Here is a 280,108-nt window from a genome sequence, read left to right on the forward strand (position 1 = left end):
AAGCGACACGAACCGCAACTCCTATCGCCTTCTCGTCGTGGCGAGCAAGACCTCTCGACGTTGGCATTTAGCTCCATGAGGCAAGAATGGAAAGGAGACTGAGTGTAGTAGTTAATTGTAGTAGTAAATGTTGTGGATTTGCTCTCCAACACACAACCGGTGTGCCGTACTGGTAAGGAATTGATTGGCACGTTCTGTTTACGTGACAAACCTTACTGATTGGTTGGCTGTGTCGGGTGGTGGCGGTTGTAACGACACATTTATATTTACGCAATCTAACCCAACAAAAAAAACCTATATTATTGATTATATTGATCGCGAAAGCCTACGTGTTAAACTAAGTAGTTATATTTTTGTCTTAAAACTTTCGTGACTGCAGGAATTCATCTTCTTGGTTCGGTCGGTAAAGTCACGTGGATATAAAATAAAATTGAAAATAAAAGCAAATAACCACGACGTTGAGATCGCAACACAAGCGATCTTCATCTCTCCGCCTGCTGAAACCCGCTTGTGTTGCGATCGAAACGTCGTGGTTTTTTGCTTTTATTTTTCATTTTAATTTATTTTTAAAATAGTATTTTATTTTCTATCTACGTGACTTTACCGAAAGAACCAAGAATATAAGTAGTTTTAGTTAAATTTTGATTTAAAGCTGTCGTGACTGCAGGGATTCATATTCTTGGTTCTTTCGGTAAAGTCACGTAGAAGGGAAAAAATTAAGTAATAAAAACATTAAACAATAAAAATTCTCACGACGTTTCGACTGCAACACAAGCAATCATCATCAAGTGTAAAATCCACAGAAAGATAATTTTTTTCAAATGTTCTTGCTGTGGATTTCACACCTGATGATGATTGCTTGTGTTGCAGTCGAAACGTCGTGATAATTTGTATTGTTTTATATTTGTATTTTTTTTCCCTTCTATGTGACTTTACCGAAAAAAACAAGAATATAAGTAGTTCTTGTTATCTTCTTGGTTCTTTCGGTAAAGTCACGTAGAATGGAAATAATAAAATAATAAAAATGAAACAATAAAATAATTCTCACGACGTTTCGGCCACAACGCAAGCAGCCGTCCTCAAGTGGAAAACACCTGAGGACGGCTGCTTGCGTTGTGGCCGAAACGTCGTGAGAATTATTTTATTGTTTTATTTTTTTCATATTATTATTTCCATTCTACGTGACTTTACCGAAAGAACCAAGAAGATGAATCCCTGCAGTCACGAAAGCTTTAAATCGAAATTTAGTTCTAGTTACGTACTTCTGAGCGGTGCATCGGTGAGATGGGGGGGGGCAAGAGGTAAGCAAATGGGTGTGACGAAGGCGGAGCTTGTGAGAGGAGTGGGCGGAGCTTGCAGGAGGTGAGGCGGGGCTATACGGTGGGGGCGGAGCCTATTCGAAGTGGGGGGGAGGGGACGTGTGTGTGCCTGCGCGGTGACGTAACGAACGTGTGCGTTGTTACATACAAGGGGGGGGGAGAGAAAGGGGGAGGGGCCTGTGTGTGGGTGGGGGCTGTGTGTGTGGGTGGGGGCACGAGGAAAAGGGAGGGTTGGATTGGGGGGGGGTGAGAGCGAATCGGATTAGCTTCGTGCGTTTCCGTCGAGGCTTCGTGCGTTTCCGTCGGGCTGCGCGGCTCCTCCGTTGTTGGCTTCCTCGGGCGAACGTAAAACTTTAAGATCAACAGCCGCCATTTTGTTTGGAGGTTCTCTCGCCCGCCCGCCCGGGAGCCGCGGTCTCGGCCGCCGGGACACACAGCCGCAGCCCGGCAGTCGCCGTCCGTCTGCTGTTCGCCGTCGCCTCCGCTGTGCCTCTCCTGCCCTCCGTACGCGCGCTTAGACGAGCGAGGAGGGCTCTTCGTGGTCGCTCTTTGTGTTTTGTTGAGGGTTGGCGTCGCTGCCGTAGCCGTGGCCGCTTCGACCGCCGCCGCCGCGCTCCGTTCGCTGCCTTGCTTCCATTGCACCCCGGTGGAGCCGTCACCATTTTTGGATTTTTTTTCTCTCTCCCTTCTCGCTCGCTTTATTTTTATTTTTTATTTTTGGAAAAGAAAGCTTAAGAATTATTTATTGACATTTTTTTATTATTTTAAACGAGCTTCGCGGATTCGATAACGGGTGGAGGGAGGTTGGGGGTTTTTTTCAGTTTTTTTCTGGATTTCAGCGACGAGGTGATTACACGGCAAGGCGGGGGGAGGAGATAAATAAATATAAAATAATTAATCAACAGCCCCTATATTTTATTTTTTCACCGTAAATCTCAAGTATAACCGTCGAGTCGTCCAGCGGAAGCAAAAAAAAAATAAAATTTATATCTCGACTCGGGGGGGCCCCCCCTTTACGCGTCCTTCATCTGCGGGCAAAGTAGTGTTTTCGTCGGCAGGGGCGCTAGGTAAAACGTAAGGCTTCGGCCTAAGCTTGGGCGTCCCCCGCGGGGCCCGTCTGTCTCTCCCGGCCCGGCCTTCCCTCCCTCATCCCTCGGGAGGGTTGGACGATGCCCTGATCAGCCAGGACACGGGACGGCGAGCCGCCTTCACGGCTCTCTTCGCCGTCGTCGCCGCCTTCGGCTGGTCGGCGGTGGGGAAGGAAGGCCGAGAAAGGGGGGGGGGAGGAGGAACCCCGGCTGCTCGCGAGAGGCAGAAGCGATTGGTTCTATTGGGACGACGACGACGAGGAGAAGAAGGAGGAGGAGGAGAAGCAAAGTCGACGACGAGGTTGGGGCTAGGGTGGGTGGGTGGGTGTGGGGGGGACGGGCGTGCGGCCACGACGAGGTGGACCGCACCGGCCATGGCTGTGTTGCGTACGGACTGCCCGAGGGGGCCACTGATTTAAGGAAGAAGACGACGACGGTAATTATTGAGTTGGAACTACCGAGACAGACGGCCACTACTATACGAGCGATTTGAGACGAGGGGAATACAAGGAAGAGAGAGAGAGAGATAGGGGAGCAGGACGGTAGGGGGAGGAAGGTGGAGGAGGAAGACGCTCGCGTTCGAAGGCAAAGAAATAAGACGAGGATTTAAAGGGAAATCTCCACCAGCAGCAACAAGTCTCGACGGAGGGGCTCGCGGGCGACGGCGTTTTCCGAATGATCTCTGGCCACGGGGAGGCTGCTGCTGCTGCAAAATGGCCGAGAACCTGATGGACGGACCGCCCGCCGCCAAGCGGCCCAAGATCTCCTCGCCGACTCTCTCCGCCAGCGACGGCGCAGGTTGGTGGTGGTGGTGTGGTTGGTGGTGATGGTGGTGGTGGTGGGGGATACCCCGGGTCGGCAGGGTCGTCTCAGGACGGGATAGGGACGATAAGGGGAACTGGTGGCATTCGTTAACCCTCCTCCCCACGTCTCGTCCTCTGTGGTGTGGCGGGAAGTTGAATTACTTGAATTCAGTGAGCGGGGGAGTGTTGGGGGCTTTAAATTGGCCAGAACGTGCAAATCGCAGGACCCTCCTGAAAAAGGGAGTCGTGGACCGTGCGTTGTTGGGCAAATGCATGACATCGCATTTATTTGATGTTAAGTGCCAATGTTGTGAATGGTTCAGTTGGTTAAACTGCGACATAGCAGGCGTCTCTGTATGTGTTGCGAAAATGGGGTTTGTTGGTGTCGTCAGTGTAATGTTTGGTTGCATTGAACGGTGTGCATTGTAAATCCAGACCGTATGCCTGTTAAGTCTACGCTACGTGTGCACATGATATACATACAGTACGTTGAGTAGTCTAATGCATACAGTGCTATAAAACAGCAATTATACTGTTATGAGATTTTAGGTTTGTTGGCACAGACGCTTTAAAGAGACGCGATTGGTTTAGAATTGCAGAAATTTCCAACGCCGAATTCAACGATGTTTGTGATGCGAGTGTTGCCAAGGGGCCCATAACTGTGCACACGCGTGCTGGTGGTGTCTCGTGCATTTGTGCACGAATCGAATGTTGCACGCGCGCGTGTCGGTGCGTTATGCACGTGCGCGTGTTCGCACGCGATTCCTCCGTGCACCGCGCGCTGCCTTTAGCCTTCAAAGCTCCCCCCCTCCACCTTCCCACCCAGCAGAAAACTGAACAATTAACCACCGGTTTCCACCAACATCCACACGGACAACCGTTGCACATGTTTGTTCCACGTTGCTAATTACCACCAACCCCCCCCTCCTCCCCGACTTGGCGCGCAGACACTGCCTTCGGCTCGGTGCTGTTCGAGCTGGAAAGCGAGTTGCCAGATGAACTCATACCGTCGAGCGACCCCCTGTCCCGGCTGCCCAACGGCGGGGAGCCGGGAACCATGGGTGGCGGGGGCGCCACCTCCATGATGCACGACGCCGCCGCCAAGCACAAGCAGCTGTCCGAGCTGCTTCGAGCGGGCAGCACCTCCAACTTGGGCCCTGGCGGTGGTGCCGGTGCGGCCTCTGGAACCGCCGGCTCAGCTCAGGGCCAGGCTGCCGGGCAGTCTTCGGCATCCGTCGGCGCTGGTCAGCAGCAACAACAACAGCAGCACAGTCCTAACGTGTCCACGGTGCTGGGCAATGCCGTGAAAAGCCCTGCGGCGCAGGGCGGCCTCACCTCACCTCCCGGCATGCTGGCTGGGGTAGGTGGGCAGGGAGGACCAGGCGGCCACGGGGGGCCCGAGCAGCAGCAGGGCCACCCTGGCTCTGTGGGCATGCAAGGTGGAATGCTGAATCCGGCGGTGAAGAATGCCATGAACTCTGGCATGGGGCAGGGCCACCAAACACTCCTGAACAGCAATGCGCAAACGATGATGCAGCAGCAGCAACAGCAGCAGCAAGGCGGGCAACAGGGACAAATGTTGAACGGGCCCCTTTCGGCCAACAGCCTGGGGGGCATGGCTGGAGGAGCAGGAGGCCCCGCGCCTCCCCGTGCCGCCATGCAGTTCCAGGGCACGGTGGGAGCCAACAGCCTCCTGGCCGAGACCCTGGCCCAGGCGACGCCGGGGAATCACCCCGGCCTGGCGCAGTCTCAGGCCGGTGCCATGAACAAGGTAGGTGTGATGGCTCTGTGTTTGCGTCTCGTGTCCACCGCGAAAAGATTCCTTCGTATTCGGTGTTATTTCTTTTCGTTCTCAAACACGCAGCCCAAATAGAGCTTGTGTTGGGTTGTAAAACGCAGCTTCCCCCCCCCCTCCATGACCACCCCTCATGACCACCCCTCACCCCCCTCTACTAACTCACGCCACTCCTCCTCCAGCTGCCCCCTCCTCCTCCGTCCGCAGGACAAAGGAAGCCGCCGCTCACACGCGTATAACGCGGGTGCTGCGTGCAGAAATATCATCGCCCCTTGTGCCATTGAACGGGGGGGTTTGGTGGGTGGTGGTGGGTTTTTACCCCCCGTAGTCCACGTTGGTTCATGCACACAACCTCTCTCGCACATGAGAGAGGGGGGGGGGACCCCTCCAGTGATGCCGTCAATACCAACTATTTACTAGGGTTGCCTGCTTTAGTTTGTCACTCGCAACGCACAAGTTTCGACTGGGGAATGGGGGGGTTCAGGCCATTGTGTTAGAAAAATGTTGGCCTCTTGCGTTTGTTGTATGCAAAGGACAACTTCGATTCAAACACGATTGCGTTTCTTTTGGACGTGGTTTTCGAGACGTGTATCCTCTCCGTCGTGGCTGGTGTGTGTGTGTTTTATAAACATCGTCACTGGGGAGACAAAGGCGGCCGCGTGTGGTGTTGGCCACCCCCTCGAGTGCCGTGACGGCCTTAATAGGTGCTCGCTAACAGCACTTGCCCCCACAGTCTGTTAAGGCTACGCGGGGAGGGGGGTGAAGCTTTGTCTTTGTTATTGCAAGTGTGAGTAAATGGGGACCAATTGAATGGGCCATGTAGGGGCGCGGGAGAGGTGGTTCGAATGGGGGAATGTTTGCTGCACTGCCCAGTGCTCTACTTTTGCATCGATTTTGGCGTCTATAGCGGCATTTCAATCCGTCAGACAGAACCGTGAATATTTACAGATGTGTAAGTTATACGGACAGATAGTAAAGATAAAGGGAAGGCCTTGGAGCCTGTACGTGCACTTTGAGATTGCGATATTGATCGGTAACGCTCCTCAAACACGTTATCCTTGTTACATATCTTTCCTCTTACGACGGTGTTGTAATGACGAACATGTTGCGTTTATCCGTCCTTATTGGGGAGGTGGGGGGGGATATCCTGAACGTGTGAGTGAGCGGTGCTGCTTGGGCATTGGGGATAGCCACCTAACTCCTGGTGTAGGGATTCCCTCCTATGGGGGGACCGGTGGAGCTGAGAGAATGTGGCGGTGTCTGCTACTGCTGCTGCTTGAAACTACTGATGATTCCCTCCTAAAGGGGGAACCGGTGGAGCTAAGAGATTGTGGCATTGCCTGTGGACTGCTGCTGCTTGGAACTACTGATGATTCCCTCCTAAAGGGGGAACCGGTGGAGCTAAGAGATTGTGGCATTGCCTGTGGACTGCTGCTGCTTGGAACTACTGATGATTCCCTCCTAAAGGGGGAACCGGTGGAGCTAAGAGATTGTGGCATTGCCTGTGGACTGCTGCTGCTTGGAACTACTGATGATTCCCTCCTAAAGGGGGAACCGGTGGAGCTAAGAGATTGTGGCATTGCATGTGGACTGCTGCTGCTTGAAACTACTGATGATTCCCTCCTATGGGGGGGAACCGGTGGAGTTGAGAGAATGTGGCATTGCCTGGTGTCTGCTGCTGCTTGATGCGACTGATGCTGCACCAAGTGGCGATACGTTGAGTAGCCACCACCACCATCATCATCAGCCGCCGCTAGGCCCCGCGTTGCTCGCTCGGGGTTTAGAATTTTCATGTCGGGATTAAGAGAGGTGAATTGCAGTGCCCCGGATTAGCCAGCCGTGTTGTGTATTATATAATGACGCGTGCGTTTGACTGTGTTATCGCCAATGTTATGCGCGTGTGTGTTTCTATCTTCGTGAGCGTGTTTTGTGTACCGTGTGTGTTTGGCGTCGATGCATGCATGTGTGTATTTGCGTGAAATGAAACGTTCGCCACGCGTGCAGTATCATTTTGCGGTGGGTGGTGCATGCGCGTTATAGCAGCCTGTGTAAAGTGCATGCTCGCATATGCGCAGATCCGTATCCGTGCTTACACTTGCCTTACAATGCTCCTACGCGTAAGAATGTGGAACTGTGCATATACGATGCAGCATATACGAGATGTGTAGCAATGCATTGCATCTAGTGCGCACTGTAGGTGCATATAGCAGCAGCGCAGTCGTGTATGCATAGCACGCAGCATACTGTACTTTAATGTAGCGAGTGTTTAGAGCTGTCAATCACCAGCCGGCAGTAAACGGAGATGTGAAGATTGGTTAGGGACCCCCCCCCACCACTCCTCTCTTCATCCAGCAGTGGATGAACGACAGCTTATCAATAATCAATATCAACCTCCCAATAGTGACGGCTTTGAAGGGCCCTGATCATCTAACAGTCGAATTGACGATGGCTGCGGATTATTAAACTGGTGACAAAATAAATGCGCCTACGAAGTGTAACCCAACAACAACAACAACACGTCATCTCTGCAGGCAAGTGGATTGCCGTGAAGGCATTTGAAGGGCGGGGGATGGTTGTCGGTTTTTGTATTGTTATTTAGGCATTGGGTAAAGCGTAGGCCTGCAACACACTCAGCTTTAGAGAAGTCGCAGCAGCAGCGATTGAGGCCCGTGTGGGGTTGGGCATTGTACAAGTTTTTTTTCCACGAGCGTGTCTCGCCATTTTAAAGTGTTTACGCCCCGTGCTTTTAAAAGGCACGGCCTTGCTCGCCCACCCCACCCCACGTCTGTCCGTGGTGCGTGTGTTAATGCATATGCCTGCCTTCCGTGCGAGCGGGGTGGTTGGGTGGGTGGGTCCTGTGTTGCTTGTGTGTGTGCGATATCTGCTTGAGAGAGAGAAGTTGTGTGAAAAAAAAGCAGCGTGCGGATCGGTGTTGTTGACCGGCATTGTTGTCCGTGTTAGACCGGTTTTGGTGGCTCAGCCGATACTGTGCCTTGTATTGTGCGTTTCGGCCCACGCTTCACCAAAACGCATATGCTTAAAGGTGCCGGTTACATTGTGTAGTTTGTCGGTGCGTTGAAGTAAGTGTAAAAGCACTGTTTGTTGAAAGTGATTGTTGTTTGTGGTAGTGGATAGCGAGACACTCTCCTTGATAACTAGAAATGTATGTTTTTCTTAACCATATGCATTTTGGGTTGTTTCATCTGCATTCTCATCCATGCAATGTTTGAGGAGCCAGAAAGTACAGTAGTTGAGTATAACACGTGCACCTTTTTTGCGTAGCTTGCAAAACGTGTTCGTCAGAGGTATTTTAGCATGGAGCTGTGCTTATGACTTGAGACCATTTGACTGTGAAACGTTGTATATATATAATTTCCTTGGTGTTTATGCATACACGGAAACTGAAAATAATTCTCAACGCATTTGTAGTGCATTGCAAACTTTAAATAATGAAGCATGTAAGGATAATACGTATTTGCAATTCAATGGTTGTAGCTCTGAGTTTCAGTTTGTACGTTGTAAAGAGGCAAGCCTTTAATTTCGCAAACACTCCTGTTTTATTGTGAAAATGTTAAAATCTTGGTGGCACTGTTGTGGGTAATGTGCAATGTCGAATTATGTATCCCAATGCAAAATTGGCGGAACATTTTTGCAGGTTTTCAAATCTACATTGGTGATGGGGCTTGAAAGAGTTTTCGCACGTTGCATGTTAAGCGTTAGCGAGTGAGGATTTTAACAACTGCACATCCGTATTGCATGGATATTGGTTCGCGATTTAAAAGCAGTGTCTACTTGCAAAAAAAACTAGTTTGGGATTATCAGTAAAACAAAATGGCTGCTGCAAGACGCTGTAAACAATGTTTGCACGTGCGAATGTTGTGCCGAAGCATGGACATCGGTGCGATGTTTCGGTCATTTACGAGTAAATATTCTTACTGTAGAATGCACAGGTGAACGTAGTTTTCCTACAGCTTGCTTTAACTTAGACGACGATTTGCGGTGGTTAATTAGTTCTTGGATGTGAAGAGATGTTGCTTTGCTTTTGTGGCTTGGCTAAGTGGCATAGGTGTGTGGTGTAAAATTTTGTTGGTGCACTGGATATGCCTAACTCTTAGTCTTGGGAAGCCTGCATTAGGGCACTTTATTGTATGTGTTGTTCGCAAAATATGAATACAAGTGCATATTTGAACAGTAGTGGGTGTGCTCCAATGTGAATACCATTCTGGAAAACAAGGTGTAGTATAAATGAACGTAAACACACTTTGTAGGTTTGTTTAATTCTGCAAAAATGAGGCTGCACAGTGTTGAATAATTATTATATTTAAATGTTATGTCCTAACAGGGTATCCTCCATCAGTCATTGCAATGTTCTACTTAACTAACCCCTGTCAGTTCTGTCTTCATTTCCTCATTCGCACTTGTGTGTGTTCCTTGTTGCACACGGTGAAAACCATCACTCACATGAACTCACTCGCTTGTAAAAAGTTCTCACATGATTCTTGCTGTGTGCATATTGCAGATGACACCATCCATGGGAGGTGGCGCCTACGGCCAGCAGTACAACCAGGCCACCAACCAGCAACTGAGCGCTGCGGCCATGGGCAGCACGATGCAGAACAAGGGCGGCATGATGAACAGCATGCCGGGCTTCCCCAGCGACCTCAAGAACACCTCCATCACCAGCATGGCCAACATGGTGAGCGCCGTGGACGGATTCATTGCCACACCTGCCGAGATAGTTGCAGTGGCACATATCGACACTTGGGTGGAAATGTGTGTGTGTGGTGGCATTGCCACAACGATTCAAGGGTCCATCATCGATCCATACGAGAGAAGCCTTTGCTATTGAAAGTTTATAGGCCCAATAAAAGTGCAAACCCGCAGATTTTATTTTCACTGATTTCTAATAAGAGGGTATAGAATAACAGTATCTCTACTAATTTCCTAATTTTTCGACACCAATGCCTCTATCCATGTGAGGCCTTCTCTATGCTGGATGTTCAGCATATTCCCGCAATTTAAAATGACAGTAAAAGAGAGAGTTGACTTTTTATTTACAGGGAACATTTGCTGACATTGGAAATGGGAGTTCTCATGTTTTCACACTTCTTTTAATGGAAATCTTGGAAATTGGAATATTATTTGAAAATTAGAACACAAGTACAAATTGGAGTACTTAAATTTTTGAGGGGGAAAATGCTGATCAGGAATCCCAAACGTTTAGATGAGTGGAAGATCCACACCATGCGTGCAAATTAATTGGCACTGCATTGTGCGCGTAACTAACGCAGCAGACTATTGAGCGAACAATTAAATGTGCATTAATAGGTGTATTTCTAAATATCTCCATTTCCCTAAACAAAGCACGATAACCAATGTTAACGACACAGATGTTCATACTCTCTAAACGAGGCCGATGAAAACTGGCTGAGGTAAGTCAATATCTGCAGGAATGCAGTGCCACTCATGGTTAATAAAAACGTTTACACTATGAGATCTCCTTTACCAGTGGCAAAATATAGTAATAGGTTTTTACCCTTTTAACTGGTACAAAATATGACACCTTTATACAAGGCATCATGTTTGCAATAACCTCATCACAAGCCGTCAAAATGCAAACAAAAAGAAACAACTCTGTAACATAGTGAGTATGACAAAAGTTCTCAAACTAACCCCTCGCTGGAAGGGTCTGTTGGCTTGAGGTTTATACCTGTATCAAGCTCTTGAAGCCAAAACCTCCGATGTTGTGCACTAAAGCGCTAGGGTTAACCACCGCGATCAAACCTTTTTTTACGTCAAGTGGTTAGATTTTTGTTCTTCCACCAAAGGCAAATATGGTTTCACAAAAACCCATTTTGTGAATTTGTGTTCGTACTTGGTTTGGTCTTAGCCAGCTCCTGTGTCAAAAGGTAAACCGAAAAGAATCCTAATGTTTTACGAGGCTCATAGGTTGCTGTGTATCAGGAATTATTATTTGGACATTATTAAATGGAGGTGTTAACATGTTGACACCATCCTCAGTTCTGATCAGGTTCGATTGGTATTGCATACCGTGGTTTCGTTGTAATTACATCATCCCTCGGTTGGCTTTCTTTATAAAAACTTGCACTTTAGCATGTCTTCATTTTACGTTGATGCATTTGTGTGTTTTTTATGCAGTGTGTATATCGGATACCACGCATTTCAATCGAGTGATTGCATTAAGCAGAAAATCGATTGCTTGTTTTGTTAGGTAATTCTGTCAATAGGGTCAAGAAAGAGTGGAGCCCGCACATACATAATGTGTGTATTTATAGTTTAATGCAAAATTGATGTGCGCTCTAAAATAGTTGTGGTTTGGAAATCCCTGTAAGGTGTTGTAGGCTTTTATGCTCCATGTGCTCGTATGCAGACGCTGCTGCCGACATTAACTCATGCACTGTACTCGGCACTGGTGGATGTGCACGTGAGTGCCATGCTTGCTAATATTGCGATGGAGCCAAGCTGTTAATAATATAGTTTTTTTTTGGGTTCGATCATGTAAATATAAATGTATCGTTAACCCACCACCACCCGACACATCCAATTAGAGAGGTGTATCGTGTAAACAAAATTTGGCAATTGGTTACGACTTCAGCACACTGGTGTGTTAGAGAATAAATTCACAACATTTACAATTCGAGTATGACGTTTCACTGGTGATTACAACCAGCTTCATCAGGTGATTTGCTAGAATGTTGATTCTGGAAAATTATCTTTACGCATTCTAACCCAAAAAAACCTTTGCATATTGGTCACGAAAGCCCACGTGTTAAACGTAGCAAAACTGGCTAGTACATAGCAGTGAAAATGTCTTTAGGATAAGTTGCTTGGATGAAAATATCAGTACAAAATGTAGTAATTTAAGCAAGTTTCAGCTACGCAAATTAAAATGTTTCATCCATTGCTGAGTGTTTATTTCCTGAAAAGTTATCCAGGCAGCCAGGGTTAAATGGCCTAAAAATGCCTATGCTTATCAAAGGAATAGATATGTTTTTGTTGTTCACCTGAGAATTAACTTTTAGCCATCATGTAGCAGACACATCACGCACAAAGATAAGTCCGCAGAGTTGATGTAAAGTAGCAGCGTGTCCCCGTGAGTGTTTTTATATTTTCTCTATTTATCCTCTTGATTTGAAGTTTTCGTGACTGCAGGAATCCATACTCTTTGGTTATTTTGGTAAAGTCACGTAGGTATAAAATAAAATGCTTTCCCACCTGATGACGGACTCTTGTGTTGCGCCCGAAACGTCGTGATTTATTTTATTTTATACCTACGTGACTTTACCGAAAGAACCAAAGAGTATATATTTATCCTGTAATACAAAAATAATTATATAGCATGTGCATTTTGGGGTCACCCTCTAAAAAATTTACAGTAATGATCACACCAGCAATGAATCGCCTTGGGTGATTGTTATTTGATCAGTGGACTGTTTATTCCTGGAGTTGGCCTTGGATAGCCTTTTTTGTTCTAATGTGTTCAGTCAATAGGCGTGCCTTAAATTAGGATGTGGTTGTCTGCATACCCACTTTTTCATCTTTAGATAAAAAGTCTATAAGCTTACTGTGATGCAATAAATGTTTACATTTATGTATACATCTGTGCTCGGGTCAAACTAATTGGCTGTCCCTTCCTTCTAAACTTTTAAGACCTATGGCCAGATTCCCATCTTCACGAAACAGGCAAAATATATTACCTTGATGATTTGTCCCATAGTAGGGAAGGAGGCGTCGGGGCATTTGACTAATATGAACATTTGTCTAGGTATGAACCTCGCTTCTCTGAGATTATTAAAACTAGGACATGTTAAGTCGGGGGTCTTGGATGTTGCGAGCTTTTGAGGCTGTGGAGCCCAATGCCTGTAGGATAAACTGCACCTGAGCAGTGGCGTGATTGACCTGTCATTGACGACCCCTTAATCAGTGTCTCAGGGGCCTCCACCTTTTTGGATGGAACTTGTCAGCATCTATATGTTGACGAAGTGAAGATATGTGTTACTCACAACTCGCTTGATTAAGTGCAATTAGATTAGTGGAGTGTTTTGATTGATGAAGAGGCGGCCTCAGTGGCATTTCCCGTGCTCAACTCCGCTTGTTGGCTGTCTGCACGTGCACGCTGCTGTTGGTCATTCACATACATGTGTTGATCAGTGTTAGTGTTTTTTAGGGATAGCCTTTAGGCTGAGCCAACTTCTCTGCAAAGCCTAGAGTTGTCTGTTTGCTGGTAAGAATATGGAAAAAGTGTTGGACCCGCTGAACTATATAGGAAATCCCAGATACAAATTGATAACATTTTGAACTGGAAATACTGCACTTGGGGATATTATGTTTGTCCAAAATATTTAGATTCTTCACACGCATCATTTGTAAGGTTAAAATATGGAGACAGTTTTATTGCATTTAAAATTAAATCGTACCCCTACATATTTCTGGAGTACCAGTGACCTGTTAGAATAGTATTTGTTTATTTTTGTGTGGAGGTGTTTTTGAATCGCCTGCTAAATCTGTCTGCGTTTGTCTTTTTGCTTTTCGCTGCGTATGCCTGATCCTCTTGTCCTTTGACACACCCACACACTCACTATCCCAGCCACAGCAGGCGGGTGGACTGGCTCAACCTCCCGCGCAGGGCCTGGCCTCCACGCCGGCGGCCGACCCCGAGAAGCGCAAGTTGATCCAGCAGCAGCTGGTGCTCCTGCTGCACGCGCACAAGTGCCAGCGACGCGAGCAGGGCAATGGCGAGGTGCGGCCCTGCAACCTCCCGCACTGCCGCACCATGAAGAACGTGCTCAACCACATGACGCACTGTCAAGCCGGCAAGTCCTGCCAAGGTGAGCGTGTCCGCCTTCTTGCTGCCGTCATCCGCAAAGTTTTTTCTTGGATGTTTCCCGCTTACATTAAAGGAGCGCAGGCCTTTGCGTGCACAGCAATTGACAATTGGAGGGAGAGGTGACATGCAATCTGCAAGCTTGTTTCTCTTGAGGTGACAACGGTTCACTTTGCAATATTTTAGTTGAGAAAAATATTGTAGGACCCTCCTGAAAAAAAGTCTTTAAGCTCGTTGAGGCTTTACCGTGTTAACCATTATAATAATCATAATCACAATAATGCAATAGCAGTTGAAGCTGCATGGCCAGTGTCAAAAATGCTATTATTTCCAATGTGGCTTCTCTGCATCACACTCTTTGTTTCTATCACTTTCCATTGTCTCTAGTTGTGTTCCTGACAGGGCCTGCGCACTATATATTGAAGAGTCCTGTTGTCAAAAAACTGGTGTCGATCAGCTATACCTCAGTTGCTGGCATGCACCGTGGACTGCATGCTCGTTTGCCAAAACGGTTGTTTAGATTTTCAGGTTGTAGCCAGCGGCTGTATTTTTGCATGTAATTTGTATTTTCGCAAGTTTCCTTTGGCCTTGGCCCTCTGCACTCTATTTTGTCACTGACTTGCTTCTAAAGTTGTACGTGCATCACAAGGTAGTTCCATCTTGAGTAAGTGTAACCTTAAACAGGTCCATGCATAGACCGATGCTTGGAAGTTACAGTTTTGTGGTGACCCTCTTTGTCATTTTTACTTGAGAGGGCCACTCACTGGTCGACATTTTTCAAGGATAAATACGAAAGAAATACCTATGTTATTATATATTTTAATTGTTTGTTACAATTCGTGCAGCCTAACCTGTTGCTTTAGTGAGTGAGTTCTATTGGTAAAATTATATATGTGGCGAACTTAGACAGTCGAGTAACCGATTTGGTTTTACATTTTCAGTCGCACAAACATTACTGACCAAGCCAGAAGTGGGAACCCTGTAACATCCTGTGCCAAATCAACGCTGCAAACAGTAGCAATGTGTGCTTTTGAGCCACACATTTTAACATACCCATCAGGTGTTTACTTTTAGCCAGCGGATGTTTCAATATCCTTGGATGACCTCAATTTAAGTAAGAGGCAGAGATCAAATAAGGTTCCTATATCCAACAGGAAGGACCAAAATCTGCAATACAACTTTTGGCCAATCATAGCTTTTTTTAATTTAAATAACTCTTAAGCTTAAGGAATTCTGGGTAGTTTTTCTGAATAGTTGAGTCAGCATTCCTAGGCATTGATTCGTTTTTGAAAAGAAGTTTTTTACATTGCAGTGAAAAAGGATTGTTCCCTGCTGTAATAATATCCAAAACAGGCAAGTGAAGCAAGGATGGTTTTATGGTTGAAACTTTTTTAAACTACTTAACTTTTTTATTTTACCAGGTAAGGCACAATGAGCTATATAGCTCTTTCAGAAGTGATTGGTGAACGAAGTGACTAATGTGGAAATTTAAAGTAGCCAAATACTCTAAATGCACGTTGATTCTAAATGTGGAGGGGAAAACCGGAGGACCTGGAGAAAAATCCACGCGACCAGGGGGAGAACATGCAAACTCCAAATATACAGGTGTCAGGGTCGGGATCAAACCCACGACCTCCTGGATGCCAGGCGAGGAAGTTAATATCTCGGCACAGTGGCCCCCACATGATGATTGGATATTTTACACTAGCACCCTTTGCCTAAGAGGTGTCCACATGCACCTTACTGACTTGGCAGCACGCGCGCACCTCGGTTCGTTCGATCATGCGTTTACTAACCGCGATGGGGCTCTTCCTTTTGGCAGTGGCTCACTGCGCATCATCGAGGCAGATCATCTCCCACTGGAAGAACTGCACACGACCTGACTGTCCTGTGTGCCTCCCACTCAAGAATGCTGGAGACAAGCGCAACCAGCAGTGTGAGTATCAAGATGGTCACGTACGGACCCATTGACTGGTTTACCTTGATTAATGCTTTCAATGCAGAGGGGGGGTTGCTTTTTGATAATGCGCTCAAATCCACGTAACAAAATTGCAGCCAATCGTGAACGCGTTGAATTATTTGACGTATAATATTTTCAGAGTCGTTTGTATGCTGTTACATGTTTCAAACTTTATTGTTGCTTGTTGTGCCTGATAATCGCCGCTATTTGCACAATGTTCCCGTGGCAGGGTGCACGACACCTATTGTTGTGCAAACCTCTTGTAATTTGCATATTGGCACGATATGAATTGGTTATATATATGTCGAATATACATATATACTGGCCTTTTGCATAGTGCATTACGGTCCTGGTAAAGTAATATACCACGGTGTGTAAGATTTGAGAGGGTATCTTGTGACCGATTCGGGTCCGTTTTGGCTGTGTTTGTAATATTACTCGAGCAGTCGGCCATTTTATCCTAAGCCATTTTGCAGTGGACTCCAAAAATGAAGGACAGTGTTTTAGTCGTGTACAATTTTTTTACTTTTTTCTTTCACAAAGTTGCACTATTGCATGCTATCAAAGTAAACGGTCTTAGAATAGTCTGTGCTGAACTAACATGCCCTGTTAATATCCCAATAACACTTAATGTGCACGTGGGCAAACTTGCCATATGAAGCTGTATCGAATGAGTTGCCATAGGCAAGCACAGCGAATTGTCGCCAGGTGGATTACACCAGTAGAGTGGAACTTATTTATTTTAGTTGCCTAAACTGAGAATATTTGTACTTGCGCTGCATAGAAGAGTGATTTCCGAGATGAATGAGCGTGGTTTAGCTCTGATACACACATTGCGTCATCGCTCGTGTGGTTTTGACGAGGTTCTTGACGAGAAACTGAAAATGGCTGACTTTCGGTATTTGTTGCCTGGGGCACAGGGTGTGATGAACAGGTTCACGTGCCGGTAAAGTCTTGCTCTTCCGACTTTCTCGTGCGCACGCGATAAACCAAGACTGGGAGACGAGGGGGTGGTCAACGGGCGTGGCATTGGCCACATTACCCTGACTGACACTTGCTCCGCACCGGCCACATAACCGTGACACGTGCGCCGCACCGGCCACGTAACGGTGACACGTGTGCCGCAGCGATCACTAACAGTACTCGTCCCAGAGGTGTGCGAGGCGTGGTGGGTAAACTTTGTCACGCTTTTTTGTGTGTGTTGTGCAGCCCTGCTCGGCGCCTCGTCGCTGAGTGTGAGCAGCTCTGTGAGCGCGGGTGTTATGGGTCAGCCCAGCACACCCGGTCTCTCGACGTCAAACCCCATCGACCCAAGCTCCATGCAGCGCGCCTACGCCGCACTGGGCATCCCGTACCAGAGCAGTCCGCCTCATGTGGCCCAGCAGCAGAGCGCCAATCGAGCCATGAACAGCATCAGTGAGTATACCTTCAAGATGACGATTGTTTGCAAAAAAATCCATCCAGTGTAAATTCATTAGAGACGATTACTTGGATCATTTTCCTTTACGGTAGTGAGCAATTCACCGAGTTGGATTCGAATTGGGATTATGGACTCCTGCCAATATACTCGAAATAAAAAGTAAAATGAACAGCAGTATTCCTCAGCAGGTGACTTGCTGAAAACTAATACCACGTGAATTTAACTTGAAATCGACCAAATAAATATCTACATAACATAACGCAAGTTGGCAAAAATGCCGTTTCCTACAAACAGGCCAAAGTAATTTTAATTTCATGCAGACCCATCCACTTAATTTATGTGTAAAAGTTCCATTGTTTTTTTGCATAAAATACGTTGTGTAATACGCACCATTTTGATAAATATAACTTGAAAAGTCAATGCTGTAATGACTCCATAGGTAGGCCTCCAAAATCTTAACTTTTCAAATGATTAATTTCATGTCTATCATACAGACTTGGAATATATCAATCCTAACACCATCAAAACCAACATGAACAACCTACTTTTCAGTAGTATTTATAAAGTCTATTTTTTTAAGCAACTGCTCATTGCACAACCACACATCCAAAATTCACACTAAATCTGCCCATTGTGCAATTTAAATCAGCAACAGCATGTGGTAGGGCTCTGAATTATTTTAAGTGTTTGCAATCAACTACGAGGAATAACGTAAGTTGATGATAGCAGCAATGGGAGCTGTCGGTTCTTAATTCTCACCACGCCACCAGCAAGGAGTGTTGTGATTGTGACCGCTGTTTCCTCAATTTGTGCGTATTATAATAATCTCATGTCTATGGCTTGCCCCAATGTTTCCCGGTTTGTGAGGAAGAAACGGCAATGCGTGAAACCCAAGCAGCAGAAACACGCCTCGTTGCATGCAGATACTCGCATTGCAGAGAGCAAATAAGCGTTTAGTGTCCCGTGAGAATGTTTTCTCCAGATAAAAATCACCCTCGAGTTCAAATTAATAGTCACCCTTTTCATTGTTAGTGCACGTTGTGTTTACATTGTTTAGGAGTTAATGACATTACTATTTCATCTTCTTGGTTCTTTCAATTGGTAATGCTTGATAAATCACATGGTATTATAAAATAATATGATATTATATCTATAATTGCATTCTTTATAATAAACTTTTAATGCCTTTATTACAGCTGTGTTTTAATTAATAGTTATGAAGTCTACTGTTGGGGTTTCTTATCATTGCGTTAAAAACATTCGTTTTAATCTCCCAATGGACATTCATTTCTATTCAAAACATGGTGTTATAACTTGCACGACACAGGCTGGATGTTGACCTAAGTTCAGTTGAACAGTTTCTTGAAATATAAGAGAGGCTACTGCACGATAAGAAAATGTAACAGGTGTTAAAACGGTATAACTTATTTTTTATTTCAATGCATTTCTAAGCCTCAAATCTTCTAATTGCATGAATACCTTGCTAAATTATTTTGGAACTATGTCAAAGCTTAATTGTAAATGACATGTGCTCAAATGCCTTATTTTCAGATTTACCATGTAAAGTACTGTGACAATATGAAGGCGCCACCGTGCAAAGCGTGTGTTTTCGTGCATTTGTTCACAGATGCCAACCAGATGGGTGGTATGGGCGCTGGCGGAATGGGCATGTCCAACTCTAATCAGTCGGGTAGCATGATGCAGGACCCTGGTATGCTGCCGCCCATCGGATCCCAGAGGTATGGTGGTTGTGCATCCGTCCATTGTCCTTATCACTTTCCCCATTGCAAAATCTCTGTTGGGTTCCGCTTCGTCGAGACTATTGCCCGGAACTTTTCATCGACAAATCAGTTTTTTTGTGTCCGTCTGTGTGTTTTATAGCCCAATGGGTGGGGATAACGGGCAGGCCGGAGGTCTTACGGCAAGTGCGGCCACGGCTGCCCCCAGCACAGGCGTGCGCAAGGCCTGGCACGAGCACGTCACTCAGGACCTGCGAAATCACCTGGTGCACAAGCTGTAAGTACCGGCACCCTGCACACTTTTACTGCAAGCACACCCATCATTATCTGACCACAAGCACTTGAAGAGCTTGGCTTGTTGGACTCCATTAAAAAGCCCCCTTTGGAAGATAAACCATGGGAATTTCAATGGGTTGCAGTCAGTTTTTGATCAACTGTACTTACTTTATCCATGATGTTGTTAAAGGAACACAGAACTGTATGCGTATCCTTAATTGCACGTTTATTTATCCTCATCCTCTACTGCCGACCCCCGTTTTAATGTTATTCACAACATGTTTTTAACTTATTATCCGTCTGGCAGTGTCCAAGCCATATTCCCCACGCCGGACCCAGCTGCACTGAAAGACCGGCGGATGGGCAACCTGGTGGCCTACGCACGCAAGGTTGAAGGGGACATGTACGAGTCTGCCAACAGCCGGGTACGGTGTGCCCGCCCGCGCGGTCATCCACCCCTTGAGGGTGGACATCTCTTTCGCTTGCCCTTCAGCAGCGTATGAACGGCATAGTCATGTGCATGCCAAAGTAGTAACACGGCGTGTTTTTGTGTGCGGTGTCCTTGCAGGAGGAGTACTACCATCTGTTGGCGGAGAAGATCTACAAGATCCAGAAGGAGTTGGAGGAGAAGCGGCGGTCACGCATGCAGAAGCAGATGATGCAGAACCCTGCTAGCATGCCGACCATGAATATGTCGCCGGGACAGGCCATCCGACCGCCCAGTAAGAGCTCTAAGTGCATATTGCCGGGTAGGCTTGTAAACCTTGGGCTCCAGTAGGGCTATTGTGCGCACATGGTGTTTTAAGGGCACCCTGTGAGACGAATAGGTGAGAATGTGTGCGCACCTGGGAAAGGTCCTAGTGAAGAATATTTCTGTCCAGGTGTGTGTGTTAACATGAAAGCCATTGTGTATCGGCAAGCAACTAAAATTCCTGGATGCGGTGCGATTGAAGTCACGCGTATCCTAATGGGCACCACATCGGGACCATATCATGTACAGAAATTTAATTGTTGATCAATGTGGTGAACCCAAGAGGGTTATTTATGGGGAGGTCCTTATCCAGCAGTGGACATAACAAAAGGGATGTACAAGTACATGCACAGCGTAGTGGGATTAATGTTTAACTTCCAAAAAACTTTTAGAAAAATCAACCCTATAACTAAATGCAGCCATATTTAGTTTTTGGTGGATCTACAACAAGCAGTGACGGAACAAAATAACTCCCTCCTTATCCATACGAGAGCCTTCTGCAAGATTCTGATAGCATTGGTGCCTTCAGTCACGGTGAGGCGTGTATAGGCATGTCCTTTGTCTTCAGCCATTTCCGTACTGAATGCTTTGTTTGTAGGGTGGGGGGGGGGTCTAGAAATGACGTGATCTTTAAAGGGTGATTTTATTCATAATGTATAACAAGAAGTTTACGTTGATATCTTTTTTTGTGCAGATGGGCCAATGTCCGACACCGGTATAATGCACACAACTGCTCCAAGCGCTCCAGGGGTGCCTTCTCAGCTGCATGGCCGCATGCCAGCTCCACCAGGTACTTGCCAGTTCACGGAGGGGCCGTCGGCAAGCTCATTCAGCTTCTATGCTCCATTATTTTATTAAGGAAATTAATAACACAATTCGTCAACGGTGTGTTTTTTTTGTTTCGTCAAGGATGAGAGTATGAGTGGACTAAAATCGTCAAGCCTGACGGCAATGGCCTTATAGATTACAGTGCACTGAGGAAGACACTCATGACAAAAAACTATACTATATGTTTATAAAAACATTTACGAAGTTCACTGATTGGCTGACCTCAATATGGGAGGAAATTGAACATCTCTCGCACACCAAAATTTAATAACTGAAACGCACTAAATTTCAACTGCTTTAGTTGACTAGACTTAGAGAATGAGGAAATAAAATCCAGACTAATAGCAAAAGAATGCCACAGATTCTGGTAGAAAGGCCAACTAAATTATCACTTGTGCACACAACTCTGTGTAGCCATCTAATCTTGCAAATCTGCTCTGCAAAAAACTGTTTTGAGCCAACTCTGTCTAGTGTAGAACTTTTGAGTAAGACTCCTGTGATGATGTTGGCGGCATGGTGGCATGTCTCCCCTTGTAATGCTGTTAGTGTAAGGGATGGGTGGTTGATGCAGATGAGTGAAATTGCTCAAACTCACTTGGCTGAGAATTGCATTCAATTGGACGTCTGTGCAAAAGAGCTGCATAGCTCATCGGATTCTTGTGTTTTGTCTGGTATCACAGGAGTTGTGTAATAATAGAATTATCCTTTTAGTTGGGCATGGATGAAATGACTGAGTTGTCCTTCCCCTAATCATTGCTGCTTTGTTTAAATGCATAGGTGAAGAGAAAGACATTAGTTAACAAAAGAGATCTCTGGTAGTTTAAAATGTGCAAAAAATTATTGGGAACACTGCACTGTATGACAGTTGTACTGCAGAATGGGAAGGACATATGCCCTCTGCTGAAAGGTTTTGATGCCCCTTGCCTTGGTTAAACCATTTCTTTTATCCTCAATATTTAGTACCCACTTCAATTATCATCCATGCCCAGTCCTTAGACGGTATGGTAGGTCTTGTTTGACGAAATGAAATGCGCAGTTTGGTATTAAACCTTCAATTCATTACAATTTTAATGAGTAATTCAATTTGTGATGTACATTTAATTGTTTCTTTTGCGCTTCATAATTAAGTGTCTTCCGGCATGTGAAACTGCCTTGCACTCGAGTATAACATACAAATTAAATGTAATTGAGAATAATTTTTTGAAATACATATTTCCACCCACTTGTGGAGTGATCGCTAATTGATGGCCCAGTAGGGACCAGCGTGCAGGACTGAGAATGAGACAAGTGTTGCCATGGCTTCTGGAAGCCCGCTTGATCTGGGGTAGACTCTCTGCATGAAGCACGATCACCCATTCCCCTGCCACTGCGTGGAGAGCAAATGTTTGTTTCTTGTAGCCTTGTACCAATATATCATGACCAGGTGGACACACCCCTTGATTTATGCATTGGTATGCATTTGAAAGCTCCCGTGCTTGTTCACAAGATTTGGCCATTGTGTTCTGAATGTAGTTGCAGATATTGTGAGTTGCCTCCAATTATGTCATATTTACTGTGGGACAAATTGCTTCCAAATCTACTGTGGTGGGTAAATTTGAAATGTGCCAGATTTATGCCACCATGTCCCTGAAGGGTTCCTGTATTCTAATTGGTCGTTTCCACCCATGGAACTTTTTTTTTCTAAACTATCATCTGAAAAATTCACTTCTGCACCATATGTGGGCATGTACTGTGTGTCTTGTACTTTTCTGACCTGCATTTGCAGTGAATCTTTACATGTTGGTGTTGATTGTGGGAAGTCAGAGGAGTGCCACGAACTCGGACCAATTACTTGCTCCTGGAGTGGGTGAATTAAATTAAATTTTGGCTGGCTGTTTTGTGAGCCACTCCACATTGCCCTTGTGGAGTGTGGTTAGTGCAATAAAAATTAGGTTACGTAGTATTTTGTTTATCATAGAATACAACTGGCCGCATTGGGTTAAGGGGACAGACTGGTCTGCCACGGGGTTTTCATATTCCCCATGCCAGGTGTGGGCAGTAATGCCAATATGAATATAATATAATTAATTTGCACTTTAATTAGGTTTGCTGGGCATGCCTGACGTGGGGAATTTTTCAAATCCCGTGGCAGAATGCAGTGTCCCTTTCGTCACTTGGGTGTTTCGGGTGCTTTTGATATAAGCTTCATTTACATTTATTCAGTAACTTGGTTGTCGTTGAAAATCCTGGCCCCGATCAATTAATCATTAATTACTGTATGCAACAATCTGCCCAATAGATGTTGTCCTGCACTGATATTTTTGTTAGTTTTTGGAATTTGTAGTTTCCAAGAACCTTAATTGCCAAAATGTGTTTTGCGGCATTATCAGTGTTCAAAAGTAAGAAACGAACAATAATACTTCAAAAATAATGAAAGACCAATTGGGGAAAACTGCCGAAAGCAACTAATCGCATGCAGCGAGTGTTCTTTTAAATTTTCCTTGCCTAACTTGTAACATTTTTAACTTTGCATGCCAGTCTTGTGTATTGAGTACCATAGATTACCATTTATTATTACCGCGTATCAATTATAAGTGCGGCGAAACTTGAGATACAGACAGTGCGCGCGATGCCTTTGTTACTTGAATGAATTAATGATATGTTATTTGTCATAGCAACACACATGTGAATGTGACATCTGCCATCTCAAATCAGCAGGACCTGGGCTCGGAGCTTGGCGGGGTCCGGCGTGGCACGGTGTGGCGGCGGGTTCTGAGTTTGCCGGCGCTGTTGGTGCTCGTGTTCCCGCAGGACCCGGGGGCCAGTTTGGGCAGATGCCCCCGATGGCAGTGCCACCAGCCGTCCTCAACCAGCGCTCGACGCCACCACTCAACCACCCAAATCAGTTGAACCAAATTAACCAAATGAATGCAATCAACCAGGTGAGAGCCGCGACGGCCGCTGATCGCTACAGGAATCCCTTCCCCCATAAGTTGTCATATTTGTGTTGTTTCACATATACTTTGTTGATGAATTGGGGAACCTGTATTTATTTGTGAGTTTAATGTTTTGCATGTGTTCTTAAAAAAAAGCTCAAAATAGGAATGCACATGGTGAAAACAGACTATTTTGCGACGTTGTACAGTATTGTACGCGCATAGCATGTACCAAGTGCAGAGGGAGGTGAGCTCTCGACGTGCTACGCTGTAACAGGACGAAATGAATCCGCGACAATTAATTACAAATGATGTTCACGTGGTACGCCCCTATGTGCGTACAGTACAGTCGGTGTCGCAAAGTAGCTGGACTCGACAACGTAGAGGAGTTGGAGATGGTGGAGTAGCTTGAGTCCCATGGTGAGGACCTGTCATGAGGAGCTAATGCAGCTATAACAAAAAAGCAGACGACAAGGCCGATTAAATTATACCACCACAAGGAATATGAGCTGGCCTGAGCACAATTTTCTTTGTCACTATTCTTAAGGCCTGGCCTCAGGAATAATGAACGGTCTGAACTGCATTTGGTCCCAGAAACGGTTAAGTCTGGGCACCAAATGTCAAGTTCCAGTGCTGTGTTTTTTCAGTTTTGTATGGTATGGAGGCCTGGACATTGCTTCAAGCTGATTTGGATAGGCTGCAGCCCTTGCACATGCCATTCCAAAGATGCCTTCTTGGCATCCGATGGTTCGACTTTGTCAGAAATGTCACCATTGCATCTACGACAGGTCTACTAGCGATTGAGAGCTTAGTTGGAAGGAGACAGTTGTCCATTTTTGGACACATTGCTTTTCTTGTTGCGCAAACTCCAGCAATTTGTCCTTCAGTTGGCAGTTGTACGTTGGAAGTTGACTGCAACCCTCTGAAGAATGGCTCTGGCCCCCATGGTCACCCCCGTGATCCATAGATCAAACAAATTACTGGACACCTATATGGCAGCAAGAGCAGTTTTTTTTAAGTTGCAAGAGGTCGCACGTTTGGCGCAATGGTCCTTTGCTGGCGATGCATGATGATTGCTAAAAGGAGCTGTACGAGCGGAAGAAAAAAAATTGCTGTCCAGCTGTCTTTGGACAGATATATATTTTTTAACATTCTGCAATGAAGTCAGAAGGTCTGTAGAAGAGCCCAGAAGAGAACCAGCTTCTTCTGGTGAACGTTCTTGTGGCTCCAGTTTCATTGTCAGATCCTACCCCCCTTAGTCTGCGTAACTCCAACACTGCTCACCCCAAGAAGCATCTATCAAATAAGCTCCTAAACCATCTCTGGAAAGTTTTTTCTAGTTCTATCTATTATGAGTGAAAATGTATGTTAACGTATGTATTTTAGTATACTTCATGACATAGTCACGTTGCTTCAAGGATTATCGACGAGGAACACACAACCCCTGATTTAAAAATTATATTTGGGAAATTAGAGTTCTCTTTAAGCAAATTCGAGTAACATTTCCCAGGAATGCACGCATCCCCAATGTTTAGTGGGGGGGATTCATGTACTCGCCCCTGAAGCAGCAACTGAGTAGGCTGCAGTAGACAAAGCCGAAAAGCTTTGGCTTTTACAGCCCGAATCACGATCTCGGATGTTTTTTTATGAAATGTGGCTGGTGGTTAAATTTTTCTTATTTAAGCAAGAAATATTCTTATGCTGGCATGGGCCATGTTACATTTGCAAGTTGCCACACTTGAAATGCCCACAAGGATGCCGAGGGCATGCTGCTGCTGTTGCCAGAGCCAACATAAATGGGTGCTTATTGTTAGCAGTGAATTCCACTCGGTGAGACGAAGCTGTGATGTTCCATGGGTGTTTTATTGGGTTTAATGTCTCACAAATCAGATGCCCCCTTTTTATATCTAATTATAATTGCTCTTCTTCCATGTAAACTCAACACAGCATCTCGTAGGAGGCTGTGCTCAGCTGCTTTTGAACATCACGGTTGTGGTTAAATGTGTGCCTTCAACAATCTATTGCTGACGTCACCGATAAACCCATGGTGCAGCTATGGTCGATCCTGTGAAAGTAACTGCTTAATTTGTGTAGTGGCCTTATAGTGAATAGCAAGTAGGATTTGGTGATCAAGGTTTTTAAAAACAAATCAAATGCGGCTGGTGTTTTCTGCTGCATCGGGTTCCATTACATTGGAAACTCGTTTTGATTATTGTTCAGTGTGTTTGGCTACCAGCTTTCATTACTGGTGAGAATCACATGATAGCTACCAGCCATGGTTATTCTGAATGAAGTAAACATTGACCATCTTCATTGTCTCACACTTGTGATTCGTTACGTGGCGGCTGTTTGGGTTGATGTTCCAATTCCCCATTGTACTGCGTGGGTCGATTCATGATGGGTTTTGTGTTCGTGTTCTTGCAGATGGGGAATACGCGCATGCCGCCGGCGCAAAGCATGATGCACATGGGCAACATTGGAGTGCAATCGCAGCAGCAGCCGCCGACACCGCAGCAACAGCAGCAGCAGCAACAGCAGCAACAGCAGCAGCAGCAACAGCAGCAGCAACAGCAGCAGCAGCAACAGCAGCAGCAGCAACAGCAGCAGCAGCAACAGCAGCAGCAGCAACAGCAGCAGCAGCAACAGCAGCAGCAGCAACAGCAGCAGCAGCAACAGCAGCAGCAGCAGTTCCACTCACAACAAGCGGGGCCTTTCCCTCCTGTGACAGCAGGCAAACCCACAAGCAGCGGGGGCCCCTCGCAAACCCCTCCGCAGCCTGCTACCACACAGGTGTGTGCCATAGTCCCTCTATGTACTCTAATAGTGACATTTACCGTTATGCAGGTGTTCCTTCACAACTGGTAAATATTCTGATTTCTTGTCATTTGTAATTCCATGGAAGGAGAGCAATGCACGCTCCATGTTTCTTGCGATTGCAGAGAACAATAATACAAATCGATGCAGTTCACTGCTTTACATGTGACAACATGTTGGACAGTCTCATTGTGTTGGGAGGTTCATAATTGCTGATTTCAAATCTAAACATTATTTGCTGATAATGCATTGAAAGTGGTGCATAAAGAACAAAAAAAATAAACAACACTGATGAATGAGTTTTTCAGAGTTGATGATGTCGGATTGCAAATTGGTGGGAAAATTTCCAGACTTTGCTGATCTTATTTACATGCACACGCTTTCCTTTGGATTTCACCGCCCCCTCCCCCCCATGTCTTGTACAGGCGGCACCCATGCCAAGCACAGTCATGCAAAACAGTGGAAAGGGGAACGCAGGGCTTCCTCCAGTGACCCAGGTGGCCGGGATGGCTCCATCAGCCGGGTCTCCTCTGCCACCTACCCATCAGTCCAGCCAGCCGCCCACGGGCCAATCTGGCATGCACGGGAAGCAGTCGCCCCAGCAGCAGATGCCGCAGCAGCAGCAACCGCAGCCGCAACCACCGCCTCAACCGCTTGCTCAGGTATGTGGGCTGCATTGGTAACCACTGTGGAGGGTGACTTACTGATGAAGCTTTCGTTTTTTTTATTTGTGGAATCGAAATGTCAGAATATATTTTAGAACTGAACATTGGCCATTGACGTTAAACACGGCGGATACAACAAGAAGCAACATGGCGTATGCCATTTACATGCGCTTTGTGCTATCTGGTTTGAGCAGTTCTCCTTTGAGTTAGCTAAAATCGGAGAAATGCTAATCTTGAAAGCATATTCTGTATGAATGTAATTAGAAAGTGGAGGTTGCTTTAGGTGGGAGATGTGCAGAATGTAGGAGAGCAGGTACACAGGCAGGCATTGGAGTTGGGCATCGGGAGGTTGGCAACCTAGGGTAAGACCTAAAGCCATTGGTAGTTATGAGATCTTAGAAGGCCTCGTGTTTATTGTGCAACTAAATTCGGGATATTGACCGAAGGATGGAAACAACGGTAAAGTGTGTTTGGCACATCAACGTAATTGGCCCTGATGGCCTTTTGACCATTGTGGATTTTTTGTCCCCCGGGCGCAATGCAGGTTCAGCGTTCTCCACAGAGCCAGGCGATTCCTCTGGCGCAGACGACGCTGCCTCCGGCCCAGGGACCCACGTCTGTGGGGCCATCCCCAACCGCAGGGCCCCAGCACCTGCAGCAACCACCGCGCCCGCAGTCCCAGCCACAGCCACAGCCCGGGACGCCGGGCCAGGCACAGCCCAAGACTCCGGTGAGCCGGCAGGGAGAGTTGCGACGCAGAGCCACGCGTAATGCCAACATGTTTGCGTGCGACTGTGGTTGGAACTGGGTATGGATAGCACTGTGGTGTGCAATAGCTGCTGCTAGTTGCGTAGCAATGCACAGGATAAAAATTCTGTGCTTGTGATGCTCGGGTTGAATCGTCGTTTAGGATTTATGCTTACCCATATGCTCATGTTACATTTTTGCCTAATGTGGTGTATAGCACTACAAATTAGATGAACAAGAAGCTATTTAAACAGGATCATAAAATAAATTATTTCTAACAATGATGACGAATTATTGAAAAAAGGTTCTTAAATGCCAAACTGATGCTCAGAAAAACTGCACTCTCGTCATCACATCAGCCCGAAACCAAATGTCGGTCCCCTTTTTTTCAACACATGGTTAGTCCGTTGTCCTTAGAATGCTCATTCTTGCCAACTAGTGCATACCTGTAATACAGTACTGTCGACGAAATTCAGATCTTTGACTCCTAAACCTACCGGTCTGTAAGGTAGCCAAGAGTCTGCAAGACAGAAAATACGTTTATGAACATGTATTGGTGACCCTTTTAAAATTATCCAATGATGTTTTCCTGGACACATGATTGACATAGGCATTTTGTTCCGAGATGTAGCCAGGTGGTAAATCTTTGTTGGGAGCAATGGCATTCGTAACTTACTTTGCATTGAATGGTTTGTTTTTATGCAACCATTTAGGAACTTATTTAACAGCCAACAACTATTCTGCAAGCCATTTTGAATGCAATTTGGCCATCAGAATATCCATTAACTTCAACCTGTCCTCGTAATATCCTCTTGGATAATCACCTTGGATGCCTAAGAATGTACTTTATTGTGCGCATCGATGCACGCCCAACGCGAACATCCTGTTACTTAATTCGGCAACTCCTGCCTCCCTAGATGTCACAGTCGTGCGTGGGCGCCGGCGACGTGAAGGTGGGCACCCCGGCGTCGGCGGGCAGCGCGTCGGACGGAGGCTCGCAGCCCGTGCCCATGGACGTCCCCACAGCCGCCACCGCCGCCACCACCGACATCAAGATGGAGATAAAGATGGAGGAGGGCGCCAGCGAGGGTGCCGCCCAGCCCGACGAGAAGCCCGACGTTAAGGTATAGCGGTGCCGCCGCTGCTAGACGCTGTCGATATGGATTTGCGGCTTAAAAATTTGAATTGCGGTGTTGCCCGCATCAAGTCTAATTGTACGTTAAGATCTTATTGATTCTTTCGGTAAAGTCGCGTAGAAGGGAAATACCGAAAGAACCAAGAAGATGAATCCTTGCAGTCACGAAAGCTTTAAATCGAAATGTACGTTAAGAATTGAAATGACGTGTTTTGTCGAATGAAGTGAAAAGAAACGAATGTGATGTAAGATGACGTAGTTTTCAGTGAAATCATGAGCATGAATTATGACAGTTCTCAGTGGTTGAGAGATAGATTTTTGTGTATTTTAGTAACTATGCTTGTCAAGGTTATGTAGAAAATCCTTAATGGGTATTTCTCTGCAGGTTTTGTATCTTTGCCCTGATGGACCTTATGTGTACGTTCGTTTCCTGTGATTTTTTGTTGCTTAAAAGAAGATTCAACCTTTTAGATCTATGCTTTGGGCTGTTCAACGCAAGTTTGAAGTTAATTAATTCTTAAAATTAACGTCCTGTCAGGTTCATCACTGGTGGAATAGTGACATCCCTGGATTGCCCATACGCTTTAATGTAAAATCAGAGCAGCAATATCACAAGAACACTGATGGAACATTTTCCCAAATTTTTTCTCAGTAACAAAGCTTCGTCTCTCATATTTCGGATAGCCCAGAACACACAGCTTGGGTACATGCCTCCAAAATAAAAGCTACTTTACGTAGCTTATTGCGGTTGTGCATTACGGCTATTGGACGTGTTTTTGGGTTGTAATTCTTGTTGTTTGGCACGACTTCTGACGTTTCACTCCCACGCTCTGGGAGCTTCAGGATGTGAATTGCTGGGAACGAAACGTTGGACATGCCGTACACCACTCGGTAAAACCCAAGCTGTTCGCTTCTCTCAAAAGCATTTCGCGTTTTAGCAGTTGGTCCCATCACTAGGCTTTGACTGTGTTGATAGACAAAACAACAGTGCGGCTCTCGGTGCTCGAGTCCCCGATGATGGGCGTCTGTAACCTGCAACGCTGACCACTGTCCATCCGTCGTCCGCAGCCGATTCGGGAGGAGGTGGACGGCGAGGTGGAAAAGATGGAGCCGAGCGAGGTGGACGAGAAGCCCGATATCAAGATGGAGGTGAAGGAGGAGAGCTCCGAGTCGAGCAACTCATCGACTGGGCCACAGCCCTCGCCGGCCACACCTCAGCCACGACCCAAGAAAGGTGACGGCATCCCCCACCCCTCGCCTACCTCCAATTAGCACGGTTGGCTACGTACGTTGCAGAAAAAGTTGTGCATACATATATGCAGTATATACATATGTTACCTACATCGTGCCCAAAGGTGGACCGTTGCCTTCCTTCGCTGCTGTGCTTGCTGACAGAAGACGAGACTCAAAAGAACAAGGAGCTCTTGTGTTATCGATGCCAGTCATGTAATTATTCATAGGTTGTAATTGATTCCTAATATCAGGATAAATTGATCAAATAATGCGTCTGAGAATCTGTTAAATTTTACTTCCTACTTATTTTCTAATCGTGTTTCTTTGGGTAACGATGAGACAATATGAACAAGCCAAAATATGATTTATCTTGAATTCAATCGTGACAATTTGTTGAATCGCTGGGGGATGTTTGAGTGAATATACCTGCCTAGTAGAAATGTATTTGCGCTGTGTCCCTTGCTGTCCGACATGAGTAAAACATTTTATTATTGAGGAAAAAAGACTTTAAAATCACTAATGCTCCCTTCAGACACACACACACATTGGGTGCATATCCACAGGATAACATTTGGATTGCGTCGCCTTTGCCCCAACCCAGTACATGCCTAGGCGGTGCTTGGCGGCGTTCCTAACGGAAATGCGTTCGTGTGCCACCGGCGTGCAGTGTTTAAGCCCGAGGAGCTACGGCAGGCTCTGATGCCCACACTGGAAGCCCTGTACCGGCAGGACCCCGAGTCCCTGCCCTTCCGTCAGCCCGTGGACCCACAGGCACTGGGGATTCCCGTGAGTTACACTTTGCACGTCACAGTCACAATCATCATCATCATCCTGGCACCCTCCCCACGGGATTTGTTCCCAATCTAGAGACACTCATTGCTCCCATTGTTCGAGTACTTAATGGCAAATGAGAGATTTTCTCTTTTAGATTATGTCAAAGGAAGTGCCACTCTCCCTTCCTTAAGAATGTCCTTTTATCCAAAGCTCTTCTGCAGAGCTTTTGTTAAAAAGCTAAATTTATTGCAATGCAGCTTAGATGACTCACCTGTTTCTGAACAAGGGGTTTCATCCATCAATGCATCTGTGCACACGGCCGTGTGTATCCGTCCAACCACAAAGCCTGACATTTTAGAAAATCCTGAAGGCAACTGCCCAATTTTAAATTATGCCACCCACAAGTCTGGGAAAAACTGGCTGAGCTGTTGTTGGTAATTGTTAGAGAACCCTGTGTTATCACAGGGGGGAAATTTCATTAATTGACTTGGGGCATTTGAGTAAGGCCTGATATTGTTTAATCCACCTCGCCCCCTCGCTGCGCCACGAGCCTTAACAATCGGGAGATTTTATCTACGCTTCCCGAACTTGGTTGAGTTTAACTCGTCGCAGTGGTTAATTCAACTTCGTCAAATGCATAGTGTTGATTGTTCATTAAACCACGACCTAGTTACCGCATTGGGAAACCCGCAAACTCGTGCAGAACCTGGACTTTGGGCATATAAGTGTGGCACTTAAATCTCCACGTGACTCACCCAACCCCCACTTTTTGCTCGGATGCCTTGCCTAGCTTCTCGTGCAATCTCACCTGACACCAACCTTGTGTACATGAGTGCGTGTACATCTCTATTCATCACACCCGCATGCACTCGAGCAGCTTTTCAATGAACCGCAAAGGACACCTGTTACTCTTGTAGTGCTTGCACTTATTAATTGTAGTGGACATGTGTCGGAGAGTTTTGCAGCCTTAGGAGAAGGATCGTTGTGACAAAGCCATGCACCCAGGAAGTTTGCCTTTGCCAAATATGAACGCTCCACTTTTTACTGTGTTAGCTGCCACTACTGCCCATAAAGGCTGCCCCCTCTCTTAACCTTGTCCAGGGGTGTGGCAGAGCTCATTCCTTTCAAAGATGGCTGCAATGAAAAGAACCAAAAGTAAACCCAAATTTCGATCGGTGCGGGCATTCGTGGGTGAACACCTGTCGTCACTGTTAGTGCATTGTATGTGAACACAATTTGACAGTTTGGGTCCTTGATGAAATGCATAATAACTGTCTTGGGTTTCCTATTGGTAGCATTCAAAGCTATCGTCTGGAAGCCTTGATGTATAGACCCAAAGTCTCTTCACTTGGTTTTACAACCAACCCCCATGCACTAGATTTTAAGGAAGTTTCAGCTTCAACTTAAATGATATCCCATTTAAATGTGTAACACATAGGCTTTGGCGACCAAAACCTCTATTATGGATTCCATTTAAAACTGTAGTGATGGATATAAACTGAACATAGCATAATTTAAAATGAGTGCGCCGATTAAATCGCTGTTCGGTGCTGAATGTGTGTGTGTGTGCATGTCAACCGGTATTTATGTACCAAATTCGTATAAACTTAAGGCCGTTTGTTACCGTGAGCCATTTGTAAAAAAAACTGCTGGTGCTGCTATGTTGCCCTATTTAAGCCCTTGCTTAAAATCTTTGAAAATCTATGCTGGTGATGCCTTAACTCTTCCATTGCAGTTCTTGATCCCTTCGTTGCTCCACTACCTCTGTCGTGTGCAATAACCCAAAGCTTGCTGGGATTTGATTTTTGTTTCTTCAAGCTCTGTTTTTGCAGATTTAAGATATTAAAAGTTGCTTTTTTTACATTAATTGGCATTCATACTCCACCTTCATTAATGTCACCTGAAGATAATCTGCCCATCTTGACATGTTTTCAGTACGTCAGAAGAACGGAAATGAAGTCCCAGCTAGCCCGCTTACAGCTTTACTGTTTGTGTGTGCGTGTGTGTGTGTGCGCGCATGTGTCATCAAATTTTTTTGGCGTTTCTGCGAAACGGTAAGACACAGCCACGGGAGATTTTGTACCATTATTATACGGAGCGAGCTAAAACTGTGTTGGAAAGTTCCAATTGCAAAATCGCTACATGATGCTACACGTGTAAAATAGTTTAAAATGAATAAATAAATAAAGGCCAAATGAAGCCGTTAACGCCCCCACAAGTGCCTACGGACATTTCTTGACCGGCAACTTTATGCGCGACAGTTGATTTAAGGCTCCAAATTAAAGGTCCTCTCCGTGATAAGCCACGCTCAAGCCGAACGCACGTTTGTGTTGCCATCTGCTGGCCACAATGGTGGTACCAGTTCTGCTGCAGAAAAGTTGATGATTCCCTTCAGCCTTCGTCGTGATTCTGTGCAATTCGTTGGGGGGAGGACGTTGGGCCCTTCGGCCATTTTACGTACCGACCGCTTGAGGTCCTTTATAAAAACGTGTCTTTAAAGAAGCCACAGCTTGTTTTGGTCCCGAGTGACTCATGCCCGTGAAATATAATGCCCGTGTATTCGGAGACTTGAGCAAAATGCTGCTCGTTATTTTACGTATTGGGTACCAGGCAATCGTGGTATCGACAAATCCGGCTCGACTGTTGACGGCCTGCTAGCCATGTGCTGAAGGCGCACGTGCGTGAAGCTCATTAATTGTTTTCAATTGCTCGCCCGAACCCATGCCCCCTGGCTGTGTTTGTTCTGAGTGACATGTGAACCACCCAGACACCGTGAAGCCACGTTTCTTTAACAGAAACGCACCAAATTATGAAATTGCTAGTGGTGACGGATTAGCATTACCTTATACGGTTGTATACATTTTGGCCCCCAGGTGGTGCAGTGTGGAGGGTAGTGAGTGCGTTGCGATCGTGCTGCTGTTTTGCCGCTGTCAAGGAATTGAGCGCTTGATTTGTACGCCATTCCCTCAATCACATTTAAATTTCTCAACCTACAAGTGAATCTATAACACTTTCGCTGATTAAACTGCACAACTTTTGCAGCCTTTTAACTGGATGCAGTTATTTCTGCTCATGTACGTACTTAATTTGACTCGCGCTGTTATCCAGACGCTTAAGGGTTCATGAGAATTCACTTTGCTCAAACATAAGATTGCATAGCCATCGCGATGGTTTTTTCAGATGCTTGATATTTCTTGATATTGGTGCTTTTGTTTGTTATTCTATAACGGCTTTATTTTGCCCGTGGCGTGTTGAGCGCGTCCGAGTCGCGTGCCGAGCTGGGCGAGCGCACCCTTCACTCTCGCGTTGCCGCCGTGTCGGCAGGACTACTTTGACATCGTCAAGACCCCAATGGACCTGTCGACAATAAAGCGGAAACTGGACACGGGGCAGTACCAGGAGCCATGGCAGTACGTGGACGACGTGTGGCTCATGTTCAACAACGCTTGGCTCTACAACCGCAAGACGTCGCGTGTCTACAAGTACTGCTCCAAGCTGGCTGAGGTGTTCGAACAGGAGATCGACCCCGTCATGCAAAGCTTGGGCTATTGCTGTGGACGCAAGGTGAGTGTGATGATTGTGCCCGTACTCTCTTCGCACGGTGCGGAGCTCTTTGCCTACAAATTTGTCCACAACGCCACCTCAAATCGATGACTTTTAGGTGGCGGCGTCAGTGATCGTGGTGCCACATCGTTGATGCCGTGGGTTTGTTTCCCCCGTGCCGTGTCGTTTCAGTACGAGTTCTCCCCGCAAACGCTGTGCTGCTACGGCAAGCAGCTGTGCACGATCCCCCGCGACGCCTCCTACTTCAGCTACCAAAACAGGTGAGCGCGCGCCGCACGGAGTGGTTCCCCCCTCACGTGCCTTGTCCCCCTACCCCGCCCACAAAGCCAGTCGCCGACTAAACGGCACGAGTGTTGCCTGCTAGTTTGCGTCATCGTTGGGAGCTCCCAACAATGTTATGTGCGCACATTTGGTGCCGAACAAAAGCAGCAAGGCTGCTGCCATGTTGACTTTCAACAAAAAAAGTCTGACAAAGCGTCGTGCAGCTTCATTGAGGTGGGCCTATATTTAGCAGTATTGTTTAAATTGAGCGTTGTGATGTACGCAATCGACACAATCAATGTTTAACTGCTACTATTAATAATAGTTGTAAAGAGCTAATTACATCGTGGTCGTAATAGTAACTGTAAAATTAAAAGCAGAACTAACACGTTTTGTTTTTTGCCATTAGTTCAAGACAAGAACCGCCGCGTTCCACGTACTTTGACACTTGCTGAGTTTTTGTTCTTCCACAGAAGTGGGCCAGATGATTGGTTATACAATTAGCACTTGCAAATGGGGCCCAAATGTTCCAGTGTAAAATGGGTGAACTGCAAAAGCTGTGGGATGGTTTTTGAAAAATGGCATTTCTTTTTTTCTCATTCAGTCTTTGCTCTTAAGCCTTTCCTATTTCTGCTGGCAGCTCCCTTGTCTTCACTTCCACTAACCTCTCTCTTGCAGCATGAGACTTTATTTATAACCTATCCTTATCAGTCTGCACCAAACCGGTCTTTAAATCCTACCGCAGATGGAACACTGCCTTGCAGATGTGGGAGAAAGAAAGGGATGGGAAGATATCTCTTCCGCAAGATGTAGAGAGGGTTCCTTGCAAAATTGTGTTTGCACCACCACAAACCTGTCACTTTTATGAGACCTAATTCTGTGGACAAGCCGTTGCAGGTGCAGTGCACGCGTTGTGATGTGCTACTTTTTCCGAGTTCACACAATTAGAAAGTGGAAAGTGAATAAACCCGACTTCTATGCCACTTGATATTTGTGCAGATTAATAAAAAAATAAACCTCATGCTTAGCATGTTCTCTACACAGCAAGGTTTCAAAGGGTCACAGCTATTTTGGTTTGGCATTACCAAATGAGCGCTGCCTGATATAGAAAATGTTAAATATTCTGTGACGTCCTTTGCAGGATAAGGCCATTGCACCACAGTGATAACATTTTACAAAACCTTATAATTGCCAGTGTAAGTTGATTTAGATGTTTTTTTTATCCCATCATGGCCACACAACACAATGGACACATGATGGTGATGCAAACTGCACGAGTTACACAATTGCAGTCCTTGAAATTAAAAAACTTAAACTGTACCGAGCATATCCTAAAAAAAATGATAAAAGGAATAGCTTGGCACTATGGGTTGTATGTGCAAGGGTAAAACAACTCGTCAAATAGAGCAGCGACGTTTCGACCCTTTCAACGTGACTCTCTAGGTGTTCTGTGCAGGATCTCTGATGTAACGTTATCTTCCGTGGATAGACTGCTCATCCTCTGCCTAACCTTGCAAGCTTCTCGTTCGCTTCACTTGCAACGAGGAGACACAGGGGGGGGGGGAATGTGGTCTTGCTGTTACAGATGTAACCTCTGTGGTTCTTTGTCACCTGCCTGCTTTTTCCAGTCCATGCATTCATCCTTCCGACTGATTTCCCTTTTCTGTCCATGCCCTTGCCACCCCAGCCACCACTTCTTCTAACCTGTTCCACTGGCTGCTCGGGAAACCTTTTAATTTCTCACATTTCTAAAATTGTTTTTTTCTCCTACAAAGGCCAAACAAGCGTATTTGCAGTTAATCCATTCAGTTGCGCACAGATAATCTCCAATCTCTACTCAATTCTACGGTGACACTACACTTCAAATTGGTAGTCGTTGCTTGTAATTTCTTGTATACAAAGGCCATTGGTGATATTCTAAAATGATGTGAAGTGTTGTGATGGACATGCCTTTGTGGTTTATCTGGGAATCCTATTGGTTCAACTAGGGCTGCTCAAGCCCGAATCTTCCCCCAAGCAAGCAAGCACGTGCATTTTGAGAATTGTATCAGCCACAGAACAGGCTCCTCAACCTTTGTATGCAACACTCTGTTGCATCTATTTTTTCAATCAGTCTACACTTCGGATGAACAATTGCTCAGCGAGATAAGAGGCATTAGCACTCGCATCCAGGAGTATTTTTTGACACGAAATGAACGTTGGAAAGACTTGGTTTGCTTTTTATAAATGGCTGCTGGCTTGAGGGTTAAACCGTACCCCCCCCCCCCGCCCCCCCAAACTTGCTGTCCTGTGCCCCTCTTGTTCAAGCTTCCCCCATGCTTGCTGCATTTTGTATTTTTACCATTTCCTGCTTCGCTTTGCAATCTCGTACTAAGAATCCGCTTCACTGCTGATTATGGTAGCGAATTCTTTAACGTGTAAACTATTAAAGAAGTAAAGTCCTGCTTGTATTGGTAAACAAATTATAACCATAATTTACATGGCAAGAGTAAATTGAGAAAATTATCACAGTAAATCAAAAGCCACGATGGCGTTAATGATATTCGTTATCTTGATTGCTTAGTCAAGGAATCGATGGAAAGTGGCGGTTGATTACGGGTGGAATTCATTGTAATGTGACTTGATCGACGTGTTAATTTTGAAATCAGTTGCTAATCTAATGCTTTGCTTTGGCTCTCTGCTCTGTGTTTGTCTTTGTGTTGCGTCTCCCCTTTGTGCGTACCATTTGTTTTTTCCCGACCTCACAACCCACTACCCTTGTATTTTACACGCCCCTTATTCCTCCTCCCCACCAAAAAAAAAACCGCACGCATTGCCCCCTTCACGACCCCCCTAAAATGATTCCCCCCCCCCTTGCCCTCCTCCCACTTGCAACCTCATCAACCAATCGCTCCCTGCCCCCCCACCCTCCCCCGTCGGTTTGTGCCGGTCGTCGTCGCCGCCCGCCACCCCTCCCCTGCTTGGCTTCGTTGCTGCCGCGTTGGCTGTGTTCTGTTGGGGCGGACAGTTCACCCAAATATGGCCTTATTGCTGACAGGTATCACTACTGTGAAAAGTGCTTCAATGAGATCCAAGGGGATACCGTATCCCTTGGGGATGATCCCTCTCAGCCGCAAACGTAAGTTGTCAGACTGGTGTGTGCATGTGTTGGGTTGGGGGGGGGGTGTGCCTTAGCTTTGGACTATTGGGGAGTGCGGGGGGGGGGGAGTTTTTGCCAGGATGAGGCGTTTACAGGTAGTCCTCTACTTACGATGTAGATGCGTTACGACGACCCCATTGTAAGTCGAAAATATCGTAAGTCGAAGATGGCCTAGCCTGCCCAGGAGTCTTAAAGAATGGTGATAATTTCGCAAAACAGAGCAATTTACAGTGCCGTGCTATATAAACTATATACTGTATGTATTTATTAATTACAATACTGTATTGCACAGTAAATTTTAAAGTAAAAAAAAACAAGGTAAATCCTTAGCCTACCTATATGAACTGCAATTTAATATAAAGTTTTTTCAGGAAACAATCCTATCTGCTATAAAAACTTTTAAAATGCATTGAACGTATCGTATCGTGGTAACCCTAAAATGAAATCGCTAAAGTTACGTATCATACATGCATTGAACGTATCGTAACGTATCATATTGTCCTGTACTCACGAAGATTCTGTCCGTCGTCTGCACACTTGAACGATGTTAGGTTGTTGATGGCAATTTTGTCGTATCGCTATCGCCATCGTAAGATCGAAATATCGTAAGTCGGAGCATCGTAACTCGGGGACTACCTGTATTTTTGTGTCTGTTTAATCCACACTTGTACGGGTTCGTTGGGTGGGCATGGTTGGTAGTAAAGGCCCTCGATGGGATATGGAACCAGTGTCTTTGAGGTGTTGATTAAGTCAACTTGATCAACATCAGACTTTGCTCCGTTATGGTCTATTGGCTGACAAGCTTATGGGGAAGTCTATGTTACGGCAAAAAGCCTGGGCTTATATACACATGCATCTGGCAGCAGGGAATTCGAAGTGCTCTTCTGAGTGCATAGCACAAGATGTTTAGAATATTTGATAAGTTTGTGTGGTAGTGTCAAGACTGCAATTACCATGTTCAAATGTTCTGTTGGCATATATTAATTGCAGAAAGGGGGGGGGGACCCCTTTGCAAAAAAAAAGTGGTTTGCAGCTTTAAAGGAGTTACCGGAGCATTACAAATGCATTAAATAAAATAAATTCCGTCTCATTGTAAACAGATTGTACAGCTTAATGGAGCCACGCCATAGACGAGCAGTTCAATCCCAGCCTTGTGAATTGCCTGTAATTTTGGCCTACTTCCCAATGGCCAGCAGCACCTTAAATTAAAAGTCCAGTGCTCTTGTGTGTGCACCATGGCAACAGGAACACCACTGACCACTGACCAATTGCACACACTGACATGTGTGAACATGGGGACCCTTTGCATCCACACATTTGCATGTTTTTTTAAGTTCGACAAGGCACACGGCAAATGCCATTGATAACCAGGTCTGTTTTTAGGCAATCGTTGCTCGAAATTCTTGTGGACGGTTGCTGCGCCATTTTCTTTTGCCAAATATATGCAGCTGCCTAAATCTGGCCATGGGGTCGCTGCTCCCCCTAGTGGGCACCTGGGGTGGAAACTTCCAATAAGATCGGACAGGTGTCAGGAATTACACGAGGCTGTGTGCTTTTTAGACCAATCATTGTTTTTCAGGCTTATTTTTTTGCACACGTTGTTTTCAATGACCCTGACAGAATTATCGCTGTATTTATTTCACGAAGTTACCACAGTTGGTCACAAATGCATAGCTGTTGACAATTACCGACGTTTGCGCCGTAACATTTCTCTAGTGTATTAAATCAGGACCCTGGAGATCAAAATGCAATCCCACCAGTAACTTGGCCATGGGAAGTCAATAGGAGTCGTGTTTAAATACACATTTTTTACATTTATACAGATGATGAAAGAGATTTGTATGCTTCATGTGTATGCACTAAATATAATACGTAAAACTGTTTACATTAATGTCAGGATTTACAATATTGCAAATAAGAGAAGTTAATGGTGAATCTGAATATATTTCGTTATTTTAGATTTTTTTTTACTACCCTTTGAGTGTTCTACCACCTCGTTGTAAATGGTGGCTGTGTGGGGGGGGACCTGCCTGGCCTTATAGCCGGCATAGCCCATGATGTTCCTGTGTGTGTAACCCTGCTGCACTGTTTCTTACAGGACCATTAACAAGGACCAGTTTGAGAAGAAGAAAAATGACACTCTTGATCCTGAGCCGTGAGTACACGCCCTGCCCACTTCCGGCACTAGTCACCATCCACCATGCCTTGCACTTTCTTTGTAATTGCTGCACATCCACCACCGGACCTGCCTGTCCCTGTATAACCTTGTTTGCCGCTTGCTTGCTGTTGCAGGTTTGTCGAGTGTAAGGAGTGTGGACGAAAGCTGCACCAAATCTGTGCGCTCCACAATGAGACCATTTGGCCAGCCGGGTGAGTGTGATGCCTTGGGCTTCTTTTAAAATAAAACCGTCTCGCCCCCCCCCCCCTCCATGAAGCTGAACATTTCTCATTTGTGATTACATTAAAATGTGGTTTGTGTGTGCAATATTTACGCTCAATTTGTGCGGTAACCTCTTATTGAAATACCCTCCTGTTATGCCCACAGCTTTGTTTGTGACACTTGTTTAAAGAAAACGGGAAGGACGAGGAAAGAAAACAAGTTTTGTTCTAAAAGTAAGTGGAGTGCGATGACCACAACAGTGTGATCCTGCGATTCATCTCTTCTCCCCAAAGACAGTGCTGCTTCTGATATGTGTTCCAACGGCGAATGAGCAGAGCCTGTTGAGCTTCATGTGCCACACAGCTCGCCATATAATATATAGAGTTGGAAGGACCATGTTGATAGGGCCACTGATATTCGTTGAAATATTACAAGTGTAAATTCTGTAGCATAAAACTTTGTTGTGCATCAGCGGTGTTGTAACACGGCTTTGATTCACACACCCTGCCTCTTGTTCACTCAGTAAACACGTTAATCCGTTTTGAGTATGGCATACGTCACAAGTAATGGTTTTTAATTCCTCTAATTGGTATGCTTTTGATTTTAATCCGGATTCTTTTCGAATGTCCGCAATAACCCCGGGTGTCTGGATAATCTGCTGGTGAGCGAATTTGCCACCGAGATAGCCGTATGTGTCGTGGTTTTGCAGCTCCAACCCCACCATACCTGCTAACATTGCAGTGCATGATATATACCATTGGCTTATGAGATGAAGTCGAGTTACGGCGGCTGCTATAACTGTTCCTCCACCTGACAGGCCTGAATGCGGGGTTGCCGACGTCCAAACTGGGCACTCACCTTGAGAATCGCGTCAACAACTTCCTGCGACGGCAGAACTGCCCGGAGGCGGGCGAGGTGACCGTGCGCGTGGTGCATGTCTCCGACAAAACGGTGGAGGTGAAACCTGGGATGAAAGCCAGGTGAGTTCTCGGGCAGCAGCAGCAGCAGCAGTGTGGTCGCCCTGTGGTGCCCGTTCGGGTTTGCTCTATGCATTTTAGCTCGGCCGTCGGAAGCAAGTATGTATTATAACACAACTGGCATTCTCGTGATAAACTTGATGGCACCGCACCATACATTAGCTGATTAATATAAGGCGAGGTGTATGGAAAGCTCCAAATTAAGTTTGAGGTGTATGTATACGGTGACCAATCTGGAAAATAGTCGTGTAAATCTCTTGGAAACTGGTCGACACATTTTGGGTGTGGTGTGATGAGCATTGCCTATATGGTATTTGATGGCACTACAATGTAATGCATTTGTTCTTCACAAGAATGCTTAAACCTGTAATTCATATTTTGAAAGGCTTAATATGTTGTATCCAATGTGTTGGCACTTTACCATTATGTAGAAGCCTGATTGCCTCTAAGCTGATCGTGTGTGTGTGTGTGTTTTGCCCTCTGCACTTGCGCTAGGTTTGTGGACAACGGGGAGATGGCGGACTCGTTCCCCTACCGAGCTAAAGCACTTTTTGCCTTCGAGGAGATTGACGGCGTCGACGTTTGTTTCTTTGGGATGCACGTCCAGGAGTACGGCTCCGACTGTCCACCACCCAATCAGAGGTAAGGCCACGTGCTGTCAATTAAGCTTAATAAATCTCCTTAACCCCCACCGACTATACTAGACTTTGGCCTTGTGCAGTAGGTGATTGATGACAAACCAGTAATGTTGGACCAAGTGTATCAGAAGAGCTTTGAGAAGTTTGTGTATTGAGATTGGTGGGGGGACATGTAGAGGCTTGGAAATAAAATATCGTTTTAACGGAGTATCGATAAACCAGATCGCCCAGTAATTATAGCTGTTATAATTTGGGCCAGCTCTATAATCTACGTGATACCTTGCGCATCGTACTAGCCCACGCCACTTCCTTGCGCATCGTATTCGCCATAATCAGAGCTCACTTGACTATCCCCATCCGTTGAGCCAGGCATAACACGTGCATGTCTGGTCCTCCTTTTGCTAGGCGGGTGTACATATCGTACCTGGACAGTGTGCACTTCTTCCGACCGCGACACCTACGCACGGCCGTCTACCACGAGATCCTCATTGGCTACCTGGAGTACGTCAAGAAAATCGGGTGAGTGTGGGGGCAGAGGAGAAAACATCCTCTCGTCTAGAAGTCGAATTGGGTGAGTGTGGGGGCAGAGGAGAAAACATCCTCTCGTCTAGAAGTCGAATTGGGTGAGTGTGGGGGCAGAGGAGAAAACATCTTCTCGTCTAGAAGTCGAATTGGGTGAGTGTGGGGGCAGAGGAGAAAACACCCTCTCGTCTAGAAGTCGAATTGGGTGAGTGTGGGGGCAAAGGAGAAAACATCCTCTCGTCTAGAAGTCGAATTGGGTGAGTGTGGGGGCAGAGGAGAAAACATCCTCTCGTCTAGAAGTCGAATTGGGTGAGTGTGGGGGCAGAGGAGAAAACATCCTCTCGTCCAGAAGTCGAATTGGGTGAGTGTGGGGGCAGAGGAGAAAACATCCTCTCATCTAGAAGTCGAATTGGGTGAGTGTGGGGGCAGAGGAGAAAACATCCTCTCGTCTAGAAGTCGAATTGGGTGAGTGTGGGGGCAAAGGAGAAAACATCCTCTCGTCTAGAAGTCGAATTGGGTGAGTGTGGGGGCAGAGGAGAAAACATCCTCTCGTCCAGAAGTCGAATGCATCCGTGAGCTCCTTTTGGTTTTGTCAAATCCGTTGGGAGATTGTGGGGAATTTTGAGTCTTGCGTTACCCTTCGGCAAATGCTATTCGGTAAGTATTCGACACCTGTCAACCGGCAAGATGTTTTGTTAATTTAGGCGATCCAATTTGGCGGTTTTACATGCCGCAAGCCCGTTATAATGCTAATTGCAGCCTAGAGATGTTGATTACAATGTAGTAACACTTGTATAACTTGTGATTCTGCAAGCAGAAAAGCTGAATGTTCTATCTGGTTCCGATGGGCACACCCTTGACTCAGATCGTGTGTGTGTGTGTGGATGTTGTCCACAGCTATACCCAGGGTCATATCTGGGCGTGCCCACCCAGTGAGGGCGACGACTACATCTTCCACTGCCACCCGCCAGACCAGAGGATACCCAAGCCTAAGCGCCTGCAAGAATGGTACAAGAAGATGCTGGACAAGGCAGTGGCTGAGAGAATCGTCCATGACTACAAGGTAACGCAGCGACGCACGAACAACAAAGCGTGCCCATCAAGCTCATCGTCATGCGAGCATGTAACCTCTGACATAGTGGTTATACCTTTAAGCACCAATTGAATGTGCGTCAGTCCTCGGCGCCTGAATTGCGCGAGCCGCGTTGAATACATTTTTTTCAATCTTGCTGTATTGATTTTAACCCGGTACGTTGGCGATGTCACGGTGCAGGACATCCTGAAGCAGGCCACAGATGACCGGCTGACGAGCGCCAAAGAGCTGCCCTACTTTGAGGGAGACTTCTGGCCCAACGTGCTGGAGGAGAGCATCAAGGAGCTGGAGCAAGAGGAGGAGGAGCGCAAGCGGGAGGAGACGAGTGCATCGTGCGAGAGCACCGAGGTGAGGGCCGTATGGTACGATGGGCAGGGACCGCTCGCTTGGTGGCGGTCGTTGGGCCGCTGCCGATGTTTGAAGGTCCCACACAACGCCTCTGCTTGAGGTACCCAGCTTGTACGTCTGCGCCCGCGCTCTTGCGTTCTGAGAGCGTCACGCACTTTTTTCGTTTGCGCTGATTGTGCAGGGGAAAAAGGGAGATAGCAAAAACGCCAAGAAGAAGAACAACAAGAAGACAAGCAAGAGCAAGAGTAGCAGCAGCCGCACCAGCAAGAAAAAGCCAGGCATGCCCAGCGTGTCCAACGACCTCTCTCAAAAGCTGTACGCCACCATGGAGAAACACAAGGAGGTAAGTCTGTGGCTGGGTGGGTAAGAGTGGCTGGGGTGTGTGTTGGTGGCTATGGGGTTGGGCTGCGTAAGATGGGTATGGGGTTGACTTAAAGCTTTCGTGACTGCAGGAATTCATAGTCTTTGGGTCTTTCGTTAAAGTCGCGTAGATATTTTTCTATCTAGGTGACTTTACCGAAAGACCCAAAGAGTATGGGTATGGGTGCTGTATTAATACGCTTTATACATTCAAATAGATGTTATTGTCAGACCTCTCTCTGGGTATGGTTGGCTGGGTGGGTATGCGTGCCTGGGTTGATAAGGGGTGGTTTAGGTGGGTTCTACATTGAAATCCCAAACCCCTGCCAGATACGCGTTTGTTTAATGTTCAATCTGTATTGTAGTCGTGATGGAATTACAATTGGGATGTAATCGGTGAAAATTGCTGTGAACGTTTTAAATGAATTAATCGACAAGCCCTTCCCACTTGGAGGCTTCCACTCCAATCTCCACTACCCTCATGACCTGCATCAACTTGCCTTGTTCTGTCCTCCCTTCCAGGTGTTCTTCGTCATCCGGCTACATCCCCCGGCGGCGGCGAACTCTGTGCCGCCAATCCAGGACCCAGATCCGCTGGTGACGTGCGACCTCATGGACGGGCGCGACGCCTTCCTGACGATGGCGCGAGACAAGCACTACGAGTTCTCGTCGCTCCGCCGCGCCAAGTGGTCCACCATGTGCATGCTGGTGGAGTTGCACAACCAGGGGCAGGACCGCTTCGTGTACACCTGCAACGAGTGCAAGCACCACGTGGAGACGCGCTACCACTGCACCGTGTGCGAGGTGCGTAGACCAAGCGAGGAGGAGGGGGCGACGGTCTCTCGTCCGCCATCGCGCGAGACTTTTTGTCGATATCATTTTGTGTTGGACTCTGATCGGCCTCTCGGTTTTTGGTGCATGTGTGTTGGTATTTACTTCCCCTGTTCGGCGCTAACCTTGTTACTTGTAGCAGTAAAACAAAAGGATAGTTGCTGGTAGAAAATGTAGCGTCCGTTGATGCCGCATTGATTAGTGTGTGTGTGTGTGTTCAATTCTCGAGAAATATATACTACTCTTGTACAGAAATATGAGTTATGTCACGTGACAAAAGTGGTTTAAAATAAAAGTACTAATGGAGGCGTTCTTAAAGAAAGTGCAAATTAAAGCTCACAAGTGGCTTTTCGGGCTAGTTGGTCAATTCGTTTTTCTCTCCTTGCCGTATGCCTGCAGGACTACGACCTGTGCGTGGCCTGCTACAAGACCAAAGGCCACGAGCACAAGATGGAGAAGTGGGGCCTGGGCCTGGACGACGACAGCAACAACCAGCCCATGCAGAACCCGCAGGAGTCGCGCCGCCTCAGCATCCAGCGCTGCATCCAGTCGCTGGTGCACGCGTGCCAGTGCCTCAACGCCAACTGCTCGCTGCCGTCCTGCCTCAAGATGAAGCGCGTCGTGCAGCACACGCGCGTCTGCAAGCGCAAGACCAACGGCGGCTGCCCCATCTGCAAGCAGCTGATCGCGCTGTGCTGCTTTCACGCCAAGCACTGTCAAGAGAACAAGTGTCCCGTGCCCTTCTGCCTCAACATCAAGCACAAGCTGCGGCAGCAGCAGCTGCAGCACCGCCTGCAACAGGCGCAGATGCTGCGGCGGCGCATGGCCGCGATGACCCAGGTGACGCAGCAGCAGCCGCCTCCGCCGCCGAGAGTCACGCCGCCGCACGCGGGCCTGCCCTCGCCGACGGGCAACAGCGGGAGCTCGGTGCCGACCACGCCGACGGGGCCGCAGGCCGTGCCGCAGACGCCCCCAGGCCCCGCCGTCGGGCAATCGCCGCAATCCGCCCTCGTGCCGCAGGGCCTTTCGCAGCCGCCAAACAACGTGACGCTGGCCAACAACGGCATGGCGCGCCAAGCGGGAGCCCCCGGGATGTCGGGCGGAAAGCCGACGGGGCAGCCAGGGCCCGGACAGGCACCGCCAGCTGCCGCCGTGGAGATGGCGCGGCAGATCGAGATGGCGGCGCATAACCAGCGGCACATAGCCTCGCAACAACAGCAGCAGCAGCAGCAGCAGCCGCAGCAGCCCCAACCGCAGCAGTCGCCGTCCATGTTCTCGCGGCCATCCAACATTAACGGCAGCATGGGAATGGGCAACTCGCCGATGATGATGGCCGGCCAGCAGATGACGTCGATGAACCATTTGGGTTTAAATATGACGGCTCCGCGCGGGCCACAGCAGCTGCCGCAGGGCATAGGGGCCATGGGCATGCATCATTGGCAGCAGCCCGGCATGCCGACCCAGCAGATGCAGCCGGGCATGCAGCGGGCAACGGGCTTGCAGATGGGCATGTCGCAGCAGCAGATGAACATGGTGGCAGCGCAGGGTGGTAGCGTAGGCCCCAGTATGCAGGTCCCCACGCAGGGTGTGCAGCGGGGCCAGATCCCGCCGTCAGCGCTGCAGGACCTGCTGCGCACGTTGCGTTCGCCCAGCTCCCCGCAGCAGCAGCAGCAGGTGCTCAACATCCTCAAGAGCAACCCGCAGCTGATGGCGGCCTTCATCAAGCAACGAGCGTCCCGCTACCAGGCCGGCCAGCCTGTCATGCAGCCGGGCATGCCGCCACAGCAAGGCATGCAGCAGGGCATGCAGCAGGGCATGCAGCAGGGCATGCAGCAAGGCATGCAGCAGGGCTTGCAGCAGGGCATGCAGCAGGGCATGCAGCAGGGCTTGCAGCAGGGTTTGCAGCAGGGGTTGCAGCAGGGGTTGCAGCAGGGCATGCAGCAGGGGATGCAGCCGGGCATGCAGCCGGGCATGCAGCAGGGCATGCAGCAGGGTATGCAGCAGGGCATGCAGCAGGCGATGCAGCCGGGAATGCAGCAGGCGATGCAGCAGGGGATGCAGCCTCAGTCAGGGATGCAGCAGGGGTTGCAAAACGCAATGGCGATGCGTCCTGGCGGCCCTCAGCCCGGCATGGGTATGAACCCGCAGGCGCAAAGCATGGGCATGAGCCCTGGTGTGAGCATGGGGCCGGGCGTGGTGGGGCAGCAGCAATCGTATCAGCTTATGCGGAGAGCACAGTACCAGCAGCAGGCCATGGGCGCTCATGGGCAGTTCCAGGCACCGCAGCCCACGAGCTACCAGCAAACCATGCAGCAGGCAACGCCGCAGCAGCAGCAGCAGCGCATGCAGCAGCATCTGGGCATGCAGGCGACACAGATGGGGCAGCAGGGAATGATGAGCGGGATGACGCAGGGTGGCATGGGCCCTGAGGGTGGCCCCACGGCCATCACCCAGGCGCAGCAGCGACTGATGCTACAGGTTCAGATGAAGCAGCAGCAGTTGGTGGCGGCGGCCGCAGCAGCGAGTGGCGGCGGCCAGTCGACGCCCATGAGCCCACAGCAGCAGCACATGCTGGCGGGGCAGCAAGCGGCGCATATGGCCGGCCAGCAGATCCCAACGTCACTCAGCAACCAAGTGCGCTCGCCGCAGCCTGTGCCGTCGCCGCGGCCCCAGTCGCAGCCTCCGCACTCGAGCCCGTCGCCGCGGATACAGCCGTCGCCACACCACGTCTCTCCGCAGACGAGTTCCCCGCACCCAGGCATGGCAGGCGGCCCGCCGCAGCCGTCGGGAATGGAGCAGCAGGGACACTTCACTGCGCCGGATCAGAGCGCCATGCTGCCACAGCTGCCAGGGCCTGGCATGGGACAACACCACCTGGGGCCTGGGGACATGGGCCTCGGGGCCGATGGGTCGGACATGGGGGGCAATGGTCCGACAGCGCCTGACGAGCTGGAAAAGTTTGTGGAGACGTTGTAGTGTTGCGTGTGGAGATGGACACACCCTTCGGACTTGACTTAAATTTTTTTTTCTTTTGTTTTTGTACAGTTAAACTTGGGAATATTTACGTAGGAAACTTTAGTAATGAGGATGTAATTCTTGTGGGAAGCTAATGCTAATATATTCCATGCTGGCCGGAATGAGCCGGTCGCAGTGGATCGTTTTGTTTTGCTAAGGACACTGATTTTTCAACAACGAACTTTTAATATGCATATTTTATATTTTTTCCTCCGTCTTTCTTGCATTCATGTTGTATCGTGTCCAAATTCATTTGTGGCAAATGCAACATGTCAATGTACACAAAAAAATGTCATTCTTTCTAAGATGAAGATATAGCCGGAAGAATTTAAACTTTTTCTATAAGTGTCTGTGGAGACGTTTCAAGTATTAATTTGTATAGTTAGGAATTATAGATATATCGCGCACATTTATTTGCCGATGCCTCTGTCTTTTGGATGTAGAAATGATTCCGCCTCCTGGTTTCTTCCTAGCCCTAGTTTTTTCTCTCACGACGCCTGTAGAAGCTGCTTCTTACCCGTGCCCTCTCGGATGCTTCTGGAGTGTAAAGATCTTGTAAAAGAAAGAAAACAATGTAAATCATGCAGGCCCTTGGAATACGATTGGTATAAATATATGATGGAACGTAAATGAAGGCACTGTAAAAAAACTGCATATTTCCTTCCTTTATGCTTAAAAGAAATAAATGTGTGCACCTTTAAAATGGTGATGTGACCTTGATATCGCGTTAATGCTGTAAATGGTTTGGGGGAGTGTTATTGTTTTTTATTATTTTGTTATTTTTTTGTTGCCGATGAATTTACGTTTGTACAAGAACCAAAGCCCTTGTGCATTGATGCCGACTTCCACCCATTGCTGAGGCGCGGAAAGTGGCTTGCTTGGTAGGGGGGCATGTACATATAAACTGTGTTACAGGACTGTCTGCCAGCCAATGACGGCCCCTTGTGTCCCTCTGCAGTAATGTGCTAAATAAATGAGATTGTGGTACAACTACTCGCAGCGTTAGTGTCGACATGTTCTCTCTCAAGTCCGCCCAGGTGCCGTGAACACAAACCTGGACGCACGCCCGTGACCCGGCCAAGTGTTGAAAAATTCCCAAAGTTTTTACTCTGGGTGGAAGGACTGCTGTTTCGTTAAATAAAACACAATGTAAATCGTGAATCCTTACATACTTGGCACCAAATGATCATTGGTTTCAAACTATGGCAAGTGAAATTGACATGCTTCTTGGATTAACGTTGGCGTTGTGATTTGCGATGTAGTGATCTATTTACGCTGTTTTCATGTTAGGTGCAGCTTTGGATTGTGATATGGTAATTTTATAACACTATCAACGGATTTTTTTTCTTATCAGGAATGTAGTTTATGATATTTCATTGGCATATATTTTTTTGTAATTTGAGTTCTGACAAGTTTTTAATAAGGTCACACTCATCAGATTTTGTTAGAACATTGATAAACCAATAAATTGGTGCTTGCACTTTATTTGGCCGTACTTGACTCCGAGTACAAATATTGGCAATCATTGCTGAGCGGAGAATAATTTAATTGCGGTAGAAACACTTTATCCCATGGTTCTGGGTTGAGCACATCTTCCAGTGTGGAGTGAGAACCCCCAATGTTTATTGGTCACTTGTTGAAAATTATGCAGTCATTTGGAAAAGGTCATCCCACTTTTTATTCTTCATGTCAATAATAGGAGGTACCGCCAACTTGTTGATTCATGAATTAAATGTCATGTTCCCTTGCCATGACCAACTCTGCACCGTTTCTACATACAAGGTGCTTGCTGCTTACTGAGATGGGGACAAATCCAAATACTGTAATATTTCTTCCAACGATTTAAAACACTGAAACAGAAATCCTCGTTGAACCGCCCTGCTTGGAATGTGTCGTTTTCCAAAGGGGAGGAGCACAACTTTAGGTCTCGGCGATACGTAACCACACTGCTGTGGTTTTTCTGCTGAATAAACATGATGGCAAAAAAAGCAATAGATTGACTTCTCGTGCATGAGCTCCCAGGAAAGTGTCTCAGCAATGTGTCCTGTAAATTGCGAGCCTCTCACAGGAAACGGTGATATGTTTACGTACAAACGATTTTCTGAATGCATACTATGCGTTGATCATAACTCTTGAGGACACTGGCAAGCAAATGGTTGTTAAGTTCATTTCGGCAGCAGCATATTTGTTATTTAAATCTCGGTAAAGTCAATTGAAATGCGTGCGTCTGCTGTAGGGGAGTTACGTACGTGGTGATTGTAAAAAAAAAACTTTTGCCGAGCTACAAGGAAACATTGTGTTGAGTGATATTTTTTCTGCTGCTTTTTTAGGCCTTGTCAAAGCATATTTAGAATTTGTATGTTTATAGAGTTTAAGGTCCCAAGAGCTGAGTGAATGGCTCAATGAAAGAAAATAAATTTAACACTCTTCAGTAATATAAAGACGCTAATACAAACGGTTAATATGATTTGGTCACCCGTTTTGCCACCTGCAATGTGATAATCCATTTTTCCAGTTGTAAGACGAGCGTAAATTTGACATCTCCAGTATTACATTGCTTCAGTGGTTAGACATCTTGTTTAAACTTAAAGTAACAACCAGACTTAAATTCTGGAAATAAAATTGTGTGTGTGCCATCTAAACACATTGAGGGCCTACTCACAATGAATACTGCCCGCTGGCCAAAATGTTAAGTCTTTTTACCTCGGTGAAAAATTGCCGTTTGTTCAATTGGCGCATGCTCCATGTATAGACAATTTGTGTTTCTCCATAATTTCCGCCTTCAACGTTTCCTTGTACGTAAGCGCTCTTGATAAAAGGGATTTACCAACCTTCTCCAAGTGACGCCGTGTGACTGTTTCATGAGGACCTCTTCACCTTGGCCCACGGATCGTGGTGGTGATCGAGTTCATTCTACATTCCTGTGCCAGATCGTGAATGTCAAAAAAGAAATGTGCCGTCAACCGTGACTTGCAGACATCAATGACTCAAATGAAGTCTCCATTACACTCCCAACGTGTTTTTGACAATGTTTTCAAGCATATAATTTTTACACGACACGGGTTACATACGAGGTGTTCCGTGGGACTGCATCGAGGATTGCCTGCCCTTCCCTATAAACTTATTTTCGTCTGCAGCACAGTACGCAAGATTTAAGTGCAGTTCTGCTCCAGAACATGTGCTTTCCCCTGTGCTTTCCCCTCCCCCCCCTCACAACAAAAATCCGTGTCTCGCATGCCACTGCCCCGCACATTAATTTCACCGATCTGGCGCACGTCGATATTCGTGAATGAGCTTCAGGCGTAAAGACCTAATCGCTGCAAATAGCTATCGGAATGGGGGTGGTTTTTTACGTGTGTGTAGAGACCGTGGTTGTGGAAAGTGTGGCCCATTTTATGGTGGAATTGTCAATCGTGTCGCGTCTGTCGTTCGATGTTCTGACGCGGTTCAATATCCCTCCTTGCCCCCCCATTGTTTGCGGAGTAAATTGAAACCGCGAGCTGACACACCCGCAGACACGTACAACAACAGCAGCAGCATGTGCTCGTGTTTCTGATTGGGCGGCCACCACGTGGATGGACGCGTGGCCCTCTGCAGCTGTTATCGGAGGCCGTCGTGTGTTCTCGGCAACCTGGGCAAGACTTCCCATCCCCCGTCGTCGTAATCGACGACCGGTCCAAAGATTATAATTGCATTTCATGTGCACGTCGCTAATGGGAATGTTGGTCCAACGAAGCTGATCAGAAGAAAGAAAAAGAGAGAGCGCGAGATGGTTCGGCGATCAGGATCACAATGCCCGAATCAAGGTGACTCCGGCTATGGCCACGTGCTCGGGCACAGACTCGCAAGGAAGTCCAAGTCAGATTGTAAATCAATTCTAGATTTGAAGCTTTCGTGACTGCAAGGATTCATATTATTAGGTTTTTTCGGTAAAGTCACGTAGGTAAAATATTAAAATTATTAAAAGTAAAATAAAATAAAAAATCACGACGTTTCGGAGGCAACACAAGCCTCCGTCTACAGGTGGAACCGTCACAGCCACGACAGCTGTATCAAGTAAATGAGAGATTGCAAGATTGTAAATCGTTCCTTTTGATTTGCCTATCGAGCCGTGACGAATATTGTCGGGATTCGGGTTGTTTCAAAGGGGCCGTCCATAAATGACGTTACGCACCTGGGGGGGGAGGGGGGTCAGACATTTGTGACGATGTGTGACGAGGGGGGGGGGGTGCGAAATGTGACGTCACATAAAATGCGCAACTTTAAATAAATATTAACACCACGTTCTACTTAATTAAATAGACTTTTTAATGAATGTTTTATCCGACATCAGACTGCAGCGCCACATTAAATACGCACTACAATGACAATAGTTTAAAGCATTTTTGGGCGGGGGGGGCAGAGCTTTGTGACGTCATATTTGAGGGGGGGGGGGTCTGACTTTGACGCTGTGTGACGAAGGGGGGGAGGGGTCAAAAATCGTCCAAAATCGCGTGACGTCATTTATGGACGCCCCCAAAGGCCATGTGGAATATTAAATTAAGAGGCTCTTAAAGGTGCTTGAAGGAGGATAAGTTTGGAGATTATCGTGATTGGCTGGCCATAAATGGTTATGGGAGGATTTAGCCCAGCGGGGTTCACGTGACTTTAATTTTTTTTTATCGAAATGAGAGTTCGGATTCCTTTCATGCTGCGTGTTCTATTTTCTGAAGCGTCTGAACAACATGTTTCATGATCAACATCCGCACGAGCGGTTTCAATTAAAAACAGATATGGATCAGGCGAGGGGGAAAACCAGCAATGTGAAATGAATCGCATTAACGAAATACATCCAACTAGAAACAAACACATTCCAGCGGAGGGAGCTGGTAGGAACGTTGGGTTGCTCTGTCCATGGCCAGGGTCAACGGCGGCGTGGTGTATTCCACAAATATGCCCGACTGTGAGGGCGGGCACTAGCCGGCGTGAGTAGGTTTTATAAGGGCACCACGGGGTGACCAGCCCCTCCCCACACAGCCCCACCCAGCCCCACCCTCCCCACCCAGCCCCTCCTCACCCGCCCCACCCAGCCCCACCCCTCCCACCCCCCACTCAGCTCCACCCTGCCCCACCCAGCCCCTCCCCACCCAGCCCCTCCCCTCCCCCACCCAGCCCCACCCTCCCCACCCAGCCCCTCCACACCCCTCCCATTTTTGGATGCACGACCGACGGACACAATAATCCCCTGTGGCGTGGTGGAACCAGGAGGTTCCTACCAGTAAAACGCATTCGCTAGGCTGTTCTCATTGCAGTGGATGACGTGGGTGTTTTTGTTTTAAAGTTTAGGTAACACAAGTGGTTATTATATATTCCAGCGCTACGTTCGTAACGCCAAGTGGCCCTCGCGCAAAACTTTTCCCGTGTTAGCACATTTAGTCACAACCGCGTGTGCTTTAAAATCAAACAAAAATACGAAGAGTTACATTAATTAAGCCTTTAAAACAGTCTGCCTCATCAGCTAACATTAATTAAGCCTTTAAAACAGTCTGCCTTATCAGCTTTACTCTGGTTTTTTTATTCCTCCTGATGACGATCGCTTGAGTTGTGATCGAAACGTAGTTTCTGGCAAATGAGGTTCCAATGGTGTAAATGCTTTCACCCCGAGCTCTCATACTCTGATGGTGCATTGTCTTTGAGTTGTGCGCCTTTTGGCGTCATCTGGTCCAACCCATGTGAGACTAGGCTCTCAGTAAATCTGTCTCGGGTGTGGACCAATCAACTTCAAGGACAGTGCATTCATTATCAGAGTTATGTTTTTTGTTTGCATTATGACTGCAGGTATTGTGGTCTATGCAAACATGACTCCTTGTAAAAAAGGTGTCAGTTTTGTTGCCAGATAGAAGGGTAAAAAAACAATTATGAAACGTAGTTTGTTTTGTTATTTTCTTTCAACTTATCTACGTGACTTTACCGAAAGACCCAAAAAAATCCCCCCCCACCCCCCATTCTACTAATTATAAACATTATAGCGAGGGGTCACACAGAGAGGGGTCGCACAGAGTGGGGGGAGAGGGGGTGGGGGGGTGACTACGCTTCTGGAATCTTCGACCCCCGCCCCTTGGCGGGGGGAGGGGCGGGGGCGGAAGGGGGGGGTTGCAGAGCGGGTAGGAGGCAAAGTGGGGGGGGGGGGGCGATGCCCACGACGCGATTGGTCGGCGCCGCGTCACGATGCCTGCACGGCGCGTCGTGATTGGTTCGAGCGTGGGCGGTGACGTACGAGGCCGCGCCCCGCCCCCCCCCCCGCCTCACAACGTTGGGGGATTCTCTCTTCAGGCAGCGGCGCTGGTGCTTGTTGTCTAGGCCGCAGCTACCAAGTGCGAATTATCGCAACGATTACAATTTGCCGTACACGAATAACGAGTAATAATTATAACGCCGCCGCTGCCCCAGTGCCCGATCGATTAGCTGTGTACGTGTAGCGAGAGATGGAGCCCGAGAAGTTGTCGCAGTTGAAGGCGTTCGTGCTACTGTGCTCGCAGAACCCGGGCGTGCTGCACAAGCCCGAGCTGCACTTCTTCAAGCAGTGGCTGGAGAGGTACGCGCCGCTCCACACGCGACCACGCAGAGCTCCACGCGGCCACGCAGAGCTCCACACGCGGTCACTCAGAGCTCCACACGACCACGCAGAGCTCCACACTGTCACGCAGAGCTCCACACGACCACGCAGAGCTCCACACTGTCACGCAGAGCTCCACGCGGCCACGCAGAGCTCCACACTGTCACGCAGAGCTCCACACGCGGCCACGCAGAGCTTCACGCGGCCACGCAGAGCTCCACACGCGGAGCTCCACGCGGAGCTCCATACGGCCACGCGGAGCTCCACACGCGGCCACGCAGAGCTCCACACGCGGCCACGCAGAGCTCCACACGACCACGCAGAGCTCCACACACGGCCACGCAGAGCTCCACGCGGAGCTCCACACGGCCACGCGGAGCTCCACACGGCCAGGCAGAGCTCCACACGGCCACGCACAGCTCCACGCGGAGCTCCACACGACCACGCAGAGCTCCACGCGGAGCTCCACACGGCCATGCGGAGCTCCACACGGCCAGGCGGAGCTCCACACGGCCACGCAGAGCTCCACGCGGAGCTCCACACGGCCACGCAGAGCTCCACACGCGGCCACGCAGAGCTCCACACGCGGCCACGCAGAGCTCCACACGCGGCCACGCAGAGCTCCACACGCGGCCACGCAGAGCTCCACACGCGGCCACGCAGAGCTCCACACGCGGCCACGGAGAGCTCCACACACGGCAACGCAGAGCTCCGCATGGCCACACACAGCTCCACACACGGCTCCACACACGGCTCCACACACGGCTCCACACACGGCTCCACACACGGCTCCACACACGGCTCCACACACGGCTCCACACACGGCTCCACACACGGCTCCACACACGGCTCCACACACGGCTCCACACACGGCTCCACACACGGCTCCACACACGGCTCCACACACGGCTCCACACACGGCTCCACACACGGCTCCACACACGGCTCCACACACGGCTCCACACACGGCTCCACACACGGCTCCACACACGGCTCCACACACGGCTCCACACACGGCTCCACACACGGCTCCACACACGGCTCCACACACGGCTCCACACACGGCTCCACACACGGCTCCACACACGGCTCCACACACGGCTCCACACACGGCTCCACACACGGCTCCACACACGGCTCCACACACGGCTCCACACACGGCTCCACACACGGCTCCACACACGGCTCCACACACGGCTCCACACACGGCTCCACACACGGCTCCACACACGGCTCCACACACGGCTCCACACACGGCTCCACACACGGCTCCACACACGGCTCCACACACGGCTCCACACACGGCTCCACACACGGCTCCACACACGGCTCCACACACGGCTCCACACACGGCTCCACACACGGCTCCACACACGGCTCCACACACGGCGCCACACACGGCGCCACACACGGCGCCACACACGGCGCCACACACACGGCCACACACATGACCACACATAGCACTACAGAGCTCCACACAGCTCCAAAAAGCAAAGGGGGTAGCTCATTATGGCTTGTCACCCTCAAAGCTCCCCACAGCTCCGCACGGACACAGCTTTTCACTCTCCAAACATACAAAGACCGCTCCACACAGCCTCTCAACCTCCACACACACATTGAACAATATGGTCATTCATATTGCAGTGGAAAATGGGCATTAGTGGCATGGTGGTGCATATGGTGGCTCAGTAGGGGGTACGGCTGGTGGTGCATCTACCGGTCATCTCAGTCGGCCAACCCATGGCACCTGCTGGGTCTGTCCCGAGATCTGTCAGCGAGCATTCGACACTCCACGTGGCAGCCTCAAAGTGCACCGCGCCTGGCACAGGCGCCGTGGTGACCGTGGCGAATGGCGGGCATTGGTATTGGGTCATTACACTCCTTGTATTACAGTCCTTTAAACCACACCCCAGCTAGGAAGGACGCTCCCAGACAAACCAGAACTCCCACGCCAGCACATTTCATACCGTGCCAACCCATACGGTTTACCCCGTATTCTTGAACAGGGAAATTGTTTTCAGGTCCATACGGCGTACAGCCGTTTTGATACGGGCAAACATATGTTGTCTATTTGGTTGTGTTTCTTCCTTGCGATGGGTCTTTGTAGGATGAATGTTGAGATTTGTAAGTGCATGGGGTGACCAAAAAGGTCTGAAAAGGTTCGTAATAAGGTTGGCACTGATTAGGGGTTGACAGGTATGACACTTTAACAACAAAAACATGATTTACTAACAACAAAACTGTAAAAAAATCACATTCCGACGAATGCACAAAAAGGTCAAGTATCCAGACGGTGCGATGCGGAAAGGTCTAAACCAGGGGTCGGCAACCTACGGCTCCGGAGCCGCATGCGGCTCTTTACGGGCTGCTTCTTGACAATATGTACGTATGTACAGTATGTACTCAGATGCATTGCGGCTCTTGAAATACTGAATTTTGTACCGAATTGGAAAGAAATGGCTCTTCTTGTTATTTTCGTTGCCGACCCCTGGTCTAAACGGTAGCGTAATACATAACACGCACCACGACATAGGGTGAATGAATAACGATCACCTACACAAGTTAAACAGTACACGTATCACAGTCCAGTAAAAAAATAAAGTATCAATTCCTCGTGCTGATCTCACAGTAAAGAGGGATCAACCCTGCATTAACACACACACATCTTCTAAGGAGAACTTCCGGAAATTGTATGGTGCTCAGCACCGGCCATGCTACCCAATGCCACTTTCCCACTGCAGTATGCTTCAGCAAACAAGAGTGAAAGAAGCTCCCGCAGTAGTTGAAACTTGTATAGTAGCAACATACCAAGTAAAGGCAGAGTGCTACGAGGAACCAGGGACGACAGAAATGTGTTATTCGTACAACTACCTTTCCAGATAAGATCACTCCTTCCTGGGCATCGCCATGTTTCCGGTCGCAAACTAACCAGTCCAGACCCCCTCAAGGGAATATACATGAATAAAGTGTACATCGAGATAATACAGTACAAAAAAAGGTTACCCAGGGGTTAGATAGAGGAAATAATCATCTTTGTCATTGACTATACATAGTAGTCAACCTGAAAGTTACCACTTGGTACTAGTGTATCCAGTAAAACCTGATAGTCACAATGACTGATGAGTAACTTGACAACTATTTACAGACTTCCAGCCGACTGCCTGATACGTTACAACCTGGTAACCTGTTCCACAAAATGAACTGGTAATGAGAACATTTGTCACAGACTTCCTGATAACTACCTGATGCGCTACGGCCTGGTAGCTTGTCTAACAGGGATAATTAAGGAACATTATCACAGATTCCCGAGTATCTACCTGGTAACCTATGTCCCTACATCTTCTATTGTCCCTCAGTGTCTCCCTAAATCGTCCAGTTATATCCTCAATGTCTACCTGTATCGGTGTCCTCCCTGTGTTTTCAAATACTGTTGCTCCTGGGGTGTCCACTGCACGCTCACAAATGTAGACTTCCTTATGACCACGGGTGCCTTGAACCAGGCCCCCAATGTCCACGTTGTTTAGGGAGAAAACTCGGGCTAGGCCGACCACACAGCACTATAAAAAAAAATCCTCTTTCACCACGAAACTACTCCATCCAGACTTTCCAAGGAAAAATATATCTTAATATCCTGTATTAGGAGCATTCAACAATGAGGGACAGGCCTTCTTCATAACTGCTTCCCCATTGTTGAACGCTTATTTATCGCATTATTAGATTTGGGAATTGAATCATTGCCGCCCATGAGAAACCTTCTGTTCGCTCCTACAACTAAAGGTCCTGCATAGATGTCGCTGTAATAAATAATAATCTGAGAAGCTGAAGCCCAAGTCTGTATGGATCATACTTAAAGTTCCCAGTTACTGATTGCGTTTGGTTTACTAAATCAATAAATCCTGTGTTTTTGTTCGTTAAATAATGTCATTTTTTTATGTTGACAAGTGCCAATACTTTGTTTGTATCACGACCTATGAAACCACGATTGTAACGAAGATCTGTACCTTGCAAAATCGGTACTGCCGCAGGGTGCACATGACATAGAACCTAACCCATAATTTGGGCCCTTCCTGCTGAAATAAATACAATCTAAATCTAACAATTGCTCCACTTTTGAAAGTTAATGAACTTGACAATTTTATTCTGAAATTACAGGGCACGCAAAGCAGCCATGTGCTCCTTAATTACGCCTCTCCCCTCCCTCCCACAGTGGCACTCAATCCCCTTCTCCCAAATGGTCTCCCTGGGACCGCTGAATGCTCCCTTGTTGTTACCTTGTTTATCTCAGATCAATGCGACTTAACGTCTCTGCTCAAAAGGTATTAAATGTGGGCATTATGTGAAAAATGGTGGCCGTCTTAGGAAAATGGTGGCCATCTTTGATTTTTAGGTGGCTCACATGTTTTCCCACATAGTGACCCTAAGGAGATAATGTGCCGAATTTGGTGCTTATGTCACCATTTGAACAATTGTTCATATTATCTGCTCCGCAATGCAGGGTGTGTGTGTTGTCCACAGTTGTCTTACGTTCACAGCAATGGATGATAAGTGGCATGCAGTCCCTACTTCCTCTCTTCATCTTGTCCAAACATACAGTCCAGTATTCTGCACCCTCGAGTATTTGCTCAATACTGCTTTGCTACTGGCAGTATGGCAGTGGTCACCGAGCTACTCTGTGTAATTTTTAACCCGTTTTCTCCAGGTCATATCACCTCCGATTCCCCACACCTTTGATTAACACGGCAACGTACGGTGCAAAAGAAGTTCAACACGCATGCATACATTCTCAAACAACACTTGTTTTTTGCAAGGGTATTTTTTTTAAACCAGACCTTTGGTGTACGTTATGAAAGATATTTTTTTTATTCTCAAGGAATGACGCATCATACAAAAAACATTAATAATATGATGACTTTAGATCGTACGTAGACATTGGTTTACAACAATGATGACGGAGTCGAACGCTAAATATAAATCCATTCACAGAACTGTCCTAAGAGAATGTACGTGTTCATTTCTTCACGTTTGTCTCTGTGTGTGAAATCTCACTTTGATTTAAAAGAGGAATATATTTTCCACTTGAAATAATAGTCACAACTGCAGTGTGCTTTTTATAACACTTATCTTCATCCAGAAGCTTATCCGTGCTTTCATTGTGAGCGAATTAGTTCAACACAGGATCTAAAAAAAGTGCCCCCCCCCTGCATTGTTTTGTTGTGGGGTCCCGGCTCTCTGCATGGTCTCAGCAGATGTCCCATCTGCCCCGATGGCGTCCCACCGATAAATCTGGCATTTGAGCCAACGGGGACTTTAAAAGCCTCGTCTTGTCCTCATGTCACCACCCCCTCCTCCACTACCACCACGTCATCTGCGGGGAAAAAGTCTGGTGTCTTGTGCACGTGACCACCGCACCTTAGCTCAGCCAAGAATTGGAGCAGAAATCTCTTGCTGCTGTATTTGCTTAATAATGGGGCCACCTTTGGCTCAATGCAGACTGGTGCCTGCTGTTGACCACTATTGTGTTCATTCTGGTTTGCCGATGTTTGTAGAGCCCATGGCCTGGGGAGCATGCCAACACGTGCCGGGCGTGGGGAAGGAGGAGCCTCGTAAAACCTCCACCCCCATTCATTCATAGGGCGTCACCCATTGAGCGCGTCCTTCCATGAAGGGAAAAAAGAAAATGGTGGCAATGCCCAGAGATGACTCTCTGCCAATGGCTGCTCATACTCTTGGATTTGTGGCTTTAATGAATTGGGTTTTGGGTAAATATTCAAACCGGATTTAATAACTCTGCCCATAACTCACATTTGAATGTGATAACCATGAAAAAATTGATGTTATTTGAGTCCGAGGTTTACTGTCAGTGATCTGGCTGATACACATTTTCAGGTGGCCGGAATAGATTTTTCTGTACCACAACCTTTCTGCAGAGAATGCCCTTCGGAACTATATTGCTCTACTCGGGGAACCCTTTACAGCAATTAGCGTTGGAACGTTGCAGTGGTCTACGCAAATGTTTATAACACAAGTGCTTTAGCGATCACATTGCCTCAATATTTGGTGACAGGTATGCTTCCGAGAGGATGTCCGGCTAAATGTGGAGCCGTAAAATATCTGCTTGTGCTGATGCTTGATGGATTTCATGCATCGCAGGCTTGCGAGAGATGACAGCGCCTTATGGAAGCTGACGTCCAGCAGTAGATTGACCGTGGCTGATGATGAATTTAATGAGGTGGCAGGTAGCACTGGCTTGTGTGTGTGGGGAGGTTGTTGTGCTGGTCCTGAGAGGTTAACCTTTGACCCGTGTGCATCTTATGCCGTTTCAGCATGGGAGCCCAGGTGCCAGCGGTACCAGAGGAGCCAAGTGCAGCCAAGCCTCCCCCCCCCAAGGCACTTTTTGCTCCACCTCAATAACAATTAGGACATTTGGTATTCGTAACATTCTTATAGGTGCAAGGCAATCGCCACGGTGCTACGTTTCTCATTAGACCATTACGCTGGCAGCAAACCATCCATGCCAATGCAGTGTGGTACACCACGCCCATTTGCGCAGCACACTCATGCATTCAACACTGCCAGTGGATCAAAACGAGGCAGTCCACAATGGGTGACGTCATTGTGTTTTATTACATCACCGTAAACGGTTTTGTTTTCAAATTATTTTGTTTTCTTGAAATTTGAACATGGCCTTCATTTACAGCGATTCCCAACGGTGATAAAATTTTGCAAATCTTGAGTATGATCCAGTAACCTCGCCACCAACAATGGCTCTTATAAATAACCACAGGAGCCACGGAGTCCTTTGAAACTGCCATTTTCTGCTTCAGTGCCACAAAAATCACGCCCACTGCCCACCTCGTTTGGTAGCGCGATGTCACTGACCCTTTTGATTTCGCTTCCCTCTCAGACCTCAGCAATGTAATTAACTTATTTATCCAGGAAAGCCACACTGAGTCAATTGGATTGTTTTTTTTAGGAGGGTCCTCAATTGTTTACATGCTCTAATAAAGGTTTGTGAGCCGCAGTCACACTCTGGGCACAGGGATAGCTGCCACTAGGGGTCCCTGTTGAATAGACTGCAGCAAGGCAGTGGAATGGTTTATACGAGATGTCATGTAAGGCGCTTTGAGTTGCCGAGGCATTTAAGCGCCCTATGAATGCAAATCCTGATCCTTATGTTTAATTGGCCATTGGTGGTAGTCGTGGTAATGGCGTGGTGCGATTGTGATGTCTGCTGAGCAGGAGGAGAAGAAGCCAACGTCCCCACCCCCATCCACTTCGGCACCCGAAACAGAACCAGAGCCTGAGAGCGAAGAGAGCGATCTGGGTACGTTCATCCTCGCGCACCTCAGCCCTCTACTTCCCTCTGCCAGTACCGCTCCTGCTGCGGTGCTCATTCTTGCCGGTGCTGCTGGTGTCGTTTTGCATGCTGGCGCTTGTGTTGTTTTCTGCTGGTGCTTTCAACCACGGTGTCTACGTGGGAGTCTCTGCTGCGAATGCTCGCGCTGCCGATGCCTTTCCACGTGCTGGTGTTTTTTTGGTGGCACTACCACCAGTGGAGTGGGTGGAACAGTGGGTAGCGCAGTGCACTACGAGCCTGATGACCCGAGTTCAAATTCCGGCCATGGCTGACAATGATGGCGAGTGATATATGAACTGGGCATCCACTCGGATGAGGAAGCCTTAAATGAGTAGCTGGTACTGTGTGTAAACATCAACACTGGTGAGACAAAGTGGCTGGGCGTGATGCTGGAGTTTCCGCTTTAATAGGCGCTCGTTAACAGTACTTGCCCCAACAGTCTGTGAAAGGTGATTCTACTGTTGCTACAGATGGTAGTTTTGGTGCTGATGTTTGTATCAGTGCTGATGCTTCCGGTAATATGAATAGTGTTGGTGTCGTTGCTAATGGATCTGCTGGTGTTGGCGTGCAGAGGTTTTAACGATTCTTTATCTCCCCCTGTGCGCAGACATTGACGATGAGGGTGTGGTGGAGGAGGACCACGATCCACCGCAGGAGATGGGCGACGCTGAGGTTGAGGTGAGCACATCTTGACCCTCTTCACCATTAGAAATGGATGGATAAAAAGAGTACATGATTTTTATTCATGATCAAGGAGAGCACCTGAGAGCACATCCATCGCGGAGATGGAGCAATGAGATTGTCTCGTATGCAGGTACTGTATGGATTGTTGCCTGTTGTTTGCTATGTGCAGCTGCTGAATTTAATGCTTGGATTTTTTTTTATGATGGAGAGCACAATATGATCAAAACTATTATTGTACAGCATCTTGAGATGTGGTCACGTTTAGGTGCCCTTTAAATCCCAGTTGTATTGTTAATTGCATTGCATTAGTGATAATGGTGGTAATGTATTTTCAGCGCGTGATTTTACATCACCACACGTGTGTGAGCCCTGATTTAAATCCCAATCACCACCGTTAGCACGTAGACAATGATCCCCCATATGTAGCCTTTAACAGACTTTTGGGAAGGTGCTGCTAGCGAGCTCCAATGTGGGCCCGGCACGCTTGTATATACACTCGCACATCTGTTTGTGTTTGCTCCGATTTCTCTGTTTGCGTCGTTGTTGAATTTTTATTTTGTGTTATTTTAGTGACCCAGGTGAAATGTGAGACTATTCTTGTCTCTTTGAGTTATAACCTCTGGTTAATCACATTTTAAACAAAACATTTACTTGGAACCTCTGCACACATCCGTAATGTACACGTAGTTTAGCGTCACCCGATGTGTGTGCCACAGGTGTCGGAGGAGATGATGGACCAGGCTAACGAGAAGAAGGGCGAGGCCATGAGTGCCCTGGCCGATGGTAAGGCCCTGGCCGATGGTAAGGCCATGGGGACAGGAGCACACAGCGGCGCATTGCTATATGGAACACCGATGATAAATATTAAGCGTAACCATTAATCATGATTCAGTTGTCACCGTTCAGGATCACAATTCCATTCAAGAATATTTTTTCGTCTTATTTTTATAGTCTGGTCGGGTTTTGGAGTCTTGTTCATCCTAGCTCAGTGAGACTTACCCAAAATAAACTGACGGATTGGATATATTATCTTGCAAAACAATTGAATATATTTGTATTCATCGCACATTGACTGTTCTTTTACACACATTTCTCGTGGATCGTAAGAATTCATTTAAATGGATGAGTCATTACATGCCTACTAAATATACCGTGCTGCACGAAATTTCACGACGTGAGCAGTGGTGCAGTGGTTAGTGCACTCCGCTATGAACCTGGCATACCCAGCCATGGATAAGGTCAGGGAGGAGCTTTATCTGAACTGGTCTGTGACCTCACCGGCTACATTGTAGAAATATTGGCTTTCACTCGCAGCACTTTGCCCATCAGATTGTATAGCTAAGCGGTGGATGTTTGTATGCGCGTGTGTGTGAACCTGGGTCGTGTGTGTGAACCTGGCGACCCGTGTTCGATTCCCGCTCACAGCCAACACCAGTGACAATTATTTGAACTGGTCCTGAACCCTCCCCTAGGTTCACTCGGCCTCAAATGAGTACCTGATGCAATGTGTAAATATTTCCACGAGGAAGATAAAGGCGGCCAGGTGTGGTGCTAGCCACCCACTTCCTCGTGTGCTGTGGCCGGCATTCATAAGTTCTCGCTTACAGCACTTGACCCAACAGACTGTGAAGGCGATGCATGGGATTGTTGTCTTGTGTGTGTGTGTGTGACAGGGGAACTCCAGAAAGCCATTGAGCTCTTCACAGAGGCCATCAAATTGAACCCCTCCTCTGCCATTCTCTATGCGAAGAGGGCCAGGTTTGTTTCCTCCAATTGGTCTTTGCTGGGCTTTCACAATCAGCAGTTGGAATTGTATAGTAGTACTCTTAGGTTTTTTCGGTAAAGTCACGTAGGTAAGTACTTGATACAGCAATCGTGCTGTGACGGTTCCACCTGAAGACGGAAGCTTGTGTTGCCTCCGAAACGTCGTGATTTTTATTTTACTTTTATTGATTTTAATTACATTTTTTACCTACGTGACTTTACCGAAAAAACCTAAGAGTATGAATCCTTGCAGTCACGGAAGCTTCAAATCTAGAATTGTATAGTAGTGTTGTGTAACCATGCCTATCTCATTAGTATTACACTTCCAATCAGTATTAAATTGCAATTACTGTTCATTGCTTTAGGAGTTAATTATTGTAGTACCACTGAAGAGTTGTTGATTGATATATCACCAGGAAAGGGTTTTAAAATATCGCGGAAGCATCGTTTGTCTTTACCGCAGAACTTGTCTACAGGAACAAACATGACAAGTCATCCACTTGAGGGGGGAGGAGAGGACCGATGAATTGCTACATACATAGTGTGTTCTGAATACCACAAACATATTTCCGCAAAGTAACAGCGACGAAGAACTGCTTTAAATAAAAGACCCACAGTGATTCAGCTTCAATACAAACTTCGGGGAACTGGAGCCTGCTGTTCACGGCATTGGCCACTGGGTTAAAATGGCCCTGATTGGTCAATCCAAGACTTATGGAGGTGGTGTTTGCTGGCAAGCGCGCACAGATACATGTGCTTGGTAGTGTAATGGTTAGCGCGTTGCGCTACGAACCTGGCATCCTGAATTCGATTCCCGCTCACGGCCAACACAAGTGACTATTATCTGAACCGGTCCTGGGCCTCCCCTAGGTCGACTCAGCCTTTAATGAGGACCTTATGCGATGTGTAAACATCGCCACTAGGGACACAAAGCCGACCGGGTGTTCTGCTGGCCGCCCAGCCCCTCGTGCCGTTGGGGCCTTCGTAGGTGCTCGTTAACAGCACTTGCCCCAACAGTGTGGTAAGGCTATACGGGGGATCTTTGTCTTTGTGGTCAGTGTGTACGTGAAGCTCGAGAAGCCAAACGCAGCGATCCGCGACGGAGACCGAGCCATCAGCATCAACCCTGACTCGGCGCAGTCGTACAAGTGGAGGGGCATCGCCCACCGGTGGGGTGCCGCACGCACGCACGCACGCACGCACTCGCACACACACGCACGCACACTCACATACCATACACGCACACCATACACACACTCACATACCATACACACACACACGCACGCACACTCACATACCATACACACACGCACACTCACATACCATACACACACACGCACGCACACTCACATACCATACACGCACACGCACATACCATACACTCACACTCGCGTACACTCACACGCACACACACTCACATACCATACACACTCGCATACCATACACACTCACATACCATACACACTCACATACCATACACGCACACTCACATACCATACACTCACACTCGCGCACACTCACACGCACACACACTCGCATACCATACACACTCGCATACCATACACACTCACATACCATACACACTCACATACCATACACGCACACTCACATACCATACACTCACACTCGCGCACACTCACACGCACACACACTCACATACCATACACACGCACACAATCGCACTCAGCATACACGCACGCACACTCACACACACGTGCACACTCGCACACACACACACCATACACACTAACTGTTGCGCACACTCGCCCTACATATACAAAGACAAAGATCCCCTGTATAGCCTGTAACGGAATGTTTAGGCAAATGCTGTTAGCGAGCACCTATGAAGGCCGGCACGGCACACGAGGGGGTAGGTGGCCAACACCACGCCCGGCCGCCTTTATCTTCCCAGTGGCAATGTTTACAAATTGTGCTAGGTACTCATTTTGAGGCTGAGTCGACCTAGGAGAGGCCCATAACCGGTTCAGATAATCGTCACTGGTGTTGGCCGTGAGCAGGAATTGAACCCGGGTCACCAGGTTCGTAGTGCAGTACGCTAACCGCTACACGATGAAAAACAAGCGCATACTCTCGCACAAACATGTGCTCACATGCTCACACAAGACAAAGATATATCTTTTCATGCTTGCGTACACACGCATTCGTGCATGAACACACTCGCGCTCACCCACACACGTACGCTGACATAAGCATATCCACTCGCACACACATGCTCGGTCACGAACACGCGCTCGCGCTCGCTAGCTCACGCACGCATACGCACCCGCGCACATACTCCCACACATACACACATTCGCTGGCATAAACACATAAACTCATGCACTCGTGACCCCTAGCACGCACGCTTGCTCGCTCATCTGCGCATGCACGCACATGCTGGACTTTTCTTGAGTCTGCATCACCGCACGCGCACTTGTGTGTGTGGGTGCGCCATGTGACATCTCCGTTCCCTCTTCGGTCTCGCGCCTCCTTCGTGCGGCCCCTGTGCTCGTGGTGACCTCCAGGCTGCTGGGCCACTGGGAGGAGTCCAGCAAGGACTTGGCCATGGCCTGCAAGCTCGACTACGACGAAGATGCCAGCCGCATCCTCAAGGAGATCACGCCCAAGGTGACGCGGAATTTGTCGTTTGCCAGCGGAGGTTGTGTGGGGCAGTGGCTCGTAGTGATGGGTGTGCACAGCACTGTAATCCCAATAATAATCATCATCATCATCTTGCATGTATATGGAGCTTAAATGTATGTTTGTTGAACTTCTTTCGCACCGTACGTAGCCAACTCGAAATTCCTTGCATCATATCTTGTATCAAACAGTTGTGCCTGTGTGGGACAAGGGTGACTCGGCACAGGCCCTGGTTCCATTTGCAGCCATGCATGCGAGTGACCAGCGGTATACGGGTCTTGGATTATTTTTATATCGACTTGGCCTTAAATGAGTAGCCGGTGTAATGTGTAAACATCACTGGTAACACAAAGGCAGCACAACCCCCCTCATTCTCCGTGCCAGTCTTAGTTGATGCTAGCAGCACTTGCGTCAATAGTCCACATGGTTAAATGGTGGCCCTGTCTTTTGAACGCCCGTATGTTTGCACGGTCTCTGGGTACTGTCTTGTGAATATTACCCTCGCCTCTGTGCAAGTTGGCATGACTTTTTAGGGATAGCTTCCTACGGTTTCTCGGTAATTTCTCATTTTTGAATTATTGTGTGCAAATTGTAAATTATTCATACTTTTTTAAAATATAATTATACATGCATTTTTTCCACCATTTATTCCCGATTGTGCTATCAGCGTCATAATATTGAATGAATTATCCATTTGGAACGCTTGCAGGGTAGGGCAGCACCCGATGCAAGAGCAACTTTATTGGAATGAGATTCACAGAAGTACTTCCAAATTATTTCAATCAACCTCTTATCTACTCTTCAGCGGCAGCACTTTCCCACCCCGCCTCACTGCAGACATAAATGTCCATGGCTTGACGGTCAAACCGATATCGCATTTCTATTGTCGGCTTTAATTTGGCCAGATTAAGTGCAGAAATATTTTTTCCCCGGTTATTGGTGACTGGCCTGAGGCTTTAAACTCACTCTACTTGAGAACTCTACAGGCAGCTGCCCAGAATCAAACCCAGGAAATTCAGTGGAGCTGGCTCAGTCCTTTGATCTCTCAGCCCACCCGGGCCACCTCCAATTATCCAAACTTTTTAAAATTCCTACATGTAAATAGATTGCACAAGTTGCACTTGCAAATGATCACCTGTTGACATGAAATATGAATCATTGGAATGTATCATTCATGTTTTTTCATGGCCCCTTACGTTTATTTTTTAACAGAAAGCTTGCTGAACCTTGATCATTCAAATCTGCCTTAAAAACCGAATTCGTCAAAGAAACGTCACACAATACACTTACACCCCTACGCAGGCAAGCACACGCGTGCGAACAGTAGTCTCGCTTTCCTGGAATATTACAGGAGAATCACAAATACCCGACATGCACGCACATCGCATTAGGGGGGTGTTCACTCACAAGATGAACAACTGGCAGGCTTCGAATTCGGCTTCACTGCACCGTGACTGACACTTGGCACACTGTTCAAACGCTGAATGCAAGAAATGAATGGTGATTTAACATTACAATTGTGCTATTGTGTTAAACTTAAAGTGATTAGCTTAATATATCACTTCCTAAATTGTTTAATTCGATTCATAAATTAGAATTTAACATGATCGTAAACGGATACATCCAGAGTCAACTTAAATCAGATGCAATACATTTTGGTCAGTTCCTTTGACTTTTAATTATCAATATCCCCTTTCTGTATGCACACACGTGTATATGCAAGCATACAACTATGCAGACATATACATTTGCAGTACTTAAAGATACGTGTCTGCATAGTATTGAGTTTTTAAAGACACAAGCTGTAGCAAATGTCCATCAGTTGACTGCAAACAGTGACCTTCAGTGCATTGAGCCGTGTGCATTGTGGGCCCTGGAGCGGCACTTGGGGTACAGTCTTCGTAGCGTTGCCCCCAATGCTCTTTGCTGGGAGAAGATGGAATTCTGGGTGGTGGTGGTGGTGGTGATGGTGGCGGTGAGAGGCGTCGTTTTCTAGGGGCAAACTGGCGCACTCCATCAGCAGCCCTCCCCCCCCGCGCGCGTCCCAGCACCGGCGCTCATGGCTTGACGTAGCGATTCTTGGGCGTCTCGTTGCACAAGTACGACCCGCACGAGGGCGCTGCCGCCGCACGCACCTTCAAGCGGGCGACCGGCGACAGCGAGCCGAGCAGCGCGGGCAGCTCGACGGAGATGGCGCGTTCGATCTTGTCGAGGAGGCATCCGTTGGTGTAGCTGCAGTGGTAGGAGAGCGGACGCATCGTCGCCACGGAATTGGCGCCGAAGAAAGACTTGTAGGTTTTGGGGTCGGGCAGGTCGAACTTGCTCACGTTGGAGTTTGCCAGCACGGAGCCGTAGATGTCGTACTCCTCGGGGTGCTCCACAATGTCGGCGAACACCTGATCCGCGTTGCTGAAGAAGGAGGAGGAGCGCGTGCGCAGCGTCTGCACGTAGCGGTCGACCACTAGCGCGTGGATGCGCACGCGGATGGCGTGCTGCCGGATGAGGGCGATCTTGTTCTCCATGCGGTTGGCAATGATTTGCCGGAGGTCGTCGAGCAGCGAGGTCTCCTCGGCGAGGAAGAGGCCGCTGTTGGTGTCGACGCGGAAGGCGTACGGCCAGAAGGAGCTGACGTAGACGCGCGGCGGCTCGGTGACGTTGATGAGCGGCGCGAGGCTCCAGAAGAGGGCACCGTAGACACGCATGAGTTGCTGCGTGGAGACGCTGTCGGCCTTGTTGAGGATGATGCGGATTTGCGACTCGCGACCCTTCAGCTGCCGGAAGAGCGTCTCCAGCTCCAGGCCGACATCCAGCTTGGTGGGGTCGAACACCACGAAGATGAGGTCACCGCGGTCAATGAACCACTGGCACACGTCGTTGAAGGGGTAGCCTGGTCACGGGGTGGGGGTGGGAAACGTGAGACCTTGTGCTCGCAAAGGGCATTCGCACGAGCATTGGGTGGTACTCATCTGCTGTTTGCGGACCTGAGCCAGGGGTGGAAATTCCACATGCCTATGGTGAGAGCAGGACTATCTGTAGGACAGTGCTGGCACTTTTGAGTGCTTGCAACAGGAAACCTCGCGACCAAGGCTACTAAGCACAAACATGCAGGAAAACCCCCCACCCCCCCCCCCCCCCACATTTTTAGTCCGAAATGGCACTAAAACAACATTTCAGGGCTTAAAACCACAGCCCAACACAGGGCAGCTCCATCCCCCATCCGCACGGTACCTGTCGGTCCGCTGGCACTTATTCTTGTGCAAGGTTAGTGGGGATGGAGCGGTGGTGCAGTGCTTAACGCATTGCACTCTAAATGAGGCAACGGAGTTGGATTCCCCGGCCGTGGCTAACTTCACTGAGTGACATCTGAGCTTATCCTGGCCTCCCGCACCCCCCACCCTTCACCGACCCGCACTGACCATCGTCGGTGAAGTTTGGTCAAAAAAATCCCCATGATCGACAGTGTGGGGAGGGCCCTACCATCCATCAGCGCATTCGACAAAGTGCTGCAAATTACTCGTGTAAATGGAGAACCTGTTCCGAGGCACAACCACTGGCACAGCGCTCACCTCGCTGTTGCTGCTTCCGGTTCTCGATGATGCCTGGCGTGTCCACGAAGGTGACGCGCTCCAGCAGCCTGTGAGGCATCTCGACGCCGGAGAACTTCTCCAGGAAGCTCTGGCCGAATTTTTCGAGCGAGGCAAAGGTGCGCGAGCCGTCGGTGGCCATCACGATGCCCTCGAGGTGCTTGACCTTAGAGCCGTGTCGGATCACCGTGAACTCCGACGTTGTGGGCTCGGCTCCTGCGGAGATCGTCAGCAGGAGTTGTAACAATGGGCAAGTTTCTTACATCCCACCAGCCCCTTCCGTCCTGCCTCTGTCCAGTCGACAGTGTGTATGGACACGCGACAGTGAGTCGATTGGCATGTTGTTGCCTGTAGTGGTGTAAAGTGTGGATGCCTCTATCTCTTTCAAGACATCTGGCTAGTGTGGGAAGAGTAGGCCAAATACCTTCTCGAGGCGATCTCTCTAGCACTCTCTTGTGGAGGCTTTTCCACCAGCCATCGCTTGATCAATAAATGGCATAGCTGTACCATTAAAATAATTTTCTTACTATAAATTACCATCATCATTGTCGTTGTTGGATGACGACGAGCTGGCTTTCATAGCTGTGGCATGCTTGGAATAACATTGAGAGACGGAAATAGAAACACGTGGATTGGAGAACAATACACAGGTTGAATACTTCGTTTTGACTGTTAATAAAACTAAGTGGCCTTCGGTGGGACACGTTGCTGGAAGAGATGATAACCGGTGGTCGAGTGGCAGCCAAGTGGGGGAACGCGACCGAGAGGACATCTCCCAGGAAGATTGAGCAATGGAGTGAAATCGTCTCATGTGCATGTACTATGGTGGATTCTTATATCGCAGGACCGTTATAGACATCGACAGATTGGGGATGCCTTCATCCGAGAGTGGACTGGTCATCGCTTATGATGATGATGATGGTCACCTGTGTAAAGTGAGAAAGCCTTGTCGTCCAGGCCTAGCAGGTAGTTGATCATGGACGACTTCCCGACGCTCCAGGGACCCAGGAACAGCACCAGGGGTTTGGCAATGATCTCGCTCTCTGCGGCACACGTAGCCAGACATGCACACTGAGCAAGGATAACAGTTTGAATTCATATTGCGCACGCTTTCCAGCACTGATATAGCATCTAAACACCTTTTATCTGAAGAAGCTGTACAGCTCAAGTGTGGAAATGAGCACTGCACTTTCGGACAAAGTAAATCTTGAAATCAAAAGCGGATGTGGGTAGATTTATCACCGGCGCGGTACACTGCACACATCCATCTCAACGCAATCGGGGATTTGTGCTTTCATGTGTAATGAGTGCAGTTGAGGACAAATTTAGGCTGCAAAGGGAAGAGCAGGCGAGGTGATTATTTGTAGTTAGGTGGAAGGGCAAAGGGTTTGAAAAAAATGTGGGGAAATATGAGGACAGGTATTCTATCTGGATTCCGCAAGTTTTATTGATTCCAATGCCGCCAAAACACGCGTCAAATCGTGACCGTCTATGATATGTAATTGGTGAACATGACAGCCGCAGCCACAAGAGGTTCAACGTGCACCACAATGGCAACAAGAAATATCGACGAGCAACGTTGCATCGTGACGTTTCAGCAGACCGCTGCGGTGTGTGAAAATATTTTGCCGATGACCTAGTCACCCTGAATGTGTCTGATGTTATAAAATCTTGGAAGCTAAAGCAGGGTTGTGCCTGGAATTGGCCATACATGCCAATGCAGGATCTTCCTGGCAAAGAGTCTTGAGACTCAGTGTGGCATTCCAAGTAAAATAAAGGTCGTTATTATAATTAACGTAACATGCCTACACACATGCGTGTCACCAGGGCCTATGCTTGGGTGACTGCCCTGTGTGCTTGTATGCAGACACGCATGCACAAAAAGCAGCCCAGTACTCACCGTCAAATGTGCTGATACTTCTTCCGTGGCTAGCTACAGTGGAGAGGGCACGGAGTGGGTGGTGGAATGGTAGATTGTTAGGACGAGTGTTAGCACGGGTATGGCACACAGGGTTAGGGTGAACGGCAACACAGAACCATTGGAAATGACCAGTTGTGTCATTTATCATACTGATAATAGATGATGATAGCATTAGAATAGCCTAATGGTCAGGCCAAAGCCTGTCAAATGTGACCTCAATTTCGTCACGACGTTATTTCAGTGCAGTGGTTACGTGATGAGTTCTCCGGTATTATTTTTGCTTGTTCTGAAACTGGCTGAGCCTGTCCCCGTGGTCTTATCGTGAGAGGGGGGGGTCCACAGACACGAGGTAGACAGTTAACGATACATCTTGACTTTCATTCCTAATCCCCGATCTTGCAGTATCCAGCAATCCTGTACTCGCACCAAAGCAAGTTGACATTTATTACCCATTGCCCAGGAAATTACGCTTGTGGTGATGTGGCAGTAGTACGGGCTCGTTGCTTGTAATGTAACGGTGATGGGTTTGTTATGCTGGTGTGTGGTCGTGGAGTGGTGTTGCCACCACCTGTGCCGCGGTGTTGGTGCGTGGTCTCGCAGGCCCCCACGGTTACCGGTCATGTCGTGCTGGCGGATGGAGTCGTACTTGTAGATCCTCTCCAGGGGCTTGATGGAGGTGTGGTAGATTTTTTTTAAACGGTCCAGAAGCCCTGCAAATGTAGTCCTTTGCATGTCAACTTTTAGAAATGCCTACATTAAACAAATGACACTGGCATTAAACGTCATGGTCCGAGTTTGCCAAATCAAATAAAAAATCCGTACAAATTGCTTAATTTGGAGCTGCAGATCGAGCAGCCGAGCGAGCAAGGCCACTGCTGGGATGGCGATGTCGGTCCCAGCAAGAGCTGGACTATCCGATTGGTCAGTAATTTACGGTATGAAATAATGGGATAGAGCAAAAATTGTCGTGAGAAAAAAAAAATCACCGCTGTTCTCACGTGTACCGCTGAAGGGGAACTGACGAGTGGGGATTGTTGATGTCATCAACAGCATCGTCGCGCTTAGCGTGCCTTGTAGGGGGTTTCCTGCCTTCGGGAGGGAGGATGTTAGGGGCAGCCGCCATTTTTAAAGGAACCCCGAGTATTCTACCACGTAAAACTGCGATCGTCTTAGTGGGCAAATTGTCCCAACTCTCGTCCCCCCGACCTGGGTAGTCGTCGCGTGGGGTGTCGTCGTTGAGCTGCAGCGTGTCGGCGATGTGGTGGCGGTTGCGGAACATTTCGTCGAGCTCCGGCTCCTCGCCCACGTCCACCGCCTCATTCTCCTCCACCCCCCGCTCGGGCGAATCTTGACGCACGGAGGTGGCAAGGGCGACAAAGATTTCCGCATCGGACAAAGACACGACGTACAACGACAGGCTTGCGTTGTAGATGACGCGTACTCGGGATGTGTCGTACCGACACTGTAACGGGCCGCGCAGTATATATTCGCTTGCTCTCAGAGAGAGAGAACGAGTCAGAGGCACGAGAAAACCGCAGCTTCGTAGGAAAGGTAGCCACCCGCTGAATCCCCCCCCCCCTTAACCTCTGGGGTATTTATGGTAAAAAAAATAATCGGCCAATTAATGAGTGTTTGTACAAAATAGGTATCACAAGGACAAAATAAAGTGAATGGATGTGGTGTGCCTAAATAATTCCTGGAACAGCATTCCGGACTGGTTACACTGCTTTGCAAGAGTTCCGAATGGATTCTTTGTTCCATAACATGACACCGATCGCACATTCGTGATAAAATTGGGGGGGGCGGGGGGGGAAAACTTAAATTGATCGACACCTCTCCCTCTACTGGTTCAAGTGACCTCTCACTGCCTCTGCACGGCACTCTGCGTCTGTGTTTGTGAGTTTGCTTTGCTGTCTCCCAGACGTGCGAGTGTTCGCAACTGGTAGGGTGTTTGCCAAATGGCTCAGACTGTGGCTCATGTTGGCATAAGCTGGCATTTTAATAGCTTTTGACAGCAGGAGTTGTGATTGCTTAGACGAGAGCCACCTTAATTTACTACTACTATTGCGAGATCACCTGACGGGGTAGAGCATCTGTCGCATTCCGCAATCTCAATCAAAAGTTTAAGAGTTGAAATCTCGGTTGGGGGTCGACTCAGCTGTTCATTCTTTTCGAGTCGATAAAATGGTGATGGTTTTCCTCTATGGAAAGACTCTCCCCCCCCCCCCCCCATCATACGAATGACAAACTTCCACCCTTGGCTCGGCTATAAAGAGGAGATGAGCGTCCACCTCCACACTCAGTTGAGCAGGAAAACCATTTCCGATATTGACTATGACCTTATCTGTTAATTCCTTGACCTGTTCATGTGACTGTACCAGCTCTGTAATTTTTAAATGAACCGATGTTTCGTTTTCTCGGTGCTTCTCGACTCTTGATTTTATTTGGGGGCGATCTCCCCAGTGGTGCTTGGCTCGCAGCCACACGGCCGCGTAACTCCGCCGCGCCGTGCACCGCTGTCCATACTTGGCTAACAAGGCGGGGGGGGACGGGGGGAAACTCTAAAAGCGGCGGACGTCGTCCACGCCAGTGCTAATTCCATCCCAAGAGCGCGCAGAGGGCAAGCGGACACGCGCGTGCGTTTGAGAGCAGCGGCAGGCCGCGTGGTCGCCACGCCAGTTCTGCGGTTGTGTCGGCTCGTGGCCTGGCCGCTGTGAGGTGAGACCGGCAACTCCGTGGATCCTGAGATTCTGGTGAGATCTCAACGGCCCACTGAGAGCTCTATTCAGGGTCATCAGCAGTACTGGCTCGGCAGAGGTCGCAAACGGGTTTTGAATCCTTACCCGTACCTGTACCCGGCCGCACCAGGGTCGCAAATGGGGACCCGTACCCGTACCCGGCCGGGTACGGGTACCCGTTCCCTACCAGTACCCTACCCGAAATGAGTGACAAACGGTTACTCACCAGTGACTCACGGCCTACCCGTACCCGTACCCGGCCGCACCAGGGTCGCAAACGGGTACCCGTACCTGGTACGGGTAACCGGGTATCGGGTAGGGTACGGGTATCGGGTACCCGGTTGCGACCTCTGGAGACCGGCAACTCCGTGGATTCCGAAATTCTGGTGAGATCTCAACGGCCCACTGAGAGCTCTACACAGGGTCATGAGCAGTACTGGCTCGGTGAGAGCGTTACTCTCCCCTCGGCCATTTATCCGCTTTTCTGTGTAATAATTTAAACCATCTTCTTGGTTCTTTCGGTAAAGTGACGTAGAAGGGAAATAATAAAATAATAAAAATAAAACATTATAAAATAATTCTCACAACGTTACGGCCACAACGCAAGCAGCTGAAACGTCGTGAGAATTATTTTATTATGTTTTATTATTTTTATTTTATTATTTCCCTTCTACGTGATGACTTTACCGAAAGAACCAAGAAGATGAATCCCTGCAGTCACGAAAGCTTTAAATCGAAATTTAATTTAAACCATGATCACCCCGCTGCCTGTTGAAGGCCTTCTCAAGCCGACGCAATCTCTCACGATTCTTTCGATGTCACGAATCCACCTCACGCACGTGCACTCGAGCTGAGTTCATTGGCACATCTCCTCGGTCGACATCCTGTCAGATGTGTTTCGTTTCCTTCGGAATGTGAAAATAAATGACAGCCCTTTGTCGATTATCGGCTGAATGAAGAAGGGCCGTTTGACAATGCTGCACCACACTGGTCAATGCAGGGGAAACCAGGACCGGTTGAGAGATCGTTTGCCACCGGTGGTTAGCCATGGGCAAGAACCAAATTGAGATCGCCGAGTTAAGAGCACATCGCGCAACGCCCGTCTCAGCGCTCCAACCCGCCTTCTGTTTATAAATAAAATTCGTAATTCATCCTGGTGTCAGAGGAAATCCCGTTTACAGCGTGGCCCTGGCGACGGCATGCCGCGCACGCTATCAGTAGCTCGTATTTAAGACCCGTCGCATTGGAAAGCGCAAGGTGCCCGTTGCATAACGAAGACCCCATTTGTAATTGGAAATTATTGAAATAGGTCGGCGATGAGAATTGCACTGGGATCAGCGGGGGGCCGAGAGTGTGGCAGGGGCAGCCAGCCCGAGGGACGTGTGGTTCGGTTATGTCCAAACTGACGCACAGAATGTGCTTACTGGCTTTTTGAGTGTGTGGCCCTGGTGCAGAGGTCGCAATCGGGTACCAGATACCCGTACCCTACCCGATACTCGGCTACCCGTACCCGGCCAGGTACGGGTACCCGTTTGCGACCCTGGTGCGGCCGGGTACGGGTACGGGTAGGCCGTGAGTCACTGGTGAGTGACCGTTTGTCATTTCGGGTAGGGAACGGGTACCCATACCCGGCCGGGTATGGGTACCCATTTGCGACCCTGGTGCGGCCGGGTACGGGTAAGGAATCAAAACCCGTTTTCGACCTCTGCCCTGGTGTGGCCGAGCACGGATGCAGAAACCCATTTCGTAAAATGACAGTCATGTTGCGTCGTGGAGAGAAACCCGACTTGGGGAGGGTTGATGGGCTGATGTGTGCGGGTACGCCTGTGCGTGTGTGTCTTGGCAGACACTTGACCCCTTGGGGTTAGGATGTCCAAGAGTGAAGCTTTCTGTCGGCACAAGCTATTTATTGGGCGTCGTGAAATGTGGCCTGTTGCCACCTCTGTAGCTTTAGTGCGCGCTCCTAAGTTGTTTCACTGTGTTAGAGGGATCGCATCGGCACACTCTTGTTGCCAAGTGAAATAAAGCGTGAAGAAGTTAAAGGAACCAACGGACTTTCGCATCATAACCTGCAATGCCCAAACACCATGCCATCTGTAAACCATTTGTCTCTACGGACACGTACAGTGCACGTGTGCTCGGATGTCTCTCACGGGTTGCAATCGGCGGGGTGGTTACTTTTCCGGCCACGTTAGGTGACCAGAGCGTGTGGCTCGCTATCAGAAAGGTTGCGAGTTCAAAATCTGGTTGACGGTTGACTTAGGGACCGATAGAATGATTACCACTTTGCAGAGGAAAGCCAAAACAGAGTTTGTCCTGTGGATCGACTCGACCACCGCCATAGGATTGTGCAAGTTTCACACAAGTTCAGAGCTCTAAGCAGGAGACTAGCGCTGCTGTTCCTTGATGCTTATTTGAGCAGAAAACCACTTTGATTGCTTGAGCTTTGACTACATGCATGCCACAGTAGCCTGTTTGCTCAAACTATCATCTCTAATTTTAGTTAAAATGAGATTTGCACATCTGGGTTTTGCATATTGTGGGTGCCCCTTTATTCCGATGGCAATACCGTGCGGGGTTTTGAAATTTTCCGCAACTCCGCTGCTGTCGCGAGAGCTTTGACAGGAAGGGTTTTACGGGCTCCGTGTCGGGTTTTCCCACAAGTGAACATTGATTATGCCAAACACCCATTGCTGGAATTGGTCAAACAGCCCAATGTGTTTAGCCTCGCTGAAAGAGTGGCGAGGTTAAACGAAGCTTCCCTGGGTAAATAAATAACATTGCGATGAATCGTTTCATTCGCCGGCCCAAGTAGAGAACCCAGCACGTGTGTATGTCATGGGTTACTGCGCTCAAAAAATCACGGGTGTCACTTAATTTGTGCAGTACTTTGTTTTCCTATCTCATCGAATCTCGGAAGCAAAGCAGCGTTGCCTGGATAGTGTTTGGATGGGCGACCACCATCCATTAAGCAGGTGTTGTAGGCTGCTGTAAGGGAAGAAAACCCCCATCTTCGTACTGGACTATAGTCCAGTGTTTATGCTCCCCATCTCCACGTTAATCTGCACACTGCCCGCCATGGTGAATTCGATCAAATCAATCACGATCCCCCCCCCCCACGACCCATACGGCGTGGGGAGACCCTTGTTTTGAAGTGGATTGACAAAAAGGGGTTTGTCCGTACGTGCTTTGAGCGTTATTACAGCCGCACACTTAAAGGCTGGCTGTCAAATTGACTACAGTTTGGTTATGTTTTGTTCCAGAATCAATAAAGTACGAACATAATTTTGGCATGTATCAAACGCATCATTAGTGGTGTGTGTGTGTAATGTGGTTGCTGTTGTTTAGTCAGTAGTTTTAAGTCTCGGCGTGTGCGGTTGAGCTGGCTGTCAACAAGGGCTTGTGACTGCGACAGTTGGGAGTCGTCGGGGTTTGAATGTCGCCGCAGCCACCGGCCACCACACTTCTCACTGGGCTGCCACTGAGTTTACAATTCAGTGGGAATTTGCCCCAGCGCGCACCCACTGTTGTTAAATCGGAGACATCAAAGCGCTCTCAAAAGGTATCGCAACAAGGTCGGGGTCGGCCTGTGAATGTAGCGTTATTTTTAAGAACTGACATTCTATTCAAGCAGACGGCTGCCGCAGTATCCCGGCCAAGTGGCACAGCAGCAGTGAAATTGGCTCTCACAGTTGGAGGGTTCCGAGTACAAATCCTGGTTTGAGTTAAATCAGCCTATCACCCCCCCCCCATGGTCGATAAAATGATTACCACTTTGTCGGGAAGGAATTTTCACCACAGGTTCAGGGCTGTGAACAGGCGATGAGCACCGGTCCCTCAATGCTTATTTGACCAGGAAATCACTTAGCTTTGGTCACGCATTGGTTTGTAGCACACTGCAGTCTGAACCCGCGAACCTCGGTTCATTGCCTGGCTAACATCAGAAGCGAGTTAAATCTCAGTCGGTCTTGCACCCCCTCGCCACTCCTTTAAAGTGCACTGACCAGTGTGGTGAAGTATGCTCGGACCAACCGCTTGGCCTTTCCGCGGCATGGGGGAGAGCCCTCGTCCGTCGGTGTTATCGGCAAAGAGCTGCGAATCGCAAATTCTAAAAATCCAATGCAAGAGCTGTAAATCCCAAAAAATGAATGCCAAACCTCACAGGTGGCACAGGAGGCCTGTAAAGTCCTGCTCGAACCCGACGTCCCTTGTGGCGGACGACACCCGAGAGCGAGCGCGCGCGTTTGGGATGGGAGGGAGACAGAACTGACGCTTACCGTCGGCACGAGCCGCGAGAATCAACAGGCAGAGCAGCAGGGTGACTTTGAGCAGCGGCATTGTCCGGCGGCGAAGGTTGGTGGTCTCGGAGGCAGACTGACTCGTCCAGAAGAAACGGAGAGGCAGGAGATGTATTATTATTATTGTTGGTGTTTGATTGAATTGTAAAATGTGTGTACTGCTGGAGACGGAGATTGACTTGGAGTCGTAGAGAGCCTGACCGATGAGAGGGGCTGCGAGGAAAAGGAGACGCAGACAGAGAGAGAGCTCGTGTAAAGTTGCCGAGTGGGGAGGCTGCCACGTGACTTTGGCACACGTGGTTGCCTGCCACTTACGTCTGACAGTAAATTTAACTCTCAATTCCCTCCCTTCCCAACCCCACAACCTCAATCCCCCCCCTCCCCAACCTCAATCCCCCCCGCCCACACACAAGCTTCCACCCCCACCACTCCCTTTCGGTGATATTGGAACAATCATAGAAATGTTGGTGTGTGTGTGCATATAAAAGGAATTATTTCCGGCCATTCTTAATACACAAATAAGTGTCCCTCCATATCATGCGGATCATGGGTTTATTCTTAGCATACTTCACGGAAGTTGGTGAAGGGTTGCGTATGTTTGTGTGTAAATTAAATTGAGTAAGAAAAACATGATGCTTGTGGTGGGTTCAATATTGCCAGGAGTTTAGAGGTGACAAACAGGGTAGGGTGAGCGACTCGTGGTTGACAGGGTTGCAAGAATTCAAATCATGGTTGGGGGAGTTACTCGGTCCACTGTTCTTCCTATGTCGATAAAATGAGTACCACTGTATGGGGAGATCAAGAGTGGTTATCCTTTGTTTAGACTCTCCCCCATCATAGCAATGTGGACACCTCACTGGCTCTGTTGAGCTGTGATCAGCACCAATACCTCTGCTCATTTGAGCAAGGAAATAATTTTGACATGTTTTGATTGCTCACGGATAATCCACGCCCACTTTGAGCATTCGACCGTCGCGGGTCCGCGTGCCGTGGAGCAACCTCACTGGTATAGCCTCGCGAAATAATACCAGAGACCACGGAGCACATTTGATGCAAATGAAGGCCAGAGAGACGAACAACCACGGGGCTGAAAAAATCTACGTGCAGAGCTCAGCGGTGACGTCTGAATTACGACGCGAGAAGCTTCAGCTGTTGCAGCTCTCAAGGGAGAAAGCAACCCGAGCTGCAATTTAAAAATAAACATGAAAGACGGACGTTCGTTCATTATCTGCAAGTCTAAATTAGTCATTTGGCAGCGTGGCAAATCCAAGCTTCACGTCTTCACCGACGCAAGTATATCTGAAAGCAATGGCAGAGCCAGGATTTTCAGGTAGGGGGGGGCAATCCCTCCAGCAATGAAAAATGATAGAGGAGTTGTTAGAAAGTAAAGACTAGTCCCTTGCTTTTTATTCGAAGCGTGTGCGACAACGGCGCAGCCATCGAATGAGGGTCGAATCCGAACGGCGTTGTGTGATCGGCATCACGCTCGCTAAAGGTGTTTGCCTTCAGGGAAGTTGTGTACTGTCTACGCAACTGCGTACAATTCTGTGAGTCGCTTATAACTGCTTTGCCGTTACTTATTGCCAATTATGGACTCATCTCATAGAGTCCCTGGCACGTAATAATATGCTACACAGTGGCAGTGGGTGTCGCAAAATGCCGATTTATTACTAATAAACCCCAATGATCCGATCTAAATTAAGGATTTCAATCGGATCATTGGGGCGGCACATGCCACCCCCCCCCCCCCCACTGGCGCCGCCAGTGTCTGAAGGCAGACTTTACTTGCAGTGCTCAAAAACTAATCGTAGGCTTCTTCGCGATAAAAAGTCTCCACCGGCAGGTTGCTTTTGGGACAGAACCACTCCTCCTCGACTCAATATATCAATGGGGGCAATAAACTAAAGGGGCAGCGCAACTGACAATGAACGTTTTATTTTTCAAGAGTGTTTTTACGTTGTGACATTTTTAAACTATCGATCAGGACACAACAGCGGTGGCTGCGTCGTAAGTCACTTGAATTGAAATATTCGCGGTCTGAGCTACAGCACCAGGAGTTGTGGCCCCCAACGAAGGTCAGGAGTCGGGGTGGCCAAAATGCCGAGGCAGTGTTGCAAGGTGTGACCTTTGCTCCCTGCCTGCTCTCTGACCCAGAAGCAGCTGGCTCCCTCTAACAAAACTCAGGCAGATAGATGCTTTCGCGAGTCTTTCCGAGCGGCGCCGGTGAGACCTGATCCATATTTGGTCCTCGCTTTTAGAGTCGTGAAGGCAAAACGCTTGGGATGGAGCGTGGAGTTGGAATGCGCGTGGGCGATGAGACCATTGATAGGCGTCGAGCGCGGACGCGTTCTGTTCTTCGTGTCGCCTTGTGGCGTCGTTGCGAATCGCCGTCGCGTTACACGTGCTTGAGCGGTGCGATGCCGCGGTGGTGGTGTGACGACGTTTTGTCTCGGCGGCGGCTCAGGCTCAGCGCATCGCGGAGCACAAGCGCAAGTACGAGCGGAAGCGTCTGGAGCGGGAGCTGTGCGACCGCAAGGCACGCGTGAAGCGAGCGCAGGAGGAGCACGAGAGGGCGCGCAGGGTGGGTGGCACGCGGCACGTCGCCGACGCGGGAGAGACGCGTGCACAGAACACGTCCACGCGTAAAAACACGGATTTGGCGCACGGGGAAACGCACGACGTAGAACACGATTCCAAACGCGCGGCCAACATGCCCAGAACGCAATTGACGCATGGCATAAAACGCGCGTGGAACACGGGAAACGCATGCTGAACGCACAGAGAATACGCGTGCAGTGCACCCTAAAAACTTGCATGGGACACGTGATTCGCACACGTATGTAGTGCTTGCAAAAAACGCCAAACACGCAGGAAATGCACGGAGTACATACTAATGGCGTGCTCGACACACGAGAAACACCGATAATGCACGCTAAAGAACACATCCAGAACACGCTTAAACATACGAACAATTGCACATTTATTGCACAGCAAGTGGACCGCAAATACACGTGAAGTGCATGACATACACGCCGCACGCACGCACGCACGCCAAGTTTCTTGCAGCGTCTGCTCATCATAACTCGTAGGTCACGTGAACCCTGCCAGCGGTCCCAGCAGGCTAACGCAGGAGTCGCGTCTGTGCGTGTACAGGAGGAGGATGCACGCCGGCAGGCTGGCGGTGGAGGCTTTGGGGGATTCCCTGGTACGTGTACATACACACACACAAGCGTACATGCACACATACACACGTACACCCATGCATGTACACACACACACACCCATGCATGTACACACATTTGAACTGACAAACACCGTGGCTTTAACATCCATTACCAAACCCAGTCATACCACACCAGCCGTAGCCTGAACGTTCTACCCAGGGCTTAATTTCTCACTCGGCGTGTTTCTGGTCACAAGTAGCCACGGCTTTAGCTAAACGTATACTGGACGTGGCACGCCGGGTGCGGAAATCATTTCTGCCAGTCGTGGACCTGGACAGAGCTGAGTCTACCCTCGCAGAAACGGGGTCTGTTGATCCTTTGCTCCACATGTTTACGTGTGTGAGAGAAATGAGCGTGTGATGTGACGCTATTGTAAACTTATAATCACATTTGTTGGGAAAACTGTTACGTTGTTTACATAGCATTGTTTTAGTAAGTTTTAGAGGGGCTTGGTTTGGCCCCATTTTTTTATTTAGTATAGATTTATACTTAAAGTTTTGAGCTGTATTGTATTATGATTACTATTGGGATCAAACATCGAAATGGAATTTTTTGCACTTTTTTGTACGCAGCATGGACGGGTTGTGCTTTTTCTGTAGGATTTTATTGTTTACTACGCACGTGATGTTTAGATTCGTGTACACCGAATTTTAGGTGTATCTTGTAATTTTATTGTTTGTTGCGGTTGAACCCAAATCAAGAGCCGAATGGCTCACAGGGTAAATCCTAATAAATGAAACTGAAAACTGAAACTGTCTCCACTGACTCCTGTGCTGCGTTGTAGGTTTCCCAGGGGGCATGCCTGGGGGATTCCCTGGGGGAATGCCGGGGATGCCCGGAGGAATGCCGGGGGGAATGCCGGGGGGAATGCCGGGAGGAATGCCCGGGGGAATGCCGGGAGGGATGCCAGGAGGGATGCCAGGAGGGATGCCCGGGGGAATGCCTGGAGGAATGGGAGGTCTCAACGACCTCCTGAGTGACCCAGACGTCATGGCTGCTGTACAGGTGCGTGTCGGCAGTGGGGGAAGGGCCCCGATGCATGGCAGTGGCGACGTGTGACGGTCTTGATTGTCAAAAGGGCTCAGGAGGTGTAACATCTTGATGGTGATTTTGAGGATGCACAAATGATGATCATCATGAGGAAGATAGGTGGTTGTTAATGTGTAATGGTGATTATTAGAAGAGCGATCTTGATTGTAGTCATAATGACAAGTGGCGTGTCTGTGCGTCTGCATGCTCGCGTATTTATGTGTGTGGCTTGTGTGCATGCCTGTTCGTGTCCGTGCGTGTTTGTCCATGGAGAGTGGTCGCGTAGCATTTCGCATACTGCACCACGCACCCGCCGACTCGAGTTTGATTCCTGCTCGCGGCCAACACCAGTTAGGTCCTGGCCCTCCCGTAGGTCGACTCAGCCTCAAATGAGTACCTGGTGAGGTGTGTAAACATCGCCACTAGGGAGACAAAGGCGGTCGGGCGTGGTGTTAGCCACCCACCCCCTCGTATGCCCAAGTGCCAGCCTTCATAGGTGCCACTCGCTAACAACACTTGCCCCAACAGTCTGTTAAGGCTATACGGGGGGGATCTTTGTCTTTATACGTGCGTCTGCGTGTCCGTGTGCTCACCCAGGACCCCGAGATCATGGCCGCCTTCCAGGATGTGGCGCAGAACCCGGCCAACATGTCCAAGTACCAGGGAAACCCCAAGATCATGAGCTTCATCGGAAAACTCTCTTCCAAGTTTGGGGGGGCTGGTCATTGAGTCCCCCCTTGTAGTGGGGGGGGGGGGTTCAGGGGACGCAGAGGGGTGGGGGTACAAACCCCCCGAGGGAAAGCATCCCACAACTAGGAAAGGCAGTAAAGTGGCAGCGGTGGGCAGTGATAGCCGGAACGGCTGCAATTGAGCGAAATTCTGCCTGCGATCGTTTAAGTGATAATGACTGTGACAATTACGTTAAAACCTGGCAGTTATTTTTTTTGGATACTTTTCTTTGTTACATTTTTCATTTGTTTATCGGGGTAGGGGGGGGGGACAGACGGGCTGGACAGCACTGAATCCACGTTGTGTTGTAAACATCTCATCGGCGAATCACACCTCAGGAAGGGCGCTCGTTCGGTCTTCGCGCCAGCAATCCCCGGTCGCTGGTTTTATTCACGCTAAAAACAAAAAAAAAACAAGAGCCAGCGGTGAACGAAATGAATGTGTGCTGGGATTTCAGGGGGAACTAATGGGAAAAGAGAAACGGTGGTGGAGATGATCGGTCACACACGGTCGTGCGGCTTCAATACATTTTTAGTCCACAGATGGTGTTCGTCCACTGCGTGGCAACAGCACGGAGGCTTTATGCTCGAGTCCTGTTTGAAGAGACATGAAATTTAGAGTGCTTTTTATATTTTTCTCCACCTGCTAAATCAAGTTATTTTAGTACGTTGCTCGATGGGTATTTTTTTTGTTAGATGCGTGCATGACTTGGCAAATTCATGTCGTGGGTTTTTTTGTCGAGCCGTTTGTCTCCTGTCAATGCCGTGGAATATCTCTCCCCAGGTGAAAAGATGTGGGCCACACATGGTAGGGGAAGCAGTCCTTCACGAGTACAGATTAAAACGGGGCTTAAATTATCTTTATCGGGCTCTGGGAAATGTGTTTAACGAGCAATTTGAAGTGATTGGAACACGGCAGCTTGTTGACCGGCCTTGTCTTCGCGCGACAAGCAAAACTGGTGCGCGTTCATGTCGCCTTTGCCATCTCTGCATCAGTCGGGCTCAGGACACCAGAGGTTCGCAAAGTAAAGTGTTCGTAGTTTCAATGAATTGCGCGAGCATTGCCCAAAGCGAAGGTAGTTCCGCGTGTCTAGGGGCTGTCACGTGTGGGAATGAAGTGTTCCGAGGGGAGGGGGTGGGTGGCATGTTTTGCCGTCACCGCCTCGGCCGCAGCTCTTTGCTTATTAAGCCCTTAACTTGATTTCCGACCTCTCATCTCCCCCGCACCCCTCGCTGAGCACACGTCGGTTGTGTCTTCCTTGTCTTCGTCTACTGATAATTCCCAACCTCTCGTCCTTTCGCATCCTCCTCCAGTGGTGGAGCGCCGAATGTGGCCCATCTATTCAAATCCTGGAGCGATGCTCGGGGCTGTTTGGGTTTCATTGAAAACGATGAATAAACACATTCTATAGGTGAAACACAGCCTCCTTTGTCGAGTTCCTTTGCTTGTTAGAACATGGCTTACCATGGACGCCATCGGTTGTGGTGCTGAGGAGGGTGGTGGAGGGCAGCCCTCATGGTGTGCTGTTGTGCAGGCAGCAGGCAAGGGATTCTGGGAATGAAGCCAAGCAGAGAAACCTCGTGGCAGCGCTGGGGGGGGACACAGCTGCCGGTTTGTGCGTCGATGGGTTTCATGTTCACAGAGTAGTACACTTGGTGGTAAAGCATTCATGGTGGACGGCTTGAGCTTGGGATTGGTTGGGAACAGTGATTGATATTTTTGTAAACACCGTTCGGAAGTTGCCCAGGTTACACACTGGGCTAATTGTCACCGCACTGTTGAGATCCGAGTTTCGAATACAGGTTTTGGCAGCCCATAGTTCGACTGAAGCAACTTGGTCTTAGCCAAGTCGGTGACACAAATTTTTTTTTTACTTCACTATTTTAATTGACGATTACAGAATCATGTGAGTCGGATCCCTCGAACGGGGCATGCAGGGAAGGTGGCAATACCCCCTTGGTGTGCATATAACAGGTACATTCATGGGCTCTCAGATGTAGATCCAGAGCTTGTTCTTCAACACGGAGTGGTGCACCGATATCTGTGAGCGACGAATGGAGGTTTAACCTCACGCTGTCGAGTGCAAATATCAACAATGCAAACAAAATTACGACACTTGCAGGTTTTGTAAAGAAAGTTTATTATTTTACTGATCCTCTCCTCTATACACACTAAAAAGAGGTACTATATGTGGACTAAATGCCCTATCCTCCTTGCTGCCCGACTCACAACCTACATTCAGCAAGTGCTGTGTCTGTACAGCGTAATGTTAGAGCAGCCGTTGCCAACTCCCTGTACTGTGGACCCACCCCGCAAACATCCCAACAGTTCGCCCGTTGGGCACCGCCGACCTCCCCCCCCCCCCGCATTGGGAATGGAGGTTGGTGAACACGGGAAGTAGAACTTTGTGGGGGTGGGTCAATAGCGGCGGAGTTGATAACAGCTGTCACGACCAGCTATTCTCAAACGGCAGTCGTCTCTTCCCCCATCCTGCAGGGAGTGGGAGTCCTTTACCACAGGAGCACTTCCAATTTAATTTCCCGCATTCAGGTGCTGGTTGCATAACCCCCCCCCCCCCGCCAAGCGAAAATGTCTCTTTCCTATCTCGAGCAGTGTCATTGTAAGAGAAACGTTCACTTGAGCCGATTTATGCAACCAGCCCACAGGTCCCAAAAGCCAGGCTGGGCCGCAACGGTGACAACACCAGGGACTGGGGTTTGAGAACAGCCGTCGGATATAGACCCCATTACCCTCCCCTCCCAAGCCCACCGTGGCCTCTCCACTTTAGTTGAAAAAAAAAAACCCTGGGGCCTCTTTACCGCAGAAACTCCTCCTAGGCCGCGGCTCCCACGCGCTCCAGGACAATCCCACGTTTTCCACTCTGAAAGAATCCCCGGCGATCCGGTCCAGGACTTCCAAGGTCTTCCCAGAACCCGGGGAAATGCGAACCCCTTTTTAAACGGCAATGTTGCCAGGGGGGGTTTTGATGCGACGCGTGGACTGAAACTGCGCTGTGTGTCGCACCCGCTAGAGCGAGTGTGCCCGTGTGAGAGCAGCGCTGGGGGGGGGGGGGTGCGACTCAACTCGAGCCGATTGAGCGTCAACGCAGGGCAAATCCCAGGCGCGTCGCTCCGCTCGTTTTAAATCTCCCGCGCGAGCTGTGGATTATACACGCGCCGTTCTCACCACCGCAAAGGGATTTTTGGGGGAAACCCGAGTGAGATATTTAAAACCACAAAACAATTTAACCAGGCCAAAAATCGCAGAAACACCTGTAAGAGCTCACTGTAAAAACCTCGCCCAAATCGTTTTTAAGCGCAATTTCTTATTTTGTACGAGCACTGGTCGCTTTCTTCTGGAATGTGTCTGTAGCCGAAGTGGATTCACTGTGCTACGTTCAACGGTAAGTCGAGAGTTGTGTCCCTCCGTTAATAACATGAATAACGATAACATTCAAACGTTAATAACACTTAAGTTTAAAAAATAAAAATATATAAAAGGCCATGACACGTGGGGACTGAACGCCTGCTTGCACGCACCCCCGACAGTGGCAGGAGAAGTTCCATAACCGCATCGCAACTCACAAAAAAGAAACCCTCCCACAACACACAAGAGCCAGGCAAGAGCGGTGGTTGTCAAGGGCAAATACGGCCAATGCGAGACCTCGCAGTTCAAGATGCACGGAGATCAAAAGTATCCAAATTGTAATTGCCATGGACAGTTAAAAATTACGACGTAGATCCCTCGACCTTCGTTTTTTTTTGCTCTCTGGAAATTCGACTTGCTGCATGTAAACCTAAAAAACACACCGGCTGGGGGTTTTACTTTACCTGCCATCTGATTCATATTAAAAAGACGATGACAAACCCATAGGGTGGAGGCTCGCAAGCACCGCTGTTGGTTTTGCAATGAAAACACGCTCTCTCCTGCCGGCGAGAATTGGCGGGACAACAAAACCAGTGTGCGCGCACGCGTCATTGTGAAATATACCCAAGTCTCGCTGAAGCGCGGCAGAGGCCCGCCGATACCTTGCAAGCCCCGTGAGATCGTTCTGTACATGCACAGCATCCTGACTGAGCACCAGCCTTAAAAGAGACAAGTGTGAGCGCATTCCACCTTTCAGCGGTACAGCAACGTGACAAGATGTGACAACGGTGTGTTGGCCTGACCCACGTTCAGCATCACGGCCCTATGCCATGCCACTGTGGCAATCGGACGTGATCATTCAAAAGGACCGGAAGTTTGTGGTGCCTCTTGTCGGCACGCTGTGCCAGCATGTGTGCAGACTGCCAAACTGGTAGTCGGTGCCCAATAGTGGAGGACTAATAACGAATATACCGTTGTGTTACAAAGAGAAACACCCACTGCGGGAGCGATGATCCTCGTTGGTAGAGATGTCCAGATTTCAACTAAGGTGGTAAATTATGGTCGCCGAGCTCCCAAGACAGCGAGCGGACTCTTACTGGGTCTTGTATCGAGTTCATTGAATGTACACACACGTGCACCACCTTCCAGCGGTCTACTCCCTCCCTTACGAACGCTATTTGCCACTGGTATCACAAAAACGAATTTTCCATTAATTGGATGAAACTCGCCCAAGACTGACGACGGTATCTACCCTTTTAAATCTTCCGACAAAGCAAAATGTCGCTAATGCACATTTTGCTGTGCTCGCTAGCAGATGCGCGAGTCCTCTTTCTTGGATGAGGAAATCCTGGCTTGGGTTAAGGTTTCAATCAACCACGTCCCAGTACGACCACGCGCTTTCAGAGACCCAACACCTGGAATCGGCTCAACCGTGGAACAAGCCGTGGACAATTTCCTCGCTATCCAAGTACATTGCTACACGCGAATTGCATCTGGAATTCTCTACACGACTGCATCGACAGAGTTGAGAGAAAGCGATAAGATAAACCGATGAGATCTGCAGACACTGCGCGTATATATTTGGACGGCAATATCTGTGACGTTTGCTATTCGCGAGTATCTCCGGAACGTATCCCTCGCGATTAACGAGGGAAAACTGTATTGACTCGGGGAATTGAGTTTGTTTACGAAGAGAGAGTGGGGATGGCGGGTGGGGGGGCATGAGGCTTCTGCTGCAAGCCAAGGCCGCTTCTCACAAGCACCTTACTGGAACCCAACTCCTCTGGGATAGCGCGCCACTAGTTCAGGAGCGACCAGCCACTGCCACAAACAGCAGCCAAGCACGAGGTGTCAATTCACTTCGCTCGACGAATATACAGTATTTAGAGAACGACAGTTGTCGTGCGATTGTTTTTGAGAGACCCTCTCTCGCCGGCGAGCTTGGGCTGGGGGGTTCAGCGGCTGTAACCTCACCACCCCCCCCCCCCCTCCGCACAGCAGCTATGGGTATTACTAAAACCGCGAAACCGCGAGATGACGGACAACACCGCGGGGAGACGAAACGTCGATGCAAAAGAGAAGAGCTGTTTCTGCAAACCAGAGCTCCGGAGTGTGAATCAGTCGACTCCAGTCACCTGCACGGGTCCCTCTCTCTGCCTTGCGGTCGCTTCAATTCGAGGCTCGCCGGTAGGAGGGCACCCCCCCCACCCCCAACGCTGCCCACAGAACAAAGATTTTTTAAAAGTCCCCACCCACTCCCAACTGCGCAGCGCAAAGAGTTCCCTGTAATGCCTGGAGCAAGCGTGTCGACGCCGCGGCCCAGGTAACACACACAACACACGTGCCTAGAACTCAGGCTCGCGCAGGCAGGCAGGCAGGCACCCCACTTCCCCACCCCCGGCCCCAACCACCCTCGCGCCCCTATGTGTGTAGCACCAATCCGGCGGTGCTCACAACCGTGTGCGAAGTCGCGCACGGCGCCGGAAACACAGAAGAAAATATACACTATAGCCGACCTCCCCCCCCATCCACTGCTCGCTGCCCAGTGCCGGCCTAAACCCCTCCCCCCCCCCCCCAATTCCACTTCATGTCAGAGTTCAAAGGCACAGAGCACTCGCGCTGACACGCACACAACACGCCTGCCGCTCGCGCACCTTAAGAGCAACTACAGTCCCTTTTCATTTGTTTCGTTTTAACTGTTTGCTTGACACCACTGCCACTGGATTACCTTCCGGGTGAAGAGCCGGTTGCTGCTCCTGCCTAGGCCAAGTTTAAAAAGGTCAAACCTCAGCGGCTTAAGGTCAAACGTTGGATTGTACCTTTTGTGGATTAAGCCAGTTAAAGTAGAGATTAAGAGACCACCCAATCAGAGACCGGGATTTGAAAATCTAAAATGTCCCAAGTCTTCACGCTGCAGCCTTACGTAGGCGAATTAGTAAATTTTTGTCCGTCAAGTATCTGAAAGAGACCTGCGCTGGCTTCAACACAGGCAACCGCTTAGCCACGAAAATAAGCCTCAAAAACAGCACAGCTTATTTTCCTTTCTTTTTTTTTACCAAAAATATAGTTTGTCATAAAAAATTAAAACAATAAAATTAAAATAAGCTAACAAGGCATGATTAAGACTTACACCTAACTTCAACAAACGCTACTACTCTACAGCCTTCAAAATGACTGCAAACTAAGGAACTCGATAACATTTTTTTGACTTTTTTGTTGTACGTCAACCTACGCCAACCGTAGGCCGCGCGTGTTTTTTTGTAAAAAAAACAATCTAAGTGCTTTCATTTTCGCAAGAGACATCCGAGCTGAGCATCGCACCTGCCTGTGAGTGCAGGTGAGGGTGGGAGAGCAGGGGTGGGGGGCACGGTTTCATCAGGGGTTGTGGTTGGTTTAAAACTATTTTTTGTTTTGCGCGACAAGACATCACAATGTTTGGGTGGGGATACAAACTCGTTTTCCGTGGTGGGGGGGGGGGGTGGAGGGCGGGGGGGCTGCGTACCCGCCACCGCCACGTTTCTTCCCCGTGTTTTGTGTCGTGCGACCTCATGTCCGTGACCACGCTGCCGCCATTCGCTCTCGGCTCGATGACATGGAGGCCTCAACTCCACCCCCTCCCACTCTGACCCTTCCAGCACTTCAGAGCTGCCCTGGAGACTTCACATTACTGCTTCTGTCCGCTTTCCTCGTTTTTAGCGACACTTTCTTTGACCGCTTTCGTTTGCTCAAATTATTTCTCCACCCGACTGGTTTTGCCGTTTCCGCGGAGCGCGGCGACGTGCGTGGCGCGCGGCGATGGTGGTGGGAGGGGGGTGGGGGGGGTTGAGGGGGCGGCCATCACGAGGCCTGCTCGATCATCTCCACGACCACGCGTCCCTCGTGCCGGAGCGGCACCCGGCTCCCGTCGTGGCCACGATCCGACGCCTCTTCACCTTCCTCCTCTACTTCCGCCACGGCTGCCGCGGCCGCCACCACGTGCCTCCGCAGCCGCTTGATGATGACCTCGCTACGCGCGCCCTCGTCCGCGTCGTCCCTGTCCTCGTCCGAGGGGGAGCCGGCCCTCCGCAGCGGCGACGACGACGCGGCCGCCACGGCCGCCACGGCGTGCAGCGGCCGCCCTCCGTCGTGCGTCCCCTCTATGTGCTGGATGGCCTACGCCCACACACGCGGTGCGCACACGGTACCGTTATGCGCCATCCTTCTTGAAACCACGCACGTGCGCGTACCTTGTACGCCGTTTCCTTTTTCAACACGCGCAGTCGCGAGCGAGCGGGCGAGCAGCGTCACCTGCACGATGGTGTCGAGGTTCTGCCGGGACGTGGAGGCGCTGGAGATGACGGAGGAGGGCGGCGCCATGGTTACCACGGTGACGTGGTGTGGCGGCGGTGCCGGAACAATCACTGTCGGGTGCTGCTGGGGCTGCACACACACATACACACGAATCAATCCTCGAACAAAAATCTTAACACCATATTATGACAATCAAATTGCTAGTGTAGGGAGGGGGGGGGTGAACCATTACAACTGCGATTTGTAATGCGCTTATAACATAACAATGTCTCAAGAGCGTGTAGGTGAAGAGGAAGATTTTAAGGAGAGACAGAGAGAGAGAGAGAGGAGGGAGCAGGGGGAAGTTGCCTGGGGAGTTCCGGAGGAGAGAGCGTAGCGGCTAAAAGATTGGCCGCCAATGGTGGAGAAGCGGATCTTGGGATTGAGGTGGCAAGAGTCAGTGCAGTGGAGGGAGCTGAAGGAGCCGCTGGGAGGAGGTTGCAGAGGCAGCGAGGAGGCGCATGGCTGTGGATGGATGTGAATGTGAGGACAAGGATTTGGTAGTTGCACACGCTTCCTGGCTAGGAAGACAGAGAAGTGAAGCCAGGAAAGGAGCGATGCAAGTGTAGGATTTCAGAATTAGAATATGTATTCATACTGGAGGAATCCGATGGAGCTATAAAAAGCTCTTCTTCTTTTTTCGATTTAAAGCTTTCGTGACTGCAGGGATTCATATTATTGCTTCTTTCGGTAAAGTCACGTAGAAGGGAAATAATAAAATAAAACTATAAAATTATCACGACGTTTTGATTGCAGCATCATCATCATCAGGTGTGATGATTGCTTGTGTTACAATCGAAACGTCGTGAGAATTTAATAGTTTTATTTGTATTATTTTATTATTTCCCTTCTACGTGACTTTACCGAAAGAACCAAGAATATAAAGCTCTTTTTCACAGGCGTCCAGTAGATTTAGTTCAGGAGATACCCGGGCTGCAGCATTTACATGCCTAATGTGCACGTGCAGACCTCAAAGCGTGCGCACACACCGACATAAACACCGACACACCAACACCGACAACATAAACACACCAGCACACGCACCTCTGACAAACGCTGCGGCTGTAGCTTGTGTCCTAGGATATGCTGCTGTTGCTGTTGCAGCATGTGCTGCTGCTGTTGCTGAATGTGAATCTGTAGTTGCTGCTGCGGGTCGATCCGTAGCGCCGTGTCCCGGTGGGGTGGCTGTATCTGCAGCTGCTGAGCGATTCCCTTCAGCTTCTCTGGGTACAGCTGAGCCTCCATTGAGCGCACCTGCTCAGCCCGGGCAACAAACAAATAAACGCTCGCAACCGCAAACACTCACGCACGTACGCACGAGCAGAAGTAGACAGATACGCGATGCGTCCTCGAGCATAAGAATCCACGTTTCTGGATTCGTGTACATTGCACGTTATGAGAATCAAGTGACCCCTGCAGGCACCAGCGGCCACTGCACTCACCACGATGTTAAGTCACCGAGCTGCCAGAGTGGCGCCAATCCTAACGCCCCAGGGGAGCTCCGCGCTCCAAAACCACCAAGTGGAATCGGCACGAACCCCTCCAACTGGGTCGCTCCTGGCTCCTAACCCAGTCTCGTGTGTCCACTCCAGGCACCCTGAACTCTCATCCCTTACGCGTCTGTCCCTCTGCCCGCCTGCCCTCCCTTCTCCATACCCCTCCATCCAGCCCCATTCCTCCGTCCCCCCACGGTCCACACCTGCTCCTGCAGGAGGAGACGCAGGCGCCGCTCCTTGTCGAGGGAGGCGCGCAGCTCGAGGAGGTCACGTCGCAGCTCCTCCGCCTTGTCCTCCTCCAGGATGTCCGGCGAGCCGATCCCCTCGTCGCGCTCCTCCGCGCCGCGTCGCGCCCGCAGCGGCGAGCCTCCGTCGCACTCCTGCGTGACGCGCACGGACGAACGCGCACGTTCAAGCAGACGGCGAGACGATCGCACCGGTACGTACGTTCAACTCCTTTCGCAACGTACGTCGCCAACCACGCTAAATCGGAGGTGCACTCATCTGTTCAACTCAACAATTTTTATTTGACCGGGTAAGGCCCACTGAGCTACATTGCCTCTTTTTCAGAAGCGACCTGGCTATCATAAATGATAGCTCAACTTAAGCGGCTCATCACGTAGACATTTATAGCAGCCAAATACTAAATGTGGAGGGAAAAACCGGAAGACCCGGAGAATAATCCATGCGACGAAAGAGAGACATGTAAACTCCAAATATACAGCAGGCGTCAGGGTCGGGATTGAACCCACAACCTCCTGTATCCCAGGCGAGGTATTTTAAATCTCACCACCGTGGCACTCACGGAGGCCACAATGTAGGTAGAGGTGAGACAACTAGAGCTGAGATATCCAGCTATAACTACAGTAACCGATTAGTCTACCGATGAGACATCACTGTGTAGCAAAAAAATTTTTTTAGTTTCTGGGTAGTAAGTGTTATTTCCTAATTGCTTATGCCTCAAAAGTACAGAAAATGGCTATTCCCCACAAACTTTGCTTTTGTAACTAGGACAGTGATACTTTGAAATTTACCTATTTTCAATGAGAAAACGTGGTGTGCATTTGTGTCATTCCTTCACGTAAAGTCCTGGTCACAAAAGCAAAGTTTGTGGGGAATAATAGCCATTTTATATACTTTTGCGGCATAAGCAATTAGAAAATAACACTTACTACCCAGGAACAAAAATCGTGTTACATCGTGATACCAGTTCGATGCACCAGCGCGTCACATTTTAATTATATTTTCATCCATCCAGACGCATCACCCGAGTGCGCAACCCCAAACTGCAGCTCCGAAACACAACCTCCAAGCCATTTCTCTTAGCGGCGCAATGGGAAGGATCTTGCGTTCATCAGTGGCTGGAGCAATTAACCAATGGAACGGCTGCAGTCAAGAACATTAACCACGTGTCCTCCATGTGAGCGACGGAGCGAGCGCGCCCCCTGCTGCTCAGGACTGGAAACTACCACCGGTCACGTGGCTTTCACATAATTTCCCCAGCCGAACGTCATTCCAAATCAGTAAACTTATTGCACTTCATTCAATCTGACGAGAGCCCAATTAGATACAACTTATCGCCCGCTCGGGAAGCGGTCGTTAAAGCGGGCACGTTTAACGCCACAAATGAGTTGTGTGTGTGAAACTTAATTTTTATCGACGCCTCATGGCTCACTCGCGTCAACAAATTCTTTCACGTCTTTTTGACATCAGACCCTCCCATAATTTCCTGCAGAAATGAGCAGTAGACTGCAACCCTGTGGCCCAGATACGGGCCCGCGACCTCGTTTCATACAGCGCGCGACTTTGCATCACACGGTTCCGCGGCCACTTTTTTTTAAGTGGCCTACAAACTACATACTCACGCATCACTGCAAGCAACTAGGTCACATTAATTGGGTCGTAGGGGGGAATATTTTCTACCTGGCAACAACACCGTTGGTCTAATCTTCGGGGCCTCTTGCAGCGAGGCCGTGGCGCGTGACAACGCCAACTGGGCTCTCGATAAAGAAACAAGTCCAACTCCCCCCCCCCGATCCTGCTGCCGTGGAAGGTTCCCCACAACATTGATCGCGTTGCCGACTCGCTGCCCGTGGGGGAGCCGGGCTATCAGCACGGTTGCCCCGCGTGACGTTGCTGTCGCCCCTCACCTGCACGAGGCGCTTGAGGTGAGCGTTCTGCTGCAGTAGCCGCGTCTTCTCCTGCTCCAGGGAGTAGATGTACTCCGCCGTCTGCTGCAGGATGGCGGCCTGCGGCACGGCAACAAGTCGGCGTGGCTTTTGTAATTAAATCGATTCTCTGAAGTTATAGTTTGATGCGACGTTAGCGAGAGCTCGAGAATTGGATCGAATTGTTGAAGTCGTCGTATAAATTACGGCGACGAATTGAACCTGGGTTGCTGAGGGAATGACAAGTTGCACCAATGGCCACACCGTCATTCCCCTACATACAACGGCGGGGTTTTTATGAATACAAAGTCCTCCCAACCCACCACAGTACCCGCCTCCCTTACGTTGTTACGCGCAGAACATGCCTGATGATTACTAAATACTTCAACGTGAGAAAAAGCAACAAAAATAAAGCCACCTGTGTGCACTGACAGTGCTCAGCATTGAATTGGTATCAACGGATAAACTCAAAACAATCTGTTTTAACTTGTAACCCATGGGCGTATTATCTGGGTTAATCATGTTTGCGATAAAAAAAATGAGTGCCTGCTAGTTTATGAGCTGCTCCTCACTCGTCGAGAGTTAGCGACTCCGAGGCAGGTCGTGACACCGCTGCTACCAGTCATTGGCACACAAACACACAAGAGATGCGCACGCCGATGGGTGCGTACCTTGCTGAGCTTCTCGCCGTCCGTGTGCGGGATGAGGGTTTTGAGCGACTGGAAGCCGGCATTGATGCTCTGCATGCGGCGGCGCTCGTTGCTGTTGGCGATCTCGCGGCGGATGCGCCGCTCCGTGTCACGCTGGCTCTCGGGGGAGCCCACCGACACGTTACCCAGGCTGTGAGACACGGTGAGACAGTGGTGAGCAACAGAGTCTGGGTGAGACCCACAGCGTTCGGGTGAGACAGTGGTGAGAGACAACGTCTGGGTGAGACACAGCGAGTCTAGGCGAGACGCACGGTATCTCTCTGAGAGACGCGCAAACGACTCGGTGGACTGTCACAATTCCAGGGTCACCATTTAAGGTCACGATCAGGGTGCGAGTTACAATTCTCCAATTTGTCTTTCAGGGACATGATCCGAGGTCACAAATCAGGTTAACGATGCAAACGTACAGCCCTTTTGTACATGTACGCATACATTTATAGCAGTGTGCATTTTAAAAGAGTGCTAAAAATGTTTGGATCGGAAATAAATAAAAATTACAGGCACAATTTTAAGCATGTAAGATTAGCGTAACAATCCGTATCAATCAGTAAATTGTTAAATCCATGGCATGAGGTAAACGTCTTCATAAACTAGCATTCTGCCATGTTCATTTTTTTTGTGATTAACGCTAACACATAAACCACAAACCATAATCCTGGCAGGTGATATATCATGAAAATTAAACATTCCACTTGACTCATGAGCCAAGCAGGTTAAAGTAAAACTCAACTATTTTTTTTGCTAAAACAATTTTTATTTGACCAGGTAAGGCCCACTGAGCTAATAGCTAGTTTGTCATAAGCGACCTGGCCACAAATGATAGCTCAACCAAGTGGCTTATACTCCGGAAATTTTTAACAGCCAAATATTCTAAACGCATGTTTCTAAATGAAGAAAAAAATCGGAGGAACTGGAGAAAAATTCACGCGACCACGGGGAGAGAGACACGCCAACTCCAAATATACAGCAGGCGTCAGGATGGGGATCGAACCCACGACCTTCTGCATACCAGGCGAGGTAGTTAACATCTTGCCAACATCCCAAATAAACTATGATACATGATTAAGTTGGTCGGTAGTATATACAGTGTCCATCATGGGCAGAACGCTTAGCGTCTAAACTGTTTTGTATAAAGTCTTCCGATTTACTGGCCTCTTCTGCGGACGTTTCATATTGCATTTTTCTTCCCTCACCAAAACGATGTTCTCCATAAAGCATACTACGGTGCCCTTCTTTAACGTGCCACAAAAGCAGCTATCACTGTGACCTTGCTATCACACGTATTTCTAACCTAGGGATAAAAAGTAAATCTAAATATGTATTCGCATTTGCTTCCAATAAGCCGCGTTTTGGTGCAATAGCTAAAAGACAAGCCGATTAGCAAAAAACGCTCCGAACAACCGTGCTTAGAGAATGCTCACGGGGGGGGGGCATTCATCACATGCGCAGCGGTACTTTGCGAACATGTAGGTGGTACAGTCACGTGACAATGACAGGTGCATCAGCTCGATGTTAAACAGCAAAGGTGGCTTCACACAGGTGGCGGGCGGGGGGGGGGGGTGACTGCTCATGCGGGGTATATAAGGTTCATTGGGACAAAGCCCGTGCCATTGGGAGCCCGAACAGCAGCAGCACCATGGAGTGCTCCTACTCCACAACCCCCAGGCCTTGTGCTGCTTGGGACCTTCAGAGCCACCTGTAGCTTCTTCCACAGCGAGTGGGCAAAGCCCCGACCTCACACCACCCCCCCACTGCTATCTCCCCCCCCCCTCCTCCCAGCGTATATTTGTTGCTCATTTCGTCATCAGCCATGGCTAATCCACCGCTGTATGAAAGCCTCCACAAGACCAGCCTTCCTCTCACGATCATGCGATATTATGATCCACCTAGCACCTGCATGACAACAGATTTCGCTCCCCCTTTTTGAAATCTGAAAGCTGGCTCGCGTGGCTGTGAGGATCTCCCATCCTTGGTGGTGGTGCTGCTGCTGTTATTTATGTTCTGTATTAACCCCCTCGGGTATTAAATGAATGCTCACCTGTCACAATTTGCTGCCAACTCTGCGCATCAATGAGCCATTGGACCCTTTGTGTATTGTATCGGGGACTCCTCGTGTCGTCATGGACTGATAATAATTTACGCGTGAGTGTTAGGGCCAAACCAGGCAGCAGCAGCAGCTTAATCATTTGCAGATTGTGGCCGCATCGTCCACAGGACCGCCGGCTCGGGGACACAAGCTTTCAACAACTTGCATCGACGTTGTTCTGCCTTGCACCGGGGATTACAAACGATGCTTTCCTTAAAATGAACGTAATCCAAAACTCCGGTAACGGGCCCCCAACATTCAAACACATTATTTAAGCTCGTCAGCTATCCGGACAGACAATATCCAGCAGGATTCATTCATTCAACGCACACCAATTCTATAAGACCCCCCCCTCCTCCTCACCAAACCCACGCGCGCAATTCCACCTTTTGTGGTCACGTTCAGCAAAAAAAAAAATCGGGCTTGTAAACAACACAATTTGCTACTTTGGACGAACAGATGTTGTTGACGAGGGGCAACTCCGTGCAACAAAAAGTATAACCCGTAAAAACAAAGTTTTTCACTATAAATCCTTTATATATGCGCGGCAGCGAACTTAATATAAAGGATTTAAAAATATATTCGCCTGTGGAGGACGCGGGAATCGATCCCGCGACCTTTGGCATGGGAAGCGAGGGCGCTACCAACTGCGCTACTCCGCCACGGCCTGTGGAGGGGTTACGCTCTGGGCTCTTATACTGTGAATGAGTTCTATTTGAATATATGTAAAATAAATTTGTTTTGCCTAAAAAGTGTAACATTTTGGGAATTTTTTTTCACGAACATTAATTGTCTGGCACAACGAGTCTGTGTGGAAAATGTCAGCTCGATTGGATCACGGGAAGTGGGTTAAAAAACGACCGAAAGATTTGCACGGTCGTAAGCAAGCACGCAAGCAAGCAAGCGAACTTAATATAAAGGATTTAATAAAGGATTTAAAAAAGAAACACGGGAGCCCGTCCATTGAACAGTCACAATGAGAGACTGCTGCTGCTGCTACCGCCACCGCCGCTTTCCTTTACGAGACTGTCGGGAGCCTGGCTAGGAGAGAGGGCCCCATCCCTCGTGTAGTGGCAACAAAACCACGGTGACTGGTCCGCCATGTGGCCGCGGACAGTTAAAGGGGGACACACCCCCCCCCTACGTCACACCCCCCCCCACGACCCCTCCCCCCTCTCACGTCACCACCCCCCCCAATCCAACGGCCGCTTCCCCCCTCCCAACTTGACGGCCACTCCCCCTACCCACGGTCGCTTCCCCCCCCCACGTCACTCCCCCCCCGACCCCCCTCCACGACCCCTCCCCCCCTCACGTCACACCCACCCCCGCACGTCACACCCCCCCCACGACCCCTCCCTCCCCCCTCACGTCACCCCCCTCAACCCACGGCCGCTTCCCTCCTCCCCCCACGTCACCCACCCCCCTCCCAACTGACGGCCACTCCCCCTACCCACGGTCGTATCCCCCACCCCCACGTCACCCCCCCCCCCTCCACGGCCCCTCCCCGGTCACGTGGCGGGAGCTTCCATCAGCTGTGGCCGTGCACGTGTTGCGGCCTACAGGGGGCGCCACGTGCACTGCCCCATGGCCCCCAACTCAGTACGGAGACGCGAACCGCAACACTCTAACCCCCACACTCTAACCCCCCCACTCCCACCCAGTGTTCCTCGCGAATTTTCAGGGAATGGAGCCCTACTTTCGCCGATAAGACATCATCAGTGCGAGGGCGGCCACACATTTGAAACCACTGGGGTTTGACAGCAGCATGATAATGGTGGGGGGGGGGGTCACATTTGTGTACTGTCGGGGGCCGCACTAAAGGCAATCAGGGGCCGCCAGTGGCCCGCGCGCCTTGCAATGAGAAGAACACTGATCTCTAGAGACGCGACACGCAGCAATGTAGCCTGCCAGCCATTGTCCATCCTACTCCAAGAGCCAAAAACCACGATCGATCATAGATTGACACGGCTCTAGCCGACTACAACGACACCCCCCCCTCACACCACTCGTGCAAGCACACTCCAGTGTAGCCTACCCCATCCCGACACACACCACAGAAAGACCCACACCAATCTACCCTACTCATAAACGCACACCGCTATGGCCTCGACCAGCCATGCTCCACCACTCACACGCCACTCGATCAGAACCACACCGCTCTATCCTGTTAACCACGTACACTGCTAGCTAATCTACACCACCACTCTACCACACATCGCTCTCGCCTATGCTGCACCGTGTCATGCCCACACCACTCACGCAGACCCACACAAACCAACCCTGCTCTCTGCTCCTCTTGCAATCATCTTAGTACGTATGCAAAAATCTGTCAAAACGTGACACTCCCCCCCTCCCTATATGCATGCGTACTTTTGCTCCCCCCTCCCTTGCGTAAACTAGACGCACCCCCACGCCCCCGAATCCTATAGAACGGCCAAAATTTAATCCACTTAGAAACAATCAAGGATGAGTAATATTAACGTGTTTAAGCAAACAGATAGTCCACCGCCGCACTATCCAACTCATTTGAAGGCCAATGTAGACAAATTACTATCGTACGCACATTGTCAGTAGCCCCCGCCCCCATACGCACAAGCGTACGCATTTGGGTTACCCCCCCCCTCCACCATGCATTACGCACTCAATGGATGGGCCCCTATTCAGGCGCTGCACGTGCGCGCGCCTTTCCCGCTCTCTCTCAACCCTCCTCCTCCTCCCCCCGGTGTCTCCTGGAAACCGCGAGTTACGACTGCTGAGGGCTGGGCCAGTCCGGAGGGGAGAGGAAAGGAAAGGGAGGGGAAGGCATTAGGAGGTGCCCAGCAGCAATTTCTCCTTCTGCCCAACCCCATGATGAGCGGCGCCACTCCTTCTCCCATTCATTTACAGGCTCCACGCGCTGGCTACCCCAGTCCACGTGCTTGCTGCTGCGAACCAAAGTTTCTCTCCCCCCCCCACCTCCTTACCCCCTTTTCCAATCGTCTCATTTTGTTCGATACTTGTCCGACGAACAAAACGATTTCACCGGCAGCAATTGGAGAGCTCTCCCGGGCGGGAGAAGCCGGATCAATGCCCATTTCGTCAAGACGCGCATCGCGTGGGATGGTTTTGCACCAAAAATATTCAGTAAAAAATGTCGTCCTTTTGGTACAGACTATAACAGATCGGATATTTCGGAGTAAGTTTAAGTTGAATAGTTTTTTACATATAAAAAACCCACCCATTGACCCCCCACCCCCCCCCCCCCATGTATAATTGGATGTACGAGACATCAATTCACTTGCACAAATAACCACAGTTGTTTACGGCGTCTTAAATCAATTGTAATAAAATATAAATGAAGTCTTGAATGGAATGCGTCTATCAAGGCGGGACTTATAAGATCCACTTTCCCATAGCAAAAACTGGGGATGCGTCTTAGTGACCAGTTTGTATAACTTTAGACACTGGGAACATGTTTTGGCCGATCATTTACTTCCGAAGCGTCTTATAATTTTATAAATCGGTCTCAAAATACTTTTTAAAACTACCATCGCAATGCGTAAATGTAGAATTTGACTCGATGTAAACCTCTTTATACTAAATTAAATTTCTCAAGACACTCAATGACAACCACCCCGTTATTGTAAATAACATGTTGCAAACGGTACATACAGTACTTGTGATAACCCCAGCCATATAGCGTGGCTGTATTAACTTATACCACCGCAATGAAACAATGTTTACACATCGGCAAACGAGTCTCAAGACTCGTTGTGGAAGAAGATACTGCACCGGGATGGTTGGTCAATTCCATTAACGAGTGTCACGGACTTCACTTGGAAGGAAACCAAACAATAAATGTTTTGTAATAAATCCATATACAGTACTGCCACCTTCCAATCCTGCACAGCATCTGTGATTCCCAGACTGTTGACCCATCCATGTAGCTAACAAGCGACGAACTCTGATTAGCTTACAAGTGCATATTCGGTAAAGGTGCGTACGAGTGATTTAAATAATGCCACTTAATACTAAGTGCGTTTGATTATATATTATTAAAAAATTCTTGTTTTAGTATCCTTACTCGTCCATGCTGCAGCAAGTTATTCTGCATTGCTATGGGACCACCCCTATCCCTCTTTCCCCACTGCGTAGTCAAGTCAAACCAGACGCAAATACTCCCAAAGCAGCATGTGTCGCCACTACAAGCCGTAGACACAACTGCACTTCGTACCATTCTCCCCACTGGATGACAGTAGTTACACGTGCGTGCCTGTGTACATGTCGGGGGGTCGACCTCTAGCACGCACTCATTGCATCGAGGCTGCAAACACCAGACCGATGGTGAAACTCGACCCCGATCATTAATCAACATCATCGATTGCTCCGGGGTAACATTAAAAGCTAAAGTGCATCGCTTTGGTTGGGGCCGCCAACGACGTTGGATGTTGCGTGGGTGGGAAATCTATTCCTGGCCAGAGTAACGTAGAATTTCCGTGCAACGTGGGCTGCCCACCACGTGTTTTGTCATCGCCATCGTTGCTGATGCAGCAGTAGCTGCGGCACGTGCAAGACGAGCTAATTGAACAACGCTTCTCTCTCGCACTTGACATATGGGAAGCTCTCCCCTCCCTCCATTCTCTTTCCCTTCTCCCGACACGCGGTCCCACAATCTTCACGTTCTCCGCCACGTGCTCCTCATCCTCCCTAGCTCCGCACTCTTCCTCTGCTGCCGCTCCCAGCATCTCCCCCCCACACACACAAATACATTAATTTCCCACTCTCCCTTCCATCTCTCTACGGTACATCTCTTCCCGCTTTGTCCCCATCTCCATCGTTCACCCCTCCAGTGGACTCATTCTCGCCTTCCCTTCTCCCCCTGTTCTCCACAACAACCGCCCCCCCCCCTTCTCCATCATCTCTCCTCTCCCACTACATTCCATCCTCCCCCCCCCCAAAATCTCCGTTCTCTTCCACAGACTCCCATCTGTGCCTGCTCTCTCTTCAAGCATCCCATCTATCCCTACACACATCACCGTAACACGATCTCCACCCCCCGCCACACCACCACCTCTCGCCATCTCCACGTTAACCGCACATCTTCTAATCTCCCCCCACCACAACCTTCCTACACATTTACCTCTCCTCTCTACAACCTATCCTCTCTACAACATCACCACCCCAACATCTCCCTGTCGGCCACCTCTACAAACACGAAATCTCCTCCCTCCCGCGTCTCCCCTACAAACATGGGGGGCGGCGTGGTCACCACGTGGCCAATGTTTTCAACACAATCGCGCGCCAAAGGCGCTCGGGCGGCGTTTAAAACGACAACACCACGACGGGGGAGGGAGGGGGGGCTGCTGCTCCCCCTTTCCGTCAAATTAAATAAAAACACCGATTACCGCTCGCAACAACAATGCCCACGTCTGCCGTGCAAAACAACAACCCGATACAACCGAGCACACGCGCAATATTTAAAGTGCGCAACGCGCGCGGCGTGCGATGTCCCCCCTCCTCCCGTGTTGCAGCTCTCTCTCTCTCCTCCTCCCCCCCTTCGTCAACACTTGTTCTCTCTCTGTATCACCGTGTCGCACGCAACTCGAAACGACAACAACGCCCGCCCGACCGACCTGCACAGGCCGCCGATGACCTCCTGCTCCGCCTTGCGAAAGTCTCCCAGCGCCACCGCGGCCGCGTTCTCCGAAGGCACCACGAAGTAGGCCATGCTGCCCGGGGGGGGGGGGCAGCAGCGAGGGCAGCTGCTGCTGCTCCTGATGATGGTGGTGATGAAGCTGCTGCTGCTGCTGCTGTTGATGCTGCTCCTCTTGATGGTGATACTGCACCTCTTGATGGTGATGGAGCTGCTGATGCTGCTGCTGGTGATGAAGCAGCTGCTGATGCTGCTGCTGATGATGAAGCCGCTTCCGCTGCCTGCAGCCGATGTTGGTTCAACTACTGACCACCGCTCGAACGCTTCAGCTGTTGCTGCTGGACACTGTCGATGCAGCAGCTGCTACTGCTGCTGCTACTTCTGCATCTAAATGCAACTACTCGGGACTAACCCAGCCTCGCTGCTGCTGCTGCTTCTCCTTGTCGCTGCTGCTGCTGCTGCTCACCTCTCGCAACTCTCAGCGACTGTTCCACCGAGACACTTCAATGACTGACACTGACGCTGCCGCTGCTGCTGCTGGTAGAAACGACGCGAGCACGGCGTGGCTTTGGGGGGGGCTGGGGGGGGGGTGTTGGTGGTGTGGGGGGGTGTTGGTGGTGGTGGAGGGGGGGGTGGTGTTGGTGTCGGGGGGGGGTTGGTGGTGTTGGTTGTGGTTGTTGTGGTGGTGCTGTTGGGGACACACACACACGCGGCGAGCGAGAGAGGAGCGAGAGCGGAGGGAGAGGCCCCGAAAATGGCGGGAAACAGCTGGGCGAGCCGCAGCACCGCCCCCCCCCTCGAGCCCCGCCCCTCGCCCCTCGGGCCCCCACCGCCGGGGCCGCGTGTGCTGCCTCCGCTGCACGCCCCACGTGTCAACAAAGCACTACATTGGTGGCCGCGTGGTGCCGGGGGGGGGGGTGTTTAATTTTAATTTTAGTCGCCGCAGAGCACGTTCGGTTAAGTGGAGACTTGTGTGGGTCACGATTTGACGGGGTTGATGGCATATTTTGTAATTCTTTTTATCAGCGCGTGGCTTATTACGCACTAATTTAGAGCGTATTGGTCACCCCGTTTTCTTAAAATGTCAATGTTCATCCTATAAAGTCCCATCACAAGGGAGAAACACAACACAAATGTTTTGTCCGTATTAAAACTGCTTTACGCCGTATGGAGCTGAAAACTGAATGTCCCTGTACAAGAATAGCGGGTGAATCGAATGGGTTGACACGGTATGATGATGATGATGCACCTCCCCTGATTTCAAATGTTCTATCTCAATACACAATAAAAAAAAACCAACACTTAATTTTCATATGTATTATCATGGTTATAGATGAAGGTTTATCATGACATTAAAAAATATCTCGATTAAAGGAATGAAAGCTGAGTCGAAACACGTTTGCTCCTGCTAATTAAGCACGTGGGGTGTTATTTTTAGTATTGTATCGTATTCTTGTTCTCTCAACACTGTTTACATCAGTTATACATCTTGACTTAAAGCTTTCGTGACTGCAGGGATTCATATTCTTGAGTCTTTCGGTAAAGTCACGTAGATATAAACAAATTCTGAAGACGACCGCTTGTGTTGCGATCGAAACCAAGAATAATAATGTTTACGGCAAATACTTTGTAAAAGCTGTGACGAACGTCTAATTGTTATGCCACCCCAACCCCAGTTTTTTAGACTCTACTTCGCATATTTAAAGGGCAGTTTTTTTGTTAATGTAAAAATAGATTTATTTTTTATTTATTCGGAAATGTTTGGAGGCCTGCGAATGTCCGGGATGGAACGCGTCCCGAGATTCACGTCCACGTGGTTAAAGACTTGATCGATTAAAATCATCTTGCGTTGTGATTGCAGGTGGACCATATATATAGCAGCATCGTGAATGATGACGATAGGGGGGGGGGCTTTATACAGGAGTGGATCGATCGTGGCCACTAATATTGCAATTATTTTTCTAACCATATCAGTGTAACCCCCCCCAAATCAATGTCTGTACAAACCTCCCAATAAAAACCAAATTGCACAGAACCTACCGATTATTATCGGTTCAACAAAAGCAATGTGACTTTAGAGAAACAATTCTAGATTTGAAGCTTTCGTGACTGTAATAATTCATACTCTTAGGTTTTTTCGGAAAAGTCACGTAGGAAAAAATTATAATAGAGAAAAAAAAAATATTTCTATTTTTTATTTGTATTATAATTTACGTGACTTTACCGAAAAAAACCTAAGAGTATACTTTAGAAACAACTCGCAATGAGGGATTCGTCTGCACATCTCCCCGCGTGCACCCATCGCCCCATCCGTGATGTGGTGACGGAGCTCGTGGGCAGCAGCGTCAGCTGCGCGGAGGGATTCCGGCTGCTGCTGCTCGGGGCGCCGCGTGTGGGGAGACCTCGTGTCTTGGAGGGGGGGGGGGAGGTGTTCATTTGCCCTCACAACAACGACGAGCCCAGCCCAGCCAGCCCCCCTTGCTTTGATCACTCGCAACACCACAACACTTCGCAGGCCGCCCTTCTGTCCGCTTCACGCGTTTGCGTCGCACGGTCACGGCCGTTCGAAGGCTGGATAGGAGCTCAATTGCCGCGAGTGAATGGCGGCGGTTGTTTGCAGCCTGTCGAGTGGTTGATGATGGTGGGTTGGTGGTTTATAGTGAGTGGATGGAGGAGGAGGCTGGGCCATCGTGAGCAATGACGATGGTGGTATTGGGGGGGGGGATGTAAACGAAAGGGATGGGCGGGCTGGCGCTGCTTTCAATGAGCGACCATCACAAATGGCGCCTCCGCCCTCGTGGTGCCGAAGAGACGAGGGGTGGTGGCGGTGGGCGGGGAGGGGGAATTGCCCGCACGCCGTCGCCTTTGTAACGAACGCCACACACGCCGACCACGTGCGTTGCCGTTGCCAAGATCGACACGAAGGCGGCCATCTTGGTAAGGGTTCCGTCCGCGTGACTCCGTGAGGGAGGGTGACGTCACAGCATGTGACGTCACGACCACCGGCTGTGTTGCCAGCGACAGTTATCCAACCCCCACCACAAACCACCCCCGACCAAGATGGCGGCGGAAGCGCATGCGCAAACCAAATTGGTGCGCGCGTGGCGTCATCGGCCACCAGCTGATGGAGAGAGGTGGGTGGGGGTACTTTTGTTTTCTTGTTGCCCGTTGGTCGATAGGTAATCACGTGCCGGTGGCGAGCGAAAGCGCGACACCCCATTGGTTGGATTTGAGATATTGGGGTGGGGCCAATGGAATGTTCTCCCCAACTCTTCCACACCTCCCCCCACCCCACCCACCCACTCCTACACACGCCCCCCCCCTCCTCCCCCCTCCAACTTCCGTTTGCTGCGAGTTGTGGATACGCGCGCGCTGATTGGGTGGTACGCGACGGTTGAGTTATGTTAATCATTTATGTTAATTATTTTATGCAAATTAAGGTTATGTTAATTACGCGCATACCACGTGGGCTCCAGTGCGAGCAAATCGCGCTTGAGCTCTTAAAGTGAAGCCGAGACGCTATTCTAGATTCAATTTTAGTTTTGATTGCGCGCGTCAATCGATCAGGGTAATCGATTACCGATACCAATTACTGGCGACCAATCGGAGCCGGCGATGGGAGTGCAGGGCGCGTCACGATTTTGCTGTGCAGCGTAGTCCAGAAGTCTTGTGACCACCCCCCCCCCCCATTTAATTATCCTAAAACTTTATTTTTAAATTAATATTTTAAACATAAATAAATATGCAAATTAAAAACAATGTTAGTAGTCAAATAATTGGGGGAGGGGGGTCACAAGACATCTGGAGCACCCTGTAAATCTGGCTCTCGATTCATACGCATAGAATGCTTGTACTGATACACAATCGATTATGTAAAATATGTAAGTAGATTAATCAAAGTATTATTAGTATTATTAATCATTATTAATCAAAGGATTATTTGCTGCATTCGCAGGGCTGCGCAGACATACAGTACTGTAACAAACTCAACATATTAGTCACCAAAAACACTGGCCTCAAATCGAACATTAACAGCTAGGCGACGTTTCGGGCAATGACCCTTCATGGGGACCATCAATTCTATTTAATTTTAAAGCAGTGCTATTGACGAATTCGTATTTTGTTTATGTTACACATTCTAATGTTGCTGTGAAGACCATGACAGACTGGTAAACATGTATTATGCTTTTCTTCATGTAAGCTGAGGCATCGATTTAAAGTTTTCGTGACTGCAGGGATTCATATTCTTGGTTCTTTCGGTAAAGTCACGTAGAAGGGAAATAATAAAATAATAATCAGGTGATGATGATTGCTTGTATTGCAATCGAAACGTCGTGAGAATTTTATTGTTTTATTTTTATCATTTTATTATTTACCTTCTACGTGACTTTACCGAAAGAACCAAGAATATAAGCTGTTCAGTTTTTTTTTTATATAAATAAGAGTTTTGTCAAACGATTAAAAAACCTTACGTCTCGAGTTTCCTGGCTGGCTGCTGGTCAGGGCTCCTTCACCCCAACATTAACAATTCAGAATCACAGTCTTTATTGAGACTGGAGGAATTCGATGAGCTATGAAGCAATTTCCCACAGATGTCCAGTATTGTTAGTGGCTGCGGGTCTTTTCCGTCGAAGCTAGCTGCCTATGTGGCTCAATTTGACTTCCCGTGGCACGAATAAGACCTGAAACGGTGGAACAAGTTCGGAAGACGTGACATTTCGACACCTGAAGATGTGGAGTAACGAATACAGAATATCTTCTTGGTTCTTTCGGTAAAGTCATGTAGAAGGGAAATAATAAAATAATAAAAAGAAACCAATAAAATAATTCTCACGACGTTTCGGCCACAACGCAAGCAGCGTCTTTCCGACAGACCTGTTCTTCACCTGAGGACGGCTGCTTGCGTTGTGGCCGAAACGTCGTGAGAATTGTATTTTATTATGTTTTCTTTTTATTATTTTATTATTTCCCTTCTACGTGACTTTACCGAAAGAACCAAGAAGATGAATCCCTGCAGTCACGAAAGCTTTAAATCGAAATAAAACTTAGTTTAGTTTTCGATAGGGGGATAGCAACGAGGTTTATCAGACATCACTCGCCACTGATGTTCTGCTGTTAGGTTTGGTTTGAGAATTCAACTTGGGTTCGTTACTTGGTAGGTTCAAAGAACATTGCGCTCACCATTGCGCCACCACTCCACCCCCGCAACGTATCGCTCATCTTCTTGGTTCTTTCGGTAAAGTCACGAAACGTCGTGAGAATTATTTTATTTTATTATGTTTCATTTTTATTATTTTATTACTTCCCTTCTACGTGACTTTACCGAAAGAACCAAGAAGATGAATCCCTGCAGTCACGAAAGCTTTAAATCGAAATAAAACTTAGTTTAGTTTTCGATAGGGGGATAGCAACGAGGTTTATCAGACATCACTCGCCACTGATGTTCTGCTGTTAGGTTTGGTTTGAGAATTCAACTTGGGTTCGTTACTTGGTAGGTTCAAAGAACATTGCGCTCACCATTGTGCCACCACTCCACCCCCGCAACGTATCGCTCATCTTCTTGGTTCTTTCGGTAAAGTCACGAAACGTCGTGAGAATTATTTTATTTTATTATGTTTCATTTTTATTATTGTATTACTTCCCTTCTACGTGACTTTACGGAAAGAACCAAGAAGATGAATCCCTGCAGTCACGAAAGCTTTAAATCTAAAAGAATACAGAATACTTAATTTCAGAACTGCTGTAATCTTTACAATTCGCGGCCCAATTTAATCCTATCACCAGACTCGAAAAATATATATTTAAAAAATCCTTCACAATACATGTTATCTTGCCATTTTATTACGCATTTGTTTTTTTATTACTTTTACTGCTCCGCTACAGGATTGTGAGAAGAGTGTGAAAAATGACAGCTGCCTCTTAATTTTTCCGTTGTTTTTGGAGGTGATGTTTATTTTCCATAATTAGAGGCTTGGGTTCCGACCACTTGAGATGAAACCCAACGTCTCGAAGTGTTAGTTGGAAGGGTTGCGTAGCGGTCATATGACACTGCATTCTGCAGACGATGAAGCCGCTTGTCGGGCTTTGGCACAAATAAGTAAATGCAAATATTTACACGTGTCTCTTTTGTAAAAAAAAAATGCATTGCACATTAGAGCCCAGTGGGATATTCAATAACCAACAGCCATAATTTGGCCGGGGTGGGGGGCTTCTTCTGCAAGTTGGAAGGCCCCGTTGGTTTCAGCAAAGTGCTGTCACGCACGGTGGCTCCACTGAGCTGCGTTAACCTCGGCCAGAGAGGCTATGTTGGGATCCCTGTGTGTTCAAGGTTAGTCCAGATGTCTTGTGACCCTCCCCCCCTGCCCCAATTTATTGACCTCTAACATTTTTCCCCTTTGCATATTCACTTCTGTTTTCGATCAAACGTTACTTGAATTTTATATTTAGTTTTTAATAATTAAATGGGGGTCACAAGACATTGGCCGCACTGTAGAGTTCAGTTTGCAGTGGAACGTAAATGGTGAAAAGTTAACCTGTTCACCACAACCACCGCCCCACGGCCTCGCTGTGCAGTAGGTTGGTAGGTCTCAACATTGTGAGATAGGGATTACGAGTGTTGAATTCCATGATTAGTGTAACGATTCCCATAATGCGTATCGTAAGATCTTTTTTTGTCTCTCCTGATGAGTAGTAGAAATAATGACATGTTTTATAACAGCCCTTTGTCAAGCCACTGATGGACGAAGGCCACACGGTGTCGGTCATTGGGCTCGTTTGACCATACTTCACCAGGCTGGTCGGTATTGATTCTAGATTTGAAGCTTTCGCGACTGCAAGGATTCATACATAGTTTTTTTTGTTCGGTAAAGTCACTTAGGTAAAAAATTAAAATTACTGTATCACTTGATACAGTAAATTTAGCTGTGACGGTCCCACCTGAAGACGGAGACTTGTGTTGCCTCCGAAACGTCGTGGTTTATTATTTTATTTCTATTTGTTATTTTTATTTTTTATGTCTATTATTTTTTTTCCTACGTGACTTTATCGAAGAAAAAAAAAACCTAAGAGTATGGTCGGTATTGGTTGGTTAAGGCAGTACCTTGGACCAGTTCAGATATCACTCGTAAGCTGTGGCCGGAAAATGCGCGTACCAGTGTAGTGGTGATACGCGCTGGGTGTATACGTTGTGTGCCAGCGCGTATGTACGGGTGTGTGTGTGGTGACGCGCGCTGACGGGGAGGAGCAGGCGTCAGTGCGCGGGTGGGGGTAGTGCTGCTGATTGGCTGTGTGCCGGTGATGCGCTGAGAAGGAGTGATCGGGGGGCAGCGCGGTGTGATTGGTCGGGGAGTGGAAACACGCGCTGGGGGGAAAACGGATCGTAGAGATAGCGCGTGGTGATTGGGTAACTGAGGAGCGGTGCCGACGTTGAGGTCCGCATCCGCTCCGTCTCCCGGGAGGAAGAGATATATAAGGTGATGCACAGAGGAGTAGAGGGCAGAAGTGGAACCATCTAAGAATGAAGACGAAGGTGCAGAGATAGAGCCCGGAGAGGAGAGTAATGGAGAGTAGAGGAGGGTAAGGTATAAGTGTGTAGCCAGAGAGAGAGAACGGTCTACACGAGCTGAGTAATGTATAGTGTGTAGCCAGAGAGAGAGAAAGGTCTACACGAGCTGAGTAATGTATAGTGTGTAGCCAGAGAGAGAGAAAGGTCTACACGAGCTGAGCGATGTATAGTGTGTAGCCAGAGAGAGAGAAAGGTCTACACGAGCTGGGCGATGTATAGTGTGTAGCCAGAGAGAGAGAAAGGTCTACACGAGCCGAGTATGCATACGGTGTAGCCAGAGAGAGAGAAAGGTCTACACGAGCCGAGTATGCATACGGTGTAGCCAGAGAGAGATGTAAAGTCTACACGAGACGAGTGAAGAGTGTAGCAGAGGCGCAGAGTCTACACGAGACGAGAGAAGAGTGTGGCCGAGGCGCGGAGTCTACACGAGGCACAGAGAGCCAGCAGCACAGAATCTACGAGAGTCAAGAGAAGCGTAGGGCGGAGAGAAGAGGTCACGAGTTGTACCGTTGTATGGTGACCGCATTGTGAAGAAGAGAGGCCACGCGTTGTATCGTTACAAGTCAAGATTTAATAAAAGAAGTGTGTTCCCGTCAAGGAGTTTCCTGCCGTCATTTTCCAATACTTCACCAGTATGAAAGTGTGGGGATTCTAACTGATCTGCTTTTTTTATCTTGCGTTCAGCCGGATGTCCAGTTGTGACTAAAATAAAAAAAAACATCAAAGTGCACTTAATATAAGCCTTGAGCTTAACATTAGCATGAAGATGATTGAGTAGCTTAGGGTGGTAAGGCTGTGCCCGTGTCACACTACTGAAGCAACACTGCATTAATATTGGGTTCAAATCCCATATTGCCACCCAAAATAAAACTAGGTTGTAGAGTAATTTATACCTCTGCCTGGTAACAGTGACTAAACATGAACATTGCATTTTCTTACACGGATAAATATATTGCAATATTCAATAACGTATAAATAACAAGGTAATAATTCAGTGTCTGTGTATATACGATTTTAAAGAATATAGAAATATTTGTTATGCCACCTTTCAGTCGTGTCACAATTACATCTATATAATTCGTTCTGTATGTGATTAAATAAGAATGAACCCGAAAGGACGACCACCACGAATATTGAATGATAAGACCAGCTCATGTGCATGAGTGAGGTGCATTGTGGCATCACAGCACCTCCAGTGATACTTTGCTAGCAGCATTTCGGATATTGACCATGAGGCTACTCCAGAAACTGTACACATGAATATGCATATTTAAAACATTTTTTACTTAACTCCCCTCCATTGGGAATAAGGAGGGATGGATAGTGGCTGTGTGGGGAGACCTACATCAAGCAGTGGATAGAACATGCCTGATGGTTAAATGTTAAATATAGTTGAACATTTGTAATGGTCCCCCTTTCGAATAGTGGCTGTATTGAGGAGCTGCGAAAGTAACTTCAATTGAGTTACATTTGTGCATGTTTCCAGATTTCAATTGTGCCTACATATTTTGACATAAGCATGTATTGATATTTAGTCTGGCCTGGACACGTTTTTCCAAGTTTATGGGTATTTTTATTGACTGGAGCTGATGTAATACAGCCGTAATACAATCGTCGTGCTGAAATCTGCGTTACATCTCAACTTTTCACGCTCAACTCACAAGTGAGATGTCTTATTCCTGTTTTTTTTCTCTCTCTAAATTTCAAAGCAAATTAAATACATAATAACAAAACGTGCGATTGTCCTGTTTAGTGTCTTGCTCTGAAAACTCATGACTGCTTCTCCGAAGCAGCAGCAGCAGCTCGGAGGCTGCACATTCCATGGCTGGTGAGGCAGGCGGGGACCCTGGATGGAATGCGTTGTGGGGGCAGGGGAGGTGTTGCGTGGGAGAGAGAGAGCGAGAAGGGCGTCAATGGTTAGTGGGTGGGTGGGAGCAACAACGCAAGAGTTGTGGGCAGAGGCTTCAGGGATTGCAAGGACCCCCAGGAGTCACAGGTGCTCGCAGAGGGAGGAGTTGCCAAGCGTTCGTGCCACGTGCGTCTTTGTGAACGAGGCCCCTAAGCTCGCCAACAACGGCGCTCGCTCCCAACAGTCTGTTCATGGCTATACTGAGAGGTGGGGTGGGGGGGAGAGAATATTTGTTTGTGGACGAGTGCATACGCTGCACGCTAACAGCACTTGTCCCGACAGCGTGTGTAGGTTACACCGCTGTTGGTGGGATGTCTTTATCTTTGTTTCTGTGTCGACGGATATTTGAACTGGTCCAGAGCCTCTCCGAGGTCGACTCAGCCTAAAATGAGTACCCGCTTCGGTGGTGAACATCAGCACCTGGGGAGACAAAGGCGACCGGGCGTGGTGCTTTTGATCCGCTCCACTTTCCCTGGCAGTCTATGGTCCTCTACAGTATATCTACATTGGTGTGGGGGGGGGTCTTTGTCGTTTTGTGTCTCTGGGTTCATCCTTGCTCCAACATATTCCCTTACCTCGCCACCACACCGTGTATAAATAATCCTGAGTTTAGCGTCACTTTTGACATCAGCCATGATCAATCCACTGCTGGATGGGGAGAGAGGGGTGGTAGGTCACTCTCTATGTCGCCATCCCTCTCCCCTTAAGGTCCCCGCGGTGCAAGAAATCCCACCCGGCACCTGCGCCCGATCCGATCTCATCGTCTCCATCTCAGACTGGGAACGTCCCTACTCACCGATTGAGGTTGACACTTTATTAATCCCAATAATGCGGTGTTGTCCGCGTGTTTTTTTTGCCGGTATCGAACCGTGATGCGGTGGTGCCTTGGCCTGGACATTGTTATCGTGACCCTGGAGTCCATTTCTGTCCGTGCACATTCTTTGCCACCATGCGCAACAATTGCTAACCAATCCTCGCGTACGTTTCCCCTTGGATTGCAGGGCGTAAAATGAGCGAGAACGTACGTTGAACTTCTTTTCGTAGCCAACCGTGGTAATTGGAGGTGCCGGGAAAGACAACAAACTAAACACACACAGCAGTTCTTAAGAAATTAGTTTTCAATGGATATTTTAAAGTGCGCATGACTACATGTGCTTCCTGATATCTACTAATAACTTCTACCAGTTGCATCAACTTTGTACTGTGGACACAAAAGTCGTCTCGCATATGTATTACCGCCTGTACTTACTTCATATGTGAACATTGCTGACCGTACAACATAAACCTGAACAGTAAATCCAGCCGAAAGGGAGACGTATACTCTGTGTGGGTGTCAATGTGGGGAGTGGCGGTGTAGTGGTTAGCGGACTGCGCTACGAACCCGGCAACACAAATTCGACCAAAAACAGCAGCGAATGTCTGAACCAGTCCTGGGCCTCCCCTAAGTCGGCTCGGCCTCAAATGAGTACCTGGTGCGGTGTGAAAACATCGTCATTAGGGAGACAAAGGCGACCGGGCGTGGTGCTGGCCACCCACCCCCTCGTGTGTCGTTCTACCCTTCATAGGTGCTCGCTGACAGCACTTGCACCAACAGTATGTGGGCAATATGGGGGATATTTGTCTTTATTCGTGTCTGCCTACCCATATGTGTAGATTAGTTTGCGTGAAACACACTTTGTAAAAACATTTTTTAATTTAGAGGCAGCTTGGATATTTCTCAGTTTCTCCCTCCTAGCCGAATGCTCCTCTGTGGCACAGATTGCGTGTTGTACCCTGGCGGAGTGTGTGTTTGGCTTGGCCTGGAGCCCTTGCTGCGCCGTCAAGGATGGTGCTCTGTCCCTGGCCTTGTGAAAAGAAAAAAAACATTCTCCAGCTAAAATTAATGCTGAAAAAAAAGCTTCTCAACGTCAGACATTAGAGGACACGTTTTACAATCACCAGATGTATCTGAGTCGTGCTATTGGTGTCAATGCGAGAAATGAAACACTTCATTTTTGAAACTCTGACACTCACCAGAGCCTCATGTCAGGTAATGGCCCTTAAAGAGGCCGAAACAAAACTGCTTCTGGTGTCTTTTTAAAACGCATTTTCCCACCATTTTATGTATCAGTGGCTTGCCAAATGTCTATTCTGTATATAGTACCGTACTGTATATACAAATTTTAGCTTGGAGATCTGGGTCAGATCATATTCGGCAAAACACATATTTTATGTAATAGATTATTTATGCGGTCATTCATACGTGACAATACTTAGACCTAGTTTAGTCCCAGATAGTTGACTGGAACTTAAAAGCGAAGCTCTCTGAAGCACTAACTCAGTGTTTCTGGCTCAACCTTTGGCAATGTGGCTTATTGGAAACATAAATGGCCAGTGCACTGTCCAACTCAGTGCATAATATACTGCCGTATTTCGTTCACAAAAAAAGTGTTGGTGGCCATTTGTAAGCCTTGGCCAGAAATGCAATAATTTGGCCACAGAATTCTTGGCTTCCTGTTTCTCATACAAAAATTTGGGCTCTTGGAGTAGGAATACATGCCCATCCCTTAAATGAAAGCATGTGTTTATTCAGGTCCTAACAGCAATGGCCAGAGGGCATCAATGCATGAAATTCTTGTATTTACGCAGGCCCCAAAGGCATTGGCCAGTGGACATCACGTAAGAGAGTGCTGCTGGAGGAGGGCAGAGGCTTCATTTATATGTTTGGTGAGGTTTTGGCATCTCCATCTGAATTGGGTCCCAAGCCTAACCTGACATTTCCGAACGCAGCATGACCTGGCAAAGGGATGTGGGAGTCAAGTTTCAGGATCTGTGGCATTCCACCCAGACCATCTACCCTTAATCGAGGCTGAGCACAAGTTCAGCCGTCAACATTAAGATGGGGATGAGCGGTAAGCTAAACCCTAGGCACGCCTGACTTGTAAAACTTTAACCAACGTGTGCCCAGCCAGCCGTGCCAATGAGCCTGGCTCGAGCCAGTTTCCACCATGTCAAGTGTCTGCCATATGTGTGTACACATGTGTACTGTGTGTGCACGAATGCATACTTGGCCACTGGGTTTGTGTATACTTGAGGCGCGTTCGGTCAAGGCATACCTTTAAATAATGTTTGAATGTTTCGTTTGTTAAAGAGTAAATACACATAATAGGTAACCAATTGGCAAGACGTTAATAATTTATTGCATTGCGTTGGTTTCTCTAATTCCTGGCAGCGTGAGTGGCGAGTTTCCAGTTTATTTTGTTGAACCAGGTGAGAACTCAAGGGACCAGAAAAAGTATCATTTGTGAGAGTGACGTGGGTCACCAAAACGATAACAAAACGAATAAAATAAAGTACATCCATTGAGGTAAATAGCAATTAGTGCAAAACCAACGGGAGTGGTGGAGTGTGGTGACACATGCTCATTTACTCATTCGCAGACGTTGCTCAAGGTTAAATAATGGCTTGTTAAAGAAAGCATTGTTTTAACCCAGCCATGCCTTTTAGGTAATGTTTCTTTGAAATACTATATCCATGACTTAAAGCTTTCGTGACTGCAGGAATTCATATTCTTTGGGTCTTTCGGTAAAGTCACGTAGATGGGTTCAAAGAAAATAACAAAATCATGAACCGATCTATGTGACTTTACCGAAAGGCCCAAAGAATACTGTATCCATATTGTGTTTTTGCGAGGTAATTTTTCTTTTAATAGTCAAATGCAACAACCCAAAATACCAATATTGTAGAAGAATAAAAAAACAGCTAATAACGTTTTAAAAATCCAAGCAAGCCGTTCAATTGTACTCTAGTCTTGTGTTGTTTGAGAACGTAGCTCGAACGCAATGATATTTATACTAATTGTTCGGGCATCTTGGTAAGGGATGTTTACACTTTTAAACATACTTTTTAATACATAGTGTGGTCAATGTGGTTTAGTCTTGGAGTTTTTTTCTTCTCCCCATAACGTGTGCCACACAACAGATTCGTAATGCAAATATAAAAGCGGCGACCTCTGAACTGCTGTTTGTAGCGCCAACAACATTATCATCACCAACTCTACACAAATACATTCGTAGACAATTTAGAAATAACTACATTAATTATTTTAGTCTAACAGATGATGGGTCTGCCGTATTACTTTAATAAACAAATGTAATGTGTGCACTGCATATTGCGGCGATATATATGTAAAATCATACGGTATTTACGAACCAGTGACCACATAACCCCACCACCCCTTCTCCTTAACAAATGTGGCCGCGCATGCAGCCTCATTTAAAACCATGCATTGAGATTATGTTGGTGTCATGTCCAAACGATGGGCCACTTTGTTTAACTATCATTTGTAGCCGGGCCACTTCTAAAAAATAAGTGAACACCTCAGCGGGCTTTGCCTGGTAGGACGGTGGTATATTAGTTGTATTTGTACGTTTGGGCGATTTTTTTACCATCAGTTTAACACGTTTTCAGTTTCATTTATTTGGTATAGCCCTGTGAGCCATTCGGCTCTTGAATCGGGTGCAACCGCAACAAACCAAAAAATTAACAAGAAAACATCTTAAAGTGACTATGTGACTATATGCAAACAAAAAGTCAAAGAAAAGACAGCAACATATTGCACAAAAAGCACCGTACACCAACGCTGTGTGCAAAAATCCCAGTGGGATGCAGGCTTCATACTCTTAGGTTTTTCGGTAAAGTCACGTAGGTAAAAAATAATAGAAATAAAATAATAAATCACGACGTTTCGGAGGCAACACAAGTCTCCGTCATCAGGTGGGACCGTCACAGCTAAATTTACTGTCTCAAGCGAGGCAAAATTCCAAGAGTCAAGCTCTTAAATACAAGTTAAGGGGGAGGGAAGGTGGAGGGGGTTATCTGAATGTGGAAGCCAATGAGTGGAACGTGTTGGGGGGGTGGGCGGGACTAAAAGAGAAGAGTAGGTGCATTTTGTTGATGTTTTACCCGATGTTGGTTGACAATCCAAATACAAAAAAGGAGAGGAGAGTGCTGTTAAACGCTGGGGATGTCAACAATGCAGGCTTGTTTACCATGCTTGTTTTTGCGTACCGTTCTCACCCCGTGCCACTACTGGACATCATACTCTTAGGTTTTTTTTCGGTAAAGTCACATAGGTAAAAAAAGATAATAGAAATAAAATAATAATAAATGAAAATAAATCAACCTACTGGACATCTGTGAGAAAGGGAGAAAAAAGCTTCATAGCTCATCAGATTCCTCCTGCAGTATAAATACATATTTCTGATTCATTCCCAACTCACGCCACCTCCCCAACCCAGCCAAATGTATTTGTGAAGCTACCAGACTCCGGCTTTGCCCCTCTCACATTTCCTACACTGGATAGGGAGTTGGGGGTGGGGCCCCCCCCCCCACTGCCCGGCGACGCAAGCACCTATTGGCGCGCGCGCTAGCGAGCGAGCGCTCCTCGCCTGCCATTGGTTGGAACGAGAAGAGACGACCAATGAGAAGAGGGCCGAGAGGCGAAGTTGGGGTGGGGGTGTTTGGGGGGGGGGAGGTGGGGGTTGGGGGGAGAGGTGGGGGGAGAGGTGGTGGGGGAGTGGGGGGTGGGGGGAGGTGGGGGGGGAGGCCCAAGAGAGCTAGGAAATGTAAACGCGAAGTGGACCAGGCGAGATTGTTGGATCCGGTTCCCCAATTGGAGTCAGCAAATGGGGGGGGGGGGGGGGGGCTCCCCCCGACCCCTCCACCCCCTCCCTCCCCCGGTATTAATTGTAGCTATAATCTTATATTTTATATATACATACATACGTGTATTATGTAATTCGATCAATTAAAGCGGCCATTCGTTATCCGCTGCTGGATGACGATCTTATTTTTTGCGTTTTTGCCACTTTTTTGGGTCCCCTCGTGTGCCAGCCACCTGATCATCATCCCACTGATGTCCCCTTGGCGTGAAGTGGTTCAAGCGCACCTCACTCTTTAGAAGACTTTAAACTCTTTGCATGCCAAAGTACGCACTTTGCATGGACTATATAGACGGGTTGAGGGCGATTTGCTGTAAAGTATCTCAAATTATCTCAATTTTAAAAGAAATCGAGGCGATATCAGCCGTGTAACAGATGACCTGTTTTATGTAAACAATAAGGTGCACCATGAGAAGATATCCGCGACTTTTACTTTAATACCACAGGGAAAAGTGCGTCCTAATCTGCAGAGTTAGCTACAATGTACAATTACCATTGGAACAATTACCAAAAACTCCCTTGGGCTATACATTTCTCACATACAAAAGCCACAAAGCTCTTGACAGCTTAAGCACTAAAGACTTAAATGGGCAAAACATTTGGTAAAGTAATTTATAAGCCAGTGTCCTGTTGGCGATGTTTCTACTTGTAATTGTTTATGCGGTAAAAATGGATAATAAAACAATGTAATCCCCAGGAAATACGACTCATTGCGTGTCGAGACACCTTTTCTCAAAAGTCTTGCCAACTAATATTGGGATGTTTGGCCAAATTCCTCAAGTGAAATTGTGGCTTCACGTGAGAGCAATTCTAGATTTGAAGCTTTCGTGACTGCAAGGATTCATATTCTTAGGTTTTTTCGGTAAAGTCACGTAGGTAAAAAATTAAAATTAATAAAAGTAAAATAAAAATAAAATAAAAATCACGACGTTTCGATTGCAACACAAGCAATCATCATCAGGTATAAATGAAATAGCAACAAAAAATTCTAACCAGAAAAACTATAGACAGACATATAAGCAGACAGATATCACCAAGATACATAGAGAGAGAGTAACACAGGTACAGAGAGGGAGATCGTCTCTGTGGAGTGGCCTTAAATAGGCAGAGGGGGCAGTGGCAGAGAGATGGAGGGGGTTAGATAAAAAATTCACATGTCAATGAGTGCGGAAAACGCGTAAAAAATTAAAATGTCAATGAGTGCGGAAAACGCGTAACAAATTAACATGTCAATGAGTGCGGTAAACGCGTGAGAGCACAAAGTACAACCTGGATCAACCCTCTTTGGTTCTTTCGGTAAAGTCACGTATAAAGATAAAATAATAAATGCTATTATTTAATTTATTATTTTATCTTTATACGTGACTTTACCGAAGGAACCAAAGAGTAATTCCTGCAGTCACGAAAGCTCCAAATTAAGATTGGATCAACCTTCTCATGCGGGGGGGGGGGGGGGTACCACTCAAAGCTCCGCACAGATAGATTCAATAACTCCTTGCTGTACAGACACAAACTGCAGGTCACCTCGAAACCAACAAATACAATGGATATTAGGCCATGCCACACTTCCCATCCTGTTGTATGAACCTTGTATCTCTTAAACAAGCTCGACCACAAGTTCCCAACCGGGATGGTGGCTATGCAACGGCATGGATATCGTGCAGGATACGATTAGACAAAATACAATAATACACAACATTAATTACAATTATTTGCACTGCGTTGGGATCTAAAGAATGAAATGCATCTTATAAATTCATACCTGTCAACCCTTCATCAGTGCCTACCTTGTCACAAACCAATTCAGACCTTATACTGGTAGGAACCTCCTGGTTACACCAGCCCACAGGGGATTATTGTGTCCGTCCGTCCGTCGTGCAGGGAGGGGCTGGGTGGGGAGGGAGGGGCTGGGTGGGGAGGGGAGGGTGGGTAGGGGCTTGGTGGGGAAGGTGGGGAGGGGCTGGGTGGGGAGGGGCTAGGTGGGGAGGGTGGGGAGGGGCTGGGTGGGGAGGGTGGGGCTGGGTGGGGGGTGGGAGGGGTGGGGCTGGGCTGGGTGGGGGGGGCTGGTCACCCGTGGTGCCCTTATAAAACTCAACGTTTAACCTACTCACGCCGGCTTGTGCCCGCCCTCACAGTCGGCCATATTTGCGGAATACACCACGCCGCCGTTGACCCTGGCCATTGACCGAGCAACCCAACGTTACTACCAGCTCCCTCCGCAGGAATGTGTTTGGCCACCCCGTGCCCTTATAACCCTCAACGTTCATCCCACAAAGTCCCATCACAAGGGAGAAGCACAAACAAATGGACACATTTGTACCCCTATTGAAACGGCTGTGCGCCGTATGAACCTGAAAACTCAAATTCCCCGTGTATAAGAATAGGGGGTAAACCATATGGATTGACAGGTATGCAAACTCGATGATGAGCGTTACCAAAATAGCACAAATACGTACAAACCATAATACGGGGGGGGGGGGGGTTGGGGTAAATATAAATGTGTCGTGAAACCCTTCACCACCCGACAGCCAATTAGTCAGATCTGTCAAGTAAACAGAACGTGCCAATGCCTTGCTCGTACAGCAACACCGGTGTGTGTGTGTTGGAGAGCAAAATCCACAACATTTTGCAATCCGAGTTCGACGTTTCGCCGGCCATTACAACCGACATCTTCAGGCGAACGAAAACATAATCGGATCGCCGCGACGCGAATCGAACACCGCGACAAGAATCGAACACCGCCCGCGATTCTAATGGGCGGGGCGTGAATAATAAACGCTGACGACGAATCGAATCGACGGGAATTAGAAATCGGAAGTTTTAAATGAATCGAATCGGGAGCGGTGGTGCAACGATTAGCGCGCCGGTTAGGTAGACGACCTCTGAAACCCGTCCCCCTGGACTTCTCCTAGGTCGACTCGGCCTCAAATGAGCAAACGTCGCTGGTCAACTCCACCCCGCTGTCGCGGCCCTGCAGAGGCGCTGCTGGCTAGCAGCACTTGCCCCTCGGAGTCTGTGACAGGGGCTGGCCGGGGGATCTTTGTCTTTGTGGTGTTGGTGCCGTGGCTGAGCGCTCCCCCGGTACCCGGTTCCCGACGGGGGTTGAGACCCGATTCCCGACGGCGGCTGGGACCCGGTTCCCGCCGTGGTCTGGGACCCGGTTCCTCGGGGTCCGGGGCTCGGGAGAGAGCGGAGGCGGCGGCTTCCTTTGGTGAGTGGCCTCTGTGTGTGTGTCGTGTGTGTGTACACATACACACATATACACACTTGTGTGTGTGTACACAAGCGTACACACACACACGTGTACACACACAAGTGTACGCACGTGCACACGCGTGTGTGTGTGTGTACACAATAGTAAACACACACGCGTACGCACAGATGTGTATGCATGAGTACATATGCACGAGTAGACACATCCACACACGTGCACACACATGCATACACACGTGCACACACACGTGCACACACGAGTACACACACACGAGTACGCATGCACACACATGTACACACACGTACACACACAAGCGCATACACACACGTGCACACACACACGTGCACACACACACGTGCACACACACGTGCACACACACGTGCACACACACGTGCACACACACGTGCACACACACGAGTACACACATACGTGCACACACGAGTACACGTGCACACACACACGAGTACGCATGCACACACACACGTACATATGCACACACACGTACATACACACACACGTGCACACACACACACGTGCACACACACACGTGCACACACACACGTGCACACGCGCAGAGGTACACGCGTGCAGAAGTAGTGTACACGTGTGTTTCACAGGTATACATGTGTACACACATTCATATACAGGTTCGTCTGCAGACAGGTACACGCGTGCAGAAATACTGTTAACTTGTATACATACTAGTGAATGTCTATACCTAAGCATTGGTCACGTATTCACTCGTGTGTGTGTGTGTTGTGTGTACGAATGTGTGTACCACCTTGATCAGTTTACACTCGGAGTAAACTGATAAAGGAACTTGTACACAAGACAAAGGAGAAACTATCTCCTGTGACCTTAACAGACTTGGTGGTGGTGGGTGGGGGGGGCTAAACATGCTGCTTGTTAGCGAGTGACAATCATGAGTTGTAAAAAGATATAAACAATCATCACCAACAGCAACAACAATTATTTAACAGGGAGGTTTGTGTAACGTAAACAGAACTTGCCAATTCGTTACATCGATTGTGCCACAGACGTTTACAAATCTGTCTGTCGCCTGATGATGCTGGTTCCAAGTCTCTTGTAAATGTTGTGGATTTACTCTACAGCACACTAGTAACGAATCGGCACGTTCTGTTTATGTGACAAACCTTACTAATTGGCTGGGTTTAACGACACATTTATGTTTACGCGATCTAACACTAAAAAAAAACCCCTGTGTATTATGGATAATATTGATCGCGAAAGCCTTCGTGTTCAATAATTGTTGTTGGTGATGATGATGCTACGTGGCAGTGGTGCACACGCACAATTGTTTATATATTTGTTTAAAACTCAACACATTCGTCAATAACACTGCCTTAAAGGAAACTAATACATTAGGCGACGTTTCGGGGAATGGTCCCTTTTCCATAGGACTGTATACACACACACAATGCAGTACAGACGCTCCAGTATGCGGGCTACATACGAGAAGGGGGGCTGTTGCACATTCGCTTCATAATTATCACAGGGGGCATCACTTAAATGGAAGTCCTTTGTTAGTTCACTGCTTGATCCTGCAGACAACACACAGCGTATGTCCACCAACGCGTACACACGTACACTGTGACAAGGTGTACGTGTGTACGCACACAAAGGCGTACGTGTGTGCACACTTGAGAGCTATTAAAAGCAATTATTGACGAAGGTGAGGATTTTGTTGTTGATACAAGTACACACATGCACACCAATTCCATATAATTTTACATGTGTATAGAGAGTACATGCAAAGACAAAGATCCACCACCCCCCGTATAGCCTTAACAGACTGTTGGGGGCAAGTGCTGTGTCTTTGAAGGCCGGAACGACACACGCGAGAGAGAGGGTGTTGGGTGGCGAATACTACGGCCTCGTTTAAAGCTGAGTCGACCTAGGGGAGGCCCAGCACCGGTTCAGATATTCGCCAAATGTCGATGGTCCGTGAGCGGGCATTGACCTCGTCTCGCCCGGGGGGGGGGGGTCGTAGCGCTGTACGGTAACCGCTTACACCACCGCTATACATGCACACACGTGCACACACACGTGCACACAGATGCACACACGAGCACACAGACGCGCACACACACGCGCACACGTGCACACACACGCGCACACGTGCACCCCCCCCCCCACACTGTAGACTATTCATGATGCAACAAAGACAAAGCTCCCCCGTGTAGCCTTAACAGACTGTAGGGGGCAAGTGCTGTTAGCGAGCGGCGCCTATGAAGGCCGGCACGGCACACGAGGGGGGTGGGTGGGTCAGCAACCACGTCCGGCCGCCTTTGTCTTACCGAGTGGCGATGCTTTTACACATCGCACCAGGCACTCATTTGAGGCCGAGTCGACCTAGGGGAGGCCCAGGTACCGATCCAGATAATCGTCACCGGTGATGGTCGCGAGCTGGAATTGAACTCTGATCGCCGGGTTCGTAGCCGCTAACGCTACCACGATGCACACACACACATCGCACTTGATATGGCCTTTGATACAAACAGATGCTCGCATACACCACGTGTCCATACGGATACGTACACACTCACACGCCACGTAGTGTACGGATACACACACGTGTGTGTGCGTGCGCGTTGTGTAGCACTCTCGTGAAATACAACGCTGCGGTCATTTACTGCACAGTCTATGTGGGAGTGCGAGTGACGTTTACGCTGATTTACACGCTGCACACGTATACATTACAAGCACACGTGTGCACGTGGTGCACGTACACACGTGTGCACGTGCACAGGGCACACGTGTGAACGTGTTGTATCATCAGGTCTGCGCGTGTGCTCAAGTGTTCGTAATCAACGTTTTTGGGTTAGATCGCGTTATTTATAAATGTGTCGTAACCCTCCACCACCCGACACGACCAATCAGCAACAAAAAAAGTGTCACGTTGACAAAAGACAAAGAGTTCACTGCTTTAGCCCACCGGTGTGTTGAAGAGTGAAACCACAACATTTACCATTTTTTGAGTAGTACGACGTTTCGCTGGTAATTGCATCCAGCATCATCGGGCAATTCGCCAGAATGGTGAGGCTCTGCTCAAGTGCGTTTTCCAGCGGGCAGCCCCATGGCTTAACAAAGGCAACCGGGCGATTTGTCTCTGCAGACTGTCAAAAAAAAAGAAACCCCAGTGTGTATATTCTTTGGTTCTTTCGGTAAGGTCACGTAGATAGAAAGAAAATAAAGTGAAATAAAAATAAACAAATAAAAATAATACAAAACAAAAACCACTAATGTCGACTGTATGATGTAGACTGTCGTCAAAATCTTGATTTGAATCTTGACTTGAAACTTTCGTGACTGCAGGGATCCATCCTCTTTGGTTCTTTCGGTAAAGTCACGTGGGTAGAAACATTAAATCAATCACGACGTTTCGGGCGCAACACAAGCGTCCGTCATCAGTTGTGTGGCGCCCGAAACGTCGTGATTTATTTTATTTGATACCTACGTGTCTTTACCGAAAGAACCAAAGAGTCTGTGGTCAAAACGTAACCCAGGTGACGATGGCAGTACGGCAGTGGATTCTTGAGTCTCGTCTGTGTGGAGCTGAATGGCCATCACCACCACGACCCCCCTCGATATGCGTGGTGGGGTTCCTCCGTGCGGGTTCCCCTCGACGCAAAGCCCGAGGGCTCCGTAGTTTTGGCGTCTTGGCCACACAAACGTCGGGACCCTTCCAAAGGATGGAGATTAGCTGAGGCTACCCACCACCCCCCGCTCCCCCCGGAGTAAATACATCGAATGGTTATTTCTGTGCGTTATCATCATCATCATCGTCCGTCACCCACGGTGTGAGTGGCAGTGGCATGTGTCAAAATTGTACATTTCAGAAAAAATAACCACTTAACAAGTGCCATAAGTTTATACACAGTGCTCATACGTTTATGTTCGTAGACAGCGGTTTAAAGTAAATCCACCGCTCTATGGGGACGAGCCGTGGGGTTTATTTGACCATTCTTCACGCTGGTCAGCTGATCAGTGCGGGCGAAGGCGGCACGTGCAGACGCGGGGGCATAGGGAGTACGTCCAACACGTGCAGTGGCATTGCCACCTGCTGATCACGTAGCCCCCCCCCCCTGACCTCCGTGACAACTCGTGCACAGCTAAGGTCACCCATCCAAGCACTCTGCAGGCTCAACTCTGCTTATCATCCGAGATTTGACGAGACGCAGCGCGTCCCGAGTACAGACTGCCCGTACGCACGGCACGCTCTTATTAATTCATGCGTGATTTCTTCATGTAAGCACACAATATGCAACATTGACCCCTCCCCGCCCCCCCACGGCGATAATGCACACGTCCATACTTCCATTCATTTAACGCGGTGAGGGCTCATTTGAATCGCGGCTAACCAGGGCCTGGTCACCGCTCGGGTCGAACCGGTTAATTAAGCCTTCATTAGCTCGGTGGTTTTTGAACAATTAGAAATCGCAGTAGCAACAGCGGTTGAATTGTGAGCGATCGGCTTTATGAGGCTGCGCGAGTAAGCCCTGGGAAATGGAGCAAGGCGGTCGGTGCAGGATGGCAGCACGCAACTACAGAAGTTCTTAGCACAGGGAAAGAGTGACATCTACTGGACATGTCCAGTGGACGCACATTTGGAGGTGACGGCTCAAAAATTCTCCGTGCGTTTGTGTTTACGGCTGAACAGAGAAGTTTTGCGTCCGACGAAAACTCATTTCGAACAGATATCGTCCCTGCCCTATGAGAAGTGCATCAGCGTTGTTTCAAGCGAGCCTCAGTGCTGATGAGTCGTTGAATGACGAAACCGGTCAAGTCTTTTGCTGGTATTTCGCCAATGCTCCTGCTGACAATATGGCACTCCCAGAAAGAAGGCCGTGTGGCCGATGGGATGTGTGAAACAAACTACTGTAACTCATAACGTGGAGAGACAAACATGGGAATGAGCCAACATTGTTGTTTATTTTGTGAACAACTTTGATTGTCGCGTTGCGGTGATGATAGGAGCTACCCGTGCGATAAAAACAGCAGTAATCGTATTGTGCGTTTTATAGTCTGTCGCTATATCCTTGGTTTTTTCGGTAAAGTCACGTAGAAGGGAAATAATAAAAGAATAAAAATAAAACAAGACTTTATTTATTTATTATTTCCCTTCTTCGTGACTTTACCGAAAGAACCAAGAATATGAATCCCTGCAGTCATGAAAGCTTTAAATCGAAATTTGTCGCTATATCCTCCCTTGCTTTATATATATATTTTATATTTCCTGACAATATTTTGCGATGTAACAAACACAAAAATTCACGTTTTAACTAAACAACCATTTCAGACTTCCCGTAAAAAATGCTGGATTTTCATATGCATCTCAGTGTAAAGGAAGCCCTGGACTGTTGTAGAAGTTCAGTACAAACTTATCGTGGAACCCACAGCATATATTGTGTGTTATAAGTGTAATATCTGGCAAAGTTGCAGTGATTTATCAGGCCTATGGGCAGGCACTTATGTTGAACGAACAGCATTTGCAGAACTTTGTAACACAAATCTTCATTCGAGCAACAAGCAAAGCAGAGACCAAACGCAAAAACGCGAAATACAATTACAAACTTATCGGAAGCCGATATCGCAATAATCATCATGTTGTTAAAAATCGATTCCTAGGTGATTTTGTTACTTGTTCTATCCCACTCGCGAACAAACGCACACGCACACCCGCTTTAGATCATCATCGGTAAAGACATTATTTATTTTTGTATCCGGTTTTTCCATGTTTATTACCAGAGGTGTGGACTCGAGTCATGTGACTTGGACTCGAGTCAGACTCGAGTCATGAATTTGATGACTTGCGACTCGACTTGGACTTGCATAACAATGACTTTGTCCCACCTATGAGATGTGGACTCGAGTCATGTGACTTGGACTCGAGTCAGACTCGAGTCATGAATTTGATGACTTACGACTCGACTTGGACTTGCATAACAATGACTTTGTCCCACCTCTGTTTATTACAATTATTTAGTTTTTAGATTATTTCCCATTCACTCCTTGTTTCGATTGCGACGTGTCTATTTTTGGCTGCCTTATACCCAACTTCATTATATAGGTTAGGCTTAAGTGTTGAAAATCGCTGCTTTGGCTTTTGCGGCACTCTCCAAAAGCGTAACCCCGCGATATTCAAGGGTCTCCTGTATCTTCTTGGTTCTTTCGGTAAAGTCACGTAGAAGGGAAGTGATAAAATAATAAAAATTAAACATAATAAAATAAAATTCTCACGACGTTTCGGCCACAACACAAGCAGCCGTCCTCAGGTGAAGACAGAGCTGTCTGAAAGACAACGCTCCAATGAACACCGCTAAGCTTAGCAGCGTATTTTAAGCTGGGTGGGAGGAGAAGAGCGCCTTGACAAAGGAGTTTACATATCAACAGAAGAATTTAGCATTGAATAAGCTGTGTTAATGTGAGAGAATTAGAAGACGCTACCAAGCATAGCAGTGTTCATTGGAGCGCTGTCTTTCAGACAGCTCTTTTTCTTCACCTGAGGACGGCTGCTTGTGTTGTGGCCGAAACGTCGTGAGAATTTTATTTTATTATGCATTTTTTTATTATTTCATTATTTCCATTCTACGTGACTTTACCGAAAGAACCAAGAAGCAAAATCCCTGCAGTCACGAAAGCTTTACATCGAAATGGTCTCCTGTATTTCAATGGAGGTAGCAGCCCTGCTCTGAAGTACCCGTTACCTCGTGTTGATTGGCTCCTCAACTCCAGCCGCATCCTTTATCCTCCACCCTCTGAACCCACGCAGGGGAGGACGCCTTTGAAGTGTCATGCTGTGTCGATCTTCCCCAATGCGACTTCTCCCCCGGATAAACTACCAGATGGTATATCATCCCCCTATAAATTGCCACATGGCAGGCCTTACCTTGGATAAACTACCATATGGTAGATTTTTCCCCTATAAACTAATTCATGGTTGACGTTTACCCCGATAGACTATCGTATGGTGAATCTGTACTCATATAGACTTATCTTTATTGTTAGAATATAAATAAAATACAAATAAAATAATATCACTAAAGTCGCCATTTAAAATATTTTAAAAAGTGTCATTCTTATTGTGAGGAGGTTGTAAAATAAATGTGAGAGCGTCAGTAAATAAAAAGCAAGATCACGGAAAAATATTAGAATTAGGTTAGTCCTGCTTGTGATGTGTAGCCACGAGTGTGAATTTTTGTGTTTGTGGCAGAAAACTGGAATGCAAATGAGATTTGCATCCACCATGGGCACGTGTCTTACGTGATAATGTTCGTGAAAGTGGCGTTTAAAATGTCAATCATTAAAATTGTTTTTATAATGTGTGCTGTGGTCTCTTGTCACAGGAGGGGAAAGAGCCCAGAAAATTGGATTGGTCAACAACCACATAGCCCTTCTTGGCACCACCGAGACCCAGAAGCCCGATATTGAAGTCTGACCATACATCTGAAACCTTGCTCATTCGCCGCACACGTCATGCACGAGAGATTTTAAAATAAAATCCGAACGTAATTTTTTTATATATATAAAAAACAAAGTTGCCGTCAAAGCTTCAGCGACGAGGAGCTCACACATTGGATGGATGCGTCTGCTCCGATACTGATGAGTGCGACAGAGGGCCTGCGATGGGCGGCCAGGGCGCAACATAGCGATTGCGCGCGTGGGCCTGCCCTGCACGCACATCCCTAGCCCAGAGGCCTCCCAGCGCCACCCCGGGCTCGCAGTATAAACGACGACGCGTGCTGCACAGCACCAGCACATGCCCCCAAAGTGTTTTTATTTAAATTCGCAGAAACGTCGGTGGCTGAACGAAACGTCAATTTCCTTGCGCAGAATTTACACTTATTTACATCACTCTGCCGAGTTCAAATTGCAGTTGCCCCTTGTTCACGACACTTAACCTAAAAAATCCCCAGTAAACACCCCCCGCAAAAAGAACCACCTACCATCACTACCACCATCAGAACTCCAATCGCCATCACCAGCACCATCACCCCCACGCATCTGTCGGTGTTCTTGGCTCGCTGGCTCGGCGTCTCGCGCATGGTGACGCAGACCGTGACCTCCCCCGCGCTGCCGCTTCCTCCTTGCACCGGCCCCACCGTGCCTTTCGCCGCGTCCCGGCCGTCGCGTGCCGACGCGGCCATGGAGGCCGTGTGTCTGGAGGAGCCCCTGGACTTGAAGCTGGGCACCGGGAGAGCAGCGTTGGCGGTGGCGGGGGCCGGCGATGACTGCGGACGTCGCTCTCTGTCCAAGAGCCGAGCGGCGGTGGCGGCGGCCGCTCAGCAGTATTACGATTACACTGCGCGTGAGCGCGGAGGGCTTGTGCTCAAGATGGCAGATGACGGGACGGCCCTCATCACCTCCTTGCCCACGCTCACCCCCACAGGTATCGTGTGTTTGTGTACGCATGTGTGTGTCTGTGACAGTTGTAATTTGGCACAGTATGGGGTACAGGTGGTGCATCTGCCAGTCATCTCAGTCAACCCACGGTACCTGGGTCTGTCCCGTGACCTCCTGCCAGCGGGTGTTCAACACTTCACGATGCCTTAAAGTGTACATAGCCTGGCTTGCGTGCCTTGATGATGGCAACGCCACTTAGTGGCGAATGGCAGTTGTGTGTATCTGTGTATGCGCGCACGCATGTGATGGTTGTAACTATGTACGAGTTTGCGTGTCTGATGATTGTGGTAACTGTGTGCGCGTGCGGCTTTGATATTGGCGTGCAACTGTCTGTGTGTCTTTGTATTTTAATTTAGTGTAACTGTGTCTGTACGTGTGTGCGTGTAATAGTTGCGTAATGGTGTCTTTGTGTGCGTGTCTGTATGCGCACGCGTTAGTTGTGTTTAACTGTCCATATCCGCACGTGTTAGTTGCGTGTAACTACGCGGTCTGGATTTGCGCGCACGCACGCACGCACGTCTGCGAACAGATCTGCTGGAGCAGGCCCAGGAGAGACTGGGCCTGGACGAGTCCACAAGCCTGGGCATCGCTTTGCACCGCGCCGCTCTGCTCGCCAAAAAGGAAGCGAACGTAAGCGCGACAGTGGCGCTCGCCCCACGGGGGAGCGGAGGCTCCCACCAGCGCAGCCTCACCACCGGCGGGGGGGTCTCGCTCCCTCTGCGTACTCGCCAGGCCTTTTAACGATTCAAGCATCGCTCTCTCAATTTTTAAACCCATTTGCAGCGTACGATTTTTTTTCTTCGAGAAGATAAATTTGCATTCATATATTTTTTTTTCATAATCGCTTTGCGGGTTTAAAAATTGGCGGCCTACCGCTTATCTCGGTAGGGTTTGTAAGAGCAGTCATCTCTCATCCTACGGCAAACAAAATATACGGAATTTCCCTATAACATAACTTATAAAATAAGGAAATAATTTGATATATGTTTTGTAAAATTCCCATTGACGTAATTTTTAAATCTCTAAATTCTATATTTTTGGTGGTGGGGGGGGGGGGGTGAAATCGATCAATACACAATTCGTAATTTGTCCTAGCGTGCATTGAAATCGAACAATGTACGATTCGTAATTTGCCCTAGCGTGCATTTCGTGCTGGTCCAGGTTGTTTGCGCACACTTTCATGCTTTACTGGTTTCTCGCGCTTTTCATGGCGTCCTAGTTTGGCTTGTTTTGGTACAGAAATGTGATTTTGTGACTTATTTTTAGTATTAAGATTAGTATTTTAACATAATTATCGATTATCCATGAAATATGTGCTTTAAAAGTATTTGCTGTATTCTTAAGTGTGATTTTATTACGTCCTGGGATCCGTAGGAATGCATCTCCATTTATATAATGGAAGTTAATGGGAAAAATTTGGTTCGACATCCACAGTATTTTGCTTTACGGACAACTTTTCAGGAACGTATCTGTTCTGTATATCGAGGGATGCCTGTGTGCATTTATCTGATATTGGTGACCCTTGTAAGACTTTACCCTGATGCCTAAACCATGGTTAATTGAGCATCATGACCAAATGCTGGAATTTTTGCAAGACATCATTCCGTAGATTTTTATCTTCATTGGCGGACTCGTTGCTGTTTAAGGAGACGCAGGCTTTGAAAAACGTTGAATTCAATTGACTCGTAAACGGGTAGCTTCACGTGAAGGTTTTTATAAAAAAGAACAATACAAACGTGAAATGAAATGACAAAGTAATGGGGAACTGATATCGCGATAATCGTCACGCGTATGAAAACTTATATTACGGCAACGCTAGTCACCAGCGCTGGCCAGATGGGTTGGCAAAGCTGCCCGGAGATTAGATTCCACTGACTCCCGTGCCCGGGACTGTTTGTACTGCATGGTGCAATCTGTAAGATACGCAGGTGCAAGCCCATGGATTGGTTTAAATGCCCTTATCAAGATTTTTTAAATATATGAACGCTTTCACTGAAAGCCGATGCGATTATTGTAAAATTGGCATGCGTTCCTATTCAGGGCTATTGATCTCTGCAAAAAGGTTTCTTGTGTGGAGTATTTAATGGTCTCGGCCGAGTCACTGTTGATTGCACAAGACCATCCATTGTAAAACGTGGTAAGTGCTGTGCTGCGATTGTGTGTGTGCACTTGTGCGTGCCGCAAGTGCCTGTTTCAGTTGTGTTCTATACAGGAGCTTGCTAATAGCTCATGCACTCCAGCAGTCTACGACGCTACACAGGAGATCTTTGCCTGACCTGTGCGCTGTAGGTGCCTTGTTTACCAATATACAAGTCATGATTTCTTGCCCCCCACCCCCCCACCACGTGTGGCTCTTTAAATAAGGAACTTTACTTCTGTGTTTTGTGTATTCTGTGTGTGTGTGCGTGCGCATGCGTGGCCTGCAGATGAGGTGGGATAGCCTGGTTCTGCCGCTGGGCCCAGATGACACAGATTTCTCGGGGCCGCTGACTTGCCATTGGAAACGAGTACGTCACGCAGCCACGCACTGCAGGGCCCAAATCTGGCGGCGTTCGTGGCCACAGAATACGTTACAGCAAAAATATGTTACCTGCAATTAAATAGTTACGGGAAACTGATATCGTGATAATTGTCATATTGATAGGTTGATTAATATCGTGGCAATCCTAGTCACCTATGCTGGCGAGATGAGTTGACGGTGCTGCCCAGAGGTGATATTCCACTAGATGTAGTGCCTGAGGCTTAGCAATGCATGACAAGACTTGTAAGATGAGCAGGTGCAAGCTCATGGACATCGCTAATACCGAGGTTGTGTGTCCCTAAGTGTCCTGAAGGGCCTCTGCGGTGATGTGACTTAACTTGTATGTATGTTTAATGCCTTTGGCACTCTACGCAGCCAACCGTGCTAATCGGAGGTGCATCATACTCGAGAAGAGATGCCACAATTATGTCAATTGAATGCCAAACTAAAGCTTTACTGTAATATTAACTTGACAGGATTTTTTGTTTTATCATGAGTGAAACTTACAGTTGTTCCATACTGCTCAGGTGAATGCCTACAAGATTGATGCTGTTTGGTTTTAACGCTTTCTAAGCAAGGTTCGAAGCATCGATGCGTTAACTCTGTTCGTCCGAAACGGTGGGCGCACTCCAACTGTCGTAAAGATGATGCAGTATTAGCGATCCCGTAGGCTAATATGGTGTTGCTATTGGGGAATAACCCTTTTTGACAATTGGCCAAATCGATCAAAGTGTTGCCCCAAAAACTTTAAAGACAAAAAATAGGAGCAAAAAGTGGTGTTTTGCGAATATGCAAATAAATGTTGCCCTCGCCGCTACTCGTAGACTTTGTTACTGCTAATTAAATTCCTCCGAAGACAAACGCGCATTGGGAATAACGTTACATATAAATTACGCGTGTGGGTGATTTTCCCCGACCTGTTTTCGGAGTTGCTCCGTTCAGTAATCCACAAAGATCACTCCATATAACCTTACCAGACTGTTGGGGCAAGTGCTGTTTCGAGCACCTTTAAAGGCCGGCACGGCACACGAGGGGGTGGCCAACACCACACCGGCCGCCTTTGTCTCCCCTAGTGGCGATGTTTACACACCACACCAGCTATTCATTTGGTTCTGGGTCGACCTAGGTCAGGGGTCGGCAACCTACGGCTCCGGAGCCGCATGCGGCTCTTTACGGGCTGCTTCTTGACAATATGTACGTATGTACAGTATGTACTCAGATGCATTGCGGCTCTTGAAATACTGAATTTTGTACCGAATTGGAAAGAAATGGCTCTTCTTGTTATTTTGGTTGCCGACCCCTGACCTAGGTGAAACCCAGGGCTGATTTAGATAATCGTCACCGGTGTTGGCCGTGAACGGGAATCGAACTCAACCACGAACACTACCGCTACCCCCCCGCCCCACGCGCGCGTTCCCACATGCGTGTGTTCTCGCGCGCAGTGCCAGCAGGTGTTCGACTCGCAGCAGGAGCTGGTGGAGCACGTGCACGACGCTCACGTGCGCGCCGATCGCGAGGTCGGATACTGTTGCCACTGGGAGGGCTGCGCGCGCATGGGGAGGGGATTCAACGCGAGGTGAGGCCTACGCTTGCGTGTGACAGAAAGGAAGAGAAATCGGGCACGCAAAGCGGATTCTTTACCACTTTCCGACGTGCGGTTGTCCTCTCGACGCATTTACTTTCCCGATAATAAACGATGGGTTTCAAGCCGCACGACGGGATGGCGTCGCGTGGCGAGGTGTCGTGTGTTGTACGTTGCGAGATGACAACACGTCGCCTAGGCCACTAAGGGTGATCCGTCAATAAATTTAACGAAATTTTTCGTTCAATTTGAGCGGTTTTCGAACAGGATGAGTCTCGTTTTGCAACGCTCTCGTTTATGTTGGATTATCGTTATTGAAGTTATCGTGCTCCCCCATTACAGGCAGAAGGACAGAGATAATGCATTTAGAACGTGGGATTTTGCTCCACTGACATACACAGGACTGCTCCAGGCTGTAGCCCCCGCAGCAACCTATAACACCTGCATGGTGGTCACCCATGCAAGCACCATCCGGGCTCGATCCCCCTCAGCTGCCGATATCTGACGAGATTGGGTGCATTCTGGGTGACGGTGAGGTTGCACGGAGGAATCGCAAAACATTTTGCGGTTCGATGCTAAGTATTAAAATCCAGTCACCGCATTGTGAAGCATCCTCCAGTCTCCGTTTATATCCGTAAAGTGTCCGCAGCGACCAGGTGATTTGGCCATTAGGCCATTGACATTGCACATTTACGGCCCTTTTTATCAATTCGCTCCCGGGGCGAGTGCCTCGCCACGCTGCGTGAGAGGTGAGAGTTCATCGACCGTACTTCGCCACGCCGGCGTGTAACGTCGTGTAAATGTGGCGGCGATGACGACGCAGGTACAAGATGCTGATCCACGTGCGCACGCACACCAACGAGAAGCCGCACCAGTGCCCCATCTGCAACAAGAGTTTCTCGCGCCTCGAAAACCTCAAGATCCACGGCCGCTCGCACACGGGTCAGGGTGGCAGTGCTCACCACACGGTGCATCGCCACCGCACGGCACATCAGCACCACACAGCACTTGACCACCACCACACTGCACGTTACCAGCACATGGCGCATCACCATCACATGGAACACCACTACCACCACATGGTGCATCAACACCTCATGGAACACCATCACCACCACACAGGACTTGACCACCACACGCTACTTCACGCAAGCCACGTGGAACATCACGCACACTGTCTAGCGTGCACACGAGACAGACACACTCCTACCTTGTCTCTCACTGCTCCTCGTCTGTTTTATATTTCATATACAATATTTCTCGACCTCTATTCTAGAGTTTATTTCTAGCTCCTTGCTGTCTTTGAACCTTCACTCTGCTCTTCCCTCTCTGCATCCCTCCCCTGCCCAACACCTCCAGGTGAGAAACCGTACGCGTGCCCATACCAGGGCTGCAGCAAGCGCTACTCCAACTCTAGCGACCGCTTCAAGCACACGCGCACGCACTACGTGGACAAGCCGTACGCCTGCAAGACGCCTGGGTGCCTCAAGCGCTACACAGACCCCAGCTCGCTGCGCAAGCACGTCAAGGCACACGGCCACCAGCACGGGCCGTCGCCCGACGCTCCGATCTCCGGCGGCTGCCTCCTCTCCTCCTCGTCCTCCTCGTCCTCCACCACCACCCTCCCCTCACCACCCCCGGTGCTGCTGCCGGGCTCGCCGCTGACGCTGCCGCTGGATCTGAGCGCCGTCACGGCCCCGTTCGCCCTCGGCTCGCCCGTGGTCAACCTGAGCAAGGCGGCCATCATGGCGTCGCTGCTGTCTGCGATCACGCTGGTGCCGCCCACGCTGCTGCCGACGCCGTCCTCCTGCTCCTTCTCGTCCTCGTCATCTCCCGATGGTGCGACCCCCGCGCTGGAGGCGCAGTCGCCCACGCGGACTTACCCGCTCATCGCCCCCTGCCTCGGCAGCAAGATGTCGCTCTCGTCACTGGGACGGGGTCTCGGAAGTATTGGCGGCGGCGGCGGCGGCGGCGGAGCTTTCAGCCGTGCGGCCGGAGTTCTGGACGCCGACTTCCTGCTGGGCTCGCCGATGGCCGGCGGGCTGCTGGCCGGGCTCGGAGGCCTGCCCCGGCTCTCGGCGGAGGCGGTGGCGGCGCAGCCGCTGCCGTCCCCGCCGCCTGCGTGGCTGCTCATCTCCCCCGGGCCACTACTGATGAGGCCCACAGCCATCCACACGGAGTGACCACTGCCGCCACAGCCGCCACCCCCATGACGCCGTATGCTGCCGTAACGCGATTTTAAAGGAAGACGCCACAACCCAATAAAACAACGTCGTCATCGTCGTCTTCACCACGTAATATTTATACCGCACCTCCCATGCAGTACATGTGGATGCGCTCTGTGGCAGAATGCAGTTCTGGCCTGTGAGTGGACATGAGTCTGCCAGGAGCGGGTGATGTTGCTTTGTTGTTTCCAAATTAAGTAATTTACGAGTCATTTGTCAATTTTGGCAAATTTGGACCAAGACGCTGGCGCACAAGGCCTACTCCTCTCTTTCACAGTACATAACGTCATCTTTAACGTCCGCTGTGAATCGGACGGCACTTATCTTTATTGGTATTACACCCACAGTATTAACTATGGCGGTCACTGGCTCTCGAACCTGCGAACCTTTGCAACAAGCGGCAAATGCGCTACCGCCTGCTCGTGCAGGGTGTTCCATTCATACATACCCCGAAAAACACTTACTACATCTTTTTTACGCTCGCCTCTCTAAGATATCGCTTTTACAATATTCAATCACCTGTTGAGAAGAAGAAAGGGTTGTCATTACAAATCAGTGGGGTATCTATAAAAGTATTTCAATCGAGGCTGGCAACAGTGCGATGCGGTTGCGGAAGAGCTCCAATAGATGGGACCCCCAAGGTCTCCCTGAGCTGAATTGAGAATCTCTGCATCACTTCCAGGGCTGGTAGCGTTCCTGAGCACCCCTGGGAGCTTCTCTCCTCAACAGGCAATTTATACCATGCCAAGTGCTGTTTACATCTATAAGTTATGAACCGACCGCTGTGTGTCCCGCCTGGCTGTCCGATGAGACGGTACGAGTGGAAAGCTTCGTCAATGAGAAAATTCAAATAATGGCCAGGCATTCCGCCGCGGCGCTCGAGTGACCTCGCTACGTTGCCGTATTTGACATGGTTTGGCGATGCCACAGTGACGTCTGCCCGAGCGCTGTGGTAGCGTGCCGAACCGTAACTTTAAACCTTCTTGGTTCTTTCGGTAAAGTCACGTAGAAGGGAAATAATAAAATAATAAAAATAAAACATAATAAAATAATTCTCACGACGTTTCGGCCACAACGCAAGCAGCCATCCTCAGATGAAGAATGAAACACCACCAAGCTTGGAGCGTATATTTAAGCTGGGTTGGAGGGGGAAGGAGGGCGCCTTGACAAAATAATTTGCATATCAAGAGGAATTTAGCATATTTATGGGAAATACGCATTCCTCTTGATATGCAAATTCTTTTGTCAAGGCCCTCTCCTTCCCCCTCCAACCCAGCTTAAATATACGCTCCAAGCTTGGTGGTGTTTCATTCTTCACCTGAGGACGGCTGCTTGCGTTGTAGCCGAAACGTCGTGAGAATTATTTTATTCAGTTTTATTTTTATTATTTTATTATTTCCCTTCTACGTGACTTTACCGAAAGAACCAAGAAGATGAATCCCTGCAGTCACGAAAGCTTTAAATCGAAACGTAACTTTAAAGTCCGTTTTCTCGTTAACGAAGCTTCAAGCTCATGACGGACAGCCAGAGAAGCACGGCCGTGGCGTGCGATATGTCTACACGACGAGGTGGTTGTTTTTTTGGGTTACGTCTTATTGTTTTTATGGAGTTAGTGTTGTAGCGTTGTTTGGCCACTTAATGTGCACGGACTCACGGGGAAGGGGGGAGGGAGGTTTCTTTCCTGCAATAAACGGGCGCGCGCACACACTCGCTCCAGTACACGCACGCGCACACACCCGCGTGCAAGGGCACCCGCCGCGTATGCACACTCGCGTACCTACGTGCACACGCGCTCGCGTGCTGTACCAGAGGGATGCTTTTTTTCCGACGACGTATGCATTTGCATACATACCGTAGAAGCACTTGTGTGCATAATAATGCAATTATGCATACGCAACGTATAAATATAAGCGGGCCGTAAACTGTTGCTGCTCCGGTGACAACACTTTCTTAGCATTCCAATTGATCTCTCTTTTCTTGACAGAAAAAACGTACTCGTGCCATTAGGCCCACCTGCAAGCCTTGACACTGCCGGTCGTTAATGAAGGCCTGCCAGGCAAAGTGTCATATCCTTATTTTCGCCGGCGAAACAAAGACATTTTGCAAATCTTACAATTACACCACGGTGTGGATGTAACGATTAATCCATTTGCCGATTCATATTCGATTAGTATTGTTTACGATTCATTGCAGTTGATTTGCTCGTGTCACATTTCACTGAACGGAGACAATGTAAATGTGTAAATGAGGCGGAAAAACGAATTTAAACAGCACAAACAAGACCGTTAAAATGAGACGAAAAATAATTGATTTCTGATTCAAACGGTGGATTCCCTTGTCTTGAGAATTAACCGAGTTGCTGGGGGGAGGGGGGGGGGCAATCGTCAAATGATTAAAATTGACAGCAGTAGCCGGCTGTAACAACTCTGGTTCATAATGCCATCCTGTTGTGTTGTCGGCTCAGATCAGACATCCCGTCAACTATTGGACGAAGCTAATTCATTGGCTGTGCTGCCCCCCAGCACAGGCTGCTGGGTTAGACGCTCCCAGTCTCTACCCTCTGGCGCTGCGGGAAGCGATCGAGCGATGCGAATCTGCGCTTTACGAGAAATAACCACAGGGAAAAGACGCATCATCCAATCGTTTCGTAGGTTAACCGAACGTTCGATCAATTGGTCATGAGAAAACCATTACTGATATTCCTAATGCACCACATGATGAAGCACTGCCATGCACCGTCCATGAACCACAGTGTTTTTCAGACAAGCTTTACTTATAAGCGCGGCTGGATTCGTGTTCGACGGATTGATTTGAAAGTCGGTTTTAATGATTTCTTTTTACACTTCCATTCATTCCTCAATTCTCCTAAATTGAAGAATGAACAAACACCCGAGGCCTTTAAACGCTTTTCGTCGACGACGGCTACCGGGTTCGCTGTGAACCCGCGCGAGCTGAACTCACCGGTGCGCGCTGAGCGATCGCGATCCGGCTTCCTGCTAGACCCCCCCCCCCCCCGCGTGGTTCATTGGGGGGCTTGCATTGGGAGGACCAGGACGGGCGCAGACGCTCACACCGGCTTGAGCCGTACCTTGCCAAGGGATCGGCTTGGGGTGGGGAGTGGGGGGAGGTGCCCTGTGATTGGGTTTACGACGACGTTAGGGTTCACGTCACTGGATTGTGGACACCCGGATAGAAACGACGAGCAGACTCGCAAATCGGCGGAGAGTTTTGTGGTCTCTAGCAACTGCTCTGCCCACTCCATCTCTGTCCTTTCTCTGTCTCCTGTGCCAGGGTTCTTCAATTGGTGGCCCACGGGCCATTGTTGGCATATTGAAGGCTCTTGCAGTGGCCTGCCGAGTAATGGCCCGTTGCGGCTTACCGAGACATAAAGAGATTCGGATGAGATCATTAGACCTCCTTTGCCAGTACTAAAATATAATAATAGGGTTTTCCCCCTTCTTTCTGGCAACACAACTGAAACCTTTTTACAAGGATTCATGTCTGCATTAACCACAATACTTGCAGTCAAAATGCAAACAAAAACATACTATGATAATATATGCATTGTCCTTGAAACTGATTGGTCCACACCAGAGCCAGCTTTCTTTTGAGCCTCACCTTGTGGTTAATGCAGACATGAATCCTTGTAAAAAGGTTTTAGTTTTGTTGGCAGAAAAAAGGGGAAAAAACCCTATTATTATATTTAGATGAGTGAGATGAAAGAGCGAGAAACGGAGAGAAATATATGACGCAGCTGGGAAACAAGCGGTACATTAGCGGTCACGTATTCATACAGTCGGGTGTCATATCTCACGTGGCCTGCCAGTGCATGCTAATTTTATTGTGGCCCTCTGGCGAATATATTTGAAGAACCTTGTCCTAAGCTGTCGCCGCTCTCGCTGCCTTCTCTCTCAATGCCCCCCTTTGTGCATTCGTCAATGTCTGCTGCTCCGTTTGGCTGTTCAAAAATCTTCTCTCCATCATGTCCGACCCGTGTCTTCCTCACCCTCATGCTCACACTGCTCACGCCGCTCACTGAACACTCACTCCACGCTCATTCTGCGCTCGCTCACTCAACGCTCACTCAACATTCGCCCCACGCTCACCCCACGGTCGTTTCACCTCTTCGCTCACCCCACAATCGTCCCATGCTTACCCTCGTGCTCACCCGCGGGCTCACCCGCGGGCTCACCCCTAGGCTCGGCACACGCGGACGTAGCGCCAGCGTGTGTTCTCGCTCACGCTGGCGCTGAATTCAAAATGTTTAACTTTGCACTTTCTTAGGTTTTAATCCACGTTCCGGTGGCTCGTGACGTTCGATTTCACAACGCACGTTTAGTTTCCGTAGTTTACATGAACATTATTTTTTTTCTCTCCCCATGGTGCATTTACACCACTGACGTGTTGCTACAGTGCACGTGTGTATTATGGTTTCACCTCACTTAAGCGTTATTCTTTAGAGTTGGTAGCATGCATCAGCTAGCTTCGTGGTACGTAGTGCATATTAAGAATTTTTTCGGGGGGATCATTCCATCGCCGAGTAAAGGCCGCAATGAGCAATTAACCAACCATTATTACTGTCGAGTAAAAAAATACGGATAAAAGGCCCTTGTTTCAAACTATATACGAGCCCTGAGAATAATTGCCGCACGGTCACACAGGACACTGTGGCGCTGACATTCCATGTTTTTTTAATCGGCCAGTCTTGATCTGCTCGGCGAAAGACCTCTCAAAGCAGACTTCTGTGGGTTCTCACTAGGCATGCAACGATGCATCGATTTTAAATCGATTCTTACGCTCTCGATACGTGTGCATGCGGTGAATCGTGTTTGTGTGAATCGAACGTTTAAAGTTAATGCAAATGATACGGCGGTGTCATTTTAGGCTAATGGAGCAAACATCTGTACAAATGAGAGGGCAGAGAAGCCGAGAAACAATGCAATTAAGAGCAGATCAAAATATGGGAAATTTTCTGTTTTTGAATCTAATCGCAATTCACAATCATGATAAATAATTGAATCGCTGGGGAGTGGTGAATCGATGCATGCCTAAGTTCTGACCCTCGCGAATAGCACCCTCATTTCACGATGCCCGCGTCTAAGACCACTGGGTTCACGGAGGCTTTGCCATTTCTGAAGGCCAAGACCACTGTCCCTGCAGATGCAGAGCAAAGTATGTGATTAAAGCACAACTGGTCTTCTACCAAGAAAATCAACTTCGGCACTACTGGCCCTAATCAAAAGCCCAAACATAACTACAGCCCGTAATTCTAAATCCTAACCCTCAAACTTTATCCTAACCCCAAACTCTTTATCTTTAACCCCAAACCCTTAGCTCTGAAGTCCTAACCCCTCAACCCTCATTTACTCCCTAAGCCCTAATACTAACCCCAACCCTATTCCCTAACCATTAACTCAATCAAACCTTACAACCCTACCCCTTAACACGACACAATAACTGAATAAATGGTGTCCTCTAATATTTAATCAACTGAATTCCAAGAAAGGCCCATGAAAAGATACAAATCTGCAGGGACAGTCGTCACTTGCTGTTGTAGAGGCCTGGCTCCTGACAACTTTACCATCGTCACACCCTTCACCCACTGTTACCAACTTAGCGATGTCGCTTCATTTTGGTGGCTTTCTTGACTTCTCGTTTGACAACTTTTTATAACAGCGGCTTTAGCGGCAAACCGAGTGACTGGGACGAAGACATTTTACTTATGCAGATTTAGGAGCGGTTTCATGTCTGATTTAAGGAACCTGTATCAGCTGACTGTGTGTAATACGTGTCTTGTAACATTTTAGACAACTTCAGAAGGTGCATCTGCAGCGACATTTTACGACTTATTGAGGTTCGTTTTGGAGACATTCCACATTGAGCAGTTGGCAACTTTGCCATTTCTCCCACGAGACCCCGACCGTTGCCACGGACGTCGCATATTGCGGCCAACTGCTCCATCTACGACCTGAGCAAATGTACAGTAGTCTTATATATATCGTACATATTGAACACACTACATATTTTCCGTGGCTTACACACCATGTTACATTGGTTTTGAAAAATGCACTGCAAGGCTCGGCGATGGACATTCAGTGCGTTCTGATTAGCAATGGAAAGCAGCAAAGAAGACCCTGCCCAACGTCAGATGCCCATATTTCATATCAATTGTAATCGTGTTATTGCTGTGCTTGTCCTACACGGTGTGTCCCCGTGATTATGTACCACAACAGTGGTGAAACTACAGCATTCGTGTTCACCGCCCACCTCCCAAACGGTTGTTTTTCCTTTTATCGTCGCGATTCACGCTCATGTTTCGAATCAAGAATTGATCGCCTTGTTTTTTTTTTACATTGTGGTGAAGGTAGCAGCCACCACTGGCCGCAATGGCCACGTGAGCCCATTTCACACAATGACGAATCGAAAGAACGTTGTTGTGCGTGCGGTTTCGATGCTTGTTTCGCCGCCCTTCATAAGGGCGAGAGATTTCAATCGATGGATCGATGCCGGGCTACGACCTCCGGTGCCCTTTAATTAAGAACAGATATCTGTCAGAGTAAAATGTGCACTTTGTATACAGCATGTCATAACAATGAACAATTGGTACACTCTGCAATGTTGTGCGAATGCATTCCAAATCCCTCAACCAGCCCATTGTGACGTCATCGCGTTCAACCGGCCCTTAACAATTCCACCTTCCAGCCACCGCCACGAGGGGGCAAGCAGCCAGTGGCAATCTGAACGGCTGACATGTTGGGCTGCACGTGGTCATGTGTCGTGTGCAATGGGGTGTATTGACCATCGTCACCCATCGCTTTGTTAATCCTGGTCTTGAGGCACCCTGGCTAGCTGAGGGGGGGGGTCTATGTACGAGTGTAACCGCGTTGTCGTGGAAATGTAAAACGGGCATATCCGAGTCCCAGGCAGAGGTCGCAAACGGGTTTTGATTCCTTACCCGTACCCGGCCGCACCAGGGTCGCAAATGGGTACCCGTACCCGGCCGGGTACGGGTATCCGTTCCCTACCCGTACCCTACCCGAAATGAGTGACAAACGGTTACTCACCAGTGACTCACGGCCTACCCGTACCCGTACCCGTACCCGGCCGCACCAAGGTCGCAAACGGGTACCCGTACTCGTACCCGGCCGGGTACGGGTACCCGTTCCCTACCCGTACCCTACCCGAAATGAGTGACAAACGGTTACTCACCAGTGACTCACGGCCTACCCGTACCCGGCCGCACCAGGGTCGCAAACGGGTACCCGTACCTGGCCGGGTACGGGTAGCCGGGTATCGGGTAGGGTACGGGTATCGGGTACCCGGTTGCGACCTCTGGTCCCAGGGGTTCCTGCCGCCACTGAGAGTCGCGTTGCGAGCCGGTTGGTGACGCGCCCCAACACCGAGTCAGCCACAGTCGTTTGGAGATTCACTCCGAGCCATGGGGCAATGAGCCGCTGCTTGTACGACGATTAAGGGGTTTTAATACGTTGCCCAAGGCATGCAGCTTTGCACTGAAAAGTGGTGGCAGTCAAGGGAAGACTCGGTAATGGAGAGATGGGTACGTAGCTATGGAACGCGTTTTTCCCCCCCTTCGCCACTGAATGTACTATGCTAGCAGTAGGGGGTGTAATGATGCATCAATTCATTCTCTTAGGTTTTTTCGGTAAAGTCACGTAGGTAAAAAATTAATTAATATCAACTCTTCAGCTCACGGCATGTGCGTGGATTGCGCGTGTCAGCATCGATTTTCAAATTGTATGCGACGGGTGTGTATATGAAAAGGGGGACTTATCCAAAGCAACCTTACATGCCATGGTATAAGCAAAACAGAGAGGGTGACCCAAGATCTGGAAACATAATTCGGCACAACACCTGACAAAGGCCACGCAGGACAGCTCGAAGCGGACAGATTTCACAGCTGCGGTACTATCAGTGGCACCCGCAGTGACCGTTGCGGTTAAAGGAGAGATGACGATGACCTGTGCGTAATACATTCAAATAACAACGTAAAAAAATCGACTCAATCGAATCGCAACCATTAATCGAATCTCAAGGGGACCGAATAGTTACGCCCTTAGTTATGGCAAGCATCGGGCGTTTCCCATTGCGGTTTGGTACTGCAATGTGTAATCGCACAACTCGATTCCAGTACAGCCAGCAAGCAGAGCCTCACATTCAATGTAGATTTGAAGTTTTCGTGACTGCAGGGATCCATACTCTTTGGTTCTTTCGGTAAAGTCACGTGGGTATAAAATAAAAATAAAATATACCTACGTGACTTTCTCGAAAGAACCAAAGAGTTTAGAGCCTCACATCTCGACTAGCCCAGACTCGTCGCGATCCACTGGTCTGGCCAATCTTAAGTTTGTACGAAAGTGGCAGCAGCAACAACAACAGCAGCAAAACAACGTTTTTCACCTCGATATTTTGCGTGAAAAATCGCCTCGAGCGGCACTTTTACTTCAGCCGAGTCTCGCCAAGCTGCTGCTATTGGTGGAACGGTGGCGTGGCTGCGTTGCGTTTGTGACGCAAACGGAAATGACGCCGTACGACATCGTTTTTGAACAGCGTGGCTTTGCAGGCCTACGGGGGGCGGGGGGGAGATTCATGCTTTGCCAACACTCTCTCTCTGTCCAAGGTGGCTCGTGAGTAGAGCGAGCGGTTTGGAAGGTTTGGGAGTTAACATCCTGCTTTTGGGATTGATTCGGCCCATCAGCCCTGTGGCATCGATCAAATGAGTGTAGCTTTGTGGGGAAAGTCAACAGTGGTTGTCCTACGGATAGACTAACCCTCCCCACCATGGGAACGTGTAATTTCTGACGCTGGCTCAGGGCTCTAAACGGCATGATGTACCGCCTACCGATTTCCGAAGCCGATCATATCGATATGTACGTGTTTTTTTTAATGAAAAAATGTTGACAAAAGTTTTGCTTTGAAAATCGTTACACGGTGGAAAGGGTTTCAAAGTCTTAAGCCTGCTGCTAAGGTGTGGGGTAGGGTTGGCAAGTGTGGAGTTGTGGTTGTGATATTGCGACACTCGCAGAGTTATGCTGCACTTGCTGTTACGTTTTATTGTTACAAAAGGTTTATGTACGGTGAGAAATTACCATTGTGGAAAACGTGTTTGAAATGAGCTGTTTAAGGAGATGACATTTAACTGTTTTTTGAGGATTATCATGGACGAGAGAGACTTTTTTTTAATGCTGGAGCTAGTGTTTAAATAACACAGTGATGTAGTTTTATTTTAAAGTTTAAATATGAAAACAAATAATTGAAAGGGGGGAGGGAGGGGGGTGTAGTGTAGGTATGTGCTGAGACTTTTTAAAAATAATGTTAATGGTTATAAAAAGGGGGCCTACTTATAAATGAGATGCATGCGGCTCAATGGAGCTGCCCTGCACAGAGGTATGCCATTAGAATGTCAGTGTGGTGTATGAATGCTGTGCGCAGACATGAAGAGGTAAAATAAGGCCCTTCTAGTCTTGGCCTATGTACGGTTGCAAACTGGGACCCTAACACAAGTGAAAGAGGACATTCCATGGGATGGCTGCATAGCCTGAGCCTAACTGCCACATCCAATTACCGAACCATCTCTACAGAATCGAGATGTATTTGGTTGAAGCCCAGAGTAGCTGCTAAGAGCGAAACGATTGTCATGTGTAGCGAGTTTGACGGTCTTTGCTCCTGCACCAACGGCCACACGAAACATCCCAGCCACAATAAATCGGTGTTTGCACTTTGCTCGAAATTACCCAGTTTATGCGGGTTCATTAATCATCCACGCGTATAGGGAGAGGAGACAAAATTAACCCGTAAAAACAAAGTTTTTCACTATAAATCCTTTATATGCGTGTTCAATGGGCCACAACCCAGCCCACATTGGTCTTTGAAACGGGCGGCTAGAGTCCTCTCGTCCTCTGGCTTGAGATGGCTGCCACCTATGGGTCAGATGATTGCCTGCCACCATTAAGCAATTGGTAATTAAATATAATTTTTTTTTACCTAAAAAGTGTAACATTTTGGAAAAATCTTTTCACGAAAAGAAATTGTCACGCACAACGAGTCTGTGTGCAAAATGTCAGCTCGATTGGATCACGGGAAGTGGGTTAAAAAACGACCGAAACATTTGCACGGTCGTAAGCGCGCAAACAAGCAAGCAAGTGAACTTAATATAAAGGATTTAAAAAAACTGTCAGCTGCACACATTGCCTGGGGGTTTCAGGTGAAAGATGCGGATTAAAAACGATAGTGGGGAATAGGAAAATTCTGGTGGAATGCGTTTATGGGACTTGTTGGTGCATCTGCTGTCTGCCCGTGGCTCTGGCATGTGAGTGAAGACCATTTTTGTTGTTTTCTATTACACTAAATTACATTGCAACGTAGGTTTGCGAGCGATTCTGACTTGAGCTTCCCCCCACAGCTCAATTTAGCACTGCAGGACGAACACAATAAATGCACCGATGGCTTTTCAGTCGCAGATATTGAGCAGTGTGGTAATGAATCCGTAGAGCTTCGTCCATCACTGCTCCGTGCAGTCATCGACGGAAACATCAAGCCAGTGGTGTCTGGGCAACGAACACCCCCATCAATTGTTAAAAATAATTGAACTTTTCATTTCACCAGGTAAAGCCCACTGAGATATATAGATATTTTTTCAAAAGTAACCTGGCCACAAATGATAGCTCAACGAAGTGGCTTATCACGTGGACATTTATAGCTTCCAGATACTCTAAAACGCATATTTTTAAAAGTGGAGGGGAAAAACCGGAGGTTCACACGACTACGAGGAGAACATGCAACCTCCAAATATACAGGCATCAAGGTTGGGATCGAACCCACGACCTCCTGTACACAAGGCGAGGTAGTTAACATCTCACCACCGTGGCGTTCATTTGAACGATAACTATTTGGACAGCATTACATTGAAGATCATGTCAATAATGTGTATATCTGCCTGAATCTATCACCACCAGACTTAATAATAAGTCCTTAGCTCTCCGATGTGTTTTTTTTTGTTGCTGTACCGCGCGTTGTCCAGTGCTGCTCGACTTTTCACTCCACGTGATTGGAGCTTTTTGATGAAATTTAGTTCCTGAAGAGGCTCCCAGCACATGCAGCGAAATGTTGGGAATGGCTCGCCGAGTTTCGGGATTCATAAGACCATCTTCTTGCAACTGGAATGTTCTGTTGAGTAAATATTCAGTCTTTAATGGGTGAAAATGCCCTCTGGTTAATTTGCTATGTGCTGTCATGAAATATAAAAAGGTCACTGTCTTCTTTTCCAGACTGGTGACTGGATCAGTTTGTTGTAAACATACCACCCCTCAGTTGGGCTTGCAAGCTTTTGTGGGTTTATCCCCACAACGCTCGAAAGATAAAAAAAAACACTTTTTGACGCATGTACAACTGCCGTGCGTCTATCAGTCCACGGGCCAGAGCAGACATTGGTACCACCTAAAGTATCACAACTCTAGGAGTCCCGACTCATGCGTCTTCTAGCTAATAAGAGTGAATTCTTCGATAATGCACTCAATTTGAAATTGGTTTGCACATAATTCAGTGTTGTCAGTCACATTTAATAAATTGGAACCGCTGAAGGGATATGCCACCTTCAGGTTGTACGGACAAGTGAAATATCTGCAAATGGCCCCATGTACTATACGCGTATACGTAGCGTGCGCTGCCCTGTGCCCCAGAAACAATCGAACGCGCACCTGGTGGTCTGACTCGTGCTGTGGATCGCACGTGGCCAGACCAACATGCTCTCGCCGTGCTAAAGTTGGCCAACTCATTCCTTCCCCCCCGAAATGCTTCGCACATTCCGAATTGACTGCATTGTTATTTGTTTCTTTCGGTTAAGTCACGTCTAAAGATAAAATAATAAATTAAATTAAATAATAGAATACGACGTTTCGATTGCAACACAAGCAATCCTCATCAGGTATAATGAAATAGCGACATAAAATCTAACCAGAAAACTATAGACAGACATATTAGCAGACAGATATCACCAAGATACATAGCGAGAGCAACACAGGTAACAGAGAGGGGTGATCGTCTCTGTGGGGTGGCCTTAAATAGACAGAGGGGGGGCGGAGGCAGAGAGAGGGAGGAGGGTTAGAGAAAAAATTAGCATATCAATGAGTGGTCAACAGACGTGGTGCTGCGAATGCGATGGCACGGCAAGCAAGCCTGAAAATCAGAAGGACACACTAAAATTAAATAACCTAGTAAAATATCGAAATGTAATGTAATACAACACAGAGGGTCGGTCAACACACAATTAACGCATAGCCTGGTTGATTACGTATTTCAAAGATTGCTAAGTTAGAATTTAAGTGTGAACAATCTAAAGAGAGGACACAGGCAGAGAAAACAAGTCGCCAGAGAGAGAGAAAAAAGATAAGCTTAAAACTTCCCCGTAGAAGTGGTTCAATCTTAATTTTAGAACTTTCGTGACTGCAGGAATTATTATTTGTTTCTTTCGGTTAAGTCGCGTCTAAAGATAAAATAATAAATTAAATTAAATAATAGAATACGACGTTTCGATTGCAACACAAGCAATCCTCATCAGGTATAATGAAATAGCGACATAAAATCTAACCAGAAAACTGTCTGCTAATATGTCTGTCTATAGTTTTCTGGTTAGATTTTATGTCGCTATTTCATTATACCTGATGAGGATTGCTTGTGTTGCAATCGAAACGTCGTATTCTATTATTTAATTTAATTTATTATTTTATCTTTAGACGCGACTTAACCGAAAGAAACAAATAATAATTCCTGCAGTCACGAAAGTTCTAAAATTAAGATTGAACCACTTCTACGGGGAAGTTTTAAGCTTATCTTTTTTCTCTCTCTCTGGCGACTTGTTTTCTCTGCCTGTGTCCTCTCTTTAGATTGTTCACACTTAAATTCTAACTTAGCAATCTTTGAAATACGTAATCAACCAGGCTATGCGTTAATTGTGTGTTGACCGACCCTCTGTGTTGTATTACATTACATTTCGATATTTTACTAGGTTATTTAATTTTAGTGTGTCCTTCTGATTTTCAGGCTTGCTTGCCGTGCCATCGCATTCGCAGCACCACGTCTGTTGACCACTCATTGATATGCTAATTTTTTCTCTAACCCTCCTCCCTCTCTCTGCCTCCGCCCCCCCCCTCTGTCTATTTAAGGCCACCCCACAGACGATCACCCCTCTCTGTTACCTGTGTTGCTCTCGCTATGTATCTTGGTGATATCTGTCTGCTAATATGTCTGTCTATAGTTTTCTGGTTAGATTTTATGTCGCTATTTCATTATACCTGATGAGGATTGCTTGTGTTGCAATCGAAACGTCGTATTCTATTATTTAATTTAATTTATTATTTTATCTTTAGACGTGACTTAACCGAAAGAAACAAATAATAATTCCTGCAGTCACGAAAGTTCTAAAATTAAGATTGACTGCATTGTGTTCGTGACAATTCCAAGTGCCTTATTGCATGACGGTGTTCCTCATCGGCCTTCTGTTGTTGTCGACGCATCCGTCCTTTACGTCCGTTGTTACTCGTTGCGTTTGCTTCCCCCCCTCCCCCTTTACCTCCCCTAGTGTTTTATAATCGTAACAGGCCGACGGCGGAGTTTTCCTCCGAGAACTTGGAACGCTCGTGACACGTGCATTGCGGCATGGCCGTGTAACATGCATTGCGTGATAAAAAAAAACATTGTTATATGAATTCACTTTAAAAGTTTGCTATTAAAATGTTGGTGAGAAAATGTGTGTGCCCCCCCCCCCCCTTTTATCAGACACGGATCATAATAAACGCCTCATGACGGGCGCGTTTTTCACGGTCGATCGAGCGTGGGGCCAGAGCAACACATACAGCATGGGGGTTGAATCATGAGGTCACGCGGTTGGGGTCACATCACAGCGACACACCAAACCTTAAGATTCCCACCGGTTCTGGTTTTCCCAGGATCGTGTCCTCCTTAAGGTGGTAGCCCTGTGAATTATACAATTCTAGCTTTACTACCCAGCTTCGCCCGAGACTTGGATTCTTGTCTCGGATTAAAACACGGCCTAATCGGAGGGTGGGGGGGGATGCGTGACGTCAGCAGGCACACTGCGTGACGCTTCCGCATGCGGGTGACATAGATGTGACGTCACCGCTCACTTGCCGTGCAAAATATATCCATCATTGCGCCCCCCCCACCCCCCCAATTTACAAAAGTCTACTTTTATACTTTTTGCATTGTGACCAGTATGGAAGCTACCCACATGCCAAATTTAAAGTTTGTTGCATGTCGGGAAGTCTGCTAAACATTTCGAACAGACACATTCACAATTTTACCTTTTCTATAGATTTGTAAAAATTCCCTCCGGGTTTGTCGGCAGCGTCATATTACACCACACGAGACAATGCGTGCATACGATGTTCTCGCTCTCCCGGTATTGAGAGACGTTAACTCGTCTCGTGATATATTCAACCCCACTTGTGTGTATGTCGCGTTCCTAAGTGACTTTACACACAATCCACATCTCGCACTAGATGTCCGTTCTTCGAGGCGAATCCTTCTCGTCGCTTTCAACCCAGTCTTTCGTGAAACGCAGAGGTAACGCATCGCATTACGAGTCAGTTGATTGAGAATGAAGTTACCAAATAGAACCATCTCGACGACCCAGGACAAGGGGATATCCCCAAGGAGAGATGGAGCGACGCCTCGGGGTCGTGATGATGGGGCTTCACGGAAGTGCATCATTTATTGGATGTGTACAGACCTTGAACACAACGATTCATTCACAATCGGTGTTTAGCAACACGCATCAAAACGGGTGTACAGCTGTGAACTTCAGCACGGATAACAATGACGCCTTCATCGCAGCCTGACATCCCAAGAGGATGGCTTTCTAAACTTCCCACGGTCCGTCATCCCACATTTGCCATGTTGCTGTTACGCGCTGTATGCGCTCTGATCGCCGCAGAGGTGGGACAAAGTCATTGTTATGCAAGTCCAAGTCGAGTCGCAAGTCATCAAATTCATGACTCGAGTCTGACTCGAGTCCAAGTCACATGACTCGAGTCCACATCTCATAGGTGGGACAAAGTCATTGTTATGCAAGTCCAAGTCGAGTCGCAAGTCATCAAATTCATGACTCGAGTCCAAGTCACATGACTCGAGTCCACACCTCTGCTGATCGGTAAGCACGCTCCACGTAACCTTGAGGAATTATTCTAACCGACGGAGATCTCGTTTGTGCGTCTGGTGTGCCACAAAGAGTGCCGATTCAATTAATATATCGAATAAACTTAGGGGAATCGAGCTCTGGTGCAGTGGTTAACGCCCTGCTTTGAGTGAACCCTGCACCATGAGGACTTCAATTCCCCGGCCTTGGCCTAACATCAGTGGTGAGTGGTCCGAACCACCTCGCTTCAACTCGTACTTCCGATCTCGGCGACGTACAAACAACCCGGCGTTGGGGGGGGGGGAATCCTGCATCCAGTGAATTTGCAAAATGCTGTCAGTCACGTTGGCCATGTTCATTAATCATTGGGTACAGGGAGCGTGTGTTGAGGACTTGTATTTGGAAACGGTTGATAAATGTGGAAATAACGGACCTAGTGGCTCAAGACGACTGGAATTTTGGAGACCATACTATAGAAAGTTTTTTTTAAAAATCCACCCAAGACTCTGCTACGAAATTGTCAGTCCACCCCAAGTGCCAAGTCGACCGGCTGGTCCACGGCAAACCCAAGCCAATCCGACCACATTTCACCTGGAAGTCTGGAGAGGGATTAACAGAGGTGGGACAAAGTCATTGTTATGCAAGTCCAAGTCGAGTCGCAAGTCATCAAATTCATGACTCGAGTCTGACTCGAGTCCAAGTCACATGACTCGAGTCCACATCTCATAGGTGGGACAAAGTCATTGTTATGCAAGTCCAAGTCGAGTCGCAAGTCATCAAATTCATGACTCGAGTCTGACTCGAGTCCAAGTCACATGACTCGAGTCCACACCTCTGGGGATTAAGTGGTTGAGAGCTATCTTGTGTTCATTTCAAATGGCACTCCAAACACAGGTACAACATAGAAAAGTCAAGTTACCATCAGATACAATGATGGTGGCAGTGCAGTCATCATTGCGGCTTAACAGCTGTCCGTTGTGGAGAACACAGCGCAACCGCAAATACCTACATTATAGTATCCCCGTACGGTTTTGTTGGTTGGCGAATTAATTCCTAATTGCGATGTAAGTGGTCGTGAAAATATTCAATACGATATGGAAGGCTGCCTAATCTGGGTGCAGCAGGAAGTACGGACATCGCCGGCACGTGCGGCACTCGTGAATTTCGTAAACACTCAACGGGGAAATTGCATTTACATTCGCTCTGCTGACCTCACAAGAGGTCCACCACTTGTGAGCGGCTTGTCACGTTGGTGTCAGTGCCTGTCCGCACGATACATTCGGTTGCTTGACCAAGCAAGCTGGCTCGGGCTCTTCCGCTGCATTCCCAAGGATGCTGAGAACACCCAAACTACTCTGGAGGCTCCATTCTTTGATTGGCTTTGGCAGCTAGCTGTAAATCTCCATTCAGATAAAATGTTCTTTATTTACTTACATATTTATATAACATAATTGTAATTCAAAATCATACAACTAAAAAAAATTCCTGGGTGGGCATGATAAAGTTGACCATAAATATTGACTTTATTATTCTTTCAAACATTTTTTGTTCCTAGTATTATTCACTTCGAATTACATATATAACAAATCTCTTCTAAAACCGTCGCGTACCAAGCCCTTCCCTGGGTTCCAGAGCTGTATTTTAGTGCTGAGATGCAGTCTTAGGGTGCGGCGCACAATGATGTGTATCCAGTGAGGGTACTCTGTTCCTGTGCTGGTTTTAGCGATGGGTATTGCTTTGTTGTTGTTGTAGGGCTGGTTGTTGCAGTGGTGTTGTCGAGATGGGTGTCATCAGGTCCTGCTAGGTTCCCGTCTCCGAAGTCTTCTGCTGATTTTCCATCTCCTGGATCTTTAGCTCCTCATCCAGACGCTCCTTTGCCCTTACCACCTGCCCAAAGATGAACATCTCACTTTTAGTCAGTGTTTGGCTAGAACCATGACCAGCCACATTTGTCTCTGCAGTGCCGATTTGGACCACATAACAAAAGCCTTAAATTTAGGCTGAGTTGACCAAAGATAGGTTCAGACCAGGTTGAGATATCAATTTCCACTGGTGGTGCACACATACGACCCTTTCGTCAATCCACTGCTGGATGAGGGTCTCTCTACCCAGTGTGGGTGACGGAGAGGACATTTACCATGCTGGTCAGTGTGGGTACGTGAAGGCGAAGAGCACAGGCAATGAACGCATGAAATACAATCCAACGAATGATTATGCTGCGTGGTTATCGAGCGAACACCAAGTAGCACGGCCCCATAATTGCCTATGACAACCTGGCATGCAAGGTGACCACCCATTCGAATGCTACCGAGGTTCAAACCTGCTTGGTGTCCGATTCGGTCATAGACACTGGCCGTGTGAATGGCATCTCGGCAGTGTGGTTGTAACACGGCATTAAACCACGAACCCACCACTCTCGACGACAACAACCGGCAATCGCCACTAAGTGGCGGTTACTACACCATGGCGCTTGTGCCAGGCTATGTGCATGTTAAGGCCACATGAGGTATCGAACGCCCACTGGCCAGAGGTCATGGGACAGACCCAGGTGCCATGGGTCGACTGACTGAGATGACTGGCCGATGCACCACCTGTGTCCCCTACTGTGCCAACTTGCTGTGTTTTAGCCACCAGACACTCTGCTCGTTTTTGTGAGCGTCGCGCCTCTGCCCTCCATTGTTGCTGGAGGGCGACTGCCTCCAACTGCCCAGTAGTAGCATCCTTCACGAGCCTCCTCCAAAGAGGCCGATTTTGCCACCACTGGTACCTTTCATCGGCAAGTCCACTCAGCTCCACATCCTCTTGTACCCACATCACTCCATCTCTTCTCTAGCCCATACCACGCCCGTTTAGCTCCCTGGCCGAACAAAAGCTGTCTAGGCATGTGGTGGCTGGGCATGCGGGCTACATGACCCAGCCAATGCAGCCTTGCCTGCCGGAGGAGCTCACCGATGGGACGTTGTCCAGATGTTTCAAGCATTTGTGAGCTCACACAATCCATCCTGGATAAAGCCAGGATGGATTGTAGGCAGGCCAGCCTAATTGTTTCTAACCGGCTAAGATGTTCCATTAGGGGGGTCCACATTTCTCAAGCATGAAGAAGGGAAGGCATGACTCTGGCTGAGAAGACCCAACGCTTCATGTGGAGCGACAGACCAGGTAGCTTCCACACAGTGTTACGTAGCCGATGAAAAGATGCCACTCGGCTGATTCAGAGTGAGACCTCTGTTGTCAAACCGGAGCCAGTCATGAGCAAATTGCCCAAGTATGGAAAACTCTCCACTCTCTCCACGACACACACACACACAACATGAAAACACAGTTTTAAGCCTCGATCGCACCAAACCCACTCGTACCTTAGACTGCAGGTAGAAGGACCCTCCTGAAGCCTTGTCATTCATTTTAAACAGGTTCTCGTAATTCTGTCAAAAAGAGACGATGGTTGGCGGGATGCATTATAACAGTGTGAGCAGATACACAACATCAACATAATTGGGTTTGGATGATTCTTATTTTTAGCCATTTGAAAACTAATTTATTTCACACTGCTTTTTGTGTTTAGTTTGTTGTCCTTCCGCGTATCTCCGATTAGCACGGTTGGCTACGTACGGTGCAAAAGAAGTTCAACATCCATACATATAACCCATCGGGTTGTTTGAGCATCGGAGTTGTTTAACCATACTTCACCCTGTTGGTCAATGCAGTTTGGTGATGGGGGGGGGGAGCCACGTCTGGTACGGAGATATGAGATAGTCACCGATGTGAGTCAGGACCGCGAATCGAATACTGGTCTCTCAGCGCAGTGCGTTAACCAACCCATCACCGCTCCTCACAGAGCGACATTTGTGAGTGGATAAAGGAATAAAAAGGCAGTGGCAGTGGTGAAAAAGCATGAATTCAACTAACGCTGACCACATTCATCGCTAACCCTGCCATGACAGCTAAGTGTAGAACAGGCTCCTGTTTCGTGCAATGGCTCTCCAGAGTCACTCAAAATGTGATCCTATTAAAGGAATTCCCCCACCCCCTCGCTTTAAGTTGCCGCATCGTGCATCGTTCCACATATTACGTTGCCGATTCATGAAGAAAATATCTACGCAAGTGTAATGTTTTGCATATTTGCATATGCGTTCTATTAAAAAGATTGCGCAAAAATGTTGGCGCAATTTCTTAATGGTGAACACGGGGAGGCGAGCACGGGACTATTTCGCGACGTAATACCGAGCTGTACACGCATGGCGTGTACCACCGAAATTCCCTCCGCCACGTGTTCAGCCTCTATCTGCCAACCCGCCATTTTGTCTGATCACTGTGCACGTGTTAGGCACAAATACTGTGTAGCGTGAGATGATAGTTGAAAAAAAGTACAAAGGGGCTTAGAAAGACGAGTGCTAAAACGCAGAGTAAATGATGACGAGCACCTCTGGAAATGAAAGGCAACGGAAAAGTATTCATCGAGAGGTTAAATTTGAAGTTTTTAAGTGTTTTGAAGCTTGTAAAAAGGCAGTCGATATTGCCGGAACGTTCTGCAATGAAGCCAAAAGGTCCGGGAGAAGGGCTGGCGAAGAGCCCAGCAGAGATCCAGCTCCCTCTGGTGAACATTCCTGTGGCTGCAGTTTCATCGTCAGATGAAAAGGAGTGAGATCCTGCCCCATTCATCCGCATAACTCCACCACCGCTCACCCCAAGAGGCCTCAAGCAGGAAGCTCTTCAAACACCTCTCGTACGTTTTATCGAATTATTTGCATTTATTATTTGTTAGATGTATGTCAACTTAAGATCACATGCATTTTGAACACTTCATGACATTTAGTCACGGATTTTTTTTCCCACAGACATGCCAGCTAGGGAATGCAGTACCTGATTTTAACAGGTCTAAGTTAAAAGTTTACATTGAGTAGAAAAAAGGGGAAAACCTATTCTCATATTTTGGTACCATAATGTAGCTGCTCACCCCGAGCTCTCATTATTCTGATAGTGCATTGTCTTTGTGCTGTACGCCTTTTGGCATACTCTGGTCCTACACCGTTTTGAGACGAGGCTCCAAAGAAAGCTGTCTCTGGTGTGGACCAATCAGTTTAAAAGACAATGCATATATTATCAGAGTATGTTTTTTGTTTCCATTTTGACCACAAGTATTGTGGTTAATGCAGACATGATTCCTTGTAAAAGGTTTCAGTTTGGTGTATTAACATCTTAACACCTTTTTGTAAAATTTCTCAGGTACGCATGCATTATGTAAAGTGCGGGATTCCCGTGTTTGGCTGCAATACATTTCCACATAAGCCACTTCGTTGTGCTATCATTTGTGACCAGGTTGCTTCTGAAAAGGAATTACAGAGCTCAGTGGGCATTATCTGGTGAAATAAAAAATAGTTACATTCATAAGGTGTCCACATTAGAGACTCGAGCCGGCTGAGTCAGCCTGTACCTTATGTATCTCAGCGGCGTCCAACTTGCTCACGTTCAGGATGTCCTTGGCCTCCTGCAGGCCCAGACCGGTCATGCCGCTGGCGACGGCCGACTGCCTTCCAGCGCGGCCGCGCGCCTCCGCTGCTGCCCTGCTCGCTGAGCCACGCATGCCCCTCGTCACTGCAAGCCCACACTCGCGCCTGCTCTCCCCATGCATCTTTGCCATTGCTACATCCGAACCGGGGCCAGCGCAGGGGTCCTCGGGGTATATGGGTGGTTTTCCACTGCCTATTTGGCGTGCCGAGCCAGACATCCGAATTTGGCTCGGCGGGGGGGGGGGGTGTCAAGCAGCCACCACGAGAGTGTGGAATTTATACCTCTGGCTCAACAAGAGCTGTCAAGAGAAATGAGCAAAGACACCACTGAACAACACAAGCCAATTCGGAAACGCACAACCCAATGCCACAGTAGTTACCTTTCTGTATAGTGCTCAGCTGGTACTGGCTGGCACGTGACGTTTCTCTGCAGCATGGAGACCCAGCTAACGAGAAATTAGCTTTGCTTGCACACTGTTCAGTGTTACAGTGTTGAGTGTGATTTTCAATTTTTTCAAACTTTAATGTTTTAAGGGTCACCACGCTGCTCCCCCCACCCCACTTAAAAAAAACATCTATATAACACATGATATATCCACCCAGGTTATTTCAAGAACACGCTGCAAATGACTTTATTACTACCTGCAAATTCCTGGCGCACGGCCCGTGAGAACGCTTTGCCAACCACCTGAGCTCCCAGCATGACGATCTGAGCCAGGTAGCGAGCCTGTGTGAGCACACGAAGCAGAGGGTGAGCTGTGACTGTAAAGCATACTTCTGTTGAATAAAAACTCCACGAGACTGATATTCTCCACATGGGATATCACGGGCCGAAAAGTTGTGGTTAGGAAATTAGTGTAGTGTGTAGGCATCATCAGTCTATCTACTGCTGGATGAAGCCCCGTATAGATCGTGCCAGTGTGTTTTGTTTAATAACAGTGTGGTACATGCAGGTGGTGTGTTCTGCCCTGAACATTAACGCATCATAATGGAGATAAATCACACGACTACATCCTCGTCCAGAGGACGACGGTACGTTTTTTTTCGTGGCTCGGTGCGAAGTTTAACATAACGTCTGGAATGCAACCCCACAACCACATCATTGGGGGGCGAGTACAGTACTTTAAGCGATCACTTAAGGGTGCCACGGCCCACAAGGGGGTGTTGTGGTGGCATTTGTTTTATCTGCCCCAGTGCCGAGGTTTTCAACAATACAAGAGGCGCTCATTTAAGTTCCGAGTCGAGCTCGAGGTTTTGCCCAGGAGCGAGCTCAAACGAATTCCCGTTAACGCATCCAGCACGCCCCGCGGCGGACCGCGCGGCCTAACCCGCTCCTACCGCCCAGGGGACGAGGAGAGCGGCGAGGATTCTAGTCGAGGGGGGGGTGGGAGTGGTGTTTGACCGAGAAACCACCCCGGCTCTTCGAGGGGAGGAGGCTGGAGGGAACCCGCGTGTGAAGCGGCGGACTCACCATGACGCAGAGAGATTTGTCGGCTGAGGAGGTGGTCACTGGTTTTGTGTCTCTCCCCTCTCTGAATCGCGAGGTGCTAAAGTCAAAAAGCGCCGCGCCGGGGCTTAAAGGACACACGCGGTGGATCGATTCGTCGATTCAGTTCCAGTCCGCGGAGTGTTGCGTCGAATCGACGGGCGCGCTCTCTCGTTTGAGAGTTTGTCTCTCGTTTGTTCGCTGTCGGTTTTTTATTATAAATTTTTAAAAATCGAATTGGGGCGACGGACGGAGACAAGCGGCGGCGGGAACTCGCCAACAACGACGACAACAACAAACTACAATAAAAATCGAGACGAGGAATCGACGGGCAGTTAATCGTAATCGCCGACTCACTCGCTTGGGTCGTGCCGGAGATTCTTTACCGTAATCTCCGGATAGAGAAACCCGCGATTACAGTGAGACGCACCACACACTGGCCGCGCGGTCGCCAATTAAAGCCCTACAAATCTGACTACGCGCAGATATGAACAAATAGACCGGATACCAAGACGATTTCCCGCAACTTTTTGCTTTAAAATCCACACGAAAGGCGCCTTTCGTATAGTCAGAATACGGTAACAGCCCGCGTGGTGCCGGCGATTAATCGATTAATCGAAATCGTTCGTGGCGTTCGCCAATTACGAATCGTGAGTTTGCTGCTGGTCAATGTGCGCTTTGCGATTCGTGTAACAAAATAAAAATGATTTAATTCATATCCGGACGTTGTACCAACCCCCAAGAGGGCTGCGTGGGGAACGGGGGAGACGGACGGCAAAAGGGGGTCGATTGTTTAATCTTCGATCGCCCACCGATTTGTAATCGGATCGATAACGGAATCGGTGTGAAGGGGGCAGGAATCGACCCGCGCTGTCAAGGGCGCGCACTTAAACTGCGGCGGGGAACTCCGGAACCGATTCGATTCGGAATCGAGTCGCGGCGAATCGAGTTCCAACGAACGGGGGAAGGGGGGGGGCCCAGCTGTGTGGGGTACCCCCCCTGGGTGGGGGCTCCCCCCATCATCGTTGTTGGGGAGTCACATGTTGTGGGTATTGCGTCATTGCATTGTAGCGTGACGTAATTGCAATTTGTAAATGACGTCATTGCTCCTTGGATACGAGGTCATTGTTCTTTCTGCACTACGTCATTGTTCTATGGGCACGAGGCCATTGGTCTTTGAGCACGACTTTTGCACGTGGCTTTTGAACGTGGCCGCCGATCTCGGGACAGGAGGCTGCTGTGTCGTTATTCAAAGACTCTGGAACAATCGTACCCCGTGTCACCCTGGCCCAGTCACGATTAAAGGTTGGGGGGCAGCGAGGTGCAGCAGCGGGGGGCAGCGGGGTGCGGGTCAAGGTTAGGAGTTGGGTCCGTCGTGGTTTTTGGGTCAAGATGAGTTTTGAGCTTTCCGAGTTTGTTTTGTAGAACCAGCTGAGAACCAGAGAAACCAGAGTGAGTGGGAGTCGGGTTGTAGGGACCGTCAATGTAAAGAGGATTCGGGTTTAGCACCGTTGGCTAAAAACCGAATCCGATTCGCACGTACCGTGCAAAAGAAGTTCAGTGTACATTACATATAATCAGGGCTCGGAGTAAGGGGTTATTTAAGTTTAGGGGTTAGGAGCTGGGTTTGTTCGAGATTAGGGGGCCATGGTCGTTAGGCTTTGCGAATGAACATCACGTTCCATTTTGTCGTGGCCAAATGAAGAGCCGTTGTTTTGATTTTCAGTTAGAATTTATTTAGCCGTTCAGCTGCTTCGAGAGATGTAAGTGCTGCGCAATTACTGGTAGGAACCCACTGGTTCCACCAGCCCACAGGGGATTGTGTCCGTCCGTCCGTCGTGCAGGGAGGGGCTGGGTGGGGAGGGGCTGGGTGGGGCTGGGTGGGGCTGGGTGGGGAGGGGCTGGTCACCCCGTGGTGCCCTTATAAAACTCAACGTTTAACCTACTCACGCCGGCTTGTGCCCGCCCTCACAGTCGGGCATATTTGCGGAATACACCACGCCGCCGTTGACCCTGGCCATTGACCGAGCAACCCAACGTTCCTACCAGCTCCCTCCGCAGGAATGTGCTAACCGTGGTAAATGTAGCGGCCTCCGGTGATCGGAGATGTAACTCTTTGAATAGACGTGGGTGTCCAGTGCTTTGTCAATCCACAATATAAAGGCTACCCCACTTTGTGCCGGTCACGTGGGTTGTTTGACCACACTTCACGCTGGGAGGCCTGTGGAGATTGAGCAGGCCCCGGTTCAGGTATCAGCCCTGGCTGGGAGTCAAACTCAGGTCGCCAGGTTTATAAGCGCAGCTCCTTTCAGCAATGCACCCACACGAATTATAGAAGCATGGATTGTTGATTTCTCACGGGCACGATTCTATTGCGAGCTTGGACAATGATACGGGGTTTCCCTCCACATTTAGAAACATGTGTTTAAGAGTATTTGGCTGCTAGGAATTTCCACATGAACTACTTCATTCGGCTATCATGTGGCCAGGTCGCTTCTGAAAAAGATAGAAATATAGCTTAGTGGGCCTTACCTGGTAAAATAAACAAAGGTTTTGTTCAGTTTGATACGGATCAATGCGTCGATACACTCCACTGAACGACACTGCGAGCGGTGGCGGGATTCACGTCCGTTTTATTGAAAACTTCTTAATCAACGAATGTCTTCACCTCCAGCGATGCAAGCCACGATTGAGTTGCATCTAAGGCACCTTTCACCACAGTACGTATGAGGGGGTGGCCAAACTTCCCGACTCTGGGAAGAGAGCCGCAAGCCAAGATCTCCACGTTCCGCTGGTTGTTCTGTGGAGTTTGAAATTTAGATACCTGCAGTGGTGCGCCCTGGGAGTGCTCATTGCCTGGCTCCGCTTCCAGAAGTGCCCCAATACACCAGCAGATTTGTTTGTTCCCGTTTCAACTAAACCTCTATTGAAAAAAAACATCTGCGTCTCTATCCGAAAAGGAAAAATATAACAGGTGACATTTCAGGCAATGGCTCTTCTTCATAACACATAAAAACATAACTTCTGAAGAAGGGCCATTGCCCAAAACGTCCACTGTAATATATTTTCCTTTAGGGCAGTGTTACCGACGAATTTGTTGGGAGTTTTTTTTGTTATTTGTTCTTTAGCACCACTGCCCTTGCAGCAGCAGCATCACCAAATGATTTGTATCTCCATTAACCCGGTTTGACCACCCCTGCTATAAATGAAATACAGCATTTCCATCACTCGGTAGTGCAAACTCATGTCTTTTTTTAAACAATGATCTGCAAGTTCACATTTAACCAACAGACTACTCTCACAGTGAACATACACGCAGCTCAATTGAGCGAGAGATTTGACCACAAGTGTGAAGTCACACTGCAATATCACCTGAACTAATCAGTTAGCTGAAGATTAGCGTGGGGGAGGTTGGTGACCACCAGGATGGAGAGGGGGTCCCGTGGGAAACAGCCCGAGGGATGCTCGACAGGCTGCGGCATGAACACCGTGCAGGATAAATTATGAATGTGCGCGGGGAAACGTCGGCCCCACGTTGCGGTGACGAATCATAAAATACGCAACATGAAGCAAGTGTCTTACAAGTGCCTTATTGGTCGCGAAAGCCTACGTGTTAAAAGTGCCTTACTACAACCGCGTTGACCAGAGGTGTGGACATGTGACTTTGTTGCCTTGGTAACCTCTGGGAAGGGGGCACGGGGGCCAGTGGTCTCAACTAGGTCGACAAACGTACAATGCGGAGAGCCACTGGTCGAAAGGGTTGTAGGAAGTGGCACATGAGATTAAACATTTCACACTAGGTCCTACCTGCCCAGTGCATATGATGAAAGCACCTGTGGCATTAATCAAATATTCATCCAGAAAATCCTTACAAGTTTCCAAACACTTTTCAAAAGAGGGCCCCCCACTTGGCCAATTCCATGATTGCGTTTTTGGATTCATGCCAGAGAAAAAAAAAGATTACCCAAAGAAAACCCACCACACATACAGGGGGCTATATAACACTCAAAGCCCCACACAGGATGCAAGAATCCATCCGTAGTACAACAGATCCCCTGCAAGCCCAGGGGGTTTGGGAGTTTTATAAAGTTGCATGATGGACCAACCCTTTCCTCCAAAGTGCTGGATCACAGGCATGCCGCCACCACCGTGGTCACTAAAGCTCAGTGGATCCTCCCTCTCCGAGGCCTTGTGCGTGTCGACACAAACGGCTGCTCTCAGTTCGTGTCTGGCGCGTGCCTTGATGCAAGACCCAGGATGTGACTGCGATGATGACAACGAACACGAAGAATACAAATGGAGGATCCGAGCGATGAGAATAACGGAGCATTGGAGGGAATGTACGTGCACATATGCAGCCCGTCTGTCAATGCACTGCTGGATGAGGGCCTCCACGTGTCTTGCGTAACCGTGAAGGGAATTTTGACCATACATCACTATGCTGGTCAGTGCATACTGGTTAAGGTGGGGTGCAGGGGGGGGAGTACAGACAAACAATGGAGCTTGCTACACTGCTCTTCACTTCCCACAGCGCCTCCTATGACCACACCTGTATTCTGTACACGGTGGTCAGCTGAGCATTATTCAGGTGAACCCTGTTTAACTGCTAGATCTGGCAGGATCGGGCACACATCCTGAGTTATTTGCTCATAGGCTGGGAATGTACAGTACACGAGTAATGGACACGTGCACACAAGGACTGCATTTTGTTTTCGCGTTCGCGCTGTTATCGCCGCTTTTGGGTCATCCCGCGGCGTGCTGTTGGGGGGGGGGGGTGGGGAGACTCCACCAGCGCGTGGAGCGAAATGGAAGCACGTTGTGCCGAACAGCAAGAGCGCAAGCACGACGCGAACGCGGTGCCGGAAGAGCTCTGCGGTAATCGTAAACGACGAAGGCGAGCCGGGTGGAACACAGGAGAAGGTGAGCGCGGCGCAGGCGGCGCCGGCCCCCCACGCGGCCCCATCACACGTGGTTACTGGCCCCGTCACGTGTTGTTGCTGGCTCCATCACGCGTTGTTGCTGGCCCCATCACGTGTGGTTGCTGGCTCCATCACGTGTGGTTGCTGGCTCCATCACGCGTTGTTGCTGGCCCCATCACGCGTTGTTGCTGGCTCCATCACGCGTTGTTGCTGGCTCCATCACGTGTTGTTGCTGGCTCCATCACGCGTGGTTGCTGGCTCCATCACGCGTTGTTGCTGGCTCCATCACGTGTTGTTGCTGGCTCCATCACGCGTGGTTGCTGGCCCCATCACGTGTGGTTGCTGGCCCCATCACGTGTGGTTGCTGGCCCCATCACGCGTTGTTGCTGGCCCCATCACGTGTGGTTGCTGGCTCCATCACGCGTTGTTGCTGGCTCCATCACGTGTTGTTGCTGGCTCCATCACGCGTGGTTGCTGGCCCCATCACGTGTGGTTGCTGGCCCCATCACGTGTGGTTGCTGGCCCCATCACGTGTGGTTGCTGGCCCCATCACGTGTGGTTGCTGGCTCCATCACGTGTGGTTGCTGGCCCCATCACGCGTTGTTGCTGGCTCCATCACGCGTGGTTGCTGGCCCCATCACGTGTGGTTGCTGGCCCCATCACGTGTGGTTGCTGGCTCCATCACGCGTTGTTGCTGGCTCCATCACGTGTTGTTGCTGGCTCCATCACGCGTGGTTGCTGGCCCCATCACGTGTGGTTGCTGGCCCCATCACGTGTGGTTGCTGGCCCCATCACGTGTGGTTGCTGGCTCCATCACGCGTTGTTGCTGGCTCCATCACGTGTGGTTGCTGGCCCCATCACGCGTTGTTGCTGGCTCCATCACGCGTTGTTGCTGGCCCCATCACGCGTGGTTGCTGGCCCCATCACGCGTTGTTGCTGGCTCCATCACGCGTTGTTGCTGGCTCCATCACGCGTTGTTGCTGGCCCCATCACGCGTTGTTGCTGGCTCCATCACGTGTTGTTGCTGGCTCCATCACGCGTTGTTGCTGGCTCCATCACGCGTTGTTGCTGGCTCCATCACGCGTTGTTGCTGGCTCCATCACGTGTTGTTGCTGGCCCCATCACGCGTTGTTGCTGGCTCCATCACGCGTGGTTGCTGGCTCCATCACGCGTTGTTGCTGGCTCCATCACGCGTTGTTGCTGGCTCCATCACGCGTTGTTGCTGGCTCCATCACGCGTTGTTGCTGGCTCCATCACGTGTTGTTTCTGGCCCCATCACGCGTTGTTGCTGGCTCCATCACGTGTTGTTGCTGGCCCCATCACGCGTTGTTGCTGGCCCCATCACGCGTTGTTGCTGGCTCCATCACGCGTTGTTGCTGGCCCCATCACGCGTTGTTGCTGGCCCCATCACGCGTTGTTGCTGGCTCCATCACGCGTTGTTGCTGGCTCCATCACGCGTTGTTGCTGCCTCCCGGGGCCCGTGCCGCCCACACGCGCTCGCCCCTTATGTAGGTGGCGCACACCTCCAGGCTCTGGCTGATGAGCACAAAATCTAGACGGGGAGGACAGCATTGCGGACGAGATGTCCATTTCCTGCTTTTGGAATCTAGAGAAAGGTCGCAATTTTAATTTGGGCGCTGGCCCACAACAGCCTCCTCTTTAAAATCGATACGATGATGTCAGAACATACGAGCTGGTACCATGCGTCAGTTTTATACACTCCGGTGGTGATATGATTATTATTCAGTTTGTTTACCCACGAAAGTATCACAGAGTCTCAAGACTCATTTTCAAGAGGGTCCTACCAAGTCTTCGGAGTAGGGAGTGATATTACCACGTGTAATCTTAACAGAGAATACACAATTATTGGTTATCTTCGAAGTATTTTGTGATTTCAGTTCATGCGAGTTAGAAAATGCAGTGCTCCGTATCGCTCTCCATCCAGTTGAGAGCAAGCTGCATGCTCCCACGAGTTCCCCGTGAGAACGATTCGGGGGACGTTGGTGACACACCAGCACACACGTACGCGCTTACCTGCGTCCGTGCCGTAGTCGAGGGTGCCCTTGCGATCGCTGATGCCCAGCATCTGGGCCGGGTGAAGGGAGGCAGCCTCAAGGGCACACTCCACTGAGCATCCTGGACACGCGCACGTGGGCACACACACACACACGTCAGCATATGCTCGGCAACGGACTACTCAACACGTTTCTCAATGACACTGCCCTAAAATGAAAAAAAAGAAAATTTGTAAAAAAAAGGTAATGTTTCGGCCAATGGCCCTTCTTCGGCAAGATAGAGTATTTATTGCCAGTCTGGCTCTGTGCGGGCCCCAGCATGGATCGGCTGCTCTTCCAATGCAGTGGAAAAAAAGGTATATGCGGATGAAGAGGCGCAACGCCGGTTCAGTGGGGGTGCGCGTGGCGTCTCGCATTGCACGGGGTCCGCCGCTCGTCACCTGAGGCCTGCCGGAGGTGACGCACGCACATGTCCATCGTGGCGATGCTGCCGCTAAGGGTCTTGGTGCCTGCTCACGCGCGCAACCACGCATTCGCACGCACGCACGCGCGTTCACAGACGTAGGTTCACGTGCGCGCAGACTTGCGCCGCAAGAGGAGGGGGTTTTAAACGCCCGGCGACGGAAAGACGCGTGGAGGAGGTGCGGGCGCTACCGGCCACGTAGGCGTGCAGGCCCTCGATCTCGATGGTCTGTTGGCCCAGGTGGTGCCGCCCCTCGGGGAGACCCATCGCCATGATGGCGTCGGTGACCAGCACGAGGCCTGCGCACACACACATGCACTACAATGGCTAGATGTGGTGTCATAGAGTGGGAGTACTTGCTATGTTTCACGTGGTACAAAGTATAGGTATCGGCTGGGTGTGGTATAGAGAAGGGTACTGGCTAGGTGCGGTCCCGGCGAGGGTGGTACCGGCTGGGTGTGCTCGATGGGCGATGCGCAGCGCGGCCGGGTTCGTGTGGATGCCGTCGGCGATCATGCCGTAGAAGACGCTTCGCCCGGGTGGCACGCGGTCGCTCGTCAGCAGCCCCACGATGCCCGGGTCGCGGTGGTGGAACTGCGCAGAGCAGCGACGATACGCTCAGCCGCCTCGCCGCCTCGCGGCACTTGCACGCTTCATTAACGGTTGAGGCTACGAGTTTGGCACGGAGCTCACGGAGACCGAGAATTTGAAGTCTTTAAATCTTAAACATTCAAGTAAAACGCAATAGATCAGGTGCTGTGGTATGAACAAGCAATTTCAAGGCTGCACCTTCACTACCGTGCTAACTTTGTAGCCTTAATCACGGTGACCGCGGGTAAACGGTCGTCACGCAGGGCAGCAGGGGACAGCCGACGCCGCAGCACGCGCCGCCTCACCGGCACCATGGCGTTGAAGAGGTGCGTGATGAAGCAAGCACCTTCCTCCACCACCGCTTCGGCCTGGCACAGGTTGGCAGTGGAGTGCCCTAGGGGCAAGACGGAATCACGTGGTGTCAGCAGGGAGGGACATGAGAGCCCGGCACAGCGACCACCACTCACCAGTTGGTGGCCTTGCCACTACGCACCTCCGATTAGCACGGCTGGCTACGTACGGTGCGAAAGAAATTCAACATACATACATACGCAACTTGAGCCGGGTTATCTGTTATTCATGCATGATAGTGCTGGAGGGCGTGTGGCAATTTGGCGCCAGCCATCATAGAGTGCGGTCGTGTCGCTACAGTTCTCTGCGGTGAGTACAATGTCTAGAATAAAACCGGCGCTCCACCTCTCTAAATAAAATCAACGCTGAACCGCTTGTGCGTTCCAAGATTCAGTGGTGAACAGGACCCACCCTGCAACTTGCAGACATCTCGGGTGCAGGATAGGGTCAAGCAAGCACTCCATGCATTCAAATTCTCATCGTCTCTATGGAGTGATGTCTTTGTATATGTGTAAAGTGTGTGTGTGTCGCCTCCACAGTGGGCGGCACAATCGCTGTCTTTGCGAGGAGTGCCGGCACGTCGCACCCAGGGAGACGCGGACCCCGCGGCGTGTCAGCTCCCGCGTGACCTCTCCGCTGCGCGGCATCTCCGGCGCGAGCGTGACGAGCGCCACGTTCGCCAGGTCCCCGTACGTGTCCAACACGTCCTGCATGCCGCGGCGCTCGAAGCTGCGCAGCAAGAGCTCGGGGTGCGCGCCCTTCTTCTCCAAGCTGATGAACGGGCCCTCCAGGTGCACGCCTGCGTGCGCGCACGCGCGTGGCGATAAATTCAGGTGTAGGCCGAGCCTCCAAGCCAATTTTTGCTGAGACCGTGCGATTCGGAGCACTTTTCCAATCCGCTGACGGGTAAGGGCGCCCTCGTACTTCACCACGCTGCTCGGTGCGATTGGGTGAAGGGAAAGGCGCAAGGCGAATTCAGATTTATTCATAATCAACGTTTTTGGGTTTAGATCGCGTTATTTCTAAATGTGTCGTAACCCTCCACCACCCGACACGGCCAATCAGTAAAAAAGTGTCACGTTGACAAAAGACAAATAGTTCACTGCTTTAGCCCACCGGTGTGTTGAAGCGTGAAACCACAACATTTAGAAATAACGTGATCTAAACCCAAAAACGTTGATTATGAATAATATTGGTCGCGAAAGCCTACGTGTTAAACTGAATTCAGATTTAGTTTGCCGCTGACGTTCGCAGGGTTCAGAGCGCAGTGTGTAAACCACTGCAGTTATTCCTTGCTCAAATGGGCATTCAGGCAGTGCTCATTTCCTCGTTAGAGCCCTGAGCCAGTGGTGGGAATTCCTCATTTCCATGGCAGGTATGAGTCTATTGAGAAAAAATCACCACTGTTGATTTCTCCAAAGCGGTACCAATTCTATTGACCCTGGAGCGATGATTAGTTGAGTTAACCCGCAAACAGAGGAGTTGAACTCGCAACGGTCTGATTGCGAGCCGCTCGCTCTCCCGCCGAGGCATCTCGCCAGAGTCCTAGTCGAGTTGTCGACGACCAGTGGGACGTTAACCAAGTCAGAGTCTGTGGACTTAACGTAGTGATTCTCTTGGACTAGTCGAGTAAAGCAAACGTTTAGCCTGCTCTTCGTCAATGTGTTTTCATCACAAATTTGGTTAACAGATGAACACTGCCCGCACGACCAGAGGAGAAAGAGGACCGCAGCAGAACAATGGCAGGGCTGGGGGTGGGGGCGACCTTGGCACGGCGGAGGAGCATTTACGGAATTGAGAAACGTTGCACCATTGTTTCAACTGCCGACGCTGAGAGATCAAACTAATCTCCCGGCGACCTCTGCATTGCAAGTTCAGGTGTGCTAACCATGACACTGCGGAGCCAACGGCGTGAATGTGTTGAAGCGCAAAACGTCACTGATTGAGGGACGCAGACGCACCGAGTGTGCCGGCTCCGTGGGGGCCTCCCTCCGTGCGTGGAAGCCTGGGTAGAACCTGCTCGCTCACAAACAACAGCAGCAGCAGCAATCGCCAATCACCAATAAGTGGCGGTGATGTCGCCATGGTGTTCGTGCCAAGCTATGCACGAGCACAGTTGGCTACGTACGATGCGAAAGAAGTTCAACATACATACATACATAGGTGCACGTTCAAGACACTTGAAGTGACAAAGGCTTGCTTTCAAGGTACATGTTCGGGTGTTGTGGGTTGATCAAGATGAATGGTAGATGCACCCTCTGTGCTCCCCACTGTGCCAACTTGCTGTGTTTAATCTGCCCAAAGCTCTAGTCGTTATTATCCCCCCCTTATTCATCCAAATAGACGTTGCTTGTTAATACGGTGGCTGGGCATCCGGGTTACATGACCCAGCCAATGCATAGTTTCCTGCCAAGGAGATCACTGATGGAATAAAGTCCATATATGTTTGGAGGACCTGTGAACTCCACACACTGTTCGATTTAGTTCCACCCGAAATGGATCACATGCAAACCAGAACAAATATGTCAGGCTTTGTCCATTAATTCCTGTAAAAGGGTATACATTTTTTGGATATAAAGAGGGCATTATGGTGGCCAAGAAGACCCAGAGCTTCATGTGGATCAAGTGGTGAGGAGCTTCCAGAAAGCGTTATTTATGCAACTGATGAGAAGATAATACCGCTCGGCTGAATCAGTGAGGCCTCCACCTCCAGACCGGGGCTGGTCATGAGCTTATTGGACACGTATAGGAACCCCTCCAACCTCTCTACAACCACCCCATTACTGAGGAAGAGTTGAAGGGTAGGAGTGTTTGATGAGATAAAGCACCTAGGCAAGTGTTTTGTTCTGTTGGAACACCTCCATGAGCCACAGTTTCTGGACTGGATACCCAACAATGCCTTAACAGTTCCATAACCAACACTCATGAACCTCACGCATTACTCCTCAGCATCAGCAGAGGGGAAAGATGCCAATTTCCACATAAAAATGCTGATCAAATTCTCACTTGCAACTTTCAACAGCAGGCTGAGACAAGGCTACTGTGGGTTTGAATGGGGTCTGAGGTGGATGCTCAGTCCCACAATGATGAACAGAATGCACATGTTACAGATGATAGGCAAATAGTCAGTGTACAGATCATCTCATGGACACACACACTCCCACATGTACACTTAAGTGGACACTGTTGTCATGCATTGATACGCGCAGACATCACCCACCCTTGTACGAACGAACACGACACACGTACGGCACCTCATGGTAGAGCTGCGGAGGGGAGGTGATGAGCGTTGGGCAGAAGGAGGTGACGCCCTGAGTCAGCAGCTTCTGAGCAACCAAAGAGAGCCCTTCCTGTAGCCCTGATCCACCAGACGAAAAGTCCACCCCGTAGCCCCCTGCAGACACAAAAACAAGATCCCCCATTTTTCGATTTAAAGCTTTCGTGACTGCAAGGATTCATCTTCTTGGTTCTTTCGGTAAAGTCACGTGACTTTACCGAAAGAACCAAGAAGCAGATCCCCCATGTAGCCTAAACACACCGATGGGTAATGTACTGTTAGTGAGTACCTGATAAGGACAACATTTACCAGTTAAATAAAGCACACGCACAGGCACAGACATATGCTCACAACACACAGCAGCGCATAAGCTTCAGATGCTTATACGTTATTGGAAAACCGTACCGACCTCTGTTAAAATACACGAACCGCAAAATTAATTAAAGGAGCACTTAATCGTAATCGAGAGAGCTGTGAGCATATTACCATTGATTGGCCGTGTCGGGTGGTGGAGGGTTATGACACATTTATAAATAACGCGATCTAAACCCAAAAACGTTGATTATGAATATTACCATTGAGTTGAACGTCGATGAATCCGGGAGCGAGGATGAGACCGTGGCAGTCCACCCTGCGGTCGGCGTGCACCTTCTCATCGAAAAAAAGTTTTTCAGGATCAAGGATCCGTCCCGATCGCACCCACAGATCGTCTCTGCCCGGCAGAGGAGGAAAGGGACAGGAAATGTATGTGGCTCGTCCCAACATGCATTGGGATAACGAGACGTTAACACAGTGGCTCTCAATCTATTTGGTACAGCAGTCCCCTCAATCAAGACCACTGGTTCCCATGCCCCCTCTTCCCCCAGCCACTCATGGCGCAACCATCATAGGTTAAAAACCTAAGATTGGTGACAGCTTCTGCATACGGGACTACAAGTTTGAGAATGTTACTCTGATAAATTCCATACGCAGCTCAATCTTTATTGAGTGTAAGATGTGGTGTAGTGACGTACCATTAGCCTACAGGCAGATATTGAAACCCTTTATTAGTAAGTTCCCCTGCACGGTATCCATTCCAAAGCCTGCACCTCCCTCGAAAGGATTTGGAGAACACGCCCCATGGGTTGAGGAACGCTACTTCAAGGGAAGACGCAAACAAAAAATAACTGCTCTTGCAGCTAAGCGTACGGGCTGTGTAGGTACGTACACATTTTCCCAAAGGCAGCCTTTACCTTATCAGCTTGTGGTCTTTGAGAAGCAGGCAGTTGATAAATTGCGTGATTGGCGCGTCTCTCACAGCCTGGTGAGAAGGCATGGCCATGCGACACTTCGCCCTGTGCAAAGCAAAAGACACGTGACGTACTTTCAGGCAGTTTATGCAGTCTGTATTTATAACTGGAAACATCTGAAAGAAAACTTTTCACATTTTCGAATTTTTGGGCCCCCAAAATGTATGACCTGCAGGTTGATTGTTTCACTCATAGGGGTAGGGTCAGTCTAAAGGTCTACATTGTTTTTTGTAAGTATCCTGCAATACACTTGAGCAGATTTTATTCCCATAATCAGTGAACCAAGAAGTTATTCGCTGCCAGTGCAGGGTCACATTAAAGCTAAAGAGTGGTTGCCACTAAAAAATAAAGTTTATGCTTATTGAGCTTATTCAACGAATCATCATCGAATATGGTCAATCCACTGATGAATGAAGGCCTTAATGGTAGGTTTTTACCCTTTTAACTGGTACAAAACTGACACCTTTATTCAAGGCATCATGTTTGCAATGACCACAACACAAGTAGTCAATAAAGCAAACAAAAAGAAGCAACTCTGATAAGGATAATAATATGCACTGTCCTTGAAGTTGATTGTTGCATATTATTATCCTTATCAGAGTTGCTTCTTTTTGTTTGCTTTATTGACTACTTGTGTTGTGGTCATTGCAAACATGATGCCTTGAATAAAGGTGTCAGTTTTGTACCAGTTAAAAGGGTAAAAACCTACCATTATATTTTGCCACTGGTAAAAGAGATCTCATAGAATGAAGGCCTTCATAAACCGCTATCATCTCTCAAATCACGATCTTGGCTTTGTTACTAATCCACCTTCTACCTACAAACCGAGCTGATTGGAAGAACATGTTCATTTAACAAAACTCCTGTTAAATCAAGAAACGTGTTTACCCTTTATCCGTTACAACTTTGATTATGCTGTTTCTTGCTGGCCGTTTGACGTTCTGGGAATGTTCAGAAATTAATACCCGTCAACCCCTTATCAGTGCCCTACCTTACTACAGACCAATTCAGACCTAATTGGTCACCCCGTGCTTTTATAAATCTCAACGTTTATCCTACAAAGTCCCATCACAAGGGAGAAACACAGACAATTAGACACAAACATTTGTTTTGCTTGCGCCGTATTGGAACGGCTGTACGCAGTATGGACCTGAAAACTCAATTTCCCTGTTACAATACGGGGTAAAACCGTATGCGTTGACACGGTATGGAAAATTGTGTTTTTTTACACGCTTTTATTTAACTCACTCTGTCTGTTGTTGTCGTTGTTGTATCCTCAAATATTGTAACTCAATTTTAACCCACTTCCCAATGTGGTATCGACTGCAAACTTGGAATACTTATGTTATACTGATGACAATACTATATCCTATCATAAAAAAAATATTTAAAAAAATTATTTTGTATATGTTATGTTTCGGCTTGGGTCTAATTGTCCACGCTAAACTGACGTTGGCTGTAAATCATCACGGTCCCTTACGTTATGGCAAGCTTCGGGGCCACTTCCTGGAGTCGTGGAGTTCTTCCATTATTAGCATGGTACTTTTCATTAAAGCGTGTTTTAAAAAAAACGTTTTATTTAGTATTACTTATTTTAAACGTACACCTCCTCTACAGATTGCATCCATACGCGCAGCACCATCTTGCTGCACGTGCTGTTGTTGTTCGTACCACGCGTCACACACACACACTCGGTCACGTGACTCAGTGCGCCGCGTGACCGCCACGTGACCAAGCGCGCCTGGGTTGGGCTTTCTCCTCGTCACGAGTCGCTTTGTGAAGTGGAACAAACAAATAAACAACAACAACAACAACAAACATTCAGCCCGAGCTGTGCCGGGGCTGAACTCCGCAACAGGAGTTTGAGCATCAATGCATCAACGCTCACTCACGCGAGTAGGAAATCACGTTGACTCGTCGTGTCCTATGGTTAAGTTTGCCCCCGTCATAGGAATGTGGAATTTCCACCACTAGCTCTTCAGGGCTGGCAACAGGAGTTTGAGCACCAATACATCAACGCTCACTCACGCGAGCAGGAAATCACGTTGACTCGTTGTGTCTTATACGCATGTCATCTACATTACACGCGCACATCAACACGGGACACAACAATCACAAACATTACCAGGGCAATTGAGGGTGTCAAGTAAACAACAACAACAACCACCATTCGCCACTAAGTGGCGGTGACGTCACCACGACGCTTGTGCCAGGCCATGTGCACCTTGAGGCCACGTGAAGTGTCGAACGCCCGCTGGCCCAGCAGGTGCCACGGGTCGACTGACTGAGATGACCGAGATGACTGGCTGATGCACCACCTGTGCCCCCCTACTGTGCCAACAAGCTGTGCTTTAGCCACCCGGCGCTCCGCTCGTTGTTGTGAGCGTCGCTCCTCCGCCCTCCGTTGTTGCACACACGTACACACGTACACACGCCTTACCCTAGGAGGGTCAGCTGATAACGCCGCTGTTAGCAGGGGGTGCCTGCCCTAGGCTCAAGAGACGTTTCCTTACGGAGCCGAGCTGCTGCTGTTACCGCTGCCCTGGTCTGGACCCCCACACAGAAGCCTAAGAACCTCGCCAGGTGGGGGGGGGGGTAGAGGGGGAGGCACGTGACGCCCGACGTGACGTCATTCGTCAACTCACGGCGTGTGACGTCACGATGGCGTTTTTCCGGTGGTTCCCGGAAGCTCTCGGCATGACGATTGCGGCTCGGCGTGTTGCGTCACCACACACGTGACGTCATTCGTCAACTCACGGCTTATGACGTCACGACGGCGTTCTTCCGGTGGTTCCCGGAAGCTTTCGGCATAACGATTGCGGCTCGGCGTGTTGCGTCACCACACACGCGCCGTGTCGGTCACGAGGCGTGTGACGTCACAGCAGGCGGGACGTCATCGTGCGTCCGATGTTTTTGTTGTCTGTCGCGAGCTTTGTGTGACATCATCGAATGTTACATCATTGAGGTGACATGACGTCACTTGGCATTAAAACGTCACCGACAACAGCAGCCGCCGTTCGCGAACTAAGTTGCGGGGTCGTCACCACGGCGCTTGTGCCAGGCTAGGTGCACGCTAAGTGCCACGCGAAGTGCCGAACGCCCGCCGCTGACAAGGAGGCCACGGGGCAGACCCAGCAGGTGCCATGGGGTCGACGGCTGGCTCGAGATGAGTGGCCGATGCACCACCAGTGCCCCCTACTGTGCCAACTTGCCGTGCTTTAGACACCCGGGGCGCTCCGCTCGTTGTTGTGAGCAGCGTCGCTCCTCCGCCCGTCGCCGCCGTTGTTGTTGTTGCTGGAGGGGTCGGCTGCCTCCAACTGCAACGTCCTTCACAAACTTCTCGACAACCTTCCTCAAATAACACTGCACCCGAGACGTACCCTGGGTGGTGGTGGTGGTGTGGTGGTGGTGGGACACACACACACACGTGTGCCCACACAGATATCTCCCATCGGATTATTATTCGAATCGGCCTCTTTATCTACGAACGACTTCACTGCTGAGCGCGCGGGACGCAACGCGAGTTGAACAATCATCTGGCGCGTGCGGCGTGGAACGCTGAGGAAGTAAGGAGATTGAACGCGGTAAGACGCGGTGGTGGTGGTGCGGTGGTGGTGGTGGTGGTGGTGCGGTGGTGGTGGTGGTGCGGTGGTGGTGGTGGTGCGGTGGTGGTGGTGGTGCGGTGGTGGTGGTGGTGCGGTGGTGGTGGTGGTGCGGTGGTGGTGGTGGTGCGGTGGTGGTGGTGCGGTGGTGGTGGTGCGGTGGTGGTGGTGCGGTGGTGGTGCGGTGGTGCGGTGGTGGTGGTGGTGCGGTGGTGGTGGTGGTGCGGTGGTGGTGGTGGTGCGGTGGTGGTGGTGGTGCGGTGGTGGTGGTGGTGCGGTGGTGGTGGTGGTGCGGTGGTGGTGGTGGTGCGGTGGTGGTGGTGGGCCGAGAGGACTGGAACGGGGGACGGGGAACCTCTGGCGTCTAGGCCCAGGGGTCTGCAACAATAAACAACATTACACAACATTACACAACAATACACAACATTACACAACAATACACAACATTACACAACAATAAATAACAATACACAAGAGGCGCGTTCAGTGCATGTGAGGAACGTCACGAAGCGGTGATTTAAAGAGTCGCAGGTTTGCCGACCACACAGAGTCCCGGGGTCCCTTCCCCCGGGGTCCACTACCACGGCACCACCACCACCGCTCCACCACCACCACCCCGTGTAGCCTCTAGCAGACTGTCTCTGGGGGCAAGTGGTGCTGGCGAGCGGTAGGCCGGACCAGCGCACGAGGTTGTGGGTGGGGTGGGTGGCCACCACCACGCTCAGGGCCACCTTTGTCTCCCTCGTGGCGATCTTTACGCACCGCGCGCCAGGTATTAATTTGAGGCTGAGTCGACCTAGGGGAGGAGGCCCCGTTTCAGATAATCGCCGCTGGTGGTGTTGGTGTTTGTTGGTGGTGGCGGCTGTGACCGGCAATAGAACTCCTTGTGGGTCCGCTGTTGTGTCTCAAGATCTTTGTGCTCCACTGTCGTGCCTAAAGATGCTGGTTATTTCTGCGCGTGTAATAACCGTACATACATGCTGGCACCACAGTCCAATTTTGAAAGATTTACCTGCATATCACTGACTTGGAATATTCATAGCAAGCATTGCCCCCGACTGCAAAAACTTGACAGGACCCTTCGGCCTTGAGACTCCGTGAGTGAGGCTATCCAGAGTAAACAAGTGTAAATACAAACTCCGTGTTAGTCCACGTGCCAGGACTAGATATTTCACTTGTGGATTCCAATTTTAAATGTGGTCAACAATAGTGTGTTATGTCATACACATTTCAAATGAGTGGATTGTCAAATAATTAACTTTTATGACCAATATACATATTTTTGTAGTACTTATGTGGTACCAAATTATGCTCTGACTCAGTGTTCTTCACTAATTTTCAGAGGGGGGGGGCACTTTCGCCGAAAAGACATGAGTTTGAGGACCACCACACATATGAAACCATTAGGGGTTTGACCGCATGATGATGGAGTGTTTTCACATTTGTGTAATGTCGGGGGCCGCACTAAAGGCCACCCAGGGCCTGCCAGTGGCCCATGGACCTTGCAACGAAGAACACCGATCTGAGCCGTGGCCTCTGCGTTTCAGTGTTAATTGTGTCTCAAGGGCCTTTCGTTCATGGTGGCTCAGAGCCAGAGCCGGCCCAGCCACTAAGCGACCCTTGCAATTGCAAAGGGCCCCGTGGCCAGCAGAGGGCCCCCTAGAGTCACTGCTAGCTCGTGGGTGAAAAAAATCATACATCAAAGGGGCCTCCAACCAAATTTTGCTTAGGGCCCCCAAAGGTCTAGGGCCGGTTCTGCTCAGAGCCGTGAGGTTGCTCGTTGAGATTTGCTGCGATGAATGCGCAGATGACCCCCCCCCAACCCCCCCCTCTGCTGATCCTAGGCTGCTGCGAAGAGCTCGTCATGAGCGGGGGTCTGGCTCCCAGCCGGAGCACGGTCTACGTGTCCAACCTGCCCTTCTCCCTCACCAACAGCGACCTGCACAAGGTGCATGGCACCCTGTCACGCACTCTCGCCACCTGCACGTGACGGGTGAACACGAAGTGAACAGGGAGCCGGGGAACACTGAAGCTAGAGTTCGAGGTAGGTAGGGATATTGTTCGGTTGGCTAGTCTGGTTATAATCGAGGATGGGGATCGTGCAAGGGGCTGTTTTCCTTGGTTTAGCTCAAGGTGAGGCTACCGTTCGGTGTGCCAGTGTGGTTAGGAGTAGGGCTTTTGTCCGATTGGCTAGTCTGGTAATAATTAAGGATAGGGATATTACTCCAGGCTGGTTGTCTTGGAATAGGAGTAGAGCTGGTGTTTCGTTGGCTAGTGTGCCATGTACCATTCCACTTTAAACCGACCTCTACATTCGTTTTATACTTCTGATTTTTACAGCGCCTCACTCCATCCGTGTAGTGAAAAACCGGAACCTCGGTCTATTTTCTTCGTCACTTTTGTCTCACTTTTTTCCCGTGGGTTCAGCAGATATTTCGTTTGCCAGAAATTGGCACTGCCTGCCTGTGGCGAAAATGTGGATTTTTTTTTTTTGTAAAGGTCATAACAGTGGAGGTGACAATCCTTGTAACTCCAGGCCATTTTGTTTATTATCCGTATAAATAAAGTCATCTGTGATGTGTTTTTTTGTTTCTTCCGAGAGCGAAACAGCACGGCCGCGAAAACCTGTAAACTAATTGGTACCATAAGGGTGTTGCTCCTCGGGTTGTACCAATTTGTGTACTGCTGCTTGTACGATGTCTTTCCTCCTTCCTATGTGCACTTTCTCTTTGTCAAACAGTGGGGAAGTTTTTGTGGCAGGAGAGCGGGCGACTGTGGTTGGAGACGTTATGATTGAGAAAGTCACATTATAACATGTTATTAGTTTTCTTGGTTCTTTCGGTAAAGTCACGTAGAAGGGAAATAATAAAAGAATAAAAATAAAATATAATAAAATACAATTCTCACGACGTTTCGGCCACAACGCAAGTAGTCATCCTCAGGTGAAGAACAGGTCTGTCGGAAAGACAGCGTCTGAAATGACGCTGTCTTTCCGACAGACGTCGTGAGAATTGTATTTTATTATGTTTTATTATTATTATTTTATTATTTCCCTTCTACGTGACTTTACCGAAAGAACCAAGAAGTTGAATCCCTGCAGTCACGAAAGCTTTAAATCGAAATATTATGGGTTATTTCGGTAAGTCACGTAGATAGAAAATAAAATAAAATAAACTGATCAAATAAAAGAAAAAGAAAAATTTTAAATGCAAATAATAAATTTAAAATGATAAAGCAAAAAACCCACGACGTTTCGATCGCAACACAAGCGGTCTTCATCAATATGAATTCCTGCAGTCACGAAAGTTTTATGTCAAAATCACATAACATTTTCAGTTAAACGTTTCAGCAACGCTATTTATTGAAGCTGATCTGGAAATCACATAAATGCCGGTTGACATTGAGATGAAGCCGAGGTATATTTTCATCATAATTGACCAAGTGTTCTAAAGAGCTGTGTTTTATCTTGTGTTTCAGATCATGGAAAAGCATGGTAAGGTTGTTAGGTAAGCAAATTATGCATTCATGAATCTGGCAGACGTAACGTAGTGACTGGGTGGCACAGTGATCAGCACACATACTTATTGTATATATTTTAATCCAACCCGAGCAAATAATAGTTTACTTCTATTGTATTTACATGGTTTCCCCAAATGCTGTATGGGCTTAAACGTGTTTTATCAATGTGTAATACACAAGTTGTCAATGTCATCTATCATTCGCTTAAATAAGTTTGATCAAATTGCACACTGACCGTTCACATTGCTTGCTCACGCCACTGCTGCTGGAAGGGACTACACTCGAGGGAGCTCTAGAGAGACTGGCTGACATTTTCAACACGAGCCCGGTGTCTTGGAAGAAGCCGGAGTGCCCAGACTTTGCCCCACGAAACACGACCTGCCAATCGAATAACCGGTGTGCCCTTTTAGACTGCTGGGTGGACAGAGGCACGGGGGAAATTAGGAAACCGGTATAATTTAGTGTTTTTTGTGCTTTATGTGATTCGTGCATTATACGGGCATCCTTTGTACGTGTAGAACTTCTTTTGCACCGTACGTAGCCAACCGTGCTCATCGGAGGTGCGGAGGAAGGACAAGAAACGATACAAAAAAAGTAGTTCTAAAGAAATTAGTTTTCAATCTAGATTTAAAAGTGCACAACTTCAGTGGCTTCCTAATATCGGAAGGAAAAGTGTTCCACACGGCCACAGCAGCGCATCCGAACGCGCACGATGCAGCGACTGTCTTTGTTCGATAGCCAGCCTAAATTCCCCTGCGCGTCTCCTGCAGGGTGACCGTCGTGCGTGACCGGGAGACGCGCCGCAGCAAGGGCGTGGCCTTCGTGCTCTTCCTGGACCGCGAGTCGGCGCAAAACTGCGTGCGCAAAGTCAACAACAAGGAGGTAAGCGCCACGTTCGCACGTCCACGATACTTGCAAGAGTTTCCCCTGTGTTTGGATTTCCTTGCTCTGAGCCCGAGAATTTGAGACAACGTGTCGATTTCGATTTAAAGGTTTCGTGACTGCAGGGATTCATCTTCTTGGTTCTTCCGGTAAAGTCACGTAGAAGGGAAATAATAAAATGATAAAAATAAAACATAATAAAATACAATTCTCACGACGTTTCGGCCACAACGCAAGCAGCCGTCCTCAGGTGCAGAACAGGTCTGTCGGAAAGACAGCGTCTGAAGGTCTGTCAGAAAGACAGCGTCATTCAGACGTGTCGATGTCGTGCTCGTCATATCACGTCTCGCCAAGCAAAGATGTTTAAAATGTTAAATAGCTTCCAAAATACGAGTGTTTAATGAATGCGCGCCCAACCTCGCCTAGATTTTTCCCCCGTCTCACTGTGGACGTCTCTCTCGGTGTGTGCAGCTGTTTGGTCGGACGCTGAAGGCAAGCATCGCCGTGGACAACGGTCGCGCATCGGAGTTCATCCGCCGCCGCACGTACACGGACAAGTCTCGCTGCTACGAGTGTGGGGCAAGTACTCCTACCCCACGCGCGCGTACAAGGGGCAAACGTGTCTTGCGTTTGTTGATGTATGATGACACTACACGAGTATATGTGTACATCCTTGGAATGATCTGTCTACTGACATTTGGCCTTTCAGATGTATGATGCACTTTCCGTTCTTTCACTGTGAGAGAGGGCATCCACCTTCGACAACATTCAAACCAACAATAGCGTAGTTCTCTGCTCCTCTGTTGAATGTTTCAAGAGTGAAATTTTATCAACACTTGGAGATGAGATTGGCATCGTTCCCTTCTCCTGCTGATGGTTTCGTGTTGGATTCTGTGTGTGTGCGTGCACGTGTGCCCCTTGGCTCTTAGGAGGATGGCCACCTCAGCTACATTTGTCCCAAGAATGTTCTTGGGGAGAGGGATCCACCAAAAAAGAAAGAAAAGAAGAAGAAAAAGAAGCTAGATGCTACACAAGAACAGGAGACGTAATGACCTCTTGCTTTGGCTACGGTTTTGGCAAAGGGGTCAAGATGGTCAGGGAAATTTAATGAAGTCTGCGAGCTTTTGGAAATGTCTTTAAAAATGAATTAGATTAACATAGGGCTGGTACTTCGTTGAAGTATTTTTAGTTTTTCTTTGAAATTGTTACTTTAACAGTTTTTAACAAAAAAATGTTTTGTAATAACAAAAAAAACAGCTCATGAATTATATACCACATTTTTCCCCACATCTCAGCCGCGAATGTCATTAAAATTGACTGTGCCAAAATAATAGCCTTTACCCATCACCGCTAATGCTTGTCCGTGTCTTGCATCGGCGTTCACAAACTGCGCGCTACACTCGCGCACCATCGCCGAGCGGGAATTGACTGATGGCCGCTGTTTGGTGCACGCGTGTTGCCCAGGAACGTGTCTGGGAGTGAAGAAGAAGGGGAGGACCCGGCCTTGGACAGCTTGAGCCAAGCCATCGCTTTCCAGGTGCCTTGAAGCAGCCGAGTCTCGGACTGGTCGACAGTACACCACTAAACGAGTCTGCATATCAATTTAGCTTCGGTTTACACAGACCCCGCCCCATGGTAATTTGTGATGGATATTGTAAAATTACATTTTGAGCATCAGAGGGTAGTGCAGATGCTCACACACACACGGACCAGCAGGGGTGAGGTATGCGTTCAGAGTTTTTGGCTGCTATACATTTCCATGTGATTAGGCACTTAATTGGGGTTTCATTTGTGGCCAGGTCGCTTCTGAAAACCGGCCATATGGCTCAGCGGGGCCTTACCTAGTAAAATAAAAAATTGTTTAAATATTTTAGTTTTAAACAACCCCCACGACCTGCATGGCATGGGGGGGAGGCCTTCAGCAGTGGACTAATCAAGGGCCGTGCAGGTACATCACTGTGGAGGTAAAAGACCCTTTTGGTATAAACACATTCAACAGTCGGCTAATGAGCCTTAACAGCAAAACACCAACCATGCATATTAAACATGCGCAGTGCATGTATAGCAATGTGTGCGTGTCTTGCTCCTGTTTGTGCTGTATTGTTGTCCGATGGGTTTTCGAGTTGTACCGCGTGTTGGTTGGCGTGTTGTCCGACACGATCTGGGACATCACACTGAACAAGGTGCGGTAAAAAACCGTGTCTATTAATTTATAATGGATGTATTCATCTTCTTGGTTCTTTCGGTAAAGTCACGTAGAATGGAAATAATAAAATAATAAAAATAAAACATAAAATAATTATCACCACGTTTCGGCCACAACGCAAGCAGCCGTCCTCAGGTGAAGAAACGCAAGCAGCCGTCTTCACCTGAGGACGGCTGCTTGCGTTGTGGCCGAAACGTCGTGAGAATTGTATTTAATTATGTTTTATTTTTATTATTTGATTACTTCCCTTCTACGTGACTTTACCGAAAGAACCAAGAAGATGAATCCCTGCAGTCACGAAAGCTTTAAATCGAAATGGATGTATTGTTTGCTTTGCTCGTTGCGCTTTGTGCTGGGCGACGCGTTGTGTTCCGCAGCACGCGCGTGTGGAGGAGGAACGGCGCCATTTCGGTGGCGGTGGTAACGGTGGGGATGGCCAGCCCGGGACCTCGGACGCCGACGGCACGCGGCACCGCATCAAGCAGAGCCACTACTTCAGCGACGAGGAGGAGCTCAGCGATTGACGCCCGCTGACCTCTCTCACTGGCAGACGACGGGGCCCAGCGTCCCTTGTGCGTCGTTCACCAAGACGGGGCGGTAGTGTAGCCTGGAATGGCGCTGATCTGCAGCGTAGTGCTGGAAAAAATTGAATAGCCCTATCGTTAACCCCAACCCCATTTATCTCGCTTCTCCCATACATAGTTGTGGTGCACCCATAATAAATACACCCATTACTCTTCCCCTTGAGCCCAAAAACAAATTTTTCTTGAAGGTAGCAGTGTTTTGCAGAGCAGCGGTATTTTGAATCACGCCAGAAGTTCCCATATGAACACTGGGTTCCGTATGCAAGCGTTTGCTTTTTGCCACTCGCTGCAAGATTTCACATTTGTTTCAAGTTTATTTTGTTTAAGCAGGGTGAGAACTCGAAGAGACCAAGATAAAGTTTTATTTGCAAGTGACTTGGAACACCAATAGCAGTATCGGACCTCTAGTGGCGAGAGATACAGTAAAACCTTGGATTGCGAGTAACTTGGTCTGCGAGTGTTTTGCAAGACGAGCAAATTTTTTAAATAAATAATAATTTGATAAACGGAGCGAGGTCTTGCAATACGAGTAGTACGTACAGTATACGCTTTGTCTGCCGAGCGTCACGTGATCACAACTGATATACGAGTGCTTTGGATTACAAACACGTTTCCGGAACGAATTATGCTCGCAATCCAAGGTTTTACTGTATTGGACTCTTCTCTGCATGCTTGTGGGTATGAGCATCCAAATGCGACCTTGGTTGTTGGCGAGTGGATTGCCTGAGCTGTGTGCAGCTCACCGGACGCTGTGCGAACACATGCCAGACTCTTTTTTTCCCTGTTCGTGGCACCGTGGCGTATCGCCATTCACGAGATCATTTAAACTTACTTTTTCAGGAACGCAACAATTGTAATAGAAGTTTTGTCATTCAAATGTAACTAAATATTTTGTGAAATTGGCTGAAGAGGCAAACATCTGTAAATAAATGTGTGTGTATATATATTTTTACGAATGTAAAAAAAATGTGGAACAAACATTAGACCGTGAATGTTTTTTTATTCATCTTGCACTGTTTCTCGCAGTGGGCATATTGAATTATGGAGAGTGGAAGTCAAAGGAAAAAAAGAAAGGTCTTGAATAGGTGCAAGGAGTCTCCAGTACAGATTGCTGGTGGCAAGGGAGTTCCAGACTATGGGGACATTAAAAGAAAACGAGCAACCTCCCACTGAGTGAACGTTGACCGGGAAATTCGACCGAATGCGTTTATTACTGAAGCAGCGTGTGCGTTGAGGGGAGTAGAGTGGGATGAGAAGGCAGAGGTAATTAGCTTAAAATAAATGTTCTTTAACCAGGTGGGAACTCGAGAGACAAAGATAGTCTTATTTGCAAGCATGACCTGGTACACCTAAATTATTATTAGGTAACGGATAAATGCATGGGGGATCTTCAAAAATGCAATTCTGAACATGGTTCCAGGATTTGATGGAATGTGAGCGGAGCATGATAGATATGGTCTCGTTCATTGGTGGGGTTAAAACGTTTTGCAGTGGCATTTTAGATACGGAGTTTAGAGAGGAGGGAATTTTGGAGGCTGCAGAGGAAATGCAATCATCGAAGTCGAGATGGGATTAAGGCATCGATGAGTGTCGGCACCAGCTGAGGAAATGGAGGAAAATTGAAATTTTACGATAAAACATGATGTAACTTATTTCATAATAAAAGTGACAAAACGAGCGGTAAAAAAGTTGGATTAATTGCTTAATTTCCATGACGGTATTTACGTTGTTCTCCGTTAAGAAAAAAAAAATATTTGTTTCTGAAGAAACATCAACAATGTTCAATAGAAGGCATTCACTTATATTGAGTAGGCCGGGACAGTGATCTCGCCAGGAACATTTTAATGATCAAAAATGATAAATCCACTGCCAAACAATGGTCCCCTCCTCACACCGTTGCCATCCGCGTAACTTTGCGATTCCACAAGCCATTTGGACATTTGAGCTGATCCCATCACACGCGCCGGGCTGGAAGGGCAGTCAGATGAGGGGCCGTCCATAAATGACGTCACGCATCTAAGGGGGGGGGGTTAGACATTTGTGACGATGTGTGACGAGAGGGGGGGGGGTGAGAAATGTGACGTCACATCAAAATGCGCAACTTTTAATAAATATGGAATTGTTTAAACAACACTAATTGTTATAACAACACTCATACAACATCAGAGTGCAGCGCCACATTAAATACGCACTACAATGACAATAGTTTAAAGCGATTTGAAGCATGTTTTATTTTCAAAATGGAAATATGGTTTTGGGGGGAGGGGGGTGCAGAGCTTTGTGACGTCATATTTGAGGGGGGGGGTCTGACTTTGTGACGCCGTGTGACGAGGGGGGGGGTGTAAAAATCGTACAAAATCGCGTGACGTCATTTATGAACAAGAAAACATCTTAAAGTGACTATGTGACTAAGTGCAAACAGAAAATCCAAGAAAAGACAGCAAAATATTGCAGAAAAGGCATCGTACACCAACGCTGTGTGCAAAAATGCCAGTAGGATGCAAGTCAAACAACAACAACAACCACAAGACAACTTAGATTAAGGCCATCAGTCTAACTCCGTACTACAACAAACAAACATGGCCAAACCAAATTTTTTTTCGAAATCACCAAAAGAAAGCCACAAATGGCTCTGTATTCGATTAAGGTGTTGGTGTGTGGTGGTTGCTTTGAATGACCCTTCTTTTAACACGGTTGTTAAGCACGGACCCAAAACGTCAAACGACCAGCAACAAACAACACCATCAAGTTTAAACCGAAAACTTTGAACGTGTTTTTTATATTGAGCGAGGATAACACATTCCTGCGGAGGGAGCTGGTAGGAACGTTGGGTTGCTCGGTCAATGGCCAGGGTCAACGGCGGCGTGGTGTATTCTGCAAATATGCCCGACTGTGAGGGCGGGCACAAGCCGGCGTGAGTAGGTTAAACGTTGAGTTTTATAAGGGCACCACGGGGTGACCAGCCCCTCCCCACCCAGCCCCACCCCCCACCCAGCCCCACCCTCCCCACCCAGCCCCACCCTCCCCACCCAGCCCCTCCCCTCCCAGCCCCACCCTCCCCACCCAGCCCCTCCCCACCCTCCCCTCTCCACTCAGCCCCACCCTCCCCACCCAGCCCCTCCCCACCCTCCCCACCCAGCCCCTCCCCACTCCACTCAGCTCTACCCTTCCCATTTTTGGATTCACGACGGACGGACACAATAATCCCCTGTGGGCAGGTGTAACCAGGAGGTTCCTACCAGTATAATAGCTTAAAACTATCTTAAGAGAGACTGCATCGGGTTTCTACTTAGTAGAATGTCGTTATAATATTTTAGAGCAAGGGACAATTCTATTTATTTTCTTATGGGATTTAAAGTTACTTCGATATAGTTGCAAAGGCAGAAAATATTTAGGAGAATCGATCCCTAATAACTTCAGTCAATGAGAATCGATTCATAACAATTCATGCATTTGAATCGATTCCAAAATCAGTTAAATAGTTTAAATCGCCCGAATAGAATCGCTGATGAGACGAATAATGCCGATCATTGTCTATATTATAACCCACTTCGAATGCTGCAATCACGAATCGTTAAATAAACGCTCAAGAAATAACAACAATAGTCGTAAGTTGACAAAAATAAAAATTACATTTATAAAAAAATATTCATATAAATTCAGCCAATGGCGACGCGGCTTCTACCGGCCGGGCTCGTATTGTCGCCGCTGATTGGATGAGACATCTGCTTTGAACGCGAGTTCCGGCCGCATTAATTAGCCGAGCTGCTGCTGCTTCGTCTTCATCATCGATAATCATCAATAATCATTAATAATCATCGCCAGCCATGATCTATCCACCGCTGGATGAAGACCTCTCGTCTCTGCGGCGCAACGCACGCGGCTGACCTCCGTGTGATCGCACACAAAACGGTGAAAGCGCAGCACCTGCAATTGCCTCCACTGCAGGACGGTCGCTTGGCCTACTCTTCCACGCCGACCACACGTTTCTTTAAAGGAGGTAGGGTCAGCCACACCGTGACCCCCACACGCCCGCCTGGTTGTGTCCCATTGACGCTGCTGGGTTGGACACAGAGGCGACGGGGAGATCTTTTAATGAGTAATGTTAAAGTATAACTTAATTAAAAACACGCTCTAATGAAGTGTACCGTACTAGTAATGGATAAAACTCCACGACTCCAAGAAGTGGCACGTAACGTAAGGGGGTCGTGGGCAATTACAGCCAACGTGAGTTGAGCGTGGACAATTGGAGCCAAGCCGAAACATAACATCTAAAAAAGAATGCTTAAAAATAAATATGTTGTATTTTTATGAGAGAATATCGTATTGTCATCAGTATGACATAAGTATACCAAGTTTGCAGTCGATGCCACATTGGGAAGTGGGTTAAAATTGAGTTACAAGATTTGAGGATACAACAGACGGTTAAAAAACGTGTAATAATAACAATAACAACAATAAAATAAACTATAGTACTGTATACCCTTTCAACTGGTACAAAAACTGACACCTTTATACAAGGGATCATGTTTGCAATAACCACAACACAAGCAGTCAAAATGCAAAATATAATAATAGGTTTTTACCCTTTCAACTGGTACAAAACTGACACCTTTATACAAGGGATCATATTTGCAATAACCACAACACAAGCAGTCAAAATGCAAAATATAGTAATAGGGTTTTACCCTTTCAACTGGTACAAAAACTGACACCTTTATACAAGGCATCATGTTTGCAATAACCACAACAAAAGCAGTCAAAATGCAAACAAAAAGAAACAACTCTGATGATGATAATGATATGCACTGTCCTTGAAGTTGATTGGTCCACACCCGAGACAGCTTTCCTTAGAGCCTAGTCTCCATTGGTGTTGGACCAGATGACGCCAAAAGGCGTACAACTCAAAAGACAGTGCACTATCAGAGTATTGAGAGCTCGGGGTAAGCATTTACACTATGAGACATCCTTTACCAGTGGCAAAATATAGTAGTAGGTTTTTACCCTTTCAACTGGTACTGTGACCTGTGGATTGTCACCCGACGTCACAGTTTAAGCCTCTTTGCGGAGACTCCACTATTAACAATACTCGGTGTTACATTTATATTTAATTTATATTTAAAGCTTTCGTGACTGCAGGGATTCATATTCTTGGTTCTTTCGGTAAAGTCACGTAGAAGGGAAATAATAAAAATAAAACAATAAAATGATCACGACGTTTCGATTGCAACACAAGCAATCGTCATCAGGTGTGAAAACCAAAGCAAGAACATTTGAAATGGCCATTTGCAGTGACAGACATGGCTGAGGTGTGTGCACGCGCGCATCACTTGGTAGTCGTGGGAATGTAAAGATATTGCTGTACAGTGGATGTAAGCACAGTGAACAGGGGAGATGTGTAATACAGTACATGCACAACTATGGTGGGATTAGCCAATAGGAGCAGCAGAGAAGAAGTTACCACGTTTTTTTAAAATTTCTAAATATCTGCCTATTTTCGTTGTCATTCACCTGCTTCATTGATAAAACTCGTGAGTATACATTTTGATGTCAATTACATTTTGTGTGATGAATAATGATGTTGACCACAAATCCACCAGCTGGGCGCATTTTAGATCAAGGTGGAATGGTGGCGCAGTGCTTAGCACACTGCACTACGAACACGGCAACCTGAGTTAGATTCCTGACCACGGCTAACATCAGTGGTGAATATCTGAACCGTTCCCGGGCTACCCTTTAGTCAACTTGCATCTGCAGTGATGTGTAAACATTGGCGTTGGTCGGAGGAGGGGGGGGGGATAAAAAGCGGCCTAGTGCGGTGCCAGCCACACCACCCTGCTCGTGCGCAATTCTGCCCCGAATCGATGCTCACCAACTGAACTTTCCCCAACAATTTGTACTCTTATACGGGTACATTTTCTTGCCTTTGTTCCAGCTCAGAGCGGGTGCCATGATGACAGATCCCATCACGTTCCCGAGCAGTGAGCCCGGCAGGATGGGACGGAGCAACGGAATGGCGCTCTCCGCGAGCAGCTCGTGCGGGTGGGACTCTGAAGACGACGACTTCGACTCGGCGAGCGCGCGATGCGGTCCTCCTGCGCCCAAGTGCCTGGGGAAGGACCGCAAACTCTCCCGGCGCAACAACACGCGCGGCGCCGCGTTGCCGGCGAGCCACGATGCTGCTGCTGCTGCTGCTTCCAAAACTCCAGCCGCCGGCGCGACAGCGTGGGAGGACGGCTCGTCTTCGAGGGGTGTCGAGGGGCAGCCCGGACCGGACATGGAGTGTGCGCGTGGTCGGAGAGCGGAGGAGCACCGGCAGAAGCCCGAAGACGCGAAGAAGCGGCGAGTGGCGCGAAACCCCGCCGAGGTGTCTGACCTGCCCGGCGGCTCGACCGGCAACGTTGGTGCAGAGCACGTGGCGAGGGTCGCGACAGCTGCGGGTACATCTACAAACGCGCTCGTGTGTGCGCATGGTGCGAGCTGATTGAGCGAGCTCCATGCTTATACTTGTTGTGTCCTCTCGCATTCACACATTCTTAAACTCGAACACAGTAGAAGTTGGATATAAGCACACCCCTTGGGAGCAACACCAGGTGTGCTTCGATTCCAAAGTAGTGTGCTTGTATTAGAAGTTTCCTTCCGCCTTGCCCCTACTAGTGTAATGTTGCTTATATTACAACTGTGTTAATAATATGTGCTTATAACCAGCTTCTATACATAATCTGTAATTGTGTGAGTGCTTTTTTCATTACAGCAGATTAAACGCTGCCACCTTTGAAATGTAAGCACACAGGCAGTCACAATCTCAGTTCTAAAGCGAGATAAACGCCACGTGGGGCCACGTGGCGAATATTCGAGCGAGTGCGTCGCCGTCAAACCCACAGACGGGCACGCGGACGTCGCGCAGGATGACCGGCGTCCGCAACCGGCGGGCGACCACAGCGCTGGCACCGGGAAGGCGACCGCCGAGCGTCTGGTGCAGGCGCCGTCGACCGCGGGCTTGGGAGCCGGCACGGGCGACGAGGCGGCTGCTGCTGCTCGCTCGGGCGAACGCTCGCCCAAACCCGGCGGTGAAAATTTGCGGGCGGCCGAGGCGTCGCGAGCGGACTCTGTCGCAAAGCAGGACGGCATCGTCGCCTCACCGTCGGCGACCGAGGGCGCCCGCGAGGGAGCGATCGGGGAGGCTCGGCTGCCGCTGCCCGCGCCGATTCCGCCTGAGCCGCACGGAGCGGCCGACGATGGCGACAGCGTCGGCGTGATTGTTGTAGCCGAGTGGCCGGCGGGGAAGACGGCTGCCGCCTCGGTCGCTCCGAGTACGAGCGTGGACGTCGCGGATAAGCCGAGGCCTCGCGTCAAGGACCTGGTGTTGGAAAATCTTCAGAAATACAGGTAGAGTGGATGGCTCCCCATGTGTGTGGGTTCATCAAGAGCAGTGCTCCTCCTTAACTGGCCAGTTGCTTGTAGGCTTGTGAGGGCAGCTGGGAGAGCTAGAGGTCAGTGTGCTTGTTGCTACTGATCCACTTGGGCATTGGGTCCCTTTTTGATCTTTTTTGGGACAATTTACAAGCTCTGATCTGTGTTCGATGGTAAATGTTTATAGCCCCTGTGATGTAATTCGCAAGGATTGGGTATTGCTGGTTTCATAGCCTAAATTTAAAATAATTAACACTTATAATGTTCACAATACATGCATCAAAATCATATCTGAATTAATAATCAAATATGTATGATTGATAGAAATGATATCCAAAATATATACGAAGAATATGCCAGTGTGCCTTTTGCGCTAATTCAGCATGTCAATAAGGGTATATCGTCCATTCGCAAAGAATTATCATTGGACAGCCGTTTCAACTGTGGTTGAAATGTTGGCAACATATTTCCATTTGTATATTTTTACCACGAGGTGGCAGATGCGTAACCCAAAACTACACCATTACGAGAAAAAGCAAAATGTATAATGTTTGTACGTGTGATTTTTAAGTGTTATCTGCGTGGAACAAGAATTTGAAAGTTTTGTTTGGGAAAAAAAAATCGCCAGAATCACAGGCCTGGTATCGTATTTTTTTTTTTATATATGATACATTGATTCAAATAAATTGCGTTTTGGCAGGCCCTCTCATTTATGTTGTCTGCTTTGCATGTCGTGTCTTATTCGTTATGCAGGATGCCTTCGTGTACATCCTGCATAACGAATAAGACACGACATGCAAAGCAGACAACATAAATGAGACGGCACAATTGAGACAAATATACAATCAAGTTTTTTTATTAATCGAAATCCTGATCCACAATTGTGGAAAACAGTTTAATTGACAGGGGGATAGTTGGTCGTGAGCGTGTATTGTTCCATGCCAACAAACAACTCTAAATCAAACAAACCGAAACCACAAATAACTTTAAGGCCTTCATCTATCAGAAGATGGAATGGGTGTTGATGATTGTTAACCGTGGTGGTGGTGTTTACTGCTTGTGTTCGCAGGTGGCAGGCTCCTGAGAGAATCCAGCTTAGTCCCGACTCAGGTATGCGTTCGGAACACGTGCAGGCCTATGTGAACTAACAAGCACATTGTCTTTTCTCTTTACTGCCAGGCCAGTGTTTTCCCTTATAACTGTGCTGTACTCAGTCCTGAACGGCTGTACCTGTGCTGTGAGTTTCTGACATTCCAAACATTCTCATTAAAATTTCTACACATTTGAAAATGCCTTTCTACTCTTAGGTTTTTTCGGTAAAGTCACGTAGGTAAAATAATAAAAACAATAAATAATAAATAAAAATACCACAATTGATTATTATTTTACTTTATTATGATTTTTTTACCTACGTGACTTTACCGAAAAAAATCTAAGTATGAATCCTTGCAGTCACGAAAGCTTCAAATCTAGAATAAATGCCTTTCTGTTGGATACGATGTTTTTGTAGTCCTTTGTGTATTTCTGTATATCAATTTTTTTTCACACCAGTTCTTCACAGAACTGGGACGAGTAACCTATTGAGCCGATTCATTTATAGGGCAAGTTCGCTAGTGCCAACACCACTTTTAGATCATCATTACGAGAGTGATTGGTGACCCCATGTTACAGAAACAAAGTGACAGACGGGCAATGCATCCTTTCGACTTGAATCGAAGAGCACTGTCACAAACGCATCTTGGGACAAATATTTCCACCACTAAATCCGTGAACAGAATGTTAACGCTGGTGTGCGGGCACCGCAGGAGGCACGGCGTCGGTGCTCAGCGACGAACAGCTGGCGCGGGTTTTGCAACAGCAGGAGGAGGAGGAGCGGCTGTTGCTGCTCGCTCCTGGGCTTGAGTATGCCCCCCTTGGTGAAGTGCCCTCAGGGCTCTGCTTCTGCCACGTCTGCCAGAAGGAGCTGACGCACATGAACAGCGTGCGCAGACAGCAGCACATCAACAGGTTTGCCACCAGACCAAGGGTGGGGAAGGGGAGGTCACGCCTTCTGCACTACTGCTCATGTTATGGCGAGTCCGTATTTAATAATAGGGTTTTTCCCCTTTTTTTCTGGCAACAAAACTGAAACCTTTTAACAAGGACATTAACCACAATACTTGCAGTCAAAATGCAAACAAAAAACACACTCTGATTATATATGCATTGTCCTTGAAACTGATTGGTCCACACCAAGGGACGGCTTTCTTTTGGTGTGGACCAATCAGTTTCAAGGACAATGCATATATTATCATAGTGTGTTTTTGTTTGCATTTTGACTGCAAGTATTGTGGTTAATGCAGACATGAATCCTTGTGAAAAGGTTTCAGTTTTGTTGCCAGAAAAAAAGAGGAAACACCCTATTATTATATTTTGGTACTGGCAAAGGAGAATGATGAGTCCGTATTTTTTACATTCCTTGCATATTTATTTGTCACAGGCACAAGTGTTGGAGCTACACGTAGCGGCCAACTGTGCAATCAGTTACATTTCTGTTTTATATGACAATGCAGTAGTGACGGTATATTTGTGATACCACTGCGTATGTTTTGGCGGTCGTGCCGCGTAGCCCTACGATGTGTTTTCGGGATGTACCGCGTGTCGTTCGGCGTGATAATCCCACGTTTTACTGCAACACGTGCAGGGCTTCTGTTCACTTCCTGAACGCAATTGAGGCCTTTCCGCCAGCAGTGGCATGAACAAGCGGCTCACCTTTACCTTTACGCAGCCGAGAGACACGTTGACATGTCGTGTTGTCGTAGGTGTTTAGACGATCAGGAACAGTTGGGCCCGGGCCAGGCGCCGGCCTCCGCTGGTGGCGCCGGTGTAGCCGCTGCAGCGGGTGCGGCGGTGCCCGAGTGCCCCATTTGCGGGCGCCATTTCCAGACGGAGAAGGCGCGCGCCGGCCACCTCAAGCGCTGCGCACGCGAGCTGCACGTGGCGTCGCGCGACCTGGTACTTGCTGTGCAGCGCCAGCAAGCGCAGGCCGGCACGGCGGCACCGCCTGCCATCACCACCGCTGCCGCCGCAGGCAGGTGAGATGACCCGGCAGCTCGCCGTGATGTGGCATTGTTAATTGTAAGGTCCGCGAGAATCGTATCGTCCGCAATATGCGTATTCTGTTGTGTTTCCAAGTTGTGTCGCTGTGACGGATATCTCCAGTTGTGTGTAGATAAATGTTTGTTTCTAAACCCATTATTATTATTATCATAACCATTGTTTTTCTGATATTTATCCTCGGCCAAATATTTGCAGAATTGTATGAAGGTCTTTTAACATTTGCTGAAATTCTTTCCGATTGGATGTTTTAATTACTTTGTCGTCAGTAAGCCTCCTAGATCGTGAATCTTAATGACATAAGAGTTTCACACCTAGCGTAATTTCTGGTGTGGCGTTTTTGTAGCCATAAACTGTTGTGGATATTAAAGTCACACACGGACTGTGATAGTAGACGTGAAATAAACTGACACACAGATGATTAAAACCAGTGCCAGAGTTTTCCACACCAGGGAGTGTGACATGGAGACGCTATCGCTGGTGATTACATAAAATCCACAGTGGGGCCAGAAAGAGTGAGAGAAGCTATAGACTGGGAACATTTAATGTGTGAGGTCAGATGATGGTGAGATCTGAGTGTCTGTGAGGAACAGGAGATGGTGTTTAGTTATATCAAGGTGACAATACATGGACATCATGTTACTTAAATAAGTGATCATTAGAAGTGAACTTGCTGTTTGCCGCAGTAGAGAAAACTAAAGTTACTATTCAAAGAAACATTATTTGTCTGTTACAATGAAGGCGGTGCTCTTGAGATGTAGTGGTGCTCAGGTCACGGGTATTTTAAGACATTTACCACAGACACACTCATGTTAGATATTTCTTTTGTTTATAATTCAGCACAAATGAAAATGCATAAAAATGACAGTACGTGAAGTTTGATTTGAAGCTTTCGTGACTGCAGGAATCATACTCTTTGGTTCTTTCGGTAAAGTCACCTAGGTAGAAAAGAAAAGAAATCACGACGTTTCGGGCGCAACACAAGCGTCCGTCATCAGGTGGGAAAGCTTGTGCTGCGCCCGAAACGTCGTGATGTATTTTATTTTATACCTACGTGACTTTACCGAAAGAACCAAAGAGTATAGTACATGAAGCGTTCAACGCCCACTGCTGCTGGTGCACTCAGCGTGCATTCGATTTTAACAGGATCTTAGGACAATAAAGCCATGCCTTCTTTTCTCACTTGGGTACTTCTATCATGAGAGGCTTCTGAACTTCACACGACATTAAACAAAATCTACAAACCATGAAAGCAGTGAAGGCTCCTTAGCTACAAATGGGTTGGAGACACGCGTATGCAGGCGAACTGAACTCGCGTTATGTATTTTGCAAGGGCTGCTGTGATAGGATAATGCTACAATACACCATGTGATATAAGCTCTACTATAGCCGTACGGTTCGTTTTGAAATACAGCTACATTATTGTGATTATTGTTGGTACATTTTAAAACTACTGTATGTAATTCCGTTATGAAATGTAGTTATGAAACAACAATATAATCATTTAAGTAAGAAAACATCTACTGATTGCTTTGGTGCTCTTGAATATGTTTCGTGGTTAAATTGACATGTGGTGGTTATATAACATTATTTTTGGACGGCATGTGTAGTATGAGCATTACAAGGTCGTAAAGTGATTTGTGTTTGGGGTACAGATGTTCAATTCAATTCAAAGTTAAATGAAACTGACATCGCGATAATAGTCATATTGCGAAATCTAAAATTGTATCAGAAAAAAAATATTTTGGCAACCTTAGTATTTTCCATAACTCTGTACGTCTGTGTCTGCGTGTGTCGGCCTTCGTAGGTGGTGGCTAACGGCACTTGCCCCAACAGTCTTTTAAAGGCTATACGGGGATCTTTGTATATGTGTACCCGTGTGTGTGTGTACTTTTGTGTTTGCTCGATTATCTGAACCGGTCCTGGGCCTCCCCTAGATCTACTCAGCCGCAAATGAGTACCTGGTGCAATGTGTAAACATTTGCCACCAGTGAGACAAAGGCGGCGGGGCGTGGTGCTGGCCACCCACCCCCTCGTGTGCCGTGCCGGCCTTCATAGGTGCTCGCCATTAGCACTTGCCCCAACAGTCCGTCCGTTTCGGCTATAATGGGGGACCTTTGTCTTTGTGCGCTCGTTGGGCCACCCACAGAGCCTTGGGAGCCGCCCGCAGGCGCAAGAAGGACAAGACCGGAGGGTCCGTGGCGGTGCGAGGAAGGGGTGGGGGGGGCTTGCCTTCGGAGCGGCCGCCCCCCACGGACGAGGAAGAACAAATGAGGGTCGCTCTGGCGATGTCGGCCTCCCTGATGGAACTCGAGGAGAGGGCCCCTCCTGGGAGCACGGGGCTGCTGCAACTCAAGCCTCTTCCCGACAAAGGTGAGGTGGAAACGGTCGATGTTTGGCAGTCAGAAGGGGCCCGGTAAATGAGATCTCGTAGCACTGTTGTTTGGAATCTGAAGCGGAATATTTATTTACATTGGAGGAATCCGATGAGCTACAAAGCTGTTTTTCACAGATCTCCAGCCGGGGGGCAGGTAAGAACGTAACAACAACAAATGTTACAAACAGCATGGTAGTGCAAAGCACAAAATACATAAAAAAAAAACACCGAAACACATACAAATAAAGCAAAACCATCCCCATTTTACTAGGAAAAGCCCACTGAGGTATTAACTTATTTTTCAGAAGCGACCTGGCCACAAATGATAGCTCAACAAAGGGGCCCTTCATTTGGACATTTATAGCACCAAAATCATCTAAATAAACTCAATGCATGTTTCTAAATATTTAAAAGGGAACACAACCATACACCTAACTTTTGTTTTTCTTGTCGACGCATGCCTCGGTTTTGTATCAATGGGCTGTCTAATATGAGTTTTATGGCAAAGATTAATGAGAAAATAGCCTTTAAAGTGATGGTCAAACACATAATGGTGGCGTGCAAGTGATGTCACCCTTGTGCAGATTGATTCGTCACCAATGCTGCCGCATCCCAGGAATGAATCTGACCAGATCCCTGACCGTTTCGTTTAATTTACACTTGTCCGATAACTTTAGACACCACACAGCATGGGTGTACATCTATGAGATAAGAGATGTTTCCTTTTTAGCGAATCCGGTCCGCTAACTTATTGCTGCCTCTGGGAAATAAGATGTTGATTCCACTAATCGTCGCACATCTGTGCGAGGACAAAACTAACCACATAGTTCGTATAGCTCGCCAAAACCAGTGCCCAGGCTTGGATAGTTTCTTTTGGCAAAGAAATAAGCGAGAATACCTTCCGAAAATCTCCCAATAAAGTGTAGGCAGAAACGTTGCAATGCGTACCAGTGCGATGAGACTAGCGCTTTCGTAAAAAAAAAAATAGAAGCAGACTGGCGGGCTCTGTATGTGCGTGAGTGTGCGCGCTTATGCGTGCCGGTTTGCGAGCGTGTTTTCCCTGCTTCGCTGTCCTTCTCTTGTACGGTGGCAACCAGAGGTCGCAACCGGGTACCCGATACCCGTACCCTACCCGATACCCGGCTACCCGTACCCTCCCGGGTACGGGTACGGGTACCCGTTTGCGACCCTGGTGCGGCCGGGTACGGGTACGGGTAGGCCGTGAGTCACTGGTGAGTAACCGTTTGTCACTCATTTCGGGTAGGGTACGGGTAGGGAACGGGTACCCATTTGCGACCCTGGTGCGGCCGGGTACGGATACGGGTAAGGAATCAAAACCCGTTTGCGACCTCTGGTGGCAACACGAAGAGACCTTCCTCACGGCACTCGGCTTGACGGGCTCGCCCGGCTTGTGTTTTCCTGCGAATACAACCAAACCCTCCTCGTAAACCAGCAACGCTCTCTCGTTTGTCGTCTCGGCTGCCCTTGGAACGTTCTCGACATCGGCGTGCCCTCGCCGCGCATGACGATGGCACCATTACGTTGAAATTACAAAAAAAATGTGCAAGTGTCATGCGTCAAACTTGTTTTTTGTTATCAACGGCAACTAAGCACTCGCGTGTTTAATTGCCGAACATGCACAATTACGTCTCGAAATGGGTTTGAGACGGAAAATTAGCCGTTCTGTAAATTGGCACGTGTCATTGAATAAGTGATCAGTCTAACACATGTCGTTATTATTTGGGGATTCTTATGCACTAACGCTGAATGTTTATTCAGTAAATTAGCGGGCACTTAAATGTGTTAAGTGTCCTCATTTTCTGTTTAAGAATCGGGAATTGGCCACGCTTAATATAAAACGCCAAATATGTAAAATATTGAATTTGTTATTAACATTGCTGAATAATTAGCTCTACAGCATTAACAACATTAGTGGTGGCAAAGGAATGAAGTTACAATTTGATGGTTGCGAGCTCAACTCCTTATCGTGCTCAACACGGGTGGGATTTCAACAGTGGTTGTGTTAAGGGATGTTACATTTCTGCCACTGGCTTAGGACTGCCAAAATAATCCGACAAAACACCAACTTTTATACCGTGGGGTATTTGGTTTCAAAGTCGAGCGAAAGTCTCATAATTTGGAAACCTGATTTAATCGCGGTGGCTTCAACCCAGATACCAACTCAGGTTCTTGGAAAGTCTCGGTCTACATCTTCTTGATTCTTTCGGTAAAGTCACGTAGAAGGGAAGTAATAAAATAATAAAAATAAAACATAATAAAACAATTCTCACGACGTTTCGGCCACAACGCAAGCAGCCGTCCTCAGGCGAAGAATGAGAACATTATCAAGCTAGGAGCTTATATAGGTGTAGCGAGGAGGAGCGCCTTAACAAAAGAATGTGCATATGAAGAGGAATTTAGCATACCAATGGGCAATGCGTAGGAGGTGGGCGGAGGGGTTTCAAAGTCTCATTATGCCCATGCATTATGCAGGATCAACAGCACCACGGGGGGGCGCAAGGAACAGCGTTAATAAAGGAAAGGAATGTTAATGATATGTAGCTGCATCTACCAAACAACCATGTAGAAAACCAAAGTAAAAAACTACATAAAAAACTAAAATATAAACTGATACTTACTATACTCTACAATAAGCTGAGTTACTAACAACAAATAATAAATTACAATTCTACGTCGTAAGAAGTATATAATATACTTCCATCTAAACTTTATTCTCTTAGCATATACAGTACTATATACTGCCATAGACAAACCCAACATTAAATAATATACTGTATTGCTGTAAACCACTATGTATTATTCAACTCACCCTAATGTGTATCGAAATGGTTTATTACGTCCTTCCAATGATTGCTAAGCCTGAATCCATCTTCTCGGTTAAAATTGTCTCTGTGTTTGTATATGTGGATCGCCTCATGAACGAATCTCTCATGATAGCCAGATGGCTTGCAGAGAACCTCCGTCTTGGAGAAGTCAATGTCATGTGAGCCCACTGAGTTGTAACAGTGGTCTGCCACGGCTGAGGTGTTTGTCCTACCGTGTTTTAGATCAGCTTTATGTTCACGAATGCGGTCTGAGACGTGTCGTTTGGTTTCCCCAATGTAACTGCTACCACAGAGGCAACTTAGTTTGTAGACGCCAGGGTACTGTATGTCTGGAATCACATCTTTTACAGACGGTACCAGATCACGGATTTTATGTACTGTGTTGAATCGGACCTGGATCTTGTGTTTAATCAGGATTTTGGAGATCTTTTTTGTGACCCCAGCAATGTAGGGTAAGGTGATGGTCTTGAAAGGCTCCTCAACAGGATCCTTCTTGATGGTTGGAGTGATGGCTTTGCGGATTGTGTAGTCGGAGTAACCATTAGCCTTAAGAGCTTGGCGTACGTGTTCCAACTACTGGAATGTCCTTCCCGAGCTGCCAATTCACCGCGTTTGAGTGCCGCGTTTGACTCGTGTATGTTGTACACACAACACACCCGAAGACCCGAGTTCGATTCCTGCTCACGGCCAACACCGGTGACGAGTATTTGAACCGGTCCTCGGCCTCCCCTATGTGAACATCGCCACTGGGGAGACAAAGGCGGCCGGGGGTGGTGCTGGCCACCCACCCCCTCGTGTGCCGTAGTGCTGGCCTTCATAGGCGCTACTCGCTAACAGCACTTGCCCCAACAGCCTGCGTAGGCTACACGGGGGGGTCTTTATCTGTGCGATCGACGTGCTTGGCAGCCGCACCCAAGAAGGCCCGCCGGAAGAAGAACGCCGGCGCCGCGTCGGCCCTGCTGCAGGCCGATCCCGCTGCCACCGTGCGCCGACTGGCAGAAAAGATGGCCGTGCTGCTGGTGCCGGACACGGAGCTGGAGCAAGAAGTGGCGTCACGTTGCACACCGCCACTGCCACCCAGCCGCCTGCTGCCCTCGCATGCGTCGTCATCGGTGCCAGCGGCGCCGCCGCCGTGGTGTGGTTCCGCGGGGACGGCGCTGCTGTGGAAGCGCAGCGCGCTACTCCCCGCCGACTTGCAGGGAGAGGCGCCGTTTCTCTGCCCGGCCCTGGTGCCGCCACTGTCGCCGGGCGGACCGGTACCAACCGGGGCAGCCCAGGTGTGGTTTTTACTCCATTGGGATGCGTGTGTGCGGGTTTGTCTTTTTTTGTGTGTGTGTGTACGTGCGTGCATTTGTATGTGCGTGCATTTGTGTGTGCGTCAGAGGTCGCAAACGGGTTTTGATTCCTTACCCGTACCCGGCCGCACCAGGGTCGCAAACGGGTACCCGTACCCATACCTGATACCCGTCCGGGTACGGGTAGCCGGGTATCGGGTAGGGTATGGGTATCGGGTACCCGATTGCGACCTCTGGGATGAAGCCATGTTGCAGGCACGGGTGGGTTGATTCTAGGAACTTGAATTGTGAGAAGAGACAAGACGTTGGGAAATGAGTGACAAACGGTGACTCACCAGTGACTCACGGCCTTCTCACTCATTGGTTGGGGTGAGTAACGTGCGGCTACCCGTACCCGGCCGCACCAGGGTCGCAAACGGGTACCCTTACCCGTACCCGTCCGGGTACGGGTAGCCGGGTATCGGGTAGGGTACGGGTATCGGGTACCCGATTGCGACCTCTGGTGTGCGTGTTTTGTGTGTGTGTCTGGGTTGGTGTTGGCCACCCCATGTGTGGTGTATCGGGCTTCATAGGTGCTCGCTAACAGCATTTTCCCCAACAGTCTGTTAAAGGTGGTACGTTGGACCTTGGTCATTGTCTTTGTATCTGGGTCTGTTCCGTAACCTCCCATCAGCGAGCCCTCGGCACTTCATGTGGCCTGTAGGTGCAATTAGCTTAGCACAAGTGCCGTGGTGATATCATTGCCACTTGGCGATCGGCGGCTATTGTGTGGGTTTGTACCTTGCGAGCGGGTGTGTGTTTGCGGGTGCGTGCATTTTTGCATGTGTTTAGGCGTGTACTTTATAATCCAGATGATATGGTATCATGCAATGGGAAAATTGATTCTCATCAAGGAATTGGTGAATATTTACAACCCCACTGTTTATGTGCGATTCGTGGTGTGGCGGTCAGCGTGTGCACACCTACTCGAGAAGACTAGGTTCAGTTCCTGTCCATGATACACGTGAATACTTGTGTTGCCTCCGAAACGTCGTGAATTGTATTATTTTATTATTTTATTAATTTTAATTAAATTTTTTACCTACGTGAATTTACCGAAAAAACTAAGAGTGTAAATACTGGAGGCAGTTGGTGTTCGTAGAATATTATACCTGGCGCCGTGTTTCCACATCAGCACCTATCACACAGTGTGTGGCGCTGCCCTTAATAATCCATGGCTAACAACTTTTACTGCAAAAGCCAGTGTAGGATAAACGGTAGACCTTTGCTTTCGCATGTATCCTTGCACAGCTCCGTTCGTGCATGTACGTGTGAATTCATTTCAGAAACGGCTATCTTTCTCCGACACCATCACTGATGCGCCAGCGAACCCGGTCGGAGACCGAGTCTCCCTGCGGCAAACACCGCAGGATTCCTCACTAAGAAACTCCCAGCCGGGATTGGCCGAAGGGAGTGTGGGTGGCTGCGCTGGCGACGTTAGTCGTGGAGGAGGTGGCTGTGGCATTGGTGGCACCGGTGGGGGCGACGGCTCGTCGGCCTCCGAATCGGGCCGCTCGGGAGAGTGGCAGCAGGAGGTGTCGGGCAGCCAAACGCTGTTGGCGCTGGTGGAGTTGGCCAGGGAGGGGCTGCCCCTCACTCAGTTCATGCAGGACTTGGGCGAGCCGCAACTGCCTTCGTGTACAGGTCAGTGTGTGTGTAAGGGAAGTATACAGCGTCCTTTACGGCATCGGAATGGCGAGGCAACATGAGGGATCTTTGTCTTTGTTGGCGATTAATACTAATAATGATGCTGATGATTATGATGGTGATGGTGGTGATGATATCATTTGCTGATTGTGTCACAGGAGCCATAGAGGAGATGAGTGGTTTCCTGCCCGAGACGGAGCCCTGCGTCTCACCGTGTCTGTCAGAGCTCCACGGTGCAGGCCCAGCCCAGCACAGTTCCGCAGAACCCAGCCTGTCGGTCCGTACACACACGGAGCCTCGTGCACGTAACTATCACTTACGGGGGCTGATCAAAACGTCCATTTCTGCGCCATCCCACGGACTTTGCAAGCGCTCCTCATTAACCATGCTTTGACCAGAATCTATGCATGTAAACCTGAATCTGCTGATGAGACACCGATTGTTGAAACCGGTCCAGAGGTTGCTGGTGTCGAATGGATGCATTGAATAATCGGTTAATATTCTTAAGCTCGCAATCCAAGTGTCGGATTGCTTCCGTTCGAATTGTTGTTTTTATTTTGCTTATGTTGGATCGCGTGACCGCAAATCGTGAGAATTTAATTGCGATGGTATTTCACAGTTTCGATGGGACACAACACAAACCGCCTTCGTATTACAACTGAGTGGTGGTGCTCTCTCCCCAGATGGTGCTAAATGTCTTTGTTTCCCAGTCCTTTGGCCTCTTGGGTCATCGTGGCACGACGTCGCTGCAACTCTTAATTGAGATAATAACAAAAATAATTTTCTACATTTGGTTTTCCCACCATTTCAGTCGTGCAGGGTTGTCATGGAGGCCGCTGTGTGTTTCACAGATGGATATCAGAATCAGAATCTTTATTTCGATTGCAGGAGGAATCCAATGAGCCTATGTAGCTCTTAAATTTCGATTTAAAGCTTTCGTGACTGCAGGGATTCATCTTCTTGGTTCTTTCGGTAAAGTCACGTAGAAGGGAAATAATAAAATAATAAAAATAAAACATAATAAAATAATATAATAATGTTATGAAATAAAATAAAAATTATGTTTTATTTGTATTATTTTATTATTTGCCTTCTACGTGACTTTACCGAAAGAACCAAGAAGATATGTAGCTCTTTTTCACAGATGTCCAGTATAGGCGGGGTGAGCAAGTTTTCCACCAGGGAGACTGTACACTCTGTGTAATCTCGATTGAGTAATTTGTGCATACATTTTCAAAGTTAGCTCATTTGGACCACGATCCGGGCACTCAATTTTTATACTCGCTTGGAACGACGGCACGGGGGACCTTTTAACGTCCGCTGCAAAGGAGAAGAGTGCGTACTTGTATGGCTAATACAAGTCGCAGGGATAACCAGGGTAGCCCGCCAGATTCTAACCGTGCACCTCCACCGCAAAGCGGTGAGCGCGCTGCCGATGGGCCGTGTCACCGCCCAAACGTAGCTTCCATCCCGACTCCAGTGCTTGATGTCTGACACGCGGCCATTTGGTGGTTTTCCACCTTCCAATGGGAGTAAGGAGCAGAATTGCCCTCGACCGATTTTTGCGTAAATTATATAATCCCAAAAAGTCAAAATGTACAACGTTATTAATTGATGTAGGTCAGGTTATTTACATCATCATGCCACTCTGTATTTTCCCGATAAAATAATATTGATATATATTTAGTAAAAGTGTAAAAAAAATTGTTCATGATTGAAATTACATTGAGTGGTGACATTTCCCTAAAAATGTAATACTCCACTTTAAATTGTCAGTCTTTCAGTTAATTATACTGAAATATTAACTTAATTACGTAATATATATTTAATAAATGTGAATTAGTGTAATGTAGAGTTTTGGGAACGTTTGACCAGATACATTTTTTTTGTTTTGACCTGGTAGAAGAAAACCATGGTCCTAGAGAAAACCGCAGAACTCTAATTACACACACAAGCAAGTCATCAACCTACTTGCTTTACTACCTCCTGTGGGCCCCCACTTACGGTCCAAACGGCCAAGAGAGTGCCGGTCGGGTCACACCGTGGCGTCAGTTAATACGGCTTTTCCCCGAGGGGTCAATACGAAACAATATGTGCCGTCTGCTAATTTATTTATGCATTCTGTGAGCCTTGGCGTGTCGCCCAAGAGCCCGGGCGTGGGAGCTTGTACGTTGAAGTGACCGGCAGTGGCTCTCTGTTCCCTCCTGTGGACTTCAAGTGTCCTCAGACGGATGACAGCAAAATACAACACCTGGTGCCCATCCTGATGGGCCCCCCCGGGGTGCGATGCAACACGGAGCGGACGCCGCTGCGCATGATGCCACGTCGAGCCGCGAACCCCGCGAGTTGAACGCTTTTCCTTTTTTCCCTGTTCGGACAAGTTTTAGTTAAAAAAACATAAACGCAAACCGATATTTGGGAAAGGACTCGAACCATCTCCAACAAATCGACCACCGGTAGCTCTCACTGGCTCCCTCTGACTCACTGGCTCCCACTGTCATTGGCTCACACTGTCACTGGCTCACACTGTCACTGGCTCCCATTGGCTCCCAATTGGCTGGCTCCCGCAAGCAAAGAGATATTAGTAAAGATCATTATCATGCCCCCCCCCCCCATCGACCCAAAAAGCTAAGAGATTACGAGAAGAAGGAAATTGAGTACCTTCTGGTGGAGACGGCACTACTTTGTGGGAAAACGAAAGCGTTTATCTGCCATAGGAATTGTGACTCGAGTAGAGATCGATATCCATGGAAGAGTGATGTGCGTTTGTGTGTGTGTGTGTGTTGTCTGTGCGGGTCGGGGCGGCAGGCCGCCAGGCTGGTGGCTGATCTGTCGGAGATGGTGAACAACCCCCACATGAGCGACGTGCAGCTGCAGGTGGACACCGGGGAGCTGGCGTACGCACACATGTTCATGCTCTACGCTCGTTGCCCTGCGCTGATGCAGCAGGTGCGTGCGCGTGCGTGCGTGTTCAGCTCATGTGGAATGGGTGTGTGTGCCTGTGTGTGTGTGCTCATGTGGGGGGCAGTAGCTATGAACTCGGCGACTCGAGTTCGATTCCCGCTCGCAGCAAACACCAGTGACGATTCTCTAAACCGGTCCTGGGCCTCCCCTAGGTCGACTCAGCCTCAAATGAGTACCTGGTGCAATGTGTAAACATCGCCGCTAGGGAGACAAAGGCGGCCGGGCGTGGTGTTGGCCACCCACCCCCTCGTGTGCCGTGCCGGCCTTTCTAGGTGCTCGCTAACAGCACTTGCCCCTACACTCTGTTAAGGTTATACAGGGGATCTTTATCTTTGTGTGCTCATGTGGGGGGCAGTAGCTATGAACCCGGCGACTCGAGTTCAATTCCTGCTCACGGCCAACACCAGTGACGATAATTTGAACCGGTCCTGGACCTCCCCTAGGTCGACTCAGCCTCAAATGAGTACCTAGTGCGGTGTGTAAACATCGCAACTGGGGAGACAAAGGAGGTCGGGCGTGGTGCTGGCCACCCACCCCCTCGTGTACTGTTCCGGCCTCCATCGGTGCTCGCTAACAACACTTGGCCAAATAGTATGCTAAAGTATATATGGGCGGCGGTGGTGGGGAGGGATATTTGACTTTGTTAACGTGTGTGCAATACGCAAGTGATTTTCACGCGATCGCTTGGATCATCTGTCGGCATGCCGGCACACAGCCGGTGGGTCACGAGACTCTTTTTTGTTGGGGGGGGGGGCGGGGGGGGGGCGGTGTGCAGGTGTTCACCGAGGGCTTCGACGCCGTTTGTGAGCGCGGCGAGGCCCAGGGCCGGCGTGTGATCGTGCACGACGCCTCGCTGGACGCCGTGCTCGCCCTGCTGCACTTCGTGTACACGGGGAGCCTGCACGTGGCGCCCAGCGCGCTGTCGGAGACGCGGGCGCTCGCCGACAGGTATTCTCCCGTGGGAACGACACGCCGAGGGAGCCCGTCGGTTCGCGTCGGCTTGCATTGCCTCCCATGAGATCGCGATGGCTCCCCGTTGGATTCTGCTGGCTCCCATTGGTTCCCGGCAGCTCACATTGGTTGCTGTTGCCTCTTGCTGGCTCTCATTGGCTCTCATCGGCTCCCATCAGCTCCCCATTAGTTTCGTCTGGATCTTACTGGCTCCTGGTGGCTCATGCTGACTCCTACCAGCTCCCAATGGCTCCCATCAGCTCCCCATTGGTTTCGTCTGGATCTTACTGGCTCCTGTTGGCTCATGCTGACTCCTACCAGCTCCCATTGGTTCCCACCTGCTGGACCAATTGGCTGCCGCAAGCTCCCTTTGGCCCCCGCTTTTGATCCCGCTGTTAAATTATACTTACGCGTAATTAACCGCTAATACATTTAATCAACACATAATAGCAATGTATTTTAAGACGTGTGTTTTTGTTTTTAAACAACAATGTATTTTTTATGGTAGCCTTTATGGCTTAACCCGGATCCCAGAGAGGTGTTCCTGTGTAGTAGTAAATAATAATAATAATCACGCCACTTGCCCCCACACAGTGCATGAAGCTGAATGCGGGGCTCGTTGCGTTGCGCGTGCCGAGCTGCAGGTTCGAGCTGAGCGACCTGCTTAGCGCGTGCGCGTCGCCGCCCGTCAGCGGTGGAGGCGCGTCGCCGCCCGTCAGCGGTGGAGGCGGTGTGTCGCCGCGGCCGTCGTACTCGGGGGCGGCGCGGGAGGGCGACGCGGCCATACGGGAGCTGCTGCGCTCGCTCTGGGAGCACGAGGAAGAGGAGGAGGAGGAGGACGGCGGAAGGGACGGAGAGGCCGTCAAGGCGCGCAGGCACGACGACGACGACGGCGGCGGCGGCGACAACGACGATGGTATCGGCGACAGCGACCTGGACGAGGTGTACGAGTTCGTGGCCACGCAGCGGCGTGCATGCGGCGGCCGCCGCCGCGGCTCGGCCGACGCGGCGAGCGAACGGCTCGGCTCCAACAGCGACAGCGCGAGCGGTCTCGACGGCGAGGAGGAGGAGTCGGCGGCGGCCGTGGCGTCCGTCAAGTATAGAGTGTCGGACGCGAGTGCCGCTCGGTCGCCCCGCGCCAACGACACCTTCGCCGGGGGCAGCTCAAGCGAGGCGGGGACGGTGGCCGGGGCGGCGGTCGCGTCGGCCTCGTCGGGCCCCGACGACTCGTACGAGCGGATGTTCACCGAAGAAGATGCGAGCGGCGAGTACGTGGAGCCGTCGCCGGTGACGCCGTTCGCTCGCAGGCCTCTGCCGCGGGTGGCCGATGTTTGCGAGCGCGCCGCCTCTACGCGGCCTCGCCCCGGGACGCTCGGCAAGGGTTGCGACGACCCCTCGTCGCGCTCCCCCTACCGGTTCGGCCCCGCGGCGTCAAGTCCGTTCAGAATGAAAAATCGCTCGCCGGGTCGACGGCGGCCGACGATCGGCGTCGACCCCCATCTGCAATATTCACTCTGCGAGGCTGAGCGCTCTCACTTTGATCGCTCGCCCGTCCCTCGTCATCCGTCGCCCGCCTCGGTACCGCCTTCGCCGCAACGTCCATCGCCCGTGAGGCAGTCGCCCGGAGTAGCTGTTCCACACCCGGTAACGCCTCCGTGCTTGACAGCGCTTTCACCAGGTTTGCCCGCTCTACTCGCGGCGCCGTCCGCAAACGACACCGTGCCGACGAGCTCGCCCCACGCAACATCCAACCACCCGTCCCCCGGCCGCGCCGGCCGGTCCATTGCCAGGGCTCTGCGCAAGCAGCGGCGCCATCTCGCGAGCGAGTTTGATGCTCTGCTGTGCGCCGGCGGCGAGGACGGGCCGGTTCGTACTCGAGCGGACGAGGGCGGCGCCGTGACCCCGGAGCCGTCGTCAAAATCTCACGCAACATCCTCCATCGACGCTTCCGTGTCGGAGACGTCGGTGAACTTGCAGCTGTCCACCGACAGCGAGATTGGCAGCGGCGAGGTCTCCTGGCTGATCCCCGGTACGCCCGGAGCGGCTTCCAGGTCCTGCGGCGTTCAGACGTTGCAGTCGTGCCTCCTCCCCGGCGCTCGCGGGGCGTCCTCCCCCGGCCCCGACCACGGCCACGGCCACGCGCTCATCGACCTGACGCTTTCCCCGCACGAGGGCAGCAGCTACGCCTCGTTGTTCAGCGGGGGGAGCTCGGCGAGAGACTCGGGGGGCGCCGCTCCCTGTCCGAGCCTAGATGCCGACGATGCGCCCGAGTCGGCCGTCATCGTGTTGGACGACTCTCTTGAGAGGAGCCCCACGGGCGAATTCCTTCTGCCCACGTTGACCGCGCCGGCCCGAGACGACCGCGTCATCAGACTCGCCGAGATCGGGCGGGGCTCTCCGGAACGTTGCTCGCTCGGGGACGACCCGCGTCCGGACTCGCGCGACCTCGGCACGGGACGTGCGCGCGTGTCCACGTCTGCGGCGGGCGACTCGTGCGGAGAACTGTCGGGTCGTTTTCCCGCCACGCCCGACGAGCTGCCGCAGCGGACGCCCCAGCGTGACGGCGTGCCGATGACCTCCGGTTCGGCAGCCTCCCCTTGGCAGTCGGGGTGCTTTGTCCGCATGGAGCTGAGCCTCAGAGAGCGGCTGCTGAGCAGGCTCGCGGCTCCAAGCTTTCACACCCAGGTGAGCGAAAGTTGAACCTCTTTGGTTGTCAGGTGACACCGACCCACTGAATTGAAGTTGAATTGGCCGAATGAATCGAGGGGGTTAATGTCTGGACATGGCTGTGAGAATTGTTCATCGACGGCGATGATAACGCTTGTACACCTGACCCAGTTCTAAACATAATTAGATTGTTTTGATGCTGACGTAAATAGGCACTGCACCAATTAGCCCCAGCGTAACGGCGTGCCGTTGTGAAAGAAGTTCAACATACACATATTAAACTGGAGCTGGGCTATCCAATCATTTAAGTCAGGGGTGGGGAACCTTTTTTCTGCCAAGGGCCATTTGTTATATGTATAACATCATTCGCGGGCCATACAAAATTATCAGCTTAAAAATTAGCCCGTTATATTTGGTCAAACATTTAATTAACTCGCCCCTAATGCGATGGCTGTAACTGCTTCTCTTTGGCGAGGCGTGTGATGTTAGCCGGTATTGATGACGTTGCTGCTACTCGCAACTGCTTTTCCAGGTTTGCTCCCAGATTTATTGAATTTCGAGTCCCGCCTGCGGTTGCCTTGGCAGGGCCACACCAAATGATTTCGCGGGCCTCGTACGGCCCGCGGGCCGGACGTTCCCCACCCCTGATTTAAGTAATTAATTGATTACTCTTCCGCTTATCAGCTAATTGAATGACACGACGGAAATAGGAGAAAAAGCCTCTCCTCTGTAAGCTGCGTGCGCCACTGGAGACGCTGGAAGGGTCGGTGGGGCGGGGAGGGGGGGCGGTGACGTCGTCGCGACCCCTTCCTCGTGATCCTAGCGTAGCTCTTTTGAATGAAACGTCGACGACGGACGGCGCGGTGCCGCTGCAGGAGGACGACGAGGATCGTCTCGTGTGGACGCAGTGCGCCGCCGCCGCTGATGGCACCGCCGCCGTCGCCGGAGAGGAACCCGCCGCGTCGCCGCCCGCCCCGGACGTCGCCTTCGACAGCTGGAACCCCGGGGAGGAGCAGCTGTGTGGCCTGGGCCTCGGCTCGCCCGACTCGCTCGCTGGGGCCACCACCCCAGGTGCGCAGGGCGTTCGATGAGTCGCGCGTGCGATTTGTGAGCCGCTTGTGCATTTGTTTGTAAATGCGGGGAGCGGTGGTGCAGCGGTTAGCGCGCTGCGCTACGAACCCAAATTTGAGAACCTTGAATAAACCCATGCAGAACAGGGAAAACATGCACGACGCCTCACAGAACGCCGCACAAGTCCGGAATCAAACCCGGATACATTTTGCTTCGAGGCGCTCGGAAATGGAATTTAGGCCCTGAGCCACTTAGCCGTCTCCTACAAGTAAAAGCTATTTGTTTGAATCGAGGGCCACCTGTCATTGCATATTGTTCACCACTCAACCCCCGTCCCCAGGCCGGCCTGGAGTGGATGCATGCCCGCATTCAGCAGCTGCTATGCTTATTTGTGTCCTCCTCTCTTTGATAGGGCACAATGCAACAGAGCCCTCTTTGCGATAATACATTTACGTCGATTTCGCAAAATGAGCACTGTCCTTCTGCTGGCAGGTGCAACTGTGTTTTTTTTTTGCTTTTGAGGTGGCCGTGGTGATTTAGAGGGATACTTTTCATGTTTTCAGCCCACGCCTCCTCTTGTGTGTTCTTGTTTTGAGCCAGGGGTCACTTCTCATGATTAGACATATTGTGCTCACGAGTTTGAGAGTCTTTCTGCTCAGACCTTGGTCACTGATGATTTTTGTATCTTTTTTCCCCCGAATTATCTTGCAGTTGTGCTCTGTTGTCATACTATCAGATGAAGAAATGTATTTTTGGAGCAGTGCATCATCCCTTGTTAGAGAACTGAATCTGGAAGCTCATATCAAAGGTCTTGCTGTTAGATCCATTCAGTTTCCCTTTATCCACCGTGATGGATGCCTGCGCTTTATCATGCACCTGGCTATCGAGTTGTCACATGACAGTCAAACCGAAATGTTTGATTAGTAGAGCTGAAATTTGCTTCATTAAAGTCAAAACCCAACTTCAAAATTATGGTTTTGTTCAGGCATTGCGGATGACTGGACCGAGACCGTCCACTCGCTGCACTTGAGAACACACATTTATCTGCGGCCAGCTGCACAAGATCAAAACCCAGGATCTCGGTGGTCATGGCCCAATACTCTGCTGTGTGTCTGGACAGTTCAGGGGTCACTAATGAATTTGGTGTCACAAAAAAAAGGCAATGACTTTGTGTTCCATTTTCGCTTTGTTCGCCCAGATGTGGATTGATGCACATCAATCGGATAAAAAACACTACTTTGGCTCTTAGAAATATCATTATCAGGATTAAATAAAATCCAGACTTAATACGATGGGATTCTTTTCATGCAGTCATTAGGTTACCGTGGCTGACATCATGATATCGGTACATCCGTCACTCAGCATGACCAGGAATCTAGCTTAAGTTTCTGTGTTTATAAGGCAATACTACTGCACCCACCAATAGGTGCAAGGGAGTTGTCTCAGTCTTGGAATGTTTAGCGAAGGCGAACCTTTCTGTTTTACATCTTCCCCAGATAATTAAACATCAACGTCACCGGTATGCAAACTGCACGAGTATATCCTGGATTGAAAAGTTTCCTCTCGGGCTAATGACAGGCACATTTGCCCATACACGCACACACAGACAGCACAGTCAACTTTTGTCTTGATTGTCAGTGGCCCTTCTGTAACGAGAACCTTTTGGGAACGGTGTGCCCGTAAAAACCCACAGTCCACGAGGCGAGAGGCGCTGGCAGGCAGCTCCAAGCGGGGTCGGCCACCCCAATGCCCTGCTACTCCGACATGGAGACGCCCCACCTGAAAAAGGAGCTGAACAGGTGAGACACGCGGGGCCCTTTTCGCCGCTCTGCGTAATGTTCTGGATCGGTGATGATAATGATATCGTGTGGCCAATCTTTTCCTTTCATGAGGCTGCCGATGTCAATGCAGAGCAACAGCTACAATTTCACATTCAGGTGGACAAGCCAGATGAGCGCGTCATGAGCAGCGGAATGTATCGCTGTGACGTCTCATTCGTATTTGTGGATCGGGCATTGCGTCGTTACACGTCGCACGGTCTGTTCTGGATGACCGCAGTTGCCCACTGGAGAGTTTTCAATTTTCCATTTGCGCATCGGGTACCCGCATCTGCCATGGTTTGTGCAGATGCGATTTACGGTGGACCGTGAGCTTCGTGGAAGGTCAGACCCAGGCATCTTCTGGGTTGGGTCTTTTCACATTGGGGTTTGTTTGTGAGTGTGGCCAATGAAGAGCAAATATTTAGAAATTCAGTTCCCGGCGATTTAGCCATTCAATTGCATTGTCCGAGAGTTGGCGAATTTCTGTATATGTCAGCGCTTTCAAATCTTTCTGGACCTGTGGGCCACTGTCAACCCTCAAGGAAAAAAATGTGCAGACCACCACTCGGCAATAAAATGTGAATGACTCATTAAGCGCTGTCAATTGTTTTAGAAAATATCGTAGCATCTGAAACCGTTCCACGGAACCACTTCTCACAGCCTTGCGGAGCACCGTTGGTCTGCGGACCGTAGGTTGGGAACCACTGCCCTTGATCAAAGAATGTATAAGGACAGCTCTGTGTGTCCGCATATTAGTCATTGATCCATCGGTCAATGAACAATTTAATCCGCCAGTATTTGTTTACGCAAGCAAACTGTGGACCCTCTTAGATCGTCTGCTGTCTCGTCAGAGCCATTGGTCCGCAAAGTGGTTTCGCTTTGATGTGCTCCACAACTTTGCACGATGAGTGTGCATACGGTAATGTTCTCGAGCCATTTCCTAAATGCCAATCAGAGTGTGCATCAGGCTCACCGGTTGGGATTTTAAGCCAGAATGATTGATCGCGAGCACATGGTGCATGGCGGTTAGCACATCTGCATGATAACCGCGTGAGTGTATTGCATTACCTAAATGAGTTTAAAGTCCTCTGTAGCATTGAGAGGTTTTAGTAGGAACACCCATGAATCTAAACTCTCAATGGCAAACCAATTGTTCACGTTTGTTTTGTTTTAACGAGGTGAGAAGTCATGACTTGGGTAACTAAAATGACAAAATAAATATAATAAAAAAGTACGACGAGAAGAATCGAGAAAGCAGAGCTAAAACAACCAAATAGAAATGAGAGAAAAAGCAACCCGCATTGCTGGATGAAATACAAAACACTTGCACGAAACGAAATCACGTTTGTATCGAGTACATTCCCCATGATGAAAGCGAGGTTGGAAAAAAATACTTACAAATAAGCCATTCGTAGGCCAATTGAATTACAGAAAAATAAAAAAAAGGATTCGGGCCGATTGATGCACGAATTTGTCAACAAACTACTCTGCAGTGAGCGCAAGACGGAGAGACAGCAGGGCATGCAAACCTGCCAAGCCCTTATCAGTGCCGCCTACCTTATTACAGACCAATTCAGACCTTATTGGTCACCCCGTGCCCTTATAAATCTCAACGTTCATCCTACAAAGTCCCATCACAAGGGAGAAACACAAACAAATCGAATTTTTTTTTTGCCTGTATTGAAACGGCTTTACACCGTATGGACCTAAAAACTCAATTTCTTTTTACACCAGGGGTGGGGAACGTCCGGCCCGCGGGCCGTGTAAGGCCCGCGAAAACATTTAGTGTGGCCCTGCCAAGGCAACCGCAGGCGGGACTCGAAATTCAATAAATCTAGGAGCAAATCTGCAAAGCAGTTGCGAGTAGCAGCAACATCATCAATACCGGCTAACATCACACGCCTCGCCAAAGAGAAGCAGTCCCAGCCATCGCATTAGGGGTGACTTAATTAAATGTTTGACCAAATATAACGGGCTAATTTTTAAGTTGATAATTTTGTATGGCCCGCGAATGATGTTGTAAATATCCAAATGGCTCTTGGCAGGAAAAAGGTTCCCCACCCCTAAACCGTATGGGTTGACAGGTATGGGCATGGCTCAAAGGACACTTAGTGCAGATAGTGGCCACCCACATATAACTGGGGAGCGGAGTGCGTCGGCTGGGGCCGAATGGAGGAAATGTATTCGTTGTCATCAATTGGTTTGATATGATGTAGACTCTTGGTTCTTTCGGTAAAGTCACGTAGAAGGGAAATAATAAAATAATAAATCATAATAATATGTTTTATTTTTATTATTTTATTATTTCCCTTCTACGTGACTTTACCGAAAGAACCAAGAAGATGAATCCCTGCAGTCACGAAAGCTTTAAATCGAAATGATGTAGACTGTCAGCAGCTTTTAACAGCATTTCTTAACGAAACGGCCCTTTTCAGTCATTTTTCTGAAATACAAGAGCAATATTCTTCTCAACGATTTTGAACAAAATGTCATGGGAGAGGTCGCGAGAGGCACGAACGCGACCGATAACGCCCCGGGGAACAATCCTCTCCAAAACGAGTGTTGGGTAATTACTGCGTGTGTGTGATGTATGAGGTGTTAGCGAGCACCTTCTATGCAGCACTTGCCCCAAAACTATGTTAAGGCTACATAGGGACGTGGTGGGGGGGGTGTCTTTGTTTTTGTATGAGGTGTGCTGCTGTTTGCATTGCCCCTCAGACAAGCGGTCTGCAAGACTTTCGTGTTGTATAATGAAGACGATTACATTGTCGGGCAATGCGAGTTCACTCGGGGATGCGTAGATCGCCCTGAGAGGATTGATCTCATCGCGTAGTCGAGATTTGCTGTGGAAGGACCGCGAAAACATGAAGGCAAACGCTCAAGAGTGTGTCGCCCGACCATTAGCGTTGTCGCGGAGCGATATAAAGAGCATGAGATATCTACCAAGGGCACGTTGATGTCCTCTTCATTTGTTTTGTTATTCGAGAGAAGGTTGTCTTGTTTTATCGTCAAAATCCACATCCTGAAATGTGCACTCTAGCCGAGAATAAGTAAAAGAAAATAGTTTTTAACGGAGGCTTTCTTTACCAATTTTGTGATTCACAAATGAAGCTTCTTTTCGTTCAGATCGTGGAGATGTGTAAATTCACAACCATAAAAATATGCGGTTGTAAAGAAATTATACTTCTATACTCTTTGGTTCTTTCGGTGATGTCTCGTAGGTATAAAATAAAATAAATCACGACGTTTCGGGCGCAACACAAGCGTCCATCATCAGGTGGGAAAGCATGGTCCGCTGCCGAGGCAGACTGTTTAAAAAGGTTTGAAATGGGAGTAGCTCAAGGGTTATGAATCCTATTTTTACCACCACTAAATATATTCATCTTTTTGGTTCTTTCGGTAAAGTCACGTAGAAGGGAAATAATAAAATAAAAAATTAAAACATCTTTTATTATTTTTATTTTTATTATTTTATTACTTCCCTTCTACGTTACTTTACCGAAAGAACCAAGAAGATGAATCCCTGCAGTCACGAAAGCTTTAAATCGAAATTTAAATATATTCACCTTATTATTAAACTCTTTTGACCAGCAATCAGCTCTTAATGATTAAAGTGGTTAATCCGCATGGCTGTGCTGATGATGTCATGTCGCCTACTTAACACCTGATCGACGATGCTGTATGCAATCTCCAGCAAAACGTCGTGCAAATTTGTCGAAAATATTGCTTGCTTTTTCAACAATCTTCCATCTGGTTCGCCGACAAGCTGACTTATTGCATTGGCCGCCGGGTGTTGCCAGATAGACGTTACTACCTCCATGAGAAACTTTATTGTGAATCGGAAAAAATCAACGTGACGATTCAACCACCACACCGCAGGTCACAACGCTTCTATTTCCACTTCTTCCCCCCTCGCACCGCTCCACTTGGGAATTCCCTCCCACCGTCTCTTTCCCCCCTTCCCCCCCCCCGCCACCCCCCAAGCTCTTACAATAATAACGCGCTCTCATCTCGTACACTATCAACAATGCTTTTTGTTGCTGGCCGCTTGCCGCCGTCATTGTGCTTTTGGTCCTGTGCTCGGCTAGCACGATGTTTTTGTATTCTTAGGTTTTTTCGGTAAAGTCACGTAGGTAAGAAATTAAAATTAATAAAAGTAAAATAAAAAATAAAATAAAAATCACGACGTTTCGGAAGCTTCCGTCTTCAGGTGGAACCGTCACAGCACGATAGGTTTGAAATGGGAGTAGCTCAAGGGTTATATCAGCTATCGGTTCCACCTGAAGACGGAAGCTTGTGTTGCCTCCGAAACGTTGTGATTTTTATTTTATTTTTATTTTACTTTTATTAATTTTAATTTCTTACCTACGTGACTTTACCGAAAAAACCTAGAATATGAATCCTTGCAGTCACGAAAGCTTCAAATCTAGAAACGATGTTTTTGTTTTTAAGAATTAGACTTTTTTTGTTATTGAATCAAACGCGTTTTTCGTTTCATCAGGTTTGGTGTACGCGCGCTGCCCAAGCGCAAGATGGTGCTAAAGCTCAAGGAAATCTACCAGTACACACACCCGGGCCAGGACCCCAACCTAGACCCTGGGGATCGGCGTGCCGGCGCGACGGCGGCGGCGGCGGCACAGAAGAGGCCGCGGGGGAAAGGTCGCCCGCCGCGCTCGGGGCAGCCCGCGCCCACGCTCCCTCGCCCGCCGGTGGGGGGCAGCACCAGCGAAGAGACGGCCGCGTCGTCCGACGCGGAGCGGCAGCTCCAGAACCAGTCGCAGGAGAGCACGAGGTCGTCACGCGTGTCCTCATCGCACACGGGCGAGGACTCGGACAGGTGAGGTCACATTCGCACAGGCCGAGGGAGGGGGGGGTGCGCTGGGAAACGTTTCACACGGTTGTACCGGTCGCCTCGTGGCCAGAGTAGCCGCCGCTGAACTCGTCTGCTTAAGTTCGACAGTTCTGTTCGCACCACCACGATGGAGTTGTTGCGACAGGGCAGTTCTCGTAGTGCCGCATCTGCTGTAGAAAGCGGATGTTAAAGACCCGTTGAGTTGTGGTGTCACAGTTCATTGAATTGTCAAAAACCACATTGTCACATTGCGAGCAATGACCTGTCAGCTAGTAACAACACTTTGGTTTTGCTCATTTGATAAAAAAAAATCAGAAAGAAAACTAATAAACAACAAAAACGTTCTCGTGAAATTGACCACAGCTCTGGCAGGGAGGAATTCGCAGACCCCACGTTTCTCCTGGAGGAGGGCGTTAGCGGTGACGACGAGGAAGACGGCGGCGTGACGGCCTCCCAGCATGCCCTGCGCGCCGAGGAGAGGGAGGCGGCCGTTCTGGCGTTCATCCGTTCGCGTCCCGAACTGCACCGCACCATGCTCCTCTACCGGCCCTTCGAGCTCTCCGAGCTGCAAGGCCAGATGCGCCAGGCTGGCCTGCGCGTGCCGGCCGCGGCGCTGCTCGACATCCTCGACGCGCTCTGCGTGACGTTCACCATGGCCGGCGCACGCCGCTCCAAGCAGTCGGGCCGGGCTAAGAGGGGCGGCAGAGGCGGCGGTGCCGGCCGTGGCAGCCCCGGGAAGCGCGGCAAAAGGAAGGCCAGCGTCACGTCCCCCCGAAAGGCGAAAAGAAAAAAGAAGGATGCGCCGATTTAACCTCGGCCTTCCACATGGGTCCGTGGGTGAGAAGCTCCCCCAGCATGTGGAGCGGAACGTCGCACACCCTGCCGAACAGCGAGCAGCACAACCCAAAAACACATCGGAGAGCTGTACGGCGCAATCGCGATGACCTACGCAGGAGTAACGTTGAGGCTGTCGGTATATTTAAAAGCCCAGCCGTTTGCCACTCGGTTTTTAAAAAACCTGCTGCGATATCATGGTGGATAATGCCTGGACTCCAGGGTCTTTCGAGGCAACAGTTGATGAATCATGTCGGTCTGAGAAACTCCCAAACCTTCTGACATTTCAGGTGGGCAGCAGATGGCAGTACAGCAAGCGTGTTGTGAACACATCCCTGCAGATTTTAAGAGCTGTCCTTTCGTATGTGCGGGTGTTCTCCGGGCACACTCTGGTTTCCCGCTTACAAAACAACTCAACGGTGGAATTGGCCACTTGTTTGTAATCAAACGGAGTTTTCAGATTCAGTGGGCCATTCTATAAATAAATGACATTGTCATTGTTTTTTTTTTTCTCCAAATGGACCGCAGTGTATATTACCGGTCACCGTGCGGCCGTGTGAGAGTGAGACCGACCGCTCGTGAGAAAACACCAAATTGGAGAACACCTCCAGCTGAGCATTGTGCCGGCACTTGAAAAATGATTTAAAAGTAAATTGACGGCCTCGTCTGGAGTGAGCCGTGGCCCTCTGAAAGACTCATTATTTGAATGAAAACGTCTTAAAATAAAAACGCAATTCAGGACCATCCTGAAACAGAGTGCTATGACTCAACGTGGCAATCCTTTGATAAATAAGCAATTATTATTAGATGAATCCTCAATTGTAATTTTGGGGATTTTTTTTTTCTCTTAATGTATTCTCGCTTGTGCTATCGGTGTGACGTAATGAGCCGTAGAATCCATTTAGAACTCTCACAAGGCAGTGCATGCATGTTCTTTAAGACGTCTACGTTATCCTTTGCGCAGTAGGAACCCCATTTACCCCACACTGTTAAGTGATTTGTACAATATTTAGTACTTCTCAGAGCTGGAAGTTATCCAAATTAAGTTATAAATATAATAAAAATGATAGTGTTTTTTTTTATGCCGTCATTGGCGACTGAGCTGAGACCCCCACCACCTTGCTACCCCTGAGAACCCAGTTTGAATCACAGGTCACTGAAACAGATTGGTACCCGGGATCTCAGCAGGGCCAGCTCAGTGCTCTGACCTCTGTGTCCTGCGGTCACTTGCGCTGTTATCTTGACTTGCTATAAATTCGTGAATACTTTATATATATAAACAAATGAAGCCATCGTTATTTTGAACCTGAGCCCCAGCACAGTGTCCGAGAGACAAATGAATAGCTTACAAAGTGTGCCATTGACGATTGAAAGGCAGCTGAGTATATGATTGCTGCTGGGTGGCAATTGAGTCTCAGCAGTTAACACCAAACTCGTTGACTTTGGGGCAGAGGTCGCAACCGGGTACCCGATACCCGTACCCTACCCGGCTACCCGTACTCGGCCGGGTACGGGTACGGGTACCCGTTTGCGACCCTGGTGCGGCCGGGTACGGGTACGGGCAAAGAATCAAAACCCGTTTGCGACCGCTGCTTTGGGGGGGAGGGGGTGGGATGGTGCTAATTTTAGGCCGAGTGGACCTGAGGGCGGCCATCATTGCTGAAGAAACTGATATGGAGCCCAAGTCAAGACTGACGGTTCAGAAAGCACACAAAATATATTTAAACGTTGCGTCTTCGTATTTTTATTGGACAACATTCAAAAGTCGTCGCTCAAGTGACCTCTCTGTGTTTTGTTTTTAATATTAACAACATATGGAGGACGATCTCAGACATAGATTTGCCTCTCTTCCCCCTCTCTCCACATCTCCTCTTTAATCTGTGGATAAATAGCATCAAATGCCGTGAACCTTTTTCTTCATGAATCGTGTTGAGATTTTGACAGATGCGCCCCGCACAGGATGTGAAAGCTGGCCTTGATAAAAAAAAATAAAGATGAAATATAAATGTCGCACGGGGAGGAAAGAAAAAACAGACCCAACTAAACTTGTCGATGCTGCTGATAAAATGTGTGAATGTGTTGTTGCGCTGGGGAGATCAATCTTGAAGTGAGTGTGATAGCATTAACCAATTTTTTTTTTATATATTCCATCATCAGCGCTGCCATGTAATCGGGTGTTTGTAAAGATGCATGGAGTCAATCAATCGTCAATTTCAAACCAATTTTCTTCGTGTTTAAATGCCGTATGTTGATTGCTGACAAACGTGTACGGTAGCAAAATAAGAGAGCAACCATCACGTTAATGCATTTTAATGCCATCGTGTAACTATGTGACATACTTGAAATATACAGAGATCAAAATTAACCTTTTTGAAAGGACTTTGAAACGTTGGTTATTTTTCACACACCTCTTTCGTCGGCGAATAGCTTGCCGATACGCACGTACTTTTTAAATCCTTTATATTAAGTTCACTTGCTTGCTTGCTTGCGCGCTTACGACCGTGCAAATCTTTCGGTCGTTTTTTAACCCACTTCCCATGATCCAATCGAGCTGACATTTTGCACACAGACTCGTGCGTGACAATTTATTTTCGTGAAATTTTTTTTCAAAAATGTAACACTTTTTAGGATTTTTTTTTTTTATATTTAATTACCAATTGCTTAATGGTGGCAGGCAATCATCTGACCCATAGGTGGCAGCCATCTCAAGCCAGAGTACGAGAGGACTCTAGCCGCCCGTTTCAAAGACCAATGTCCTTATATACGACTTTCCTTATATTTAATTTAAAATACCAGTGTGATAAAAATGAAACTCTTACTCAAGAAAAACAGAAATGAATAATAAAATAAAACCGATGCCACGCATATAAAGGATTTATAGTGAAAAACTTTGTTTTTACGGGTTAATTTTTTACTGACTGACCGTTCCATTTTCACGTCCGTCAATCAATGAAGGAGGCGTCAAGTGGGAGACGTCCAAGAAGTTTGCCGTTTTGTTTCTGTACCGACGCCGCCTCTTAACTCCGACCGCCTTTTATTTTGTGTACATGGCACACAGCTTTGTCCAAAGTCTGGATCCGGTTGTCACACGTGGGATGAAGCACCAAGTTCCTAACTCACTGTGAGTCAGAGGTCACAAACGGGTTTTGATTCCTTACCCGTACCCGGCCAGGTACGCATACCCGTTCCCTACCCGTACCCGTACCCTACCCGAAATGAGTGACAAACGGTTACTCACCAGTGGCTCACGGCCTACCCCTACCCGTACCCGGCCGCACCAGGGTCGCAAACTGGTACCCGTACCCGTACCTGGCCGGGTACGGGTAGCCAAGTATCGGGTAGGGTACGGGTATCGGGTACCCGGTTGCGACCTCTGCTGTGAGCCTTTAACATGTAATTCCATGGGCGCCTTTAACATTAAACATAAGGGGGCCTTTAACATTTGGAGTGTAAGGGACCCATTGAACATTAAGTCTATGGGAGCTTTTAACATTTAAGTCTATGGGAGTGTACTGTAGTTCAAAGACATCCAACGTAAAGCAGTCGGTATGATCGATGATTCAGCACCAACTAATTGACTCCCAATGGCTTTTCTCACCAGCGGTCAAATGTCTCCCTAATCACTCTTCTATCGCTACCACCATGGTTACCGTTCCCCGTGAACTTCCGCTGTTCAATTTCGGACTCTTTGTTCTCATCCATGCTGCGTTGAGCCACCACACTGCTGCAGGTCACAACAACAGCCGCCACCGTTCGCCACTTAAGTGACGTTGGCGTCACCACGGCGCCTGTACCAGGCCAGCTGTACTTTGAGGCCACGTGAAGTGTCGAAGGCCCGCTGACAGGAGGAGGTCACAACAACACGCTCGCCCACTTTCCACGCAACACTTCTCTTTTCTACTCTTAGTTTTTTCGGTAAAGTCACGTAGGTAAAAAAATAAATTTAAATTAATAAAAATAAAATAATAAAAACACGACGTTTCGGAGGCAACACAAGTCTCCGTCATCAGGTGGGACCGTCACAGCCAGATTTGCTCTTTCCGCTGCTTCCCGTGAAGTGCCCTCCTTCGGAGTTCCCTCCCTTTGACATTGTTCGAGAAAGTTATTCACAATTTTTCGATTGAAAGCTTTCGTGACTGCAGGGATTCATTTTCTTGGTTCTTTCGGTAAAGTCACGTAGAAGGGAAGTATGTTTTGTTTTTATTATTTTATTACTTCCCGTCTACGTGACTTTACCAAAAGAACCAAGAAGAAAAATAAGGTATTCACATTTAGAGTATTACTCATCTCTCTCGCTCTTCATTCGAGGCACTTAATACTTGTTTTGCACGCCCCCCTTTTTAGGCAACATTGATCGCATGCAAACCCGTGTTGCCTATTTTGCTTTCACCCTCGGTTCAACGAGCCAACGTTGTACAGGCATGGCTTATGATACACGTGGGCTTCTGTGGCCTCTTCAGTTGTCCTTATTACTCTCCAAAGCGTGACCTTTCGTTTCCCAGACAATTATGACTGATGCAATGAACTATTTTAGACCATTGCCCTTTTATATATTTATACACTATCCTACCGCAGCCGAGCAATTATTTCCCGGCGTTCTCTCTCTCTGCAGAGTGCCCTCATCGTCTCTGCCTGTGCACTCATCTCGGTTTGGTTGGGGGTGGGTGTCGAGGGTGGTGGACAGGTCGAAAAGAAATCGACCAGAACTCGTGGTAGATGAACATGGGAAACCTGCGTGCGTGTGGATAGTAAACGCAGTGCTTAATATCAACCACGACCGTCGGGGACGCTTTCGGGAAATGATTTGGCGCGTGCCCCCCATATCAACCGAATTCTACACATCCATCTCTACGTCGGAACTTAATTTTTAAAAAAATGTGTTAACTACTTTAGATTTTACCAGGTAAGGCCCACTGAGCTATGCAGCTCTTTTTCAGAAGCGACCTGGCCACAAATGATAGCTCAACGAAGTGGCTTATCACGTGGAAATTAACCAAATACTCTAAAAGGCATATTTATGATTGTGGAGGGAAAAATCTGAGACCCTGGAGAAAAATACAAGCGAGCACGGGGAGAACACGCAAACTCCAAATATACATGGTCCTGATCTAACCCACGACCTCGTGAGGCTGATGAACTTGTATGATCCACTGCTGGATGATGAAGTGTGCCCCATATCGTCAGATTGTTAAGTATAAAAAAAAAATATCTGTTTTTCTGTGGTCAAGCAGTCGTAATTACGAATGCGGCGACTTTGATTCACGCCATTGCCCACCGTGTGAGACGCGAACTACAATTTAATGAGAAGAGCCAATATCGATTATCTCATTTTGTAAGCAATACCTTGATATTCGCAATGGTATAATTGTGGTTATTACATTGCATCCGTCAATGATGGACAATTCGTAGACGTAATTGTTCGTGTGAGACACGAATTATCATTTAATGAGAAGAGAGCCAATATCGATAATCTCATTTTGCAAGCAACACCTTGATATTCGCAATGGTATAATTGTAGTTATTACATTGCATCCTTTAATGATGGACAATTCGTGGACATTGTAATGCCATTACTGCGGGACTGGGTAGCCTGAATGACGACGGTCACGTCCTGCCCACGAGGCATGCAACAATTCGCCCTTCACCCCTTGACCCCGGCGACCCCCCAGTGATTCAAGGGGTCTCCAAGATTCAAGCGTTTATTCCTTCATGTCTTGACCCCCCCCTCCCCCCTCATTTGTTCCCTGTCGCTCGTGGCAGTTTAGTTCAATCTCGTTAGCCTGACACGTACTATTATATTTTTGTAACAAATTTTTTTTTTCAGCTATATAGCTCTTTTTTACAGAAGCGAACTGGCCACATTTATAGCGGACAAATACTTTGAAACGCACGATTCTAAACGTGGAGGGAAATCCGGAGGACCCGGAGAAAAATCCGCTCGACCTCGAGAAGAGAGAGAGAGACACGCAAACTCCAAATATACAGCAGGCGTCGGGGTCGGGATCGAACCGACGACCTCCTGTATACCAGGCGAGGTCGTTAACATCTGGCCACCGTGGCGCCCACGTAGTGTATGATTATAGCAAATATATTGTATTTAACCGAATCTCATTGAACGTGGCGACAAGCGATATTAATGGGTGAACTGATGCATCATTGACCTGCACGCCTGGTCTTTTGGTGGTCACGATTCTTCGCAAAGGTTTGAGGGGTGGAGGTAGTCGCGTGGAATTGACTTTGACTCCGAGCTGGTTCAATGTAGAACCCAAGAACCGCGACAGTGCCTTAGCAGCCCGCATGGCAGAGTGCAAACCGCGCCGTTTGCTTTCTCCTCTAAAACAACCAGACGTGATTTAGACTACGTGGTTCTCAACCAGGGGGCGGGGGGGGGATACGTAGACCCCCTGGGGTGCGTGAGACGATTTATAAATGCGTGAAATTATATCATACTTGACGAGAGTAAATTGGTGAATAATCACGTGTGAATCTGCCAATATAAAATAACTACGAGAACGTTTAAAAATCCATATGGGGTAACCCAGAACGATGTAGAAGACCTTTCTAAACTCAACCCATTGATCGTAAAACAACGCGGTGCCCTTTCGATTTAAAGCTTTCGTGACTGCAGGGATTCATCTTCTTGGTTCTTTCGGTAAAGTCACGTAGAAGGGAAATAATAAAAGAATAAAAATAAAACATAAAAATTATTCTCACGACGTTTCGGCCACAACGCAAGCAGCCGTCCTCAGGTGAAGAACAGGTCTGTCGGGAAGACAGCGTCTGCCCCCCCAGAGTGACCCAGCTAGCGCGAACAAATGACCCCACGCGTGCCAGAGCGTCCGTTGAATTTAGTTTTTTTCTATTCGCTTGCAGTTGCTTGCTAAGTCAGGATACCCCCCACAAAATGGATCATTGGTTAAAATATTGACGAACGATATTCGTACATTTATTTCTCGCGGGGCGGGGGCGGAGGATAACTCGTTTGAAACCAAATTCAACAAGGGGGGGGTACAAGTAGCCAACTTCTTGAGAATATCCACTGCTCTAGACTACGCATTAGGGGGTAAACTTGGTTATTTATACTCTTTGGTTCTTTCGGTAAAGTCACGTAGGTATAAAATAAAATACAAATAAATCACGAAGTTTCGGGCGCAACACAAGCGTCCGTCATCAGGTGGGACGTGACTTTACCGAAAGAGTCACGAACGCTTCTAATCAAGATTGGTTATTTATGCACAACGTCTGAACATTCATGGAGGCTGCCTGAAAATACTCTGGTAGTCGGCATGGATTCTGGGAGGGGCTGATCCTTAACTTTTATTTTTTAAAGCGATTTCCCTCGACATCTTTATCGCAACAGCAACATTGGCACGCGTTTTTCGCACGTCAAGAACGAGACCCTTTCCAAAGTGGTTATCAAACCAAACGGATGATCCGCCATGACAGGAAAAAAACACGATGACTGTCGAATTATAATCAGCTAAGTTAAATGTTACGTTTAACACGCCGGCTTTCGCGACCAATATCATCCAAAATATAGGTTGTACGCAGACAATAACGGGTACTACTATTTCATTACACGCAAAGAACAGGAGGTACAAGAATAATGAGCATACATAATTCACGTTGATAATTACCATATTGATTACCATATGAATAACCCAACGGGCAGTGCATATCCATTATCATTTATATGCATTCATTAATCCCCCATCGCCCCCACTTCGCTCAAGAAGGGCTCACAAGCGATGCCATCACATCTATCCCTCTATTTAAAGAACGAAACAGGAGGATTTCTCCACAAATCTGGCTGTCGCCTGATGAAGCTATATGTAATTACTGGCGAAACGTCGTACTCAGAGTGTAAATGTTGTGGATTTGCTCTCCAACACACCGGTGTGCTTGTACTAGTGACGAATTGGCATGTTGTGTTTTCGTGACAAACCTTACTAATTGGCTGTGTCGGGTGGTGGCGGGTGTAACGACACATTCATATTTATGCGATCGAACCAAAATAACCCCCTATATTATTAAATGTTGTGACGAGCATTTTCAAACAATATATATTCAGTCGTGATTTAAGCATTGACACTAAACGCCATATTTTTGGATCGGCAAAAAACAAAATAATGTCGTTTTTGGTCCTCTACCAAACATTTCCACGATAAATGTGTAAAGATTTCATGCTCTTAAATTCTCACGACATTTTACTCTCATGGCGAAGTGCATAGAGAAAAAACTACTGATCATCACTCGGGACGTGTAACACTTTGGTCTCTTGAAGTTAACATTAGCAAAAGAAAAACACGTTTTCGAAAAAAAATATCTTTCGTAAATATCCGAAAGCATTAGAACTGTCTGCTTTTCGTGCTTCAGACTCCTCAAGTTTGGCGATGTTTGCCGTGGCTTCTTGGCTCTGTGCCTCTCTACACGAGGAGTGGTGGGGCAACGCTTAGCGCACCGCACCCACAACAAACCGGCGCCCGAAATTTCGATTCGCGTCCACGGTGAACACCATCGGCAAAGTGATGTCAGAACTGGATCTGATTTCACTTTGCAATAACCAGCATGGTCACACAACCCCGAGACAACAGGGGAGGCCCTCATACAGCATTAAGTTGACATAGGGGCCGTCCATAAATGACGTCACACGATTTTGGACGATTTTTGACCCCCCCCCCCCATCGTCACACGGCGTCACAAAAAGTCAGACTCCCCCTCAAATATGACGTCACAAAGCTCTGCCCCCCCCTCCCCAAAAAAAAACATGCTTCAAATCGCTTTAAACTATTGTCATTGTGGTGAGTATTTAATGTGGCGCTGCACTCTAATGTTGTAGGAGAAAACATTAAAAAGTCTATCTAATTAAGCAGAACGTGTTGTCTATATTTAAAGTTGCGCATTTCTATGTGACGTCACATTTCTCAAACCCCCCCCCCCCTCGTCACACATCGTCACAAATGTCTGACCCACCCACCCCCCCCCCCCCTAGGTGCGTGACGTCATTTATGGACGGCCCCACAGGCCTGCAAATTACTATTACCATTACTACCCATGTGACCGAAGCGTCAAACATAACATGCACATTAACATTTACACAGACAGGTTCGTTCAAAGTAAAACAACAATCCATCGTGCGGATCCGTCGTTCCTTTGTATCGCCCACACTGAGCCAGAACCTCGCTTTGAGACGGCTTCAAGTTTCATTTATTAGGTAAAGCCCTGTGAGCCATTCGGCTCTTGAATCGGGTGCAACCGCAACAAACAAAAACATGAACAAGAAAACATCTTTAAGTGACTTTGTGACTGTGTGCAAACAGAAAATCCAAGAAAAGACAGCAAAATATTGCAGAAAAAGCACCGTACACCAACACTGTGCAAAAATCCCAGTGGGATGCAAGTCAAACAACAACAACAACAACCACAAGACAACTTAGATTAAGGCCATCGGTCTAACTCCGTACTACATGAAACAAACATGGCCAAACCGAATAACTTTTCAAAAATCACCAAAATAAAGCCATAAAAGCTATGAAACAGTGATCATAGGAACTGTGACCGAATCTTCACAATAAACGACGTAAACAACATGTACCACCAAACTCTGCAGCCATAGCTGGCTGCATGAGTCACTCCACAACAGCAGCAGCATCAGTCGGAGTGTGGCGGGGGTGGGAGGCGTCTCACGTCCTGGGGTCACCACCACGGAGTTCAAAACGATGTTCGTGCAACTCGTTCGTCCGCGTTGTCCCCCCCCAGCCCCAGGGAGCTTTCCATCGTACAAAACGTCGCCTTTCGCCGCAGGTGTCTTAATTGGATGTCGCATTTGATTCGTTCACGAGCCCCGGAGTCGCGAACAGGTCACGAGCGCGCGACGCCGACGGGAGAGAGAGAGGGTCTGTTTCACGGGATCGGTACAAGAGGTTCAACAAAAGTAATAAGACATTTGTGTGAACCAATTCATGGAAGGAATGTTCCCTGCCGGGATGTGTTGTTCTGTTTCAACAAGGGGTTGGTTCCGCAACGTATGTTATCGGAAACAGTTTCCAAGTAGATTACAATAACAAAGAGAGAGAGAGATGACCCATGGTGCTCGTTGCTGCCTTTAATCAATACAAGCAAAGCCATCTTTGAAAGGGAGCGAAAAACATGCCCACTTGCCTTCCTGTTTGAAGCGGCTTGGCAACATCAATGCAACATAATTGAACAATAGGAATATGTAAATGTGGTGTGTGTGGGGGGGTATCATTACGACCGTGCCTCGCGAGCTACCTGTGGGCGTGCAGTCATGCATCTGTGTCCCGCTGCGCTCTTACCAACAACAACAACAGCAGCAGCAGCAAGAACAGCGGTAAATTATACAGCCTCGAGTTGCAGCCGCATCTCAATACACTTCTCGTAAGTGAGGAGGGAAAGATGTGAAACCGGGAAGAGGCGGTGAGGGGACATGGGTCACATGGGGCCAGTGGGTAGGGAGTGGGAAATGGCGCGACACGGCCTCACGTGGGTCTACGTGGCCCCGCGTGGGTCTACGTGGCCCCGCGTGGGTCTACGAGGCCCTACGTGGGTCTACGAGGCCCCACTGGGGCCTACGAGGCCCCACGTGGGTCTACGTGGGGCCACGTGGGTCTACGAGGCCCCACGTGGGTCTACGAGGCCCCACGTGGGTCTACGAGGCCCCACGTGGGTCTACGTGGGGCCACGTGGGTCTACGAGGCCCCACGTGGGTCTACGTGGCCCCACGTGGGTCTACGAGGCCCCACTGGGGCCTACGAGGCCCCACGTGGGTCTACGTGGGGCCACGTGGGTCTACGAGGCCCCACGTGGGTCTACGAGGCCCCACGTGGGTCTACGAGGCCTCACGTGGGTCTACGTGGCCCCACGTGGGTCTACGAGGCCCCACGTGGGTCTACGAGGCCTCACGTGGGTCTACGAGGCCCCAAGTGGAATGAGACGAAGCAACCGGGGCCCCAACGACTCCCCGGACAGTCCTGGGGGGCACCGGGGCCCAATCACCGGCAAGTCACGGAGCAACAAAGGGCGCCCAGCACCAATGAGTCCCAGGGGCAGGCAGGGCAGCACCAATGGGCCCCAGGAGCAGCACCAATGGGCCCCAGGGGCAGCTCCGTTGGCAGACGAGGCCCGCGATAAAACAGGAGCCTTGCGGCGTTGAGCTTGCGTGTGTGTATGTGTGGTGCAGCGAGGATGATCGGGCAAAGCCGAGAGGGGGCAGCGTGTCAGTCAGGGTTCAGCGGGTTGAGGGGAACAAAAATTACTGGACGTCAGTGAAAAAGAGCTTCATAGCTCATCGGATTTCTCCAGGATAAATAGAGATTTTGATTCGGGCAACGATGTTTTTCGATGTTCTTGTTTGTTTGTTGGATGAAGGCTTCCCTCAACCTAGATTTGAAGCTTTCGTGACTGCAAGGATTCATACTCTTTGTTTTTTTTCGTGACTTTACCGAAAAAAACAGAGTATTTCCCTCAACCTGTCGCCATCTCAGTCTCGCAAAAAAAACAATCCATCGATATTTCCTGCATATGTGAGCTGATTTCATTGCTCCGTCTCCACGATCCACGTCCTGCCAGGCGCGTGCTCTCCCCCGGGTGCCACTCGCACTATTCGTCTTGCATCACCGAACATTATCCGTTCGCTTCGTGCGACCTGTCCTGCTCAAGCCCACTTAGCAATCAACCAACGCGATGGTTCTTCTTGGTTCTCTCGGTAAAGTCACGTAGAAGAGAAGTAATAAAATAATAAAAAGAAAACATAATAAAATTATGTTTTATATAAATTTAATTTTATTATGTTTTATTTTTTTATTATTTTATTACTTCCCTTCTACGTGACTTTACCGAAAGAACCAAGAAGATGAATCCCTGCAGTCACGAAAGCTTTAAATACAAATTCAACATGATGGTATTTACCTGCGCGCGTATCCCCATGCCCTGGGTTCCTCTTCCCGCCTCTCAGTGCCATTTGGACGTGACCTTTGACTTAAACATGCGTAGTGGGTATCAATCTTGATCTGAAGCTTTCGTGACTGCAGGAATCCATATTCTTTGGTTCTTTCGGTAAAGTCACGTAGGTATGAAATAAAATAAATCACGACGTTTCGGGCCCAACACAAGCGTCCGTCATCAGGTGGGAAAGCATGGTCTGCTGCTGAGGCAGACTGTTTTAAAAGTGGGTATTGTTAGCGTGACACGCGGTTACCACTACCACTACTTACCTGGTGTAGCGTCAGCCATGGGTCAACAGGGGGCGACGGCGAGCTCGGTCTGTACTAAGTAACGCCGTGAGGCCAGGGAACCCAGAGGGCGGTTGGAAACCGGAGGTACACACCCCAGGGCCCCAGTGGGGGCTGGGGGATTACGCAATAGTTGAGGTCCTTCCAGAAGGTTCCAGAGAGTAGGCGTGGCCAGGGGCGGAGTGACCCTGGGAGCTGTATATAATATACTCTTAGGTTTTTTCGGTAAAGTCACGTAGGTAAAAAATAAAAATAATAGAAATAATAATAGAAATAAAATAATAAATCACGACGCTTCGGAGGCAACACAAGTCTCCGTCATCAGGTGGGACCGTATCAAGTGATTTTTTTTTTACCTACGTGACTTCACCTAAAAAACCTAAGAGTATGAATCCTTGCAGTCACGAAAGCTTCAAATCTAGAATTAAGCTGTATATAAGTCGGACCTCTGAACGGGTTCGTCAGTCGTCGTCAAGCTGAAGGCTTAGACTAGGACCCTGGGAACCCCTGGACCCTAGTCCTTCTAAGGGCCGGAATTGAGTGGGCCAGTGGCCGGACCCTGGGAACCCCCGGGACCCGACGTCCTTCTAAGGGCTGGGCTCATTGACAGTCGATCGGCAGTCAGGTGGTGTGTGCGTGGGGTAAAGTTTGGGGGTATTCCCACCACCTAGTGGAAGAGTAGAAACAAAGCCCTCTCGAGGCGGCCCTCTAGAGTTATCTCGAGCAGTGGAGAGGCCCTCCTGCCAGCAGTGGCGTGAACAATAACATTGCAGGGCTGCGTCTTCACCCTGTATTTTTGCATTACTGGATTACGTTTGTAATTGTGATAGCGCTGCTGCTTCAATTGGTGGTAACTGTCATACGTGACTATTATTAATCGTGAAACAATAACACATTCCTGCGGAGGGAGCTGGTAGGAACGTTGGGTTATTCGGTCAATGGCCAGGGTCAACGGCGGCGTGGTGTATTCCGCAAATATGGCCGACTGTGAGGGCGGGCACAAGCCGGCGTGAGTAGGTTAAACGTTGAGTTTTATAAGGGCACCACGGGGTGACCAGCCCCTCCCCACCCAGCCCCACCCCACCCAACCCCCCACCCAGCCCCACCCTCCCCACCCAGCCCCTCCCCACCCTCCCCTCTCCACCCAGCCCCACCCCTCCCATTTTTGGATGCACGACGGACGGACACAATAATCCCCTTTGGGCTGGTGGAATCAGGTGGTTCCTACCAGTATTAAACAAAACCACAAAGAGGAGAGGAAGACGAAGGGAATCCTGCTTCGGAAGCGGTAAGCGGTGGATCGGTGCTACACCGCCCCGAGGAACACCACAAGCACCAAGACTGCAGCTGTTGGAGGTCTACCGAGACATCCTGAAAGCCAACCCTGTTCGATGCAATCGTTCACGGGAATAGGAGCAGTAGTAGCAGTGGTGGTAGTTGGATCATGTAATTTGGAAATTATTATCAATATATATTTTATGATTCTGCACTGCAAGTTAATTAAGCGCAAACATCCCCCACCCACCTCAAAATACGACAACCCGAAATGCGGCTGTGTGTTTTTTTAAATGTTCGCAAAAAAATGTGCGTGGCCACGTGTCCGTTCCGTGCTCACATTTCTCGGCGTAACACGCTGTCCCCGAGACGATGGCTTAAAAACAACAACAAAAATAAGTGGATATTTCCGGCTGGATTGCTTTAAAACAGACATGCACTGTGGCAAACATTTTTAAATTACAAGCCACGATCACAATTATGCTTGGGTGTTTTTATACGATTATTCAACGTTTGCTTATAATTTCCATTCTGTATGAGAAGCGTGCCTTTGCTGACCCCTCGCACCGCCATAATCATAAACGCGGTCCCCGAGTTAATACCCCGACTTGAGTGACAATGTTTTATTGCGTTTCGCTTTGCTATTATGCGCGAAGCGTGCGTACGCTCACATTTGTATGGACATGTGGAGGACACGTGGATCACCCGGGCACACAAAGACAAAGATCGCCCGTGTAGCCTCGAACAAACTGTTGGGGCAAGTTGCCGTTAGCGAACACCTGTGACGGCCGGCAGGGCACACACGGGGTTGGGTGCAGGTCAACGCCACGCCCGGCCGCCTTTGTCTCCCCAGTGTTGTTGTTTACACAGCGCACCAGGTACTCGTTTGAGGCCGAGTCGACCTAGGGGAGGCCCACGACCGGTTGAGATATTCGTCGTCAACCGACGGCGGCTGTCAGCTGGAATCGAACTTTGGGATTGGCCGGATTCGAAACGCTGCAGTGCGCGCTAACCATCGCGCCACCGCTCCCTGCGTGTGCGCACATGCGTAGACACGTTGAAAACAAACCACGCACACCCGTCGCACATCAGCTACCGCCGATTGTCTGTGGATGTTAAGCCCTCGTGGGAGGGTTGTGTGTGCTGCCACCCAACCCACCGCTGCCTAATTGAGGTTTTATTACGACTAAATATAGCGTTGCTCTTTAACACTCGCTGCCGGAACATTAACACACACACACAACAACAACCACTTCCATAATAAAAACATTGCACGCAAAACACAGGGCAATATTTGCGTTTGCGTGTGTCTCACTGCAGTCGCGTTCGAAAACAACATCTATTTTGAACGCATGCACAACACGAGCGATGAAAGGGCACTCCGCCGCTATTTTGATTTGCCGTAACAGCCTGCTGTCTGTTGCGAGTTTCCCTTCCTGTCCATCATCGTCATCATTTCCATAAGTCATGCACGTCGGCTTCCCAACCGCGAGGGTCACCAAGGCATCTGGCGCGTGTTTGTTGTGCAGTAGCAATACACGGAGACCAGGAATTATATCATGGACTGTTGCAATTTCATAAAAACTCTCACACTCGACATCTTACACCAGTGTAGCTGCACTCCATCTCGGCCCTTCACCCAGACACTCGAGTACTATTTGGGCCCTACCCTCGGCTATTCCTTTGGCTCTCTCACTCGTCTGCCCGGAGCGGGGGTTCAGCCAACACCGCTCCGTGACGAGGAGATTGCCAGAGAGATCCTCTTTCAGCCGCTCCTTACCCCGGCTCCCAACGACGACCACGTGCTCGTCACGGGGGTCCCCCCCCCTTAAGAACCCTTTGGGCGGCTCCTCCCCCCAGCTCGGCCCCGCCCACTTTCCCGAAAGTATTTTCCGAAAGCCCCTGACGTAAGGGGCCGTCCATAAAGACGTCACGCGATTTTGGACGATTTTTGACCCCCCCCCCCTTCGGTACACGACGTCACAAAAAGTCAGACCCCTCCCCTCAAATATGACGTCACAAAGCTCTGCCCCCCCCAAAAAAATAAAACATGCTTCAAATCGCTTTAAACTATTGTCATTGTAGTGCGTATTTAATGTGGCGCTGCAGTCTGATGTTGTAGAAGAAAACATTTATAAAAAAGTATATTTTATTAAGTAGAACGTGTTGTCTATATTTATTTAAATTTGCACATTTTGATGTGACGTCACATTTCTCAAACCCCCCCCCCCTCGTCACACATCATCACAAATGTCTGACCCCCCCCCCCCTCGGTGCGTGACGTCATTTATGGACGGCCCCAAAGTGCTTTCCGAAAGCCCCTTACGTAACCCGAGACGTTACGTCATCCTTGGCCCCGCATGACTCTCAAAACGCGCGCACCTCCTTCAGCTCGCCCCCTCATTGGTTATTCACAATACTCCTCTACATGTGTGTGTGTGCAACCATGACCGTCAGCACCTTCCCCCCACTCACCCACCTTCCTCTGTCCCAACTCGCGGTGCGATGCAGGTCTGCGGCGTGTGAAACGACACGGCCCACTGCGCGGTGAGAACGTGACACTTGGCAGGAGGCTGTATAAATATTCTGCGTCGTCAGCGGCTGCAGCCATGGTCAGTCCACTGCTGGATGAAGGCCTCCACAAGCCGTCGCCGCGCGCACCTCCGATTAGCACATTTGGCTACGTACGGATGAAGTTCTACATGCCTCTCGCAGTTCGGCGATGTAACGATGCACTTGGCATGTGCACACGAAATGATTTCAGCACGCCGTCTCCTCGGTTCGACGTCCGCTCGGATGTGTTCCGTTCCTTGGCTGCCACTCCGGCACTATTCCCAGATAAATATATAAAGTAGGCAAATTTCAGGGGTGGAATCAAGTTGAAATCATCTCATTTTGGTGGCCATTGGTCATAATATTCCCAATCTAAGCCACAGAGGAGGTTGATTTCCACAGCCATACCCACATATGTTGGGGCAAGTGAGCTTTATTGAGACACTTTGAATGATTGGTCACATCTCGAACTACAGTAAATCTAAACTCCAGAGAACGCAGAAGCGATAATCGGGTTACGTAGCCTTGGCTCCCTCTCTAAAAGTGTTTATAATAGTGTAGTGTCGTAGTCTCTTCTTCGAGGCTTGTGTGTGTGTGTGCGGGTGGCGTGCGGCACACACACACTCAGTTGGAGACGAGGTCGTCGCAGGGGGCACCGTCCATTTCTTTATTATCTCTCTCACGTTCATGCCACCAACTCCGGCCCCCTCTCTCTCACCCATGACCACGCTGCTGTACGACCCGGCCCAGACGCGACCTGGTCCACATTGCACCGACGGCGTCGACCGAGACAGCCAACCACTGTCCGGCCGCGCAATGATCGGGCGAAGGCGGCAGCGACAAAGGCGGCGACGACGACGGCGACGACGAGATGAGTGCAACCCCAGAACCGGCAGCCCAGAGCTCTCACTCTCCGCTGCTTTTATTCCCCTCGGCGCGGCTTGGCTCCGCCCTAGCCGCGCCTCCCTTCTCGAACCCACCAGAGGGTTCCAGGGGCCTCCCCCACCAGGTCTACTGTGACCCTTGCCCCAGTTCCTCCGCCCTGCCGGCACACCAGCGTATATGCTCGACGGCGTGTACACACGCTACACATTTGTGCCAGTCGGCTCTGCCGGTCACGGTGATTTCACGAGCGACAACACGGGGTGTTTCGTCTCCGTTGTTCTTCCACCGACACCTCCGATTGGCATGGTTGGCTACGTGCGGTGCGAAAGAAGTTCAACGTGGTGCACACGTACGACGTACAGGGAGGGTTCCTTGGCTGCTTTGTTCAGGTTATAAAACACGTGGCCTTCATTTGCAGACGATGCAAACGGCAGGATATTTTTGAAAGACGTTCACGCGTTGTCAGCGGGGTTTTCTATAGAAATGGATTCATTGTTGTTGCAAATTTGCCTTCATTGCAAATTAAATCGTCGCTCAAACAGACCCCCCCCCGCTACATTTCCCATTACTTTTATTATTTTTGCCCACTTTCTGTATGCCCTGTTGAGCATTGTGTGTGTGTCTTTGTTCACGACCAAATGGTGGAGCGGTGGTACAGCGGTTAGCGCGCTGCGCTAAGAATCCGTCGACTCGAGTTTGACTTCCCCCGCTTACGGCCAACACCAGTGACGATCATCTGAACCGGATTTGGGCCTCCTCTAGGTCGACTCAGCCTCAAGTGAGCACCTGTTGCGGTGTGCAAACATCGCCACTGGGGAGACAAAGGCGGCCGGGTTCGGCTGCTGGCCGCCCACTCCCTCGTGTCCCATGCCGATCCTCACAGGTGCTGCTCGCTAACAGCACTTGCCCCAACAGTCTGTTAAGGCTACACGGGGGATCTTTGTCTTTGGTTTGTTCACGACCAATAACATTGTCGAATATATGAAGCGTCCCCGGGGCCTCCTCGAGGTCGACTCAACCGTTAGTGTGTACTTGGTGTGGTGTGTAAACTTCACAACTGTAGGGAGACAAAGACGACCGGTTGCGGTGTTGACCTGCACCACTCCCCCCCCCCCCTCGTGTGCCACGCCACGTGCCTTTCATAGGTGCTTTCTAACAGCACTGCACACGTTTTCCCTTTGCTTTGCAAAACGGCCAAACATCGTTCGACCCCCTTTTGCTTTGCACCCTAAATACATTTAATTTGATCGGCGTGGCCTGAGAGTGGCCCACGACTCGCCGTGCTTTACTCGCCATTCTAGATTTGAAGCTTTCGTGACTGCAAGGAGTCATACTCTTAGTTCTTTCGGTAAAGTCACGTAGGTAAAAAAATGAAATTAAAATTAATAAAAGCACCTCGTGCTCTCATTAAGCCCCGCCCCCCCTCCCGATACGTACCATTCATTGGCTACCACATTCTGATAAGCTCTCCCTCCCCTCTCCTCCCCCTTAACTTGTATTTAAGAGCTTGCCTCACTTGATGCAGCAAATCTGGCTGTGACGGTCCCACCTGATGACGGAGACTTGTGTTGCCTCCGAAACGTCGTGATATTATTTTATTTTTATTAATTTTAATTTCATTTTTTACTTACGTGACTTTACCGAAAGAACTAAGAGTATTACTCGCCATTCATTGTTCTGGCACCGGAGAGAGACAATGACGGTGTGATGGGAACATGCGGTGGACCCTTTTTAAATCCTTTATATTAAGTTCACTTGCTTGCTTGCTTGCGCGTTTACGACCGTGCAAATCTTTCAGTCGTTTTTTAACCCACTTCCCGTGATCCAATCGAGCTGACATTTTGCACACAGACTCGTTGTGCGTGACAATTTATTTTCGTGAGCATTTTTTTCCAAAATGTTACACTTTTTAGGATTTAAAAAAATTATATTTAATTACCAATTGCTTAATGGTGGCAGGCAATCATCTGACCCATAGGTGGCAGCCATCTCAAGCCAGAGGACGAGAGGACTCTAGCCGCCACGCATATAAAGGATTTATAGTGAAAAACTTTGTTTTTACGGGTTAATTTTTTTGTGTTGCACGTGTGGGGCGTCTTTTCTTATAATACAACCACTCTAAGCCCCAGTGTTCTTCACTAATGGTCAGAGGGGTGGGGGCGGCACTTTCGCAGATAAGACATCATCAGTGTCGAGAACCGCCACACATTTGAAACCATTGTTGGGTTTGACAGCACGACGACGATAATGATGATGATGATGGCAGAGTGTTGTTGCATTTGTGTACTTTCAGGGACCGCACTAAAGGGGCCGTCCATAAATGACCTCACGCGCCTAGGGGGGGGGGGGGTCAGACATTTGTAACGATGTGTGACGAGAGGGGGGGGGGGTTTGAGAAATGTGACGTCACATCAAAATGCGCAACTTTTTTAGACAACACATTCTACTTAATTAAATAGACTTTTTAATAAATGTTTTCTCCTACAACATCAGAGTGCAGCGCCGCATTAAATACGCACTACAATGACAATAGTTTCAAGCGATTTGAAGCATGTTTCATTTTTTTTGGGGGGGGGAGGGGCGGGCAGAGCTTTGTGACGTCATATTTGAGGGGGGGGTCTGACTTTTCGTGACGCCGTGTCAAAAATCGTCCAAAATCGCGTGACGTCATTTATGGACGGCCCCAAATGTCACCAGGAGCCGCCAGCGGCCAACGGGCCTTGCGATCAACACTGATCTACACAGCCTCCCCTCTCTCGAAGCTCTTTGTTTGGCTTTTTTACTCCCATTCTGGCCCAACGTCTTGAAAGAGGTGGGTGGGAGTACGCACGCAGACCGCTACTTGATCACGCGCGAGCTGGCCATCGATCGATAATTGTGGTGTGTCTCCCCCCCCCCCCCCCCGAGATTTAAGAACCTTTCCCAGTTTTTTTTTAACTGCCACATCGGGAGATTGATCGAACCGGCTACCTCCGGATTGCAAGTTCAGTGTGCTAACCATCGTAGCGCAGCAGCAGCCCCGCGTGCATTGCATATATATATATGTAGGGGTTGCTACGGGGAGAAAGGCGGACAGAAACACAAGGGTGTCTGCACCCACATACGGGTGTCTACATCCACGTCCGCATTGGTTAACCCTGGGGGGCCATGGGGGGCGCTGTGATCCCCCATAGCCCCACCCCTCGGAGAGGATCCCTATAAAAGGCGGGGAGCCAGAGGGCTCGGGGCCAGTGTGTTAGAAGCTTACCAGTGAAGACTGAAGACCGGCAGAATAGGCCCTGGAACTCCCCTGGCTCGCTGTCCTTGTCAGGGCCGAGCATGGCAAGCCAGTGGCGCGGCCCCAAGAGCTCCCGGACCGCTGCTCTTGTAAGAGCACGGCCTGGTTAGCTGGGTGCTTGACCAGGGCCGGATCAGATAGCCTCCCCTAGCACTCGTGGTGGAGGACTGGGAATAGGAGAGTCAGGGAATAGTGCTAGGGTTGTTTCCCATTGAGTACGGGTGAAGGGGCCGTTACCCCTTCAAGTACTGTATTGTTACCGCCTTTTGGTTAAATAAAAGAGTGTGCCTCAACTACGTCGTCTGTCTCCCTGGGAACTCACTACATATATGTAGTGGGTTCGAATTAGGTGCACACACACGCAGCTTGGAGGCAACACTATTTATTAACGGTAAGTAATATAACACTGTACATGAGGTGGTGACCACCTTCCTCAACTCACTAACACTCTGGAACGCGACACAGACTGGACCAGGCAGGCAACGGCCTGCCTGGCCCAGGACGACGACCCGGGACTTGACGACCGATGATGTCTTCACTTCGGAGTACAGTACAACAGCCTCGCTCTGCGTTCACACCACGCTTATATCTGCTTTCGCGTGGCTGGCTCCGCCCCGACGTGGCTGGCTCTCTTCAGGCCACGCCTCCCTTCCCAGGCCACGCCTCCCTCCCCCCACCTCTGGGAAGGTCCGGATCCCTCCACCACGTGACCCCCCAGGCACCCCCTTGGGGCCCCCAGCCTTCGTACAGGCCGACACAGTAGTGACCGTTCTATGTCACTACATATATAACATGTTGTGCATGTGTCCAGTAGTCCTTTCCCCGCACCGCTGATTAACACGGTTGGCTATGTACGGTGTGAAAGAAGTTCAACATACATACAGTAGATCCGCTCTTAACGACCACCCCCTGTTAACGACTAACCGCTTAACGATGAGCGTACATAGAGCCCAATGTGTATAGTGTAGTATATAGTGTAGTGTATAGTAGTGTGTAGTGTATTGTAGTGTGTAGTGTATAGTAGTGTGTATTGTATAGTAGTGTAGTGCCTCCATAGAGCCCAATGTGTTCGCTTATCGACCCTGTTAACGACTCGCTGTTTATAGGTACAGTAAATATGATTGAATGCATTGATGAATATCCATTGTTTAAATATTCTAAAGTACGTTTTTTGGATGAAAAAGAGTCACTTCGATGCTATCGGAACCAATTAAGCCTTTAGCCGTGTGTTTCCTCTACTCGCTTAACGATCAAATCACTTCACGACCGGTTTCTGTATTTTCTTGTAAATCTTACCCAAAAACTACAGATGTGGGTACTGCCGTTGAGAAAATCTGCGCGCTAAGCTTCATACCAATACAGTAAACCAGTCGTATCCTGGCTCCCCGAACGATATTCAGGATATTCATTTAAACATCGACACATTGCTATACCAAACGTCCCACGCCTTTAGAATGTAACGGTACAATGAGGCTGTTTAAAGCCACCACCCCTCCTCCTCCCCTGCTTAGGGAACGTTCGGGGGAGAACGTGAATCCGGGGTAGGGAGAGGGTTGCTTGGGATTCACCACATTATCTCTCTTCCACCACCCCACCCACGCCTCGTGTGGCGTGATGCAAACGCAACAGCACAAGTCCCCCCGGGGAGGTCACGCCACGTGGCCTTTGCCAGTGCCCCGTGCCGTGACCACGTGGGGGAGACGTTGCCAGAAACGTCTCAAATATATGTACCCCCTCACTCTCACACCACACCAGTGAAAATAAAAAAATAAAAATTATATAAATAATAACAGCTAAATTTACTGTGACGGTCCCACCTGATGACGGAGACTTGTGTTGCCTCCGAAACGTCGTGATTTATTATTTTATTTATATTATTATTTCTATTATTATTCTTTTTACCTACGTGACTTTACCGAAAAAAAACCTAAGAGTATGAATCCTTGCGGTCACGAAAGCTTCAAATCTAGAGCCACACCAGCGGTTTGTTCACCTTTGCTGCAGCCTCGCACCCCTTTGGTTTGGGTACGGGTATCGGGTACCTGATTGCGACCTCTGGGATGAAGCCATGTTGCAGGCGCGGGTGGGTTGATTCTAGGAACTTGAATTGTGAAAGAGACAAGACGTTGGGAAATGATTGACAAACAGTTACTCACCAGTGACTCACGGTCTACCCGTAACCGTACCCGGCCGCACCAGGGTCGCAAACGGGTACCCGTACCCCGCCGGGTACGGGTAGCCGGGTATCGGGTAGGGTACGGGTATCGGGTACCCGGTTGCGACCTCTGGTCGAGACCCGCACCTTGGCTGGGTCGGGTCAGGTAGCCTCCCCTAGGGTAATCGTAGCCGGAGGACCCGAGAGCGTAGCCGGTGTCAGGCACGCTAGAAGTCGGCTGTGTCCCTAGGCTGCATCAGTGCTGTTGGCGTGGTGTGTTGGAATAAAGAAGTTGCCTCTGCAAAGTGACTCCGGAACCCATTACACATTTGTAGTAGCTACTTTTGCTACGAGGATATAATCCGGCACTGCTCGTACCCCAAGGGTGTGCGTGCACCCCAGGTGAAGGACCACTGCGCTACACGATTGTGTGTGCTGTGAAGAAGGTCCATTATACCCCGAATCATCGCACGTTGTACGTATTTCGTCTTTTGATTGAGGCGTACACAGTGTTCCTCTTAATGAATGCCTTGTTGTGAATGCCTCTGTTGTTGTTAATTGTGATTTTTTGTTTTGTTCACCACTCGACAGTGAAGCAGTAGGAGCATCGTAGCCACGTGGTTTGTTTAGAGGCCGTCTATAAATGACGTCACGAACCTAGAGGGGGGGGTGGGGTCAGACATTTGTGACGATGTGTGACGAGGGGGGGGGGGGTTGAGAAATGTGACATCACATCAAAATGCGCAACTTTAAATAAATATAGAATTGTTATAACAACACTAATTGTTATAACAACACTCCTACAACATCAGAGTGCAGCGCCACATAAAATACGCACTACAATGACAATAGTTTAAAGTGAAGCATGTTTTATTTTCAAAATGGAAATGTTTTTTTTTGGGTGGGGGGGGGGCAGAGCTTTGTGACGTCACATTTGAGGGGGGGGGTCTGACTTTTTGTGACGCCGTGTGACGAGGGGGGGGGGGGTGTCAAAAATCGTCCAAAATCGCGTGACGTCATTTATGGACGGCCCCTTGTATCGCGCACTTGTCAACTTCTCTTCGTCCGATGTACGACGAAACGAAGGCGATTCGCCTGCGTGGGATGTGTACGGGAGATAAGCACACTGGGGACTTCAAAACAAAAATAATACTGGTAGGAACCTCCTGGTTACACCAGCCCACAGGGGATTATTGTGTCCGTCGTGTAGAGAGGGGCTGGGTGGGGAGGGAGGGGCTGGGTGGGGAGGGGAGGTTGGGGAGGGGCTGGGTGGGGAGGGTGGGGCTGGGTGGGGAGAAGAGGGTGGGGAGGGGCGGGGAGGGGAGGGTGGGGAGGGGCTGGGTGGGGAGAGTGGGGAGGGGCTGGGTGGGGAAGGTGGGGCTGGGTAGGAGGGTGGGAGGGGTGTGGGGCTGGGTGGGGAGGGGCTGGTCACCCCGTGGTGCCCTTATAAAACTCAACGTTTAACCTACTCACGCCGGCTTGTGCCCGCCCTCACAGTCGGCCATATTTGCGGAATACACCACGCCGCCGTTGACCCTGGCCATTGACCGAGCAACCCAACGTTCCTACCAGCTCCCTCCGCAGGACAATGTGTTTTGTTAACTCTTCTAAGAATTTGCAACAATGCCACGAGAAATGTGATGCCTCCGGGCTTTGCAGAACCACGCGTTGAAAACGATGGCGAACGAGTGGAGACTTTGACTTTTTGAAGCTATTAACATTACATTTGTTATCACGTCACAGTGTATATTAGCCGCTCTATTCTCCATTAAAAACGATCGTGACATGTAAGTCTTCACATTTTTTTGAAGCACCGTGTATATATTTATATATGTTGCGAGCGTGCGGTCCCATCATCATCATCTCTGCACCGGCAAGCTGGACGGGAGACGACCCGCTCCAGTCGACACGAAGGCGAGGCACAACAAAAGGCAAAAGATCTCCCCCTTATAGCCTTCAACAGGCTATTGAGGCAAGTGCTGTTAGCGAGCACTTACGAGGGCCAGCACGGCACACGAGGTGGTGGAAGAAGGGAGGGGGGTGCAGGTCAACACGGCACTGATGTTTACACATCGCACCAGGTATCCATTTGAGCCTGAGTCAACCTAGGAGCCGGGGGGGGGGGGGGGTATGGGTGCGGGTCAGGACCGATTCAGATGAGGATCGTCACCGGCGGTGATGGCCCTAAGCGGGACTGGGTCATCTTCGTTGTCGCCGGCTTTGTACGGCTGCGGCACGACCCGCTGCGCCACCTTTCGCCCCTCTTCCGCCAACCCCCACGGGGGCTACGAATGAGAGAGGCTGCGAGTTCGCGACGAGGGGGACACGTGGGTGCGTGGTGGGGACACGTGGGTGCGTGGTGGGGACACGTGGGTGCGTGGTGGGGACACGTGGGTGCGTGGTGGGGACACGTGGGTGCGTGGTGGGGACACGTGGGTGCGTGGTGGGGACACGTGGGTGCGTGGTGGGGACACGTGGGTGCGTGGTGGGGACACGTGGGTGCGTGGTGGGGACACGTGGGTGCGTGGTGGGGACACGTGGGTGCGTGGTGGGGACACGTGGGTGCGTGGTGGGGACACGTGGGTGCGTGGTGGGGACGCGTGGCCCACGACTTGCTGAGCAGGCCACGTGCTCCGCCCGCTCCATTCTTTTTTGTTGCAGATAAAAAAAAACTTTATTGTGGGCATTGTATTTTAGTTGCGTGTTACACAAATAGCACCTGTAAACTAATTGACGAGATTGACATACAGGTCGATTAGTGACATATATCAAACTAATGCATATTAACGTTCGTCAACACAACGCACAACTTTCTAGAGCAATGAAAACACAACAGATCATCCTCGTTTCGTCCTTCCGAAATAAGTTGTGCTATATTATGGAGGTTGCGAATTACTCCGATAATAATTGAAAATATAAATTGACACACAACATTACTAAAACTGCACGGCTTATCTCATCATAAAATACACAAACACAACGAGCAGTCGCATTCTTCAGATGTGTAATGAACAAAACGACGGAGAGGTGTAAAAATTGTGCGGATTATTATTATTATTCACGAGGTGAACTGTGCAACTGGAATTTTTCGTTGAATACCGTGTTCTTCAGCGCCACAGAGGAAAGGTATTCTTGGCTTGCCTTCGCCGATGGCATCGAGGGCATCCGCTCCATTCCATTACGGGGGGGGGGGGGAGGGGCCCGCTCGCCTCATTAACACTAATTAGAGGGGGTGGGGAACTGTGCCATTTTCCTTCGGCGCTGTGGCCTCATTATATTTCGCCTGTAATTATATTTAACGAACACAAACCGACGTGGGAGGAGGAGAGTTGTTTATATATTTGAATTTCCCGATCGAATTCTTGTGTTTTTTTTACCCCTTCAATATCTTGCTCGGCAGCGACTACGTGAGGTTGGCATTTAGATGACAAACTTGGTTTGTTCACTTTAAAATGTTTTCATGTTTATGTTTTTTTGTTTGTTGCGGTTGCACCCGATTCAAGAGCCGAATGGCTCACAGGGCTATACCTAATAAATGAAACTTGAAACTTGAATTTGGAGCTTTCGTGGCCGCAGGCATTACTCTTTGGTTCTTTCGGTAAAGTCACGTAGAAAGAAAGTAATAATTAAATAACGGCATACGACGTTTTGATTGCAACACAAGCAATCATCATCAGGTACAAATGAAAGAGAAAACAGACCTAGTAAATATGATTGGTTCTTTCGGTAAAGTCACGGAGAAGGAAAATAATAAAATAATAAAAATTAACCAATAAAATTATCGCGACGTTTTGATTGCAACACAAGCAATCGTCATCAGATGTGAAAACCACAGCACACCTGATGATGATTGCTTGTGTTGCAATGGAAACGTCGTGAGAATTTAATAGTTTTATTTTTATTACTTAAAAATAGAACAAAGAACAAAGAATATGAATCCCTGCAGCCACGAAAGCTTTTAATCGAAATTTAAACCTAGTAAACTTAGAAATAGAATGCAATACAACACAGAGAGTCGGCTAACACAACAATCAACACCCTACCTGGTTGATTACGTTCTTCCAAAGATTGCTAAATTTGAGAGAGAGACAAAACACGGACACGGAGACACATCGACAGACACACAAGCAGAGAGAGACACACATAGACACAGAGAGAGACACACAGACAGACACACAAGCAGAGAGGGACACACACAGAGACACACAGATAGGCACACACAGAGACACACAGACAGATACACAAGCAGAGAGAGACACACAGAGACATAGAGAGAGACACACACACAGAGACACACAGACAGACACACAAGCAGAGAGAGACACACACAGAGACACACAGATAGGCACACACAGAGACACACAGACAGACACACACGCAGAGAGAGAGACACACACAGAGACACACAGACAGACACACAAGCAGAGAGAGACACACAGAGACACACAGAGTGACACACACAGATACACACAGACAGACACACAAGCAGAGAGAGACACACACAGAGACACACAGAGTGACACACACAGAGACACACAGACAGACACACAAGCAGAGAAAGACACACAGAGACACACAGAGTGACACACACAAAGACACACAGACAGACACACAAGCAGAGAAAGACACACACAGAGACACACAGAGTGACACACACAGAGACACACAGACAGACACACAAGCAGAGAGAGACACACAGAGACACACAGAGTGACACACACAGAGACACACAGACAGACACAAGCAGAGAGAGACAACACAGAGACACACAGATAGGCACACACAGAGACACACAGACAGACACACTAGCAGAGAGAGACAACACAGAGACACACAGATAGGCACACACAGAGACACACAGACAGACACACAAGCAGAGAGAGACACACATAGACACACAGAGTGACACACACAGAAACACACAGACAGACACACAAGCAGAGAGAGAGACACACAGAGACACACAGAGTGACACACACAGAGACACACAGACAGACACAAGCAGAGAGAGATAACACAGAGACACACAGATAGGCACACACAGAGACACACAGACAGACACACAAGCAGAGAGAGAGACAACACAGAGACACACAGACAGACATACAAGCAGAGAGAGACACACAGAGACACAGATAGGCACACACAGAGACACACAGACAGACACACAAGCAGAGAGAGACACACACAGAGACACAGATAGGCACACACAGAGACACACAGACAGACACACAAGCAGAGAGAGACACACACAGAGACACACAGAGAGAGACACACACAGAGACACACAGACAGACACACAAGCAGAGAGACACACACAGAGACACAGAGAGAGACACACACAGAGACACACAGACAGACACACAAGCAGAGAGAGACACACACAGAGACACACAGATAGGCACACACAGAGACACACAGACAGACACACACGCAGAGAGAGAGACACACACAGAGACACACAGAGAGAGACACACACAGAGACACACAGACAGACACACAAGCAGAGAGAGACACACACAGAGACACACAGATAGGCACACACAGAGACACACAGACAGACACACACGCAGAGAGAGAGAGAGACACACACAGAGACACACAGAGAGAGACACACACAGAGACACACAGACAGACACACACGCAGAGAGAGAGACACAGAGACACACAGACAGACACACAAGCAGAGAGAGACACATGTAGGCGGCAGTTGTATCTCAGGGGCTGACACCTCCCAGGCTACGGAACGATCTTCCACGAAATATCAGGACCTCTGAGCCTGTGGACTTTATTTTTTAATGCGTTTCCGCTTGTTAAAGTTTTAGTTCATTTAGTAAACGATTCTTAAAATGTATTTATGATATTTTTTTTATGCCGGGTGTCTGCTGCTGCTGTGTCCTGCACAGCGCTTTGAGATCCGTGATGAAACGGGCTATGTAAATTGAATTATTATTATAATCATCATTAGAAGGATATTTATATCACAGAAGAGGTGAGAACTACCAATTAACAGATTGTCTTGAGTTTTGTATTCACGTAATTATTATTATTATGGCGCACCTGACACAAACTAACAAAACCCACATGATTCATCTTCTTGGTTCTTTCGGTAAAGTCACGCAGAAGGGAAGTAATAAAATAATAAAAATAAAACATAATAAAATAATTCTCACGACGTTTCGGCCACAACGCGTCTCCCCGAGAGGCCTGTTCTTCACCTGAGTACGGCTGCTTGCGTTGTGGCCGAAACGTCGTGAGAATTATTTTATTATGTTTTATTTTTATTATTTTATTTCTTCCCTTCTACGTGACTTTACCGAAAGAACCAAGAAGATGAATCCCTGCAGTCACGAAAGCTTTAAATCGAAATAAAAGCCCACAGGACTTTTTTTTTTGTAAAGGTGCCGGGCAGATCGATAACAGATTCGACAGCTACCTTAAGAAAAAAGAAAAAAAAACCGCATCAGCGGTCGATTGTGGGTGATTGGGGTAAACCAAGAACACTGGCGGTCAACCACCGATTAAAAAAAAAAATCTGTGTGGCGAGGGTGACGAGGATGGGACGACAACGGCACCAAATTGCTCATCCTCCTGTTGCGATAATCATTCCGCCTAACGCAAGGAATGAGCACCTCGGTGTTCCCATGACAACCGCCACAAATGCCATCCCTACCGTGGCCGCACGCCTCAAATAAGCAGCGTCGAGATCGCCACGGCCACTCTGGTCCTGGTCCTGACAACGCGAACAGCCCCTGCCTCCATCCCTACCACCACCCATCACCCACTCACGTCTCACAGAGCGCCTCCCATTCTCTTTCCCGTTTGAAGCAAAGCGAACAAGCGGCAGCGCTCCTCATTATTTATTCATTCGTTATAATAACTAATTAGGGTTTACATTTTTTTTTTTTAAGAAATCGTTAAACGAGTTGTTCCTCGGCGAGTTTTGAATTCTGATAGCCGCTTCGTTTGTGCGTTCGGTGGGTCTTTAAATTCTCAGTCGTTCGTTGAACACTCAGGAAGATGACACGGAGAATTTTACCCACTATTTTTCTATTGTTTACTTGTTAAAGCCGATAAGAAGGTGGCATATATCATAAAGGTAACATTTTCTTGCCATACTCTGGATAGACAGAGCCCACGCCGACTGATCGTTGGGCTAAGTTATTTGTTCTTGAATTTAGAGATATTTCCAATTCTTTGCATTGCCCTGCCTTTTGAAAAATTGTCTAAGAGAAGATAATCCTGCATTTAAAATCACCACCGAGGTATGTATCTCACGCGACGCGTGCCCTTTCCATCTGTAAATATTATGTACAGTACTGTTGTTTAAGCCTCTAAATGGTCTTCAGAAACACGCGTAGATTGTTGTTGTTGTTATTGAATGCAAAACGTAATTGTTTGGCGAAGCAACTCTACACGTGAAATAGTATTGTGCATCCACGCTTTTATAATAGTTAACTATTTAGCAATGCCCTGCTGGATGACGACCTCCCCAGTAAACGTGAACCGTTGGCTCAGAGTACCCCGTTTACTGGATTCGCGTGCAATGTTGATAACATTGTAGGTAATGGGAGGTGATTATGCCTTAAATGATAACCGGTTAAGATCAGAATCAGAATTTTTTAACACTTGGCTTTCGCGACCCATATCCATAATATCGTTTTTTTGTTGTTGTTAAATCGCGTATATATAAATGTGTGGTTAAACCCATCACCACCCGACAGTCAGTAATGTTTGTCACTTAAGCAAATTCACAACACCGGTGTGTGCTGGGCTAATAACGAATTAGCATGTTCTGTTTACGTGACAAACCTTACTAATTAGCTGTGTCGGGTGGTGGCGGGTTTCACGACACATTTATATGTACGCGATCTAACCCCCCCCAAAAAAAACGATATTATGTAAGAATCTTAATATTGATTTATAGTGGAGGAATCAGAGGAGCTATAAAAGCTCGTTTTCACAGATGTTCCGTGAGGGGCACGGGGTCAGAACGTGACTTGCTACTGGAAGGATGCGCTACCGATGTTGGAATGAAATCCCCAAGATGTACAATGTTCGGGGTTCTGATCGCAAAGTTTGACGTGCCAGGAAGCGACGCTCACGCCTGATGCGTCTTTCTTGCCAAAGGGTGCGTGCGACCACCAAGAAACGTCGCCGATTACATATTTTGTATCTTTTAAAGCCGCGGTGTCATTGACGAGCGTGAGCTTTGTGTTTTTTTGTACATTTAAATTCGTAAAGAAAAATATTCGCAAAGTTAGAAAATTATACCAAATTCAACTGTAGTCTCGTAAAATAATTCGATGATGTATCCGTATCGGCAAACTCAAATCTCTCCTTGAAAACTGCTCCCCCCCCCCCCGAAACATTATTCACAATCCCAGAAGTTCAATCGGAAACTCATCCCGACTACCGCCTCACTCGTGATCATGTTGGCCATGGCCAGGGATTGAACACATGTGGATGCGCTAACCGCTGCGCCACCGCTCCTCCGCTTCTCCACCCCCCCCCCCCCCAAAGATACAGGAATGCACTGGCAGAAACAAGCGAACGGGGCGGACGATAATAGCAACCTATTAACAAACCACTAAAAGCTTCCACTCACGCCCACAGCATGTTGAATATAATAAAAGGCAATGTTTCATAAATCGCTCACAGTGTGATTCGTAATCTATTTCATCCTTTTCGCAATAATGACCACTTCCCAATCAAACCGGAGCTGTGGGTTGGTTACAGTTGGATGGCCCCCGATGGCGAGCGGGGAGAGAGGGGGTAGACAATTGCTTTGCGTCTCCGTGTGATCACCGTAGAGACTCGACTCGTCTCCAGTTAACTCTCATCAATTTAACTCCCATCTATTTCAAATCAAATGACATTCGATTATTGCTCGGTGCGCCATTAGCTTCGCGGTTGCAATTAAAGGGCCATTAGCGGGTCACGCTGCCGCATTCCCGATTCTGAACGCTCGGTAATTAATTGATGGGTTGTCCAACTTCACCTGAACTGTGTTTGCCGCCCCTTGGCTGCTGTTGCCGTAAACCTTTCTGCATTCACTCGCTCGCTCGCTCGCCCACGTGGATGGGGCCTGCAACGCGTCAATTTATTGAGCACAATCGACGATTCAGCTCGTGCATGATCCGTGGAGCGGAATCGTACCTTGTAAGAATTGACTGCGTTGTTGTTATGATAATTGGTTTTTTACCCTTCTATCTGGCAACAAAACCGACACCTTTTTTTTACAAGGAGTCATGTTTGCATAGACCACAATACCTGCAGTGGTCTATGCAAACATGACTCCTTGTAAAAAAGGTGTCAGTTTTGTTGCCAGATAGAAGGGTAAAAAAACCAATTATCATATTTTTTACTGGCAAATGAGGTTCCAATGGTGCGTTGTTGTTGTTGTCGTCGTGTATATTGAGCTGCCGTTGAACTTCTTTCGCACCGCACGTGACCAATCGTGCTCATCGGAGGTGTGGGGGAAGGACAACAGAAAACTCAACACAAGAAGCGGCTCCTGAAGAAATGAGGTTTCAACTTCGATTTGAAAGTGCATAGCTCCTGTGACTTCCTAATGTGGGCAGGAAGAGCGCTCCAGAAGGGCGCAGAAGCTCATTTGAAAGCGCGCGATGCAGTGACAGACCGTCTTTTTAAAAAATCCTTTATATTAAGTTCGCTTGCTTGCGCACTTACGACCGTGCAAATCTTTCGGTCGTTTTTTAACCCACTTCCCGTGATCCAATCGAGCTGACATTTTGTACACAGACTCGTTGTGCGTGACAATTTATTTTCGTGAAATTTTTTTCCCAAAATTTTCCATTTTTTAGGAATTTTTTTTTAAATATTTTATTTAAAATACCAATGTGATAAAAATGAAACTCTTACTCAAGAAAAACAGAAATGAATAATAAAATAAAACCGATGCCACGCATATAAAGGATTTATAGTGAAAAACTTTGTTTTTACGGGTTAATTTTTTTGGCACGGGTTTGCCAAAAGCCGCCGCCGCCGCCGCCGCTGCTGCGATGATGAGCGGACTTTGCGTGATGGTGCATGCTCCTTGACGAGGTGGGCAAGGTGTTGCGGTTGTCAGCCTGCAACCTTCCCACTGCTGGCCAAATGCCTCCTCCCCCGTGTTGGTCTAAGACTTCCCCTCGTTCTTGCCAGCTAGTTATGTTCTGGCCTATGGCAGCAACTTCTTCCGGAGCTAAACGCCAGAGGTGTGGACTCGAGTCATGTGACTTGGACTCGAGTCAGACTCGAGTCATGATTTTGATGACTTGCGACTCGACTTGGACTTGCATAACAATGACTTTGTCCCACCTATGAGATGTGGACTCGAGTCATGTGACTTGGACTCGAGTCAGACTCGAGTCATGAATTTGATGACTTGCGACTCGACTTGGACTTGCATAACAATGACTTTGTCCCACCTCTGCTAAACGCCGATGTGGAGGTCTGCTGCTGACCATGACGAGAGAACAAGAGAGAGAGAGAGCGAGAGTTCGTGTATTGTTGCTGTTCCACCTCCGTTAAAGGAGCGCATACTACAGTGGGTTTACTCTGTGGTACGTAGTTTTGGGGTTGCATGGGCCGCAGTTTTTAAATCCTTCATATTAAGTTCACTTGCTTGCTTGCTTAGGACCGTGCAAATCTTTCGGTCGTTTTTAACCCACTTCCCGTGATCCAATCGAGCTGACATTTTCCACACAGACTCGTTGTGCGTGACAATTAATGTTCGTGAAATTTTTTTCCAAAATGTTACATTTTTTAGGACAAAAATATTATATTTAATTACCAATTGCTTAATGCTGCCATGCAATCATCTGACCCATAGGTGGCAGCCATCTCAAGCCAGAGGACGAGAGGACTCTAGCCGCCACGCATATAAAGGATTGATAGTAGAAAAACTTTGTTTTTACGGGTTATACTTGTTTTTATTTCCATTTGTGAAGGAGATGCGCGCAGCGGCCTGTTGACGTTCTGTCGTGACCGTAGGCATGTCTGTTGAATTTCTTTCGCACGGTACGTAGCCAACCGTGGTAGTCGGAGGTGCGGTTAATGGTTGGACCACCGGTGCCTTCGAGGAAGGAATGCCAAAGGCGGGTGGCGCGTTCGTGTGTGGGTCTCGAATGAGACGTTTATTCCGCACGTTGTTCCACTCTGTTCGTCTTGGGAGTTCTTCCGGATCTTGGCGAGATTCTAGGACGGCGACAGCAGCTCGATCGGGGCGTTGAGTCCGGTGGCGAGGTACATCATTGGCGTCTTGGTGGTCATCGTTGTCCGGCAGTGGCCTCTGTGATTTTTTTCTCTTGCGCTGTTTCATTCCCTCTGCTTCATTTGCCATCTCTCGGTCTCCACTCCACGGGTTAATTATTGTTCAGATCTCACCATATGCTCTCGTGACGTGGGCCTGTCCAATTACATTTGATTTGTGCCGTTTGATTCGCGTACGGTTAGTGATTTATCTCTCTCTAATTGGGTCACGTGTCTCCAGCAACCACGACTTGACATCAACGTTGGCGCCCTGCGCAAAAAAAAAAGACACGTGCCGTGCTTTTGCCACGGAACACGATTGACAGATTCATCAATTGGCGAGCTTAGTCTCTGCAACATGTATAATAAGTACCCATATACATGTTTGAAATTAATCGGCCTAAGGGCGTTTGTTTTTAACGGGGGAAACTCGGGCCAGTTTTGTGGATCTCATCAGCAGAGCTTGGCCTGTCGAACAGATGCTGCTGGCTTCTCAGACGTTGTTGGCACGAGCACTGCACTAAAACTGCAGGGCCCGAACTGATTCAAGCAGTGGCAATATTTGGGTTCTGTCTTGCGACAGTGCAATGGAGAATGGTCCGGCAATGTAAGTGGTGGGTGAGTGACTTAGGTTATGGTTGCCACCTGCCCCGGTCTCCCCAGGATTGTCCTCCTGTTGAGGTGCCACTCTTACTCGGGACATTAAGAGGACCCCCGTTTTTGTTGTCAGATGTGCGATACCACTGCAACATTCAGGTCTACGCGGCTGCGTGGAGCTCTCCTCTCCGATGGTATTCGACTGCTATAAATTTCCACACTTCGTTGAATTATCATTTATGGCCATGTCGCTTCTGAAAAATAAGCTCATAGCTCATTGGGCTTTAAATGGTAAGATAAAATCGTTTGGTTTTATTTGTATTTTTTCCCGTAATTTGCTTACCTTTACTATACTTTACTCTTCCTATTGTGTTTTTGTATTGTTTGTTGTTGAAACTCTCTGCCCCCTCCCTCCTGGACATCTGTGAAAAAGTATTTTCATAGCTCATCGGATTTCTCCAGAATAAATACAAATTCTGCTTCTGATCGCGAGATATCCGTCTTCCCATCGTCCGCTCTGGGTGTTTTGCACCGCAGAGGAGAAACACCCGCAGCTCCGGGTAGGTTACGTGTCCATACCTGTCAACCCCTTGTCAGTGCCCTACCTTACTACAGACCAATTCAGACTTTATTGGTCACCCCGTCCCCCTTTTAAATCTCATTTTCATCCTAAAAAGTCCCATCGCAAGGGAGAAACACAAACAAATAAACAAAAAAGTTTTGCCCGTAATTGAAATGGCTGGATGCCGTATGGACCTGAAAACTCAATTTTTTGTCGTGTACAAGAATACGGGGTAAACCGCATGCGTTGACATGGTGTGCGTGTCACAACAACGAGCCGCACGTCACGTGATATATTTTCGCGTGAAGTGTGCTTTGGCACTTTAAGGTTGTCGTCGTTCTCACGTACGGAGGTGTATGACGGCGTCAGCCGGATCTCTTGGGATTTGCGCACGACGAAACAACCCCGCGGAGCAAGCCACCCGGTACTCGTCTCGTGGGAGACATTCGCCTTGAATACTGTTAGGTTTTTTCGGTAAAGTCACGTAGGTAAAAATAAAATTAAAAGTAAATAAAAGTAATAATGGAAATAAAATAAAAATAATAAATCACGACGTTTCGGAGGCAACACAAGTCTCCGTCGTCAAGTGGGACCGTCACAGCTAAAATTACTGCATCAAGTGTTTTAGCTGTGACGGTCCCACCTGATGACGGACACTTGTGTTGCCTCCGAAACGTCGTGATTTATTATTTGATTTTTATTTTATTTCCATTATTACTTTTATTTACTTTTAATTTTATTTTTACCTACGTGACTTTACCGAAAAAACCTAACAGTATGAATCCTTGCAGTCACGAAAGCTTCAAATCTAGAATTCGCCTTGAATTGAACGAGCAGAGAGACGGGAGTGAATCGTGTGATGCACAGCTCGTGAGCGACAGAGGTAGACAGAAGAGACTCGCTCACACGGAGCCCTGCCGAGAATCTTTCCAAAGTGGGGGATTTGCGGTGGTCCCAAAAGGCGAATCCTTATTTTATGTATGGTCCTTCATTGATTAAAGTGAATAATAACGCATATTGCTATGCTAAGGCTGAATAAAATGACAACATTTCAAGGTCTCGAGGTGGGGCAGAGAAGGGGAGGGGGTGGTGGGCGATTCCCCCCCCTCCTAAATCCCCCCCGCCCCTTGACCCCCCCCCCCACCACTTGACCCTCCACCCCTTCCCCACTTGGATCCGCCGCACTGTCCGTATCACCCAGGTCAAAGGTTTTTATTGAATAGATAACAAATTGAGACCGTTCCCCTGAGAGATGACAATCTGTCACGTGTTGAGGTGACGAGGAGTCGTTCATTGGCCAGAGCAGAACTCAGTACCAGCTAAGGGTGTCAAAACTGTAGAGTCGTACAGATTTACTTATACGGCTAACGATAGTGGATTGATCTTCTTGGTTCTTTCGGTAAAGTCACGTAGAATGGAAATAATAAAATAATTCTCACGACGTTTCGGCCACAACGCAAGCAGCCGTCCTCAGGTGAGGAACAGGTCTGTCAGGTGAGGAACAGGTCTGTCGAGAAGACAGACCTGTTCCTCACCTGAGGACGGCTGCTTGCGTTGTGGCCGAAACGTCGTGAGAATTATTTAATAATGTTTTATTATGTTTTATTTTTTATTATTTTATTATTTCCATTCTACGTGACTTTACCGAAAGAACCAAGAAGATGAATCCCTGCAGTCACGAAAGCTTTAAATCGAGATAGTGGATTGCTTGATAATATATCAATGTATGTTGAACTTCAAATGGTTATTACATAATTCGCAGTTATCGGCCGCGTTAAACAAACTCGTGCCGACGAGGGAAATATCTGGACTCTGGACCTCATGGATTCGAGTTGAAAATCAATTTCACCCTGCGTGTTACTTGTAGGGCAGTCATAGAATTGGTGGAAAACATCCCATGATAAATGCCACGTTGGTGGCAATGAATTTCGTTGGTTGTGTACGTTGTGGAGCTGTTGTTTACACGCTGCCTTTCTGAGTACCGTAATTATCTCAAATATCCCATTTGTACTGCATGGGAGATACGGTATAAATAATGCACGACGAAGGTAGCCAAGATGACGACGTACGGTGCGAAAGAAGTTCAACGTACATACAATTTACGTTGCACCCCTTGAGGAGCCGTTTTACAAAACAGAGCATGCTTCAAATCGCTTTAAACTAGTGTCATTGTAGTGCGTATTTAATGTGCCGCTGTAGGATAAAACATTTATTAAAAAGTTTGTTGAATTAAGTAGAAGGTGTTGTCTATATTTATTTAAAGTTGCGCATTTTGATTTGACGTCACATTTCTCAAACCCCCCCCCCCCTCGTCACACATCGTCACAAATGTCTGACCCCCCCCCCTAGGTGCGTGACGTCATTTATGGACGGCCCCCCAAGTAAAATTATATAGTTACAATCTTGATTTGAAGCTTTCGTGACTGCTATAGTTACAGCCTACGCCTTATTGTGTACGGGCTAAACACATCCGTCGGTATTTCAGTAAAACACTAAAAGTGAGTCGGGAGAGAGGGGGGGGGGGCTCACAGTCGGATCTTGCATCACCGCCCCCCCCCAGTTAAAACAAGTAGTTGCGCTCCTAGGGTAAGGGTGAGGTGTTTGGGGATATTAGAGTGCACGGTATATTCATACACGCCTCCCTGTTCCCTGATTATTTAACAACCCAAGGGCCTGCCTGGCTCTTCTATAACGCTGGCGGTTCGATTTTCCGAGGTCTCCATGAATTAGACACCACCGATCTGTCTGTGTGTGTCTGTGTGTGTCTGTGTGTCTGTGTGTGTCTGTGTGTGTGTCTGTGTGTGTGTTTGTATGTGTGTGTCTGTCTGTCTGTGTCTGTCTGTGTGTATCTGTATGTGTCTGTGTGTGTGTGTCTGTGGGTATCTGTGTGTGTGTGTCTGCGTGTGTGTATGTCTGTGTCTGTCTGTGTGTGTCTGTATGTGTCTGTATGTGAGCGCGCTACGCTACGAACCTGGCGACCTGGGTTCGATTCCCGCTCACGGCCACCACCACCAGTGACGATTATCTGAACCGGTCCTGGGCCTCCTCTAGGTCGACTCGGCCTCAAATGAGTACCTGGTGCGATGTGTAAACATCGCCACTGGGGATACAAAGCCGGCCGGGCGTGGTGTTGGCCACTCACCCCCTCGAGTGCCGTGCCGGCCTTCATAGGTGCTCGCTAACAGCACTTGCCCCTGCAGTCTGTTACGGCTATACGGGGGATCTTTGTCTTTATCTGTGTGTCTGTGTGTGCGAGCTGGTGACGTTATCTGAACCGGTCCTCGGCCTCTCTGCGTTTGTTTACGAGCGCTTGAGCATTTCTCTGTGTACGCGTAAGTGGGGAGCGGTGGTGCAGCGGTTAGCGCGCCGCGACAATCTTCTGAACTCGTCCTGGACCACCCCTTGGTCGACTCAGCCGCAAACGACTACCTGGTGCGGCTTGTAGTAAACATCGCCACGAGGGAGACAAAGGCGGCCGGCCGTGGTGCTGGCCACCCGTGTGCTTTCCCGACCCCAATTAGGTGCTGCTACTCGACAACAGCACTTGCCCCAACAGTCTGCGAAGGCTACACGGGGGATCTTTGTATTTGCTGGGCGACCGAGGCAGTTGGCAACGAGGGCCCCCCGATGCCTCTGTGGGGTGAGCGTGGAGCCGCGTGCCTAATGAGGCCAACCTCTCTGCTCGCTCTCTCTCTCTCGCCCACCCCACCACTCACCCGTGTCTCGGATTGTCTGCTGAGATGCGCGCCTTACGTCATCCGTCTTTCGCTCTCCCTCACACTCTCCCTCTCTCTCTTTTCTTCTTCTTTTTTGTTTACGATCAGAGGAAACAAGAAGATGCTCGGTGTATTCGGCACCTTGCTTCGTTTATCATTTAGGTTTTTTTAATGCTTTGATTTACGTAACTCCCCCCCCCCTTCTTTTTAAATGAAAGATTTAACAAAGATGTTTCGCTCTGCTCTCCTTACCCATTCCTTTTCTCTCTATCCCCCTCTCTGCCCCCTCTCTCTCTGTACCCCCTCTCTTCCTACTCCATGTCGCTCTCTCTCTCGCTCTCTCTCTCTCTCTAAAGTCCCGCTGCCATAATAGAATGGGGATTTTTTTTTTGAGACGTATTTACAAATGTCTACGGGGAGGATACGTTGACATGACGTCCTTGTGTGGCGTGTGCACTGTCTGTCCACCGCAGTTGCCGCTGCTGGCCACCGGCCGGCGCTATTACACTACACATCAGAGGTCGCAAACGGGTTTTGATTCCTTACCCGTACCTGTACCCGGCCGCACCAGGGTCGCAAACGGCTACCCGTACCCGTACCCGGCTGGGTACGGGTAGCCGGGTATCGGGTAGGGTACGAGTATCGGGTACCCGGTTGCGACCTCTGCTACACATACAATCGGATGATTGGGCCAGGCGTCGTAGCGGAGTGTATCCCAGGAGATTATCGCCTGTCAGCAGGTGGCGATGTTGCGATGTGGGTTTTTACCCAGTCAAGAAATGCATCCACTTGGCTGGTGACGGCCGAAGAGACGGCGTGAACGGTCAATGGGCTGAATCCGTCTGTGCAGAACGTTCAGTGTATTATCCCCGAATAGGTTTTCTGGGTTCGTCTTGCACACACTCATTCGTGGAATTGAAAAAGCACCCCCAAAGCAGGAACCTCCAAACAATGACTGTATTGAGACTCTGGTAAGGCTTTTGTGGATAAATACAATATATAATAATAATACTATAGCACCGTTCCTATTATATTCATGTGTGTTGGCAAAATAATATCCATACACCAACCCTTACTGACCGGTGTGGTGAAGTATGGTCAACAACAACAACCGCCATGACAAGCACTGGATCGACAATGGGCTGTGGTAATTAAAAATAAACACAATGACGAAGTTGGTCTTTTAATAAAATGTATATATATAAACGCATTGTGTTATTGTGGCAGGGCTTGTGATAATTTGACCTGTACTGTGATGCAGCCTAAAGGTCACGGCGATGACATTGAAAAGGAATGCCAATTAGTGTCAGCCGCTCCTCCAACGGAATAGATATTTTTGCCCCGCTGAGGGTTTTTCCAGGAAGCGATATGATTCACCCCCCTCCCGCTCCATCGCCTCTCCCACATCCGTGCGACGGGCGCGGTAATTGGGACTTGTGTGAAACCGGCACGGAAATAATTCAGAACTTTGCCACCGTTCGGCTGGCAACGACGTTCCGTGTTTTGCTTCCCTGCGCCCTCAACAAACTTGGCTCCGTTGAACCCACGCTCTTCCAAGGATCAGCGATACCCGGCTGGGTACGAGTAGCCGGGTATCGGGTAGGGTACGGGTACCCGATTGCGACCCTGGTGCAGCCGGGTACGGGTACGGGTAAGGAATCAAAACCCGTTTGCGACCTCTGACGAATGTACAGAGAGGTCACGTGTCCACTACTCCGGTCAACTCGGGAAGGCGTTCATTTCACGTTGCGCGTCCGAGTGTTTTTCCGCCGCAACATGGCTCGTTTATAGTGTTTGGTTTGCTGCCATAGATTTGCACGTGATAAGCCACTTTGCTGAGCTATCATTTGTGGACAGGTCGCTTCTGAAAAAGAGCTGTGTTGCTCAAGTGGGCCTTACCTGGTAATTTTTTTTAAGTTTAATTTTAATGTATCCTGCACGGTATCCGTGACGCAGCTTGTACCTCCCCCTACCCCCTCGAGAGGTAATAATCTCTTCCCCCAGCTCCGTCCCGCGGATTGGGTGAGGGGGGCACACAGAGCCGGCCCAGTCACTAAGCGACCCTTGCAATTACAAAGGGCCCCGTGTCCAGCAGAGGGCCCCCTAGAGTCACTGCGAGCTAGTGGGTGAAAAAAATCATACATCAAAGGGGCCTCCAACCAAATTTTGCTTAGGGCCCCCAAAGGTCTAGGGCCGGTTCTGGGAGCACACAACACGAGTCGAGAACCGCTGACCTCGGGGGGAGGCATCGAGACGCGACCCCCGCACGCGCGCACGCACAACGGCCGTGCGTGCTGATGCTCTGAGACAGCAGATGAGCGTGAAACGAAGTGGACCGGGTGCACGGTGGAGGTCAAAGCCTGCCCGTGTGTTTAACCAAGTTTACAGCCCATCCGCTTTTTGACCACTTAATGTTTTTTTTTTTTATCACCGGATGACGCCGGGGCGCTCCGTGTTCTTGTCGTTTTCCTCTTCATCTTTGTCCGTGCCGTTGACAGCGCCATTCCTTATTTCATGCTCGTTGTGAGCGCCCGCAAGGAAATTAAAAGGTCATCCGGGTGTGTCTGCCGTGTCCAGGCTGCCAAAAGGTCGTTCTCTCCCACACTCCTGTTACGATTCTCTGAAGATCTCGACGCCGGCAGCATCACGCCTTGCTGAGGCGAGAAATTGGATCTGGGTTAATCTGGCCGAGCATGGGTTACCAATCATTCATTAAGAGTTATTGAATCGACAAAAAAGTTAAAACTACTGCATATTTTCTTCGGTTGTGTCGCAACGGCTCTCCGATGTGTTGTCGGGGTTCTTCCTGAAGACGGTGCCAGCAACGTGCAGTGAAACGTCAGACCTCGTGCCAAATAAGCGCGCAGTAACAACCTCATGTAAACACGTTTGAGAGAATTTAGCCAGCGCAAACCGCGAAAACCTACGCGGTCGAAATTTTAAATTGCCAAAATAAATGCTCTACACGCAGCTGCACGGTAATTATGAATTTGATTTGGAAGCTGCCATCGAAATTGCCATTCATTCGAGCTAGTGTCTTTGTTCCCGCGGGGATAGAGCGCGGTGTGGCGAAGCCCGCCCTCGCATTGGGCGAAGGCGAGAGGGGGTTGATTCATCTGCCAGAACCGATTTTCCCTGTGGGTCTGATACGTCGGTTAATGCGGGGAAGGAGTGTGGCGGGGCGGGGGGTGAACCAGTGTGAAAATAAACTATTAACTATTCGTTTCACTTTACCAGGTAAAAGGCCCCACTGAACTATGTAGCTTTTCTTCGGAAGCGATCTGGCCACAAATGACAGCTCAACGAAGTGGCTCATCGTGTGGAAATGTACAGCAGCCAAACACTCCAGTCGCACGTTTCTAAATGTGGAAGGGGAAAACCGGAGGACCCGGAGAAAAAAAATCCACATGACTCACGGGGTGAGAGAGAGAGAGACACGCAAACTCCAAATACACAGGCGTCGGGGTCGAAACGGAGCCCACGACCTCCTGTGTACCCGGCGAGGGAGTTCATACCTCGCCACCGCCAGCTGGCCAGCAGTTTCACGTGGCGATCGACGTCATCGCCACGTGGGTCTATTCCACGCTCCACCCTCCGATGTCACCCGCCGGTTGTCGCCTCTCAGAAACTAAACAGGGGGTTTGAGCCTGGTGAGGGCTTCTGTGGGGATGGCCACCAGAACTATCACCACCACCACCAAGGAAGGGTTTTGCCAGATGGGGGGGTCCGCGAGATGTGGCCATGGAAATGCCCAATGCTCGGTGTCACCCTTGTCCGGTTTGCTCCCACACGAAGCTAAGCGCTTATCAATCCTGCTCTACATCCCAAATTCAGTACCAGTGCCGAATTTCAGCCGGAACTTTTTTTCCGGAACGGTGTTTTCTGGAAATGAGGTTTTTTTTCACGTCGCATCACGTGTTTCTAAATGTGGAGGGAATAAAAACCGGAGGAGCCAGAGAAAAATCCACGCGACCACACCTCCGATTCGCACGGTTGGCTACGTACAGTGCGAAATAAGTTCTACAAACATACACATCTGTCTCGTTTTAGTTTATCCTCACTTGTTCTTTAAATCAACCTGTTCATAGGATTATACGAGGAATTTTGGGTACAATAAAAAATATATCGGATTATCGTGGATATGCGTGCCGTGTACTCTTAGTGGTAGTGCCTTACGCCGATGATCCCGACACCAAGTCAGCCTCTGTAACGGTGTTCAGGAAATTATCGAGTGAGAAATTAAGCCCAACGTAGGACCCTCTTGAAAAATAATCTTGAGACTTGCCAAAGCTTTCCTAGGAAATAATAATTTCAACTAAACTATTAAACTCTTTAAAAAATACATTTTTTTAGCAGGGTGCTCTGCGGGACACTGGTATAAACATCGTTTTATCTTTTGCATTTTTATTTCATTTAGTCAGCACAAAATCCCACGCACATCTTATTATGATTTTATTTTCAAAGGGTCCATGTAGATAATTGTAGTTTTGGAATTTGGTCTTTGACACGCATATTACAAGCACACACAAAAGCCTTCTGCAAATGATGCCACAGGGTCTGCATTAAAGCACAAGCCTCCTCATTATATTGCACTGGGTGCAAATGCTCTTTTGTTCATCATGTTTAACTACCACTGCAGGAAGCGCCTTGAATTCTCTATTACTCCCAACAGCAGGCAATCACGTACACCTTTTATGCAGGGCGCTCCGAGCCACCTGTATCTTCACGTTAAGCGTACTGCGCACCTAAAGAATGATTGAGCGACAGCCGGTCCACTGTACGGTGCTTTGATCGATAATTCTCTGCAGAAATTAACAAATCAGCCGCGGATCTAACCTCGTCTCAGTTTGCCGAGCACAAGGCCAGCCGGTCGCCTCGAGCGTGAGCTGCCTCTGTCAGGCACGGTTAGCGGCCCTTTGCCCGTCACAAGGTTAGGTCACGGGTCAGGACACGCAGTGGGTATCCTTATAACCACACCAGCTCCTTCCATTTCAATTGCTCCATTAGCTTCGAGACGGAACGAGGGGTGGGGGGGGGTCTTCTCATGGAAGATGCAAATGTGACGTGTGCGATGCTAGAGTGATTTTCGCCGACTGCCCATTTCTCGCTGTGCCGTCGTTATTAATGGATGGACTGTCATTCACTTGCAGTCCTGTTTGACGGAGCGGCGTCGACCGGTGGTGGTCGAAGGTTGGTGGTGGTCGTCGTGGTGGCTGGCGGTGGTGAATCCCCTGCGCAGCGCGCGGAGTCTTCTTCTCTGCTGCGGCGATAGACCAAGAGGCGCGTGGAGCTCGCTCCCAAGAGAGTCCGACGCGGATCCCGTGTCGAGCCGTTCCCAGAGCTCCCCAAGAGCTCTCGGGTCTCAGTGGGAGACCCGGACTCCACGTGGACAGCGATGCTGGCTCCAGGAGAGACCGATGCCTCCTGCACGACCTTCACGCCACGTGGGCAGTAGCCCCACGGGCGTTTTCATCGCACGAGACCGAGGACTGCAGCTCGTCAGGGATTCTGACCCCACAGGGACTCCACAATAACTCTGACCCCGACTCTGACTGGGACCAGGCTCGCACACCTAACTGAACCCCACGAGTTCCTGAGCCGGCGGTCTCTGCTCGAGCCTGATCCACACGAGGAGGACCCCCCCGCGAGGAACATCGGTCAGCCGTGAAGGCGGCGGCCCCCGCCCCGAAACCCCCACCGCACCGCCACCACCATGGTCGCCTTCTGGAACGCGTCGGAGCCCCAAGGGCTGTCCCCCGAGAGCGTGACGGTGCCCGTCGTGTTCCTGCTCATCTTCCTGCTCGGCGCCTTCGGCAACAGCCTCGTCATCATCGTGCTGCTGTGCAGCGGGCAGCGTGGCAGCAGCAACACCACCACCAACATCTTCATCCTCAACCTCAGCGTCGCCGACCTCTGCTTCATCCTCTTCTGCGTGCCGTTCCAGGCCACCATCTACACGCTCGACGGCTGGATCTTCGGCTCGTTCCTCTGCAAGGCCGTGCACTTCATCATCTTCCTCACCATGTTCGCCTCCAGCTTCACGCTGGCGGCCGTGTCCGTCGACAGGTGCGGCACGCGGAGTTCTCGGAACGGCCCGGGTCAACGTTTGGCTTTGCTGTTGTTCGCTTAACACGCGGTAGGCTTTCGCTACCAGGATCATTCATAATACATTTTTTTTGTTTTTTTGGGTTAGATCGCGTTAATATAAATGTGTCGGTCAAATCCGCCACCACCACCCGACATTTCCTGGATGCCGGTTGTAGTTATAGGTGAAACGTCGTACTCAGCTTGTAAATGTGGTATTGCTCTCCAACACACCGGTAACGAATTGGCACGTTCTGTTTACGTAACAAACCTTACTAATTGGCTGTGTCGTGTGGTGGAGGGTTTAACGACACTTTTATATGTATGCAATCTAACCCAAAAAAATACCTGTATTTGTTGTTGTTCGTTTAATTCATTGTCATCATCATCATCGTCGTCGTCGTCATCACGATCCATGGGCAAGACAGGCCCCGTAGGTGTCCACTGCACATTTTGTCATTTGATTCCACTTATTCCGTCTGTCTTGTGCCAATGTGCTCAGGTTAGTGCCACATCTTTCCGGCACCAATCTCTCGTGTCGTCATCAAGCCATCCTCTGTCAGGTCTTACTCTCTCGGTTCCTTCCATTTTTCCTGAACAACAACGACAACAACAACAACGACAACAACAACAACACACTTTTAATAATGTTCCTGCTCATAATACAGGTTTTTTTGGGTTAGATTGCGTACGTATATAAATGTGTCGTTAAACCCGCCACCACCCGACACAGCCAACTAGTGAGGTTTGTCACGTAAACAGAACGTGGCCAATTCGTCACTAGTACAGCACGCCCGGTGTGTTGGAGAGCCAAGCCACAACATTTACAATCTGAGTACGACGTTTCGCCAGTAATTACAACTTGCTTCATCAGGCGACAGCCAGATTTGTGGAGAAGTCCTCCTGGTGGCACAGCAAGTTGGTTGCTTGCATTTGTGCGGAACTTTGAACGTTATCCTTCTTGTGTGATGTACGGTGTCTCCTGGCATTCCAGTCTCTTCCCACATCTTATCAATTGGCCAAAGACCAACTCATGAAATTGGCCGAATACCCCAAAGCAGGAGCCTTCTGAAAAAAGTGTTGTACAAATCAGCAAGGCATTTCTCGATAAACAAACGGCATCATTCTTAAACAATAATTTACAGAAGTAACCTTGGTGTTAAGTAAGACAATGGCATTTGAGACAGCATAAATGCCTGTATTGACATACTCTACAAGCCAGGATTTAGCACAGCAACGAGAAATGATTCTGGCTTTGTAAATACAGGCGCATGGAGATGATGCTGGGAATTTCTTGGAAGGACAGAATGAGAGAGTTATGACTAAGCACGCTGAAACGGACCTAGCATCTGCTTCTGCGGCCGTCTGGAACGCTCTTCCTTTCAATATCAGGAAGCCACTGGAGCTATGAACTTCTAAATCGAGATTGAAAACTAATTTCTTTAAAAACTGCCCTTTTTGTGTAGTAGTTTGTTGTCCTTCCTCCGCACCTCCTATTAGCACGGTTGGCTACGTACGGTGGGAAAGAGGTTCAACACACATGCGCACATGCGTACGCACATAGAGGTCACCAACCCCGGAGAACACCTCAAGCCGGGTGGTGGAGGAGGTGAGAACGTTAGAGCAGACCTCGGAGGACGGTGTCGACCACGGGATCCATCAGCACAGAGAGAAAGAGAGAGAGACGCAAGGACGGTGGGCCGATGGCATTGATGGCATTGACCACGGACCCCCCTTGACCCTCTCTCGACTCGCCAGTTGATAGCGCGTGAGAGTGACCTGACTGGGCATTGTCGTGCCTCCCTCCTGCACTCCCCCCACCCCTCCTCCTTAGGTACCTGGCCATCCGCTACCCCCTGCGCTCGCGCGAGCTACGCACGCCACGCAAGGCCGCGGCCGTCATCGCGGCCATCTGGGGTCTGGCGCTGGTGTTTGCGGGCCCCTACCTCAGCTACTACCAGGCCGTGACCTTCCAGAACATGTCCATGTGCATGCCCGTGTGGGCCAAGGAGCCGCGCAAGCTCATGGACATGGTGACGTTCGTGTGCGGCTACCTGGTGCCTGTGTCCGTGCTGGGGCTGGCCTACGCCTTCACGCTCAAGTACCTGTGGACGGCCGTGGACCCGCTCGAGGAGATGTCCGAGTCGAAGAGGGCCAAGCGCAAGGTGACCACCATGATCCTCATCGTGGCCGGCCTGTTCTGCGCCTGCTGGCTGCCCCACCACGTGCTCATCCTCTACTTCTGGTTCGGCCACTTCCCGCTGACGCACGCGACCTACGCCTTCAGGCTGCTCTCGCACTGCATGTCCTACGCCAACTCGTGCCTCAACCCGCTGGTCTACGCGCTCGTCAGCAAGCACTTCCGCAAGGGCTTCCGCAAGGCCTTCGCGTTCGCCTGCGGCCGCCGCTGCTGCTGCCACCGCCGCCGCCACCACCACCATCACCACCACCGACGCGGACGCGTCACGAAGGTGCACGTGCTGCAGGTGGCCAACCGCGTCGACGTGGCCACCACGGAGCTGTCGCACAATGAGGCCGAGCCGGCGGGCCCGGCGAGGCACGGCAGCGGCGGTGGAGGCGGCGGTGGAGGCAGCGGCGGCAGTGTCCACGCTCGTGGCGCAGTCGCCGGCAGCGGTGCCCGGGTCGGCGTCACGAAGTCTCACGCGCCGTACTTCGCTTTCTCGTCCGAGTAACAGCTGCTCTGTCACCTTCTTCGCTTGTGTGTTTACCCCCCCCCCCCCTCATCGATCTACCCCCCCCGCCCCCTCACCCAGGAAAGCTGCGCTTGAGTCTCAAGACTCTATTTATTTCTTTTTCTTTAACGAGGGTCCTGCCAAGTGTTTCTCATTTGGGTGGCGATGCTGCTGATGTTGTGTGTGTGTGTGTGTGAGTTCTTAATTGAGTAATTTTCAGGTAATTCTTCAGCTTATACCGCATTTTTGGCCAACGCCAGTAAAAAAACTTCAATTACTTTCTTTTTTTTTAGTTATGGGAGGAAACCGGAGAACCCGAACGAAACCCATCTAGAGAGCAGGTAGGGGAGAGAGAGAAAACATACAAACTGCACACAGAACGGCGCACCCAGTCGAGGATCGAAGCGGGCAGCCTTCTTTGCTGCGAGGGGGCACGGGCGGCGGTCCCATTTTGTGCCGCCACCTTTTTAGGCGGCCATGTTTGCGTGGCCCACAAGAGGGCTGCGGATTGAATTCGGCTCCTCTCTACCTCTACGCCTCGATTTATTCACCACGATTGCGCCTCTTGTCAAAAAACGCCAGAGGTAAACGCAGACACGGTACGGTATTGCAACTGTTTTCCTTTCCTGACACGTTGGGGGCAATCTTCACGTTGGGGAAGTAGCCCACGCCGGTTGGGGGTAGGGGAATGGGGATGGGATGTAGCGGGACATGTCCAGATGTCTCCTGCGTGGTGGCCTTTTCGACCACCAAACGTATTAACTAACTATTACATCTTAATTTAGGAGCTTTCGTGACTACAGGAATTATTCTTTGGTTCTTTTCGGTTAAGTCACGTCTAAAAATAAAATAATAAATTAAAATATTTTAATTTATTATTTGAGATGTAATAATTACTTTGGTTCTTTTCGGTTAAGTCACGTCTAAAAATAAAATAATAAATTAAAATATTTTAATTTATTATTATATTTTTAGACGTTTTTAAAATAAAATAATAAATTAAAATATTTTAATTTATTATTTTATTTTTAGACGTGACTTAACCGAAAATTTTAATTTATTATTTTATTTTTAGACGTGACTTAACCGAAAAGAACCAAATAATAACTATTACATCTTTTTTTTTATTTTACCAGGTAAGGTCCACTAGTATATATAGCTATTTTTCAGAAGCGATCTGGCCACAAATGATAGCTCAATGAAGTGACTTATCACGTGGACATTTATAACAGCCAAATACTCTAAACGCACGTTGATTGTAAATGTGGAGGGAAAAACCGGAGGTCCCGGAGAAAAATCCACGCGACCATGGGGAGAGAGACACGCAAACTCCAAATGTACAGGAGTCCGGGTCGAGATGGAACCTACGACGTCGTACATACCAGGCGAAGTAGTTAACATCTCGCCACTGGGTTCGGTCGCTGAGCTTGCCTCTTGCAAGTTAAGCCGTCGAAAGCTGCGCCCAGCACGGCCCTATCATGCTGGGGGGAAAACAAAATATCCTCGCGGATTATTGTGCTACGATGAGCGAGGCGAACATCGAAATTACCGCACTCGAGGTGCCCTCAAAGCGCGGGGTGAGATCTCGGAGGGTGCGTGGATCAGCGTCGTAATGCGGACAGAAGCCAGTCGTCCCCGGCCCACGCGACATCACAACAACACCCAGATGGCAAGGGTGGAACGGCGCGTCCCATCGATCTTAATTTTAGAACTTTCGTGACTGCAGGAATTATTATTTGGTTCTTTCGGTTAAGTCACGTCTAAAGATAAAATAATAAATTAAATTAAATAATAGAATACGACGTTTCGATTGCAACACAAGCAATCATCATCAGGTATAATGAAATAGCGACATAAAATCTAACCAGAAAACTATAGACAGACATATTAGCAGACAGATATCACCAAGATACATAGAGAGAGCAACACAGGTGACAGAGAGGGGTGGTCGTCTCTGTGGGGTGGCCTTAAATATGGAACGACGCGTCCCATCGATGTTGCTTCGTAAAGCTCACGATACACGTGTTGGTAATTGGGTGCTTAAGGATCAATGTTGCATTGCAGTTTGTATGCGGTGTAATGCCCTGGGCGCGTGTAACTGCTCGAGTGACCGGAGGCCCCTTATACTTTCAACCACAATGAAAACAAAGGAATTGATTCTAAAAGCGAACCATGAGCCTGAGTCGTACCAATTCCTTCAACGTCGTGACGGGGAGAACAATACGCCAAGCTGCATCCAGCCGCGTTCTCTCGTTACGCCAATATGTGTGTGTTTTTTAAATACTTCGTGACATTCATCCAATCGTCGAAGAGTGGGAAGAGCTCAGCACAAGAAGCAATTTTGTCTTTCTTTTTGTTGACGAGCATCATTAGTGGGTACAGCTCTTGTGTAGGATTTTAAATTACGGTATAATTTGGACCACGGGTTATTGTGCGTGCAGCGTGCAGCACAATAGCCCATGCTTGCCTAAAGTATTATGCGGGCGTTCTATCAGAATTGTTTTGAAAACAAAATGAATGAGGATGAGTGGCGTTAATAAGGCTCAAGGCAAGCTGATCCAAAGAATTTCCTCGAATTGCTTTCTGTGAATTTCATCAACATTATCTCTGAACAGGGACATATGTTGACAATATATGTGGGTCATGGGATCTCCTTTGCCAGTACCAAAATATGAGAATAAGTTTTCCCCTTTTTTCTGGCAACAAAACAGTTGTGTTAAGATGTTAAAACACCAAACGGAAACCTTTTACAAGGAATCATGTCTGCATTAATCACAATATTTGTGGTCAGAATGCAAACACAAAAACATACTCTGATAATATATGAATTTTTTTCGATTTAAAGCTTTCGTAACTGCAGGGATTCATATTCTTTGTTCTTTCGGTAAAGTCACGCTTGCACAAGCAGCTGCTTGCATTGTGGCCGAAACGTCGTGAGAATTTCATTTTATGATGTTTTATTTTTATTGTTTTATTATTTCCCTTCTACGTGGGTTAAAAAACGACCGAAAGATTTGCACGCTCGTTAGTGCGCAAGCAAGCAAGCGAGCAAGCAAGCGAGTGAACTTAATATAAAGGATTTAAAAATGGCATTGCTCGACACGAGCGACAAGAGTCGAAATGAGATCGACGATGAAAAGCTGCGGTTCAGCCTTAATACAAACGACGGTCAGATAATTGTTTTATTGTTTTATTAATTATTTTGATAGTTTATTATTTATTATTTTATTATTTTATTATTTATAAATGTATTATTTATTATTTTATTAGTTTACTATTTTATTATTTATTATTTTATTATTTTATTATTTTATTATAGCCATTTGCCAATCCGCGTTGTCACGTAATTACTGGCGAAACGTCGTACTCAGATTGTAAATGTTGTGGCTTGGTTCTCCAACACACTGGTGTTCTGTACTAGTACACTGCACTATACACTACACTACTATACAGTACACTATACACTACACTATACACTGCACTACTATACATTACACTATACACGGCACTACTATACACCACACTACTATACACTACACTGTACACTACTATACACTACACTATACACTACACACCGGTGTGCTGTACTAGTGACGAATTGGCCACGTTCTGTTTACGTGACAACCCTTACTAGTTGGCTGTGTCGGGTGGTGGCGGGTTTTAACGACACATTTATACATTTACGCGATCTAACCCCCCAAAAACCTCTATTATGGATGATACTGGTCGAGAAAGCCTCCTACGTGTGATACAATTTTTGTTAAATAATTCACGGCGACGTACTATTATTGGCAACCATAGCGAGGCTTTGTGTTCAAAGGGGGGAGAGGGGGGGGTTAAGGTGCGCACGGATACTTAAAAAAAAATCCAATTCTAATAGTATTATCCCAGATGCAGATGCAGAATTACGAGCTGGAGTATTTTGTTGTTGTTACATTTGACATCTGAGAATCCGCATGGCAATTGCAAGAATAATGAGACGTCGGAGCCTGCTCCCCAGATCCAGTAAGAACATTGCTTGATAGTAATGACACGTCCAGCAATTCGAGCCGTCGTTATTATTACGAGACGGGAATCACACCTCGCCATGCGCCGATATTACCTTCCATGAACACGAATGTCATTTCAGGTGTTTATTTACCCCTCTGACTGCGTCGCCTCCTATAAAACAACCTGGCACGCGTCGTCATTGCCCACACTCATCCCCGTCTCGACTCACTAGCTTGTCTCCGTGCTCTCAACTGGCTCCCCATCGCCAGTAGGGTCACATACAAGACCGCCTGCCTCTGCCACAACGCCTTCATATCCGCCTGCCCGCCGTACCTTTCTTCATTATTGACAACTTGCAGCTCAGCACACGGCAGATGCCTGCGCAGCGCGACTCACGACCTCCTCTTGATACCAAGATCCAGGATGGTCAAGTCTATGTGCCGCTTCTCGGTGGCAGCCCCAACAGTCTGGAACGATATCCCTCTGCACATTCGCAGCATCACCTCAATCGCCTCCTTCAAGAGAGACTTAAAAACTCACCTCTACAATCATGCTTTTGAGCGACTCTGAGCGTGGCTCCGCGCCTCTGAGTTGCGGCCACTACGTCTGCAAATTGGCGCGCGTTATAAATTGAACTATTATTATTATTTGTATTGCCACGTTCTCTTTAGCGGGGGCGAGTTTTTACTCAAAATAAATCAATTGAACGAACGAATGAGAATTAGAATCTTTAGCAAGTTACGACACACGTGAAAAAGAGCTTCATAGCTCATCGGATTCCTCCAAGTGTAAATGCATTCTAGATTTGAAGCTTTCGTGACTGCAAGGATTCATACTCTTAGGTTTTTTCGGTAAAGTCACGTAGGTACATTTTTTTAATTACTAAAAGTAAAAATAGAAATACAATAAAATAATAAATCACGACGTTTCGGAGGCAACACAAGTCTCCGTCATCAGGTGGGACCGTCACAGCCAGATTTGCTGTATCAAGTGAGGCAAAGATTCCAAGATACAAGTTCTTAAATACAAGTTATGGGGGGAGGAGGGAGGGGAGGGGCTTATCTGAATGTGGTAGCCAATGAATGGAACGTATTGGGAGGTGGGGGCGGGGCATATTCTGATTCTTTATTTACCTCTGGAGAAATCCGACGAGTTGTGATGCCCCCCTTTTCACCGGCGCCCAGTGTAATTCGCGACTCGGCGGTTCTTTAAAGCAATTTCGAAATATGTTGTCTCACGGCTAAGGGGGCGTCCATAAATGAGGTCACGCACCTAGGGGGGGGGGTCAAACATTTGTGACGAGGGGGGGGGGTTGAGAAACGTTCTACTTAATTAAATAGACTTTTTAATAAATGTTTTCTCCTACAACATCAGAGTGCAGCGCCACATTAAATACGCACTACAATGACAATAGTTTAACGCGATTTGAAGCATGTTATATTTTTTTTGGGGGGGGGGGGCGGCACAGCTTTGTGACGTCATATTTGAGGGGGGGCCAAAAATCGTCCAAAATCGCGTGACGCCATTTATGGACGGTCCCTTATGCTATTTTACCACAGAAACCTGAAATGAATTTGTGGCTGTGCCGTAGGCAAGGGCGCGGACTCGTCGTTTGTCGAACTGAGGTCCTCGTTCCGTGCGGCGAGTGATGTGCTGGCTGTCGGGAGGGCTGTCAATCAGTTTGTGACCTCACCCCGCGGTGTCTCTTTTGTGCCAGCTCCGTGTTCAAAGTGCCGTCGAGTGTTTCGTCCGTCGGCTCGCGCGAATTAGAACGTAATATCTCTTTGTAGCTTCGTAACTTCTCGTTCTTATTTGATGCGGTATTTGAATTTTTTTTTTTTATCGGGTGTAAGTGCACTTTAAAGGGTATGTGACGTGGCTAGACGTCGCCGTGCGTATCCGTCTTTTAAATGTTTCGTTTGATTACGCTGGGCGGTGACGTGGCGGCTGAGCGGGTGCGCGGTCGCCCGCTTATTTTGCGGAGGTTCTTGGTTCGAACCCCGGAGGCCACCCTGGTGAATATGCCGGTGTATCTTTTGGAGTGGACGTTAAAGATCGCGTGCCGTTATAAATATATATTAAAAAGCAGGCCCGTGTGTGCCGGAGTCACGGTCCCAGTTGAACCAATTTTGAGAAATTACTCGCAAATTACGACAGTGGGTCAAAACCACAGAGTGACATTGCGCCACCCACTGGCAGACTCTACTCAACTGTGAAACAACATAGCACCTTACTGATAGCATTGCGTCATTAGGATGGCGCAATTGCCAAATTCAATAAATATATATTTTTTATAATTATTGTTGCGTTTCTATGTTCATTCAGCTCACTTGTAAGCTACGGCGTCACGGTGGCGAGATGTTAACTATCTCGCTTGATATACAGTAGGTCGTGGGTTCAATCCCGACCTTCACGCCTGTATATTTGGAGTTTGCGTGTCTCTCTCCCCGTCGTCGTGTGGACTTTGCTCAGGTTCTCCAGTTTTTTCTTATAAATTTAGAAACGCGCATTTCGAGTATTTGGCTCCTGCTATAAATTTCCACGTGATAAGCCACTTCGTTGAGCTATCATTTGTGGACAGGTCGCTTCTGAAAAAGAGCTACATAGTTCAGTGGGCCTGACCTCGTAAAATTAAACAGTGTTTAGTTTTAGAACCGTTTAATTGAGAAAGTGTGGTTTTTGAAAACCCATGCTTATGTTTTAAATCTATATACCCCACCCCCTTATTAACCCCCAACCCACTGAGCCAGCAATCGTACCCGAGGAATTATACAAATCATTCACCAGCAGGAACAACCAGCCACCCAGTTTAAAATAAAAATTTGCTGACGTTGGGACTAAACATCGGCATGTGGTTGCAACCGTTGGATCAACTTTGTGGTCCAGCGTTCCATGTTTATTGGGCGAGGCTTAATTTTTTTTTCTCCCAAAAGGCAATGGTGCCAACGTGATCGAGTTAAACAATGGGTGCGTCTGTTCCATTCCGTGTCACAACACCGTGGCCACAGATCGTTTCCGTGTCGCGAATACCACCGACGTGGCCTCAACCAAACAAACAAATATGGATCAAGGCTGTTTTTATGTGAATGCACCTCACCAGTACCTAGCATCTCCTTAGGCCAAGGAGGGCAACATTTATTCTAGATTTGAAGCTTTCGTGACTGCAAGGATTCATACTCTTAGTTCTTTCGGTAAAGTCACGTAGGTAAAAAAATGAAATAAAAATTAATAAAAAAAAGATTTGCTGCAAATCTGGCTGTGACGGTCCCACCTGATGACGGAGACTTGTGTTGCCTCCGAAACGTCGTGATTTTTATTGTTTTATTATTATTAATTTTAATGTCATTGTTTTACCTACGTGACTTTACCGAAAGAACTAAGAGTAGGCAAAATGTATCTCCTTGCTTGAGGGCCTCGCTATGATCGAGCTCGACCTAAGAGTAGCACGAAGTGGTGCTCTGTATCACACTCAGACTAATAATCTTTATTTATTCTTTGGTTCTTTCGGTTAAGTCACGTCTAAAGATAAAATAATAAATTAAATTATAGCATATTACGACGTTTCGATTGCAACACAAGCAATCATCATCAGGCATAAAAGAAATAGCAACAAAAATCTAACTAGACAACTATAGACAGACATACAAGCAGACAGACATCACAAGGACACACAGAGAGAGGAGAGGACGCATATCGGCACAAAGAGAGAGGTCGTTTCTGTGACGGGGCCTTAAATATAGAGAGGGGGGCGGGGCGGAGAGAGGGAGGGGGCAGAGAAAAAATTAGCATATCAATGAGTGGACGGCAACGTGATGCTGCTGCAAGTAAGATGACGACGCGGCACGGCACGCAAGCTTGAAAACCAGGAGAAAGACACACTAAAATTAAATAACCTAGTAAAATATCGAAATGTAATGTAATGCAACACAGAGAGTCGGTCAACACACAATTAACGCATAGCCCGGTTGATTACGTATTTCAAAGATTGCTAAGTTAGAATTTAAGTGTGAAAATTCCAAAGAGAGGACCCAGGCAGAGAGAACAGACAGCGGTAAGCAAGATGACGACGTGGTACGGTACGCAAGCTTGAAAATTAGGAGAAAGGCACACTAAAATTAAATAACCTAGTAAAATATCTAAATGTAATGTAATGCAACACAGAGAGTCGGTCAACACACAATTAACGGCGTAATATGCTATTATTTAATTTATTATTTTATCTTTAGACGTGACTTAACCGAAAGAACCAAAGAATAATTCCTGCAGTCACGAAAGCTCCAAAATTAAAATCTTTATTTACTTTGGAGAAATCTGATGAGCCTTGAAGCTCTTTTTCACAGATGTCCAGAGTAGGGGCGGGTCAGAAATTGACAACAATAAAGTATAGGAAAGGTAAGCAAAGAAATGAATTTTCAAAATAATTATTCTAAAACTAATCTATGTATTTCTCCTGTGATCGTTGCGTTGTGTCACCAGACGTTGGAGAACCCATCCATTGGGATCTCTTCCAGAGACGTGGACCTCCCCGTGTGTAATTGGGAATGGCTTGAGAAAGATGATATGCCGGAGCTACTTATGAGATCCCTTGAAGTGATTTTTTAAAAAAATCTGCACATTAGGGGAACGGACTTTGCTACGTACTATGCTTTCGAGACATCATATGCCATGAAGGGCCATTTCCCGAAACGTCGGCTGTTATTTTTTGTTCCCTTTTAAGGCCGCAGTGTTATTGACAAATGCGATGGGCTATACGCTATGTCCGTAGCATGTCAAATATGTGTTTTTTTGTCCGAGCTGGAATTTTTTCCTAATTAAATGTAAAAAAAATGTTGTAACGTGATCGGGTTTTTTGTGTGTGTGGAGGGAACAATCTGAGACTGTCCACACTTGAGACGTCTGTTCAATCACAGGTGGCTGGACCCCAAGAATCCGACCCGTGCTCTCAGCGGTGCCTGGCTCAGGGTTATGAATCCGGAGCACGCCAAAGCGACCTCTGGCTTGGTAAAAAAATGTTTTTCAAACAGAGGCGTCGGTGACGCACGTGCACAGTACGTTTAATCGACCTCGCCTTACTGCTCGGAGATCATCATCATCAGAGCGTCGTGAAGTCAAATCAGCGAGTACAGGACGTCGCATGTCCGACCCGTCACGTGTCTTCCCTGTACGGCGCTCTGAAGCCCCTTTGTTGGGTCCGCCCGCGCCTTATAAAATAAAGAAATAAACATTTCACGTTAAATAAATAACATTATACAAATAATGGCCCCTTTTTACGAGCGCGTAAATCATGCATGGTCCTTTTTCAAGTCATGTATGTGCCATTAAGAAGGACCATTGCTTGAAACGTTGCTCATTGCAATTCATTCTTTCATGGTCACGATGTTATTGATGAATGTGAGGAGTTCTTAGGGTTAATTTATTATTATTGTGACTAATTGCGCTCGTGCATCATTGCCAATGCAGCAGAATCACCAAACAATTGTTTATTTTTGATGGATGTCCACGTGTCCAACCTTTTCACGTATTTACCCGTACGAATCTCGACGCTGTACTGCGTGTGTGTGTTTCTCATTGTTGTTGTTGTTTTTGTCATGAAGTAGAGTTATATTTTTCGGATGCTGTCAAAGTACATGTATTCATTGTGTTGAAAAGCATTGCTCTAATTAAATGTTTTCACACACGGACTGAAAATGATGATGTTATAAGACGATACAAGGCATGCAGTGGCAATGAATGAATTGTAACGCAAAGTAATGTCACCCTTGGAGCTTAATTTTCTCACTGGTAAAATAGACATTTCTCGGTGATTTTCCAGATATTGTATCGATTTCCACTTTATTTCAACCCCAGCGACTGAAAGCAGAAGAGAATAAAGAATTTGAACAAATTGAAGGTCAGCTACATACAGTGGCTACAGTGACATGAAGTGAGGTGTTTTATGACCGTTTTGTGCCAGAATCACTGCCATTAAGGGGCTGTCCATAAATGACGTCACGCGATTTTGGACGATTTTTGACCCCCCCCCCCTCGTCACACGGCGTCACAGAAAGTCAAACCCCCCCTCAAATATGACGTCACAAAGCTCTGCCCCCACCCCCCAAAAAAATAAAACATGCGTATTTAATGTGGCGCTGCACTGTGGTGTTGTAGGAGAAAACATTTATTTAAAAAGTATATTTAATTAAGTAGAACGTGTTGTCTATATTTATTGAAAGTTGCGCATTTTGATGTGACGTCACATTGCTCAACCCCCCCCCCTCGTCACACATCGTCACAAATGTCTGACCCCCCCCCCCTAGGTGCGTCACGTCATTTATGGACGGCCCCCAATACAGTGCTACAGTGAACTGCAGTGAAGTGTTTTATGACTTCGTTTTGTGCAAGATTCACTGCCATTAAATTTACACAAGATACCATTATACTCTGCGCAATTTTTTCGTAAATATTACAGCTTCCGTCCTAGGGCGGGCAAACAAGCTAGTGTTTATATAGCACGAGGATAGGCACACAGTGTTTCAAATTAAATATGCTCGTCTGCGGCACACAGCGCGCCTTGCATCCCTTTGGTTCTCAATCGTAAAAACATTGATCATGTTAATAAATACATAGGGGTTTGATGAAACAAAGTAGTTGTACTTACGTGCTTCATTCGATTATTTTATTCAGGGGTGGGGAACGTCCGGCCCGCGGGCCGTATGAGGCCCACGAAATCATTGGGTGTGGCCCTGCCAAGGCAACCGCAGGCGGGACTCGAAATTCAATAAGTCTAGGAGCAAACCTGGAAAAGCAGTTGCGAGTAGCAGCAACATCATCAATACCGGCTAACACCACACGCCTCGCCCAAAGAGAAGCAGTCCCAGCCATCGCATTAGGGGTGAGTTAATTAAATGTTTGACCAAATATAACGGGCAAATTTTTTAATTGATAATTTTGTATGGCCCGCGAATGATGTTATAAATATAACAAATGGCCCTTGGCAGAAAAAAAAGGTTTTCCACCCCTGATTTAGCTGAAGAAAAAAAAACAGGCCATGTCTCGCATCCTCGGGAGATGCTTGCACCCCAGGTTAAGAAAGCGCTGGGACTAAATAATGAACACGTCAACATCGTGGCTGTGACTGTTCCACCTGAAGACGGGAGCTTGTGTTGCCTCCGAAACGTCGTGATTTTATTTTATTTTTTATTTTACTTTTATTAATTTTATTTTTTTACCTACGTGACTTTACCTAAAAAAACCTAAGAATGTGAATCCTTGCTGTCACGAAAGCTTCAAATCTAGAACGCATCAGCAGTAACGACGTCTGTCCAGCGGCTGGAACCCAGTGCGACGTGAAACAAGCGGAGTGACAGCAGCAGTTCCAACTTGCAGAAAGTTATCACCGAAGATCCTGCGAAACAGAAGTGCCTGTGGGGTCTTAATCCGGCCCTGTACCGGATCCGCAGTGTTAAAAATACAACAAGAACAACAAAACGCTATTCCGAAAACTTGTTTTGGTTAACAGCCACGAGAAACGGCCGTGTGCTCGCGTTACATTTCTGTGATTATCAGCCTCTGCGGATATAAAAAAAACACACCGAAAAAACACATTTCCGTTGAATTTATTGTGGATTGTATTTAAAAAAAAACCAGTCAACGTACTCCCTCTCCTGGCACCTTTGGCCTGGGATCTGCCGCGCGTAATGACCGAACTGCTTGGTGCTGCATGCGCGTTGCAGGCAGGCGACGCGCCGATGAAAAACACGAGGCCCTCCACCCAACTACCCCCACCCCCACAGCAAAGACAAAGATCCCCCGTACAGCCTTAACAGAATGTTTGGGCAAGTGCTGTTAGCGAGCACACGAGGGAGGGGGGGCAGCACCACGCCCGGCCTCCGTTCTCTCCCGTGTGCTAATTTTTTAACACATCGCGCAAGGTACTCATTTGAGGCTGAGTCGACCTAGGGGAGGCCCAGGACCGGTTCAGATAATCGTGCCCGGTGTTGGCCGTGAGCGGGAATCGAACTCGGGTGGCCGGGTTTCTGAGCGCAGCGTAGCGCCAACCGCTTAGCGTCATCGCTCCCCCCATCACCTCGCGCCTCGGAAGAGTCGAGCACGTGGCACCCTGCGCACTCACGCTCCCTCGTGTTCGTGCGACTCGCCACGTGGCATGGCAACGGCAGACAGATTGGCACATCGCGGGGAAATTGGAAAATGAGCAATGCCACTTGGTAACAATTACCGATGACGATATTAATTGGGGAGATTTTATACTCGCATCGTTCTTATGGTGCAGGGCCGTCTCACCACGGCGCTGTGTTTCACGTCAACATTTATTTGGGTAAACATTGATGGAGATCCATCAACCCGAACCTTCACAGCGTTGGGTTACAGGCGTGCATAGCCCCAACGGCCAAAGCGCACAACGCCACGAGTCTCAACACTGTCATGGTGCCAGTGCAAGCAAACATCAGCAGAACTTCGTTCTGTGCCTCTACGTATGAAGACATCTATTCAGTATGATAATAAATGTGTGTTCAGTACTGCCAACACATGTTCTGTTCAGTCACTTGCTAAAATCCAAGCGGGCGGACTCAGTGCTAGAAGAAGGGTGGGGGCCGTCCATAAATGACGTCACGCACCTCGGGGGGGGGGGGGTCAGACATTTGTGACGATGTGTGACGAGGGGGGGGGGGGTTGATAAATATGATGTCACGTAAAAATGCGCAACTTTAAATAAATATAGACAACACGTTCTATTGAATTAAATAGATTTTTTAATAAATGTTTTCTCCTACAATATCAGAGTGCAGCGCCACATTAAATACGCACTACAATTACAATAGTTTAAAGCGATTTGAAGCATGTTTAAATTTTTTGGGGGGGGGGCAGAGCTTTGTGACGCCATATTTGAGGGGGGGGGTCTGACTTTTTGTGACGCCGTGTGACGAGGGGGGGGGGGGGTAAAAAATCGTCGAAAACCGCGTGACGTCATTTATGGACGGCCCCGCGGTCACTCTTTATCTCTTACAAATGTCATGGTGCTGTTCCTTTATGGCCACTAAAAATGTTAGGCCTTTGGGCCTGTGGTGAACTAATCCATTATTACCGTATTAACTTCACACCTGGAGAGGATTTAGCAGGACATAAGCTATGGTGAGGTGTGATGGCATTGACGCGTTAGCAACGATGACCTCTTGACCTTGCCGTGGTAATGACGAGGTCAAGCGGTGATGCACAATACACATGGCATAGTGAATAATTCCCTCGCAACGAAAACCAGCCCGCTCTGAGGACGGCTGCTTGCGTTGTGGCCGAAATGTCGTGTGTTTTAATTTGTATTATTTTATTATTTCCCTTCTACGTGACTTTACCGAAAGAACCAAGAATATTAATCCATCCAGTCACGAAAGCTTTAAATCTAAATTTAACCGCCTCTACGGGGAGGGATTTCACGCAACTTTGAGATCCTTCAACAAACTCCGGGATAAGGAGGCTCAGCTAATCGAGTCTCTCACCTTTCTGAAGAGATGCCGCGACTCTAAGGTAATACCAATCGCATTTACAATGTCAACTCCTTTGTCAAGGCGCTCTCCTCTTCCCACCCAGCTTAAAATACGCTGCCAAGCTTAAGCAGTGTTCATTAGGACGCTGTCTTTCCGACAGCCCTGTTCTTCACCTGAGGACGGCTGCTTGTGTTGTGGCCGAAACGTCGTGAGAATTGTATCTTATTATGTAATATTTTCATTATTTTATTATTTCCCTTCTACGTTACTTTACCGAAAGAACCAATAATATCAGCCCGCCCTGGGCAAGCTATTGGCAATACACTTGTATCGTCAGACTATATGGCAAAGCGGGTGCACGATATAATGCGTACCTGTAGGACTTTTTGAGTCCTGCACTTTTTCTTCTTGGTTCTTTCGGTAAAGTCACGTGGAATGGAAATAATAAAATAATAAAAATAAAACATAATAAAATAATTCTCACGACGTTTCGGCCACAACGCAAGTAGCGTCCTCAGGTGGAGAACAGGTCTGTCGAGGAGACAGAGTCATTCAGTCATTCAAACTCTGTCTCCTCGACATACCTGTTCTCCACCTGAGGACGGCTACTTGCGTTGTGGCCGAAACGTCGTGAGAATTATTTTACTATGTTTTATTTATTTTCATTATTTTATTATTTCCATTCTACGTGACTTTACCGAAAGAACCAAAAAGATGAATCCCTGCAGTCACGAAAGCTTTAAATCGAAGTCCTGCACTTGCCTCCCAAGCTAGGGTTTGTGTGTGCCGTCAAGTAAAGCGCGTGTTGACAAGCGGCGGTGAAAAGCGGCGACGGGACAAACGGAGGCCGCTGTGGAGCCAACATCTTCCAATGCGGTGGCGATTCGCTCGCTGTCAGAAGTTCTCCGGCGTCTGAGCAGAGCGGTGGTCAACGCAAGCCTCTTGAGTCTGTTGTCGACACACGCGTGGAGCCTGCCTCCCCGTCGTCGCCGGTATTGAACTGTTAGCCCCTTATTCTTAGGTTTTTTCGGTAAAGTCACGTAGGTAAAACATCAAAATTAATAAAAAATAAAAAAAAAATCACGACGTTTCGGAGGCAACACAAGTCTCCGTCATCAGGTGGGACCGTCACAGCCAGATTAGCTGCATCAAGTGAGGCAATGATTCAAGATGTAATCCCTTAAAAGCAAGTTGAGGGGGGAGAAGAGGGGGGGGGCTCATCAGAATGTGGTCGCCAATGAATGGAACGTATCGGGAGGGAGGGGGGCGGGGCTCAAAGACGGCCCCTTGCCACGCTAAATCTTCCCCGCGCCGCACGATGTCACGGTGACCCACACGGGAATTGCAATCAGCAAGATGAACAATTGATGGGCAACATTTGTTGACTGAGCGTTGCCCAGAGATAAGGGGGGAGGTGAGGGCGAGTGGGGGGGGGGAATTAGTAAAGGAGGGATGGAGTAAAATCAATGAAACTCAAGGCCCTTGTGGAGGTGATGCCACTGGATCGACAGCTTAACAGGTCCGAAGATAAGAGCAGATTGATGGAGGAATTGTAACTTGCCAATCCACTCCTGATCGAAAGCCTTTCCGTGCTGTGTCGGCCATGGACGTCGTTTAAACTTACTTCACCATGCTGGTCAGTGCGAGTTGGTGAAGGGGAATTGGAGGGGGGCGTTGGTGGGTGGTGTCTGGGCCCAGAATATGTTTAGCTATCGCTCGCCACTGATGTTAGGCGTGGCCAAGGATTCAAAACTCAGGTCGCTGCTTTGGGTCCATAGCGCAGTTCACGAATCACTCTGCCAGTATTCATCCAGTATTCTGCTTTTAATTGTCCAAACACAGACACCTATAACTCACGCGTTTGCAAACGCTCAAAT

The 280,108-nt window shown here is 48.5% G+C and overlaps 10 protein-coding genes across 19 annotated transcripts; 6 read left to right on the plus strand and 4 right to left on the minus strand.

Annotated features, from left to right (window-relative positions):
* The first annotated feature begins 1,605 nt into the window (after positions 1 to 1,605).
* Positions 1,606 to 49,228, plus strand: LOC144940725 (CREB-binding protein-like). 5 transcript variants are annotated; one of them, XM_078867089.1, is made up of 34 exons: positions 1,606 to 2,708; positions 2,766 to 3,205; positions 4,158 to 4,981; positions 9,525 to 9,701; positions 13,614 to 13,854; positions 15,673 to 15,786; positions 17,020 to 17,226; positions 18,858 to 18,969; positions 19,112 to 19,246; positions 19,553 to 19,670; positions 19,814 to 19,967; positions 20,691 to 20,786; positions 23,519 to 23,745; positions 26,164 to 26,529; positions 26,979 to 27,215; positions 27,763 to 27,948; positions 28,883 to 29,089; positions 30,169 to 30,334; positions 31,001 to 31,119; positions 34,432 to 34,671; positions 34,843 to 34,931; positions 37,970 to 38,050; positions 38,623 to 38,676; positions 40,170 to 40,226; positions 40,364 to 40,441; positions 40,617 to 40,684; positions 41,269 to 41,431; positions 41,924 to 42,070; positions 42,472 to 42,585; positions 43,486 to 43,651; positions 43,862 to 44,029; positions 44,211 to 44,372; positions 44,912 to 45,193; positions 45,620 to 49,228. In XM_078867089.1, the coding sequence occupies exons 2-34, from the start codon at positions 3,121 to 3,123 to the stop codon at positions 48,194 to 48,196; spliced, it is 8,217 nt and encodes a 2,738-aa protein (XP_078723215.1). In that variant the 5' UTR covers positions 1,606 to 2,708; positions 2,766 to 3,120; the 3' UTR covers positions 48,197 to 49,228. The 5 variants fall into 5 exon arrangements, with proteins under 5 accessions (XP_078723215.1, XP_078723214.1, XP_078723216.1 ...); XM_078867088.1 differs by lacking the exon at positions 1,606 to 2,708 and having other exon boundaries at positions 2,743 to 3,205; XM_078867090.1 differs by lacking the exon at positions 1,606 to 2,708 and having other exon boundaries at positions 2,743 to 3,205; positions 34,453 to 34,671.
* A 5,284-nt stretch (positions 49,229 to 54,512) lies between these two features.
* On the plus strand, positions 54,513 to 86,219 carry ST13 (ST13 Hsp70 interacting protein). Of its 2 annotated transcripts, none has more exons than XM_078867093.1 (12): positions 54,513 to 54,809; positions 61,154 to 61,217; positions 62,070 to 62,154; positions 62,795 to 62,865; positions 63,588 to 63,672; positions 64,545 to 64,629; positions 65,694 to 65,804; positions 67,161 to 67,263; positions 82,281 to 82,397; positions 82,970 to 83,021; positions 83,825 to 84,045; positions 84,667 to 86,219. In XM_078867093.1, the coding sequence occupies exons 1-12, from the start codon at positions 54,700 to 54,702 to the stop codon at positions 84,796 to 84,798; spliced, it is 1,236 nt and encodes a 411-aa protein (XP_078723219.1). In that variant the 5' UTR covers positions 54,513 to 54,699; the 3' UTR covers positions 84,799 to 86,219. The 2 variants fall into 2 exon arrangements, with proteins under 2 accessions (XP_078723219.1, XP_078723220.1); XM_078867094.1 differs by having other exon boundaries at positions 63,588 to 63,654.
* SRL (sarcalumenin) lies at positions 69,333 to 79,856 on the minus strand. Its single transcript, XM_078867095.1, has 7 exons — positions 79,796 to 79,856; positions 73,987 to 74,127; positions 73,395 to 73,490; positions 72,760 to 72,792; positions 71,786 to 71,902; positions 70,842 to 71,075; positions 69,333 to 70,162 (listed from the first exon to the last, which is right to left on the minus strand). The coding sequence occupies exons 1-7, from the start codon at positions 79,854 to 79,856 to the stop codon at positions 69,333 to 69,335; spliced, it is 1,512 nt and encodes a 503-aa protein (XP_078723221.1).
* Positions 86,220 to 90,582: 4,363 nt separating the features above from the next.
* On the minus strand, positions 90,583 to 105,177 carry TFAP4 (transcription factor AP-4). Its single transcript, XM_078867096.1, has 7 exons — positions 104,566 to 105,177; positions 96,829 to 96,997; positions 96,140 to 96,238; positions 94,193 to 94,369; positions 93,538 to 93,747; positions 92,452 to 92,583; positions 90,583 to 92,316 (listed from the first exon to the last, which is right to left on the minus strand). The coding sequence occupies exons 1-7, from the start codon at positions 104,658 to 104,660 to the stop codon at positions 92,002 to 92,004; spliced, it is 1,197 nt and encodes a 398-aa protein (XP_078723222.1). The 5' UTR covers positions 104,661 to 105,177; the 3' UTR covers positions 90,583 to 92,001.
* A 17,430-nt stretch (positions 105,178 to 122,607) lies between these two features.
* On the plus strand, positions 122,608 to 138,820 carry GLIS2 (GLIS family zinc finger 2). Its single transcript, XM_078867417.1, has 7 exons — positions 122,608 to 122,971; positions 130,342 to 131,384; positions 131,928 to 132,028; positions 133,825 to 133,905; positions 135,362 to 135,495; positions 136,325 to 136,443; positions 136,861 to 138,820. Exons 2-7 carry the CDS (start codon positions 131,039 to 131,041, stop codon positions 137,682 to 137,684), a joined length of 1,605 nt encoding a protein of 534 aa, XP_078723543.1. The 5' UTR covers positions 122,608 to 122,971; positions 130,342 to 131,038; the 3' UTR covers positions 137,685 to 138,820.
* A 13,610-nt stretch (positions 138,821 to 152,430) lies between these two features.
* PAM16 (presequence translocase associated motor 16) lies at positions 152,431 to 160,047 on the minus strand. Its single transcript, XM_078867098.1, has 5 exons — positions 159,874 to 160,047; positions 159,045 to 159,129; positions 158,327 to 158,463; positions 156,252 to 156,317; positions 152,431 to 154,782 (listed from the first exon to the last, which is right to left on the minus strand). The coding sequence occupies exons 1-5, from the start codon at positions 159,874 to 159,876 to the stop codon at positions 154,696 to 154,698; spliced, it is 378 nt and encodes a 125-aa protein (XP_078723224.1). The 5' UTR covers positions 159,877 to 160,047; the 3' UTR covers positions 152,431 to 154,695.
* A 2,457-nt stretch (positions 160,048 to 162,504) lies between these two features.
* Positions 162,505 to 175,361, minus strand: AMDHD2 (amidohydrolase domain containing 2). Of its 2 annotated transcripts, none has more exons than XM_078867099.1 (12): positions 175,234 to 175,361; positions 172,737 to 172,838; positions 172,080 to 172,216; positions 171,482 to 171,621; positions 170,189 to 170,243; positions 168,814 to 169,026; positions 168,182 to 168,270; positions 167,735 to 167,879; positions 167,477 to 167,584; positions 167,263 to 167,331; positions 166,842 to 166,943; positions 162,505 to 166,359 (listed from the first exon to the last, which is right to left on the minus strand). In XM_078867099.1, exons 2-12 carry the CDS (start codon positions 172,823 to 172,825, stop codon positions 166,259 to 166,261), a joined length of 1,248 nt encoding a protein of 415 aa, XP_078723225.1. In that variant the 5' UTR covers positions 172,826 to 172,838; positions 175,234 to 175,361; the 3' UTR covers positions 162,505 to 166,258. The 2 variants fall into 2 exon arrangements, with proteins under 2 accessions (XP_078723225.1, XP_078723226.1); XM_078867100.1 differs by lacking the exon at positions 175,234 to 175,361 and adding an exon at positions 175,018 to 175,227.
* A 341-nt stretch (positions 175,362 to 175,702) lies between these two features.
* Positions 175,703 to 185,337, plus strand: ZCRB1 (zinc finger CCHC-type and RNA binding motif containing 1). 3 transcript variants are annotated; one of them, XM_078867102.1, is made up of 8 exons: positions 175,703 to 176,359; positions 178,240 to 178,343; positions 179,873 to 179,901; positions 180,685 to 180,796; positions 181,268 to 181,375; positions 181,726 to 181,841; positions 182,261 to 182,333; positions 183,380 to 185,337. In XM_078867102.1, the coding sequence occupies exons 2-8, from the start codon at positions 178,260 to 178,262 to the stop codon at positions 183,524 to 183,526; spliced, it is 669 nt and encodes a 222-aa protein (XP_078723228.1). In that variant the 5' UTR covers positions 175,703 to 176,359; positions 178,240 to 178,259; the 3' UTR covers positions 183,527 to 185,337. The 3 variants fall into 3 exon arrangements, with proteins under 3 accessions (XP_078723228.1, XP_078723227.1, XP_078723229.1); XM_078867101.1 differs by having other exon boundaries at positions 175,704 to 176,377; positions 183,380 to 185,336; XM_078867103.1 differs by lacking the exons at positions 175,703 to 176,359; positions 178,240 to 178,343 and adding an exon at positions 178,365 to 178,439.
* Positions 185,338 to 187,317: 1,980 nt separating this feature from the next.
* On the plus strand, positions 187,318 to 219,945 carry SLX4 (SLX4 structure-specific endonuclease subunit). 2 transcript variants are annotated; one of them, XM_078867104.1, is made up of 17 exons: positions 187,318 to 187,498; positions 189,522 to 190,026; positions 190,471 to 190,975; positions 192,069 to 192,109; positions 192,805 to 193,006; positions 193,801 to 194,073; positions 196,245 to 196,468; positions 200,225 to 200,595; positions 201,939 to 202,296; positions 202,458 to 202,576; positions 205,108 to 205,248; positions 206,039 to 206,211; positions 206,859 to 208,899; positions 209,757 to 209,952; positions 211,646 to 211,751; positions 216,274 to 216,609; positions 216,988 to 219,945. In XM_078867104.1, the coding sequence occupies exons 1-17, from the start codon at positions 187,433 to 187,435 to the stop codon at positions 217,433 to 217,435; spliced, it is 6,105 nt and encodes a 2,034-aa protein (XP_078723230.1). In that variant the 5' UTR covers positions 187,318 to 187,432; the 3' UTR covers positions 217,436 to 219,945. The 2 variants fall into 2 exon arrangements, with proteins under 2 accessions (XP_078723230.1, XP_078723231.1); XM_078867105.1 differs by having other exon boundaries at positions 187,416 to 187,586.
* Positions 219,946 to 261,200: 41,255 nt separating this feature from the next.
* LOC144940913 (galanin receptor 2b-like) lies at positions 261,201 to 264,913 on the plus strand. Its single transcript, XM_078867418.1, has 2 exons — positions 261,201 to 262,051; positions 263,904 to 264,913. Exons 1-2 carry the CDS (start codon positions 261,699 to 261,701, stop codon positions 264,760 to 264,762), a joined length of 1,212 nt encoding a protein of 403 aa, XP_078723544.1. The 5' UTR covers positions 261,201 to 261,698; the 3' UTR covers positions 264,763 to 264,913.
* Positions 264,914 to 280,108: the final 15,195 nt, after the last annotated feature.

This window comes from Lampetra fluviatilis, chromosome 23, assembly GCF_964198595.1.
Source record: "Lampetra fluviatilis chromosome 23, kcLamFluv1.1, whole genome shotgun sequence".
Lineage (NCBI taxonomy): Eukaryota > Metazoa > Chordata > Hyperoartia > Petromyzontiformes > Petromyzontidae > Lampetra > Lampetra fluviatilis.

Coding starts and splice junctions, on each gene's coding strand:
- LOC144940725 (XM_078867089.1), top strand. CDS start 3,121: ATGGCCGAGAACCTGATGGACGGACCGCCCGCCGCCAAGCGGCCCAAG. Junction 26,530..26,978: donor CGCAGCCTGCTACCACACAG/GTGTGTGCCATA, acceptor TGTCTTGTACAG/GCGGCACCCATGCCAAGCAC. Junction 40,685..41,268: donor AAACAAGTTTTGTTCTAAAA/GTAAGTGGAGTG, acceptor TCCACCTGACAG/GCCTGAATGCGGGGTTGCCG.
- ST13 (XM_078867093.1), top strand. CDS start 54,700: ATGGAGCCCGAGAAGTTGTCGCAGTTGAAGGCGTTCGTGCTACTGTGC. Junction 54,810..61,153: donor TTCAAGCAGTGGCTGGAGAG/GTACGCGCCGCT, acceptor ATGCCGTTTCAG/CATGGGAGCCCAGGTGCCAG. Junction 65,805..67,160: donor TGGAGGGGCATCGCCCACCG/GTGGGGTGCCGC, acceptor GGTGACCTCCAG/GCTGCTGGGCCACTGGGAGG.
- SRL (XM_078867095.1), bottom strand. CDS start 79,856: ATGCCGCTGCTCAAAGTCACCCTGCTGCTCTGCCTGTTGATTCTCGCG. Junction 73,491..73,986: donor CCCACGCGACGACTACCCAG/GTCGGGGGGACG, acceptor CTACATTTGCAG/GGCTTCTGGACCGTTTAAAA. Junction 71,076..71,785: donor GGCTTTCTCACTTTACACAG/GTGACCATCATC, acceptor CGATCTCCGCAG/GAGCCGAGCCCACAACGTCG.
- TFAP4 (XM_078867096.1), bottom strand. CDS start 104,660: ATGGCCTACTTCGTGGTGCCTTCGGAGAACGCGGCCGCGGTGGCGCTG. Junction 96,998..104,565: donor GTCATCGGCGGCCTGTGCAG/GTCGGTCGGGCG, acceptor CGTGTCTCACAG/CCTGGGTAACGTGTCGGTGG. Junction 93,748..94,192: donor GTCTCCTCCTGCAGGAGCAG/GTGTGGACCGTG, acceptor CGGGCTGAGCAG/GTGCGCTCAATGGAGGCTCA.
- GLIS2 (XM_078867417.1), top strand. CDS start 131,039: ATGGTGACGCAGACCGTGACCTCCCCCGCGCTGCCGCTTCCTCCTTGC. Junction 132,029..133,824: donor TCGCCAAAAAGGAAGCGAAC/GTAAGCGCGACA, acceptor CGTGGCCTGCAG/ATGAGGTGGGATAGCCTGGT. Junction 135,496..136,324: donor GGGAGGGGATTCAACGCGAG/GTGAGGCCTACG, acceptor ATGACGACGCAG/GTACAAGATGCTGATCCACG.
- PAM16 (XM_078867098.1), bottom strand. Junction 158,464..159,044: donor CGTGCGCCAGGAATTTGCAG/GTAGTAATAAAG, acceptor TGCGTGGCTCAG/CGAGCAGGGCAGCAGCGGAG. Junction 156,318..158,326: donor ACGCCGCTGAGATACATAAG/GTACAGGCTGAC, acceptor TCTTTTTGACAG/AATTACGAGAACCTGTTTAA.
- AMDHD2 (XM_078867099.1), bottom strand. CDS start 172,825: ATGGCCATGCCTTCTCACCAGGCTGTGAGAGACGCGCCAATCACGCAA. Junction 167,585..167,734: donor CCATCGAGCACACCCAGCCG/GTACCACCCTCG, acceptor GTGTGTGCGCAG/GCCTCGTGCTGGTCACCGAC. Junction 167,332..167,476: donor CCTGCACGCCTACGTGGCCG/GTAGCGCCCGCA, acceptor GCGCGTGAGCAG/GCACCAAGACCCTTAGCGGC.
- ZCRB1 (XM_078867102.1), top strand. CDS start 178,260: ATGAGCGGGGGTCTGGCTCCCAGCCGGAGCACGGTCTACGTGTCCAAC. Junction 181,376..181,725: donor CTCGCTGCTACGAGTGTGGG/GCAAGTACTCCT, acceptor CTTGGCTCTTAG/GAGGATGGCCACCTCAGCTA. Junction 181,842..182,260: donor GCTACACAAGAACAGGAGAC/GTAATGACCTCT, acceptor CGTGTTGCCCAG/GAACGTGTCTGGGAGTGAAG.
- SLX4 (XM_078867104.1), top strand. CDS start 187,433: ATGAAGACCTCTCGTCTCTGCGGCGCAACGCACGCGGCTGACCTCCGT. Junction 208,900..209,756: donor CTCCAAGCTTTCACACCCAG/GTGAGCGAAAGT, acceptor GTGCCGCTGCAG/GAGGACGACGAGGATCGTCT. Junction 211,752..216,273: donor CTGAAAAAGGAGCTGAACAG/GTGAGACACGCG, acceptor TCGTTTCATCAG/GTTTGGTGTACGCGCGCTGC.
- LOC144940913 (XM_078867418.1), top strand. CDS start 261,699: ATGGTCGCCTTCTGGAACGCGTCGGAGCCCCAAGGGCTGTCCCCCGAG. Junction 262,052..263,903: donor GCGGCCGTGTCCGTCGACAG/GTGCGGCACGCG, acceptor CCTCCTCCTTAG/GTACCTGGCCATCCGCTACC.